The sequence below is a fragment of the Schistocerca americana genome, chromosome 3 (genome assembly GCF_021461395.2).
Source record: "Schistocerca americana isolate TAMUIC-IGC-003095 chromosome 3, iqSchAmer2.1, whole genome shotgun sequence".
NCBI lineage: Eukaryota > Metazoa > Arthropoda > Insecta > Orthoptera > Acrididae > Schistocerca > Schistocerca americana.
The window spans coordinates 187,292,566-187,536,358 of NC_060121.1; the positions used below are offsets into that span (position 1 = coordinate 187,292,566).

A 243,793-nucleotide genomic window follows, 5' to 3' on the forward strand; every position below is an offset into this window, starting at 1 on the left:
ATTTATTTGACAAAGTTCCTTGTTACACCATCAAATTTCTTTGACACAAATATCTGACATATCAATATTGACAAAGAAATTTGATAGTGTAATACCGGCCTAAGTCACGTGATTCGTTGCAGGAAGCCGAGTTTCCATCAGTGCGAGCTATGTGAAGTGGGGTTGACGGTTACAGTTTTCTTCGTTTATATTTTAAACCAACCATTGATTTTAACAATAAAACAATTCGCCTTAATGCTGTTACAAATCCTTTAACAGTATCATTTTATTTGCCAAGGTATATGCTACCTACAAATTCTTGCATGTTGATGTAGGGACTAATGGGCGTGTCGGTGATGCTGGAGTTTTCAAGAAGCAAACTACGGGAGTATCTCATTGACCGATCTACAGTTAGCCTAATTTCTCCTAAATTCCTAATATTAATGCCGTGGTTATCGTTTCGTCTTCTGCTCCCATGAAAGCGGTGAACTGAAGGACTGGCAGTGTAACAAAAACAAGTATTGACTGAAGAACTGTAGTTCTGTTGCTTGTAAACAGAACTGTCGGTACGTTTCACCTGGTCATATGTAAAAACGATAACCATGTGTAACAGCATTAAGGTAAATCGTTTTTTTGTTAAAATCAATGCTCGATTTCATCTATAAATGAGGAAAACTGTAACTGTCCACTCCACACAGCGCGCAATAACAGAAACAGCTTCCTGGCCCGAATCACGTGACTTAGATGTTGGTTTCAGCCGGCCGCTGTGGCCGAGCGGTCTCAAACTCTTAGAGCCATTTGAACCATTTTTGTTGGTTTCAGCGCAAAGACGTCATGCGCAGTCTATATATCTGTGGCCTATGGCTGTACCTATTCTTTTACCTCGTGTTTGTTGCTCGTTTCTGTTGGCACTGTTATTAAAACAGCATTGTTCGCTTTTCCCATTTTCTATACTAAAGCAATATTTCAATACAGTGCAGGTTCTGCGAATAAAAATTGTTCCTTTTTGAAAGAAAAGTTTATTTAAAAACGAAAAATTTTAGCACTGCTGGTAAGGCTACTTAATATTTCGGATTTTTGTCGATTATTAGTAAAAAATAAAAAAAACACCTATTATAACTGGGACCGAACAAATATCGAAAAATACCAGTTATTCAAAACTGAAATACCGTTATCGTTTTAATCGCTCGGTTTTTCCCATCCCTCCAATGTACTGGCGCGGATGGTCGCTGTTGTGCAACATTCGTTTGTCTTCCGCGTCCTGTTGCCTCACGGCTGCCTGTTATTAGCTGACGGGGATGTACCGTGCCTATCAGCGTGGCGGCAATCAGACCTAGGCCCAAATATTTAGTAGAGCCCAGTTATCTTCAAACCGTTCTGGTGCCACTGGACAAAACAACAGTTGATTGAATCGTCTTATCACATGTTCCAGCTTGTTAATTGAACATTGACAGGTATTACAGTAAATTTGTCGTTTAAGTTTTGTCCATAACTATTGCATAAAAAACAACTCTATCGTACAATAACTCTGACCACGATAACTATTACCGCAAAATAACCGCTTCACCCACCTCTGGGATGAACGTTCGAAAGACGTACATGCTATGGATAACTGTTCAACATTCCAACAAACGACGAAGAACCATAGGAATTGCTATTTTAACACCATGTGATGAATGTACTCCTGTCCCACGATTGTTACCGTTATTTTCAAGGTATACGCTAAAAATTCCGTGCAGAAGTCTAGCGTACTTAGCATGTTGTGGTGGACGTAGGAGGTTAGAAGAGAGTAAGTGACTTAACTGCAGTTGTAATTTGAACGCTTCCGTATTACGTTTGGTTTTCATCTTCAAATCCTCTCCAATTTCACTTTGTACCCAGGCCATGTCAGACGTTTTATGTTCTGGGCCATGATCGGATTAGTATTTACGTTAAGTTTAACATATCTGGGTACTAATTCATGCATTATACAATAAATATTAAATCTGGTTTTTATGGTGCTCTTTCTGTCATCCCATCTTACTTTACATAACAGTTTCAGCTCATTAACGGAGCCGACTAGGCGCTCTATAGGCTAAACTCTGAGTAATGGTCTGCGAACATATTGTTTCGGTGTTACAATTATAACTTGTAACAATCCTTACGGTAACGTCCTCTCTTGTATTTTGACTCTGTCCGTACTGGTCTGCCAGCCGGGGTGGCCGAGCGGTTCTAGGCGCTACAGCCTGGAACCGCGCGACCGCTACGGTCGCAGGTTCGAATCCTGCCTCGGGCATGGATGTGTGCGATTTTCTTAGGTTAGTTAGGTGTAAGTAGTTCTAAGTTCTAGGGGACTGATGACCTCAGAAGCTCCCAGAGTTATCAGCGCCATTTGAACCATACTGGGTCTCACTGTTAGTGAATCGCTAGATACCACTTTTTGTCGATATTCACGTGATTCGTGGCTTTCCCTTTAATGATACTTTCTATTGTTTTAATTCATTATTTCCATTTCTTTATTCTATTGAATAGTTATCAAAATATCCGGTACACTTTTTATACAAAAATACACACTTTCGGAAAAACTAGTCATTCATGTATATGTACGTCCAACTTAAAGAAAATAACATAATAATAATTATTAATGTCAATAAAAGTTATATATTATACCAACAAATGAATTTCTAATTTTCAAATGTACAAAATTAATGTTGCAGGGTCGACCAATGTGACTTCTGTGAAAAAATCGACCCTGACATCGGACAGTCTTTTGTAGTGAGTTGGCATAAAGCATGGCGGAGTGGATTGTGGTTGGCTGTGTTGTTACTGTAATGGGCTAGGAACGAACAGTTTGCGCTATTACTGTATCTTGCCTATGTTCATATGAATGATTAACGACAAACTGTGAGCTGGACAAAATGCTGGTACTTTAGAGAGGATTATCAGAAAAGTAATGGATACAAAGAATGTTAATCTTCTTTGGACATTTCTACCGAATGAACGAGAACAGGCTAACGAAACAAATATTTCTGTATTTCTGGAAAAAGAAGTCGATAGCAGCACTGATTACAGAGAAAAGAATGCAACTAGAAAGAAACGATACCCAAAAAAACCGGAAATAGGAATAAACCATTTTCTTACGAAGTAATGAGTGCAGTCGACAAGGGACGTCAAATTGATTCCATATTTTTATAGTTCAGAATGCTTTGACCACGTTGCTCACAAGCTTCTTCTAACCAAACTGTGTGCCTATGGAGTACTGTCTCACTTGTGATTCTGGATTCATGATTTTCTCTCAGAAAGGTCACAGTTAGTAATAACTGACGGAAAGTCATTGAGTAGAGCAGAAGTAATTTCTGGCGTTCCCCAAGGAAGTGTTCAAAGGTGCTCTGTTGTTCCTAATCTACATAAACGATTTAGGAGACAATCTAAGCAACCCTATTAGATGTTTGCAGATGATGCTGTCATTTATCGTCTTATAAAGTCATCGGATGATCAAAACAAATTGCAAAATGACAGACACGATATCTATATAGTGCAAAAAGTGGAATGTGACTCTAAATAATGAAAAGTGTAAAGTCATCCACATGTGTACTAAAAGGATTCCGCTGAATTTCGCTTCCACGGTTGATCACACATATCTAAAGGCTATAAGCTCAGCTAAATATTTAGGGATTATAATTACGAATAACTTACATTGGAACGATCACATAAATAATGTGGGGAAAGCAAACCTAAGACTGCGATTTGTTGGCAGAACACTTAGAAAATGCAGCAGGTCGACCCAACAAACTGCTTACAGTATGCTTGTCCGGCCTCTTCTGGAGTATTGCTGTGTGGTATGGGTTCCGCATCAGGTAGGACTGATTGGAGGAATCGAAAAAGTTCGAAGAAATGGATCTCGTTTTGTAATGTCGCTAAATAAGGGAGCGAGTGACACGAATATGATACACGAATTGAGATAGCAAGCAACAAAACAAAGACGGTTTTCGCAGCTGCGGCACCTTCGCACAAAATTTTTATCACCAACTTCCCCTCAGAGTGTGAAAATATTTTGTTCACGCCCACCTACTTAGAGAGAAATGATTATTAAAATAAAATAAGAGAAGTCAGAGTACGCACGTTTTTCGCGCGCGTTGTTCGAAAGTGAAACGGTAGAGAAATAACTTGGTTCGATGAACCCTCTGCCAGGTGCTTAATTGTGAACTGCAGAGTAATCATGTAGATGTAGATCTTAAGAATGAAGTAAAAAATTTAGAAAGCTTTCAAGGCCGAAAAAATAAAAAATGGGAGCAACATGGACAGAAAAAAGACAAGGCAACGTTAGGATGGGATGAATGGTACTTGAGAAATAGGAAACAAAGAAACCAAACGAATTAAAACTGTTACGTCATCCTAGATGGTCAATGCAAGTACCTAAAAAAAAAGCGTCTTCGCGAGATTTCACCTTACAGTCAAATACTGCAGCCAAGAATCTTTCAGCTCCTTCGATATCAGAACTCGAGGAGTCAAATGAGCTAATGAAGCTGTAGTCTGCTACACTGACGAGCTCCCGACCGATCAACAATAACATCCCTGAAGCCAACCAGTTATCACGCACGTACCTTTGACCACACAGCACTCTTCATAAAGCCGTCACATTTCCTTAGCGCACACGACTGTCGTCTTTTCGTCTGTCCAGAAGTAGACAGTTTACCCGTCTTCTGTTTTTCTTTCCGCGTACCAAATACTCTCGACACAGAACTTCCAGTAAAAGATATTTCTGAAATCTGTCGTATTGGTTGCGATTAACATCCTTTTTTTCTAAAAACGTCTCGAAAATAGTAATCGCAATCACTGCGTTTTGACGATTTTCGGTGTCTATGATTCACTGTAGTACACGAATCAACTCCACACATTTCTACAGCATGTACGAAAGACAAGATTTCATAAGCAGAACCGAGCGAGGTGGCGCAGTGGTTAGACACTGGACTCGCATTCGGGAGGACGACGGTTCAATCCCGCGTCCGGCCATCCTGATTTAGGTTTTCCGTGATTTCCCTAAATCGCTCCAGGCAAATGCCGGGATGGTTCCTTTCAAAGGGCACGGCCGACTTCCTTCCCCGTCCTTCCCTAATCCGATGAGACCGATGACCTCGCTGTCTGGTCTCCTTCCCCAAACCAACCAACCAACCATAAGCAGAACAGAGAAAGCTACTCTCCAGTGCGATTTAAAACTACAACTAAGTGAGTCCAACATTTAACATGGCTATGATGAAGACAATAACAACCTTCAGTCCGTAAGACTCCTTAGAATGGCAAAACAAGTAGGGTCCATTTCCAATGGCAACATATCGAGGTTTGTGGGAAAGATAGTGAGGCTGACAACATGACGAACGATCTAGCAACACTGTGTGTTCTAATTGTATAGGTACGTATTCATCTCTTCCCGGTGCTAACTCGGAGTTTCAGCACCGTACGGCCATCACGTGATTTTTGAGAGCGCCATCAGTGAATTTGTGTTTTCGTTGTGCGTTACGAAAATGAAACAGCGTAATTTAGAGCAGCGTTATGCAATCAAATTTTGTGTTAAACTTGGGGGATCCATGAGGATGATCTATGAAAAGTTGAAACAGGCCAATGGGAAACATTACTTATCAAGAGCATAGGTTTTTCGCTGGTACAAATCATTTTTGGAGACCCGAGATCACATTGCACGTGAACTTCGCAGGGGAGAGCAACTGCAAAAACATGTGCTTGGTCTTGTGATATCAGGCCGACGTTTAACAAGGATGTGTTAAACACTTTCAGAGTCCGAGTATATCAAATTTTGACTGAAGATTACCACATGCGAAAAGTTTGTGCCAAAATGGTCCTGAAAAACATCACAACTGGGAAGGTGAACAATGAGAGAAATGTGTGCGTTGATCTTGTTGAGAGGACTGCCAATGGCAACGAATCGTTCTTTCGTGTGATCACAGGTGATGAATCCCGTATTTCTCACTACGATCGTGAGACAAAGCGCAAAGTGTAGAGTGGCACCCTGAGACAACTCTTCGACCGAAAAAGGCTCGAATGAGCAAATAAAAGATAAAAACAATGCTGATTTGCTTTTTTGACAGTAGGTGTATCATGCATTAAGAACTTGTTCCTCCAGGACAAACTGTTAACAAAGTGTTTTACAAAGAATTCCTTGAAAGGCTCAGCAAACGGCTGGATCAGACATTGCAGACAAGTGGATGCTGCATCATGATAACGCCTCATGTCACATGGTCACTTCCATACTGGAATTTTTTATCTCAAAAGGCATTTCTTGTTGTTCCACAGCCTCCCCCCCCCCTCTCCCCGCCCCCTATTCAGCTGAAATGAGTGCTTGTGACTTTGTTCTATTCCCGAACTTGAAAAAAATCTTAAAAAGGAAGTCATTTTGGGACTCTGGAGATCATTCAAAAGAATGTGGCAGACATATTAAAGGGCCTACGACGTGACGCCTTTCAGCGCAGCAACGAAGACTGAGAACGACTCCGCCGAAGGGAACTACAGGAGGATAATAATGTTGTTTAGAAAACTCTGGTAGATAAAAAAAAATCAGTCTCATTAGTTTTCTCCCACACTTCTTAGGGTGCAGGAGCACTGCTCCTGACGATGAACCATTGAACAGACGTTTATTAACATTGAGATTGAACTTAAAGCGAACAAAGTATAACACCTTTTCAATTCTCTGCTGGCTTACAGAAAATGGTAGCTGTGCTGGACATTATGCATGAAGAAATCTTCTTTAGACAAGTACGTAAAATATTCTCCCTGACGAAAAATTTTTATGGTAAATTGGCGAATATGACTGACGATTGGATAAAGAAGAATCTCGCTTCTTTAATAAATACCTGAAGTTTAACGTTGCTCCCTGAGTGGATTCTATGTTCATCAAAAACGCCGTGTGGAGGTGAAAAGTGCATCTGACATATTGAAGCTTGTTAGATACAGTTAGGAAGAACTGCAGGACCTCTTGGATGGAACGGACTGTTTAATGGGCACACACTATGGACTGAGAGTAAACCGAAGATAAACGAAATGACATTGCCAATGAACATAACATCAAAATAGTGAACTATGAAGCAAATGAAGCGAAGGAATTCTGCTTGCTTGGCAGCAAAATAAAATACGATGGACAAGGCAAGAAGGCCATAAAAAGCACACTACGACGAACGGAGAAGGCATTCATGCAAAAAAAAATGTCTTATAATATCAAACATTGGCCTTAATTTTAGGAAGAAATTTCTGAATTTTTAACAACGTATTGCTTAGAAGCGAGTCATGAACTGTGGGAATCCTGAAAAGAAAAGAAGCTAAGCGTTTGATGCTTTCGAAGAATATTGAAAGTTAGTGGACTGATAACGAATGATGAAGTCCTTCGCAGAGGCAAGGAGTGGAACATATGGAAAACACTGACTGCAAGGAAATACAAAGTGACATAATATATGTTGAGACGTCAAGGAATAACTTCCATTGCACTTGAGAGTGCTGGAGAGGGGAAGACAGAAATTGGAATGCATCCAAAAATATTGAGGACTGTTGTTCGATTGTGCTGTAGACGACAAATCACTGGAAACCGTACTACATCTGGGAGTAACCATTCAGACCGATCTAAAGTGGGGTACTGATATAAAACATATTGTTGGATTAGATTAGATTCGATTCGTTCTACAGACCCAAAAATGATTCTCGTGGTTGTGGAGCATGTCAGAAAGTGTAACATAAAAAACATATGACATTTGAATACAATCCAGACTTCCTTCATCATTTGTCAGGAGATGGTTAAGACATGTGAGAAATTACAGTAAAGTGGAAATGCTGATATTTACAGAATTAGTACACTGTCAGAATGAACATAGTTACGCAGATTTAGTAAATTTATCATATACAAAATACCTCACCTTGACTGTTGTGACAAAGTGCTGTCAAAACTGAAATCCAACAGACATTTTTGCTTAAGCCAGGTTTACAATCTCTTTTAAGATATTCATCTGTAGACTAGAAGGTGTTGTCCACAAAAACTCTTCCAAACTCTGTGTAAACTGTGGTTTATCTGAAACCAAATTTTTAAAGTTTCCTGTTAATTTTATTGGAAATGAGAGTTCCTGAATATTGGACCTCAATTCGGATCAAGATAAGTGATTTTAGGTCTTCATGTAGAGTGTTCTCATTCCTAGTATTAAAAATATGTACTGTGCTATTGCTTGGAGATAGAGAAGTTGTTTGCAACAAATTTCATTAAGCAATTAATATACTGAGAAGCAGTGAGTAGAATATCCAGTTCTTTGCCTAGGTTTCTCCATTATGTTCTTGAATGTACACTACAAATGTGTCTTATTACATGCTTTTTCACTCTAAAAACTTTTGCTCCAATTCACGAGTTACCCCAAAATATGATCCCATGTAACAGAATGAAATGAAGTATGCAAAGATTTTTTTTATATTTATGTATCCTACATCTGAAATCATTCACACTTCAAATACAGACTTGTTTAGGCACTTCAGCAATTCTGTGATATGATCTTCTTAATTGAATTTATTATTGAATTGTAATCCCAGAAATTTAACACTGTCAATCTCTTATGTCTCTATGTCTTCATATGCTATACACATGCTGGAAGGAAATCTCTTACAGGTTCTGAATTGCATATAATTGATCTTTTCAAAGTTTAATGGCAGTGAATTAGCCTTAAACTATTTATTAATGTCAGCAAAAATTTGATTATCAGCCATTTCTAAATCTGTACTTGACTTGCTGTTTATTGCAATGCTAGTATTATCTGCAAACAAAACAAACAGAGCATCTGGCAATGTAACAGATGAGAGACAAAGAGAATGCTATGATTCACACAGTCAAAGGCTTTTGACAGGTCACTTAAAATTCCAGTAGAATCTAATTTGTTGGCTAATGAATTACATAAATTCTCACTGTGTGTGTAATTAGCCTTCTCTATATGTGAAAACAGATGACAAGCTGAGATTCATTAGAACTATATTATCGAAATATAATCCATACAAGAAATAAGTGGCTTACAAAACCATCATTCTACCATTTCTTGAACAGAGGAAAAAAGCAATAGAAGAAAAGCAATGGATCCAAGATGGAACCTTGAGGAACACCACTTGTAATTAATTTCCAATCAGATGAAGACTGATTGCTTACTACGCAGGTATTTTGCTTCCTATCAGTTAGGTAAGACTAGAAACCATTTTGCAGCACTGCTACTAATAGCAAAATATTATAATTTACTTAAGAGAATGCTATGATTCACACAGTCAATGGCTTTTGACAGGTCACTTAAAATTCAAGTAGAATCTAATTCGTTAACTAATGAATTATATAAATTCTCACTATATTGGAAAACAGATGACAATCTGAGATTCATTAGAACTGTATTATCGAAACATAATCCATACAATAAATAAGTGGCTTACAAAGCCATCATTCTACCATTTCTTGAATAGGGGAAAGTTGGGCAAAATTGGACTCCGTAGGTTTTAATTCATATTGTTTTCACTGATCAATAAGTTGGTAAATTAAGGTTATTCAGAGCTCTTATATTTTCAACGTGATACTAGTCCAGTTTCAGCTCAAAACAAACCATTTCAGCTTAGAAAACAATAACTTTGTTGGGTATAAAATACTCAGTTTTTCCCCATTCATTGGGTAAATTGCAAAGGAATGTAAAAAACATGTCAACAAGAAAAATTTTTTATTCTATTGCTAAATATGCATATATTAATGACTTGGCACTTTATATTCATCAAGGTGCAGAGCTAGTTCTTTTTCCTGTTGATACAATTGTAGAAATCACACTGAACAAACAAGAATCAGCTGAGGAAATTGTAAATAATGTCTTTCAGAAAATTGTTAAGTGATTATCTGCAAATGGACTGTCACTGAATTTTGAGAAAACACAGTATATACAATTCTGTACAGTAAACGGCATAAAACCATTGATAAATAAAGATTTTGAACAGAAGTCTGTTGCTAAGGCAGAATATTCAAAATTTTTGGGTGTGTGCATCGATGAGAAATTGAATTGAAAGAAACACATTGACGACCTGCTGAAATGGTTAGGTTCTGCTATTAGGATTGTTGCAAATTTTGGTGATATACATATCAGTAAATTAGCCTGCTATACCCATTTCCATTCACTGCTTTCATATGGCATTATATTTTGTGGTAATTCATGTTTAAGAGAAAAAGAACTCATTGCACAAAAGCATGTAATCAGAATAATAGCTGGAGCCCACCCAAGATCACCACACAGACATTTATTTAAGGAACTTGGGATATTTACAGTACCTTCACAGTACATATATTCACTTATGGGACAGAAAGAGGTGAATTATGCAGCCAAAAAATCTTTGTTCATTTGCCAAATAGCATTAAACGTCTGACAGATAGCCAACCAACATTTAAAAAAAATTAAAAGAATTTCTGAATGACAACTTCTTCTGCTCAATAGATGAATTTTTAGATATGAAGTAGTAACTGTAAAAAAATTAATTGATTATATTGTGTAAAGAAAACTTATGTTAAACTGACACGTTCCTTATCATTACGAAATGTATCCATGATGTATGGAGCAAGTATTAAAGCAATGTAATGTAAAACATATAAAAATCCTTAAAATACTACCAAAGGATTCCATAAATCTATTTTAAGTACCAAAAGTGGCCTCTAACAAAGAACTTCCAATCATCAAAATATTAAACTAGTATAGTCGAAGTTCTTGGTAACTAGTCCTAATAAAAAAAGTAAAAAATAAAAACGCACTTTATTAATAACAGAAATCACAGACGAATTAGTTGATTTTTTCCCTTTGGGACATTGATCATGAGTCTAGCTACGGAAAGACAGACACTGCATCCGCCCCTCCTTCGATAATGAGCCTCAATGCAGCGTACTAGAAAATATGCATGCTTTATGTGACTCTTCTTCGCCTAATGTGAAGAATCTTCTCTTTTCCATATGTTTTTGAGCCAGTCTATTCTGTCCAACTGTTGTTTTAGGCTACTTAGCTTACTTTATGGCATAACACTTGTGGTTCTTCCCAATACAAAGTCTTCGTTTTGAGTGTTCCTTTGCTTCTTTCTCTTTCCTGGTTTATCTTAAGGCTCCAAATCATGTTATATGGTAAAGAGATCGGTATTACTATTTTGCCCTCTATACTTATTAGTGATTATAATTGTACTTCCCACCAAGTCAGTCTCTGGAGGAGGCATTAGAAGCTTGGTGACACAGAGAACGACGATAGCACTTCAGAAGTTCCAGCAACCACAACAAATTTGCCCAATGTCATTTATTAAGTCCCAGGAACAGTTGCCAATTCATCTTGCAATTCTGAAAAGTTTTCAGTTGTAGATGACTAGGAAACTTTGTACTGGAACCCGCTACATGAGGGGCCTTATCTTGAAGTGTGTCATGTTCTGATGCTTCCCATTGTGGTGCTTTGTCAGGGTGGCTCGGTTTTGTCCCATCTGCTTTACCCCGTTTTTCCAGACAATGCAAAATCTAACAAATCATGACATTGTTAAGTTATAATTCACGCTATGTTCATCATACTAACATTGAAATACAATGAGAAACATGCTTAACCGACTTAAAAAAATGGTTCAAATGGCTCTGAGCACTATGGGACTTAACTGCTGAGGTCATCAGTCCCCCTAGAACTTAGAACTACTTAAACCTAACTAACCTAAGGACATCACACACATCCATGCCCGACGCAGGATTCGAACCTGCGACCGGAGCTGTCGCACGGTTCCAGACTGAAGCGCCTGGAACCGCTCGGCCACTCCGGCCGGCTTAACCGACTTAATTACTTACCTATTTCGTATCAGATAACGTTTTTCTTCAAAACGATGCTGCCACTAACGAGAGTCGTCTAGAGTTCCCCAAAACGGCGGCTGTTATTAGCTCCGAGTGTTATCAGACCAATGGGAGCACTGGTCGGTGAGAATTCGAGGTACCTGATCTAACCAAATACTTGATTTTACTCTCCTTTAATGCTCATCTGTGTGGCACCTTTACCAAATATGATTAGTAGAAAAGATAGAGAAGATGCGATGAAGAGCCGTGCGTTCGTCACGGGATCGTTTATTTGACGCGAAAGCTTTACTGAGGCGCTCAATTAACTACAGTGACAGACGCTAGAAGAGAGGCATTGTGCATCACTGAAAGGTATGTTGTTTGAGTTGCGAGAAGTATGTAACAAGAAGACATACGTCTTACGAAATGATCAAGAAGAGAGAGAAGTTGAAACTCATATGGAGGTTTATCGACAGTCTCTGATTCCACATACTATTCGTGAATGGAACAGGGAATGGGGGATAAGGTAATGTACTCTCTGCCACACATCACAAGGTGATTCGTGGACTATACATACGAATATAGATATATAGAGTGGTCCATAGGTGTGAAAGTACTCTTATAAAACAAAAATAGGCTGATAAACAGGAATTAAAGTTCCTTTACCAGGCTACAGATCAGCTGACTGTTTCTCAAGGAGTTCCTTGCGGGGTGGGGGAGTGGCTCTGTACGTAAAAAAACAGTATTTCATTTGAGTACATAGACGTATCACGACACTGCACTGAACAGATATTTGAAAGTTGTGCAGCATTAGCTGAATTTAGTGAAACTAAACTTCTAATTGCTGTTGTTCATAGGTCCCCTAACTCCGACTTCAGAGCATTTTTGCTTCAGCTAGAGAGCGTTCTTGATTCACTTTATAGGAAGTACCAGAAAGTAATTATATGTGGTGACTTCAATATTAATTTTGTACATGATTGTGCAAGAAAAAGGATGTTGGTAGATCTCCTAAATTCATATGATCTGATGCAAACTGTGTTTTTTCAGACTAGGGTGCAGGGGAACAGTAGCACAGTCATAGACAATATTTTTATTCATTCTTCACTACTATATGGGCATTCTGTTAGTAAAAGGGTCAATTGCCTTTCAGACCATGATGCACAAATTTTAACATTGAAAGGTTTTTGTACTCAAACCAACACAGTATTTAATCACATACTACGTAGGAAAGTTAATTCAACAGCAATAGAGAGTTTTTCAAAACTTGTCAAGGAACAAGAGTGGCAAGATGTTTATGGTGCCAATAATATAGATGATAAATACAATGCTTTCCATAACACATTTCTCACGCTCTTTGAGAGTTGCTTTCCATTAGAACATTCTAAACGGGGTACTAGGAGTAATGGACAGCCTGGTTGGCTGACTAGTGGGATAAAGATACCATGTAGAACAAAGCGGGAATTATATCAAAATGTTAGAAGTAGTCACAATCAAGCTACGGTAGCCCATTACAAACAGTATTGTAAGGTGCTTAAAAATGTTATTAGCAAGGCAAAAAGTATGTGGTATGCAAATAGAATAGCTAATTCACTGGATAAAATTAAAGCCATATGGTCAGTTGTGAAAGAAGTGTCTGGTCAGCAGCACAAGGTTGATGATATAAAGTCAGTTCGCAGTAATAATACACTCCTGGAAATTGAAATAAGAACACCGTGAATTCATTGTCCCAGGAAGGGGAAACTTTATTGACACATTCCTGGGGTCAGATACATCACATGATCACACTGACAGAACCACAGGCACATAGACACAGGCAACAGAGCATGCACAATGTCGGCACTAGTACAGTGTATATCCACCTTTCGCAGCAATGCAGGCTGCTATTCTCCCATGGAGACGATCGTAGAGATGCTGGATGTAGTCCTGTGGAACGGATTGCCATGCCATTTCCACCTGGCGCCTCAGTTGGACCAGCGTATGTGCTGGACGTGCAGACCGCGTGAGACGACGCTTCATCCAGTCCCAAACATGCTCAATGGGGGACAGATCCGGAGATCTTGCTGGCCAGGGTAGTTGACTTACACCTTCTAGAGCACGTTGGGTGGCACGGGATACATGCGGACGTGCATTGTCCTGTTGGAACAGCAAGTTCCCTTGCCGGTCTAGGAATGGTAGAACGATGGGTTCGATGACGGTTTGGATGTACCGTGCACTATTCAGTGTCCCCTCGACGATCACCAGTGGTGTACGGCCAGTGTAGGAGATCGCTCCCCACACCATGATGCCGAGTGTTGGCCCTGTGTGCCTCGGTCGTATGCAGTCCTGATTGTGGCGCTCACCTGCACGGCGCCAAACACGCATACGACCATCATTGGCACCAAGGCAGAAGCGACTCTCATCGCTGAAGACGACACGTCTCCATTCGTCCCTCCATTCACGCTTGTCACGACACCACTGGAGGCGGGCTGCACGATGTTGGGGCGTGAGCGGAAGACGGCCTAACGGTGTGCGGGACCTTAGCCCAGCTTCATGGAGACGGTTGCGAATGGTCCTCGCCGATACCCCAGGAGCAACAGTGTCCCTAATTTGCTGGGAAGTGGCGGTGCGGTCCCCTACGGCACTGCGTAGGATCCTACGGTCTTGGCGTGCATCCGTGCGTCGCTGCGGTCCGGTCCGGGGTCGACGGGCACGTGCACATTCCGCCGACCACTGGCGACAACATCGATGTACTGTGGAGACCTCACGCCCCACGTGTTGAGCAATTCGGCGGTACGTCCACCCGGCCTCCCGCATGCCCACTATACGCCCTCGCTCAAAGTCCGTCAACTGCACATACGGTTCACGTCCACGCTGTCGCGGCATGCTACCAGTGTTAAAGACTGCGATGGAGCTCCGTATGCCACGGCAAACTGGCTGGCACTGACGGCGGCGGTGCACAAATGCTGCGCAGCTAGCGCCATTCGACGGCCAACACCGCGGTTCCTGGTGTGTCCGCTGTGCCGTGCGTGTGATCATTGCTTGTACAGCCCTATCGCAGTGTCCGGAGCAAGTATGGTGGGTCTGACACACCGGTGTCAATGTGTTCTTTTTTCCATTTCCAGGAGTGTATTTCTGTTACTGATAGATCAGATATATGTACAGTATTTAACAACCATTTTCTGAGCATTGCTGGTGAATTAAATAAATATTTAGTTTCTACAGGAAATCATATAAATTTCTTAGCAAATGCCTTTCTGAGATTAACATCTGAAATACTCCTCTGTGATACAGACAAGAGGGAGATTGAGTCAATAATTAAATCACTGAAGACTAAGGACTCTCATGGTTATGATGGGGTGTCTAGTAGAATATTAAAGTACTGTGCTGCACATGTTAGCCCTGTATTTAGCCATATTTGTAATTTTTCCTTTAGGAATGGTCAGTTTCCTGAGCGATTAAAATACTCAGTAGTAAAGCCGCTTTATAAAAAGGGAGAAAGGGATAATGTAGATAATTTTAGACCTATTTCTATGCCATCAGTGTTTGCAAAAGTTATCGAATAGGCTGTGTATGTAAGGTTAATTGATCATTTTATATCACACAATTTGCTATCAAATGTACAGTTCGCCTTTAGAAGTCGTTTGACAACTGAAAATGCTATATTCTCTTTTCTCTGTGAGGTACTGGATGGGCTAAACAAAAAATTTCGAAAGCTTGACGTATTTTTTGATTTAACAAAGGCCTTTGACTGTGTTGATCTCACAATATTGCTCCAGAAGTTGGATTATTACGGAATAAGGGGAGTAGCTCACAATTGGTTCACCTCTTACTTTAGCAACAGGCAGCAAAAGGTCATTATTCACAATGTTGATAATGGTTGTGATGTGGGATCTGAGTGGGGTACTGTCAAGTGGGGGGGTGCCCCAGGGATCAGTGTTGGGGATGCTCCTGTTCCTTATTTATATAAATGAAATTCCCTCTAGTATTATGGGTAACTCTAAAATATTTCTGTTTTCTGATGACACTAGCTTGGTAGTAAAGGATGTTGTGTGCAACACTGACTCGGTTTCAAGTAGTGCAGTACATGACCTCAGTTCATGGCTTGTAGAAAATAAACTAACGTTAAATCACAGTAAGACTCAGTTTTTACAGTTTCTGACACACAATTCAAAAAAACCTGACGTTTTAATCTCACAGAACGGGCATATGATTAGTGAAACTGAAAAGTTCAAATTCCTAGGTGTTCAGATAGATAGTAAGCTGTCGTGGAAAGCCCATGTTCAGGATCTCGTTCAAAGACTTAATACTGCCATTTTCACTATTCGAACGGTATCGAAAGTGAGTGATACTTCAACCTGTAAATTAGTCTACTTTGCTTATTTTCATTCACTTATGTCGTATGGTGTTATGTTTTGGGGCAACTCTTCCCATTCTAGAAGGATATTTTTGGCTCAGAAACGGGCGGTTCGGGCAATAAGTGGTGTGAGTTCACAAACCTCTTGTCGACCTCTGTTCACGAGTCTGGGTATTTTGACATTGGCCTCTCAATATGTATATTCCTTATTGTCGTTTCTTGTTACCAATATTAGTTTATTTCCTACAATAAGCAGCTTTCACTCGGTTAATACTCGGCTGAAATCAAACCTCCATTTGGATCGGACTTCCTTAACTCTTGTGCAAAAAGGTGTGCAGTATACTGCTGCATCCATTTTCAATAAGCTGCCACTCGAATTCAAAAATCTTAGCAGTAATCCATGCGGTTTCAAATCGAAACTGAAGAGTTTCCTCATGGGTCACTCCTTCTATTCTGTCGAGGAGTTCCTTGAAAAATTAAGCTGCTTCTCATTGTACTGCTGATAGCGTTTGCTTAAACTTATGGACTGATTTTCTTTCAGGTTCATGAACATTTATTTTTATCTGTTATTACTTTTATGTTGTAAGTTCATGTACTGACACGTTCCATGACCTTGGAGATTTGCTCCTCAATTTGGTCCTACGGAACTTGACATGTAAATAAATAAATAAAGTATGAGATGGGAGAGGGTCAAAACATGTCAGGCTATATTATAAACATGGTAGCCAATATAGAAGCCACCATCTCGGATACAACCTGTAATTTACGAATGGTAAGGGGTCATACGACATGTCAAACAGATAGACAATTACATGAGAAAAGCAATGCCGTCTCATGTGAACACAGCGTCAATCATTATCGAGCTACGACCGGCTGACGTGAATGCTCTTAATACAAGCCGAAAGCAATAGGATCGTCCTGATTTCAGGATACAAGAGAGCAGAGGATTTCAACCATCATCACCCAGACAGACCATCCATTACCCACAGCGCAGGTGTGAAACTTCTCGCGATGTTCCATGAAATTGGCTGTATCACAGACAATCCGAATACTGAACAAACGAAAACGGCTACGGAGGAAATAACATTCACCGCTTCAACTTTTGTAGTCCTGTCTTCCTCAACTGCGTATAATATTACGGTATATTGGTAATTTTCACTTTTTGGGCCGTCTGACTACAACTGAGTGAATCACAATGTGCGTGCCACACGCGTTTCGGCTTTATTCTCTGAAAGGCATCTTCAGTGGCCGGGAAGATGTACATATGTTTACTATTTAGTTTACATTTTGGAGCAGTGTACCTATAGGTTATAAACATTTTAAATTATACTTACAGGTTGTGTGGGCGATTTTCTACATAAGATGTTTTTGTTACATTTTTGGTGCCGTTCCTCTTCTTGTAATTGCCACTTGGGGTTTTCTCCACAGTTCACAGCCCTAGGAACTTAACACTTGTTTTAATGCAGTGTTTCGGTTTGTGTTACCGACTGTCTGGTGTTCTTGCCAAAGATCAAATCTTATTGCCAACTTTCGAGAGTAATTTTTGAAGTATCTGCGAACTGTTTGTGTATGCATGTGTGTGAGTCTTGGTGTGAAATATATTTATTTTGGCGTGATTTTTCTTTTATTTCTTTTCTTAATTCTTTTTTTTATTTTGTGGTTATTTGTGTGAGAGAAACGATTTTTATCGTGTCATTTCTTTTATTAAGTGTTTGCTCATTTATCACATGTTTGTTTTCAGCGTTGGCTTTCTGAATGTGGAAGTTTTCTTGCATTTGTATGAGGTATTTGGCATGGTTGTTTATTCTGATTATTTTTATTTCTGGTTTCATGGTTGTAGCATGGTGGTTATGGTGTTTTAAATGTTCTGCAAATGTGGAATGGTTTATTTCGTACTTCCTACACCTAAAATATTCTTTGTACCATATTTTAAAATTCCTGCATGTCATCCTGCACCTCAACTTTGACATACAAATTTATATATTCCTGATCCCTGGAATTTATCCCTCTTGTTAGTTGGTTGGATTAGGTGTGATTGGAGGGTTTGCCCAGTCTTATGTGCTATGTGCAAGCTTTGTCTCTTCAGTATGTTGGCAGCACTGTGTGTTAATTTATGTGTATACACTATGATGTACCACCTGGTTCTTTTCTGTGTGATGTTGTCATTGTGTGTGTTCATTGAATGTGCTTGTGAGTTTGCAACTTGTGAGTTATCTTGCATTCTGGAAGTGTTGTGTTTGTTTCGTATTTGTGTTTTTATTTTTTGATTGATCCTGTGTACTACAAGTGTGTCGTACAAATTGTTCCTAGCTATTTGTATGATTGTACTCATTTCTTTTTTCATACAACCTGTAAGTAGAATTTAAAATATTGCTACATCATAGCAAAAACCAGTCACCAGAACTGTTTATAACCTATAGGCATATTGCCCAAAAATGTAAACTAAATAGTTAAAATATGTACATATTCCAGGCCACTGAAGATGCCTTGCAGAGAATAAACGCGAAACGCGCATGGCAAGAAAACTGTGTTTCATTCAGTTGTAGTCAGACGGTCAAAAAAGTAAAAATTATCAATATACCGTAACATTCCCCCGGTTCTCGCAGTGTCCAGAGCACCGTTCTCACAGTATCACGCAGGAAAATGGGGTCAGCAGTACATCTATGATGAAATTCTGGTCGCATGTAAATAGTGCCCTAACAAAATGCAAATGTTGCAACATCTCACTGAGGAAGACTCAAACCGTCGCGTTCATTGTCCATAGTGGGTGACACGCAAGCTGGACGAAGACCTTTGCTTTCCATTTAGCTACACTGTTTACGAATGAAACTAATTTCTGCGTGAACGCAGAAGCGAAAAAATAGAATTAAGGTATTGATCGGATGTCAGCCCTCACTTTGTCGGGACGTCGAAGGTAGCTGGCGCATTGGAAGTGATGGTTCAGTGTGGAATATGTGGTTCTCTTTTTGTTGCGGTCTTCTTTATTGATAGTACGCTAACAGTTATCTGCCGTCACTGCTGTCTGAAGACGGTACATTACCAACTTTCTTTCCGCATGATGGTACTCCATCTCATTATGAGCACGTCCGAAAGTTCATATTCATAGACATGATGGGCAATAGAGGTCTGGTGGAGTGGCTGCACGTTTTTTCAGTTTTAAGTCCATTAGATTTTTATCACTGGGAATATGTGAAGGCAGTTGTGTATGTGGTGAATACCAGTAGCCTTTCATACCTCATGGAACAGATTGTTTATGTTTGTGCTCGCATTGTGGCACACGGTTTAAGTCTATGAAGTATGGGAACGAACTTTGAAAGTGCTGGACAACACATTGAGTACATCCTGTCGCCTTTATGTCTTAACAGCATTGGCCATGTTCTGTAAAAACTGCGAAATAACATGAGAATGAATAAAGCTGTGCTTAAATGAAACACTCCATTATTTTATTCTTTTCTCATCTAATTCTCCACCTGTTTAATATTCCCCATGATCCCATTTCCATTTAATAATTAGGCTTGTATCCAAGATGGAGGCTTCCAGAATGGCCACCATGTTGGTAGCATGGCGTAACAAGCTTTCCTCTTCTCTGATCTCGTACAACTTGATTTAAGTTTCTGTCTATCCGCCTGTTTTCGTTTTAGAAGTGTGCTTCCACAATGTGGATCACCTTGTAGACTTAGATACAGATATTGACTTTCCTTCACGTCTGTCACAACTAAAATACTTAATCTTTTAGACAGTATAATTGCGTCCTTCACATGGATAGATACAGATATTGACTTTCCTTCACGTCTGTCACAACTAAAATACTTAATCTTTTAGACAGTATAATTGCGTCCTTCACATGGATAATTCTTCTAGTGTATGTGCTACAGAGGCTTCCCATCCCACAGCAGGCTTACCTCAGGGCTCTGTCCTCTTATATATCCTCTACAGGGCCTTAACCTCCTCTTCTTGTCTCCTTTCTCCAGCACACAGGCGACATTGATTTCCTAGCCATATAAGCCAAACTCCAGAAAAACCAGCGATACTTTCAACTATATATCAATTAGTTTGCCTGTTAGTGCAATAAATTCAAATGGCTCTGAGCACTATGGGACTTAACTGCTGTGGTCATCAGTCCCCTATAACTTAGAACTACTTAAACCTAACTAACCTAAGGACATCACACACATCCATGCCCGACGCAGGATTCTAACCTGCGATCGTAGCGGTCGCGCAGTTCCAGACTGTAGCGCCTTTAACCGCTCGGCCACTCCGGCCGGCCAGTGCAATAAGTGGCTCCTCAAAACCAGCTCTTGCAAGACGCAGGTAATACTGACAGGATGAACCAACTGCGGTATCCGCCTCCCTGTCTTCTTCTAGTGCACCATCTGTAACCGTCGTATCCGATTACCTAACATACTCAACTGCCTCAGATTTGCACTCTACCGCAAACTAACATGGTTCCAAACCTACTAACTTCTCAACAAGAAAACCCACAATAGACTAAATCTACTAGTCGACCAGATATGGGAATTGCTTATCTCCAACATACTCCACATTATTAATCCCTTAATTTGATCAGTCCTCTCTTATTTAAGTGTCGTTTGCATTTGTGCTCCACCGAAGTTTTCCTCCCTTGCATTTGAGCTCCACCAAAATTTTCCCACTTCCTATAAGCGCCGGCCGGTGTGGCCGAGCGATTCTAGGCGCTTCAGTGTGGAACCGTGTGGCCGCTACGGTCGCAGGTTCGAATCCTGCCTCCGGCATTAACGTGTGTGATGTCCTTAGGTTAGTTAGGTTTAAGTAGTTCTAAGTTCTAGGGGACTGATGACCTCAGCTGTTAAGTCGCATAGTGCTCAGAGCCATTTGAACTATTTGAGCCCATAAACCCTCGAATGCTATGCAGTCTGCCTCGCTTCCGTTGTTCATCGCCTCTCTCCCCTCTCGTACAGTTCCCTCAAAATTGATATCAAACTGTCTGTCATTTCATCCCTGATTATTAACCCCCGTACTCTGACGCACTTTTACCAACACATAACCCCACCGTCGTACTTATACACTCTGTATATCCTAGCTCATAAAACCTCTGGCCACCTGCCTCCTCCTAGCTTGCCTCAGAGATCTGCACATTCTTAAAACTTCAGCGGAATAGTCCCTCAAGATGTCAGAGCTCCTCTTTCCCTGCGTCCCCCCCTCCCCTCCCAACCGACACACTCCCAATCCCCTCTTTCCAAATGTTTTGTGATCGTCTTCCTCAATTCTTCCATCCAAAACTTATTCCCGAATACTCTTCATCTACGAAATTTGAATTATATTAATACCTTCAGCTGCTGACGGGTGTTGATATACACTCCTGGAAATGGAAAAAAGAACACATTGACACCGGTGTGTCAGACCCACCATACTTGCTCCGGACACTGCGAGAGGGCTGTACAAGCAATGATCACACGCACGGCACAGCGGACACACCAGGAACCGCGGTGTTGGACGTCGAATGGCGCTAGCTGCGCAGCATTTGTGCACCGCCGCCGTCAGTGTCAGCCAGTTTGCCGTGGCATACGCAGCTCCATCGCAGTCTTTAACACTGGTAGCATGCCGCGACAGCGTGGACGTGAACCGTATGTGCAGTTGGCGGACTTTGAGCGAGGGCGTATAGTGGGCATGCGGCAGGCCGGGTGGACGTACCGCCGAATTGCTCAACACATGGGGCGTGAGGTCTCCACAGTACATCGATGTTGTCGCCAGTGGTCGGCGGAAGGTGCACGTGCCCGTCGACCTGGGACCGGACCGCAGCGACGCACGGATGCACGCCAAGACCGTAGGATCCTACGCAGTGCCGTAGGGGACCGCACCGCCACTTCCCAGCAAATTAGGGACACTGTTGCTCCTGGGGTATCGGCGAGGACCATTCGCAACCGTCTCCATGAAGCTGGGCTACGGTCCCGCACACCGTTAGGCCGTCTTCCGCTCACGCCCCAACATCGTGCAGCCCGCCTCCAGTGGTGTCGCGACAGGCATGAATGGAGGGACGAATAGAGACGTGTCGTCTTCAGCGATGAGAGTCGCTTCTGCCTTGGTGCCAATGATGGTCGTATGCGTGTTTGGCGCCGTGCAGGTGAGCGCCACAATCAGGACTGCATACGACCGAGGCACACAGGGCCAACACCCGGCATCATGGTGTGGGGAGCGATCTCCTACACTGGCCGTACACCACTGGTGATCGTCGAGGGGACACTGAATAGTGCACGGTACATCCAAACCGTCATCGAACCCATCGTTCTACCATTCCTAGACCGGCTAGGGATCTTGCTGTTCCAACAGGACAATGCACGTCCGCATGTATCCCGTGCCACCCAACGTGCTCTAGAAGGTGTAAGTCAACTACCCTGGCCAGCAAGATCTCCGGATCTGTCCCCCATTGAGCATGTTTGGGACTGGATGAATCGTCGTCTCACGCGGTCTGCACGTCCAGCACGAACGCTGGTCCAACTGAGGCGCCAGGTGGAAATGGCATGGCAAGCCGTTCCACAGGACTACATCCAGCATCTCTACGATCGTCTCCATGGGAGAATAGCAGCCTGCATTGCGGCGAAAGGTGGATATACACTGTACTAGTGCCGACATTGTGCATGCTCTGTTGCCTGTGTCTATGTGCCTGTGGTTCTGTCAGTGTGATCATGTGATGTATCTGACCCCAGGAATGTGTCAATAAAGTTTCCCCTTCCTGGGACAATGAATTCACGGTGTTCTTATTTCAATTTCCAGGAGTGTATATCAACGGGGACAGGTGAAAATGTTGCAGGAGATCCCGGGTTCGAGTCCCGGTCGGAGCATACATTTGCACCTGTCCCCGTTGATATTTATCAACGCCCGTCAGCAGCTGAAGGTATTAATATAATTCTAATTTCGTTCTAGACGGCTGCAGGTCATCAATGGTATCTGTTCTTTCGGACATGTCCGAAAGAATAGACACCATATCCATGTAAGTATACAGCTCTTCATCTACTGTTACTTTCTTGCACCTTCAGTAAAATGAAGTGCTGCGGTTTTACAAAGACTATCCTCAGCCGACTATATTTTAAGGAAGACAACAATGTTGTAAGTTTCGTGATATCTTTAGAAGCTGTACTTGCGTATTTTAGTAATGAGGTCGGCTGAAGAGCGAAGCGCATCGCAGTTAGAATAAAGGGAACAAAAGCTAAGGAACATATCGTATTAAAATTACTGTTTTGTACTTAAATAAGTCTATTTTTATGCAAAAAAATTTACTTCACTTCACTTCACAAGCGTTGCTTGTATGTTGTTATACGTTAGTAGTTTTACGACTGACGCACTGTTAGGTATGGCACCATCCGATGTCAACGGTAGTTCCTTCACACATGAAATGTGAGAAGTAGACAGCTGGGCAGCTACGTTTGTACAAGAAAGTGTTGATTTGACAACATAATGTGTATCTGTTTCTGGGGAACACTTTTTTTCATTTTTATGACATGCTTTTATCTTTTTTTTTGTAATGGACATAAGGTTAGAAGACACCATGTATGTATCTGCTCCTTATTGACTTCTGTTTCTACGTTATATTGTAAATATTACGATGAAATTACTGACACATTTCATGTGTAGATTTTAGCTAAATAAAAAAAGTCCGATCAAGATGGAACGTTTAATAAGTACCATTATTTTCACAACAAGAATCTGGTCTGTGCTTGTATACCTAAATAGAAAGACGCGCATTACAATTACCGAATTGCTTTTCATATTTTGATGTGAGCGTCATTTAAGTGAACTGCACTCATTTGCACGTATACGTCTGAAACGACGAAGAGGACGCAACTCTTGTCGTCTTAAAAGAAAATGGCTCTGAGCACTATGGTACTCAACTGCTGTGGTCATCAGTCCCCTAGAACTTAGAACTACTTAAACCTAACTAACCTAAGGACAGTTCACACATCCATGCCCGCGGCAGGATTCGAACCTGCGACCGCAGCAGTCGCACGGTTCCGGACTGCGCGCCTAGAACCGCGAGACCACCGCGGCCGGCTGTCGTTCTTCCGCCAGTTGCATTGTTATCGCCACAAAGTCTCTTAATGTTTGCCTTAGTCGACCAACAACACTGTAACAGTAACATTATCACCCACCGTTTGAGGACATTTCATGATAAACTTACTGCTGCGCACACGCATGAGCGACCAATACAAATACATGCCTCGAGGATCCAAGTTACAATTTATTGTGAAATCGATTTTTTCTCTCAGGAGGTCTTCGTATATTTCTTTTCCCTTTCTTATTTTATTGGTCATTGCTGATAAAGAAGGTGATCAGATATAGAAAGTAATATACACTACTAGCCATTAAAATTGCTACACCACGAAGATGACGAGCTACAGACGCGAAATTCAACTGACAGGAAGAAGATGCGGTGATTTGCAAATGATTAGCTTTTCAGAGCATTCACAAAACCTTGGTGTCGGTGGCGACACCTACAACGTGCTGACATGTGGAAAGTTTCCAACCGATTTCTCATACACAAGCAGCAGTTGACCGGCATTGCCTGATGAAACGTTGTTGTGATGCTTCGTGTAGGGAGGAGAAATGCGCACCATGACGTTTCCGACTTTGATAAAGGTCGGATTGTAGCCTATCGCGATTGCGGTTTATCGTATGGCGACATTGCTGTTCGCGTTGGTCGAGATCCAATGACTGTTAGCAGAATATGGAGTCGGTGGGTTCAGGAGGGTAATACGGAACGCCGTGGTGGATCCCAACGGCCTCGTATCACTAGCAGTCGAGATGACAGCCATCTTACCCGCATGGCTGTAACGGATCGTGCAGCCACGTGAAGATCCCTGAGTCAACAGATGGGGACGTTTGCAAAACAACCATCTGCACGAACAGTTCGGCGACGTTTGCAGTAGCATGGACTATCAGCTCGGAGACTATGGCTGCGGTTACCCTTGACACTGCATCACAGACAGGAGTGCCTGCGATGGTGTACTCGACGACGAACCTGGGTGCACGAATGGCAAAACGTCATTTTTTCGGATGAATCCAGGTCCTGTTTACAGCATCATGATGGTCGCATCCGTGTTTGGCGGCATCGCGGTGAACGCACATTGGAAGCGTATATTCGTCATCGCCGTACTGGCGTATCACCCGGCGTGATGGTATGGGGTGCCATTGGTTTCACGTCACGGTCACCTCTTGTTCGCATAGACGACACTTTGCACAGTGGACGTTACATTTCAGATGTGTTACGACCCGTGGCTCTACCCTTCATTCGATCCCTGCGAAACCCTACATTTCAGCAGGATAATACGCGACTGTATGTTGCAGGTCCTGTACGGGCACTTATGGATACAGAAAATGTTCGACTGCTGCCCTGGCCAGCACATTCTCCAGATCTCTCACCAATTGGATACGCCTGCTCAATGGTGGCCGAACAACTGGCTCGTCACAATACGCCAGTCACTACTCTTGGTGAACTGTGGTATCGTGTTGAAGCTGCATGGGTAGCTGTACCGGTACACTCCATACAAGCTCTGTTTGACTCGATGCCCAGGCGTATCAAGGCCGTTATTACGGCCAGAGGTGGTTGTTCTGGGTACTGATTTCTCAGGATCTATGCACCCAAATTGCGTGAAAATGTAATCACATGTCAGTTCAAGCATAATATATTTGTCCAATGCATACCCGTTTATCATCTGCATTTCTTCTTGGTGTAGCAATTTTAATGGCCAGTAGTGTATTTGAAGTTGTGTGAACACGATCTGCCGGCCAAAGTGGCCGTGCGGTTCTAGGCGCTGCAGTCTGGAACCGCAAGACCGCTACGGTCGCATGTTCGAATCCTGCCTCGGGCATGGATGTGTGTGATGTCCTTAGGTTAGTTAGGTTTAACTAGTTCTAAGTTCTAGGGGACTAATGGCCTCAGAAGTTGAGTCCCATGGTACTCAGAGCCATTTTAACCATTTTTGAACACGATCTATGATTAAAATCGCGACGAAGAACACGTGATGGCATGTGAAAGTTGCGACAGAGACACCTACGTGTTGTCACAGAAGAACTGAAAACAGCGCGTCGAAGAGATCAACGGTGCGGAATACTGTAGCAACTCAGTGAAAAGTTATTGCGCACCGTACAAAACAATTCGGTGTGGTCCGCTCACGTAGCGGGCACGTTTGCTTCGCGATAACACGCGTTCTAGCGATAACCAAAACACGGATGGACTGTTCGAAAAGCTTCCGTGCGCGCCACTGGACCACCCACAGTCCAAACCGGAACTAATGCCTTTTTTTTACAGCGTCCGTTACATGTCTTATCACCTCGCTGCAATAGAAAATTTTTCTTGGAAGAACGTGCGTTGCCTGTTCTCATGAGATAGCTTAGCCTTTTGCCATACCGGTACATGGATGGACCGTTCGAATAGCTCCGTGCGAGCCACCGGACCACCCACAGTCCAAACCGGAACTAATGCATTTTTTTACATCGTCCGTAACATGTCTTATCACCTCGCTGCAACAGCTAATTTTTCTTGGAAGTACATGCGTTGCATGTTCTCATGACATCTCTTAGGCTTTTGCGATACCGGTATTTAGTCTGTATACGCTAATTAGTGCTCCTTGAAGTTTTTCTTCGTTTCATCTGATGTTCCGATGACACATGCAGCAGGGGATTTACATACTTTTAATGTAGTGACTATTATAAATTTTTAAGGAAACGGGTATCATGTAGCCACTGATTATTATGTAGAATATAACGTATTTTTCATTTTACCCAAAAGGGAGATAGAGTACATAGGAAAATATGTTTTCTGGTCGGTGTTCCATTTAAATGACTGAAGGAATTCGCACTAGAAACCGCCATAGGCTGTTTCCCGCATTTTATACTGTTGCTGCTGTTGTGAGACATGAGATGTGTTTTGTGTAGTATTTGTAAAGATTACGAGTTTACGTATTGTCTTTCCATGACTCATAGTTAATTACAGATAACAATTGTATCAATATGTCCCTAAATTGGGCTTCACTTACCACATTTTTACAATTAACAGCTGTAGTTTTTCCCTTGGTCTCAGCCTTTCGAAGTACCAGCACAGCAAGGCCACGCTGGTTGCTGTTACAAAGCCTCATCAGAGAATCATTCAGACTCTTGCCCCTGCAACTACTTAAGTGGCTGCTACCCCACTTCAGGAACCACACGTTTATCTGACCTCTCAACAGACACGCCTCTGCTGTGGTTGCACTTACGGTATGGCTAACTGTATCGTTGAAGAACGTATGCCACCCCACAACGGCAAGGTTCTTAGTACACATGTAATTTGCACACTCGTGCTCAGTATTAACAACAAACAAAATTGTTGTTAATATGTGATAAACCGTGAAGACAACTTGCTCAACAGAGCGCCTCTTTATGCTCTAATTAACAGTGGTTTTCAGATTTTACGTACATATTATACTTTCAAATGAAAGTGTCTTTATTTTAGTCTAAACTAACATTTAATTAATTAAATAAGAAATCAGTTATAAATATGATTTCTGGTAAAACACTAAAAGGTACGAGGGATTCGTTTTGTGTGTAAATGTGGAGATTACGATCTTTTGGTTCATGTGTGAAATTAAAAGGACATAAACCAAGGTATTACCAAATACATAAAATGTATAGGAGTTTCAGTGAGGATAACCAGTGACCTCAGTTATTATCCAATACCTTGATACTAAAAATCGCACTAAAGTTTTTAAGAGCTATTAATTTAAACTGGTTGTCCATTTCCAATACTGTCCTAATGTCTATATATTTACTATATAACTGATATTAAAGTCTCAGTGCACGCATATCAATGCAGCGATTATGCAGATGCTACTGGTTTTGAGATATGGTGAATCCGGGAATTATTATTTATTCTAAAATATTCTGTAGGTGCCATTTTCGCGATATTAACAGGATCCGCCTCTTTTGTCCATCTCAGCAGTCTTCATCCTTACCGTCCGAATGACGCCTTCTCCTCCTCCTCCTCCTCCTCCTCAAAGGTCTTCCAAAAGCTACCCTCACCTGTCGCTGACGCCTGCGGCTGTCTGTCCCGGCCCAGCCCAGCGCAAGCTGTACTGAAGATGACGCATTCATTGTGAACAACTCTGCGGTGGTGTATGAACCAGCGTGAACTTCATGGGACAGGACATGTGAACTGATTAAAATAGAGACGTAATAAACCAAATATTAAAATGAAATATCAAGAGACCTGAAATGTAAAGTAAATGATGGATAAAAACACAAGAAATCAGAAATTAAAGACAAAAATACTATGAAAAATGCTAAATATTTAGTCATTTGACGTTGTGCACATTTTAAACGTTAGCTTATGCTTTCTTATTAAACTTCATTTAACAAATTAGAACATCGTTTTGTTACACATTCACCCAATTGCACTTCAAAACTGCCATGGTTTTTGTGGTGATTTCCAGTAGCACTGGTCCTCCAGAAGCCTTCGCTGATTTCGTGGCTTCAGCAGGCACATACTCTGCCCGCATATATGTATATTCACGGCCCTCAGTCAGGCTGAAAGTGTCTACTCCTCCAAAATGAGACTGTGACATATTTACGTAGTGAATCGCAAAAGTTCAGGCTCTGAATGCCGTCCCCTGTGCACCCTCTACAGTCAAAAGGCGGATAGGCAGAAACTGATTTAAAACTTTGCAAAATACACTCATTTGCGTTCAGGCGGTCTTCCAACATTTCTTCCAAGTTTTCACAAGTAAATTAATTAAACGCCAAACTTCTTACTTTTTCATTTACAAATTATATATAGCATATTTAAACCACCAATTAACTTACATGCCTAACGCATAAAAACCCTTCCAAAATAACATACACAATAAAACTATAACTATCCATACGAATTTCTGCCATATAAATTTGCTTTTACGTTAAACTGAATTAAATTTCTGTTTTACAAGAACATGCATCACTATCCATTGATCTCCACGCACCAAATTTGTACAGAATTTTTTTCCTACTTCCGTTCGGCAAAATCATTCTTTCATGTTAACCTCTGCACACCGAAAGTGTTACCTCCTTATTTCTTTCGTACATAATGATGAAATAACTAATCACCATTATCACAAAACATAAAACGACACAAAATCTTATACATTACACACAAAGCAATGTTACATACAAACACTTACGTTCACATATGTATCACATACTTGTTTCAAAAAGTTCAAATGTACCACCGTTGTCTTGTGTAACATACATAAAACAGTGAGAGTATGTTTCAGACTTTAGTTTTCTCTGTATTCTTTTCTGCTCAAACTCAGGGCCTTTTTCCTCATAAATAAATGGACTTATATTCTTAAAATTTTAGATACGGAACATTAGTTATAGAATTCAGAAGTGCACATTTTTCTTTCCTAACAAACATCTATCTCTAAAACAGTAAGCTGTATATCATTAATCTCTTCCCTCTCCATATATCTCTCCATTAACAAATTAACTACAATATCCCTTCCGTTATTTTCTGTGTTTATGCACGCATTTTAACTACAGACATTTCTTCCAGATTATAAGCTCGCTTAAATATATCGACAGATACTTCTTTCACTCCTGTTCTACCCCTCTGCCCTTGACGTCCCTTCACCACTTTAAACATTTCCCACGCCCACATGTGAGGTAATAATGTCTTTAATATTTTACCATAAGACATCCAATCAACAATAGAGTAATCACTTTCCTCTTCGACTTATTCTCTATTAATGTCAGCTCCTATAACGAGAGACTCCTCATCACCCGTTCTATACGCACCTGATCTATCTCTAATACACCCTTCTAAGTCTCCGTCGAGAGCTATCCGCTTATTTTCCTCTACAGAACTGAACACATTGATTCCTTCCTCCGAAGCATCTGTTCAGTAGCTGCAACCTGCTCACACCTAAAGTTACCTCCTAATCCATCGTTCTTGTCTCCCCTTAGCAGTAAATCACTTTTTCTCAGATACTTTATAAAATTCACCCTAACCATCTTCCTTTACATCCACCGATACATCAACGCCCCCTTTACCAATATTTTTCCCTACTAAACCACCACCAACATCATAAAAATTGCCACTGTTACATCGTACTTCATCAGAACTCTCAATACATTTCATTTCTGCCAAGTTCAGTTATATATCTGTCTTTCTGACAACAAATTTCTCCCCAGGATGTCACCCATGATATCAGTTTCGTCCCTTGAATAGAGTAAAACGTCCAGCCCCATATCCCCATAATCTAATTAACTTCATTTTTCTACCTTTAATGCACTCTCTTTTCTGCTTGGCTGCTTCACACCGTTTCATATTTTATCTGCAGTTTTTCCAATATTTGAGCTGTGATCACTGTCCTTTCATATGCAGCTGGATCACCCACATTACGCATCCTTTTTATTGTCGATTTATTTTGGAATCTCGGAAAATAAAATGTGATGCACATAAGTTTTCCTATACCCTATCTTGGTTTTGCGGTCCGTGAGTCACAGGTCCCTCAAAATCGCGATTTTTATTTTGAAAATTCCCATCATTATTACTACCCCTCTGACAACTATCATTATTACTACTATGAAAATTATTATTTTGTTCACTTTGTTGATATCTGTAGCGATTTATGTTCTTGTTTCCAATTTATTTTTGTTATTCAAATTTTGAGGTTTTAGTTTTAACTCCTGTTCGATCTTCTCCTTAGCATCTAAACTTTCGTTCATCAACTTTGTTGGAACATCGTGCAAACGTCTTTTAAGCTTCGTAATTGCCGGTAATACATCCAGTACCCAGTTTATGTGTATTAATTTGCCTAATTCTCAAACACATAGCTCCTGTCTTGAAACATTGCCGTGCTTGTAAGTTCGTCCGTTTGGGAACTCATACTGAAGTGGTGTTTGTTTCACTTCACTCCATAATTCGTTCAGAAAACACTTGACAAATGACTTACGGCTAATGAAAGAGTTAATATAAGTTTGATTAAGATTCTGCTTCACTTTCCAAATGACTCTTTGCTGTTTTAATTTTTGCCTCGTTCGATATTCCTGGCACTCAACCGTCCCTACAAGCCGCGACAAATTTACTGGGTGATACGTCGCATCATTTGCAAAACATTTCACGTTTCCAGATCCAATCCACCGTTTATTGATTACACAAACGAAAATTTTTTTTGAAAAACTTTTTTTACTTTGTTAGTTGATCTTTATAGATAGCCTTAGATTTTTGTATCACCCACAGTTTTCGAGCAATATGCTTTTTACTATACTGTATAAAAATCCTATGCTATAGGGTAAACGGGGAAATTAATGAAACGCTTTGTTACAACATGAGCATGGTTTGTATTTACAGTAAGATTCTTAAAACAATTATATATGTTAATAGAGGTTTCACTTGTCAGCTGGAATTGGTTTGTATTTTCTTTTTCTTTTTTCATTGAAGCTTCTTGTGCAGCTTTTTCTACGATGAGTCTCTTGCTGAACTTCTGTTGGTGTTCCAGCGGCCTTGGTAGCGTTTTTCCATCACTTTAATGTCCTTGTGAAAACGCTCTCCTTGCTCCTCACTAGCATCTCCCATATTGTCTGGCAAGTAATCAAGGTGGCTGTTCAAAAAGTGAATTTTCAGGCTCATTAAACATCCTAAAGTTTTAAACTTCTTTAACATTGTAGCTATAATAGAAACATATTCTGTTTTTTTTTCATGTTCTAAGAACTTTGTAACGACTTGCTTGTATACCCATGCTTCTTTCTCATTTAAGGTCATTGTGGATTCAAAGTTAACATCAAACATCAATTTTATAATGCCAAGTCTGACAACGGCGCCTTCTTTTAGTTTAGCTTCTGAAAGGTGTGGAAACTTTTGGCAGAGATACTTAAAACATGGTCCATCTGTAGGCAAAGCCTTTACAAACGCCTAACGCTATATGTAAAGATGGTAGGAGTAGGTTTTTTGGATCTACGAGGTTTTTGCGTAGAATGCTCTTCTCACCAGGTTCTAAAGACTCCATCACAGGCCAGTTCTTTCTTCACCGGTGTTGATCCCTAGCCCTACTGCACACAAGAAACATGGAATTTTGGTAAAGCCACCTTGCTGACCAAGGAGCATGCGTGATACTTTTAGATCGCTACATATCATCTAACCATGGACAGAATAACCTATTTTATTTACCACTATTTCTAGGTTTTCTCAGCTTTCTTTCATATGTAGAGAATGTCCAACAGGTATAGATGCGTACATGTTACCATTTTGTAATAAAACAACCTTTAAACTAGTTTTGGATGAATGAATAAACAGCCTCCAGTCTTCCTTTTTGTATTCAATACCTAACTCATTCATCAGACTGGTAATGTCTGAGCAGTACACTAAATCACCTTCTTGCTGAAAAAACTTGAAAAATTGCTGCTCTCTCTTTCTATACATGTACATGCTGGTTCCAACTGTCAAAAAGTTCTTTTCTTTTAACCTAGAGTCAAGTAATTCAGCTTTTTCTTTCGTTAAGTCCAGATCCCTAACAGAATAGTTAAGCTTGGTCTGAGTAAACAATTTGGGCTCTAGACTTTCTGCATTACAATGGAATTCATCATCATCTGGTTAATCTAAATCAGAATGTACAACAGAAAATACTTCTGTTGGAGCAGAATTTAAATCATCTGGTGGTTCAGGAACCTGCAAATCTACACCATGCCCTACTGGTCGGATGGCGGACGGAGGGTTAGTGTACCTTATTACCTTCTTCTTTTTCGAATTAGAATTATGACCAGTAATATCAACACTGCAAAAGTAGCAATCATCGGAATGATTTCTTGGCTCCTTCCAGATCATAGGAACAGCAAATCTAAAGGCTTCTTTCTCCTTTTTGGACCTTTTCTATTATCTTCAACACAAACACAACATACCTAATGCGGCGCCCAAGATTTATCTTGATCACCAAGTTTAGATCCATAGTACGATAGATAAAACTTTTCCACAAAGTTTGTAATGTTTCTTTGGTGTTCTTTAATCACAAATTCACAACAAATATAACAAAAATTGTCAGCAGAGCATTTACAATCACGATTGGACATTGTACTGAGCACATGTACAGGAAACGGGAAAGTGAGGTTAAGTTGACGGTAAACAAAACACAACACACAAAACTAGAATAGACCTTTTTTTGCCAACAAATGTTTTTCAGCAGTGCTACCAACGTCATCCACATTCTTTACACCTCCTGTTTAAATCATTTTAACTATATAAAAGCTGTTAAATTCTTAAAAATCACTTAATTTAATAAAATCAATCGTAAAATGTGAAGAAATGGTGGGTGATACAGTTTTTTAAGCATCATATTTGGATTTCCCACTCTAAAAACATAAGACTAAGGTATTTTCAGTAAAAAAGTTTTCCATCGTTGGCCTGTGTTATAGTAGCGACTTGACCCACTACTAAAGAATTTAGCTAAGTTCACACATCTTTAGTCTGCTGCTAGCGTTGTGTTGCCCCATCATACACTAAGACAAAAAAAGAAAAGACGAACCACGAACTGTCCGAACGGGTCGAAAATCGGTAGATGTGATATACATGTAGACCAACAAATTATTACAATTTCAGGAAAAGTAGATGACTTATTCCAGAGAAAGTGCTTTAGAAATTGAGCTATTCAGTAACGCCTTGGTCTACCTCTGGCCTTTATGCAAGCAGTTATCCGGCTTGGCATTGATTGAAATAGCTGTTGGCTGTCTTCCTAAGGGATACCGTGCCAAATTCTGCTGAATTGCCACGTTAGATCGTCAGAATACACCTTCTTGGAGGGAGCTGCCCATAATGCTCCAAATGTTCTCAATCGGGGATATATCTGGTGACCTTGCTGGCCAAGATGGGATTTGGAAAGGACAAAGACAAGCAGTAGAAACTCTCGCCGTATGCAGGCGGACATTATTTTGCTGAAATGTAAGCCAAGGACCGCTTGCCATGAAGGGCAACAAAACGCCACGACTGCTCAATTGCCACACACAACTCATGGAGACACTTTTGAACTGGCTTCACGACGTGCGCGTTTCGCTACGTGGCGTCCTAGGTGTACTTAAAACGCTTGTGGCCAAATGAGCAGGGAGAAGAGAGGAGGGGGGGGGGGACATAAACAGCCCTCATGTCCGTGAAGAGCTGGCCGGAGTGGCCGTGCGGTTCTAGGCGCTACAGTCTGGAACCGAGCGACCGCTAGGTCGCAGGTTCGAATCCTGCCTCAGGCATGGATGTGTGTGATGTCCATAGGTTAGTTAGGTTTAATCAGTTCTAAGTTCTAGGCGACTGATGACCTCAGAAGTTAAGTCGCATAGTGCTCAGAGCCGTTTGAACCATTTGTCCGTGAAGTGCTCGTCAAACCGCTCTGATTACAAAAACCGCGCTGATTACAAAAACAAGCCTTGTCAATAAGTTACATTTTTAGGAGAGTGGTAAAACGTCGTCAGATGTTGTACGGGGCGCGACAATAAAGTAATGAGACTGATGTGAAAAAAATGTTGCTTTCCGTTTTAGTCAAGTTTAGTGTTGTCTCCTTCAAACACTTTTTCCAGCGCTTCTGCCATTCATGGTAACATTTCTGGAATTCATCTTCTGTAATATTCTCCAAGACCCTCGTCACAGCTTTTTGGACATCTTGTGTTGTTTGAAAATGGTGTCCCTTAACCGCCGTTTTGACTCTTGGAAATAGAGAAAAGTTGCACAGAGCGATATCTGGTGAATCAGGTGGCTGTGATAGTCCTGAAATTTGTTTTGAGGTTAAAAAATGCTGTACTGACAGAGCAGTATGGGATGGCGCATTAACGTGATGCAGAATCCAATTAGCAGCAATGTTGGCACGGACATGAAGAACACTTTTACGAAGTCTTTCTGAAATTTCTTTCTAGTAATATTGGTCAACTGTTTCTCGAGGAGGCACCCACTCTTTATGAAAATCCCTTGGAATCAAAGAAGCACACAAGTACTTTGACATGCGAGCTTTTTTTGGTCTGGGTGATCCTTTTGAGCACCATTGCGTTTTGTCTCTGGATCGTACTGAAAAAACCAACTTTCATCACCAGTGATAACACGGCTCAACAATTCTGGATTGATTTCCGTTTGCTCTAACAGATCGGCTGCCACATTTTTCCGTGTTTCTTGCTGTTGTGATGTGAGATTTTTGGGGACGATTTTTGCACAAATCTTCCTCATACCAAGATCTTCAGTTATTATTAGACGAACCGTTTCTCGATTGATGTTCAGTTCTTGTGCAATAATTTTCACGGATAATCTTCGATCAGATCGTACGAGTTCATGCACCCTGGCCATGTTGACATCCGTCCGTGAGGTTAGTGGTAGTCCACTGCAGTCTTCATCTTCATTAAACATTTTATGCCAACGAAAAACTTGAGCTCTTGACGTAACCTCCTCTCCAAAAGCCTTCCGAAGTTTACCGTCAGTTGTCGTCGCCTTTTCACCCTATTTAACGCAAAAAGAAATGGCATACCGTTGCGCAATATTATGCGGTTCCATTTCCGGGCACAAACACATATTAACTTATTATAGCACAACTCACGACTGGGGACTGTATCGATATGCTGCTTGCACCAGAAGCAGCTTATAGACCAAGGTCAAAGATATTGTGCCTACGCAAGCCTGCAGGGTTGCCACATCTTGCAGAGAAAATCAGTCTCATTACTTTTTTGTCGCACCTCATATATCGTCTTGTTCCCGATAATATTTCTTTATTGCTTCACCTTATAACATTCCTGTGACATTAAAGTAACTTCTCTTTCAGCCTAGTCACTGCCAATTTTTTTTTAAGTACAGGCCTCACTGACACAGGTTGTTTTTGTCAGACAGCTAAGCGAATAGGAAGGAATGTCATGGTAGCTGCACTAATTTAACGCTGCAGATCTCAGTGACGAAAGTACCTTACGGATGATGTGTCACTGCCAAGAAACATAACTCGAAGAAACTTGGACCATACATAGAAAAAACTGCTACAGCATAGTACGGCACTAATTTAACGCTGCAGAACTCAGTGACGAAAGTACCTTACGGATGATGTGTCACTGCCAAGAAACATAACTCGAAGAAACTTGGACCATACATAGAAAAAACTGCTACAGCATAGTACGGAAGGTAATTGAAACAAACATGCAGTGAGACGAACAGAAACGATACTTTTATTCAAAGACAACAATGACCCTAAAGTCGCCGTGATTTATGCTGGTCCTCTAGACATTAAAAAAGGCTGGATGTGGTTCTTGATAGGGTGTGTGATCTCCGCGGATGGCTGCGTGTGGTCCGCAACGTGTTCCCACGCAGGCCACAAGATTGTCGAGTAGTTATTGTGGTAGGGTGTTCCCTTCCTCGTCCAGTGTGGTTGACAACTACCCAGATGGTCATTGGTGCTGCAATACGTTTCCCCAACGCATCCCACACCTGATCGCTGGGACTTAAGTCGGGAGAACTGGCAGACCTGCCAATTCGCCGAATATCCTCTCGTTCCAAGAGCGTCTCCGCCTACTCTTTCCGATGCGGTAGCGCATTGTCATCCATACAAAAGAAATTAGGGCCGAATGCACCCCTGAAAAGACGCACCTGGGGAAAGAGAACAGCGTCACAGTAACGTTGACCGCAGACTATGCCCTGTTCAGAGATTTGGATGTCAGTATGCTCATGTAACATCGTGTCTCCTCACATCACAACGCCTGAACCACCAGAACGATCCTGTTCGACAGTGGTTGCATTCGTGTTCCGATCTATGTCCATATGGGGGTACATCCAAAATCGCACAACTCAGACTGAATCTGCTCTCATCGGCGAAGAGCATGCGACTCCACTCCCCGTTGGTCCTGTCCCAATTGCAAAAATGGTGCCGACAATGAGCAGGTGTTATCGAAACACAACGTTTCTATTGCAGGACGAAGAGACCGCGCCCATGCAGTCAACTTGCTACTGTGGAGCCGGCCGCGGTGGCCGTGCGGTTCTAGGCGCTGCAGTCCGGAACCGCGGGACTGCTACGGTCGCCGGTTCGAATCCTGCCTCGGCCATGGATGTGTGTGATGTCCTTAAGTTAGTTAGGTTTAAGTAGTTCTAAGTTCTAGGTGACTGATGACCTAAGATGTTAAGTCCCATAGTGCTCAGAGCCATTTGAACCATTTTGCTACTGTGGAGCGTAAGATTGCAGTCCTCTTAATTATGGTTGAAAGTGTACCCGTTGTTAGACGTGGGTCCCTTCTTGCTGCTGCGCAATGCAGCGGTCATCTACATCTACATCTACACCTACGTGATTACTCTGCTATTCACAATAAAGTGCCTGGCAGAGGGTTCAAGCTGTCTCTCTACCGTTCCACTCTCGAACGGCACGCGAGAAAAACGAGCACTTAATTTTTTCTGTGCGAGCCCTGATTTTTCTTACTTTATCGTGATGGTCATTTCTCCCTATGTAGGTGGGTGCCAACAGAAAGTTTTCGCAATTGGAGGAGAAAACTGGTGATTGAAATTTCATGAGAATATCTCGTAGCAACGAAAAACGCCTTCGTTTTAATGGTTGCCATTCCAATTCACATATCATGTCTGTGACACTATCTCCCCTATTTCGCGATAATACAAAACGAGCTGCCCTTCTTTGTACTTTTTCGATGTCATCCGTCAGTCCCACCTGATGCGGATCCCACACCGTACAGCAATACTGCAGAATAGGGCGGACAAGCGTAGTGTAAGCAGTCTCTTTAGTAGACCTGTTGCACCTTCTAAGTTTTCTGCCAATGAATAGCAGTCTTTGGTTTGCTCTACTCACAATATTATCTATGTGATCGTTCCAATTTAGATTATTTGTAATTGTAATCCCTAAGTATTTAGTTGAATTTACAGCCTTCAGATTTGTGTGACTTACGGCGTAATCGAAATTTAGCTGATTTCTTTTAGTACTCATGTGAATAACTTCACTCTTTTTCTTATTCAGGGTCACCTATCGCGCCATACAGATATCTTATCTAAATCATTTTGCAAGTCGTTTTGATCATCAGATGACTTTACAAGACGGTAAATGACAGCATCATCTGCAAACAATCTGTCTACTCAGATTGTCTCCTATGTCTTTAATATAGATCAGGAACAACAGAGGGCCTATAACACTTCCTTGGGAACGCCGGATATTACTTCTGTTTTACTCGACGACTTTCCGTATATTACTACGAACTGTGACCTTTCTGACAGGAAATCTACTGCTGTAGTTGACCATGGACGACCACCTCCTCTTCTTCGAGCAACGACAGAGTCTGTGGTTCAGAATGCTCCCCATGTGGAACAATGTTGTGAGCAACACCAAACATCTCCTCTTTCTTTCAGTTCTGCCGCCCAGTGTGGCCGAGCGGTTCTAGGCGCTTCAGTGTGGAACCGCGCGACCGCTACGGTCGCAGGTTCGAATCCTGCCTCGCGCATGGATGTGTGTGATGTCCTTAGGTTAGTTAGGTTTAAATAGTTCTAAGTTCTAGGGGACTGATGACCTCAGATGTTAAGTCCCATAGTGCTCAGAGCCATGTGAACCATTTGAACCTTTCAGTTCTCCGATGCTTCTCCGTGTGAAGTCTCTCCATGCTATGCTCTAATGAAGAACACAACCACAATTCACCGTAACTGCTCGCTGATTGACACACAGTATCTTTTCCCGTTCCTTTAAATGCCTCGTCTTATGCGGCCGTCCCCATTTGACGCTATTGTCAACGCTGACGTTATGCTGTGTGACATACTGTATAGCTTTCTGTGTACGATTGGCAGACCGCTGGTAACATGCTCCCGCAGTTCAATTCATTTCCAACAAGTTATTAATATGTCATGTTACTTTATCTATCTCGTACATAAATTTTACAGAGAAATTTACTTTAATGACATGGTGTGTGCTGATGTGGTGTAATGACATCGTGTGTGCTGATGTGGTGTAGAACAAAAGATGTATCATGGGAACGAGGTAAATTATTCTGTTCAATATCTTCACGCTGTTCACCAGAATACATGTTAGTGAAAATCAGTATAAAAGCAAGGCTCTTACGAAAGTAATATACAGTGTCTGAAGCACACATGCATCAAATTTATTTTGGAAGAATAGATACATATAATACAAAGTCCTGATGGAATTACATAGTTTTTGCATATCATGAGTAACAACATAAGTCGATTGTGTTTCAAGGACGGAACTTTGTATAAAGGCACTCACTGTCCAGTTGTGTTATTGTATTGTTAGTACTTTGTCCAATCCCCGTTCTCCACAATTACCTCAAAAATTCTCTTCAAAATTGATGTTATTTGGGTTTGTTGTTCTTGCGGTAAAATTGTCGTCCATTCTTCTCCTAACCCTCTTCTCAGCTCATATATGACCTCAAATTGCCTTCAGTTGCGATGAACAGTCCTTGCAGGTATCACCCAAACATTTTCCACGGGGTTCAAATCCAGGTTACGCGCAGGCCAGGGCAAGACATCTATATCTTTATCTTCAAACCACTTTTTCCTTGTTGAAGAAACATGCACAGATGCATTATCTTGCTGAAACATTAGACTTGCGTCCCCTAGATCCTCATACATTCTAGCCCGTTCTGTCTATAGCATCTTCTAGAGTTCACCCAAACAATGTGTGTTTAGCTTTAGTGCAGAAGGCTCCAAAATCATAACACTTCCACCACCAAAATTTATCCTCATTCTTACCTGCTGCTGTGTTCTCAGATCAGAGCAATTACGCTGAAATGCATCCGGACCGTCTAAATCAAACTTCATCTCATCACTGAGCCCATGATACATGACCGAGCGAGGTGACGCAATGGTTAGCATACTGGACTCGCATTCGCGAGTACGATGGTTCAAACCCGCGTCCGGCCATCCTGTTTTTGGTTTTGTGACTTCCTTAAATCGTTTCGGGCAAATGCCGGGATGGTCCCTTTGAAAGGGCACGGCCGACTTCCTTCCCCATCCTTCCCTAATCCGATGGGACCGATGACCTCGTTGTTTGGTCCCCTCCCACAGATCAACCAGCCAACCATGATATATGTTTTTCAGCACACTCCAGCCAAGCTTTTTTATGCTCAGGTGTTGGAGCAGATTTCTGCAGTCGTTTCTTGAACGCAATACGTTTGTCATCAGACAAAAGTTGTCGTTCAGGTCTGGCAGTCACTGGCAGCTGTAAATCAGCAGCAAGTTGAGAAACACAACAGCTTATGGCCCTCGCCTTACTCAAAAGTAACCGTTTCGATGCCTGATATAATTTTCTACTTCGCCCATGTTTTCATTTCTGACAATATCGTGCGCCGAGTCTAACGAAATTATAAATCACTGTACTTGAATGGTTCAGTTTCTTGACGATTTGACGATTAGAAAGTCCCATTATCTTCTAGGCATCGATTTTCCTTTTTCATCACACGGAAACTGTTTTCTGCGTGGCATTTTCACACTCACTGTTAATGAACACAATATGCACTGTCACGAATAGTGTCTGTTTTGCATCTGAAGGAAAGGCACACTGACGCGCATGTTAACACCGCACAGAGCCGACTGGCTTTATTCTATTTCCACCTTCTGCTACCAGAATCGTTGATGTCTTGTTACGCACTGTACTCTTGACACCAAATGTGATACCATTTGACTGCATTTTTCAATATACTGGATCTCATAGTATTTATTGTACACAGGCCGTGCGCACCTATTCCAAGCGAAAATGTTCATTTCCCTACAAACATCCATACCTTCATACTAATTTCCACTACTATATAAGCAGGTGTGATGTTCATTACGATATTTGAGTGACAGAGGATCTGCACGCGGCCTGTTTTTCTGTCCTATACTTTACAGGATGGGTCGCCAAACTACGGCCTGCGGATCGTATCTGGCATGCGACTTCAGTTCTTACGGTCCGCGCGACGCTACTTGAACCTGCTTCACACAACGTATGGAGCACGAGACATTGTGATACAACTTAAATTTGAACATTATTTTTAGAGCAAAAAAAGAGATCTTAAGCATCATTTTTATAATAATAGGAGATCTCGTGACTGCTATATCCCTTAAACGCGCCATTTTCAGTTTTAAATTAGAGTATATAAATATAGTATAGAACGATGGTGCGGCCCACGCTCTTCATTTTGTCAGTTATCCTGTCCGCTGTGAAAAAAGTTTGGTGAACTCTGCTTTACACAAATGTTGTTCGAATTCAGACGCTGCTGTACAGCGTGTAGTCAATCTCTCAGGATTTCTTGCAAAGCCGTGCAAGCATTACGGACATGAAGCTCTGTATAGTGGCATCAAAAGTCACTCGGACTCGTCCCATATTGCTCCCTCCCCGTGCACTGTCTTACGCGGCCTTCGGTGTTCCCGCATTGTCAACAGTGATAAGACCAGTCGAATGGCAGTCTTGAAAATTTTTTGACTCTATTTTTTAGACCTGTCGTCGGCTGATAGCATTACAGTCTTTTGCGTCTGCAACCAATGCGAGCAGGTAACAGTTCACATACACACGATCTTGTAAAGAAGAGATGCTAAACATTTCTGGCGGAGAAAAGGAAAGAACGGAAACAGTGTTCACGTGCAGTCGTCTCCAACAGGTTTAGTGGGAAGACCTCTTCCGGAGTGGTTGACGTGTTCCCTGTCCGCCAGATTTATTTTTTTATTGGTTTTCCTTTCTTCCTTCACTTTTCTGGACACTGTCCTCGGACTTTATTACAGAATCACAGACATTGAACCTTAACATAAACAAGAACTATACTGGAAGCACCCTACAGTAAAAATTTAGATTGCGTTGTCGTGAACTTTCTCACAAAAATAGCCCTTGCAAAGTGGCAAAACATGTTTTTCTCAAAAAGCTTTTCACAAGGATTCTTGCCGTAGAATCGCCCTATCTCTGAGCTGCAATAACTCAGAACGAGGGCTGAGTCTGCAAAATTTGGTTAATGCAAATATTGGCTCTTGCCCACAGTTACCAGAATGTTCTGAAACCACAAAAAACAAGCGTTATTTTTGTAATGAACTCTTCAGAAGCGATATGCTGTTGGATAGTAAACAGATACACATTGCTGAGCAGAAGTTACGTATATCGTTGGTCGGTAAGATACGACGGTAGACGCGTAGGTCCCTTTTCTGCTGGTGTAAGTAGCCTTTTGACGAGATTACCTCCACTGCCTGGTTGAACATGCCTGACTGACACGTACGATGCACTGCCTCGTGTGGTTCTCGACGTACTCGCACATTGCCACCAGCACGTGCCAATGTCTACGTCTTGACATTCTCGCACACTGCCATCGGCTTAAGCCAACAAGTATGTCTCTATGTGCTCTGCACTGTAGTTCCTTCTCTAGATTATCGCACAGATGACAAAATGGTAGATATCGGAATCGATGACAGAAGGAGAGAAAAACAATTACAATCGCTCAAAAGAGGAAAGGCCGTTGGACCTGATGGGATACCAGTTCGATTCTACAGAGAGTACCCGAAGGAACTTGCCCCTCTTCTTGCAGTGGTGTACCGTAGGTCTCTAGAAGAGCGTAGCGTTCCAAAAGATTGGAAAAGGGCACAGGTCATCTCCATTTTCAAAAGGGACGTCGAACAGATGTGCAGAACTATAGACCTATATCTCTAAAGTCGATCAGTTGCAGAATTTTGGAATACGTATTATGTTCGAGTATAATGACTTTTCTGGAGAATAGACATCTACTCTGTAGGAATCAGCATGGGTTTCGAAAAAGACGATCGTGTGACACCCACCTCGCGCTATTCGTCCACGAGACTCAGAGGGCCATAGACACGGGTTCCCAGGTAGATGCCGTGTTTCTTGACTTCCGCAAGGCGTTTGATACAGTTCCCTACAGTCGTTTAATGAACAATGTAAGAGCATACGGACTATCAGACCAATTGTGCGATTTGATTGAAGAGTTCCTAGATAACAGAACGCAACATGTCATTCTCAACGGAGAGAAGTCTTCCGAAGTACGAGTGATTTCAGGTGTGCCGCAGGGGAGTGTCGTAGGACCGTTGCTATTCACAATATATATCAATGACCTCCTGGATAACATCGAAAGTTCACTGAGGCTTTTTGCGGATGATGCTGTAATATACCGAGAGGTTGTAACAATGGGAAATTGTACTGAAATGCAGGAGGATCTGCAACGTATTGTCGCATGGTGCAGGGAATAGCCATTGAATCTCAATGTAGACAAGTGCTATGTGCTGCAAATACATAGAACGAAAGTTCCTTTATCATTTAGCTACAGTATAGCAGGTCAGCAACTGGAAGCAGTTAATCCCTTAAATTATCTGGGAGTAGGCACTAGGAGTGATTTAAAATGGAATGACCATACAAAATTAATCGTCGGTAAAGCAGACGCCAGACTGAGATTCATTGGAAGAATCCTAAGGAAATGCTGTCCAAAAACAAAGGAAGTGGGTTATAGTACACTTGTTCGCCCACTGCTTGAATACTGTTCTCCGGTGTGGGATCCGTACCAGATAGGGTTGATAGAAGAGATAGAGAAGATCCAACGGAGAGCAGCGCGCTTCGTTACAGGATCATTTAGTAATCGCGGAAGCATTACGGAGATGATAGATAAACTCCAGTGGAAGACTCTGGAAGAGAAACGCTCAGTAGCTCTGTACGGGCATTTGTTGAAGTTTCGAGTACATACCTTCACCGAGAAGTCAAGCAGTATATTGCTCCCTCGTACGTATATCTCGCGAAGAGACCATGAGCATAAAATCAGAGAGATTAGAGTCCACACAGAGGCATACCGACAATTTTTCTTCCCCCGAACAATACGAGACTGGAATAGAAGGGAGAATCGATAGAGGTACTCAAACTACCCTCCGCCACACACCTTCAGGTGGCTTGCGGAGTATGGATGTAGATGTAGATGTCGTGTACACCTCGATGTACTCGCTCACTGCCATCAGCACGAGCCAACGTGTAACCTTCGATGTACTCACACACTGCAGTTGGCATGAGTCAATGTGTATGTCTCGACGTACTCATTGGCAAGTCCCAACACGTACATCTCGACGTACACACTGCCATTGGCATGTGCCAGTGTGTACGCCGAATGGCAAGCCCAGCTATCTGTTTTCCATGCTTACAGCGTCCAAGAACAGCGTTACTGTCGCCTTAAATATCTTTTGCCTGAGACACGCAGACTAATCAGAGGTGCACACACATCGAATGGTGGCTTTTGTACGAGGCGATGTGGCTGCACCCCATTACTGTTGCGTAGCTCTAAAGCAGCAAGTATTTGTTGCACTGCTGACATTTATTCGCTGTTACACTTCGCAGTAGTTCACGGCGGCTCCAGCATTCAACAAGTTGTTACCCATATCACTTGTTTCTGACGAAGGAGATGTTCTGCGAATTGACGTTTCCACTATTGCACATTTGACATGGTGGCACGTGAAAAGTCGTGTCTGCGCGCTCTTGATAGCGGAGAGTCCTTTGCCGGTCAGTGTGGCCGAGCGGTTCTAGGCGCTTCAGTCTGGAACCGCGCGTCCGCTACGGTCGCAGGTTCGAATCCTGCCTCGGGCATGGATGTGTGTGATGTCCTTAGGTTAGGTAGCTTTAAGTAGTTCTAAGTTCTAGGGGACTGATGACCTCATATGTTAAGTCCCATAGTGCTCAGAGCCATTAGAACCATTTGAACACTGACTAGTACGCATTCTAAGTCACTGAACTCCCTTGCCCGACCCCTTCTGCTGTTACTGCATCTGTACCGACAACAAATTACTCCCCACCTCGTTTTATAATTCCGGTTTCTTTAATTAAAATAAATTCTTCCGAGTACGTTTCTTGTGGTATCTAGTGGTCAATTCAGTTTAACGGTACACAAGGATGTCCGGATCCTTTTGATCAAATAATGTAGATGTAGGATAGTAACAGGGAGGTATAGCTCATACGAAAGTGTAACAGAAATGACCGGAGAACTTAAAAGGCAAACACTGGAAAGACAGGGTGTTACGGGTATATCTGCAAATATTTCTATTGGTGACTGAGGACATTTTAAAAAATGACTCTGTGCACTATGGGACTCAACTTCTGAGGTCATCAGTCCCCTAGAACTTAGAACTACTTAAACCTAACTAACCTAAGGACATCACACACATCCATGCCCGAGGCAGGATTCGAACCAGCGATCGTAGCGGTCGCGCGGTTCCAGACTGTAGCGCCTAGAACCGCTCGGCCACTTAGGCCGGCGAGGACATTTTAACATGAGTATTTACGTCGTTTGCAAACTGATAATTAGTCATTAGCAGTCACATGTTTTTACTTTTGTTAGTACCTCCAAGTACATGTGCCTAGAATGAGCCATTAATCCTTATTCTCCCTTGGACAGCAGGTCAGGTGTTGAAGTGAGGACACATGGACGCAAAACGCTTAGTCCCTACATGCTCAGTACGACCATTCAGAAACCGTCAGGTCCTAAAGTTTTGCCCTGTTTGTGCGTAGACTGTTCGACGCACAGAGAGAAAAAGCGACCAACACACTAATGTGCGTGCATATTAAGATACCACGAATAAAATTATCTGCACTTAGACCTGTTACATCCTGCATATAGACGTAGTTCTCGCGGTACCGTATTGGATAAATCTGGAGAACTTGCGTTCGGAGAAGACCATTCGACTATTATCCCGCCACCATCATATTTCTCGCGAAGTGATCATGAGAATAAGATAAAAGTTATTAGGGCATGAACAGAGACATATAGACAGTAATTTTTTCCGGGTTCAATACGCGAATCAAATAGGAAAGGTAATCTATAATGTTGATGCGATGTACCCTCCACCGTGCACTATACAGCGATTTTCGGAATGTATGGGTGGGTGTAGATGTATATGATCTAGAAAGGCACGTTTCCCTGGAGTATTATTAAGTCTCCTACATCCTAGATTAGATTAGTTTTTCGTTCCATAGATCCGTGCTGAGGAGATCCTCGTGGATGTGGAACATGTCATTATTATTATTATTATTATTATTATTTTGGAGCTGAAATAACAATACTAATAGTATGAATATATACAATACATGATTAGTTCCTGTTAAAAATTCTTCAATGGAGTAGAAGGAGTTGGCCACTAGTAAGTCTTTCAGGCTCCTTTTAAACTGGTCTTTATTTGTGTGGTGTGCGTACTGTAAGACCTTCGGTACACACACCATCAGATTATTTGACTTGTCGCTCTAACGAAGTAGGCGAGTGTCAGCAATATGTCTCGTGGTCTTATTCGTTTCGTGTTTATCTTCTGCCGTTAGGTCAGACGATAGAAATGCCACATGCACGCTTAGAGTAGCAGATTGACGGTGACCAACTTTAAACAGAACTTGATTAATTTTCACACATATTTATTAAAATAATAAAAATCATAGACATTACGTAACTTGATTCTGGATGCTGTTTACCATTGACAATCTGAAGTTCCTTTGGTCTTGGTACGTTAATCTTATTCTCACATATCTCTGATACTTGACAAAGTGTCTATACATTTCTCTTCATGGCTATGTACAGGAATATGGTAATCTTATTAGGCGCAGACTGAAACTTGACTATAGGCTGGTACAGACAAATGCAGACAAATGCAGACTGACTAATCGGAGGTCTGTACACTCGTTATAATACCTCGAGCGTTTAGGTATCACTGCGCGAGTGTGATCCGCGAGGAGAAAAGGTTCTACGTTAGCAGCAATCTCATTGGCTGCGTGACATATTAATACACGGATCGGCGGAAGTAGAATTTGGTAGGTATCACTGCGCGAGTGTGATCCGCGAGGAGAAAAGGTTCTACGTTAGCAGCAATCTCATTGGCTGCGTGACATATTAATACACGGATCGGCGGAAGTAGAATTTGGTCCGTATCTAAGACAGCCCCATCTCGTAGTGCGGAGACGGACGAGCGCTGCGCCTGCGCTGTTGTGCTTAGCGGGGCGCGCTCTAGTGGGAAAGTTGTGTACGCGCTGACTACACGGAACTATGTACACAACAATTTGTAACTACATTTTTTACGTTTGCTGGCAAATTATTGAAGATGAGTGTTCCTGAGTAGTGGTCCCCTTTTTGAACTAAAGTAAGTGATTTTAAGTCCTTGTGCAGATCATTTTTGTTCCTGGTATTGTATGTAAGTACTGAGCTCTTTGTTGGAAAAAGAGATATATTATTTAGGACAATTTTCATTAAGGAGTAAATATACTGAGAGGCAGTAGTTAGTATACCCAGTTCTTTGAAGAGGTTTCTACAGGACAGATGAACTTACTCCAAAAATAATACATATTACACGCTCTTGGACTCTGAAAACTTTTGTTTCACTTGAAGAGTTACCCCAAAATATTATGACATTATGGAATGAAAGAAGGCAAAGTATGCAAGCTTTTTCATTTTTACGTCGCCTATGTCAGCTAACACTCAAATTACAAATACAGATTTGTTAAGGTGTTTCTGCAGTTCTGTGATGAGTTCCTCCCAACTGAATTTATTGTCAAGTTGTAATCCCAGGAATTTAAGACTGTCAACCTCTTTTGCAGCCAGCCGAGTTCCTGTTTCTATTTCCGGTTCCTCCATTTTGTGTGACACATCCCCCTGAGCTCTTTTTGTCGGACCGTAGCGGTCATATCAGTAGCTCTCCTCGCATTTATTTCTGGGCCTGGCATCCCAGATAGCGACCTCCCGTTCTTATCACTTTCGGGTGCTGCGGGCGGCCACGTCAGGCGCCCCGGATTCGGAGAAATGCTTTCGGTTTATTCACGTTTTTGACAACGCAGAATGCATACTGTAATCACTGTTTTTGTGGGTTTAACGCTGACAAATGAATTCGTTATCGTTGTCTGTATTGCTGTGGCGGCTGAATTCTGCTGGAGTCTTTATCTACGTCTGCTGGATAACGCTGCGCTGCCCCGAAATATGTAAAGATAACGCTTTTCACCGGCTCACATACAGTAACGAAATATGCAGCATTATAGACATGACGTAAAACGATTGTTCCAATGCTGAATTTTTTTCTTTTTAATCCATCAACAGTGTAATAATGGGTCTCTCTCTCTCTCTCTCTCTCTCTCTCTCTATATATATATATATATATATATATATATATATATATATATATATGACGCACCACGAAGGAATTGTCCTAATGCCTAATGGGACGGACATTGGTAGATGTTGTTCACATGAACAGATAAACAAATCATTACAATTTCAGAAATACTAGATGATTTATTCAAGAGAAGGAGCTTCATAAATTCAGCAAGTTAACAACGCTATGGTCCGCTTCTGGTCATTACGCAAGCAGTTATTCGGCTTGGCATTGACTGACAGAGCTGTTGGGTGTCTTTCTGATATCGTGCCACATTCTATTCAATGGACGCGTTAGATAGTAAAAATCCCGAGATGGTTGGAGGCTCCTGCCCATGATGCTCCATACGTTCTCAATTGGGGAGAGATCCGGCTAAGGTAAGGTTTGGCAAGTACGGAGACAAGCACTAGAACATCACCGGCAGCACTGTTGCTTTATAAAGTCTATGTTTCGTTTCCGTCTGTAAGAAAGGCGCTAACGCCTTTGGCATTTTAAATATTTTTCACTACTTTCCTGGCGTTACGGTTAAAACAGAGTGCTCTACCGTCGAACACTTCGAGGTATTTAACTGTCTTATACCATTCTGTGTTTCTACCGAGTGCGAAGCTGTTGCACATTTGAGTTTTAATTGGTTTAGTGTAACTTTGTTTTTACGGCACCATTGGACTATTTAGCTACAGTTAGCTTTGAAAGTAAGGCACAGGGTTGGATAGTCCCGCTACCAGTGCCGATCCACATCTACAACATTTCGCTGCAATTCACACTTAAATGACTGGCAAAGAGTTTATCGAACCACTTTCAGACTATTTCGCAACATTCCACTCTCGAATAGCGCGTGGGAAAAACGAATAATTAAATCTTACCATGCGAACTCTTATTTCATTGCGATGATCATTTCTCCTATGTAGGTGATGGTCAAACAAATATTTTGGCATTCGTAGGAGGAAGTTGATGACTCATATTTCGTGAAAACATCACGCTACAACGAGAAAAGTCCTTGTTTTAATGAATGGTACCCGAACTAGAGTATCATATGCGTGATACTCTTTTCCCTTTTTCGCGATGACACAAAAACTTTTTCGATGTCCTACGTCAATCCTGTCTGGTAAGCACCCCGTGCGGAAATATTTCAGAATAGGACAAAAAAAAAAAAAACGTAATGCAGCCACTCTCTTTAGTAGATACGTTGCATTTTCTAAGTTCTTTGGTTCGCCTGCCCCACAATATTTTTCATTTGATCGTTCCAAATTAAGCTTTTTGTGATTGTAGTCCCTAGGTATTTAGCTCAGTTGACAGCCTTTAAATTTGAGTGATTTATTGTGTAACCGAAATTTAACAGATTCCTTTTAATACTCATGCGGATGACCTCACACTTTTTATTTTTTTTTTTAAGTGACACGTTTTACGTCTTGTCTAAACCAAAAAAATGGTTCAAATGGCTCTGAGCACTATGCGACTTAACTTCTGAGGTCATCAGTCGCCTAGAACTTAGAACTAATTAAACCTAACTAACCTAAGGACATCACACACATCCATGCCCGAGGCAGGATTCGAAACTGTCTAAATCATTCCTCAATAATAGTCACGTGGAGTTCTTATATTTACAAGCTGCAATCGCTGCCTGTGTTACTATCAATATTGTAAGTTCTTTTTTGTGTTACTCTGTCTGTGCACGTTAGTCTGTATGCTTCGTGCAATGCAGCCCATATTTTATCAGCAAGTATGTTGAAAGAAGGAAGATTATGGTTCGTCATCCCGTCGAGGATTACATCATCAGAGACAGAGTACAAGCTTGGATTGGGGAAGGCAGTCAGCAGTTTCCTTCCGAAGGAATCGTTTCGGATTTTGACTTCAGCGATTTAGCGAAATCGCGGAAAAGCTAAATCTGAATGACCAAAAGGGGATATCAACCGTCGTTCACACGAACACAGTGTCTTAAAAATATATGCTGAAGTCAGTCCATAGATATTCATATTTTATATTGTTATGAAGTACCTCGTGTGTAATTTGTGTCTTAAATTCCCGTACCGGTGACAGTATAGGGCAATGTGTTGAGTGGGTTCTAATATCCACGTGGACGAGCAGTCTCCTGACTTATATTCATGCGTCTTAGATGCTTGGGAGGCCGGCCATACGGTGTCCGGACATTTGCCACACCGGACATTTGCCACGCCGGACATATGCCACGGTTTTACCTGCTCCGAAGGGTTCGGTCCCTTGCCCCCCCCCCCCCCTCCTCCTCCTCCTCCTCCTCTTCCTGCTCACCCGCCTGCCCAGTTCCCAGTTTGCTTTCGAAGTTCCTAACGTGACCATCAGTATGGAAGTTATTACAACGAACAAGGGCAGGCCCCCTGCTCATTGCAAAGGTTATGCGTATCTTAAACAGAGGGAATCTAAATAAGGTGTTGTTACATGGATGCGCTTACGCCGAAAAGCGGTACATTGCAAGGGAAAGCTGCTTTCGAGGAACGGAGAAGTATTGAGCGTATTAGAACATCTCTGTGGACCACCTGACGATGCAGCTCTGAAAGTGGAAAGAGCGAAGAGAAGGTCTCGAGAAGAAACTACACAGTTATCGGAGATGAAATGAGAAATCTACATAATAAAGTTTATCACTTTGTTACAGTGATGCCTGAAGAGAACCATGCGTCGTCGATGGAGTCAAGAGTGGGGGAACCAACTAGAGCCTAAGAACTCTTATGAAATTGATCTTCATGAAGATCTATTAAAAATGGGAGATGGCAGTAGTTTTCTTCTGGAAGACGATAGATTAGAGGTGAGAATAATGATTTTTAGTGGAAGCAAAGGAAAAGAAAGTTTAAAAACATGTTCCCATTTTTTTATGGATAGAACATTTAAGAGATGCAGCAAGCAGTTTGCACAGATCTACACCACACGCGTAGACTTAGGAGGCCCGATTAAAGAAACAAACATTCTTCCTACTGTATTTGCACTGCTCCCTAATAAGAAGAAAGACACATACGTTCGTCTGTTTCGTCTGATGTAAAGATGGACTTTGAGGCAGCTGCGATGTCGGCCATTCGTCAAGTTTTTCCCACAACTGAAATAAATGGATTCTGTTTCCATATGAAGAAGAGTTTATGGAGAAGAACTCGCGTTCTCGGTCTAACTGAGGAGCACCGCTAGAACGAGGATTTAAGACTTCACGTCAGCATGTGTGCAGCGCTGGCAGTTGTAAAACTGGAGGACGTAAGCAATGGATGGATTGAGATTCAAGCAGAAGCTCCTGATAACGGAAGGTTCTCTCAATTTTTTGACTACTTTGTGGATAATTGGCTAGAGAATGAGGATATCGCAATAGAAATGTGGGACTGTTACGGAAAAAGGCACCGAACGACGAATGCTGTTGAAGGGCGGCACAACAAAATAAATAGTATTATTGGAAACCCTCACCCTAAAATCAACTATTTGGTGGAGTGCTTGAAAAAGGAAGCACAGCTCACAAACTGTATGTACATGAAGTTGGAAATGAATCTTGAAGGTAAGAAGAGGAAGAAGAAGTACTTGAAGCTGGACGACAGGATAGAGAGAATCATAAAGAATTATGAAGAGACTGGCAACATTGGCCTTGCTTGAAAGCCATTGCCCATATTCAGAAACTGGACTAAAATATGTTAAAAATAATGTATTAAAAACTATGAAGACCACCGAGTCCTCGCAGGTTACTGACATAAAATTATTAAAACATTGAAGCAGCCTTATCGGAGCTAATATTAAGTCGTAATTGTAAATAGAGTGTACATTAGTTCAGCGTCTTTAGGGCTGATTTTACACACGCCAGAATGGTAGATGGTCATTTATCATTTTCACGGTCCAAAGCCTGTGCAAAGTGTGATGCGAATCAGCCTTTAATGTAAAAATTAAAAAGTGTTTCAAGCCTCACAGAAGTATCCCTATTGTTGTCACGTTAAGATAACTTTTTTCTGCCTTCCAATATTATGGCCATACTATTAAATAATTGTGAGTTCTAAAATATTTTCTGAAGCTTCAGAATCGCAACTATCACCTAAAATATCATGGTTTGTCAAACTGATAGTATACGCTTTCGTAAAAGAAAATGGGAACTGAACCTTTGAATTGCGCCTAAAATTGACATCCCAAAACTGATCTGATGCTAAGGTAGACATTTTGGCACCTCAAATATTTTTTATTTAAGTTTAGCTGCAAACATTTATAGTAGATATAAATCTACTTAAGTACATTTAGATATAGTCCTTTAAAAATTAAAATTTCTTACTAAATTGTTGATTATCTTTAAACAGGTCAGTAAAAGCAAGGAGCTTACAACTGAAAATTAATTGTTACTAAAGAACATCAGAAACAAATGTATTAGACCTACTTTTCTTATACTTAGAGACTTTTTGAAAAGATATTTGATCATTTCCTCTGTCACTGACAGTGTAATTTCAGTTGCTTTGCAACACCAGGGATATCTACTTCTAAATTATGTTTGCAGCTGTTCTCATTTCGAATTCTGGAATATTTACTTCGTCTTCTTTGGTGGAGGAATTTCCGAAAATTCATTTACTAACTCCACTTTAGTGACACTGTCATCAGTAACATTACCGTCGCTGTCGCGCAGTAAAGGTACTTACTGAGCCTTTCCACTGGTTTACTTAACATGGGATCAGTATCTCTTTGGATTTTCCGTCACATTTCTAGAGAGAGTTTCGTTGTGGAAACTATTAAATGCATCTCGCATTGAAATCCGCACCAAAATTCGAGCCTCATTAAAACTTCACCAATCTTGGAGATTTTACGTTCGTCTAAATTATACGTGCCTTTTGCGGTGCTCCTGCAACAGCTTTCTGTCGTGTTTTGTGTACCATGGGGGATCAGTTCCGTCTCTTATTAGCTTATTTGGTATGAATATCTCAAGTGCTGTTGATACTATTTCTTTGAACTTAAGCCACAAATGGTGTTCATTTACATAGTTTGGAAGGATTGGAGACTGTCTCTTAGAAAGACGTCACACGAATTTTTGCTGCTTTTATAAATAGATATATTTCGCGTTTAGTTTTGGTGAATTTCTTTGTTACGGAAGTGAGCCTCTCTACGACTGCGTGTTCACTAATCCCTGTATCCGTCGTGATGCTCAGGATTATTTGTGGCTAAGAGGTCAAGTGTGTTTTCGTAACCATTTACAATTCGAATGGCCTCATCAACTAATTGTTAAAAATAATTTTTAAAAAAGCATTTAGAACAACTACGGAAGTTGTTTTCTATTTACAATAGGGTATGAAAATGTATTTTTGTCAACATGGGGAAGGTAGATTGAAGTAACTGCCAACTATAATTGTATGAGTAGGGTACCTATTTGTGATGAGACTCAAGTTTTCTTTTCTTTGAACTGTTCAGCAACTGTTTCATCTGAGACAGGGGGTCGGTAAAAGGAGCCAGTTATTAATTTGTCGAGTATAACCTCTGCCCATACTAAGTCACAGGAACTATCTGCTTCAAAGTCGATAGTGAGCTCACATTATTTTTCCTTAAGTTGTCCTTCTTGTTTCTGTTGTAGCGCAGATAATTACAATTACGGCTTTTCCCTCCAGAACCTAAGATGCTTTCTCTGTGACCCTGTAAATACCAGAGCTAAACAATGTAGAACAACAACGTACGTTACAAGCGTAGCATTCTGTATTACTTCATTTCCTTATTTCTAACATTTTAAAATTGTAAGTCGACTTTAGATGATATGCCAATCATAGATGTTCTTATCTCTATTTAGTGAACGTGCTTTCAGTTGTTTTGAACATTGTCCCACTACACTTTAACAACTAATGTTTTTAGAGAGTAAATTAATATGGAGTATGTCGTTCTTCTTTTCAAACATTCACAAACCCATTTATTCTTTCCCTAGTGTCTTTTGGGTATGCAGTTGTAGTAATTAAAGTAGGCACAAATGCAGTGATAAAAAGAAATGATTAGCGTACATTTGCATTCTCGAAACTTCCTGGCAGATTAAAACTGCGTGCCCGACCGAGACTCGAACTCGGGACCTTTTCCTTTCCCGGGCAAGTGCTTTACCAACTGAGCTACCGAAGCATGACTCAGGCCCGGAACTCACAGCTTTACTTCTGCCAGTATCTCATTCTGGAAATTTGCATTCTCGTTTCATCGTTCCTTTCTTGTTGCTCCCATGCCGATGGACTGTTTCTATCGCAATTAGTAAGCTTGAAAGGAAGCTACCGTACAGACAGAGGAATCTATATTTATACTTGGCAGAACTAATTACATGCTGACATAATCGTCGGTATCGCTTTCGTTTCCCAAAAGTTATAAATATTTCGATTTCGGAAAAGAAGCTCTGTATTTGACCAAGATGTCGAAGAAGAAGGTCCCTTACGTACTGGTTGTATCGAGTAAGATGTGGAGACGGCGGTTTGAAAGCGGACAGTGGTAGTACGGGGAAGGGCGTCCCTTACCTGAGGGATCGCTACTCAAGCTACCTGGCGAAGGGGCAAGTGTGGCAAATGTCCGGCGTGGCAAATGTCCGGTGTGGCAAATGTCCGGCATTCGGCCATACAGAGTTAGGAAAAGAGTCGTGCCTACGCCACGATTCACATTTTTCATAAATAACCTCTTCCTGATTTCGTGGAAAACACGAGAGACTCTACGGCTCTTATAGCTAATCTCCAATTTCCTTTGCCAGACGTTCACATGCAGTAATATATTCCTAGAGTCATAATTTAAAGCTGGTTCTTGAAACTTTGTTGATAGACTTTCTCGGGCTACTTTACGTCTATCTTCAAGAGTCTTCCAGTTCAGTTCCTTTATTATCTCTGTGACACTGCCACGTATCAAAGAAACCTGCTACCATTCGTGCTGCCGTTTTCTGTATACGTTCGATAACCCGTGCTAATCCTGTTTCGTACAGATCCCACACACTTGAGCAATATTCTAGAACCGGTCGCAGGAGTGATTTGTGAGCAGTCTCTCACACAGGGGTTAATAACTGCACGCGCGGCGTAACCAGTATCTCATCTTCATGATGTACGTACATCTGCGTGCCCCGTAACATCAAAAACTAAATCAACACCGGGGGTGAACCTCAACAGCCTTAACCCACACAACAGCAACAAACAGTAGACTCAAACGAAATTCGCCATTTTCTTGGCACAGCTTCACTTCCTACGCCCTACAACACTCACTACTCATAACACTTACGAAGCTCTGAAACCGACGGTGGCAAATTGCCCTAAAATCAAATTGTCCTCACTATCACATCCATTTTTACCCATAGAATTAGTTTTACCGATGCTCGTCGCTTAAACCTGTGGCATCCCTCCCTGAGGGGTTTCACGTTGCTCAAACGATGCGCACCCCGGGATTTACGTGATTTGATGGATTAAACTTCAACAACACGGGTTGAACAAGACCGTCTAATTATACCTTACGTCTAAGGCCAGGGAAGGACAGGTGTTCTCGAGAAAAGAGAGAAGAAATAAGGAAATGATTAAGACCATCAAGTACATATTAACTAATACACCATACACTACAACAAACACATGTTTACCAACTGTTAACTTATAACTACAGCATCATTTTTCTATCCTCCTATAATACTCTGGACGAACCTTTCTCGCCAACTGTTTCTCACCACCTCCATCAACACAATCTCAATACAGCTTACTTCCACTACAACGATTCTGTTGAATACTGCGTCGCGAGAATTCGGGGCGCATGCAGCTCCTATGCGTTCGATTCTTTTACTTACTACGGTGGATCGAATTCGCGTCGCCATCATCATATACTCACTCCCTTTCGACTATCTTTACCGTAGGCATAATGACGTAAGCTAGTTGTCTCACGTACCTTACGTATCCATGTGCTGAACGAGACAGATTCTTTCGTCCATTATTTCTTCCTTCCTCGTGACTTCGGACGACCCACGACTCGTTCATATTTTCCCGGAAGGTTTCCAAATTGCCTTCACAACGCCCCACTAGGACTTCTTGATATGCGCTTGGTAATTTCGTATAACAAACTCGGAGGAGATCAGAGCCGCTCAAGTGGACATCAAGAAACTCATTGTTCCTCAGCATCTCATCCAAGAACATCACGGGATTATCACACCCCGACTCATTAAACATGGGCTTCATAATGACATTATGTTCCACTCGCGCCTGCATTTCTCGTGGCCAGTACCAAGTCAAGAATGTTAGTTAGAATTCCGAGAACGATGCGCAGCTTAATCTCGTCCCATGCATGTTTGATACGGCATCAGTATCAAGGTACTTCCAGATAAAATTCAAATATTGCCTCACAGGCCAAGTAGGGGACAGCAGGTCAGGGAAATGGAAAATCTAGGGGACTGGATGGATTTTCTTGCCACTATTCCAAAATGTTTGGAATTTGTGGAAGGTAAAGTTAGTGTTCATTATCACAAGTCCTTCAGGCAGCCTATTGACTACTACCTGTCTCTGACTCGTATCTCCTTAATTATTTCTGCCATCACGTCAATGTTGTTTTCTTTCAGTCGTTCTACCACCTCGGATATTCGCCTCTCCGTATCCACGGACCATTGGTCCACACTCGCTTCTAATGTTTGTAAACGTGTGGCTAAACCTTGTAACGTTCCCTGGCAAACTCACACATTAACAAACTGAAATTTATTTGTACCATATACGCCACTCTGAGCAATTTGTATATAATGTAATTATTTAACAAAAAATATTATTGAATTTTGTGTAAAAGACATTTGTTATTATTGTAATATTTTTTGTAGTAATATTCTCTCTGTATTTAGGATGGTAATATTTCTATATTAAATATGTAATTGCGAAATGTGTCAATATCTGAGATAACAGAGATGTGAAATTCAGCCAGAGGGAAATAATGTCGTGAAATTACAAAGAAATGTTAATAGTCAGCAATACTATAAAAGCACAATGCACTATGTATTCTTTGGTCTTCCTCGTTTAGAGCTGAAAGCGGTAGGAAGCTGTGTCGATGTATTTGGTGAATGGGTAGACGTCATTTGTCTGTATCTAGATTTAGCCGCCATTGAAGGGGAAATTACGAGCATATGTGAGTTGAATAATTGTTATGGTAAAAATATATTGAAATTTATAAAAAGTGTGTATTATTAATGTAAATTAGCTTGCCCATGTCATCTATAATATTTCTTTAAAGAGTTTTCAGCATTTTTTTAGCGGTGTTGCTGGGCTGTGCCGCGACCGATCGATTTGCAGCGGTGGCACATTTAAAAAATTGTTCCGCTAAAGGAAAAATCAACCAAACCCGTAAATCGGGAACAGATAGATAAAAAAAATTAACAGTGAATTAAGAGAATGTTCTTCTTTTACAGCGATCCAGAGACTGAGTGTTAGGAGATTTTAAAAAATAGTTACACATTTGTGCATTCTTAGACGGATAGTTAACATTGAAATTTAACAATTTTGGTTCTTTCAAATAACTTTAATGTATAGCGAAGTAGGTTTGATCAGTGATAATTAAATGTCGGCTTGGTAATAATTAACCATTTTCTGCTAATAGTGATAATCTTGTGTTCAAAAGCTAACGCCGGGAAAGAATTCAGTAAAAATATTTAACAAAAAATCCACTGCATTTAGAAAATGTGTGCCAAGGCCGAATGATGTAAAGAATTTAATTTTCAACCAAATATTCTTAATCAGTTAATATGAGTTCACGTAATTTTTAAATGTACGTAATTCTTTTGAAAGTGAAAATTTTTATTACCACACGTAAATAAGAGAGAGGTTCTACAACAAAGTTCGCACGCAATGAAAGTAAGGTAAAGAAAATTAACTTAAAAGAAAAAAAATTAATTCCTTAACGAAATTTGCTGTGCAAATTTCGTTAAATTGGCGCCCAACGTGGGGCACGAATATGCAGTGGCCACTAAATACCCATGAGATAACTAGGGAATTATTATAGTCGAACTTTGTTGGAGAACATTTAATAATTTTTCCATGTATTGTATGTATTGCATAACCAATATTGTGTGGTAATACCTGTATATGATTTTTTGCATGAGAACACTATATACCCAGAGGCAACCTGAAGAAGAGAGCTCATTATTCCGAAAAATTAATTACCTACCACAACATCAGGGGGCAGCTGCACCCAAGATAGATCACCAAAAGGTAAAGCTACAGTGTAGTTGTCCTGTGGGTAGTAAAGTAGCCTCAGTGCAGTGTTCTCGGATCATTAGTGGTGTGCTTGTTGTTAGTGCTTTGTTTTAAAATAACAGGACATTTGAGTAGTTAGTCATTGTAGTATATAATAAGTGTGTTTTAACAAATGACCATTTCTTGTGTGATTATGTCAGTGAAACCTGTGTGTTAGGATATTTAGTTCAGATTTTATTTCTTTTGTTTACTATGGTTAGATTGCGTAGTCAGAAGGATATCAACATGGATAATGAACAACAGTCAGTAAGTAGTGATACCGAGTTAGAAGGTGGGACACAAAGTAATGTTAGTGACGTAGTTCAGGAAGTACAATGTGAGAATCTGGGGGCAGAAGGGCAAGAAATGTTGCCACTGCTACCCAGTGATTCAGTTGATAGCGGAAATACTGTTCCACCCGCAAGCACTGGACACGGACCAGAGAGTGGTGAGGTGTCAGAAGTGCAATCATTAAGAGTTATGTTCGAGCGCATGCTCAATTTCCAGGCTGAATTTGTACGTATGCAAGCAGAGCGTGATAGAGAACGTGATGCTGAACAAGCAGAGCGTGACCAGAGATTGGTAGCTGAATTTGCCCGTATGCAAGCAGAACGCGAAAGAGAACGTGATGCTAAACAAGCAGAGCGTGACCGACGCCTGGATGAGAGAGACTTACAGTTAATGCAATCTTTGGAAGCTATGCAAAGTGAGATAGTTAGTTTGAAACAAAACTATGAAACCATACCCAAAACGGTGCAAGAATTAAGCGAAAGAGTAGATAGTATCCAAGTGGCTAACGCCAGTATCGTAGAGGAAATCAGTGTACTGACCAACAGGGTGGAACAATTAGAGATTGACACAAATCAAGTAATTGAGCACAAAGTGTCCGAACAAGTGCACGAAATGGAAAGCGAATTTAAAAAGGAAATAGACAAGAAAGTGCACGCCGCGATTGAAGCCAAAGATGTGGGCTCAAATGCGGAAGTGCAGAACCTTAATAAAGCGGTACACACTGACATTCCGCTGTGGCAGCGAAATGTCAACCGTCGTCTTGCCGAGATAGAAGTTAGCTTGCGGCATGACGATTCGCAGCTGTATATCACGCCAACCAGGTCCAACGATGATAGGCATATAAATACAGCAGTAAAAAATTGCGACTGCGAGACAGAACAGGCAACCAATGTAAGCGAAACAAATAAATGTCATTCCAAAGTAGTGATTGAAGAAAGCCTGATTAGAAACCGACAGTTCTTTACAACGGAGAAGAAATCTGTTCACCCTGTAGTGTTTATCAAGGGATTTAGAAACATTTTGCCTAGCGTTTGGAGTCATACACAGAAAATACAGTTCGTTATATCTTACATACAAGGAGATGCTGCATTATGGGCAACCGAAGCAGCTGACAGTTGCGATACATATGAGCAATTTGAAAAGGCATTCTTGGCCAAATATTGGTCAACATGTATTCAGGAGAGATTACGGAAAGAGGTATATAATCCAGAGCCGTATTCTCCACGATTAGGCAATTTGCGAAAATATTTTGAGAAGTACATTAATAAGACCCGTTATTGGGACGAGCAGATTTCATCCCGGGATTTGATCAGACTTTTGAAATCACACTTGCCAATACACGTAAAGGAAAAACTTATACACGTGCCCGAAAATGATATGGAACATTTCTTGTCTGTTCTGGACTCAATTGACCTGATTCAGGAGGATGTTAAGGCAGCCTCTGAACAGGCTAGAAGTAACGGAAACGGTTACAGAAATGGTCGAAATAAAACGCCTCCACCAAACAATGGAAACGGCGGAGGTAACAATAGGAGACAAGATTATGTACCAAACGGGAATAGAGGTAGAGACCGGAACGGCAATAGTCCGCCGGTGAATAATGACCGGAAAAGGAGGTCAGATGACCGATATGAAACAGGCCCACCAAGTAATAGTAGATGGAAAAATGCCAGGGGGCCGTGGAACACTAATACTTATAATGATGCAAACCGAACTTGGCCACGGAATCAGAGGCCCAGTCCGGACCGGCAAAACAGTGAAAGATATGACAATAACCGACCGCCACCACAAAATGCGCCAATTGCGCAACCGTGGCGGCCGACGCAACACAACTTACACATAGTGGAGGTCAGTGACACAGAGCAGCCACACCCATCCACCAGCAATAATCCAACAAACTAGATTCAGCCGAGATACGCTCTCCATCGTCGGCTGAGGTTTGGAGTGAGAGCAGCCCGACACAGAACAAAACATCGGGAATCTGTATCCTTAGGTATAATGACGGAGTACAGATGGGACATGAATTAATAACTGAACCATCCACGTGCATAAAGGAGCACAAAGACAAAGTACAAGCGATAATAGAGATCAAAATTAACACTATTGATGTGCAAGCAATCGTAGATACAGGTGCTACTGTCAGTGTCATGAGTATGGACTTATTCAAAGTACTGGGAAAAGAAAGGCGTATGCTGACTTTTCCTGTGAATAATTGTAAAGTCACTGGAGCTATAAGTGCACAGCGACAAATAATTAAACTCCAAGTGCGGGTAGAGATGTATTTAGGGGATGAAGCCATAGCGTGCTCATTCCTGGTAGTAAAGGGTTTAAAGGTAGCCTGCATCTTGGGGGTAGATTTTTTGAGAGAAAGGGACGCAATAATCGACCTTTCTCGGGGAAAATTAAGTTTGATGAACGCTGGTAGGAGGATAGAATTGTCCATGCTCAGATCTGAAGAGATACCTGTGCCTAATTGTAATACTATTAACATAAAGTGTAGGAATCAGTGGATACTACATTTAGACAATCATTGTCTAGGACAAAATCCCTATTATCCAGACGTACAAAGTGATCAATTAAAAGCAAATGTGGACGCACTTGTGAACAAAGTATCACAGTCCGAAAATTTGAATTCAATGCAACAGCAGGATTTGGTACAGTTATTATCTAATTATGCAGATGTATTTTCAGAACGACCAGGAATTGTTAAGGGATATCAGTACAATATCGAGGTGAAACCTCACAAAACCTACTGTCGAGCCTCATACTCCATTCCTTGGTCCAAAAAGGAAGTAGTAGCTAAAGAAATAAGAAAACTGATCGAGTGGGTAATAATGGAACCGTCTTTGTCCCCTTATAGTAGTCCTTTGGTGGCGGTAGCAAAAGCAGACGGACAGGTACGGTTAGTATTAGATGCGAGAGACATAAACGAAATTATTGTACCTGTCAGGACTCATCCGGAAAACTTAGATGAGCAAATTCAAAAATTCCATGGAGTGCAATATTTGACATCTATTGATATGAAAAGTTCATTCTGGCAAATCCTGCTCACACCCGAGTCGAGGAAATATACTGCATTTATATTTGGGGGAAGGAGCTACCAATTTAGGGTACTACCTTTCGGCTTAAATGTAAGTGCAGGAGTTTTCATAACAGCCCTCGACGCGGTTTTAGGTCCGGATTTGCTGCAAAGGGTAACAGTGTATGTAGACGATCTGGTGATTGCTGCTGCCACCTGGGAGGAGCACGTAGAACTACTGAGTAGAGTCTTAGAAAGGTTTAAGGAAGCGGGAGTAACAGCGAATCTTGAGAAATCCAAATTTGGACGTAATCAGATTAAATTTCTAGGTCACATAATAACACCACAAGGCATCAAACCTGACAGCAAAAAACTTGACGCAATTCGTGGGTTTCCTAGTCCGAGAACTAAGAGACAACTCAAAGCGTTTATAGGTCTTGCATCCTTTTTTAGACGGTTTGTTCCAAACCAATTAATGTATAACGAATCTTTATTGAGCCTGTTGCGTAAAAATGCGCACTGGGTGTGGACAGAAGAATGTCAACGCGCATTTGACGCTATCAAAAACGCCTTTGGTGAATGCAAACATACTGCGACACCCAGATATGACAAAAGATTTTTGCATAGCGACAGATTCGTGTTCATACGGTCTGGGCGCTTGTTTATTTCAGTGGGACAGGAGCAACGACCCCACAACAATCAATGTAATCGGATTTGCCAGCCGCACACTAAACAGCTGTGAGAGAGCATATTCCGCTACCGAATTAGAGGCTCTTGCAGTGGTTTGGGCGGTAAAGAAATTCAATTATTACATCTATGGTAAAGAAGTCAAAGTATTCAGTGACCACCGGGCTCTGAGCTATTTAATGTCTTGCAAATTATACCATACCCGCTTGCTAAGATGGAGGTTAGCATTGCAGGAATATAAAATTAAGATTATGTACCTAAAAGGACAAGATAATGTTGTAGCTGACGTCTTGTCGAGGCTTCCACTAGGGCAATCCTCAATGTCTAAGATTTTGGAACAATCGGAGGAATATCGAATACTCTTAGTACAAGATAAGGTACATAGGAGGGACTTTTTACATATGTGTAAGAATATGTCTATATTGCAGGAAACTGATCCGATTTGGCGAGATATCATTAACAAAATTAAAGAAGGAACCAATCTTAAAAGTGTTCAGAATTTCAAAATAATAGATGATATTCTGTACTATAAAATGGGTGTGTCAAATGACCATGGAGTCGTGTGTATACCGCAACAGGCTATCCCAGCTGTAGTGTGGCACACGCATTTAGCATGGGGTCACGCTGGGATAGGCAAAACAATAAGGATTTTATCCAGATTCTGTTACTTTAAGGGAATAAGCCAGCAGACTCGCACCATTATCAGGACTTGTCCTCTGTGCCAAAAAGCTAAGTTTCAAAATAAGTCCACAAGGTTTGAACTGCATCCTATAGTGCCTCATAGGCCACTTCAGTTAGTATCTATAGACATAGCAGGACCCTACCCACGAGCCAGGGGTGATTTAAGTACATTTTAGCGGTGCATGACCTTTTCTCTAAATACTTAAAAATATACTGCCTTAAATCAGCCATTGCTCGTGGAATAGTTAAATGGTTAGGGAAAGAATATTTTACACAAGTGGGTAAGCCTGAAGCGATAAAATCGGATAATGCTTCCTATTTTACAGGCCATACCTGGAAAAACTATTTACATGAACAAGATATAAAGCACATACTAATTTCCCGTTTTCACCCACAAGCAAGTTTAGTAGAGAGAACATTTGGAGAGTTAAATAAATTTTTCAGGTTATACATTGCATATAAGCACACAAGATGGCCTGATACCTAAGTTTGTGGAAATTCACAACGCAACCCCGCATGCTTCTACGGGGTATCCACCAAACGAGATTATAATGAATAATAATAGAGTTCTGAATGAGTGGCTGGTACCTTTGCCTAAGGTCCCAGTCATTCCTGAGCCTAAGGAAGAGAAGATAAGAAAAGCAGGGTGCAACCTTACCAGGTGCGCTCAGAACAGGAAAGAAAAATATAATCGACATGTGACGAATAACCAAAAATTTAGTGTTGGGGACTTGGTACTCTTAGCCAATCATCCTAAGCCCTCGGCATCCTTGAAACAGAATAGCAAGTGGCAATTGGTGTACAATGGACCTTTTAGAGTAGTAAGTGTGCCACATGAGTGTAGCTATCTCTTAGCAGATCCCCACTCTGGGAGAGTACGGGGACTGTATCCGCGTAAGGATGTAAAAATATTCATACAGTAAAAGACTAATAGTCCTTGAAAGGTGGCTACACTGAGCCACTGCGCCAAAGAGTATTATTAAGCCGCCTCCACAGTGCTTGTCGAGAGCTCGTAGTACACAGTGCCTGTTAAGAACTCGTAGAAGTCAGTGCTTGGAGAGAGCTCGTAGTAGTCAGTGCCTGTCGAGGTCTCGTGGTAGTCTGTGCTGAGATGTTGTAGCAGAGAGTGTTTGTTGAGATGTGCTACTAGGCAGTGCTTGCTGAGATGTGATATTGGAGAGTTCTGGTTGAGATATAATGTAAGGATTGGAATGATTTTCATCAATATAAATGAGGTAACTAACTCCGTTTGTTTTTAATTTCAGTATCCTAAATAATGCGTCATTACAGGTTCAGTCAACAAAGCATCTGGCGTGTGTTCTTGTATTAGAGTTTAATTCTGCTTTCCTTACGCAATTGTAGTATTTGTAATTTTCTTTTATCACGTCAGTAAAATGGGTATTTAAAAATTCTTGTCTTGTTGAAGAAGAACCGTGCCAGATGTGTACGTTGAGTCACACTCCCACACACAGAACAATTACAATTGTGCTTGGGTTTTGTAGGTTTTATAGTTGCTGGGGACTTAATTAATTAATTGTGTTAACGAAAAATTTCATTTCATTCTAGTTGTTGTTCTTTGCAGTCAGATAGCGTAATAATACTAGTCAGGGGCAACCGTTTACGAGATTGCGTAATCGGACACACAGCTACCAAAAAAAAAATATAAAAAATATTTTCAATCATATTTAATTAAGCCCCCATGCATCCTATGTGGACACCATTCTTTTGTAAATAATGAACATTAATGATGTGTGATCTGTAGAGATAATGTACCAATGTAGAAGTATTTAGTTATAAGAATATAATTGACTTTCTCTTTTGTTTATGAATATTTGTGTTATGTCTTCTTTTAATTTGTGTTATCTAAAACATGCTCTAAATGTCTGCACAGATAATCTGATTAGTGCAATTATTTGTAGTGTTAAGCTGTGACAGAGTTCAGTCAAGAGGAACATTTTAGTAATGATTAGTTAGTGTACTGCATAATTTTCTATATGTGTGTCAAAATTGAAATATTTCTTGGCACAATCTTTTCTATTATATATGTATGTATGTATATATGTGTAGCTGTCAGATTGACAGATTCGAACCCAGAATAATATCAATAATATGAGGCCCTGAGAACTTTATTACCTAACCAATGTTATCAGAGAGAATAATGCACCCAGTAGTGACCCGAGGGCACCATGGGAGGCAAACTTATTGCAAATTTAAGTAACGCAAAGTTACGCACAAAGAAGCTTCAATTGAAGCATGTGCAGATTCAATCAGTAAAAAAAAAAAAAAAAAAAAAAAAAGGGAACTAGCCAGATACAGTCCAAGTCAATTTTAACCTACAGAGGCTACACTGTAGTTACGTAGGACCTTGATAGTAAAGTGTCACATGATTTCAAAGGAGTTATTGAACAATATGCCTGAATCCGGCTGGAATGCACAAATAAAATCTACTCGAACACGAATATAGATGATTTTTGGGCAAACTAATACGAAATTTTAATATTTGTTACCATGTACGCAAATATCACACACCTTGATAAAGAGTTACGAATGTGCTGTTACAAAAATTGCACAGCGGACATTGTCAATAAAAATAAAGGAACTTAAACAAAAGTGCAGTATTGTGTGGCAGAGACAGACAGTGACTGTTAAACCTGCAGCAATACGTCACGAAGTTGTTGTGTATAAGTAATAAAAAACTGTATTATCGCCGTGTGTGCAAGTGGACAAGGAACAAGCACGACACGAACAGTGAGCCGATAACGGACGGTGGACCAAGTTAGTGTCAAACTTTAATTCTTTGTGTGTCAAGGGACGCTAGAAAAGCGCATTGACTGCAGAGATACATTTTGTCCTAAGGTGAAACTTGCGTGTGACAAATGACAAGTCACGACATGGTGGGAAAATATTGTGTGCCCATAAAACGTGTTACTGTGACAACGAAACATTGTGCAAACCAGACTAGTGAAGGCCTACTGAATAATAACTGCCGATAACTGTGTGCGTTCTTTCCCACAGCAGGAAAAATGCCCATAAGGATAGTACACTGTTTGTGAACTTGTTGCATGTTTGCTGGAGCACTGCAAGAAGACGTCACACGGGCGAGCTGATATCCAACGCGCATCCGGCTACGTCAGCCATGCAGCGGCCGCAGCAGCCCGTAGCAGACCAGACAGCCACGCCCCTCCGCGCCGTAACTGTCAACACCGGGGGCGGTGACCTACACGGAGCCGACGCGCCGCGCCGAGCGCCGCTAAACAATCATTCCGCACAGCTCACCGACTACAGCATTGTTGTCATTTTCCAAAATATTTACACAAACTGCATAACATAACAATGACTCCATTTTTGATAAACATTGAACATTTATTATGTACACCTGTGAACTGATAAGAGAAAATGAACACTAACAAGTGTAGGAGATGGATTTGTGACACGTAGGTAGTGGGAGCATTATAAAAAGTGATGCTGTGCTAAATGATTTCAAAAAACTAAGTGATATATCCTAGGACAAGTGACCTTGCGGTATATCGTTGAACTGTATGTGACAGTGATATTATGTAACCGTTGATGACAAACTGTTAAATCAATTCAAAAGAATGACTGCTAAAGAGACAAGATTAATCATGAACCAACTGGGATGGCTGGGCTCTGGCACAGTTTTGCCCAGGTTTTCTGTCTGCCTTCGCCCAAATGGGGGAGCCATAAACATATATAACCCTGGGACTAATTAAAAGAGCCATTCCATAAAAATACAGAATTGTAAAGAACGTTACTGGCACCATTGTGTCAAAGTGTAGAAACTCTTTGCCAAATGCTGCCAGGGGGCAATGTAACGTTCCCTGGCAAACTCACACATTAACAAACTGAAATTTATTTGTACCATATACGCCACTCTGAGCAATTTGTATATAATGTAATTATTTAACAAAAAATATTATTGAATTTTGTGTAAAAGACATTTGTTATTATTGTAATATTTTTTGTAGTAATATTCTCTCTGTATTTAGGATGGTAATATTTCTATATTAAATATGTAATTGCGAAATGTGTCAATATCTGAGATAACAGAGATGTGAAATTCAGCCAGAGGGAAATAATGTCGTGAAATTACAAAGAAATGTTAATAGTCAGCAATACTATAAAAGCACAATGCACTATGTATTCTTTGGTCTTCCTCGTTTAGAGCTGAAAGCGGTAGGAAGCTGTGTCGATGTATTTGGTGAATGGGTAGACGTCATTTGTCTGTATCTAGATTTAGCCGCCATTGAAGGAGAAATTACGAACTAATGTGAGTTGAATTATTGCTTGATCTAAATATATCAGAATTTATAAAAAGTGTGTATTATTAATGTAAATTAGCTTGCCCATGTCATCTATAATATTTCTTTAAAGAGTTTTCAGCATTTTTTTAGCGGTGTTGCTGGGCTGTGCCGCGACCGATCGATTTGCAGCGGTGGCACATTTAAAAAATTGTTCCGCTAAAGGAAAAATCAACCAAACCCGTAAATCGGGAACAGATAGATAAAAAAAATTAACAGTGAATTAAGAGAATGTTCTTCTTTTACAGCGATCCAGAGACTGAGTGTTAGGAGATTTTAAAAAATAGTTACACATTTGTGCATTCTTAGACGGATAGTTAACATTGAAATTTAACAATTTTGGTTCTTTCAAATAACTTTAATGTATAGCGAAGTAGGTTTGATCAGTGATAATTAAATGTCGGCTTGGTAATAATTAACCATTTTCTGCTAATAGTGATAATCTTGTGTTCAAAAGCTAACGCCGGGAAAGAATTCAGTAAAAATATTTAACAAAAAATCCACTGCATTTAGAAAATGTGTGCCAAGGCCGAATGATGTAAAGAATTTAATTTTCAACCAAATATTCTTAATCAGTTAATATGAGTTCACGTAATTTTTAAATGTACGTAATTCTTTAGAAAGTGAAAATTTTTATTACCACACGTAAATAAGAGAGAGGTTCTACAACAAAGTTCGCACGCAATGAAAGTAAGGTAAAGAAAATTAACTTAAAAGCAAATTTTATTCTTTAACGAAAAATTTCATAGCAATTTCGTTAAAACCTTCAACTTACGTCTCTTGTACGACTTGTGACTTTCAAACTTACCAGTCTGTTGTTACAACAAGGGAAGTTGTTACAAGTCGGAGCCCCGACTGCTAATTGTTCCTCCATGTCTACCAAAGCCGATCCGACTCGCTACGTAGATCTTTAACCATTGGCTTGTTTCTTGCGTTCTATGATCCGTTTGTGTCACCAAAGGGTCTGCTCTTTATAGTATAATCTCTGTCGTCTTTGCCGCATCCCTCGACGCACACTCCGTCAGGTTTTGAAGCTGGCTGTTCATATTCGTTAGCCGTTCATTTACTGCTTGTGTCACTGTCAGGGCTTCACGTTTGGCGACCATCATCTCGTCACATTGAGCTCGCAGTTCCTCAAAGAGGGCGGATGTCGCGCCGGTTACGCCTACATACACCCCTATCAGGTTCACAGAATTCTCCCTTACACATCTCGCAACGTCCTAAACGTCCACATTCACATTCGTTTTCCATGATACCGCGTCTATCTCATTCTTGCGTTCGTCCACCAAAGCCTCTTCGAGTTCCGTTGTGCCTACTGGTATTATGGAATTTACTGGTGGGACCAAAGCAACGCTCTCGGAAACAGATTTTGCTAATAAAGTTCTATCACTGGCACACAACTCATTCATATACCACTCCACCTGGAGCTCTACAATTTCATTCTGCGTCTATATCTTCGTATGTCTACCTCTTCGTATGCCCATTTCGGGTTGTCGAAATCACTGAAGCTACCTTTCGCCACAGCCTTCGTCGACGGATTGAGGCACTGATTTACCTATACCACATGCCTCCTTTCGATTGTCAGTAAGCACTTCCCTCACACAAAGTTCGTACAGCACGCAACCAAGGATTAGCACAGGATAATCCTCGGTAGTGAAACCCAAAAACTTGTTGCATAACGCGGAGTACTCCAGAGAGGAACAAAGAGAACCATGACTCTTTGTTTCTCATTGACCGTACAGCGGTCTCCCCACTGTGAAAATCGTTAATTACTCAGATTTCGTTACTTGAATTATCTGCAACCGCATATATCATGACTTTTGAAACCCCTGGTACACAATTTTACCCATGTGATTCACGTAGCTCTTACTTCCCTATTACCTAATCGCTTTCTTGTTCTCTTGCAATTATTCGTATAACTTACCTTTTCCTTCTCATGTTCAGCCATGCGCACTTTCCACAAGCTCCCATGTGGTGTCCATACCGTCTGCATACTGACCAAAGATCTGATGAACAATGCTGGCATGGCGCCCAATGCCCTATGAGGTTACAATGTAAGCACCGAATAACGTACAAGCCACCATCTGCCTCTCTGGTAGTACACCTATGTTCTCTATAAATCTCAGCTAACCTCTCATCAATAGGCTCCATTTGCAGTTTCTGATAATTTTGCGTTTTCTTATCCCTATAAACACACTCGACTTCTCCATATATAGCAACACACTAAACACGGGAAGAGACCCCTCCAAAATCCACAAACCAACAACGCCAAACAACAATAAACCAACGTCAGAAGTCACAGCTGCAAAGAACACAACATAGAAAAATGCACACAGCAATTTATATTTAATAACCGCCACTTTTAAAAACAAGCCATGATTTTAATCATTGTCCCCTGATTTAACATAGAAAATTTAAATTATACTCAAAATCACTATTTCCGAATATAATCGTCACCTGGGAACTTCACTGTCAAGAATTACATACAGGGCTATTACAAATGATTGAAGCGATTTCATAAATTCACTGTAGCTCCATTCATTGACATATGGTCACGACACACTACAGATACGTAGAAAAACTCATAAAGTTTTGTTCAGCTGAAGCCGCAGTTCAGGTTTCTGCCACCAGAGCGCTCAAGAGCGCAGTGAGACAAAATGGCGACAGGAGCCGAGAAAGCGTATGTCGTGCTTCAAATGCACTCACATCAGTAAGTCATAACAGTGCAACGACACTTCAGGACGAAGTTCAACAAAGATCCACCAACTGCTAACTCCATTCGGCGATGCTATGCGCAGTTTAAAGCTTCTGGATGCCTCTGTAAGGGGAAACCGACGGGTCGGCCTGCAGTGAGCGAAGAAACGGTTGAACGCGTGCGGGCAAGTTTCACGCGTAGCCCGCGGAAGTCGACGAATAAAGCAAGCAGGGAGCTAAACGTACCACAGCTGACGGTTTGGAAAATCTTACGGGAAAGGCTAAAGCAGAAGCCTTACCGTTTACAATTGCTACAAGCCCTGACACCCGATGACAAAGTCAAACGCTTTGAATTTTCGGCGCGGTTGCAACAGCTCATGGAAGAGGATGCGTTCAGTGCGAAACTTGTTTTCAGTGATGAAGCAACATTTTTTCTTAATGGTGAAGTGAACAGACACAATGTGCGAATCTGGGCGGCAGAGAATCCTCACGCATTCGTGCAGCAAATTCGCAATTCACGAAAGGTTAACGTATTTTGTGCAATCTCACGGTTTAAAGTTTACGGCCCCTTTTTCTTCTGCGAAAAAAACGTTACAGGACACGTGTACCTGGACATGCTGGAAAATTGGCTCATGCCACAACTGGAGACCGACAGCGCCGACTTCATCTTTCAACAGGATGGTGCTCCACTACACTTCCATCTTGATGTTCGGCATTTCTTAAACAGGAGATTGGAAAACCGATGGATCGGTCGTGGTGGAGATCATGATCAGCAATTCATGTCATGGCCTCCACGCTCTCCCGACTTAACCCCATGCGATTTCTTTCTGTGGGGTTATGTGAAAGATTCAGTGTTTAAACCTCCTCTACCAAGAAACGTGCCAGAACTGCGAGCTCGCATCAACGATGCTTTCGAACTCATTGATGTTGACATGCTGCGCCGAGTTTGGGAGGAACTTGATTATCGACTTGATGTCTGCCGAATCACTAAAGGGGCACATATCGAACATTTGTGAATGCCTAAAAAAACTTTTTGAGTTTTTGTATGTGTGTGCAAAGCATTGTGAAAATATATCAAATAAGAAAGTTATTGTAGAGCTGTGAAATCGCTTCAATCATTTGTAATAACCCTGTATATTTATCTATCTGACTTGATCAGAAGGTTAAGCTAACGATAAGATCCAGGCCAAGGGTCGCCATTATTTAATGCAAGGTGCCACTGCGTTGAGGCTCCGGTCAATCTGTTTTGCCACTGCCGCTGAGTATCCTCTCTCAAGGTGCTAGTCACTCGTTATCGTCCAAATGAAAAAGGAACTGCACGCCCGGAAACGGAATGACAGGGTTGGCCCTAACATTTCGACTGGAATTGTTTGTGTGCCCGGATAAACACTGATAATTACTAAGCGGTGGTGGGACCCATCAGCTACTGTAATGAAACGAGGGTTCGAATCACGTACATTTATTGCTTGTGAATTCTGTGACTGCTCAGAAAAAAATGATCAAACACGGGAGAACTAGTGCATATGCATATACAGCAAAGGACTTGGAAGAGCAGTTGAACGGAATCGATAGTGTCTTGAAAGGAGGGTATAAGATGAACATCAACAAAAACAAAACGTGGATAATGGAATGTAGTCGAATTAAGTCGGGTGATGCTGAGGGAATTAGATTAGGAAATGAGACACATAAAGTAGTAAAGGAATTTTGCTATTTGGGGAGCAAAATAACTGATGATGGTCGAAGTAGAGAGGATATAAAATGTAGACTGGCAATGGCAAGGAAAGCGTTTCTGAAGAAGAGAAATTTGTTAACATCGAGTATAGATTTAAGTGTCAGGAAGTCGTTTCTGAAAGTATTTGTATCGAGTGTAGCCATGTATGGAAGTGAAACGTGAACGATAAATAGTATGGACAAGAAGAGAATACAAGCTTTCGAAATGTGCTGCTACAGAAGAATGTTGAAGATTAGATGGGTAGATCACATAACTAATGAGGAGGTGTTGAATAGGATTGGGGAGAAGGGAAGTTTGTGGCACAACTTGACTAGAAGAAGGGATCGGTTGGTAGGACATGTTGTAAGGCATCAAGGGATCATCAATTTAGTATTGGAGGGCAGCGTGGAGGGTAAAAATCGTAGAGGGAGACCAAGAGATGAATACACTAAGCAGATTCAGAAGGATATAGGTTGCAGTAGGTAGTGGGATATGAAGAAGCTTGCACAGGATAGAGTAGCATGGAGAGCTGCATCAAACCAGACCACAACAACAACATATACACTGAAGAACCATAGAAACTGGTACACCTGCATAATATCGTGGAACCCCCCCCCTCCCCCCCTCCCCACCCGCGAGCACGCAGAAGTTCCGCATCACGTCGTGGCATGGACTCGACTAATGTCTGAAGCAATGATGGAGGGAACTGACACCGTGATTCCTGCAGGGCTGTCCATAAATCCGTAACAGTACGAGGGGTGGAGAACTCTTCTGAACAGCTCGTTGTAAGGCATTCCAGATATGCTCAATAATGTTCATATCTGGGGAGTTTTGTGGGCAGAGGAAGTGTTTAAACTCCAAAGAGTTTTCCTGTAGCCATTCTGTAGCAATTGTGGCCTTGTGGGGTGTCGTTTTGTCCTGCTGGAATTGCCCAAGTCCGTCGGAATGCGCAATGGACAAAAATGGATGCAGTCCATCACACGGATACTTACGTACGTGTCAGCTGTCAGAGTCGTATCTAGACGTTTCAGGGGTCCCATATCACTCCAACTGCATACGCCCCACGCCGTTACAGACCCTCCACCAACTTGAACAGACCCTTGCTGACATTCAGTCTATGGATTCATGAGGTTGTATCCGTAACTGTACACATCTCTCCGTTCGATGCAATTTGAAACGAGACTCGTACGATCAGGCAATATGGTTCCAGTCATCAACAGTCCAGTTCTATGTTGATGGCCCCAGGCGAGGCGTAAAGCTTTGTGTCGTACAGTCATCAATCGTGCACAAGTGGGCCTTCGGCTCCGAAATCCTATATCGGAGATGTTTCGTAGAATGGTTCACGCGCTGACACTTGTTGATGGCCCAGCATTGAAATCTGCAGCAATTTGCGGAAGAGTTGCACTTGTGTCACGTGTACTACTCTCTTCAGCTGACTCCGTTGTTGCAGGATCTTTTTCCAGCCGCAGCGATGTCGGTGATTTGATGTTTTACCGGATTCCTGATTTCACAATACACTCATGAAATGGTCGCACGGGAAATTCCCCAATTCATCGCTACCTCGGAGATGCTGTGTCTCATCACTCGTACGCCGACTATAACACTACGTTCAAATTGACTTAAATCTTGGTAGTCTGCAATTGTAATAACATTAGCCGATATCACAACTGCGCCAGACACTTGTTGCCTTATACAGTCGTTGCAGACCGCAGTGTCGTATTCTGCCAGTTTACACATCTCTGTATATGAATACGCATGCCTATACCAGTTTCTTTGGCGCTCCAGTGCATGAACATGTGATAATCGCGGATCTTTAGAAAGAATTGGAAAGTTCTCATAAAATAGACCGAACGAACAAGAAATCGTGTTAATCGACTGCTACTCGCGAAACTGAAGTGTTGGGGATGACTGTGTCGGAATGCTAGTGAGTAAAGAGAAACAGAGTCCCGAAGAGTAAAATCATGACTGAAACGTTACCACACAGTGATTGACTGACTGATATGAACCAATGTGCCTATCATTCCGTCGAATTTCGTACGCTTTTGCTGCGACCCTTACATCATTTGCAGGAGATGAGGCACGGTCAGGTAACCGTTGGGGAAGGACGCTGGCATGTCACAGTCCGTCTGCTCTTAAATATGATGCTTCTCTCGTGGTGAAGAATTCTGTTCTCTACACCTCTCAATGGCCAAGTGTTCTTTGCTTCTCGACGACGAAGTCTCTACTGTGGTTCCCGACGGATAAGTGTCTGATACTTTTCTCCTGCTCCTTCTCAGTGTGAGCCCGCCAAAACTGCCATTCTGCCCAATCTGAGACCACGTGCTTTATTTTGCCAATCCGAGACCCCCCCCCCCCCCCAACAATTTTGTTCTGGAAGGTTCGGAATAGATTTCGTAGAAGATTCCAAATGCTGACTTATACGAACTCCTCTTTCCAGCAGCTGGCGAGTGCCGCCCTGTGGCACATCGCCATTCCGAAAGATTCGATGTTCTGAACTGTCAAAAGGCGTCCCACCAAAAATTACCCACGAATTTGTCTTCTCAATTTTTATGTTCAAAGCCTCAGTGACCCGTCAGCACTAGGCAAAAGACTCGCCTGTGGAGGCGCCGCATGGCTACTGCACAATGCTGTGAAGTTATCACACGGGACACACAATTTGCGTGGGTGATCTGTCGTTCGGAGAAACCTCAGTATTCACATACGAGAACTGGCGAGGGTAGGATGAGTCCGTTGAACTCAGCACGCAAGTGCGTGCTTTCCGGAGCATAGCTAACTTTGTCAAAGAAGCACGCCGCCCTCGGCCACGGTGAGTGGGACAACGGGTGACGGTGCATCGGCTGCAGGTGGCCGGCTTTAGCCACAGCGTGTGTCGTCAGCTGTCTCGTCCACTAAAGACAGGCGAAGGCGAGCGGAAACTGTTAACACCATATTTTTGCCTGCGCTAACTTTCTTTCACTTGCGCCTTCGTCCCGCAATGTTCGCAGGGTCGGCGTGGTTACAACGGATTTGTCACGGTTAATTTAAAGGGGTGGCCGGATGCCCTTCCTGCCGCCACGCCATATCCCCCCCCCCCCCCCCCAGGACGGAATCAGTGCATCCCAGCTGTCTGCGTCTAGTGTAAACCACGAAATAGTGCGGAAGTGTTACAAATGTCTGCGTGTCGTGTAACTGAGGCGGGATGTGGGGACCAGCCCGGTATTCACCTAGCAGGATGTGGAAAACTGACTAAAAACCACATCCAGACTGGTCGACCCACGTCGTTAATGCGCCAGGCGGATTCGATCCGAGGCCGGCGCGCCGACCCGAGTCCAGGAAGCAGGGCATTAGCGCTCTCGACTAACCTGACGGGTTTTGCCTGCGCTAACTACCAGAATGAATTCAGCACGCACTTTGGAAATGGGGAGCAGTGAACGGAAATTCTCTACAATTATCACCAACACTGACGGACAATATCGCTCTTTTGCATATACACCGGAATTTACTGATTAATTACACCTATCCTACCGACTATCAAGCGTGCTTAGTGAAAAAAAAAGAGAATGAAACACGAGGCTGGGAACATCCTGACGTATTTCAGTATACAGACAAACAAATGATTACAGTTCCGAACAAATTGGATGACTTATTCAAGAGACAGAGCTACACAAAGTGAGCAAGACAGTAACGTGTTGGTCTACTTTTGGCCCTTATCCAATTGGTTATTCGGCTTGGCTTTGATTGAGGTAATTGTTGGATGCCCTCCTGAGGCATATTGTGCCGAATTCTGTACAATTGGCGCTTTAGAACGTCAAAACCCCGAGATAGTTGAGGATCTTGTCCGTAATGCTCCAGACGTTCTCAATTGGGGAGACATCCAGCGACCTTGCTGGCCAAGGTATTGTTTGGCAAGAACGAAGACAAGCAGTAGAAACTCTCGCTGTGTACAGGCGGATCCTATTTTGTTGAAATTTAAGCCCAGGTTAGCTTGCCATGAAGGGCTACATGACGGGGCATAGAATATCGTTGACGGATCGCTGTTCTGGAAAGTTGCCGCAGATGACAAAGGTGTCCTGCAGTGAAAAGAAATGGCACCCCTGGTGTCGGGCTTATGCCAGGCGACAGTCAGGTTGGTCTTCCACCAGTGATCAGGGTGTCTCCAAAAATTGTAATCGTTCGTTTGCTGTACGTGCACATCACATCTACCATTTTGATAATTCCTTCATGATGCATCATTATCTTTCCTTCTGTCTTATAGTGTACACTCTTGCTCATAAATTAAGGATAATGCTGATACATGGTGAAACAACGCTCTAGTGGGCGGTTTTTCGGGTTTAAATCACCTCGGGGTATGACCATGCGATGCATTTGACCTGCGGTCGTCGCACGGTGGCGCTCGCAGCAGTCCACATACGCAGAGGTGTGTTGGTGCATGTCAGAGTACTGTGCGTGGTGACGTTTTCAGACGTGCTATTGGTGACTGCGTGTTGAAAATGGCTCAAAGAACACATATTGATGACGTTATGAGGGGTAGAATACTAGGGCGACTGGAGGCTGGTCAAACACAGCTGGTCGTAGCATGGGCCCTCCGTGTGCCACAAAGATTATGGCGACGATTCCAGCAGACAGGAAACGTGTCCAGGCGCCACAGTACGGGACGTCCACAGTGTACAACACCACAAGAAGACCGATATATCACCATCAGTGCCCGCAGACGGCCACGGAGTACTTCAGGCAGCCTTGCTCGGGACCTTACCGCAGCCACTGGAACGGTTGTCTCCAGACACACAGTCTACAGACGACTGAACAGACGTGGTTTATTCGTCCAGAGACCTGCAAGGTGAATTCCACTGACTCCTGATCACAGGGGAGCCCGTAAAGCCTGGTGTCAAGAACACAGTACATGGTCATTCGAACAGTGGTCCCAGATTATGTTCACGGACTAGTCCAGGTATAATCTGAACAGTGATTCTCGCCGGGTTTTCATCTGGCGTGAACCAGGAACCAGATACCAACCCCTTAATGTCCTTGAAAGGGACCTTTATGGAGGTCGTGGTTTGATGATGTGGGGTGGGATTGTGACTGGTGCACGTACACCCCTGCATGTCTTTGACAGAGGAACTGTAACAGGTCAGGTGTATCGGGACATCATTTTGCACCAGTATGTCTGCCTTTTCAGGGTTGCAGTGGGTCCCACCTTACTCCTGATGGATGATAGCGCACGGCCCCATGGAGCTGCCATCGTGGAGGAGTATCTTCAGACAGAAGATATCAGGCGAATGGAGTGGCCTGCCTGTTCTCCAGACCTAAACCCCATCGAGCAGTCTGGGATGCTTTAGGTCGATGTATCGCTGCAAGTCTTCAAACCCCTAGGACACTTCAGGAGCTCCGACAAGCACTGGTGCTAGAAAGGGAGGCTATACCCCAGCAGCTGCTCGACCACCTGATCCAGAGTATGCCAACCCGTTGTGCGGCCTGTGTAGGTGTGCATGGTGATCATATCCCATATTGATGTCGGGGTGCATGCGCAGGAAACAGTGGTGTTTTGTAGCACACCAATACAGTGGACTTACAGGCCTCTGTCGTGTGTGTTCCTTATTTCCTTATGTGCCTATGCTATTAGCGCCAGTTTTGTGTAGTGCCACGTTGTGAGACATCCCAGTCTGCACTTATGAGTGTATTTGACTTTTAAGAAGAAAATTAAAAGATAGTATACAATAGAGAGGATAGGTTTATCCCATCACATTAAGCGTCCGGGCTCGGCGGCGTGAGGGGGGAGGGGGGGTTCAGGGAGGGGGGCAGTGAGTACGGTTCCTCCAGCCAGTGACTTCCGAATGCTTTTAATAGTCTTAATTTTTATAATACCGACGATAAATTTTAATTTGTTCTTGTTTTGCATATGTTACATACCTTGTTTTTCAAATGTACTTCCTTTTTTAATTATTATAGAACTACACTGCCGGTAAAAAATTAGTCCACCCTTTTAGATGTTTCCAATTTACTCAAGAATTATTTTTGCAATAGTCCATATGGTGTACATGAAATGATTATACACTACTGGCCATTAAAATTGCAACACCAAGAAGAAATGCAGATGATAAACTGGTATTCATTGAACAAATACGGTATGTTATAGTAGAACGGACATGTGATTACATTTTCCCGCAATTTGGGCGCATAGATCCTGCGAAATCAGTACCCAGAACAACCACCTCCGGCCGTAATAACGACCTTGATACGCCTGGGCATTGAGTCAAACAGAGCTTGGGTGGCGTGTACAGGTACAGCTGCCCATGCAGCTTCTACACGATACCACAGTTCATCTATAGTAGCGACTGGCGTATTGTGACGAGCCAGTTGCTCGGCCACCATTGACCAGACGTTTTCAATTGGTGACAGATCTGGAGAATGTTCTGGCCAGGGCAGCAGTCGAACATTTTCTGTATCCAGAAAGCCCCGTACAGGACCTGCAACATGCAGTCGTGCATTATACTGCTGAAATGTAGGGTTTCGCAGGGATCGAATGAAGGGTAGAGCCACGGGTCGTAACACATCTCAAATGTAACGTCCACTGTTCAAAGTGCTGTAAATGCGAACAAGAGGTGACCGAGACGTGTAACCAATGGCACCCCATACCATCACGCCGGGTGATACGCCAGTATGGCGATGACGAATACACCATTCCAATGTGCGATCACCACGATGTCGCCAAACACGGATGCGACCATCATGATGCTGTAAACAGAACCTGGATTCATCCGAAAAAATGACGTTTTGCCATTCGTGCACCTAGGTTCGTCGTTGAGTACACCATCGCAGGCGCTCCTGTCTGTTATGCAGCGTCAAGGGTAACCGCAGCCATAGTCTCCGAGTTGATAATCCATGCTGCTGCAAACGTCGTCGAACTGTTCGTGCAGATGAGTGTTGTCTTGCAAACGTCCCCATCTGTTGACTCAGTGATCGAGACGTGGCTGCACGATCCGTTACAGGCATGCAGATAAGATGCCTGTCATCTCGACTGCTAGTGATACGAGGCCGTTGGGATCCAGCACGGCGTTCCGCATTACCCTCCTGAACCCACCGATTCCATATTCTGCTAACAGTCATTGGATCTCGACCAACACGAGCAGTAATGTCGCGATACGATAAACCGCAATCGCGACAGACTGCAATCCGACCTTTATCAAATTCGGAAACGTGATGGTACGCATTCCTCCTCCCTACACGAGGCATCACAACAACGTTTCACTAGGCAACGCCGGTCAACAGCTGTTTGTGTATGAGAAATCGGTTGGAAACTCTCCTCATGTCAGCACGTTGTAGGTGTCGCCACTGGCGCCAACCTTGTGCGAATGCTCTGAAAAGCTAATCATTTGCCTATCACAGCATCTTCTTCCTGTCGGTTAAATTTCGTGTCTGTAGCACGTCATCTTCGTGGTGTAGCAATTTTAATGACCAGTAGTGTATTCTTAATTTTTATAATACCGATGTTAAATTTTAATTTGTTCTTGTTTTGGATATGTTACATGCCTTGTTTGTTAAATGTGCTTCCTATTTTAATTATTATAAAACCACACTGCCGGTAAAAAATTAGTCCACCCTTTTAGAGGTTTCCAATTCACTCAAGAATTATTGTTGTAATAGCGCATATGGATTACATGAATTGATCATATTTACGGATGAACAGCACAAGCAGTTCTGAGGTGCCAGGTATCGACGCCTGCTGCAACACCCGTTTTAGTACGTGATGTAGCCTCCACGTGAGGCAGTTCAGGCCCCGACTCTGGGATCCAGTCGATCGTACAGATGGCGAATACTGTCCGAGAATACGTTATGCCACGGCTCCTCGACCTGTTCATGTACTTCTGTAAGATTTGTTCGGTGACGAGTCACCCGTGTCACTTCTCGTCCCATCATATCCCACACATGCTCAACTGGACTAGGATGTCGTTTCTTTTCGCAGCGGGACTCCATTGGTTGTGACCCTTGGCACCCTAGCAGCACTGCGGTACGTCGACGATATTCTACTCTCCGTTCTATTGTCGTTCATGGCAAGCCAATCTGGGCTTAAATTTAGCAAGAAATTGCCGCATCTACATACGACGAGAGTTTCTACTGTTTGTGTTCATGCTTGCCAAACAGTATCTTGGCCAGCACAGTTGACGGAAGTCTGCTCAACTGAGTACATTTGGAGCATTATGGACAGAGCCCTCCAATTGTCTCAGGATTTAGACGGTCTAACGCCCGAATCGGACAGTATTTTACACAATATTCCTCAGGAGGACATCCAACAACTCTCTCAATCAATGCCAAGCCGAATAACCACTTGTTGCATAAGGGCCAGAGGTGGGCCAACGTGTTACTGTCTTGCTCTGTTTGTGAAGCTCTTTTTCTTGGATAAATTATCCAATTTTTCTGAGATTGTAGTCATTTGTCTGTCTATATACTGAAACGCGTCAGGCTGTAGCCAGCCTCGTGTTTCTTCTTCTTCTTCTTTTTTTTTTTTTTTTTTTTTTTACTAAACACACTTGATCCATCGGTAAGATAGATCTAGTTACACAACAAATTTCGATGTACATGCAGAAGAGCAATATCATCTGTGCTTGCTAGGAAAGTTGCTGCTCGTCCTGCAGAGCACTTTGAGTGGCACGGACAGTGTGTGGGCGAGCATTATCCTGTTGAAACAACACAGCACCTCCTGTTGCTAGAAAGGCAAAACAATAGGTCTAACAGCAGTTCAAAAAGATTTCGGGCTTGCAGCCGGTCGTCGTAAACTTCATTGCACGATATTTCGGCTGGACAAATGCCAGCCATCTTCAGGTGAGCGGAACGAGGACTGACGAAGACGTTCTCCGCTCCAGCTTATATAGTGCGCTTATAGTACCGCCGCGCATGGGTTGCAATTGCGAAGGCAGAAGGGCCACACCGCCCAGCGACAGTGCCCTCGCTGGTGGAACTGCAGTACTCAGCTGCCGTCCGGTATTGTCGCTGGACGCAGCTATCGAAGTCTTCTGGCGTCTTCGTCTCGAGCAAATTTCGGAAATGACGAGATTCCATGCGTTATTCAATTGGTAACCACTGTCACGGTTCATTAGATTTCCCGCAATGCGTATTTCAACTGATTGTTTGATAATGGAGTCCCAAAAAGTTGTTGCAGTTGCCAAAATCGAAGGTTTTTCGTACTCCATTGAATGTCCGTTAGAAATACAATGTTCCGCAACTGCAGACTTACTGGGTTGCAGTAGGCGAGTGCAACGGTGATGTTCTGTACAACGGTCTTCCACTGTACGCTTTGTCTGTCCTATATAGGCCATACCACATTGACGAGGTATTTTGTAAATTCCCGCCTTCCGCAGTAACAAATCATCCTTCACCGATCCCAGCAAATCCGAAATCTTAGAAGGCGGACGAAAAATCACTTTCACATTAAAATGATTAAGAATCCTTGCTATATTGAAGGAGATATTTACGACAAAGGGAAGAAAAGCTAGGGACTTGGCGGGCGCGTCCTCCTCTTTATCCACTTCCTGGTTCCTGGCTCTAGTTGAGAAGGCCCTGTTAATTTGCCGGGTCGAGTACCCCTTGTCTCTGAACAACCGTCCTCAAATGTGCCAGTTCCTTAGGCAAATTCTCTGCATCTGACACTGTGTGTGCCCTGTGTCCAAGGGTTTTAAGTACACTCATGGTCTGGAATGGGTGATGTAACTTGAAGAATGCAAATACAAATCAGCGTGAGTGGGCTTTCGATAGACAGGTCTAACAACGTTCTGCAGGTACCGAGAGCTGGTTACCGTCGCCTCCAAATACACCAAAGGTGATCGAGAGTTGTAGCTTATCGCAACCCAAACCACAACGCCTGGGGTGGCGTCAGTACGTCTTGGACGAATGCACTCTACGAGACAGCGCTCACCAGGTCTGCATCGTAAGCGCGTGCAGCAGAATTTGCTTTAATCGCCTTTATCTTCTAACAAGAGAATCTCCCCACCGCACGCCTCTCAGGTTTAGTTATAAGTTGGCACAGTGGATAGGCTTTGAAAAACTGAACACAGATCAATCGAGAAAACAGGAAGAAGTTGTATGGAACTATGAAAAAAGAAGCAAAATATACAAACTGAGGAGTCCATGTGCAAGATAGGCAACATCAAGGATAGCGTAAACTCAGGAGCGTCGTGGTCCTGTGGTTAGCGTGAGCAGCTGCGGAATAAGAGGTCCTTGGATCAAGTCTTCCCTCAAATAAAAAATTTAATTTTTTATTTTCAGACAGTTATCCAATTTCAGGCATTCACACATAATCAACTTCGCTCTCCAAAATTCCAGGACATGTTCAGATTTGCTTGGACATATGCAGGATTTGACGGTCTACACCCGGAAAAATTTGAAAACGTTAAAAACATATGTTTTGACAGGGCACAGGGAAAAGTGTGCGACTGTGAAACTGTTGCATTCATTTGTTGCAGTTTATGTGACAAACACTTATGTTTTCATCACTTTTTTGGGAGTGATTATCACATCCACAAGAAAACCTAAATCGGGCAAGGTAGAAAAATCTTTTTACCCATTCGCCAAGAGTACAAGTTAGGTGGGTCGACAACATATTCCTGTCATGTGACGCACATGCCGTCACCAGTGTCGTATAGAATATATCAGCCGTGTTTTCATGTGGAGGAATCGGTTGACCTATGACCTTGCGATCAAATGTTTTCGGTTCCGATTGGAGAGGCACGTCCTTTCGTCTACTAATCGCACGGTATTGCGGCGCGGTCGCAAAACACAGACACTAAACTTATTACAGTGAACAGAGACGTCACTGAACGAACGGACAGATCATAACTTTGCGAAAATAAAAAAAAGTATAATCTTCACTTGAGGGAGGCCTCGAACCAAGGATCTCTTGTTCCGTAGCTGCTCACGCTAACCACGGGACCACGGCACTCTGAAGTCTACACCATCCTTGATGTTGCAGATTTTGCGCATGGACTCCTCAGTTTGTATATTTTGCTTATTTTTTTCATAGTTCCACACAACTTCTTCCTGTTCTCTCGATTGATCTGTGTTCAGTTTTTCAAGGCCTATCCATTGTGCCAACTTATAACTAAATCTGAGGGGGGTGCGATGGGGAGGTTCCCTTGTAAGTGATCCTCTGACGCCACCAGTCGAACCGCACACGTCAGTGTCATACAGTGAGTGGAACACGGGCTAGAGTAATGCATGCCCATAGTGCCGCTATAATAACCGGTTCACAACAGCTGTACGATCTGCCACTGCTGCCCTAAAAATACGACGATCCTGGCAGGCATCTGCGCTGCTGGGACGTCCAGAACCTCGTCTACGGGTGTGAGAATGTTCACGTGACCACTGGTACAAGCATAGTTACACAGCTGAAGCAGCACGTCCAACCTGTGTGGCAATTCTCCTAAAGGACCATCGCCCCACTCGGAAGGCCATAATTTGACAATTTCAAATTCGTCCAGTTGCCTGTAGCTAGCACAACTGCGCCTGCGCTGCATTGTCGCCTGCTTGCTTCGCACGCTTGTACCACAATGAGCCTTCTTCTGGCTGTGACGGTTCTCTAGTAATAGGTAGACACAGGTGGCGCTCTAGTAGCTATGCTGCTACGCAATCTGTTGGCGGACGACGTTGACAAAAATATCGTGGTGGCATATGCCGTCATCAGCCAAAATCAACGTTGTCTTTCCATGTGTACTCACTTTTTCCGGCAGTGTATTTACACTACTGGCCATTAAAATTGCTACACCACGAAGATGACGTGCTACAGACGCGAAATTTAACCGACAGGAAGAAGATGCTGTGATAGGCAAATGATTAGCTTATCAGAGCATTCGCACAAGGTTGGCGCCAGTGGCGACACCTACAACGTGCTGACATGAGGAGAGTTTCCAACCGATTTCTCATACACAAACAGCTGTTGACCGGCGTTGCCTAGTGAAACGTTGTTGTGATGCCTCGTGTAGGGAGGAGGAATGCGTACCATCACGTTTCCGAATCTGATAAAGGTCGGATTGTAGCCTGTCGCGATTGCGGTTTATCGTATCGCGACATTGCTGCTCGCGTTGGTCGAGATCCAATGACTGTTAGCAGAATATGGAATCGGTGGGTTCAGGAGGGTAATGCGGAACGCCGTGCTGGATCCCAACGGCCTCGTATCACTAGCAGTCGAGATGACAGGCATCTTATCTGCATGCCTGTAACGGATCGTGCAGCCACGTCTCGATCACTGAGTCAACAGATGGGGACGTTTGCAAGACAACACTCATCTGCACGAACAGTTCGACGACGTTTGCAGCAGCATGGATTATCAACTCGGAGACTATGGCTGCGGTTACCCTTGACGCTGCATAACAGACAGGAGCGCCTGCGATGGTGTACTCAACGACGAACCTAGGTGCACGAATGGCAAAACGTCATTTTTTCGGATGAATCCAGGTTCTGTTTACAGCATCATGATGGTCGCATCCGTGTTTGGCGACATCGTGGTGATCGCACATTGGAATGGTGTATTCGTCATCGCCATACTGGCGTATCACCCGGCGTGATGGTATGGGGTGCCATTGGTTACACGTCTCGGTCACCTCTTGTTCGCATTTACAGCACTTTGAACAGTGGACGTTACATTTGAGATGTGTTACGACCCGTGGCTCTACCCTTCATTCGATCCCTGCGAAACCCTACATTTCAGCAGGATAGTGCACGACCGCATGTTGAAGGTCCTGTACGGGTCTTTCAGGATACAGAAAATGTTCGAGTACTGCCCTGGCCAGCACATTCTCCAGATCTCTCACCAACTGAAAATGTTTGGTCAATGGTGGCCGAGCAACTGACTCGTCACAATGCGCCAGTCACTACTCTTGATGAACTGTGGTATCGTGTAGAAGCTGTATGGACAGCTGTACCTGTACACGCCATCCAAGCTCTGTTTGACTCAATGCCCAGGCGTAGTAAGGCCGTTATTACGGCCAGAGGTGGTTGTTCTGGGTACTGATTTCTCAGGATCTATACACCCAAATTCGTGAAAATGTAATAACATGTCAGTTCTAGTGTAATATGTTTGTCCAATGAATACTCGTTTATTATCTGCATTTCTTTTTGGTGTAGCAATTTCAAAGGCCAGTAGTGTATCTTAGACCAGATTTAAAGTAATGGCTTGCGGTGCAGTCACCGGTAACTAATTGAATTTACTATTTATGTCTCCTTATATGTTCCAGGATATTAGATTTATTTTTTGGTCGCTTACTATATCTAAGCTTATATGTCGGTAGTCTGTATTTGCTTGCCTCGATTATTTTTAACGATCATATTGATTTCTGTGCATTTGTCTTTCCTGTTCGTCGGAATTTGTCCTAGTGCTGCATATTTTGTAGTCGGAGACGTGGTCGCCTGTTTTCGTACTCAGTATGGAGAGCTGAAGAAATTGTATCGACTAAAGTGTGTTCCATGCGTCTTCGTTACAAACTACGTTGTTTATGGTGTCCACTGTTAATGCGTTTCTTAATTGACGTGTTTGCCCTTGGTTACTGAGCGGCCTATAAGTGAGGCCGGCGTGTTTCGAGGTTCCAGTTGCCCTGCATGTACAGCTCAATTCGTTGCTCGGTGTGACGCAGTGGAAACGCATAGGATAAGGGCCGTGACAGAAAGTTAACCATGCGAGGCCTGGGACTGGCGTAGCTCATCTTCTGCCGCTACTGCATATCGTCAGGGAAAATGTTGTATAGCTAAACGGCGACCGTTACCGTCCTTGTTGCCAGGTCTCTACCCGCCAGAGTGAGCTGACCCGTGTCGTGAATTGGTACTCCAGTGATCTGTTCAGTTCTGTCACGTCTGAACATTTTAAACCCGTATGATGCTGCGCGATATCTGATCGTAATATCGTCGGGGTTAGTAACACATACGGTGCTTCCGCTGATGCGGTACCAAACGTTCTGGACGTTCTTCGTAACATACTCCTCTGACCTCGCCCGATAGCTCTTTTGTCCATGGCGAGTTTTAGACGATGTGAGCATGCACTCGCAGCAAAGCTCAATACTGATCCAAATAGCGCACAGTGGTATGTTCGTCTCAATGTGGCTGGTAATCTGTAATTGGCCGATTTTATGCGTGTCAGTTTTTGTAGTATCTTTTTCTGTTTTATCCGTTGTCAGTCGAGTATGTTCGTTGAAACAATATTTCTCGTCTTCGTATATCCCTAAATATCTTGTTACTTTTACGCATTTAATACTTGTGTTCCCAAGTTTAACGCACGGATTCCTTTTCAGTGATTATTTCATTAAAATGTACGCAGTTTTGTTGTTAACCTGTTCGTATTGCACCATTGTTTAATTGTCTGTTCTGCTTGCTTTCTCTTCTATCCGGTCTCTTTTGGCAGCCGATACGAGAACTAATACGTCATCCGCGTGTGCCACTACTCCACACTCTCTAGTGTCTCTTTCCAGTACATGGAGGAGGGTTCATTGGAGATATCCTAGAAAATGGACCATTAGATCTATCCATGCGGACAACCCTTGGTTATTTTCTTAATAAATCTGCAGTTGCCCGAGCACCATTCTACGACCCTGTCCCTACATTATTCAAGGGAACTGTGGTATAGAGCTTCAGGTAACTCCAGTTCTTTAAGCTTCGCGAACATTGTAGGCCACCCGAGATTGTCAAAGGCGCCTACAATGTTTGTGGTTACTGCAACTGCATGTTTATATGTGGTTCCTGAGAATATACAGGGTAGCCCATTGATAGGATCGGACCAGATATCCCACGAAATAAGCATCAAACGAAAATACTACAAAGAACAAAACTCGTCTAGCTTGAAGGGGGAAACCAGATGGCGATATGGTTGGCTCTCTAGATGGCGCTGTCATAGGTCAAACGGATATCAACTGTGTTTTTTTTTTTTAAATAGGAACCCCAATTTGTTATTACGTATTCGTTTAGTACGTAAAGAAATATGAATGTTTTATTGGACCACATTTTTCGATTTGTGATAGATGACGCTGTAATACTCACAAACGTAAAGTACGTGGTATCACGTAACATTCCGCCAGTGCGGACGGTATTTGCTTCGTGATCATTACCCGTGTTAAAATGGACCGTTTACCAATTGCGGAACAGGTCGATATCGTGTTGGTGTATGGCTATTGTGATCAAAATGCCCAACGGGCGTGTGCTATGTATGCTGGAAACAGGAAGTGTTCAGCCACGTGTGAAACATCAACCACGACCTGCAACAAATGACTATGCCCAAGTAGGTGTTTTAGCTGCTGTCGCGGCTAATCCGCACATCAGTAGCAGACAAATTGCGCGAGAATCTGGAATCTCAAAAACGTCGGTGTTGAGAATGCTACATCAACATCGATTGCACCCGTACCATATTTCTATGCACCAGGAATTGCATGGCGATGACTTTGAACGTCGTGTACAGTTCTGCCACTGGGCACAAGAGAAATTACGGGACGATGACAGATTTTTTGCACGGGTTCTATTTAGCGACGAAGCGTCATTCACTAACAGCGGTAACGTAAACCGGCATAATATGCACTATTGGCCAACGGAAAATCCACAATGGCTGCGACAAGTGGAACATCAGCAACCTTGGCAGGTTAATGTATGGTGCGGCATTATGGGCGGAAGGATAATTGGCCCCCATTTTATCGATGGCAATCTAAATGGTGCAATGTATGCTGATTTCTTGCGTAATGTTCTGCCGATGTTACTACAAGATGTTTCACTGCATGACAGAATGGCGATGTACTTCCAGCATGATGGATGTCCGGCACATAGCTCGCGTGCGGTTGAAACGGTATTGAATAGCATATTTCATGACAGATGGATTGGTCGTCGAAGCACTATATACCATGGCCCGCACGTTCACCGGATCAACGCCTGACAACATGCGTCAGCGCATTGTCAATGCATGTGCGAACATTACGGAAGGCGAACTACTTGCTGTTGAGAGCAATGTCCTTACATGTATTGCCAAATGCATTGAGGTTGACGGACATTTTGAGCATTTATTGCATTAATGTGATATTTACAGGTAATCACGCTGTAACAGCATGCGTTCTCAGGAATGGTAAGTTCACAAAGGTACATGTATCACATTGGAACAACCGAAATAAAATGTTCAAACGTACCTACGTTCTGTATTTTAATTTAAAAAACCTACCCGTTACCAACTGTTCGTCTAAAATTGTGAGCCATATGTTTGTGACAATTACAACGCCATCTATCACAAAGCGATAAACGTGGTCCAACTAAAACATTTATATTTGTTTACGTACCACACGAATACGTAATAAAAAATGGGGATTCCTATTTAAAAAAATCGCAGTTGATATCCGTTTGACCTATGGCAGTGCCATCTAGCGGGCCAACCATAGCGCCATCTGGTTTGCCGCTTCAAGCTAGACAAGTTTCGTTCTTTGTAGTGTTTTCGTTTGACGCTTATTGAGATACTTGGCCGGTCACGATAAATGGACCACCCTGTAGTGAAAGCCCCGTTTATGGCATCATGGATTGAAGGCATATTGATGTGAGCTGAGTCAGTGAAGGGCTGTGTGTGCGTGCAAGAGGTCGCACAGGAGCCTCTCCTGGACCGTAGCTACTGTATTTATTAGACAGATAGGTCTGTATGATTCTAGAACTAACGGATTACTGTCCGCAAATTCTTTTGATTGTTATTGAGTTGGCTGTCTTCCAAACTATTGATACTCTGACCAGCCTTAGTGCAGCATTTAATACTCTGGTTAATATTGGAACGACCTGTGGCGATGCCTGTTGTAATGCCTCGGAGTGGATCCCATCCGGCCTGGCTGCCTTTTCCTTTCTCAGTCTTGCAATCGCTTACGCAACCTCCTCTTAAGCAAACGGGCAGGTAAAAGTAGTCGTGTGGTTCCTCAAGCTGTTCTCGTAGTGTGCTGTGTGGTTCCTACTCTGTGGTCATGACATCATCACGAAGGAGTTCGTCCAGCAGGTAATTTGCTATTTGCCTCCATCCTGGTGTCATGGATCTATCTCCGTGCCTTAGCGTTGCAAGAATGAATGGAGATTTCATTTTTTCAGTCAGTGTTTTGTATGGTCATCCCCGGATGTTTTTTTTTTGTGTTTGTGTAGCCACAAATTGCCCATGTCCAGTGTTATTTCTTGGTCTCTGTGAGAGTGGTTGTAAAAGTTTCCTTCGCTACTCTATATGCAGCTTTCCTCAGTTGTTCCCTAGTTGTAATGGTTCTCTGGTATAAACGTCTTCTTCGTTGCGTCCCGCACTCCATACCGATTTTGTTCTTTTCTTGGTAGCTGTTGAAATTGCCTTCTGCTGCGCTTTTTGTAGTGTTTCAAATAGTTTGAGGTCTCGGAATTTCTATTAATTTGTTGTTTTCTTCCATTCTCTTTTTTTCCCTGTCCGCTGTGCCTATTAATAAATGTTTTGCCTTTCGTTCTCAGGTTGAGGTTGTGTCTTGCGTCTTTGTGGTGCGAAATATTATTACATTGTGATCGCGTGTCGTTAAATGTTAGATTAAAGTTATATCTACAATCACGAGCCAAAACATTATGACCACCTGTTATGTTTGTCCGCCTTTGGAACGAAATACATAACTGTTCCGAGTATCAAGGACCCGACAGTTTGTTGGTAGGTTTGTGGAGATATGTGACATTCGATGCCTACGAACAGGTCGTGTAATTCGCGTAAATGCTGGCCGCTGATTTGCGTACGCGGTAATGGCGCCGGATAGCGACCCAGATGGGTTCTGTAGGATTTACATCAGACGAATTTGGTCGCCAACACATCAACATGACTACACTATAATGCTCCACAAATCAATGTAGCACGGTTCAAGCTCCGAGACACGGACAATATTACTGCTGAGAGATGACATCGCCGTCTAGGAAACATCAAGCATGAGCGGATGCCAGTGGTTCGTAACTATCAGAGTATCTTCGATTCGTACCACAGGTCCCAGGCAAGCGCGGGAGAACATCTCCCATAGCATACTTCTGCTTCCACCAGCCTGCGTCCGCGGCGTGCTGCACGTTTCGAGCCGCCGTGCACCTCGATGACGGCGTTTGTGGACACTACCATCGACCTTGTGTAGCAAAAATGTGATTCACCCGAAGAGCCGACACTTTTCCTTGACTGACAGTCGAATCCCGGCGGTCCGTTGCCCATAGCAATCGTAATTGACGGTGTCGTTGGGTCAAAATGTCAACACATAGGAGCGGTCTGATGCGAAACTCCAGGTTCAACAATGCACGATGAGCAGTATGCTCTGAAACACTCTTGCGTACACCGGAATTGTGCTCTTTCATCAGAGAGGCCATAGATCACCATCTATCAATTTATAGAGCAGACAAGCCTCCGAAACCCTTGTTTTGTGAATAGTCGTGGACGTCCAACCATGTATCGCTTAGTGGTAGTTTTACTGTCCTACCTTGTTTCGTACAAGCTCGTGACAGCAGCACGTGAACATTCGCCCAGATTCACCTTTTTCGAGATGTTCACAGGGTCTGCGTAATAATAATCTACCCTCTGTCAAATTCGCTTGCCTCAATAGATTTTCCCATTTTCAGCCCATATCTTCCTTCGCGTGATTCCTCGTCGTGTCTGCTTCGCTTACATACGTGGGCAGTGGTCACAATGTTTTGGCTCATCACCGTATATTGCTAGTTGATCCGTCGCGTCCCGTGTATAGTGGGAGTTTTCCTTCCTTGCTTACTACGTGCAGTCCACATTCTTCAATGATGTCGTTAATTACTACTCTTCCCTCGTTTGTCCTGTCTGACTTCCACTGGGTAGACCGTGAGTTGATGTCTAAAGTTACAATTAGTCTCTTTCATAGTAGCCGGCTGGAGTGGCCGAGGGGTTCTAGACGCTACAGTCTGGAACCGCGCGACCGCTACTGTCGCAGGCTCGAATCCTGCGTCGGGCATGGATGTGTGTGATGTCCTTAGGTTAGTTACGTTTAAGTAGTTCTAAGTTCTAGGGGACTGATGACCTCCGAAGTTAAGTCCCATAGTGCTCAGAGCCATTTCATTGTATGTTGTTATATCCTTCATAAACGCTGCGTATGGTTCCACCCTGTGGCAAAACTGTCCGTAAATGGGTACCACCACCCATGTTTCATTGCCCTGTGTTACATCAACCGGCACGAGATGTTCGTTACGTAGCTGGCTGACCTTGTCAACTGCCGATTCAGGGCCTGAACAGCTACGTCGCCTTGGCCTCTGGGCTTGCTGTAGCCGTTATTGCCCTTGTTGGTTGATTGATTAATTTTCCCCCTTTGATGCAGTGCTCTTATAAACACGTGATATCCTTTCTTAGCTGTCAATGGTTTTTGGGAGTTCTGCAGGAATGCCTGCATGACATTACAATGTAGAATTCTCAAAGGTGTTTCGCATATATAGGGTGTAAATTTTAAGTTGAGAAACCACGAAAAAATGTGTAGAATCCAAAGTTGATTATTTCCGAGGGGGAAATCTGCTGGTGCTAAAATTAACCCTCTACCCCAGCCCCCTGGGGGTGGGGCGAAGGCAACGTTAACATTTCAAATGGGAACCCCCATTTTTTATTGCAGAATGATATTCTACATAAAAAAACTACGTACAATTTGTCTTACGAATTTTTTTTTTTCATTCTTGGTACTTGGCGCTGTAATTCAAGAAAATCCATGTTCCTTGTATTTGTCTTCAATGTGTTACACGAAAAAGAAAGGCTTCGCGGCCAAGAAGGTGTCCCCATCGGTCCTGGTACAGACCAGGTACTGGATGACGATTTTGCTGTTTGCTGTCTAGCCCTGTGTTCTTCCTACAACATGGCCAGGGAAGGGAACATGTTTGGATCGTACTTTGTTGCATCATACGACGCCTCTCCATTTGAAGAGACTGTTGGGGCTGTATGATCACCACCAGGAGAAAGTTTAAGTCACTTCATGTGTGAACTATCTGTCACGGCGTTACCCACTTCAGATGACGTTCTCCCCATGGGCGCCACCCAGCCACAGCACAGCAACGGCTACCTGGGAGTTCCCGTGCCCCGGTCATGACAGGCACATACTCCATGGCATACATGGGGAGTGAGCAACGCAGGCGCCGACATTGTGATCCCTGTGTGGTCGTGGGGTACCATCGTGCAGGTACTTCATGAACTCCCCCACCACAGGGGAATGGCTACCGTGCTGGGTTTTGGGTGCACTATGACAACAGGAAGGTCAGGTGCCAAGTTGGAAGGGTAGATGGGTGGAAGTACAGAAAGGCACTGAGGCAGAGCACATACCACAATGGGCGACCTTCCCTGCACGACACAGACTTCTGTAAAATCTAGAAAAGATAACAGGTCAAACCCAATAATGGGGAAAATGTAATCGTCAATGGAAGATGGGAGTAAAACTAGAAATCAAAACGAAAATCGTGAACCAAGTTCAGGAAGGGTCTGCACCAAGAATACTTTCCGACAGAAAGGCAGAGGAGGTAAGAGATTGTCTAAGCATTGAAGTAATGCTGCAAAGGCTGGGGCCCCATGGCAGCCAAGCTCCTACTTACCAAAGAGTGGTGAGCACCCTAGGTGGGGTAATGGTGGCAGGGCCAGTAGTGGCAGGGCTGGCGACAGTGGCGCTGATGGTGGCAGTACCAGTGGTGGTGGTGGTGGTGGCTGCTTCGGTGGCAGCAGTGACAGTGACAGGGGTGACAGTGCTGTGACGGCACTAACGGTGCTGACAGCGACGGTTGTGCTGACTATTTTGCAGGTGCCACTGTTGCTGGAGGCGACAGTGCCAGTGGTGACGGTGCTGGGGGTGATGCGCTGGTGAACAATGGTACTGGTGGCCATGACAGTGGTTGTGACGGTGCAAGACATGGCTGTTGTTTACAATGAAGGACTGGCAGCGATTCGAGGAGTGGCTTGGAGAATAATGTGGATTGTTTACGGTCTGGAGAAAGTAGAATGGATGGTCAACGTGCCCTGTAGCGTGAAGGAAGAGGCTTTCGAATATTGAGTTTGTCTAGGAGCTTGAAATTTGTCTGAGTAGGCGCTGGCTTCGACCTATAATTGAACATAGGACAGAGGAGCAATGTCAGCATCAACGTTATGGGGACTGTAGGTCGTAATATGTATTAGCACCAGAGTAAGCGAGGAGAAAAGCTCATTGTCGAGTGTCATCTTGAGCCACAGAAGCCAAAATGTACTGTTTCAACCACGTGACGAAGACAGCCACAGCTCCAACTCTTCACTGAATTCCTGAAGTAGCAGAGGCTGCGCTGTCGATTACGGGGTAAAGGTGGCATCTCGGTGGGTTAACTTCAGTAAGAAAAGTTCGAAGCTGTGTTGTCGGTAAAGTACGCAAATCAGGAGCTGCGCCAAGATGCCTGAGGGTTGTGATTTCGTTCCGAAAAGAGGCAGTGGGCATTGAGAGCACACACATGCAGGGAAAAAAGTTAAAAACAGTCGTAATTAGTGCATGAGTAGGAAACAGGTAATCTGGGAAAACATGAAAAGTCTGTTCATTTGGATACTAGTCACAGTTGGGACGTAATCCCTAAGCCAGTTATCTTCTTTCTCTTAGTAGTGTTTGTGACAGAAGCAACACACTTCGATTGTTGTACCTGGGTAGCAAGGAACAACTGTACTTAAATATATTTAACAGAATATTGTAAAAGTTTCTTTATATCTGAACCCACGCCACTTGGTTTAAGCTGAAGGTCAATCACTGACACAGCATTGGTATGTTCTTGGCTGAAAATCAGTGGCTGACGTTGCACTGGAATGTCCTTAGATAGACAAAGTCTGTGACTCTGTGGTCGGTGGTGAGCAGTAGGCTGAAGATGGGTTGAAGATAGTCCAGTGAGGCAGTGTGCTCGAGGGTGGGTTGAAGATTGGCCCAGCGAGGCGATGAGATTCAGAACAGGTAGAAGACAAACTCCACTGAGGCAGTAAGTAGAGGTTTAGCTACTTCGACGCAGCAATGAAATGATCATCACTCTGCTTGGCCATGTGAACTGGCTGTAGAGCGGCTGGCCAGCATTCGTAATACCGACCCATTGGAAGAACATCAGCTCGGCAGTCAGTGGGTACGTGACTCGGGAATAGACGTAGTACTCAGTGGCAGCAATGCTTACAGCGGTGCCTATGCCTCTGACATAATACTGGCGCAACATGACAGCTGCTGGAGATTCGGATGGAAACAACCCAGCTTATTTGTGTTGATCTCTTTTTTCGTGCTGTCTCCGGAGGTAGTATATAGATATATTTTATGTTTTGCTATCAAATAACGTGAAGTTCTCATTGTAATGTATGACATATAATAATAATAATGTTTATTAAAATTCATATATTGTGAAAAATTGGTAGGATGTTATCTCTACTTGAAAATTACACAGTTTCATACGCTCCCCGTTTGCTGCACCATAATTGCTAAGTAAAGTAAGAGCTTTTGTAGCTTTGCCACTGTGCAGGACACTACGAAAGTAATGTCCCGTGTGATCGATAAAACATTATCTGATCATAGGTGTATGGACACCTATTAGTGGACATAACTATGGGGGGGGGGGGGTGTACCCTTCACCTTTTTAGCAGCTTGAAATCTACTGGGAATCTTTCATTGAGATGCCTAAACACCTGTGCAGGAATGGCAGCTCATTCTTCCTCAAGATCCGAAAGCAGAGTAATTAGTATAACGCTAGTGCGGAATTTTAAATGTGCCAAATATGACCTTAACATGCAACAAGCGTTACCCTCTGGGAAGAATTTTGAAAAGTGTGACCATGTATTAAACTAACGGACAGAGGGACTCGAACGTGAACTTCGTAAAGGTGGCAATTAGTAGACAGCAGAAAGACTATAATTTAGAAAATAATGAAAGTAGAGAAAATTTACATAAATGAAACAAAAAACGGTCGCCAGTCTAATTAGGCATAGTAATGTGTAAACATTATTCAAATGGATTTATGTATACTCTTTCAAAAGCATTCATTCTTTCTTAGTAAAGTGCAACGAACACCTATAACGGCCAGACGAACTACACAGTGGGTAGCAGTAATTATCAACAGTATAAGTTAGCGATCACAGAAATGTAAGAGAGAATTTCTCCCTGTTAACTACAATCATCACCTCAACCATTAACTAATTCAGCACAGAAAATGTTCTCAACAAAAAACAACACGAGTGTAGGTGGCACCTGGCAAGAGTTCAAGTTTAACTAACATACATATACACATCACAAACGCAATAATATGACACTGAAATAACACATTTCATTTTCATACCACAGTGGCAAATTTTCAGATTCACTGCAAAACCCAGATTCAAATTGACTTTCTCCTGCTAGTAAAGACCAAAGTGGGGGCCCTTAAACTGTCCCTTTCTTTATAAGTAACTATTCTCTCATTTCAGAAACACTTTGCATCACAAAAATGCTGAACCGCAACTCCACTTTAAATTATTTAGCCCTCAATGCTTTAAAACAATTTACGCTAGCAATGTTCTTATTAAGCTTTGGAAATAAATTAAATTTAAATTTCGGATAGGATCAAATTTAAGTGCCTCATAACACCACTAGTGAAGCAAGTGATTTCAACTAACCACATTTATGTTCATTAGTAATAAAACTTTGGTACTTTCAAATTAAAGCAGTTCACAGGAAATTAAAACTTTTCATCAGTTAAATATTATGACCCTCTCTTTTTATCTGTGAAACAAATGATTTAACTAACAACTTACATATGCTTTAATGCATTTAAAACTGAACTTAGGCACATTTAAAGAGAAACAAATTAGCATTTCTTCATAGTTAGGATAGTCGGTTATTACCACAGTTAGGATAGGATCCTACTTGGTATCGTGAAGAAGTCAGTTCAAAAATTAAACACGTATTTTTGCAACATTGATTATTATTGCAAAAGTACACACTGGTTCATACTGACATACATATCTGTTTTCCAAAGTTGATGAGGCAGTTGCGCAATATTGGTGCCAAGCACGTAGTGGCTTTCAGGTTTCCTTCTGGCGGTTTCAAGCTCTATTTAAAGAGCTTATCCAAATACGAGAGCACCCTTTTTTACAGACGGAACCACATCCGAGGCCATTCCATTATAGATTTGGTTACAGAACGCCTCACGTGGCACCTACGGGGTTGACTATGTGAGTGCTGGCTACTGACTACTTTAACAAGCTCTCTCTCTTGCAGCCCAGAGTGACCGCCACTTCCACCTTTCCTTGCGCACCAAGCCCCTTCCGTAGTGGAGGGGGTTCCCTAAATCTTTTCTTTCCTTACAAAACAACTCCCTAAGTATGAACCAGATATTTATAAACAATTTTGTTTTCATAAACAGACGTATTTAATAAAGTTTCATTATTTAAGCACACTGTTAAGTTAAACAAATTATACACAATCAAGTTCCATTTCCCTACAAAAATTCAAAGATCTTAACTCATAAAGAATAAACACTTCAAAGTTATATACAGGCTGGTCCATTGATAGTGACCGGGCCAAATGCCTCACGAAATAAGCATCAAACGAAAAAACTACAATGAACGAAACTCGTCTAGCTTGAAGGGGGAAATCAGATGGCGCTATGGTTGGCCAGCTAGATGGCTCTGCATAGGTCAAACGGATATCAACTGCGTTTTTTAAAATAGGAACCCCGATTTTCATTACATATTCTTTTAGTACGTAAAGAAATATGAATGTGTTAGTTGGACCACTTTTTTCGCTTTGTGATAGATGGCGCTGTAATAGTCACAAACGTATAAGTACGTGGTATTACGTAACATTCCGCCATTGCGGATGGTATTTGCTTTGTGATACATTACCTGTGTTAAAATGGACCGTTTACCAATTGCGGGAAAGGTCGATATCGTGTTGATGCATGGCTATTGTGAGCAAAAAGCCCAACGGGCGTGTGCTATGTATGCTGCTCGGTATCTTGGACGACATCATCCAAGTGTCCGGACCGTTCGCCCGATAGTTACGTTATTTAAGGAAACAGGAAATGTTCAGCCACATGTGAACGTCAACCACGACCTGCAACAAATGATGATGCCCAAGTAGGTATTTTAGCTGCTGTCGCGGCTAATCCGCACATCACTAGCAGACAAATTGCGCGAGAATCGGGAATCTCAAAAACGTCGGTGTTGAGCATGCTACATCAACATCGAACGCACCCGTACCATATTTCTATGCAGCAGGAATTGCATGGCGACGACTTTGAACGTCGTGTACAGTTCTGCCACTGGGCACAAGAGAAGTTACGGGACGATGACACAGTTTTTGCACGCGTTATATTTAGCGACGAAACGTCATTCACCAGCAGCGGTAAAGCAAACCGGCATAATATGCACTGTTGGGCAACGGAAAATCCATGATGGCTGCGACAAGTGAACATTAGCGACCTTGGTGGGTTAATGTATGGTGCTTCATTATGGGAGGAAGGATAATTGGCCTCCGTTTTATCGATGGCAATCTTAATAGCGCAATGTATGCTGATTTCCTACGTAATGTTCTACCGATGTTACTACAAGATGTTTCACTGCATGACAGAATGGCGATGTACTTCCAACATGATGGATGTCCGGCACATAGCTCGCGTGCGGTTGAAGCGGTATTGAATAGCATATTTCATGACAGGTGGATCGGCCGTCGAAGCACCGTACCACGGCCCGCACGTTCACCGGATCTGACGTCCCCGGATTTCTTTGTGTGTGGAAAGTTGAAGGATATTTTGCTATCGTGATCCACCGACAACGCCTGACAACATGCGTCAGCGCATTGTCAATGCATGTGCGAACATTACTGAAGGCGAACTACTCGCTGTTTGGCGGAATGTCGTTACACGTATTGCCAAATGCATTGAGGTTGACAGACATCATTTTGAGCATTTATCGCATTAATGTGGTATTTACAGGTAATCACGCTGTAACAACATGCGTATCGCCGGCCGCGGTGGCCGTGCGGTTCTAGACACTTCAGTCCGGAACTGCGTGACTGCTACGGTCGCAGGTTCGACTCCTGCCTCGGGCATGGATGTGTGTGATGTCCTTAGGTCAGTTAGGTTTAAGTAGTTCTAAGTTCTAGGGGACTGATGACCTCAGATGTTGAGTCCCATAGTGCTCAGAGCCATTTGAACCATTTGAACCAGCATGCGTTCTCAGAAATGATAAGTTCACAAAGGTACATGTATCACATTGGAACAACCGAAATGAAATGTTCAAACGTACCTACGTTCTGTATTTTAATTTAAAAAACCTACCTGTTACCAACTATTAATCCAAAATTGTGAGCCATATGTTTGTGACTATTACAGAGCCATCTATGACAAAGCGAAAAAAGTGGTCCAACTAAAACATTCATATTTCTTTACGTGATACACGAATATGTAATAAAAAATGGGGGTTCCTAAACGCAGTTGATATCCGTTTGACCTATGGCAGCGCCATCTAGCGGGTCAACCACAGCGCCATCTGGTTTCCCCCTTCAAGCTAGACAAGTTTCGTTCTTTGTAGTTTTTTCGTTTGACGTTGATTTCGTGAGATATTTGGCCCGGTCACAATCAATGGACCACCCTGTATACTTAATTACACTATACTAACTACTCATAATCAATAATGGTGTTAGAGTAGGAATGTCGGATTCTGGGGTCTGTAGAAATTCCGAAGCTCTGATTCATCCCAAAGATGTTCCACTGAATTCAGGTCGGGATTCTGGCATGCCAGACGCATTTCTGGAATATTATTGCCCACAAACCATTGCCTCACAGTTGCTGCTTTACGACAGCGTGCATTGTCACATTGATACAGTCATCATCTCCGAACTGTTCCTCTACCGTACACAGTACACAGTGCTGTGAAACGTGTTCAGATCCTTTCGTATTCAGCGCTTTCTTATGCACAATAAGGGGACCACACTAACCATGAAAATCATGGCCTGATTCAAAACTCCAAATCACTCGTTTCCAGTCACTTGCTATCCACGCCGACGTGCCTTACACCACCTCAAGCATCGCTTAAGCACTGACAACTAAATGTGTGGGTGATGAGGGGCTGCTCGACCATTGTACCTCATTATCTCCAATTCCCTACGCTCTGTCACGCTGCGCAAGTTGGACAGCTGTTAGCAACTTTGGTGCTCCCGAGTGATGCCTTCTGCTGATTTCATGTGATTTTTTACAATCGGTCTCCGCAACATTCGACGGTACGTTTCTATCAATACGTGAGATCTGCCTAGCTTTGCTTTAGCTATGGTAGTTCCTTCGCGTTTCCAGCTCGCAATCATATCGCCAAGAGTCTACTTGGGCCACTATAGAAGGGATGAAATGTCCCTGACGGTTTTGTTACCTGCGTGACATCCAATGACTACTTCACGTTTGAAGTCAACTAAGCTCTCGTGACCGACCCATTCCGCTGTTACTTCTGATATTGGCGAGACTGCCTTAGTGAAATCTAGTGGTTATTTAGCATTGCACAGGGGTGTCCGAAAATGTAAAAGACACAAATTTTTAACAGTGAAACACGCTAATTACACTGGAACTACTGCGTTTTTGGAACTGTTTTGAGCCAGCCTGGGTGGCCGAGCGGCTCTAGGCGCTACAGTCTGGAACCGCGCGACCGATACGGTCGCAGGTTCGAATCCTGCCTCGGGCATGGATGTGTGTGATGTTCTTAGGTTAGTTAGGTTTAAGTAGTTCTAAGTTCTAGGGGACTGATGACCTCAGCAGTTTAGTCCCATAGTGCTCAGAGCCATTTGAACCATTTTGAACTGTTTTGAAATGCATTTTCTTGTAAGAAAAACATAAAAATTTCAGGTTGTTTCTTTGCGTATATCAAGACTTCAAGATCAAAACGATGACGGCTCTGCTGACAGGACGAAATGGTTTCACAAGGCGCTGCTTGCTGAGCACTGGTTAAGATTTTTCGCTCTGCAGCAACATGTAAAATATTGTGATACTTCCTCGCAGATTAAAATTTCATGCAGGATGCAGATCGATCACAGATCGTTGCAGATGATGGGCGATGCTTCTGTCAATTGAGCTATCCAACGACTCACGACTCTCAATACAACTTCTATCTCTCAATATCTCTCATCTGCGAAAGGGAAAGGTCTGCGTTCGACTCCCAAACCTGTTGTAACATCTCATTTCTTGGCCGCGCCTATGTGCTCTTCCTGCGGCTATAGTCTATGACAGGATCGTATTCTGTGGGAAGGATTAACTGGTCAGTTATTACCTAATCATCCTAAATGGGTTGTGGCTAGAGCATTCATATTTGACTTATAAGGAGGGTAATTTGGGTACGACGGTCGGTGTCTCCAAGACCTATTGCACAAAAAGTTCATAAGATCCTGGTAGAAGTTAGGACATTACACAAGCGCTGTGAGGAGGAGCAAGACGTGGCCAATGAGACTGCCTAGATTGTGCTGCTGATTCTGATTGGTTAGAATGCTTCAAGCTCGCTTTTTTTTGTGGGGCGTTTTAAGGACTCACGACACTGGGAATTTTGACTGGAGGTGCGGCGTATTTCTGAAACAGTAACCCGTGGTCTAAGGTTAGTGTCTTTGATTCGTAACCAAAATGTTCTCTTTACCGGGTATGAACCCCGCCACTGCTTAAATTTGGAATAAAAATCATCAGCAATGGTATCCTAAGACTTCCGGCATAATAAGTCACTTCCGGCATAATAAGTCACTTCCGGCATAATAAGTCACTCTCATTCAGCCAACAGTCTTGTCAAAGAGTGCGGAGGAGCTCAGAGAGGTTTAGGGCACTCTCTTGCTCATGATGGGAAACCACTAACAGCGGAAGAATCAGCAATGATCAACGGTATGAGGATGCAGAAGGCATTAAGGACAATGTATATCACCGAATATGTGATCTTTAATTGAAAAAGTGTCATGATGACCTCTCCATTGGCAAGAGATTCCCAAATAGTCTTCCATTCGCATCTCCGGGAGGGGACTGCCAAGGGGGTGGTGACCGTGAGAAGAACATTGAATAAGCAACGAAAGGATAACGTTCTACGACTCGGGGCGTGGAATATCAGAAGTTTGAAAGTGGTAGAGAAGTTAGGAAATCTGAAAATGGGAATGCTGAGGCTCAATCTAGATATAACAGGGGTCAGTGAAGTAAATTGGAAGGAAGAAGACAAGGTTTTCTGGTCAGGCGAGTATAGGGTGATATCAACTGCAGCAGAAAATAGTATAATGGGAGCGGATTTAGCTATGAATAGGAAGGTAGGACAGAGAGTGACCTACTGCGAACAGTTCTGTGGTAGAGCCATTCTCGTCAGAAGCGACAGCAGACTAACACCGACAACAATACTTCAGGTATACGTGCCGACACCACAAGAAGAAGAGATATGGGAAGTATAGGAGGATATTGAACGAGTAATTCAGTACGTAAAGGAAGATGAAAATCTAATAGTTATGGTTGATTGGAATGCAGTCGTCGGGGAGGGAAAGATGAAAATCTAATAGTTATGGTTGATTGGAATGCAGTTGTCGGGGAGGGAGTAGAAGAAAAGGTTACTGGACAATATGGGCTTGGTAGTAGAAACGAGAGAGAAGAAACACTGATTTCGTTCTGCAATAAATACCAGCTAGTAATTGTGAATACTCTGTTCAAGAATCACAATAGGAGGAGATACACTTGGAAACGGTCGGGAGATAGGTGAAGATTTCGTTTAGATTACGCCGTGATCAGGCAGAAATTCCTAAATCAGATGCTGAAATGTAAGGCGTACCTTGTAGCAGAAATAGACTCAGATCACAATTTAGTAGTGCTGAAGAGAAGGCTGTAGTTAAAGATATTAGTCAGGAAGAATCAGTACGCAAAGAAGTTGGATATGGAGGTACTAAGAAATGAAGAGATGCGTTTGAAGTGCTCTGAGACTATAGACTCTGCAATAATGAATAGCTCAGTAGGCAGTTCAGTTGAAGAGGAATGGGCATCTCTAAACAGGGCTGTCGCAGAAGTTGGAAAGTAAACCTTAGATACAAGGAAGACAACTGCGGAGAAACCATAGAAATCAAATTAAGTATTTCAGCAGATCGATGGAAGATGGAAGTACAAAAATGTACAGGGATATTCGGGAATACAGAAATACGAGTTACATAGGAATGAATTAAATCTTAAAGACAGGGAACCTAAGGGGAAATGACTCCACGAAAAATGTGAAGAAATCTAACACGAAATTATTGTCGAAAGGATTGGTTCAACATATTGAAAAGTCAAAACAGTCTTCAATGAGATTAATAGCAAGGGTGGTAACATTAAGAGTGCAATGGAAATTCTACGTGAAATGCAGAGGAGAGAGCGGTTAGGTGGAAAGAGTACACTTGTGGCTTCTACTAGAGAAAGGATTTATCTGATGACGTGATAGAAGAAGAAACAGGAGTCGATATAGAAGAGATAAGGGATCCAGCATTATATTCAGAATTTGAAAGAGCTGTGGAAGACTTAAGATCAAGTAAGGCAAAAGGGATGGATAACATTCCATAGGAATTTCTAAAATCATTTGGGAAGTGCAACAAAACGCCTAGTCACATTGGTGTGTCAACTGCATGAATCTGGCGACATACCATCAGACTTTCGGAAAAACATCATCCACACAATACCGAAGACAGCAAGAGCCGACAAATGTGAGAATTATCGCACTATCAGCTTAACAGCTCATGCAGTCAAGTTTCTGGCAAGGACAGAGGATGGAAAGGAAACTGGCGATCTATTAGATGACGATCAGTTTGACTTTAGAAAAGGGAAAGGCTCAGAGAGGCAGTTCTGACGTTGCGGTTGATAATGGAAGCAAGACTGGAGATAAATCAAGACACGTTCATTGGATTTGTCGACCTGGAAAAAGCGTTCGGTAATGTCAAATGGTACAAATCTTCGAAATTCTGAGAAAAATAGGGGTAAGCTGTAAGGAAACATGGGTAATATACTATATGTACAAGGCCCAAGACAGAACAGTAAGAGGAAGATCAAGAACGAAGTACTCGAATTAAAAAGAGAGTACGACAGGGGTGTAATCTTTCGCCTCTGCAGTTCAATCTATACATCTGAGAAGCAATGGCGAAAATAAAGGTTCAAGAGTGGAATTAAAAGTCAAGGTGAAAGGATACCAATGATAGGATTAGGCTATGGCATTGATATCTTCAGTGAATGTGAAAAATAATTACAGGATACGTTGAATAAATTGAACAGTCTAGTAAGTACAGAATATGAACTGAAAGTAAATCGAAGAAAGTCGGAAGAAATGAGAAGTAGCAGAAATGAGAACAGCGAGAAACTTAACATCAGGATTGGTGAGTAGGATGTAGATGAAGTCAAGGAATTCTACTACCTAGACAGCAAAACAATCCATGACGGGCGGAACAAGGAAGATATCAAAAGTAGACTGGCACTGGTGAAAATGGCATTCCTGTCTAAGAGAAGTCTGCTAGTAAAAATGGTTCAAATGGCTCTGAGCACTATGGCACTTAACATCTGAGGCCACCAGTCCCCTAGAACTTTCAACTACTTATACCTCACTAACCTAAGGACATCACACACATCCATGCCCGAGGCAAGATTCGAACCTGCGACCGTAGCGGTCTCGCGGTTCCAGACTGAAGCGCCTAGAACCGCTCGGCCACTCCGGCCGGCCTGCTAGTATCGAACATAGGTCTTAACGTGAGGAAGACAAATGCACGTTGGAGTGTTATTGTATGACAGTGAGACTTGGACTGCGGGAAAACCAGAACAGAAGAGAATAGAAGCTTTTGAGATGTGGTTCTACAGAATGTTGAAAATTAGGTGGACTGATGAAGTAAGGAATGAGGAGGTGCTCCGCAGAATCGATGAGGAAAAGCAATATATGAAAACCACTGACAAGAAGAAGGGACAGGATGATAGGGCACCTGTTAAGGCACCAGGAGACAACTTCCATGATACTAGAGGGAGCTGTAGATGGTAAAAACTGTAGAGGAAGACAGAGATTGGAATACATCCAGCAGATAATTGAGGACGCAGGTTGCAATTGCTATTCTGAGACGAAGAGGTTGGTATAGGAGACGAATTCGTGACGGGCCGCATCAAACCAGTCAGAAGAGTGATGACTCAAAAAAAAAAAAAAAAAAAAAAAAAAAATCTGGATCAAGAAAGTATGGTCAGATGCCGAAATTGGGCACTGAGAGACCCCAAAATACCTAGGAGGAACACTTTATAGGCCTCTTACTTTCAAGAAGCACTGCATCAACTGCAAGTCGAAAGTTTACACGAGGAACAATCTTCCTCTGGAACTGACCAGATCACAGTGGGGGTAACCAACCTCAAACTATACGAACTACCGCAGTGGCACTGCGTTAGTATGCACAGAGTATGCACGTCCTGTCTGGCATAATTCAACACATGCTAAACAGGTGGACACTGCTCTGAGTGACACACCCATAATCAGAACACGTAGCTTTAAATCCACTTCAGTCGAATGACCTTGCCACTTCGCAGGAATAACGCCACCTCCTGTTCTAAGAGCAATATCTAAAAATGAAGAAAGGAAGTGAAGCAGGAGAGAACCCATTCTCTGTGTGAGGACGAACTTCACCCGCAACAATTGACATCAAGGAAGGGTTTCCTTAGTAGATCAACGACGCTTTGAATCAATGCTGAAAAAGCTAGGTTACAGCTATGGAGGGCTATGACTTACCTTCCTCCCCCTCCCCCTGAAAAGCAATGCTCAGAGCAGAGTTCCTTGTCGAACTTCTCCATCTGTTCTTATTATTTTATACGGCCACAGAATTACGATAAGTCTTGCGGCTATCATCATTTCCACCGTGACGTCATCTACTCCGGAGCATTGTCATTTTTCTTTTCTAACTCAGCTTTCTTTCCATCTAAATTCTATAGATCTTCTCTTTCTATTTCCTCTGTAATGGTTTCACTTCTTGTATATTTATTTCATCCTGTCCATATAGATTTTGGAAATATTCTTCTCCACACTTTCAGAAATTGTGTCTTCCTCCCACATGAATTTTCCTTCTTTGTTGATGACTTTTGAAGAATTTTCTTTACACTTTCGTATTAACACATGACGTTATTTTCAGCCCTTGGTAAGTCACTTTTTATTTACATCGTCTTAATGATGTATCATTTATTTCCAAGATCAACATGCACATAAAAAACGAGAGCATTTTATTTGTTGTTTCATGTTGCTGATGAGACATTTTCACACTGACACTGTAATAGAACTCTTTAGATTAATTATCATTATTTTCCTAGCAAAACGAGAGATGTGCTGCGCTTCCTACCTGGAACATGGATCATTGTGATAGGTAAAAGACAGTATAATTTTTTTCGTACAATATCAGTAAGTACAGACAATAAATTGTAGATCGTAGGTAAATTCATTTATTGTAAATACACTATATCTCGCTGTTGGCTTGTCTCGTTGATCAATTGTGGAGTATGATTTTAGAAGTACGGTATGTGTGTGTGTGTGTGTGTGAGTGTGTGTGTATGTTTTTAACGCTGAATGTTAGTTACGTTAGGAAACTGGTAATATAATGACTGATCTTACATCACTGAAAACTAGTTATGAATGTGCTGCTTTCAATAGCTACGTCTGCAGCCATAGTATGCAAACCGCTGTGAAAAGCATAACATGGAGTAAGGCCTGTTGTACTGCATACGAGGGCTATTCCCATAGTAAGTTGCGAAATGGAAGAGAGTGAAAATCCGGTGAACACTTGCGCGGGTGTGTTGAGCAGTGTGTCTAGTACACCTGGCGATCGCGTCACGCCGCTGTTGTCAGTTCTGAGCACACAACGTGCACATAAAATGTCTAGAACAATAGTGTCTCCCGCCAAGCATGAGTGTCCGCTGCGACGTGTCGTCTGATTTCATGCAAACCCACGTGATGTCACGCATTTCCATCTTCGTGACAATTCTCGGTTGCACACTGCTGGGTCAGTGAGGTTGACCCTGCAGCGTTTTCGATGGGAAGTGTCTGATCACCCACCATACGGCCCAGACTTGACTCGCTCTTATGTTCATCTCTGCTCACATGAACCGCTGTTTATGGAGACAACTTTTTGGCATAGGCAACGAACTGCAGACCAGCTTAGAGAAGCGGCAGAAAGCACAGGTGTCTACCTTCTATGACGAGGGTATTGCAAAGTTGGTACAACGTTACGACAAATGTCTAAGTCGTAGCGGCGATAACGTATAGAACAAGCTGGGAGGTGTAGCAAACTGTTGCAAATGAAACATTTTCGCTTTTCATTGTGGTTTCCATTTCGCGACCGATTGGAGATTACTTGTCCAATTGATCGCAAATTATGGTTTCTTCGCGTTCCATTCATGCATGTAGCATGAGAAGAATGATTGTTTAAATGCATCTGTGTGTGCTGTAATTAATCTAATCTTGTCCTTGCGATCCCTATGGGAGCGATACGTGTAGATTTGTTATTTATTCGTAGTCGTCCTTTAAAGCTGATTCTTAAAATTTTGTAGTAGGATTTCTCGGATTAATTTACGTCTGTCTTCAAGTGTCTGCGCCGGCCGTCTGAAATCGCGCGACCGCTACGGTCGCGGGTTCGAATCCTGCCTCGGGCTTGGATGTGTGTGATGTCCTTAGGTTAGTTAGGTTTAAGTAGATTTAAGTTCTAGGGGACTGATGAGCTCCCATAGTGCTCAGAGCCATTTGAACCTTTTTTTTTTCAAGTGTCTGCCAATTCAGTTTCTTCAGCATCTCTGTGACACTTTTCATGGATCAAATAAACTTGTGACCATTCGTGATGCCCTTTTCTGGATACGTTCAGTACATTCTGTCTGTTCATTAAGCTGGCTTTGTGATGATATAGATCAATGAATAAAAATGTCCCTTTTGAATTAATTTATTTTCTTTGTCTACAATGTGAACAGTACATAGTACTTGTTCCCAAGGTCGTCTTTTGTGGATAAGTGCACTGAAAAAGTAAATTTATTCAGACTGAAGCTTAGGACATGCAGGTGTTCTTTAAATTGCATTTTGTTCAAATGTGTGTGAAACCTTATGGGACTTTACTGCTAAGCTCATCAGTCCTTAAGCTTACACACTGCTTAACCTAAAGTATCCTAAAGACAAACACACACACCCATGCCCGAGGGAGGACTCGAACCTCCGCCGGGACCAGCCGCACAGTCCACGACTGTGGCGCTTAAGACCGCTCGGCTAATCTGGAGCGGCTCTTTAAATTGCATTTTAAAGACATACAGGATGGTCAGAAACAGTGTAGAAAGTTTACAAGGGTGTTGCCAGGCAGGTTGTGCTGAGAAATAATTGCTACGAAACAATTCGATACGTTGCGACGTTTCCAATTCAGTTAGCACGGAAGTGAGTCAACCATGTCGTCGAGATCACAAATTCAAGCACCCTGCCAGGGTCCGTGTCACCAAATGTGTTCTTCGTTTTGGTTTCCTCAAACCGAACAGACGTAGCTTATGCTCCCTAGCTTAAATTTATCACTTCAGAAAAAGGCACATTTCAACTAGTAATGAGCATTTGAACAAGTCGTGTCACATGGGCCCACAGATGTCGGTGCATTGTCGCATTTTAGTGCGCGCAAATTCTTGATGTAGTGCATGCAACGATCTGATTGGCTAACGCCCATGCTAATTGAATCGGAAACGGCACGACGTATAGAATTTTTTTCTTAACAATTATGTCCCCGCACAACCTCCCCTGCAATATTCTTACAGACTATTTCCGACTACCCTGTATAGTGAGAGGAGTATTAGTTTTTCCGAAACATCCATCTTCCTCTTTGTAGTTGAAGGCCGACGGTATGTTGTAGTTAATGATAAATGGCTATTCTGTATGAACCATGATTTTTTAAAGTGTCACACTGCTAGCATTAAGTATTTCAAAGACAGTATCGTCATTAAGATGTTTTTACTTTAAAATTTCATACTCGTATGTGTATGTTTACGGTAAAAGTTTTTATGTTTTTTTCGTCCCAACTTTCGTCAGTGGTGCTGAAAATTATCAAGGGAAGTATAAAAAACCAATGTACAGTAATTGCTGCAGTTCTGTCACAAAATAAGGTCTCACGTGTAGAGATAAGTAACACAGATACAGACTAAGTGTCATAAGATGATAGTTTATGATTCATGTAAAGGATGATGAGAAAGAGAAAATTTATGCAAATTGGTTACCTCCAGAAAGAAGACTAAGAAAATACATACACTCCGGAATAAGTTAGAAGAGGAAAATGCAAAGAGGAAGAAGAAAATGTGTTTCAAACAAAAGGGAAATTTATACAAGACCTGTCGCAGTCTTCACAAAATTGTCGAATGTGCTTGGGTGTTGCACATAATTTTTATCCGTGGCGTCGGTTTGCACTTCCATGCCAGTAGGGGCAACGTCAAGAACGTGTTACTCGTGTATTTCACCTACTGTTTATGGTCTCTCGTTTACTTAGTACAGTTAAATGATCATTCTATAGGGTAGAGGCTTTGAAAGTGATCTATTCGAATGTACACCACCGCCATTACTGATTGCACCGAAGCTTCACATGTTACCTCAGAGCGAGGAAATGAGGAAGCACACATTAAAGAGAGTCAGTTGGTGTTGCATGGCACGCACAAACAAAGCAGTTCGATCAGGGTTTCCACAACGTGCACACGTTACCACGTAATGTCAACATTTCGGGTGTTCCCCCGTCACTGACTACTTCTGTCGCGCGTTGACACGGCCCAGCGAGTGCTAGTTATCGCTGCTCAAGGCCAGCCGGTGGAATATCTTTGGTCGCGTCCCCCGGTCCCACGCAGTCTAGAGGCAGCTCGTGTGGCGTGAGCATCGGAAAGACGAAAGCACTGTGACATGGCGGAACAGGCAGCGAAGATCTCGCAGCAGAGGAGCTGCAAAGGTTAGTTAATTGCAGCTGCAGCTGCATCTGCGACTGACTTGCACTGCTCTTGCACAACCTGCTGCGAGACGTCTCCGAATTGTACGAGCACCTGTCGCAGCTTTCCACTGAAAAGCATTCACCCACTCTTCGTCCTTAAGATATATATGTTTTAACATTGATTTGATGTTACTTCACACACGCTTAACCATTTTTAAGTTCAGCTTTGTGGAAACATTTTCAGCAGTGAATATTATCTTCTTTTATGCAGCGTTTTCTGTACCCGTGTCAGATCCCACGTGGACCTTTGTTTACAAACATTTGCCTACGTCAGTGCAGCTGGCAAGTAGACAATAATTCATATTGTGTCAAAATATTTATGCAGGACGTACTCTTTCACACATGTCAACTCTTTAGCAAATCGCCATTCCTCATGTTTTTACTGCGTTTTCTTTTTAAACTGTGCCTAAGTTCTAGTATGTCGTTTATAGAATAATGTTAGGCTAAAGTGTTGAAACTTTAACTCGGGTAAGAAGAATACCCGGCTCGGCACGTTTAGGAATGTCTAGTTCAATATCTACCGTAAAGTGAAGGGGGAAAAAAGAGACATTGGTCGGTGATGTAAGTTGAAACCAAGCTGTTCTTTTACAACAGTGGAACAGAACTGTTTCGATTAAATAAAAAATAGAAGCTGCGCATTTGTTTAGTGCGAACGGTGCTATCATTGAACATTTTTAGTGGAAGGGGCTGGAGGGAGTATGGGTTCAAACATTGTCACGTAGTAGCGCATACGTGGATTCCAAATATATCTGGTGTGGATAAGAATTATGTAGTGGCATCCCCGAATTTTTCATAGGCGATGTAAGGTATATGTACATAATATGCACCAAATATTCGTAAGAGATTCGTCCAGTATATAAAAGTTTTCTGAGTTTACCTTCCAGTTTGCTATTCATAAAGAATAGTGAGCTAAGTAACGGGCGAATTTAGATTACGATAGGTTGAGACTCTCACTCTCAAATCCTGATATATAGGCATCTTTACCTGGTCTGATGATTTGACAGTAGTTAGCATTTACCCAACAAGTCTGCAGTCTTCCATAGATGACACCGTTAACTGTGTTTTCGATAGGCGATGTTTCACAATTGCAGCGTGTTTTATGAAGTTCACGTGAGACATTTGCTATGGAAATTGTACTGCCTGTTGTGATCTGAAAAGTCATCGTAAAGACACAAAAAATTACGTGTATGTGTGTGTGTGTGTGTGTGTGTGTGTGTGTGTGTGCGTACTCAGTCAGTTTCTGTAATAGCCATTCAGTCACAAGTTAAATGAAGGTATAGCCAAACTTACTTGAAAATTTCTATCTTCGCATTTTTAAATATGGACAAAACTGCAGGTTGAACGTGTATAGTGGCTGCCTATAAACAGCTCCATTTGAAACGCCGACACCTACCTAAACACTTCTTTACTGTCTTCAAACGACAGAAACTGTCGAAAAGCAACACGTACGTGATACTTGTTGCTATTTCAAATATCAGCATTAAAATCTAATAAGTGCTGCAGCGTTCACCATTAAATGCTTTCACGTCCATCGATGCGTTCAACCCGCAATTTTGCCCATAAGTGACAAGGAAAAAAGTTTAGATGCCGGTTTGACTTCGCATACATTAAAATTGAGACAGGTCATCATCGAAATAATGACTGATTATACATATGCTAAGGCAACATTTTACCACCAGATGATATGGAAGAATGAAAAAGGTATCACAGTAAATTCATTTAGCAACTGTTGGTGGGTTTTCTAACATGACTTTCATAAAATCTGTACAAGCGTCGATGGGTCAAGCGTGCGTTACGTAACTAGTTTCTTATCGCCCTGTTCAGAGTGTAATAAATGTAAACAAGGCGATTAAAGTTTCTGAAATGGATTAAAATTAGCTTGAGCGCATCGTATTACGACAAACGCAGGCTTGATACTGTACAGCTATTATTTTCTGCATGGAAAAATGCTTGTTCGCTGCAGCTAACAGTGTTTAAGTACGAAGACCTCCTCAGTTAAGTGATGGTCTGTTAGAATCATTCGGGAGGAGTGATGTTCAGTGTCTGGTAAAGTCATTCACATCTCCTTTGCGCGGCCTCCCTAACGCACTACTCTCTAATATTGCACTGACTCTGTAACTAAGCCACGAACAATTCCTTCCCCATCTTCTTCGAATGCAAAAACTGCTGTTTATACAGAAAGTTTTTAAATAAAAGGTGGCTAGCTAGTTAGCAGTATTACGGGAAAACTGAAGTGATGACATCACCCCTGGGAATAAGAGGCATGTATGGTGTTGAATCGCCCTTGCACATATTCAGACGTCGCACAAACTAATTAGAAAGTAGTACTTGTTCTTACTCGCGAATAAGATTGCTCTGGAACGCATACTTGATACAGAGTAGTATGAACCAAAGCCTCTAACTGCAGTTCCACGAGCTCGCTATGACACATGTTTACGGAAATATACGTTCATTTTCCTTTAGAAATTCAGAAATAGTAACTCTTCCATAAACAGTGTGTTTCACTTCTTTTAGATATTTATTTGTATCATGAAATGGCTATTACATGAGAGCTTATAGTTTTTAATGTAGGCCGTCCTGTAACAGTACTATTTACAGTAATTTCACAAAAATAAGGCTTCAGTGTATCACGCTAGCTAATGCTACATCGGTACTGTCAGTTATCTATGCGGCGCTTCTTTAATGATAGTGGAGCGTATTTTCTAAGAGACTTATGCACACGTATAGTAGCTAACGCGAGATACGAACAACAGTCTTAAACAGTCTTACAACCTTGAGCCTTGTGATACCTATGATGTGCCAAATTAAGTCCTCCGTCGTCACACATCAGTTAGTGCGGTTGACTCCTTTATTCGCTACTAATTGTTTCCTGCCTGTTTGGCGAGGGGACCAGAGTAGCTGTCATTGGAACGACAGCTTCAGCGGCCCGTTGATGTGGAGTGCTGTGGAAACCATTTCACAATTCTGATTCCACGCAGCTGTTCTTATACATACCTTTAAGAAAGCAAAGGTCTGGTGTCGGTCTCTCGATGATACAAGGAATTTTTCCCTCGATCTTCAAAACGAGTAAAATCACAAGTTGCAATGTGTTTGGGTAGCACGATGAGCTTACCTGTTGGACCGCAGCCACAGGAGTGCTTTGGTCTTGAAACCAACAAACTGCAATGTCCTAAATAATACGAGGATACTAGGTAAAAGTTTGTGTAGAGAGCAGATCCAGCCATAAATATCTTTCAGAAAGCATTATTTTATTGCCATGAAAGATTTTGGGCTGTCATGTTCACCTTCGAATAGTTACTGTCGTTGTAGTACAGTATTAGTTACGAGCGCTGCCAACACTTTAACAGGTAGTGCGTCCTCTCACAAATGTACAAGGCAGAAAACGAGACAAAACACGTTCACTAGAACGAACTGTAAAACGCGGATGACGTGCTGTTGTCGAATCTAACGCTTATTAAACAAGTGTATCCGCCTGAAGATGAGCATGAAGGCCCGAAATTGACCATTGAAATAAAATAGCTTTTTAATAGTATTTGAGGTAAGTTTTGCTCTACTTTAACAATGCTTAATTGATTAACAGCCACTGAGTTCAAGATGCAGCAGGAATAAAATAAGTTTATACTGCCTTTAATGCTGAAATTAGAGAGAACTGTACGAGAAGTGAGTAGTACAGAGTAATAAAAACATTATTTAAACCAGATTTTACCCTGCTCACAAAAAGCACAGTGTACAAGGAAAACGAGGGATTTTCTACGACGGAATACAAAAGAAAGCACAATCATCTCCGTGGAGTGTTTCAAAACAATTATCTAATTTAGAGCCAAAGGAAGGTGCATTGTCTCCGTAAAGGTACAGGCTGCATGTGATGGGCTTTCGACGAATATAAGGATGGGTATGGTCAGATAGGAGGAACCTGTATCGTTTATCAGTGAGAAACTGTGGCAAACTAATCGTTGTTGTTGTGATCTTCAGTTCAGAGACTGGTTTGATGCAGCTCTCCATGCTACTCTATCCTCTTCAAGCTTCATCATATCTCAGTACATACTGCCACCTACATCCTTCTGAATCTGTTTAGTCTATTCGTCTCTTGGTCTCCCTCTACGATTATTACCCTCCACGCTGCCCTCCAACACTAAATTGGTGATCCCTTGATGTCTCAGAATATGCCCTACCAACCGATCCCTTCTTCTAGTCAAGATGCGCCATAAATATCTCTTCCCTCCAATTCTATTCAATACCTCCTCATTAGTTATTTGATATAATCTTCAGCATTCTTCTGTAGCACCACATTTCGAAAGCTTCTATTCTCTTCTTGTCTAAACTATTGATCGTCCACGTTTCCCTTCCATACGTGGCAACACTCCATCCAAATACTTTCAGAAACGACTTCCTGACACTTGAATCTATACTCGATGTTAACAAATTTCTCTTCTTGAGAAACACTTTCCTTGCCATTTTCAGTCTACATTTTATATCCTCTCTACTTCGACCAATTAGTTATTTTGCTTCCCAAATAGCAAAACTCATTTACTACTTTAAGTGTAATTTCCTAATCTAATTCCCGGAGCATCAGATTTAATTCGATTAGTCCATTATCCTCGTTTTGCTTTTGTTGATGTTCATCATATATCCTTCTTTTAAGATACTGTCCATTCCGTTCAACTACTCTTCCAAGTCCTTAGCTGCCTCTGACAGAATTACAATGTCATCGGCGAACCTCATAGTTTTTATTTCTTCTCCATAGATTTTCATTTCTACTCCGAATTTTTCTTTTGTTTCCTTTACTGCTTGCTCAACATAAAGATTGAATAACATCGGGGAAAGGCTACAACCCTGTCTCACTCCTTTCCCAACCACTGCTTCCCTTTCATGTTCCTCGACTCTTATAACTGCTATCTGGTTTCTGTACAAATTGTAAATAGCCTTTCACTCCCTGTATTTTACCCCTGCCACCTTCAGAATTTGAAAGAGAGTATTCCGGTCAACATTGTCAAAAGCTTTCTCTAAGTCTACAGATGCGAGAAACGTATGTTTGCCTTTCCTTAATCTATTTTCTAAGGTAAGTCGTAGGGTCAGTATTGCCTCACGTGTTCCAACATTTCTACGGAATCCAAACTGATCTTCCCCGAGGTCGGCTTCTACCAGTTTTTCCATTCGTCTGTAAAGAATTCGTGTTAGTATTTTGCAGCCGTGGCTTATTAAACTGATAGTTCGGCAATTTTCACATCTGTCAAAGCCTGCTTTCTTTGGGACTGGAATTATTATATTCTTCTTGAAGTCTGAGGGTATTTCGCCTGTTTCATACATCTTGCTCACCAGATGATAGAGTTTTGTTATTCCTGGCTCCCCCATTATTTACTAATCGTACCGTGCACATATCCCCCATACTAGAAGACTTCCAGCATCTGCCTGAACATTGTCTCATATGGTATTAGATGTACAATGTCTGATCAAAGGTAGGAGGACATCGATATGTAATTCGGAATTGACCGCCGGATGTCACGAGAAGCGTACCCGCTGGTATAAAAGGAGACAGGAAATGTTGTGTTGTCAGCAGAGAAGCAGTAACAACAGAATGTGTCCGAGAGCGCAGTGACTTCTAACGTGGTTAGTCTTTTTAACAAGGCAGTTCAACCTTTCTAAAGCTGCCCAAGTCAACTGTTGGTATGGTTGGTAAGTGAAAATCTGAATTAACGACAGACAGGCAGACTTCATGCACTGATGGGCTGGGACCGTCTCACTTTGCGTAGGACTGTTGGAGAAAAAGTCGATCGAAATCAACGTAAGTAGTCACTCGTGAGTTCAAAAAGGCTGCTAGTATTCCAACTAGTAGAAAGACTGCGCATAGGGAGTTAAAAACACATTTCTGTAGTCCCTCCTAAGGAACCCTTGAGGTGATCCAATGAGCGGCGTCAGTGGACACTGGATGATTAGAAACGAGTGATTTGCAGTGATCAACCAAACTGCCCTCAGGGAATCCGATGGAAGGGTTTGGCTAACGCCTGGAGAACGTTACCTGACACGTGCAGTGCCAACAGCCGTGTACTGGGGATGTGGTGGTACGGTATGACTTTTTGTTTGTTTTTTTCGAGCATAGGGCGTGGTCTCCTTACTGCTATTAAGAGAATGCTAAATGGGAATGGATATTAACACATTTCATAGCATTATGTACTACATAAAGTACGGGAATATTGCGGAGCCAATGATTGATAGTACCAGCATAATAATGGATCCTGTCATCAAGCAGCATATGTGAGGCAATTGTTCTGTCCATTTCGTGAAATGGACTGGCATGCTCCAAGTCCCAATCTGAACGCAATGGAACTCCTTTGGGATGAGTTACAATGTCGTCGTCGTTCCAGTGACCACAGCAGAGTTAGAGGTCATAAAGGCGAAGGGTTGATACACCCCGAATTAATATCCACTAACATGCCTATTTGTACACTACAATGGAGATGTACGAAAGTGTACTTTGCAACAGTTTAAACTACGAGATGTGTAGGTGGTGGTATAAGACACCCGGAAAGTACATCTACGTGATTACTCTGCTATTCACAATAAAGTGTCTGGCAGAGGGTACAATGAACCACCTTCAAGCTGTCTCTCTACCGTTCCACTCTCGAACGGCACGCGGGGAAAACGAGCACTTAAATTTTTCTGTGCGAGCCCTGATTTCTCTTATTTTATTGTGATAATCATTTCTCCCCATGTAGGTGGGTGCCAACACGATGTTTTCGCAATCGAAGGAGAAAACTGGTGATTCTAAATTCATGAGAAGATCCCGTTGCAACGAAAACGCCATTGTTTTAATGATTGCCACTCCAATTCACGTATCATGTCTGTGACACAATCCCCCCTATTTCGCGATAATACAAAACGAGCTGCCCTTCTTTGTACTTTTTTCGATGTCATCCGTCAGTCCCACCTGATGCGGATCCCACACCGCACAGCAATACTCCAGAATAGGGCGGACAAGCGTGGTGTAAGCAGTCTCTTTCGTAGACCTGTAAATCAATTTTCAACAGCTGTCTCGTCAGGTTACTGTAACTTTTTAAATCTGTAATCCGCAAGTCACCTTGCTGTGTATGGCGAGTGTGGAAAATAATATGTTTGGCGACTCTTCCCAGAAAGAACTCTTGTTTCCATTAAAGAGTCCCAACTTCATAAATCGTTTTTCTAATTAGTCATGCGTCTCGTTTTATTATCCAGTTGAGTTTTATTTAAAAAAATTGTACTTCCGAGCTTTGAAATTGTTCTTCTGAAAAAATTACTTTTTTGGGCTAGGGAAACCACTGCAACTGTAGTGTTTATTATTTATTTAGATAATGCAGAAGTACATAAGACACACAAAACAGAATAATAAAATAGGACACAGTCATGTTAAAATATTACACTAGTGTTACATTATAGCAAGAGAACATTTGCAGGTATTAATATCAGAGCTCTGTTAGGGAACTCAACTGTGCTACAGTCTTCAGACAAGCATTTATGAAGTCCCTAGAAATCTTATCATTGGAGGTTCACTACTGTTTGCTCCATTGTACCGGGCGGTGTACAATACCTTATTTGAAAGACATGAGTTGCATAATACATGCCTGACTCTGATGACACTAGGGCGGCTCCAGACGTTTCTTGACACCTGTGTGCCAGTAGACTATACGGTTGTATCAGTCTGGTTCTCCAGGCCTCGTTCAGCAATCAGTGTCAAATTAGTTCCCGAGCACTCTCGCAAATTGTGGTGGATATTGTTGAGAACCCATGCAGGCTTTTTAGATTTAAGTCTGGCATGTGGATGGCGAGAACTTACCTGTTGCACGATTTACTCCATTTCTCGGTCCTCTGCCTGCTGTAGATATTTGATGGTGCTTTTATTGGATAAGGCCTGGAGCCACGGAATTGATGTTGGTTTTAGCGTTGCAATGACAATTCTACAGCACCTATTTCCTCGTTTCTGTGTGTGAGAATTTTTTGATAGGTTACTGATCTTTAGCCTCCCCTTACCCTGCAGGTCGTAAAATAAGTATTAACCGCGATGTACTATAAAGACAAGTATTCTTTCAGAAGGAATTTTCAACCTGCAGTGAAGTGTTCTCTGATCTGAAACATCCTAGCCGATTAAAAATTTGTGCTGCACAAGGACTAGAACCTGGGACCTTCGCCTTCTACCTTCCAGATTTCTAAGTAGTTCTCCTACATGTCTTGCGGTATGAGCACTCCTGGAAGAAAGGATATTGCGGACACATGTCTTAGCCCATGCTGTGGTACCACTGGTGACTCAGCAGACTTTGTTACCGGCAGAATGACAACGCATTACCGCTCAATGGAGCATGTCTGCCGGAGCGTAACAGTGACAAATACTGGTTACTTAATCAGAGATAGCGTCACACATGAGGAAGCGCAGATAACTTGCCACCAAATTAACTAACCGATAAAATACGTTATTTTGTACTCTGTAACACTGGTGGTATGTTTAGAGTCGAAAAGTTTCCAGTTGGTATGCTTTTAGGCTTGTCACTCGCTTTCTTCATGTAATTTATAGCTAGTTTCTGCACCCAGCAAGGAATGTTACATATAAACTGCTACAACCCCACCTCCACACACACCTGGCAGTACTCCCCTATGGTCTGCGAAAGTGGACACGAGTTGGCCAAATGCAGTTCCATCGTGTAGCCAGTAAGCAACACCAATCGTTCGCAGTTCATTTCTACAAACGTCTAACTGAGCGGAAGAAGCTGCGCGACTGTCTTATACTTGTTTTTATTGATGTCGGCTTTGTATCCATCTCTTCCTGGCACTCTTCGTCCCGTAGAAGCATCACCGCATGCAGAGGAATAGCATTCTGTCTCACATTGTGAAGGGGCTCATACCTCTGTGCCTGGGCAACCACCTGTCATTCTCACAGACAAACAGGTGTGTCGGTACCAAGCAAAATGCCGCTTTCCCGTCTTTCATACTGGGAAGACGACGTAGATATTATGGACCATTTGCCGGAAACAAGTGGTGGAGAACATAGAGATTAGGAACCCCGATTCTGCTCCTTTTATGATAGTAACATCTAAGTATAGATGCCAGATACACAGGCGTACGGTCGATTTACAGATTTCACAATGGCAAGACACTTGACTTTCATAGAAGGAAAGGGTGGTTCAAATTCATTTCCATTCTCAACGCGGTTTACTTAAACCGCCCAACACACTTGCCAGGATGGTTCCTTTCGGCAGGAGACGACGCAATTCCTTAGCCAGATAGAGCTTTTGCTCGGTCTCCAAAGAGCTCGCCGTCAAGGGGCTTTGAATATTTTTTTTCTGTCCACTGATCTTTTGGAGCAACAGCACTGTTGTAGCCCCGACTAATAGGCTACTACTGATGAAAAGCTTTCGGCTTCCCAGCCGAGCAGTGGTTAGCACACTGGACTCGCATTCGGGAGGACGAAGGTGTTGTGAATTGGCAAGACAGCCAATCCACTGTGAGGTAGCCGAAAGGCACGCGTTTAAGCTCACGCAGGCTGGCTTGAGGTCTGGAAACAGTTAAAGGATTTGAGTCTAGCAAATAAAGTACGTAGCTGTTGGAATACTTAACTTTAATCAATAATTGGTGAACATCGGTCTGACGGTACATGCATCACAAGATAAATAGCAAATGATAATGGCGCCTTGCTAGGTCGTAGCAAATGACGTAGCTGAAGGCTATGCTAACTATCGTCTCGGCAAATGAGAGCGCAATTTGTCAGTGAACCATCGCTAGCAAAGTCGGCTGTACAACTGGGGCGAGTGCTAGGACGTCTCTCTAGACCTGCCGTGTGGCGGCGCTCGGTCTACAATCACTGATAGTAGCGACACGCGGGTCCGACGTATACTAGCGGACCGCGGCCGATTTAAAGGCTACCACCTAGCAAGTGTGGTGTCTGGCGGTGACACCACAGACGGTTCAATCCCGGGTCCGGCCATCCTGATTTAGGTTTTCCGTGATTTCCCTAAATCGCTTCAGGCAAATGCCGGGATGGTTCCTTAGAAAGGGCACGGCCGATTTCCTTCCCCATTCTTCCCTAATCCGAGATTGTGCTCCGTCTCTAATGACCTCGTTGTCGACGTGACGTTAAACAGTAATCTCCTCCTCCTTCCCAGCCGAATGGCAGTGTTGAAATCTGCACTGACATCCTGCTTCGCAAAATAACGCTTGTTGCAATGCTAGCCTTTAAATACAGGGTGTTTCAAAAATAAATACGTATCACGTTGTTAAAATTATCGATCGCTGCGCCTCGGCTCGGTTGTCAGAGGACAGAATACTTTGTCTAGTTTATATTCATCGCTGGTCGATGGCTGTTCTCTGCTTGGTTAACGTCGCAATTTGCAAAATAGCTACTCCGCAGCAGAAATCTTTTGTATTCTCGAGATTGCGAAGTGTAATTTCAGTGCAAAGATGTTTCAGGCTGAGGTACCAAAGTGATCCTTTGGAGGAACATTCGCAGATGGTATCGACAATTTGTACACTCAGGATGTGTATGTAAAGGAAAGCGACCTGGCCGCCCTCGTGTTCCCGACGAAAATATCCCGTGAATTCAAACCGCTTTCGACCTTAGTGCTACAAAATCAACTTACAATTAGTGCCAGTCTGGAGTTACAAAGGCCGAAAACAACAATTTGCTGTGTTTTGAGACGTCGGTTGGTTATAAAGCCGTAAAAGTTACAGCTCTTATAGGTTCTATGTCATGGTAAACGCAAACTTGTGGCATTTTCTGAGGAGCTTCAGAATTCTATTAACAACACTTTCGCACAATGCATCGTTTTCAGTGATGAAGCGAATTTCCACCTTAGTGTGAAAGTAAACAAACAATATTCGAATACGGGCCTAGAAAACCCAAATCCACACGTACGAGATTAATCCAAAGTCAATGTGTTTTGTGCGATATCCCATTCATCTGTTTACGGCACATTCTTCTTTTATGGAAACAACGGTTAGCTGTATCTTTCTATGTTACAAAACTGGTTGCTTCTGAGACTAGAGGAGGACAACATTTTCCAACAAGACGGGGCACTCCCTCATTGGAGTCGCAAAGTGCCTGAATATTTGGATGAAACACTTCCTAGCCGTTGGATTGGTCGTCGAACAAGCGGCAACTTAACACTCCTCACCTGGCCTCCACAATCAAACGATCTGACACCCTGTGACTACTTGCTGTTGAGTTTCATTAAGGACAACGTTTATGCACCAACACTACCACAGAATCTAGATGAGTTAAAGAACTGGGTCCGTACTGCCATAACATCAATGACGATGAACATGCTTAAGAGTCTGGGAGGAATTAGAGTATCGATGTGATATTGTTCGTGTCCCTGGTGGAGGATTTATTGAACATGTGTAATCATAGCTTGAGAGATTCGTAAATGTGTGTCTGAAGTTTCATAGTTTTACGTCCTACAGTTTAAATAAATACGTTAGAAATACATCTTTTCGATCGTACTATGGTCAGAATATTTTTGTTCGCATCCGCGCCAATCTCTGGGCATCCTTCATATTTTTAGAAAACTTACATAGTTACATGTTGTTACGTCACTTTTATTACCGGTTGCTAGCACTCTTGACACGTTGTTTCTGTCGTGGAAGCGTAGCCGTGAGCACGTGCAGCGCTTGTTTCCCCTAATAGCCGCATCAGCCATTTCCGGGAATTGGTTGCTCAGTTAACGACGGTAGGCCGCTTCGTTCTTCATCACTACGATTCTCACTTAATAAACTGAAATTAGACAACCCAATGATTCACGCACTGTCTGGCGTCTGTAGTGTTTAGATTTCCATGCGAATATATCCTGCTGATATATTTAAGATATTCAGAAAACTAATGAGAACTAGATTCGCAGAAGCGGCTACCTATTCTATTTTGCTGATGCATACAGCTCACCACCATGAGCGATAGTAGCATGTATTCCAGGCAGTCTGTAATTTGCTTTGTGCTTAAGCTAGAAAATTTGTACGTTAACTATAAGTGTGATTTTTCTATTATACTTCGCATGCTGCTTCCTGAAACATCGTGCAAACGTGCTAACGGTCAGAGACAGAAGCAGAATCATTTTGATAATACGAACCATTGTGTAACGCTTACAGGGCGTGCAGATCCTGTAACGCCACGTTGTGAGAACATAAGCCTGTATGCCATCTTTCGTTGCTTTAGAGTAAGTAAATCTCCTTTTTTTTTTCTTTTTTTTTCTTTTTTTTTTTAAGTAGTGCACTGCAGATCACCTCTTTGGCCGCTCAGCTCCCTGAAAAACCACTTTAGATCCTATATTGTATTAGCCTTCTCTATTTATTTGTCCCGAGGAATACACTAGCAGATTAAGCATATAAAGTAAAAGCTATGTATAAAAAAGAGGTTTCTTTGTTCCAATATAATTGTGAAAGAACTAGGAAAGTTACAAATAAACGCGACTTACATATGTCATACAATCAGATAAAATAATCTGAGGGTGAGAACTCTAGAATGCTAGAGCAATTCCTAATATTTGGTACAGTTTTCGCCCATGTTGCACTGTGATTTGGAACAGCAACTGTTTCAAAAGAAGTTGAAACAATTGTGTGTCGGTCACGTTTTCGTAGGAAAAAAGTAACTGACATTGATTACTCCTTTGTCTTTTTGACGTGGTACATGTATGAATCACTAAACAGGAAATATTTGTGAGGCGCTAATACGCCCTTAGAAATAAGATGACGAGACGATGAGGATCAGGTGACAGAAATAATCTAAATCTAGTCATTTTTAGCGCTGAACTCAGAACTCCTAATTAATGTAGAACGCTATTCAAGGAACCAAATATGAAAGAAATAATTTTCTCATAAGTTTTGTTGGAGTGACCATTTTCCGCAGGAAGTATATAAATATTCGTTTCATAAATTAAAAGCCTTATTCTTTCTGGAATTTAGTCACTAGACGCGTTTCACCTTACACATTAACGCAGCTTCAGTGGATTTAATCTGCAGTAACACAGCTGTGTTTTTATCTGCGACGCTTCCAGATTAGAAAAAAGTTCGCGCTATAATTTTTACATGAATAAATTATCACTGTTATTCATTTGCCTGACCGAAATGTGTGCTTCTTGTCATCTGGCCCTAGGTTCGAGATCGCACCGTCACTTCACGTCGAGATCTTCTGTTGTAGTTCTTATGTCTCGTTAATTGAATGCTTGCTCTCTCTCTCTCTCTCTCTCTCGGTGTGTGTGTGTGTGTGTGTGTGTGTGTGTGTGTGTGTGTGTGTGTGTGTGTGTGTGTGTGTGTGTGTATGTGTAAAGAAGATTTTCAGGTTTATCAGACGCCTGGATCTGGTTTTTAGGTTATTTGGAGTGCAGTAAAATAACCAATGACGGACGGAGCAAGGAGGACATCAAAAGCAGACTCGCTATGGCAAAAAAGGCATTTCTGACCAACAGAAGTCTACTAATATCAAATACCGGCCTTAATTTGAGGAAGAAATTTCTGAGGATGTACGTCTGGAGTACAGCATTGTATGGTAGTGAAACATGGACTGTGGGAAAACTGGAACAGAAGAGAATCGAAGCATTTGAGATGTGGTGCTATAGACGAATGTTGAAAATTAGGTGGACTGATATGGTAAGGAATGAGGAGGGTCTGCGCAGAATTGGAGAGGAACATGTGGAAAACACTGATAAGGAGAAGGGACAGAATGATAGGACGTCTGCTAAGACATGAGGGAATGACATCCATGGTACTAGAGGGAGCTGTAGAGGGCAAAAACTGTAGAGGAAGACAGAGATTGGAATACGTCAAGCAAATAATTGAGGACGTAGGTTGCAAGTGCTACTCTGAGATGAAGAGGTTAGCACAGGAAAGGAATTCGTGGCGGGCCGCATCAAACCAGTCAGTAGACTGATGACAAAAAAAAATGGAGTGCATCTGGGAAGAGTTGCTGAAAGCGTTTGGGTGCCATTGTTCTCATAACCTGTTGGGATGTTACTGTACTATTTTCTCTATTAATATGGAGTGGGTGTCATTTGCAATGTACACGTGATCATTGTCAAAGATACTATCTTCTGCTTTGTTTTTCGTATACTTTAGTTTTCTTTCAAGGTTAGAACAAGCCTTTTATTGTTTATTGTGATGTGGAGCAAAAAAGCTACTCAATATTTATACATCATCTCAGACATCGTAATCACCAGCGAGCCTCCAGGGAAGAATAAACAATAAACAAGCCTTCTAACCTAGGAAGGAAATTATCTACAAAAAACCAAAGCAGCAAATCAGAAATCCACCACGTAACCTCGAATCTCGTATTTCCCCTTTTGTAGCGTCTGCCTCAGGAGTTAGATGACAATCACCGTGACGCTTTCGCTGACTAAACGAGTACGTGAACACGTGACAATGCGATCTTCTTCTTTGTATTGTCTCCTTTTATCGTTTCTATTGCCTCTATCAATCCTCTTTGGTACGGTCCCACAATGACGAGCAGTATTAAAGTACCGGATCGAATGAGGGATTTGTAATCTACTTCTTTCGTGGGAGTAGGGTTATTCTAATGAATCAAAGTCTAACAAATGTTTCCTACGATTAATTTTTTCTAGGGTCGCTCCACTTTGTCACTCCGTAATTATAAGCTCAGGTATTTGCGGTATGTGACCTGCCTAAGTATTCTGAATTATATTTGTTTACGTTGAGGGTTAGTTGCCAATCGCAGCACCAAGTGTCAATACTCGGGAGGTCTTTGTGCGTTGCGCTTCGGTTTTGTATGGTTTCGTCTTCTCTACATACGTCTTTCACGAACAGTCGTCACGCAGCTTCAGGTGTTATCTACTAGGTCCTTTATGTATACTATGCACAATAATGGTGCAATAAAGCTATCCGATGAAACTTTTACGCCTGAAGACATCTTGCCGTTAATTCACTGAACTTAAGATCTCCTTAATGTAGACACAAAGCTGGTCTGGCGTTCTGTGTGTCTGTATTTTGTTTATCAACCTACAGTGCGGAACTGTACCGAACTCCTTCCAGAGGGAACACGGCATAGCACCTGGGAGCCGATAACTACTGATTTCTTAAATATCACGTGAACGATTGGGCGGAGTTGGGTTTCACACAAATCATTGGTTTTGGAACCCATGTTGATTACTACAGAGAAGCTTTTGTCCTCCAGGAAAATCACAATACTCGAGCATGAAATATATTTCAAAATTCAACAGCATGCTGACGCCAGCGATATCAAAATATGTTGTGTGCTTCTGTTCGACGACCCTTCTTCAAAACGAGAATGACGTGCGCATATTTTCCAATCACTTGGACAGTTTCGTCCGTCAAGCGATCTACGGTAGCCAGAGTGCGCTTATACACTGAAGAGCCAAAGAAACTGGTACACCTTCCTAATATCGTGTAGGGCCCCCGCGAGCACGCAGAAGTGCCGCAACACGTCGTGGCATGGACTCAACTAATGTCTGAAGGAAATTAGATTACTACTTGTTCCATAGATCACGGACACGACACTTCGTTGTGATGTGGAACGTGTGAGGTTAATAAAAGGTTTCTATACAAGATATTACATTACACAAGATATTACATTACACAAGATATTACATTACACAAGATATTACATTACACAAGATATTACATTACACAAGATATTACATTACACAAGATATTACATTACACAAGATATTACATTACACAAGATATTACATTACACAAGATATTACATTACACAAGATATTACATTACACAAGATATTACATTACACAAGATATTACATTACACAAGATATTACATTACACAAGATATTACATTACACAAGATATTACATTACACAAGATATTACATTACACAAGATATTACATTACACAAGATATTACATTACACAAGATATTACATTACACAAGATATTACATTACACAAGATATTACATTACACAAGATATTACATTACACAAGATATTACATTACACAAGATATTACATTACACAAGATATTACATTACACAAGATATTACATTACACAAGATATTACATTACACAAGATATTACATTACACAAGATATTACATGACACTCAATATTTTTAATTTTTTTGTGGTGACTGGGGAAATTACCTACCCACTTACTATATCCAAAAATTCATCTAATGAATAGGAGTTGCCATTAAGAAATTCCTTTAATTTCCTTTTAAGTGCTATATGGCTATCTGTCAGACTTTTGATGCTATTAGGTAAGTGACCAAAGACTTTTGTGACAGCATAATTTACCCCCTTCTGAGCCAAAGTTAGATTTAACCTTGAGTAGTGAAGATCATCCTTTCTCCTAGTGTTGTAGCCATGTACACTGCTATTACTTTTGAATTCATTCGGATTGTTAATAACATTTCATAAGTGAATATATATATATATATATATATGTATATATATATATATATTGTGAGGCTACAGTGAAGATCTCTAGCTCTTTAAATAAGTGTCTGCAGGATGATCTTGGATGAGCTCCAGCAATTATTCTGATTACACGCTTTTGTGCAATGAACACTCTTTTACTCAATGATGAGTTACCCCGGAATATGATGCCATACAAATTTACTCAGATGTATATCGCCAAAATTTGCAATGGCCCTAATAGCGGAAGTAGCTGAACTCAAACGTTTCAGCAGATCCTCAGTGTGTTTTTTCCAGTTCAACCCCTCATCAATGCATACACCTAGAAATTTTGAATATTCTACCTTAGCTACCGATTTCTGATTGAAGTCTATATTTATTAATGGTGTAATTCCATTTACTGTGTGGAACTGTATATACTGTGTTTTGTCAAAGTTTAATGAGAGCCCATTTGCAGAGAACCTCTTAATGATTTTCTGAAAAACATCGTTTACAATTTCACCAGTTAATTCTTGTCTGTTGGGTGTGATAGCTATACTTGTATCATCGGAAAAAAGTACCAGCTTTGCATCTTCGTGAATATAGAATGGCAAGTCATTAATATATATTAAGGACAGCAGAGGACCCAAGACCGAACCTTGCAGCACCCCATTCTGGATTGTTCCCCAGTTTCAGAAATCACCAGTTTTTTTGCATATTATGTGAACTGTTTATTTCAACTTTCTGCACTCTTCCAGTTAGGTATGATTTAAACCATTTGAGCAGTATACTATTCATAACACAGTACTTGAGCTTATCTAGAAGTATTCCATGATGTACACAATCAATAGCCTTTGATATATCAAAAAAATCCCGACAGGTGATTCCGGTTACACAGAGCATTTTAATATTTCATTAGTCAAAGTATATGTAGCATTTTCCGTTGAAAAACCCTGATTGGATTGACGCCATGAATCCTACAGCGCTGTCCATAAGTCCGTGAGAGTACGAGGCAGTGGAGAACTCTTCTGAACAGCACGTTGCAAGACATCTCACATATGCTCAATAATGTTCGTGTGTGGGGAATTTGATGGCCAGCGGAAGTGTTTAAACTCAGAAGAGAGTTGCCGGCCGGGGTGGCCGATCGGTTCTAGGCGCTAGTCTGGAACCGCGCGACCGCTACGGTCGCAGGTTCTAATCCTGCCTCGGGCATGGATGTGTGTGATGTCCTTAGGTTAGTTAGGTTTAAGTAGTTCTAAGTTCTAGGGGACTGATGACCTCAGATGTTAAGTCCCATAGTGCTCAGAGCCATTTGAACCATTTTTTTTCAGAAGAGAGTAGCTGGAGAAATTCTGGACGTGCAGGGGTGCCGCATTGTCCTGCTAGAATTTCCCAAGTCCGTCGGAATGCACAATGGACATAAATGGATCCAGGTGATCAGAAAGGATGCTTACGTTCGTGTCACCTGTCAGAGACGTATCTAGACGTACCTGGGGTCCCGTATCACACCATCTGTACACGCCCCACACCATTACAGAGCCTCCATCGTCTTGAATAATCCCCTGCTGACATGCAGGGTCCATGGATTAATAAGGTTGTTTCTATACCCGTACGCGTCCATGCGCTCGATACAATCTGAAACAAAACCCCTACGACCAGGCAACGTTTCCAGTCCCCAACAGTCCGATGTCGGTGTTGAAGGGTTCAGGCGAGGCGTAAAGCTTCGTGTCGTGCAGTCATCAAGAGTACACGAGTGGCTCCGAAACCCCATATCGATTATGTTCGGTTGAATGGTTCGCATGCTGCCACTTCTGGATGACCCAGTATTGAAATCTGCAGCAATCTGCGGAAGGGTTGCACTTCTGTCACGTTGAACGACTCTCTTCAGTCGTCGCTGGTCCCGTTCTTGCAGCATCTTTTTCCAGCCGCAGAGATATCTGAGATTTGATGTTTTACCAGATTCCTTATATTCACAGTACACTCGTGAAACGGTCGTACAGAAAAGTCTCTACTTCATCGCTACCTCTTGGAAGCTGTGTCCTATCACTCGTACGCAGACTCTAACACGTCGTTCAAATCCACTTAAATCTTAGTAACTTGCTACTGTAGCAGCAATAACCGAACTAACAATTGCCGACCGCAGCTCCGTATTTTGCCTGTTTAAATATCTCTGTATTTGAATACGCATGCCTATGCTACTTTCTTTGGCGCTTCACTGTACAAAAGGATACGGATTCACATGAAACAGGCGATTCTGTGAGTTACGGACTCAAAAGAATGTCACTGTCTTTCCCTAAAGGACAAGATGTGAACTGTCACTGCTGACTAATGCGAAAAAGACGAACCTCGTGACCGCTTGCACAGATACATGAATGAACGAAATCTGACCCCTACCATCTCAGCGTAGTTACCTAACGCAGGTGTGGTCGGCCTTGCGCCAAGCCAACGTGACAAGATCTTTGATGTTACAGAGTGTTCGCAGAGACGTGATAGGACAAAGTAAGCAGCGTCCTCCATGTGCCCTCCAACTAAAGATATTATAATGTGTTAGTCACAACACGTAACATTTTCTATGCTAAAGTGAATCATGTTTTATGTGGAAACTTACTGGAAAGTAGATAAACTCTAAAGGTCGGTTAGAAATCACCACGGTTATTTATTCAACGCAGTAACTGTAACCAGAATCAATAAAAATCTGATTCCTTGGGTACAGCAAGCCGAGTGATTTAACAGAACAAACACGTGATCATATTAAACAAGAAATCAAAGCTATTACAAAGTGACACATAAGACATTTCTTGACGGTCTTGAAGCCCAGTGATGAAAAAAAACTGTTAGTTTTTGGCAGCAGGTGAGTTGAATTTCCCTCACATGATCATGGTTCACATTTATCGAGGTTTTGAAGCATAAGCGGAATGTTTAATAGGAAAAAAGGTTTGACAGAATTTTATGTTTTGTCCGCCACATTTCGCGATGGACTAGTGAGTATAAAGTTTCGAAGTCAGATGTGATGTGGGAACTCTGACAGTGGAAAACGTGGACATTAGAATGCCGTAAACTGATTTATTAAATTCGTCGATACTGACCGAGCGAGGTGGCGCAGTGGTTAGACACTGGACTCGCATTCGGGAGGACGACGGTTCAATCCCGCGTCCGGCCATCCTGATTTAGGTTTTCCGTGATTTCCCTAAATCTCTCCAGGCAAATGCCGGGATGGTTCCTTTCAAAGGGCACGGCCGAATTCCTTCTCCGTCCTTCCCTAATCCGATGAGACCGATGACCTCGCTGTCTGGTCTCCTTCCCCAAAACAACGTGGTTCATCTTGGCTGCTTTAAGGGTAACAAGGCAAAAAAAAGAAAAAAAAAGAAAGCTGAGAGAGAGCTGTGGGCAAAGCAGTGGTCAATGCAAGGAAAGAAATTCACCCACGTTCTGTTAGTTAAGCAGTTTGGAGCCGATCATTTTTCGTAATTATTTAAGAACGGGCGAATCACGTATTCCGCAGCACATAAGTAAACCATTCTTACCGGAAAAGAATACAGATATTCAGAGGAGCTGTAAGCTGTGAGGAGAGGCCATTAGCCACACTAAGATTTCTAGCCACTGGCAGAAGTTAAGATGACCTTAGATTTAGTTTTGTTGTATCCTCATAATTATTAAATAAATGATACTGAAACCTGTTACGTAAATTATAGTTGACTGAGGAACTACAGGTTCGAATCCTGCCTCGGGCATGGATGTGTGTGATGTCCTTAGGTTAGTTAGGTTTAAGTAGTTCTGAGTTCTAGGGGACTGATGACCACAGATGTTAAGTCCCATAGTGCTCAGAGCCATTTGAACCATTTGAGGAACTACATCACGGTAAAGCAAACCAAATAAAACAAAAGGTGTTCATGAAAACTTCAGTGATTTATTTATGGATGTAGCATGAAAGATGACCTGTAAATTTAAGAAACTCATTTCAGATTCGAAGAAGAAAGGCTACAAATGGCGCACATCATCCAATAAATTAAACAGACCCATAAGAAGCTGCGAGCAGCAAGTCTTATACTCCTAGCTTACTTATTTGTTACATAGTTTAATTCTTAATTTCTTTGCGTGTTTTTGGGTACTTGCATTGTTTAATTCATAAATTTCGGGCGTATTATAGTATTTGAGAGTTGTAGCATCGCGCTTCAGTGTTAACTTCGTAGATTCTTACTTAAACTGCGTGTAAGTTTCGTATAGGAGGTGTAATTTCGAGTTTTAGTTACTGTAATCGTAAATTCAGGCAGATTGTAGCGCAGTCGTTAGGCATTTGTGCAAGTTAGTTCATACATTCTTTGCGTGTTTCCCTTGCGTTATCTAGGCACGGACTCGTGTTTCAGTAACTGTTGTTCAACATCGATTAGAATGGACAGGGACTGTGATTGCTGTGTTCGGATGAGGGCTGAGTTGGTATCCCTTCGCTCACAACTGCAAGCGGCGCTGACTTCGGTCGCGCAGCTTGAGGCTGTTGCCAATGGGCACCATTGTAGGGAGCCGGACTTGGGGATGTCAACCTCGTCCCGTCTGTCTCCGGATCGGTCTGCCGCTGTGGTTGCCCCGGTTGCTGCCCGCAGTGGGGCTGAACCCTCGCCTGTGGTTGATTGGGAGGTCGTTCCAAGGCGTGGCAGGCAGCGAAAGACGTCCCAGGAGGCTGATCAGAAAGCCTCCCCAGTGCGTCTGACAAACAGGTTTCAGGCACTGTCTCTGGCCGAGCCAGATGCAGCTGCCAGCGCTGTTTCAGAGGATGTTTCTCAGCCTTCAAGGTCCGGGCAGTCGCAGAGGGTGGGCTTATTGGTAGTTGGGGGCTCCAAAGGCGCGTAATGGGGCCTCTTAGGGATATGGCGGCTAAGGAGGGGAAGAAATCCAGTGTGCACTCAGTGTGCATTCCGGGTGGAGTCATTCCTGATGTGGAAAGGGTCCTTCCGGATGCCATGAAGAGCACAGGGTGCAGCCAGCTGCAGGTAGTGGCACATGTCGGCACTAATGACGTGTGCCGCTTTGGATCTGAGGAAATTCTCTCTGGATTCCAGAGGCTATCTGATTTGGTGAAGGCTGTCGGTCTTGCTTACGAGATGAAGGCAAAGCTCACCATCTGTAGCATCGTTGACAGAACCGACAGCGGACCTTTGGTGCAGAGCCGGATGGAGGGTCTGAATCAGAGGCTCAGACGGTTTTGCGACCGTGTTGGCTGCAGATTCCTTGACTTCCGCCATAGGGTGGTGGGGTTTCGGGTTCCGCTGAATAGGTCAGGAGTTCACTACACTCAGCTGACGACTACACGGGTAGCGGAGGCTGTGTGGCGTGGACTGGGCGGTTTTTTAGGTTAGAAGGCCTCGGGAAAGTACGGGGTGGGCTGCAATCTCAAAGGGTGCTTGGCAAATACAGGAAGTGCTTGGATCAAGACATAGTCGGAATTGTAATTGTAAAGCGCAGTGGTTAGCACACTGGACTCGCATTCGGGAGGACGACGGTTCAATCCCGTCTCCGGCCATCCTGATTTAGGTTTTCCGTGATTTCCATAAATCGCTTCAGGCAAATGCCGGGATGGTTCCTTTGAAAGGGCACGGCCGATTTCCTTCCCCATCCTTCCCTCACCCGAGCTTGCGCTCCGTCTCTAATGACCTAGTTGTCGACGGGACGTTAAACACTAATATCCTCCTCCTGTAATTGTAAATTGTTCCTGGGAAAGTCCCTGAGCTTCAAGCGCTAATAGAAAGCACAGAAGCTGAAATCGTTATATGTACAGAAAGCTGGCTAAAGCCTGAAATAAGTTCTGCAGAAATTTTTACGATGTCTCAGACGGTGTTCAGGAAAGATAGATTAGGCAGATTTGGTGGTGGAGTGTTCGTGTCTGTCAGTAGTGGTTTATCTTGTAGTGCAGTCGAAGTAGATACTCCGTGCGAATTGGTATGGGTGGAGGTTATACTTAACAGCCGAACTAAGTTAATAATTGGCTCCTTCTACCGACCCCCAGACTCCGATGATATAGTTGCTCAACAGTTCAGAGAAAATTTGAGTCTCGTAACAAATAAATACCCCACTCATACGGTTGTAGTTGGTAGGGACTTCAACCTTCCCTCGATATGTTGGCAAAAATACTTGTTCAAAACCGGTGGTAGGCAGAAAACATCTTCCGAGATTGTCCTAAATGCTTTCTCCGAAAATTATTTCGAGCAGTTAGTCCACGAACCCACGCAAATTGTAAATGGTTGCGAAAACATACTTGACCTCTTAGCCACAAACAATCCAGAGCTAATAGAGAGCATCATGACTGATACAGGGATTAGTGATCACAAGGTTGTTGTAGCTAGGCTCAATACCGTTTCTTCCAAATCCACCAGAAACAAACGCAAAATAATTTTATTTAAAAAAGCGGATAAAGTGTCACTAGAAGCCTTCCTAAGAGACAATCTCCATTCCTTCCGAACTGACTATGCAAATGTAGACGACATGTGGCTCAAATTCAAAGATATAGTAGCAACAGCAATTGAGATTTATACCTCATTAATTGGTAAGAGATGGAACTGATCCCCATGGTACACAAAACAGGTCCGAACGCTGTTACAGAGGCAACGGAAAAAGCATGCGAAGTTCAGTAGAACGCGAAATCCCGAAGATTGGCTAAAATTTACAGACGCGCGAAATTTGGCACGGACTTCAATGCGAGATGCCTTTAATAGGTTCCATAACGAAACATTGTCTCGAAATTTGGTAGAAAATCCGAAGAAATTCTGGTCGTTTGTAAAGTACACAAGCGGCAAGACGCAGTTAATACCTTCGCTGCGCAGTGCCGATGGTACTGTTACCGACGACTGTGCCGCTAAAGCGGAGTTATTGAACGCAGTTTTCCGAAATTCCTTCACCAGGGAAGACGAATGGAATTTTCCAGAATTTGAAACACGAACAGCTGCTAGCATGAGTTTCTTAGAAGTAGATACCTTAGGGGTTGCGAAGCAACTCAAATCGCTTGATACGGGCAAGTCTTCAGGTCCAGATTGTATACCGATTAGGTTCCTTTCAGATTACGCTGATACAATAGTTCCCTACTTAGCAATCATATACAACCGCTCGCTCACCGATAGATCTGTACCTACAGATCGGAAAATTGCGCAGGTCGCACCAGTGTTTAAGAAGGGTAGTAGGAGCAATCCATCGAACTACAGACCTATATCATTGACGTCGGTTTGCAGTAGCGTTTTGGAGCATATATTGTATTCAAACATTATGAATCACCTCGAAGGAAACGACCTATTGATACGTAATCAGCATGGTTTCAGAAAACATCTTTCTTGTGCAACGCAGCTAGCTCTTTATTCGCACGAAGTAATGGCCGCTATCGACGGGGGATCTCAAGTTGATTCCGTATTTCTAGATTTCCTCACAAGCGACTTCTAATCAAGCTGCGGGCCTATGGGGTATCGTCTCAGTTGTGCGTCTGGATTTGTGATTTCTTGTCAGGAAGGTCGCAATTCATAGTAATAGACGGCAAATCATCGAGTAAAACTGAAGTGATATCAGGTGTTCCCCAGGGAAGCGTCCTGGGACCTCTGCTGTTCCTGATCTATATAAATGACCTGGGTGACAATCTGAGCAGTTCTCTTAGGTTGTTCGCAGATGATGCTGTAATTTACCGTCTAGTAAGGTCATCCGAAGACCAGTATCGGTTGCAAAGCGATTTAGAAAAGATTGCTGTATGGTGTGGCAGGTGGCAATTGACGCTAAATAACGAAAAGTGTGAGGTGATCCACATGAGTTCCAAAAGAAATCCGTTGGAATTCGATTACTCGATAAATAGTACTATTCTCAAGGCTGTCAATTCAACTAAGTACCTGGGTCTAAAAATTACGAACAACTTCAGTTGGAAAGACCACATAGACAATATTGTGGGGAAGGCGAGCCAAAGGTTGCATTTCATTGGCAGGACACTTAGATGATGCAACAAGTCCACTAAAGAGACAGCTTGTTCGTCCTCTGTTAGAATATTGCTGCGCGGTGTGGGATCCTTACCAGGTGGGATTGACGGAGGACATCGAAAGGGTGCAATAAAGGGCAGCTCGTTTTGTATTATCACGTAAAAGGGGAGAGAGTGTGTCAGATATGATACGCGAGTTGGGATGGAAGTCATTAAAGCAAAGACGTTTTTCGTCGCGGCGAGATCTATTTACGAAATTTCAGTCACCAACTTTCTCTTCCGAATGCGAAAATATTTTGTTGAGCCCAACCTTCATAGGTAGGAATGATCATCAAAATAAAAGAAGAGAAATCAGAGCTCGAACAGAAAGGTTTAGGTGTTCGTTTTCCCCGCGCGCTGTTCGGGAGTGGAATGGTAGAGAGATAGTATGATTGTGGTTCGATGAACCCTCTACCAAGCACTTAAATGTGAATTGCAGAGTAGTGATGTAGATGTAAGCCTTTAGCACTGTTAGAACTCGAAAAAATGTCCTACACTTCGGTCTTCATAATAGAGGGCTTGGATATAGTTTGGACTTTTGTAACTCTTGTAAAAATGAAGCAAGTAGATTTTATGAATTAACGTTCATGGAATATCGATTCTTAGGTCTTTAGATTTCATTTCCAAAAAGTGTCGGAAATACAACGTAAAAACAGAGAAATACAGACGGTCAACGGACGTTTATTCTCTCTGTGCCACACGAAACCTTAATGGACTCATAATGAAGCAAGTGCTTCTTTTCTTGTATCTCTATTGCTGTACTCCTCGCACGACGTGTCCCAAAGACGTTTGCATTCTTTAAACATTTCCAGAAACTGTCCTTAAAGTTTCATCCGCCTCGCACCCCGTCATGTATGTTAGAAGAGAATTTAATCTCGCGCACTGTGACAGAAGACAAACTGTTGTCGTGCGTTTGATACGAATGCGCTACACAAAACACGACACTCCAGAATGAGATTTTCACTCTGCAGCGGAGTGTGCGCTGATATGAAACTTCCTGGCAGATTAAAACTGTGTGCCCGACCGAGACTCGAACTCGGGACCTTTGCCTTTCGCGGGCAAGTGCTCTACCAACTGAGCTACCGAAGCACGACTCACGCCCGGTACTCACAGCTTTACTTCTGCCAGTACCTCGTCTCCTACCTTCCAAACTTTACAGAAGCTCTCCTTTCAAAACACGACACTGTTTGTTGGGTGGAGTCGTCGGTTGTCGGGTGGTCCTATTCGTTCAACATCCCGACATTTGTCGGTCGGTAGGTAGGTCGATCGGTCAAAACGCTTAGATACAGTTTGTTGGTCGGTCGGTCGGTCTGTGCGTGTGTAGGGGCCCATGAGTCTGTAGGCTTTGAGATATCAGTGAACATGTGAGTCTTTGAGGTACCCGTCTTCAAAGGTAGTTTAGAGTTCAGCTAGCGCTTTCGCATCTGCATTTACTCTTCCGATATAAACGACGCTGTATGTAATCCACAATAACATTCCCTGCATTATAAAGTATAAAACTAATAAGGGCGTTGCGCGTAAACATATTTACAGCTAGTTTTTTTCCGCACCGTACGTGCAAGCAAATAAATTGTGAATCCAGTTCCTAATTACATCCATTTGTACTGATTAAATGCTGTGAAATGCTGCTTCTAACGAAGAATGAACTTTGCGAATATTGTTTCACAAATTATCTCGAAAATCTTAGCAACTGAGGTAGTATAAATTACTTCTGCTCGCGGTGCACATGTAGGATGATTGCTGAAAATAAGTAACATGACGAAAACCGTTTTTGTACACACTCGAATGTAATAGACAAACTATGTACTCTTTTTTGGTTGCTTTATATAGAGGGATCGAATTGATAATCATGGATCTTCCTTTAGTTCAATAAGAATGAGGTGCTGGAGCTGGCAGACGTCCATGGTAGATGTAGTTTTGCCTGACAGAGGTTATAGAAGAGTACGCAGAAGATTCAGAATTAGGAGATTCTGATGCAGATGATGTAGCTAGTATCGTTACCGTTTCAAACACTACGACAGTAACTAACAGCGATCTGGGCAACACGGTGTCAGTTGGACTAGTGAGTCAAACATCTAGCATAGATTTAACAGGTAGGATATACAGTTTGCCTGTACTTGAAGAAGAATTTTATGAAAGTCGTGAAACTGACTCCTAAACTGAAGTGGCTGCACACGTAGATTTATATGCATGGCATGTGAACCTCTTTCCTTTGGGATGTGTATTTCTCCTGAGGACATATGGGTGGTAATGGAAGCAGACATTGATAGTTTCCTGCAGATGTTCTCAAACTTAACAGTGAAATTGCCATATATGATTCTGTGCCCCTTATTCATTGGTATGAATAGTTACCACTCCATAATTTACAATGGACTTGGACATCTGTACTAACAATAAAACTGTAAAACCGGCGTTTCTGTCTTTTTAAAAACGCTAATCTCCAAAACTTCTAGAAGAATTTTCATGGGTTTTCCACAGGTAACTTGGTTACAGCGTGTGGTAACCTACAGGCTTTATTTCATAAAAATCGAATCACAGAAAAAAAATCGTAACTTAGTTTTATCTAAACTCGTCTGCTCAGCTTAGTAGTTCCGATGTCTAACCATCATAGTGCAATACACCAAAGAACCAATAGACAGTACTGTTAGTTTCGTGGAACACCTATGAACCAATAGATGACGTTGTTAGTTTTTTAGACTCTGTGACAGAATTAAGCTACGCAATCTTATCTTTCCGAAGACAAACTAACATGGAAGTTACTGGGCTAGGATATATGGATTTACTGATTTTGCTTTGTGTATTAAAAATTTATCGGCATTGCTTTGATCCTTTTGATAATTTTATTTGTGTTCTTTTCTAGGAACAACGGATTTATTAAGTTCGTTTTGTGATTTATGTGGGTACTTATCACATTTTGAATTAGTTTTGTATTCGAATAAAAATGGCTAAAAACGGTCGAGTCTTTCTGAATACACGAGAATGGTTAGAAGACCAAGGGCTGTGTGATAACAAGAATCCAATGAAGATCGTGAGACGAGAATTGCTGTGGATGGAAAACATCAGGCCTTAAATCGCTTTTTGGAATCTCCTTCTGGAAGCGTGGTGCGATGTAACTCTGATAGAGAATGTCATGCACTAGCTCTCTCCTCAGAACACTTCACCCACGGAGGCTTAAGGGGCTCCGGAAAGGCTCAAAATCATGAAAAGTTCTATTTTTACTTTTTTGCGTTTTCTGAATCTGCAGACTATTACCTTTTAATAGATATATAATTTATTCAATTCCGAAGACTAAAACTATTTTTAATTTTTTTTTGAAATGTGTTCTACATGGGCGTGACCCACTGTGGCGCTGTTAAACTGCTGTCAAATGGTGTTATTATTAACGTCCGTGTTCATCAGGTACATTTTAGTGATGTGAGATAAAGTATGTGTTTTGGCTAACCTGTGATGGTTCAATATATATCGCTGGTGTGATTGTCGATTGTTTCATGTTTATTTACTCAGTCATTATCTCGAAAATATTCGTAATTAATTCTGTTTCTTGAGTCTCTGTTTTGTTGAAGTATAATAATGAGTAAAAGTAAAGTTATTAGAAATCCTCTGAAGGCTTTTAAGAAAAGGAGAAGTGTTGGAAAGCCAAAGGTATGTGTTATTACTGTAAACAATAAAGACGATAACCAAGTGAGTGAACCTAACCTCTCAAGTACACCTGCCCATAGCAGTCAAAGTGGGAAAGAAAATACTTCACAGAAGAAGCTTGGTTCAATGAGTGAAAACTATGAATGTTTTATGGGCGAATCGGATGTGAATGAATTATTTGATATGTTGGTTCTCAAAGGAATTTTTTCAAACTGTGTAAGATGTATTCATTGTAGGAAGTTGGTCTGGAACTCTCCATAATAAAGCACGTAGGACTTGCTAGTGAAATACAACTGAAATGTGATAAGTGTTCATACATGACCGCCTTTTGGAACAGTGTTGCAGTAACTGCAACTGAAGAAAATGGTAGCAAAATCTACGAACACAACAACGAGCGATGCTTGCTTTAGACAAGGAACGCCTTCGGGCTGCAGACAGGGCTGTAAAGAGTCTAGAAATACAAGCAAGAGTAAACAGGAGGAGGAACAAGAGGAAGCTGGAGGAGGAGTTTGCAGAGGATGAAGATAATCCATCCTATGGACCTGGAATGCACTAAAAAGTTAATCCAATCTTTGTCGCTCGATTCCCAAAACTTTTACTTTCTCATACTAATTGCAAGTTTTCTAAGGATCTTCCAAACATATTTGTTTCAAACTTTCAGTAAATGTTACACAGTACCTTCTGCATAATTTAACACAGCCTTTTTCCAAAAAACTGTATAGTATTGAATATATAAATAAAAAATTGCAAAAAAATGTTGTGAATTTTCATTACAATTGAAAAAAATCATCTTTAATAACTGAACTAAAATTTTGTAAAATCCCTGTGTTAAGTTGTAGCCCATATTCCAATAAATAATCTGTAAAAAGTTCAACTTCCTACCTTAAATACTTTGTGAGGAAAGATGTAATTTATAAGCGTTATTTTAACATTGAAAGTATAGGGCGTTCCGGAGTCCCTTAAAGTTACTTTTCTTCAGTGTAACATTATTTTGACGGGAAATGGCGCCGGAGAGAGAGTTTTTATGCCACGAATTTCTCTTATTACTAATTACGGACCATAGTCCTTTAAACGTGTACAATTCATCGTGAGCGTATGTTATGGCATGACCATAAATAAAGCGCAAGGCCAAACGCTGCGTGATGTGGTCGTGGATCTTAGTGTCAGCTGCTTTTTGCGTGGCCAGCCCTTCATTCATGCCACCAGTCATACTACTTCAAACATTGTGTACAAGGAAACCTCAAAGGCCAGAAGCAAATTCCACGGATTCGAAGTGTCGGCACAGCTGTAAATAAATAATCCAAACAACGCCGTGTTCTCAACTAGTACATAACTTCATCAGTCTTATTGATTAATGTTCCCAAAGAACATGTTTCCATGTATTTCACTGTTTTGCTTGCTGGACCATTTCGGCACGTGAACATCCAACTGCTGTATGACTCACTAGTAGTCAAAAACTGGAGGGTTATCGCTAGTCTAGCTAAAATTGATTCAAAATGGTTCAAATGGCTCTGAGCATTATGGGACTTAACTTCTGAGGTCATCAGTCCCCTAGAACTTAGAACTACTTAAACCTAACTAACCTAAGGACGTCACACACATCCATGCCCGAGGCAGGATTCGAACCTGCGACCGTAGCGGTCGCGCGGTTCCAGACTGTAGCGCCTAGAACCGCTCAGCCACTCCGGCCGGCCAGCTAAAATTGGTACATAATATTTCATACTGGTACTGACCTTACTAATTCTCAGACGAACTGCTTTTAAAGGATATCAGTTCGATTGCTTAGAAAACAAAAAATAATGCGTTCTCAATGCCCAATTTCTCATTTCCTCGCTATCTTTCTCCTTGTGGATTATTAATACACGGGAGCAGTTCACATCTACACTAGGACGCTTTCCCCCATTTCGCGGCCACAGTGTGGTTCGTGTAAACACGTCTTCACAGGACAAGTTGCCGAACATCAGACTGCAATTCATGTCGCCGGTAATGTTTTCGGGGAACATTGCCCCGCTATAATGACGGCGACATGTAATTGTAACGTGTGTGAACTTACTTTAAGTCAATCACCAGAGGTAAACACCAAAGTATATGCGGAATTCGTGTCAGCACTACGACCAAAGGTCGTCATGAGATTTTGACTGTATGTGTTCTGATTTGTGGTTTCGCTGCAGGAGGTAAGCGCTGATTCTTCTTGCCGATTTCCGAACGACAACTCGGGAGAGAATTGTATCGCGTGAACATTTGATCCACCGTCGCTCACAAGAGATGTCTGCTCATTACTACACATAATTTGCTCCGTCGCACGTATGAAAGATGAACCGTAGAAGGATTGGATACTCGTCTCTGACGGATGGATTATTTTTGAAATAATATTTCCAATACAGTACTCGTGGCTGTCGCATCGCGGTCGCGAATTGGGGCCAAGGCAGTTTCAGATAAGTTTTTACAGTCTGACGATGATTTATGAATTTGTAGTTTTAACTTGACGATGTCCACTATGAACAAACGGTAGTTACTTTTATTCTTAAGAAGGTTGGTTTATCCAGACTGAAACCTAAGTAAATCTAGGTAGTCTGTGCAACTTAGGCTGTTGTTTTTTAAAATTAAAATTAATAGGATTATTTTTTATCCGCTTGTGAATTCATCGGTTCATTATTCTGCTCGTAGACCCCAAGAAGCCTTGCGAGTGGTTCCCCACTACTGTCATCTAAATCCAGAACCTTTCCTGCCCCGTGAAACAGAGACAGTGTGGAGATAGCGCGAAGGTGAAATTTACGTCGTATGAACGTGCTTATAATGTGTATTCAGATGTTTTCCACAACATGAAAACCGTTTCGATTTACGTCTGATAGAAATGCAGTCAGAGCAACATTTCATTCAGCAAACTCGGGCGTCGGCGTAGTTGATACCTCTTTTTCTTTATTTTTTGAACGGTGACTAAGAATGAGCCTGCAAATCCAAAAATTCGTTTCTCACAATATTTCGTTCCTTTGATTTTTTTTTTTTTTTTTTTGTCACCGGTTCTTTCAACTCTGTAAACTGTTTATGCGGGAAGTGCCAGGTTTCACAACGGTATAGAGTCCACGTTGAATTGTAGATCCTCCCGTGCCTGGCTTTTTAAGTGAGATCGGAGGAAGGCAAGCGTTGTGTTGTTAAAATCTACTTTCGGGTTTTATTAATCGGATATTTCTGAGGGTCTATTATTGTAAATCAATCCCCCAAACATTAAACCTGCAGAAACCGATGTGGAGATCCGATTGAGAATGTGTTATTGAAATCTTCTCGATTTATCAGACGACTGAGGCTACTTTTCAATGCGACGTTCCAGCGAGTTTTCTACCCATCATCCTGATAACACAAGACTACTCAGCCACTGAAATGTGCTGACAGTCAGCTTTCGCAAACACTGAAATATCTTGATTATCTTCCATTCAGAGTTCATCCCGGCGCCAAGCTTCGTAAATTATATAATTTTCGAGATTAATTACAACAGCCGTATCACGTGACAGGGGAGAGCAGTATCCGAACCCTTCCTTCCCCCAAAGAGAAAAAAATCGTGAACCGAACCCTCAACCTGCAGCGCCGGACAAAAGTATCAATTCAGTATCAGACAGAAGAATACCAGAATATTTGTGAGATACAGACTTGTAGCAAAAGTGTCCAGAACTATGTGCGCTGAAATACCTCAACTATTTCGTCACCTCTTCGTTTCAGCAAAAGATTTTCGTGAGATGTCCATGCTGAAATTCTAAATTTCTCTGTTCCAATTTTTGTTGTATCTGAGAAAAATTTTCACTACATTGGCGAAAAATGAAATTTTTTAAGCTGCCACATCACTTAGGGATTATTCCAAGTTCATCTTGGTTTTTAAACAACATACATACGAAACTGATGATTATTTTTGTTGTCGTTCAACAAATAATGTTGAGTCGTAATATTTTGCCACAGAAAAGTTTGAAATGTTGTTATAGACTCCATTTACAATGATAAAACTCATGCTAGATGCACAGTTTGCATTGTTTTCTCATTCAGGTTTGTTAAACATACTCCAATCATTATAGGAACACATACATAATGTCACTGCATGCATAGCTCTATTATCACGAATAGGTACTTAGACTTTGAGGTACTCACAACAGCTTAATCTGTGTTATTAAACAGCTAAAACTATCGCTCAGTCTCAGGTTTGCTCTCTAACGGGTTGCAAGAGCAACAAAAATTTGATTTTCATTATTTCATGTTATTGACGGATTTCAAAAATTAACAATGCTGTCATGATCTACTCATTAAGAGGTATAATCTTATGTTAAAGGATTAACACACTAAGACAAGTATTAAAGTTAGACAATATGGGACTGTGGATCAGCTTTGATGCAGAACACTATTACTTCTTTGCCAAACTAGTTTCAGCGAAATACCACCAGCATCTATGGATTTCGTTATTCTAAAACAGTCATAAAACATAACGAAAAACGTTATTACATGTGTACTGTTCAGTTCCAGATTGTTTTATATCACCTTTTTACTTTGGAATCTTTTCATAATTTCTATGTTTTTGTCGTCTTTTCAGCATACAGCATGTCATCTGCAAGACATTAAGCTATTAATAACAAATATCGAAATGTGAACTTATAAACGTCAGTGTTATTACTATTGAAATTTGCAATAGTGTTGCGAATACAATTTTGGTGGGCGCTAGATTGTAACTTAATCATGTCATGTACTCGCTTTGGTTGGTCCACAACCGATCACTTTGCCAGTAATTCAAAACATTAGGCCATTCACGCGTGTTGTGAGATGCGTCGCATATGTGTGTGTTGCGTGAGGGAACGTAACTCACGGCGTGCAAATACCCAGAATTACCGGTCTTTGAGGAAAAGTAAGTTAGCAGCTGTTTGTTTGTTTGTTTGTTTGTTTGTTTGTTTGTCTGTCTGGGCTTTAGGTCACAAAACAGTTGAGGTCATAAGCACCCAAATCATGACTTAATGTGGCACGTTTTCTCCACGTATCGTTTACACAGAGATCTTGTAATGCTCTGTAATGGGCATGGAAATGCTATAAATTCGTGATTGTTCGGATCATTTTAAGGATGTTTCCTCTTCACTTCCACTACTTCCCTTATCACAACGAATACACGTATTCCCAATATTACCATTATTTTTAGAACTATAAATGTGCAAAAGTTTCACACGTGTCTCCTGGTTGTTTTGTATGCAGCAGAAACATCTAGGCCTGTTCTAAAGGGACACTAATTTCGCATTCTCTCTCTAACTGAAGAGCATTTCTTGGAAACCCGAAGATGGTTGAGAACTACACGGAAGCAGCTGTGGCAAAAAAACAACGTGTGACTCGAGGTGCAGTTTGTGTTGTCGTAACCATAAGCAAAAACAGAGGAAAAATCAAAATACTGTCTTCGAAGCTAACTGCAACACACTTATCGCAAATTAAGCAAAAACACATTAGGCGAATCGTATAGTTGGATCAGACATGTTCATGCATTGCACGTCGCAGCAAATAAACGCTGGCATGACGACATACTGCGATATTATTGCCGTACAACAGTGTCTGCTAACGCTGAACTGCTTCTTTTCCTTAATTGCTCCCCATATTTCTTAACTTTGAACCTTGAAAAGTGTCATTTATGTTACGTTAGAGCGTAGACGCAATAAAAAAAAGGTAGCATATGTTTGCGGTTATTACGTTAGACGATAGGAGAAAATAGGTAAATACGTGGGTAACTCCAAAAGAAATGCACACTATTTTTTTTTTAAATCCATCTTTCTTCCTACATGTTTGAAAGTTTTACAATGTGTAGATACATCCTTTAGGAACAAAATTTTCATTTCTCCACATAATTTCCATCCCTCTCAACTGCATTACGACATCTTGTAACCAGCGCGTGTATACCCGCACGGTAAAATTCTAGACCAACCTGTTGGAACCACTGTTTGGCAGCGTGCACAAGGGAGTCATCATCTTCAAACCTTGTTACACGAAGAGAGTCTTTCAGTTTCCAAAAAAATGGTTCAAATGGCTCTGAGCACTATGGGACTTAACATCTGAGGTCATCAGTCCCCTAGAACTGAGAACTACTTAAACCTAACCAACCTAAGGACATTACACACATCCATGCCCGAGGCAGGATTCGAACCTGCGACCGTAGTGGTCGCGCAGTTCCAGACTGAAGCGCCTAGAACCGCTCGGCCACTTCGGCCGGCTTTCATTTTCCCAAAGAGATGATAGTTAATGGATCCACGTCAGGGCTGCAAGGCGGGTGTTTCACTGTTGTTCATCCGAGTTTTATGATCGCTTCCATGGTTTTTCGACTGACATGTGGCCGAGCATTGTCGTGCACTAGCGAAACATCCTGATTTTGCCGATGTGGTCGAACACGACTCAGCCGAGCTTGAAGTTTGTTCAGTGTCGTCACATATGTATCAGAATTTATGGTGGTTCCACTTGGCATGATGTCCACAAGCAAGAGTCCTTCGGAATGAAAAAAAACACCGCAGCCATAACTTTTCTAGCAGAGGGTGTGGTTTTGAATTTTTTTTTTTTCCTTTGGCTGAATTTGTATGATGCCACTCCATTGATTGCCTCTTCGTCTCTGGTGAAAAATGATGGAGCCATGTTTCATCACCTGTCACAATTCTTCCAAGAAATTCATCTCCACCATTCTCGTACTGTTCCAAAAGTTCACTGCATACCGTTTTTCTTGTTTCTGTGTGAGCCACTGTCAATTTTGTGTACATAGTTCCGCGTAGTCAGCGCGTACACAACTTTCCCACTAGAGCACGCCCTGCTAAGCACAACAGCGCAGGCGCAGCGCTCGTCCGTCTCCGCACTACGAGATGGCGCTGCCTTGGAGACGGACCAAATTCTGCTTCCGCTGATCCGCGTATTAATATATAACACAGCCAATGAGATCGCTGCTAACGTAGAACCTTTCCTCCTCGCAGATCACACTCACGCAGTGATACCTGAATGCGCGAGGTATTATAATGAGTGTACAGACCTCCGATTAGTCAGTCTGCATTTGTCTGCACCAGTCTGTACCAGTCTGCATTTGTCTGTACCAGTCTATAGTCAAGTTTCAGTCTGCGCCTAATAAGATTACCATATTCCTGTACAAAGCCATGAAGATAAATGTATAGACACTTTGTCAAGTATCAGAGATATGTGAGAATAAGATTAACGTACCAAGACCAAAGGAACTTCAGATTGTAAATTGTAAATAGCATCCACAATCAAGTTACGTAACGTATATGCTTGTTACTATTTTAATAAATGTGTGTGAAAATTAATCAAGTTCTGTTTAAAGTTGGGCACCGTCAATCTGCTACTCTAAGCATGCAAGTGGCATTTCTATCGTCTGACCTAACGGCAGAAGATAAACACGCCACGATAAGACCATGAGACATATTGCTGACACTCGCCTACTTCGTTAGAGCGACAAGTCAAATAATATGATGGTGTGTGTACCGAAGGTCTTACAGTACGCACACCACAGTCAACATCCTGGGAACCCACCTGGCACAAACCTTTTTTAATGCCAACACATTCAGTATTCTGCAAACACTTCCTTCCCCTATCCCAACGTAGCGTGACAATTCGTTCACTGTAATGCATCTGTCAGCAGTCACCAATTCGTTAACTCTCTGCACATCGTCTGGAGTGTGTGCAGTACGAGGTCTGCCGCTGCCAGGACAATCCTAAATATTGCCGTTCCCGCTTTCATCACGTAACCTGCTTGCCCACCGACTAACTGTACTGCGATCGACAGCAGCATCTCCATACACCTTTTTCAACCTCTTTTGGATGTTTCCCACTGTCTCGTTTTCACAGCACAGGAATTCTATGACAGTACGTTGATTCTGACGAACGTCAAGTGCAGCAGCCATCTTGAAGACATGGTGTGATGGCGCCACTCACGGGAACAGGTTGAACTAAGTTTGAAAACAAGCGGGAAGAATGTATCTACACACTGTAATGCTTTCACACATGCAGAATGAAACTGTATTTTTACAAAAATAGTGTGCATTTCTTTTGAAGTGACCCTTGTGGTGTTATAAGTGTGGCTTGATTACTAACTGAGACCTGCTTTGATGGACAACGAAAATTACTATGAAATTGTATCAATGGGGCGTAGTCAAGGGGATAGTCATCACTGCCGTCGAACTGTGTGCCTGTCATACTAATTCATGAGACAATAACTGTTAATAAATACATGTTAAAACAGTATGTGTAGACTGCTTCAGACATATTTAGCTTTGTGCACCAGAATAGCTGAAGGCAATCTGGTCTAACCAGTTGAATCACTGATGTTACTTCAGTAAAGAGAGGAAGACCCACAACGCTGCACACATATACAGGATGAACATTAATAAAGCCGACAAACTACAGGGGCGATCCCTGACTGGAAATGGAGGACAAGAGGTCCTGTGAAGATGTGTCCGGAGACGCATCGTTGCCACGGTAGGTGGCGGTGAAGAAAGAAAGGTCGTGGGTCTATGTGCCGTGTTCTTTGTGTGTAGCAGGTTCTGTGATTGACGCAGCGTGCTTTAAGCAGCAGAATGGTCCGGTATTAATGTCGGGGAAAAGCCAAGAGGGTGTTTGTGTACTGCCAAGCAGATGGAAACGGTCGGGAGGCAGCACTGCCAAACCAAAACAAGCGCAGTCACTCACCAACCACATCACCCATTTTAAGTCCTTTGCTCATTGTGATCATTTCGTGACACACATGTGGAAGTATTACGTTGCCCGGTTCTAGGCGCTCCAGTCCGGAGCCGCGCTGCTGCTACGGTCGCAGGTTCGAATCCTGCCTCGGGCATGGGTGTGTGTGATGTCCTTAGGTTAGTTAGGTTTAAGTAGTTCTAAGTTCTAGGGGACTGATGACCACAGCAGTTGAGTCCCATAGTGCTCAGAGCCATTTGAACCAATACGGCCCGCATCTCGTGGTCGTGCGGTAGCGTTCTCGCTTCCCACGCCCGGGTTCCCGGGTTCGATTCCCGGCGGGGTCAGGGATTTTCTCTGCCTCGTGATGGCTGGGTGTTGTGTGCTGTCCTTAGGTTAGTTAGGTTTAAGTAGTTCTAAGTTCTAGGGGACTTATGACCACAGCAGTTGAGTCCCATAGTGCTCAGAGCCATTTGAACCATTTGAACCAATACGTTGCCCGACTCTTCTTAGAACACACGCTCTCGGCATTTCAACAATAAACGTATCCGTGAAGTACAGCATCTCTCTTGTTGCTTCTGTCACGATTTTGTTGAGCATCTTTGCAACGATCCGGTCACGAAACGTGCCGCTCTTCGTAGTATATTTTTTAGCTCCTTTATTAATTCAGCTTGGTAAGGGTCCCACTTTGATGAGCAGTATTCAATACTGCCAACGAATCTCATCCTGGCATGTGCTTTTCGTGCAACAACTTTCATGTGGTCATTCCACTTCAGGCCGTTCTTGTCAGTGACTCCTAGGTGTTTCACGGTAGTCACTGCTTCCAGAGAATTATCGCCAATAGTGTAATATTAAAGTAACAGATCTCTCCCCCTATTTACGCGCTATACGTTACATTCACTTGCAGGCATGGTCAACTGCCAGTCACTGCACCAACAATAGATTCTCAGCGGCTTTTTCCCGCATTGCGCTGCAGTCCTCTGCTGTTACCCACTAAATAATTTATATACAGGATTGTTCATAAGTACTTCTGGGGCTTCGGAAGGCGACTACGTAAAATCTGTAGAACCTACAGAATGACACATCGGTGGCTATGGCATCCCTCCAAATTCGAATCGTAATAGCCACAGTGGTGTAGCTGCCCTAGGGATCAAACTATCAGAACACATAAGTAAATCATCCGCACCGTGTTGTGGAATCGAATTAGATCGCGCCTGCAGAATGGCAACCGAATGAACAACTTTCCAAAGCGGGTTGCTGACATTACGACTAAATGAACAAGGCGCAGATGCTCTTCCACTTGTTTTGACGACCGAGAAAGATGGCACAGTGGTTAGCGCACTGGACTCGCATTCGGGAGGAAAACGGTTCAAACGCACCTCCGGCCTTCCGGATTTAGGCTTTCCGTGATTTCCCTAAATCGGTTCAGACAAATGCCGGGACAGTTTCTTTGAAAGTGCACGGCCGACTTCCCTAATCCGATGGGACCCATGACCGCACTGTTTGGTCCCCTCCCCCGACTCAACCAAGCAACCGTTTTGACGTTTTCGGCGTCACGAACGTTGCTCATATCGAGCACCTTTAAAGCGAATTAAAAGCTTGGGAGACATTCTCTACCCACTGACGTGTGTCCATTTTCTGCATGTCTTGCGTTTTCGCGCTGTCGTCTTCTGAAACACTCGAGGTACTTCTGAATAACGCTACACATTATAAATAGCTCTATATATTGTAAATAGAAACTGTTGTGTACAGACTTCGTATACAATGGTAAGATGAGTTGGGCTATAGAGTGATGCGGCAGCTGTCGTCATAGGAAAACTAGACAGGAGCAGATCTGATTAGCGGTCAAGTTATCTCAGTAAACAGAAGATTTACTTAACTTGTACTTCTCCAAGTGTAAGAAGACCCATTAAAAATAATTGAGCAAGAAATAGTCCAGCTCTCAACTTCAACAAGGAAGAGGCTCACTGTACTAGCACAAACGATGGCGCCGTAGCGAAGAGGCTCCAAGTGCGCAAGTGGGTGTGTAGCTGCTGCCGGCTGTCCTACACCGCTGTGGCAGAGGGCACTTGTAGTCCAGAGCCCCTGCAGTCGTGGCTCAGCGGGCCCGCACAATGGGGTCTGCCACATCCCACGCGACCCCTAACGCCATCAGACCGAAACTTAAAAATCCGTTGCCAGCTGTGACGCCCGTGGGGTGATATTGATGCGTGATACCACTGAAATGGTGCTGTAAGAACTCTGGGTTGCATGTGACTGCTCTGACTAGTTTTAGTGCCTTTCCAGAAATTGAGTCCACTGTTCCAGTGGAACATACCTAATACTTATTCAGAAGGAACCTCTGCGTGAACGTTTACTTGCCACAGTACGACAATATAACGTAAAAATGCGGAATTTGATTGCGGAGCATTCATGAGCGTAGAATAACAGAACGAAACATCGTCGGATTTTCGTTTTCTTCTACTAAATGTGAACCAGGGTGATTCAAGAACGTTTTACACGTTACAGCCCGAACCCATCAGATGCCTTTAAGGAATACAGCTTTCTGAAGCTTAAGTGCCGTGTCCCGTCCCGGCAAAAGTCCTATCACCAGCTAGGGACGAGGGTGTGTCCTACTTGGCGGAATAATGATGTTGATGACAGTGTCGCCTAATGTCCATCTAGGTTACTTTGAACGCAGTGAGATGGATATTTAGCAGAGCTGATTTTGGAACAGAGAAGAGAAGTTGCTTGCTTTGTAGGAAATGAATAAGGGCGCGAACATTTAAAGATTCAATTTAAGGACGATTTATTTTCCAATAGTTCAACCTTATTTGGAGAGGTGTCCTACAGCGGCTTTATCTCTTTACAAATCGGTGAGTAACCAGCAACTCCCAGTTCCTGAGTTCGATACCAGAGATGAGCGTTCTGCTTGCAACTCGTTCTGACAATGGGCAAACAAATATTTTAACCACAGTGGGACACTACTGCGAGACGATGCTTGTTTCTCTTTATATTTCGACACAGAAAATATCAGCTATCACTCGTTGCGACCATACGCAATAATTCACAAAAGAAGGCAAATGCGAGGCAGAGTTTGTTCCTCTTTATACCTTGACAAACAGAAAGTATAAACTATTACTTATTGCTACTGCTAGATACAAGCTCTACAGAGCTTGTTCTTTACTAACAAGCAGAAAACTCAACATAATAACTGTTGGTGTGTACTTATCGGAAACTCAGTTGTCCTTCCTCAGATATGCGCAGCCTTCTCGTAATTTACTTGGTGTTGGGAACAATCAAATGAAAACATTCGATGTAGTCAGTTGTTGGAAAACAATCGACTCATTCGATTGTCGCTTTTTGTATCGGTTGAATTATTCATATGTATGAGAACAACCGAATAGAAAACAAGTGAGTCAGTCGGTTGCAAGGTCCCGGCAATGCTGCGCTGCACTCGCGTCGGCAGCAACCCTGGCGCTGGAGGCTACTCGGCTACGACGGCGGAGCCAAGCGCCCGCCCCAGCGACCCTGAAATCACCCAAACCCACAGACTGAGTGAAAACATTCATGTAACTGGCGTAACCAAAGATACTTGTCAATCAGTTGTCTCGCATTTGAATGAAATCAGTCAAACCAGGCGAGTGAGTGAAAACATTCATACGAGGCGTCTTTTTTAAGGAAGTACCGTTTTGAAATTAAAAAAAGACGTGCTAAGATATCTTAACAATTTTCTTTTTACATGAAAGCCAGTACTTTAATCTACTTTTCTACATAATTTCCGTCAATATTCAGGCACTTGTCATAACGTTGTACCAGTTTTTGAATACCCTCCTCATAGAAGTTTGACGCCTGACTTGTTAACCACTGCATCACCACTGTTTTGACTTCGTCATCGTCTTGAAGACGCTGACCGCCCAGGTGTTTCTTCAAGTGCAGGAACAGATGGTAGTCACTGGGCGCAAGATCGGGGCTGTACGGAGGATGATTTCGAGTTTCCCATCGAAAAGATGTGATGAGATCTTTGGTCTGATTCGCCACATGAGGACGGGCATTGTCTTGCAGCAAAACGATGCCCTTGCTCAACTTCCATGGATTGTTGCTTTGATTCTGGTGTGACGTAGGCCACCCATGTTTCATCGACCGTAACAATTTGGCTTAAGAAATCATCACCGTCGTTGTGTTACCGCTCAAGGAAAGTCAATGCACTGTCTAAACGTTTGGTTTTGTGCACATCCGTCAACATTTTCGGTACCCAATGTGCGCACAATTTTCGGTGATTCAAGTGCTCGGTCACAGTGCCATACAAAACACTACGAGAAGCATTAGGAAAGTCATCTCGCAAGGAGGAAATCGTAAAGCGTCTGTTTTCTCTCACCTTATTGTCCACTTCCTGCACCAAACTTTCATTAACGACCTAAGGACGACAACGTAAACAAGGAAGAATCAAACTGTAATGGTGTCAGTGCGTAGATTAAGGTCTGTGCGTAGATTAAGGTACGGGCTTTCATGTAAAAATAAAATTATCGAGATATCTTAGCACGTCTTTTTTTAATTTCGAAACGGTACTTTAAAAAACACGCCTCGTATAACTGCCGCAGTCGACAGACTTCTGGGTCGGTTGTCTCGCATTGAATGAAACCACTCTAACGCGGTGAGTAAAAATATTCACGCAGGGACTAGTTTCATTCGGTTGTTTCATTCGACTGAAAAAACCGACTGAAGAAAAAACAGTCGATTGGCCAGTCGGTTGTCACACCATTAAGTTTACAGCAGCAGCAAGAGCATCGAAGTGTCGCTCCATAGTGAGTCCGAGGATCGGCCATAGTAATGCTTTCGTGCTTTCTGGTAATCATTGTCTGGACCCCTTGCACCGGCCGTTTATACACTGGTTTTTCAGAACTTTTGTGCGATTTCCTCCGTTAGAGATGTTTTCCCATACTCTCCTGAAGGTGCAATTTTGTCATATGATGACATAATGGAGACCGTGGCTGTTGTTTGAAGATAAATGTTGATGGTGTTAGGACAGCAATAAGCCGCAAATTTACTTTCAGTTCCTTTATTTAATGGATACCGTTTCCGGTTTAGAATCGTTGTCATTCATCCTCAGACTGTTTACACGCTTTCTGTATGACATGTGGTGTGTTTTTTTACAGATTAATTGTCCTAAAATATAAATAATACATAATTATAAACACGCCACACACAGATGGTTGCGTTACAAATTTTCGTCGCATGTGACTTACGTGAAACGTCGGTATGGAGTGTTTGTTTTCATAACATTCGTCCAACAGATGTGAATACATTCCTATTGCATTCTTATTGTTGTACACGTAAATTGTTCTCACTGAACACTTTAGATTTGTCACTGAGAAGATTTCTACCACGCACCACATGTTTTGATACATACAAAGAGCTTACAAACATATGAGTATCAAAGATGCTATGATATATCGTAACATTTGACGATGATGTCCTATGTTTGGAAAGGATCATACACTCCTGGAAATGGAAAAGAGAACACATTGACACCGGTGTGTCAGACCCACCATACTTGCTCCGGACACTCCGAGAGGGCTGTACAAGCAATGATCACACGCACGGCACAGCGGACACACCAGGAACCGCGGTGTTGGCCGTCGAATGGCGCTAGCTGCGCAGCATTTGTGCACCGCCGCCGTCAGTGTCAGCCAGTTTACCGTGGCATACGGAGCTCCATCGCAGTCTTTAACACTGGTAGCATGCCGCGACAGCGTGGACGTGAACCGTATGTGCAGTTGACGGACTTTGAGCGAGGGCGTATAGTGGGCATGCGGGAGGCCGGGTGGACGTACCGCCGAATTGCTCAACACGTGGGGGGTGAGGTCTCCACAGTACATCGATGTTGTCGCCAGTGGTCGGCGGAAGGTGCACGTGCCCGTCGACCTGGGACCGGACCGCAGCGACGCACGGATGCACGCCAAGACCGTAGGATCCTACGCAGTGCCGTAGGGGACCGCACCGCCACTTCCCAGCAAATTAGGGACACTGTTGCTCCTGGGGTATCGGCGAGGACCATTCGCAACCGTCTCCAAGAAGCTGGGCTACGGTCCCGCACACCGTTAGGCCGTCTTCCGCTCACGCCCCAACATCGTGCAGCACGCCTCCAGTGGTGTCGCAACAGGCGTGAATGGAGGGACGAATGGAGACGTGTCGTCTTCAGCGATGAGAGTCGCTTCTGCCTTGGTGCCAATGATGGTCGTATGCGTGTTTGGCGCCGTGCAGGTGAGCGCCACAATCAGGACTGCATACGACCGAGGCACACAGGGCCAACACCCGGCATCATGGTGTGGGGAGCGATCTCCTACACTGGCCGTACACCACTGGTGATCGTCGAGGGGACACTGAATAGTGCACGGTACATCCAAACCGTCATCGAACCCATCGTTCTACCATTCCTAGACCGGCAAGGGAACTTGCTGTTCCAACAGGACAATGCACGTCCGCATGTATCCCGTGCCACCCAACGTGCTCTAGAAGGTGTAAGTCAACTACTCTGGCCAGCAAGATCTCCGGATCTGTCCCCCATTGAGCATGTTTGGGACTGGATGAAGCGTCGTCCCACGCGGTCTGCACGCCCAGCACGAACGCTGGTCCAACTGAGGCGCCAGGTGGAAATGGCATGGCAAGCCGTTCCACAGGACTACATCCAGCATCTCTACGATCGTCTCCATGGGAGAATAGCAGCCTGCATTGCTGCGAAAGGTGGATATACACTGTACTAGTGCCGACATTGTGCATGCTCTGTTGCCTGTGTCTATGTGCCTGTTGATCTGTCAGTGTGATCATGTGATGTATCTGACCCCAGGAATGTGTCAATAAAGTTTCCCCTTCCTGGGACAATGAATTCACGGTGTTCTTATTTCAATTTCCAGGAGTGTATATTCATTCACGCAACTGTGATGCCTTTTACACTAGTACAGAGACATTGAATTTTTGAGTTGATATTGTTAAATTAATTATAAAGGTTTTTTTTGTGACACATCAAAACTACACACATGTGAGAAAAATGCAGTTGCATACAAGACAAATAAACTGATAATGAAACAACTTCAAACAAATAATACCCGCTAAAACACTGAACTTAAAGATATGAAAAATATTAATAGCAAACTGTCTGAAAGTAAAGCACTCATAGTGCTTCAGTTTTCTCAATTCTGTTGCGAAGACACTTTCCTATTTCTCCTGGTATGTCTCCGACGACAGCTGTTTCGTAGCCCTCAAGGGCAGAAAATAGAGGCATTGCTTTTTCTTCGAAGCGTGTGATTGTGGCTGGGAGTTTACTGAATAGGTCCTAATAAACACTAATTTACTCTGGAGATCCTCCTCATTGCAAGCACTAATTGCAGCTGGGATACTTGCTGCTTCGTTTCTGTCCATCACGTCCGGCACCCTTTTCACGTCTTCTAAATGTTCACTGTAATGCAGAGCTGCTTCTATCCATGTTCCCCACCTCGTGATGATTGGCTGTGGAGGGTAAACGAATTCCTGGCATCATTTCAGTAAATAATTTTACTGTTGATGGCGACTTCACGAACACTTTTGTCACAGAGGAAATTAAGGCATTTACTTCTGGAAAATACGCTCGAATTTCTTCAGCCAGTCGGTGAAGAGCATGTGCTAAACAAGTTATGTGAACTACCTTGGGATAAAATACCTGCAAAGCTTTAGCAGCCTTAATCATATATGCTGCTGCATCTGCAACTATCACCAGGAGTTTTTCCTCGTTTTCTTTAGCGGGCCAAAAAACGCGTAAAGCATCACGAACAACCGTAGCAATAGTAGAATGGTTTGCTTTTTTCCAGTACTCTAGAGACAATGAGATGAGGTGTTCCTGGATCAGGTTCCGCCATTTTTCCGACGACTACGTTGGCAATATATCTCCCACATGAGTCAGTCGCTTCATGTACAGATAATCACACGTTTGAATCCCCAATATCATCTCTGATCTCTTGTATTACCTAAAAAGAATTATTTTATTGAAAAATGGCTCTGAGCACTATGGGATTTAACTGCTGAGGTCATCAGTCCCCTAGAACTTAGAACTACTTAAACCAAACGACATCACACACATCCATGCCCGAGGCAGGATTCGAACCTGCGAGCGTAGCGGTAGCGCAGTGCCACACTGTAGCGCGTAGAACCGCTCGGTCACCCCGGCCGGAGCCCTTTTATGGATTTGTAAATATGACAGAGAAGTAATTCTACACAAACAGAGCAATAAAAGAGAAATTTGCTCAGATCTTACTCTTCTTCTTAAACTATTGTGGTGAAATACTTGTATTTCAAGAATCATTGCTGCAAAAGTAAAATATATGCATAAATATGCAATAACCCCTTAAATATGCATTTATATGCACTATCATGCAAATGTGCAAAAATCATAGCTCTAGTGATAACCTATATCCGAATATCTGTGGAGACGTTTAAATGTTGAATAAAATGCGTGCACGCCGTAGTTTGTAACTAATTTATGTTTTTTCCTTATAGTTCAATAACTGTCACTCTTTAGGTATTATATGTGATGAATTCCAAGACTCACTGATATCGTAGTCATGTGATTCTACAGTTTTTGGGTTTTTCGAAGGGGACAATTTTACATTTTTGATCATTTAAAGCGAATTGTCAACTTTGTTCTGGTTTGAAATCTCATCAAAATCCTAATTGACTTCCGTGCAGCTTTTTTGAACCAGTACTCCATTACACAGGGTGTCCCAAGAGGAAAGATCAACATTCAGGAAAATGACAGGTACGATCATTCGAAGCAAACAAGTCTGGTAAACATGGGCTCTAAAATGATTACCTCAATAGCTACGAGCACTTGTTCGGTAGAAGACATGTGTCACTGTGCCGAAGACGAAATGCTCATATCTCTTTTGGTATGTATTTTAGAGGCCATGTTTACGATACTTTTTTGCTTCGAATGATGGTTTCTGTAACATCCCTGAATGTTGATCATCCCTCCTGGGACACCAGTAGATATCATCTGTGGCATGCCTGAAGTTATTTCATCCTTCGGTGACACATCCAAGATAAAACGCTGCGCCTTTCCTACGAAGAGATCGTCAAACAGCTCACTTATTTCGTCTGGCAATCCATACGATTGTACAATCGATAATAAGCGTTCGTATGATCTGAATCACATGCTTACCGGTAGTGAAGAAATGCTGCATCTACCTGAGTGTCTGGATCCCTGGATTTCAAGATGTCGTGTGAGGAAAAAGCGACTAGGATTTCACACGACCGATGTGGTTGGCCAGGGAACTTATTCTGATAGATATATATCATTACGTTTGTGCTCATGATATGTCCTAAGATTCTACAATAGATGGATGTCTGTGATATTGGATGGTAGTTTTGTGGTCCCCTTCTGCTACCTTCCATTGTAGACGGATGTAACCTGTGATTCGAGCGATTCAGAGCGCTCGCCATCCACGCCAGAAAGCATGTGCACGTTCGTGTTCACTTCACGTATGTAGGCTTTCAAGGGATATACGACCCTATGTTAGCTCAGCCAAGCTTACCCAATTCACCGGAGTGCGCCTGGCATGACAATGTTTGCTTATATTCTCCGAGTTCGTTTGCCTTCGGTGTCGGCCTGAAGCTACAAGCGGCGCTTATATCTAACGCACGAGAAACGTTGTTACTTGTTAGTACGTGCAACGTAGCTGCTTACGATACACCAGTATATACGTATTATCAACAAAGTACACTGAGGACAGACGGAAGATATGTAAGGATATAACAGTAGGTACATTCCGGTAATCTCACAAATGTGGCGCTACTGAGTTAAATAACGACTGCCAAGTTTTAGCAAATGATATTTCTTTCGTCTACTGCTCAGGGCCTTTCGCTGGCAGTATGCGAACGATTGTCTTCAGTGGACAAGTTACGATAATCCCGAACTGTGACCGTTAACTTGTCTCCTGCCGATGATGACCGCGACGACGTCAAAGACGACTATTCGCCTGTTCAAAATCTTTGTCATTGTCCATCAAAGCATTTATCACCCGACAATCGGGTCACACTTTTATAACTACAAGATTTACCAGCTTACTCTAGTAATTTACGAGGGTGGTTTGAAAAGTTCTCGGAACGGAATAGAAAGAAAGTACTTACATCACTAAAACTTTTTTATTTTTCAATGTAGTCTTCTTGTAGATTAATGCACTTGGTCCAACGATGTTCTAGTGCCTTGATCCCATCTCGAAAATGAGATTTCTCCAGGCCTGCAAAATAGTTGTCACATCCGGCTATCAGTTCTACGTTTGACGTGAATGTTCGTCCAACAAGAAAAATTTTCAGTTTTGGGAAGAGATAGGAGTCTGACAGAGCCATATCAGGTGAATAAGGCGGGTGTGGCAACAATTCACACCTTAGTTCGTGTAATTTTGCAGTGGCGATGGCACATGTGCGCGGGTGCGCATTGTCTTGATGCAAGATGACTTTCTTCCTCGCTAAAACCGGCCTTTTTTCGTGTATCTTTTGTTGCAATTTGTCCAGGAGGTTAGCATAGTACTCTCCAATCATTTTTTGCCCAGTGGGGAGATAATCTACAAACAGAATCCCCATCCCAGAACACTGATTCCATGACCTTTCCCGATCAAGAAATTATCTTTGCTTTCTTTGGTGTCGGAGAATCAGCATGTTTCCACTGCTTTGACTGTTGTTCTGTCTTTGGGATATAGTAGTGCATCCAAGTTTCACCTGTGGTCACAGACCGGCGCAAAAAATCTTGCTCGTTTCTCCTAAAACGGGCCAAACATTGTAAGCGTAGGCTTCCGCGGCCGTTGTCTTCTTCAATAAAATTCTTCAGGGTATCAGACCGCATCGTCATAATTTTAAAATGCGCCAACGTTTCGGCCAGCGTTGCAGCTAGCCTTCATCAGGGCCTTACGTTAACTGCTAAATGAACACACTTGGTTCCTTAAATAGCTGCACGAGAAAACCGTGTCGTTACTTGATTGGCTGTAAAAGGAGGAGGAGGAGGAGGGGTGAAAGGTATGCTTTATTGGTGTTTCCTTTATTATCTGTCACTGGCTGAAATAGCTGTTTTCTATTGGTCTTTATATTAATCCACCCCATTGGAGGAGACGGACGAATAGCGAACAGGTGATGGCTGTGACGTCACACTGTTTCCATGCTGTCCAGAAGCCGGCTGCGGCGTGCCTTTGCTTTGTGTGCTCGCGACCACTACTGCGGCTCTCCGCGTGTCTGCATGGGCCGCCACGGCTCTGCCGCCGCTCCGTAGCCCTGCTATTGCAGGCAGCCAAGACCTCGGAAGCTTGTACCCGTCCTCTCTATTCATGTTGGCGGGTCTTTTGGCTATTTCTATCGCCTCTCTAATCTTTCTTTTGAAAGTGAGAGGCTGTTTCGCCAGGACGCGGGCTTCTTGAAAAAATATTGGTTTCCCGCACTCGTCTCGGTGTTCCGCCACTGCTGACTTATTGTGTTGTTTCAGGCGGATATATCTTTCATGTTCCGAGAGCCTTGTGCTAATCGGACGTCCCGTCTCACCTATGTAGACTAATCCACACGGACAACCAATTTCATACACGCCAGCTGTGTGTAGTTTGTCAACTGCATCCTTGGTAGAACCGAGCATGTCTGATATTTTGTTTCTGCTTCGGAAAATTGGTTTGATGTCGGCTTTTCGTAGAATTTTGCCAATACGTTCGGTGACCCCTTGTACATATGGTAACACAGCAATGCTCTGTGCCTCCTTCCCCTCTTCCCTATTAGTCTTCTCCCTTGTCGACATGGTGCTGTCTATCATCTGCTTCCCATAGCCATTAGTTCCGAAGATGGACCTGAGGCGTTCAAGTTCTGTCTTCAGATGTTCTTCGTCGCTTATCCTGTACGCTCTCTTCGTTAGCGTGTGCAGGGCGGACTTCTCCTGCGTGGGGTGATGGTGGGAGGAGGCGTGAAGGTACCTGTCCGTATTGGTTGGTTTCCTGTACACTTTGTGGCCAAGTTTACCATCAGGTTTTCGATAAACTTCCACGTCGAGAAAAGGCAGCACCCCATTCTTCTCTGTTTCCATTGTAAACTGAATTTTCCTATGCTGTTGGTTAAGGTGCTTGTGGAAGTTCTGTAACTCCTCTTCTCCGTGGGGCCAGATGACGAAAGTATCATCGACATAGCGAAGCCAACAATTTGGACGTAATGGTGCGGACTGGAGGGCTGTTTCCTCAAATGCCTCCATGAAAATTTCTGCTGCGATAGGCGATAGGGGTGAGCCCATAGCTACACCGTCAGTTTGTTCATAAAATTGACCTCTCCACTTGAAATAGGTGGTCGTCAGACAGTGGCGCACAAGCTCACATATATCAGGTGCCACGCGTTCTTCTAGGATGTTCACAGTATCTGACACTGGGACATCCGTGAATAGGGATTTGACGTCGAAACTAACCATCAGATCTTGGTCCGTAACACGCATTTCCTTTAGGAGAGACACGAAGTGAGTGGAATCCTTAACGTAGGACTCGGTTTGATGCACTAGGTGTCGGAGCCTAGGTGCCAGTTCTTTCGCTAGGTAGTAGGTCGGCGAATTTATACTGTTTACTATGGGCCTTAAGGGGAAGTCGGTTTTGTGTACCTTCGGTACACCATATATCCTTGGTGCCTGTGTCACTTGCGGGATGAATCTTCTGGCCTTGTCGAAGTTGATTCTAGAGTGCTTGAGCAGTGCCTGCGTCGTTTTGATTACCTTGGCCGTCGGATCTCCCTGAAGTTTCTTGTAGATAGGTTCTGCGAGAATATCTTCCATTCGTTTGTTGTAATCAGTTGTGTCCAAGACTACAGTGGCGTTGCCCTTATCTGCCTGTACCACTACTAAGTGGGGGTTGTCCCTGAGTTCCTTGATGGCATGGTATTCCTCAGCGTTGATATTTTGCTTCGGTGGCTTTGCTTTATTCAGAACTCTGACCGTTTCCTGCCGGATCTTCTCCGCCTCAGCCTGTGGCAGATGACGTACCGAAGCCTCTATGGATTCTATGATATCTTCTTTCGGAACTCGCTTAGGTGCGACTGCGAAATTCATCCCCTTGGCCAGAATTGCTGTGGTTGCTTCGCTCAAGGTGTGGCTGGAGAGGCTGACCACTGTCCGTCGCCTGTCCAGCGTCAATGTTTCGTCCGTCGCTTTCTGTTGTAGTTTGTCGTACTTTCTCATCTGGCGGTTAGTAATACTATTGCTGGTCCTTGATGCTTGCTGAAAGGTTAACCTGTCGACTTTATCCCAGTCTTCCATCTGAAGTTTTCCGGCCAGAAATAGGTGCAGATCACACAAATTCCTGTTGTGAGCATCGAGACTTATGCGGATGTGGCGGATCCTTTCCCACAGTAATGATTTACTGGCTTTAACACAGACATTCCTCGCCTTGTTCGTTTTTATGTGAGACGTCAACCGCAAAGAATACGGCACAACACTCGTGTGGCGCATTTTAAAATTATGACGATGCGGTCTGATACCCTGAAGAATTTTATTGAAGAAGACAACGGCCGCGGAAGCCCACGCTTACATTTAACCAACCTGTATGGGCAGGAAATCCACGGAAACATCAAGAAGTTAGAAGCACTGCGTTTAAAAAGATGTAAACTGCTGAATGACCTTGCTTTTTTGAAGAGATGCAGAGAATTTTATTGAAGAGGGGCCAAACATTGTTCCGATGTCCATTCTCATGCCTTTCTGATCAAGCGTCAAGAGTCGTGGCACCCATCTTGCAGATAATTTTTTCATTTCTAATTCTTCAGTTAATATGTGATATTCCCTTTCAGATGACATCTGGCAAGCGTGAGCAATTTCATGCACTTTCAATCGGCGATCCTCTGTGATCATTTTGTGCACTTGCAATAATGTCTGGAGTAGCGACACATCTTGCCCGACCACTGCGCGGATCATCATCTAAGCTCTCCCGGCCAAATTTAAATTCATTTGTCCACTTGGCAACAGTTGAATATGATGAAGCAGAGTCCCCCAATGTATTCTGGAAATCGGCATGAATGTCCTTTGCTTTCATATCTTTCTTTACGAAGTACTTCATCATTGCTCGAATCTTCTTCTTCTTCTTCTTCTTTTTTTTTTTTTTTTTTTTTTTTTTTTTTCCCCCCCCCCCAACTTCGCAAATCACTGCGCGGGAACAACAAATCCACGTCACTTTACAGCTCTCACCCAAGAACACTGAAGTGGCACGTGTTTACAGGCAACAGTCCAACGAATATCACGTGAACAACTCGTTGCGCTAGCGCTGACATCTAGTGGTGGTTCTGAGAACTTTTCAAACCACCCTCGTATTACCTTTATTTCAAAGATATGGGCCAAATATTTTTGCTCGGAGCCCAACAGTAACGCAGGCAGCTCTTTTAATGATTCGGAGAAAGGAGGTGTCTGGGAAGCGGGTACAAAAAATATGCTGCAGTTTAACATTGACACGCGATCTTGTGCAGCTGTAAAAATGAAATGTCGTGTGGCTAGGGCCTCCTGTCGGGTAGACCGTTCGCCTGGTGCAGGTCTTTCGAGTTGACACAACTTAGGCGACCTGCGCGTCGATGGGGATGAAATGATGATGATTAGGACAACACAACACCCAGTCCCTGAGCGGAGAAAATCTCCGACCCAGCTGGGAATCGAACCCGGGACCTTAGGATTTGCAATCTGTCACGCTGAACACTCAGTTACCGGGCTGTGCAGCTATAATATCGCACAATGTCGTCATACCAAAATGGCGTGCCGTACAATGCGATAGTGTGTCTGATATATCTGTATCATTAGCCTTTGGACTCTAACCTACATATTAGCAATGAACGCGACGTTGGTATAATACTTTACTATATTTATTATTTCACGAACTGGCTTTTGGTGTTTAAGTCGTCATAAGGTGAAAAGATAAAAATAAATATTGTAGCTATTGCATTGTAGTATGGTTTTTCATTCGTAGTGTATAAAATGTTCTACCCCCATGAACCAAAGACCTTGCCGTTGGTTGGGAGGCTTGCGTGCCCCAGCGACACAGATAGCTGTACCGTAGGTGCAACCACAACGGAGGGGTATCTGTTGAGAGGCCAGACAAATGTGTGGTTCCTGAAGAGGGGCAGCAGCCTTTTCAGTAGTTGCAAGGGCAACAGTCTGGATGATTGACTGACCTGGCCTTGTAACAATAACCGAAACGGCCTTGCTGTGCTGGTACTGCGAACGGCTGAAAGCAAGGGGAAACTACAGCCGTAATTTTTCCCAAGGGCATGCAGCTTTACTGTATGGATAAATGATGATGGCGTCCTCTTGGGTAAAATATTCCGGAGGTAAAATAGTCCCCCATTCGGATCTCCGGGTGGGGATACTCAGGTGGATGTCATTATCAGGAGAAAGAAAACTGGCATTCTTCGGATTGGATCGTGGAATGTCAGATCCCTTAATCAGGCAGGTAGGTTAGAAAATTTAAAAAGGGAAATGGGTAGGTTAAAGTTGGATATAGTGGGAATTAATGAAGTTCAGTGGCAGGAGGAACAAGACTTTTGGTCAGGTGAATACAGGGTTATAAATACAAAATCAAATAGGGGTAATGCAGGAGTAGGTTTAATAATGAATAAAAAAATAGGAGTGCGGGTAAGCTACTACCAATAGCATAGTGAACGCATTATTGTGGCCAAGATAGACTACTACAGTAGTACCAGTTTATATGCCAGCTGTGCTTCCAGCCTAAGGAATTTATGGCATTAAAAAACAAATCCCTCTTGAATTGTTAATTAATGTGATGGTCCAATATTTCTCGTCTTCGTATATCCCTAAATATCTTGTTACTTTTACACATTTAATGCAAGTAAGATTTCAAAGGAAAAAGAAAACATGGGTCCAAATAACCCCAACTTCCCATAGCTGATTTTTGTATGTGTGAAGCTTCTCCTTCTAGGAGAATGTGCCTAAACAGTCACTGAAATTATATCAGGCATTCAAATACCCATATTATCCTTTACTATATTAATCCGACGTTCTGAGAGAATATGCGAACAGTTATTTCTCAAATACCTGTGCGCACAGAGAGGCTATACTTATCCATCAACCAGAAGATCAGGCAGATAATCCATTCTCAGCAAACCAAGTTTTCTCATACACATACAATAATGCTGACTCAACAATGGAAGGTAAATATTGCTTTAAACAATAGTATGAGTCAGTTGGGTGAAGTGTCCACTAATGCTATATGTTGGAAGGTGGAATAAAGAAGTACCCAGTATAAGAAGTTTTAAGCTCCTCTGCAAAAATTCTTCCTGAAGTACAGCACTCGTATCTGGGTTAATGCGGACACAGTCCACTGCAGTGGAGCAATCCCGAATGAATGAATGCATTAGTGGCAGTGCAAGTGAAACTAATAGCTGAAGTGAATTTGTCATAGTACAAAACTGAATTTAGATTTGATTTAAAGTATTCATTTGTCTGGCTACAGTATTCATAGTTGCTTTACTATTATTAAAGACATTTTAAATCTGTAACTGCAGCTACTAAAAAATGTACACACAGAAATTCCAGATATAAGCAGAAATCAGACAAAAATTCTAGAAAGTGGAAAAGTGTCAATTACTACCAAACAGCCAACACATTGGACACCTGGCACTTGAGAATGGACTAAGATTGACTGGCAGGTGGCCCGTATCACTCGCCTCCCCAAAACATCAATCATAAAATTATTTTAATCAAAGTATGTACATGTTTTCCTTCATTGAGCTTATAATGGTCTTGCATGTAAATATTATGTTGCATTTAGGTGTAATGGTGTCACTTGAAACTTTACACCAGGGAACTTGGTAGAAAGAGAGAACTGTGCCAACTGTCTGATGAAAATTTCGGAATAAGTCTGAAGTGTGACAGTTAAAAGCTGCTGTTTCAATGTTTTAAATATTTATATGCACTTAGTTTTCCAATAACGAGTTTGTAGAGTTTATATAATCTTTCCTCTTGCATATTTTGGTGGTCACTTTTTTTTTTTGCACAGTTGATGAAGCTACCTCATTTCTGTAACTTTTTCATTGCCATCTGCAAATTTTTTAACATATAATTTGTTTTGTCAATATGTCACCTTTCCACTAATTGTGAATGTACAGACAAAGAGTGTGAATATAATGAACCTGCACCTCATTACTAGCCAGAGATATATCAGAGAGCATGTGTACATCACAGAAGCTCAGAACAAACTAATTCAAAGATTGTCCTGTGCCATAGTGCTGTCCAAAGAGGTTCCTTATGAAGCATCATGCAATCACTGCTAGGTTTCCTCAGAGCTTCCACACAGCCTGGTAATGCAGAACACTGGGGGAGTGGATGGTGCAGCTGCAAATCCCATCTTAACACAGGTGCACGTGATCAGCCATGCCATGGCTAGCTGCTAACACAGGGGAAGTGCTTGACAGTTTCACACTGCGTGGAGTAGGTAGAGTGTAAAAGATCAGTAGTAGTAAAAAAAAGGTGGTATTGCACAAGTTGAGTTGACAGCCAGTGAAGTCATCCAAAATGGGAGTGGACCTCAGTGTTGAAGTGGGAGGCGGCAGTGTCATGGCAGTTCATGTGCCTTACTTCATTGGCAAATGCTGGAGCCGAGTATGGTTTTTAAAAGCCATAACTGTGAGAACCCCATCTGCTGATAATGTGGGTGTGACAGAATCCAGAGTAGCATCCTATGAGAGACTGTATTCTTGGGAGAATGTTCCTGTGAGTGTGCTCCCATGGGTCAATTGCTCATCTCATTGTCCTTCCACAACTACAAGATTGTTGATTAGTTTGACTGAGATCTCCTCAGCTTGGAACTGGTGCAAGTCCACTTGCATTATAATTTTGTTGTCATCCAAGTCAACCTGCAGAATGTTGTATACATTGTAATGCTACTTCAAAGTGTCATTTGCGTCGAGTAGAGTCCATGCTGGTTTAAATTCCATTAACTGTAACAGCAGTCAGTATGCCATGCAGTTAAATGTCAAAGGTGTTGCCACCCCTCTAATCACTTTGTGGGTCTGAGTAGAACAGGTGAGAGTGACAACATCCTTGGCAGCATGCACATGTGCTCAGTATCGTTTGGCTCCCTGCTGTTGTGTCATGGCATGTTCCCTGACTGAGGCAAAGCCAGACATCATGTTCATTGAATTATTGCATTGTTGAAGTTTTAACACTATAAGAAGTCTGTCCACTAAAATTAACCTCCTTTGCAGTGGTTCATGCTCATGCGAGAGTATTGCTAACTGAGGAGGTAAACTTCACAATCCATAGTGTCCACAAGGTGTGGTCTGGCATGAGTGCCTAAACATTCTTTGTAGATAAGCTAACATAGTAGCTTTACTGGTGTTTGAATAAGACATCAGGTGAGTGCAGTCTCTGCCACATCACATTTGTTGGCATCCAGAGTAACAATATAATATAATTTATGGGGTTGACATGATCACCAAGGTGGTGCAGTAAGGTGACAAACTTGGGCTATCATCAGAAATGCCATAATTGTGGACAGTGCACTCAGTGACAGCAAACCACATGTCTGGTTGCTCTAGGTGAGAGGTTGGCAGTTCTGGCAGTGAATTAAGGTGCACATGACTGCCATTAAAATTCTGGGTTCATGTAGCACTGCAGTTGGTCAAAGGATGACAATTGACAAGCGCTTGTGTGAAGGCCATGGCACAGAAGCAAAACCTGGGAAGAAGTCTGTGCATAGCCTAGCCAGATGTGCCATGAATGGCAATGTACGCATGCTCAGCAAAATTGTTAACAATGTGGGAGTTGTTACCTAATCGAACCACACCAGTCTGTGCCTATCCATGTTGGTTTTGTTGAGAACCATCTTGTTTGTTTATGGAAGAGTTTCATTTGTTGCCAAAATCAGCCAGAAGGTTGGGAATCATTATTGATAATTATTGATTATTATTGATACAACTGGCACTGCAGAAGAAAATATCAGTTTCACATTTAAACAAAGGTAAGAATTGTCACAACTGACATGAAGCAGTGAATTCAACACTGTATAAGTTGCTGTCTTGTATTTGCTTGTCTCGATGACTAAGGTTGTACGATGGTTCGATTGTTGTTGCAAGCAAGATGAACTTTAGAATGTACACTAATCCATAGCTGATAACATCATTTAATGCAGGGCCACCAATGTAGAGTAGACATAGGTGAAAACGCTGCGGGTTAAATAATGGAGGAAAATTCTGCAGGTTAAATAATGGCGATGACAAATACTGTAGATCTGCACTTTATTATTAGGTACAGATGCATCAGAGAACAAACATACACCACAGAAACTCAGAACATACTAATTCAAAGATTCTCCTGTGGCAGAGCTGTAGTGTTGGTCTAAGAGTTTGCGGCTAGGTCACCACAGGTTTATGATGTTTCCACACATTTTCTTATACATCAATTAACACAATCACTGAAAGAAAGTAAAAAAGTTTTTCTATTTGAAGGTGATCCCCATTTTAGCTCAGGGTATTTTGACCACCCATGGCTATGTTAACCCCTTCACTGACGTCTGAATGTTTTTCAACCACAAATCTATAAAAATGCTGGTAGGTGGAAGTTGGAGAATGACAATTCTCATGACTGGAGTGGATGATCCAACATTTATGTTTCAAATCCCTTAATTTTCCTATTGCTGGATGGTCCTGACTTGAAATGATTTGTGTCCAGACTTCTTCCCTTGTCCTTTTTTTTTTTTTTTTTTTTTTTTTTTGTCCAAGCAATCCAAAAGACTAGTAATATGTTCACCACTTATCATTTAACTCATTGCAAGGTAATCAGTAATAGTAATATAAATCATTTTTGCATACTAACAGCTTCTTTGTTACTATAGCATTGGAAGTAATTTGTAATAAATACTACAATGTCTCAACATTTGTAAACAACCAGATTGTTCTTCATGATAAGGTTTGTGCAACAGTACATGTGAATGGATGAAGCTTCAGGACCTTTTGTATTCTATCAATTACAAGTTTTGTACTGCACATGCCAGTTGGTGATTTCTTTCTTGCTTGTCGTAGTTTGCTGAATAAATTATAATCATAACTTGTATCAGTTATTGCTGGTATTAATACTTTTTATACCCTTTGTTTTTTGTGAGTTTTCATGTTTTAAAATACTTCTTTCTTTCAGGTCATGGTTGTGGTCCTGGCTATGCATCTCCCTTGGAAGCTATGCGGTGTGGACCTCGAGAAAAAATTGTGTATGTACCTTGCATTCAGCCTGCTGAAGCTCGCAAGACTAAACCAGACTTCTTGGCAACTGTTGACATTGATCCTCATAGTCCTACATTCTGCCAGGTGAGTGGAGCCTCTCTGTAACAGTTCTGGTTAAGATATTAACTCTTTCAGATAAACTACTTAAAATGAGGAAAAAATGAGATGGTTATGAAACTCATCTTTACCATGTTGCTGCATATTTCAGTTTTATTCATTTAAATATCAATTTTAATGCAAGCAGATCTTGTTTTCCTTTACTAGTAATAGGGAAGGAAATGTTGTCTGTCGGACAATTTGTAAGGTGGCAAAAATTAATTTCCTTTTGTTCTGTGCTTGTAACTCAGATTGTGAATTTAAAAATATCTATGTATTCATAGCTATTCTTCATCAGTGCTCATATGAAGTATGAGGCTCTTCCAAATTGATTTATTAAGATCTGCTATGGCAATAAAATGATTGTTCTATGTTGTGTCAAAGATAAAGTTTGAAAACTGGTACTCTTTGCAGGTAATACATCGTCTGCCAATGCCTTACCTAGGTGATGAACTCCATCACTCAGGATGGAATGTTTGTAGTAGCTGCCATGAAGATTCAACAAAATGTAGAGACAAGCTGATTTTGCCATCACTTGGCAGTTCAAGAGTGTATGTTATCGATGTTGGAACCAATGAGAGAGCACCTCGAATACACAAGGTTTGTAATCTTACATAAAACTGAGTTTCATTGTTTGTTATCTTCACTGTACTGATTCCTCTTTCTTCCATGCTTGTTGAGTATACAGAAAATTCTGCTGTTTATGGTAGATAAAATTGATCAATTTTCTTTCAGCTTTATTTATTTATGTAATTTTTTAAAAATGCAATCATATTGAATGTAATAACTCATGTTTCATCATTAAGCATTTTTGCTTGATGAAATATAGACTTGCACTTGTGCAAATCTAGTTATGCTTGGGCGGGCATCCTACGTATATTCCAACTAACAGTGTGTATCAAAGCACATCAACTGATTGACTTATGCCAGTTAATGTGCCTCATTTATTTATTTATTTATTTATTTATTTATTTCTTGTTCCGTAGATCCAGTTAGTGCGTCAATCACAAGGATATGGAACGTGTCAAATTGTACAGGTTTCAATTTAAACTTACAATAAATACAAGGGCAATTCAATGGCAAATTGTACATAGTTTAAGTAAGACATACTATAAATACAGTAACAGATACAATGTCAGCTAGATAACGTAACAACCATTTGACAGAAAAAGGAGTTTCAAATAAAGGTTAAAGATAAGAGCACAAAGTTAAATCAGATATTAGGCCTACAAGAGTAAATATATGTACAGCCAATCTGTTGTTACAAAAAGTGTGCTAATGCCCAAATGCGCAATAAAATCAATTGAACTACTTCTAGACACAATAAGTTTAGTGATGGTATACATTTTCTTTCAGGTATTCATCCACAGTATAATAAGATTTCTCTGTCAGGTAATCTTTGAGAACTCGTTTAAATTTTGGCAGTTCTGTATGAACACATTTGATATGTAGTGGTAGAGCATTGAACAGCTTAATGCTGGAGTAGTAAACTCCTTTTTGTACCAGAGTGAGACGTTTCATTTCTAAATGTAGATTGTTTTTGTTTCTGGTGCTATAACCATGGAATTTACTGTTGTCTTGGTAGATGGAATAATTTTTGCACACAAAGGTCAGCAAGGAAAAAATATACTGTGAGGCAGTTGTTAGGATACCTACCTATCTTCCGAAACAAGTGCCTGCAAGAGTGTCTTTGATGGACCCCACACATTATTCTGATTGCTTTTTTTTGGATGGTGAAAACTTTTTTTGCAAGTGGTTGGTTCCCCCAGAATATGATAGCATATGACATCAATGAGTGGAAGTAGCCAAAGTAGGCAACCTTAATAGTGTCAACTTCAGCCACTGAAGAAATTACCCGTAATGCAAATGTTGCCGGGATAAGTTTTTTACATAGATGAAGAATGTGAACTGACCAATTACATTTACTGTCTATGTAAGCACCCAGGAATTTTGTGTCTTCAACTTTCTGTATTGGTTGATCTCTACATTTTATGTCAATTTCATCGGGATTACTTTGTGATGTATGGAACCTCATATAATGAGTTTTATCTGCATTGAGTGAGAGACCATTTGAGGAGAACCAATTTAAGATGTCATTAAAAACAGTATTTGTAGTTTTTTCAAGATCATGATCAATCAAATCGTCAATTAGAATTGAGGTATCATCGGCAAACAGGGTAAATTTGCTGTTTGTCTCAGAACAAAGAGGAAGATCATTAATAAAGATGAGGAAAAGCAGTGGGCCCAAAACGGAGCCTTGAGGCACACCACACGTTATCATGCCCCATTCAGACGAGGCAGGTTCTCCAGAAGAGCCATTTAGCATTACAGTCTGCTTCCGATCCTGTAGATATGATTGTAGCCACAAGCCAACAGTACCACCTAAACCATAGTATTCTGCCTTTTTCCAAAGAATTTGGTGGTTTACACAGTCAAAGGCTTTCGTAAGATCACAAAAAGTACCCACTGGAGACATTTTTTTGTTAATGGCTTCCAAAACTTGGTTGCTGAAAGAGAATATTGCCTGTTCAGTACAAAGACCGGCACGAAAACCAAACTGATTTTTGCTTAAGATACTGTGGAAGTTGAGATGGTCTACAATCCTCCTGTGCATGAGTTTTTCTAGAATTTTCGAGAAGGTAGTTAGTAGGGATATTGGGTGATAGTTTGTAACAATGCTTTTATCCCCTTTTTTAAAGAGAGGAATCGCTACTGCCAACTTAAGTCTGTCAGGGACAATCCGAGCTTGTAGGGATGCATTGTATATGTTGCATAAGATGGGACTAACAAATTTATAACAGTGTTTCAGTATTTTACTAGAAATATTGCCCACACCAGCAGAATTTTTATTTTTTAATGATCTAATTACTCTTATGACTTCACTTACAGTAACTGGAGATAAGGATAACTGTGGGATTCTGTTGCTAATAGCTTTCTGTAGGAGGGACAATGATTCTTCCATGGAACCATTACAGCCTGTCTTCTCTGCTGCTCTCTAAAAGTGGTTATTAAATATTTCTGCAACCAACTCAGGTTTCTTTATGATACTGTCCCCTGTTTTAATCTCTGAGACATGTTCCCTGTTGTCCTGCCAGTTTTCCTCTTTATTACATTCCATATAGTTTTAATTTTATTTTCTGAGCTTTCAATTTCTGATTTTATGCACATACTTTTAGATTTATTTATAACCTTCTTGAGAATGCTACAGTAAAGTTTGTAATGTTGTCGTTTCTTTGGATCATTACAAGTCCTGAGAGAACTGTATAACATCCTCTTTGTTCTACAAGATGTTATTATCCCTGTAGTGATCCAAGACTTCTTGGCATTGCCTATATGACTATTTCTAACTAATTTTTTGGGAAAGATGGACTCAAATACAGACATGAATTCATTTAAAAATGAATTGTACTTTTTGTTTACATCTGTTTCCCTATAAACTCGGCTCCAGTCTATCTCTTTTAGGCTATCGTTGAATTTTTTAAGGCCCTGTTCATTTATTATCCTAAAAGATTTCCAAGAATGCTCAGAACTGTTGCACACACTGATGTAATTGGGCCTAAGCAATTGACCACCATGATCAGAAAGGCCAAGGATTGGATGTACAGTGATCTCATTGCATGTAGACTTATCTATAAATATATTAGCTATCAGACTTTTACTGTTAACAGTAACCCTAGTTGGGAAATCTACTATTGCCATCAGATTATAAGACTCCATTAAATGTACTAAATCAGCTTTACTATTGCTCTCATTTAGGAAATCAACATTAAAGTCACCAGTAATTATAAAGTTCTTGGACTTTGAGTACAGTATGGATAAAAAAAGAATCTAATGCTTAAGAAATACATTCAAATTCCCTGAGGGAGATCTATACAGTGCTAACACTACAGCCGTGAAGTCATTTACAGTAATCTCAACACCACATACTTCAATTTGTTGCTCTATACAATGGCTCTTTAAATCTAATGCATTGTAAGATATGTTGTTTTTTACATAAATTACCACTCCACCATTTTCCATGATGGTTCTTGAGTAATGCGCTGCCTGACAGTAACCACTTAGCTGTAACCTTTCAATATCTTTCACATGATGTTCACTAAAACATAATACATCAGTATCTTTTATTCCTTGTGGTTCCTCTAACAGAACAGTAATGTCATTTACTTTATTACCAAGTCCTCCCACATTTTGGTGAAAAATCATCATTTCTTTGGAATTAGAGACAGATCTAAACTTATGCCTAAAAAATTATCTGTAGCTACAGACACAGTACGTTCATTACTAATAATTTCCTGAAACATTTGAGTTTGAAACCGAGTCTGACTTGATGGTTGGAGCCATTAAAGTGTGATTGGTTCCAACTTTGGGGTACATTTGTGGACTTCTTCCAATATTTTTGTTTTTAAGAGGGTACCTAATGCTTTTTTTCCTGATCTGTTCAGGTGAATACCGTGTCTTGTAAATAATTCTCGTCCAAAACTGCTTACATCTACAACACAAGTATTTTTAAAGTGCTTACACAACTTTGCTAACTTAGAGTTCGTTTGTGAGATAGCCTCATTTACACAGGACTGTGGAATTAAGTCATGTCTCTGTGGAATGTTCACAACAAATACCGTAGACTGATGAAGCGCCAATATTTTCTTCCTGAGCGACTGTATGGCATCATTCCCTTCGTTGCAGGCAACGTTGTTTGAGCCACCTATTAAGATCACACACTCGTTTTTTACGTTTTCAGGATCACACCCCGCTACAACTTCTTGAAGTTTAGCACCTGGCTTCACAATTCCACAAACATCAGCAGCATTAAAACTGCTTTTCACTATATCAGCCATGCCTCTACCATGACTATCAGCAAAAATGTGAAAACGATTTGTTGATGTTTCACTCACAGCAGACTGGATCACACCACTGCCAATTTCATTGCTGTTAACTGAACGTTGTGGCTTTGGAAGATCAAACCTAACCTTTCTCCGATAGTTTATCGGTACACTCTTCTTACGATTGTTTTCACTTTCAGTGAGACTATTACTAGAACAAAGTACATCAAAATTGTTTACATTCTTGAACCTCGAAACATTTGCTGTAGACGAAGTTTTAGTGCGGATTGTTTGACGCTTGTTGTGTACTACCTTCCATTCTGATGATTTATCAGCGTCATTTTGCACCGATGTAGCCATGTTCTGGCGAAGTTTTTGTCCTTCTGTCTGTCTTGAAGCAATGGATCCATGTTTCGCTTCGACTTCAGTTCCATATTTTCGGACTTCAGGCTGTCGATTTCTATTCTTAGACTGCTGATTACACATTGTAAACTAGCAATACGCTCATTATACTTTAATAATTCACTTTTGCACCTTACACACGAATTTTTAATGGCTTCACTGTAACTTATTTTTGGAGTAAAATCGCGGATATCTACACACGCCGCCATCTTAGATGCATACTCAATAGACTGTTTTAGTTGGGAATGTATGAGAGGTTTTGAGGAATGATTTACAGTAGCAGTTTTTGTTCCTTATTAATGAATTAACATGAGTCAATGCTCATTGGATCTCTCAATGTACTCCCCGCTGACATCAGTCTATGTCTGCCACTTCCTGGGAACTCCATTGCTGCATCATGGAATCACTGTCTGAAGGTATTACAAACCCACTAATGGACAGCTGCTGACAATTATTCATTGTTGCTGAACTTCCTACCTCACAGTGCCTCCTTTATGTTATCAAATAAAGCATAGTTAGATGTAGTAAAGTGTGGTGAATATGTTTCACAGCAAATGACTCCAGTCGTGTCAGCTTTGTAATCATAGCATTGCTGATGTGGAGCCACACATTGTCATACTGGAGGAGCACTCCTTTCAATGACTTTCCCTGTTGAATTCTGCATCTAAGCTGTGTAAGAGTGTCACAGTAAACCTTGGTGTTGACAATTGTTTCTTGTGGAAGCTAATCCACTAGCAGTATGCTAAGAGTGTGAGAAAGGGAGAGGAGAGAAGTGGAAAAGGGGAAAGGACTATTTAGGTGCATTGACAGGATAGAAGACGTGTAGCACTGGATTGGGAGCAGGGAAGTAGTAGGCAGGTGGAGCATGGGGACTAGCAAAGGCTGAGGCAAGAGGGATACAGGAATGAAGAATATGTTGTAGGAAGAGTTCCCCACTACACGGTTCAGAAAAGTTGGTGGGAAGAATCTGGATGCTACAGGCTGTGAAACAGTCATTAAAGTGAATCTATCTTGTTGGGTGGCATGACCAGAAACTGGGTTGTCCATCTGTCTCTTGGCCTCTGTTTCGCAGCAGCCATCTATGCAAACAGACAGCTTGGTAGTTGTCAAGCCCATCTAGAATGGAGCAAAGTGGTTGCAGCTAAGTTTGTAGATCCAATGGCTTCTTTCACAACTGGTGCTGCATCTAAGGGGGGGCAGAGATGTCTGTGACTGGCCTTCTAACCTGTCAACGCACTTACATAGTCCTTTACCTCTGTCTACTTCTCTCCTCTTGCCCTCTCTCATCCCACATATACTGTCCCATTTCCTGTCTCATTTCCTAATCTAATTCCCCCAGCATCACCTGACTTCATTCAACTGCACACAATCACTGTTGCTTTGCTCTTGGCAAGATTCATCATAACCTCTCTTCAATACAATATTTATTCCCTTCTGCTGATCTTCCAAGTCCTTTGCTGTTTCTGAAGTTGTAACTCTCTCAAAGTTATTATTTCTCTCACTGAACTGTACTACATTTTCCTTGGTCTACTGCTTGTTGAATTTTCAAATTCAGTAATACTGGGGATAAGTTATAATAATATCTTTCTCCCTTCTCAACTACTGCTTCCATTTCATGTTCTTTGACTCTTATAAATGCAGTTTGGTCTTTTGAATTCTATTTATGCTCCTTACTGATGCCCCTCTTTCCTCCAAAGGTCTCTAATTTTCTATAGTTTGCACCTTACTTTCCTATAGGAATGCATGTTTCTATGGCATTATATTTATCTCCTAGCCATTCCTGCATAGTCAGTTAGCATGTTGTCACTAATTTTTTAGACATCTGTATTTCCTTTCTGCCTGCTTCATTTGTTACAGTTTTATATTTGCATTTACATATTGATGTGCCTTGACAAATATGAGTTGATGTGAAAGCTAAAAGTTGTAAGAACATTAAAATTTGTATGTGATGTACTGATAGGAGGGTTTTTAATGATATTGTAGGGGAAAGCAAATGAAATAAGAATGTAATAATAAGTGTGTACATTGGCTCAAACAGCAGAATTCCATTACGGTGATCAGAAAATTAAGCCAGGAAGATACAAGCAATGTATGTTTTGATAGCTATTTTTATTTATTACCAAGAAATCAGAAACTTCACACAATGATTACTGTAGCATCTTTGGTCGTGAGTTTGCTACTGCATCTAGCTGCTAATGGGATACAGATTCTTTGAAGAAAATTTTGCATCTTTAACCCTTGAAAACAAATTCAGAGTTATGTAAAATATCAAACAGAGCTAAAACCTCAGTTGTGAATCAAGTCACATCAATAAAGAGAAAAAAAAGATACATGATCCACTTTTGGTTTTCTATACCTTCTTTATGTGACATACAACAATGTCCCTAAATTGTCAGCTACACAAAGTGGTTTTAGAACAATGTTCCTAAATTGTCAGTTACACAAAGTGGTTAAATATCCTTTGACTATCAATGTGTGTGTTTCCTTGCCACATGGTTACTGGTGTCATTTTTATGTCCATGTGCTACCAGATACTTTGATGTCCCTACTTTGTAGTTGAACACAATTTCTTGGCTTGTCCTTTGTGTTTGTTTACTGGGGCATGAATAGAGAAGTGTGCTCAGAAGAATACCACTGACATTGTTGAGACTGTTCAGTGGAATTTTGAATTTTGAATTCTTGCAGATAATACTGTTTCAGGAGGTACTTGTTAATTTTTAATATAAAAACTCACAATTCAGACCTTACATTTCTAATATTCCAACATTAAATTTAAAAGTCAATGGGAAACATTAGCTCCTCCTATCAAACTTTTCTTAAGAATCTGTGGAAGTTTTTCACTTTGCTTGGAATCACAGTCACACTGTATTTATGAATTGACATTTTCAGTAGGTGATTCCTGTAGAACGATATTCTATTTTTTCCCACTGTTGATTTTGGCATACAGTCACTTAGAAGTGGTTTGAAGAACTGCAGCACATGTTAGACTTCAACAGAACAACTGATGTATAAAATATTTGTCATCATCAACACTAGAGACAGTGTACATAAGCATCAAATGTTCAATTTGTTGTTCATGTAAGTAGCTATAACTGCTGACAGTCAAATATTTGCATGTTGGTGGTTCAGTGGTAGTCTGTGACATGTGATAAGGCACTTCAGAACCACTTGAAAATGCCTGCATTCTCTGGAAGTTTGTTAATAGAGTTCACATTACTCTTACTTGAAGGAAAAGGCTAATTCTGAGAGTGATGTAATCAACAATACAGCAGAATGTTGCATAAAATGGCTATCAACTCAGTAACATTTTATTAATTAATATTATTGTAACTGTTTACATTCACACTACAAATATAGAAACAAAAAATCCAGTAAATTTTGGAAAAATGCCGTAGCAATAAGTCAAGAAAACCTATACATTATGAAACATTTGCGGGCCAGCATTTCTCCAGGATGCAAAATATAGACAAATTCTTGTGCCTACCTGCATCCTCAGTACAGGTAGGCCACTGTCATCCTGGAATGCAAGTGGTCTGCCATTCCCTTTTTAATATTCACCATACTATTCCTCTCTAATCTGTGGGGAAAGAACTATTAGTTCTGAAAGCTACAATAGTGTGTCATTTCTCCTTTAATGTATGTGTATCAGCAGTACTACACGTTTCACCTCCTCAAGGTAAGTTCAGGCCAGCAGTTCTTTCTCATTTGAATTCATTTTTGTCCATTTCAAGAAATCATATTCCTCAGTAGCATACTGTTGATTAATATTTTGTGAAATTTTGGGAAGGATGATGGGTCCAAAAACTCGATAGATCAGACACACTCAAACTGTGTCACAGATATATGTTAACTGTTTGACCTTTCCCTATGGCACTGCTGTCTTAAGTAACATAAAGAATTCAGCAATTAATAAGGTCAGTTGCATGAAGAAAATGGAATTATTTTAATTTACATAATTATTAATTTGAGTGGATTAGCCCCAATTGTTATTGGTTGTTAATATACTTTACAGAAGTAGCCTCCAGTGGTGTGTCATTTTACTTGTTCCAAATCTGAGTGTTCTCATTTATCATGGGTTGAGGGGATGAGTACTGACTGTGAAAAGACTGACAAGACCAAGAAATTAAAATCATTTGATGTGGTGATTCAGCAGAAATAGATAGAACAGAAAGCAATCGGTGCTAGGTCACACCCAATTTAAGATCCTCTCATCTGACACTGGAAGACCATAACAGTTTGTATGATGAAGCTTCTGGCTGGATTTCATATCTGATAGCATTGTAGCCACGCTGAGGCACTACTTGTATAAAGAAATTCTTATGAGAGGATTATATGCATCAGAAACTTAACAAGGAATAGCAAGGACCAAATTTGTGAGCTGATTAAAAAAAGTTCAGGCTATAGATGGGTTGGTGGATAGGGACACTGTCACAGCAAAGAAAGCAGGCATTAACCTGAAGACTGAGGATATATTGGTGGGATTTCATGGCTGGAAGGAAAACTGGACCAAAATAAACAAACTGATTTTTCACAGTTAACATGAAGTTGATGGAGGTGGAGTAAAAACGGGGAGGAAACCATGAATCTATTGTCCTAGAGCAACAGTCTAGTTTGTCCTACTTTCATTTTCCATTTCTTCAAAGTGAATTTTCTATTAGACATGTATTAAAAGTTATTTATGTTTTGTTGTTTTCCTATACTGTAGTGAACTGATGCCATTTATAAATTTTTAAGGTTGTAGATCCTCAAGATATAATAAGTCAACTTGATGTTACTGCACTTCACACAACGCATTGCCTTCCAACTGGAGAAATAATGATATCTACATTGGGTGACAGCAATGATGAAGGAAAAGGAAATTTTCTTCTTCTTGATGCAGAAGCTTTTGAGATTAAAAGTGAGTATCTCAAATATAAGACTTTGTGTTCCTCATAATGCACAATTACAACACTTTGTGATGGAACAGGATTATCAGACTGTACACACATGTGCAGCAATGTACCATTATCTTAAGACAATGTTGCAAAACTACACTGATATGAAAATGTCAGATTTTTCCCTTACAAGAATGTATGAAGTATTTCTATATTTTTTCTAGACAGCACTTCATTTAAGGCAATAGTTAATAATACTGAAAATTTATTTTGTGTTCTAAAAGCTTTTAAGTGTCATTTTGTTATCACTGTACATTCAAATTCAGAAGACAAGTGCTACTAACCAACTTCATCTGCTATTTTTGTTCCAACTCCAGGATTGCTGATGCAATAAAAAGAATTGTATGGACAAATTTGGATATGGATTCTTTTGCATAAAGTTTAATAGGTGTTACAGGTTTGCATTATGAAAGTACTACTTCCATAAACATATGTCATTTGGCTCTGTTGCTAAAATATTTATAGCATTTGCAGGTTTAGAAAAAGCTTTTGAAAAAGTTGACTGGATTACACTCTTCAAAATTCTGAAATTATCACAAATAAAATAGTGAGTGAAAGGCTGTCTATGAATTCTGCAGAAACCCAGACTGCATTTAAGACAGTCAAAGGACGAGCAATACAGCAAAACAAAGAAAAATTGGGTATAAGACATAAAATTCAGGAAGAATAAATAGAAACTTCATCATCATTTAACAGTTCCAGTTTCCCAGGTACTGGTAATGAGCCTCTTCCACTTCGTCCTGTCAAAATACACCTGTTCCCAGAGAACATCATCCACTGTCCATCCTCTGGTCACTAGATCAGCCTTAATCAAGACCATCCATCAGGTCCAAGGTCTTCCTTGAGGTCTTTTCCCATCCACCTGTCTTTCCAAATTTATTTTGGCTGTTCTAGTTGACTCCATTCTCATCACATGCCTGTACCATCGAAGTCTATATGCGCCAATTCAATCTAATAAGGATGTCTTTATTCCAGCTTCTTTCCTCACCTCCTCATTCCTTAACTTGTCCCATCTTCTGGATGGTGGATCTAAGAAATTTTATCTCTTATGATTGCAGCCTTGATGATTCTTTTTTTTGTGAGGCTACATATCTCAATTACATGTTTTACGAAGCAAAACAAGGATAATGGAATGTAGTCAAATTAAGTCGGGTGATGCTGAGGGTATTAGATTAGGAAATGAGACACTTAAAGTAGTAAAGGAGTTTTGCTATTTGGGGAGCAAAATAACTTATGATGGTCGAAGTAGAGAGGATATAAAATGTAGACTGGCAATGGCAAGGAAAGCGTTTCTGAAGAAGAGAAATTTGTTAACATAGAGTATAGATTTAAGTGTCAGGAAGTAGTTTCTGAAAGTATTTGTATGGAGTGAAGCCATGTATGGAAGTGAAACATGGGACAATAAATAGTTTGGACAAGAAGAGAATAGAAGCTTTCGAAATGTGGTGCTACAGAAGAATGTTGAAGATTAGGTGGGCAGATCATGTAACTAATGAGGAGGTATTGAATAGGATTGGGGAGAAAAGTTTGTGGCACAACTTGACTAGAAGAAGGGATCGGTTGGTAGGACGTGTCTTGAGGCATCAAGGGATCACAAATTTAGTATTGGAGGGCAGCATGGAGGGTAAAAATCATTGAGGGAGACCAAGAGATGAATATACTAAGCAGATTGAGAAGGATGTAGGTTGCAGTAGGTACTGGGAGATGAAGGAGCTTGCACAGGATAGATTAGCATGGAGAGCTGCATCAAACCAGTCTCAGGACTGAAGACCACAACAACAACAACAACATCAACATGTTTCAATACCTTAAGTCAATACTGGTATGAAATAGCTATTAAACATCATCAGTCTGGCCAGTTTTGGAATCAAGTCATCCCATAAAAGTGATCTTAATTGTTGGTAGAATTCAGATCCTTTTTGCACTCCGTTGGTGATTTCATTTCTGACCAGATTATAACTGGAGATTACACTTCCAAGGTAAGAAAACTTTCCACACACTCTAGTTGGTGGTCTCCTAGTTTTACACTTGCTGGTTGTCCACCTATGTTGACTGCCATCACCACTGTCTTGATCTTGCTGATAAGGTTATATTCCTGGAACTGAGATTTCCATTCATCAAGTCTGATCTGTACTGTTTCACCCCATATCATGATGCCATCAGCAAAGGTGAATGCATTCAGTTCACCTGACCCCTCCTTGATGTTCTTCATTATAGTATGTATAACAGTGATGATTATAGTATGTATAACAGTGCCTTAAACCACCTTACTGGGAGTGCCTGTGTGCCCGCATGGTACCATTCTGCTGGTAGACGTCAAAGCCAACGTCTTGCTGCACCAGTATCCTCCCAATCATCCACATACTGCTTCCCCTGGAGTTCATCCTTCATTGGGTCTAACAGATGGAAATCGGAAGGTGCAAGATCCGAGCTGTATGGTTGATGAGAAATAACAATCCGACGAAGTGGGGACAGTGCACTTCCTTGCTGAACTCCACTCTTGGTCTCAAACCATAATGATTGCCCTTCACCAGTTTGTACACAGCTAGTACAGTCTTTGTACAACATCTGATTTTTTTTCTTATTAGTCCTTCAAGCACATTCTTTTTCCTCAGGCATTCCCAGGTCTTATTACACTATCATGTGCTATTTCTATATCCAAGAATACAATGACCAGCTTATTACCTTTTTCCCAATACTTTCCCATCAACATGCAGGTGCTAAAAATTAGATCTATTGTTGATCTGTTACTTCTGAAGCCATATTCTTCTCCTCCAGCTGTGGTTCTATGATAGTTCTCCGTCTCTTTTCTGTGATCTTCTCAAGTATTTTTAGTCCATGAGACAATAGGGTTATTCCTCTATAGTTGGTGGCTTTCCACCTGCTACCTTTCTTAAACGGGGGAATTATTACACACTTGCTTCAATCTGCAAAACTTGAAGATTCGTCTTCATTTTCTGACAAATTCGTGACAAAATGATTCTTTGTTGTATGGCTGGATCTCTGTCTCCAAAAGGCATAAACAGCTATCAATCACGTTTCCATTACCAGATGTGCTGATGAACATCCCACCTCAGGACAGGCATTCAGTATATATCTCCTCCCTTTCCTACAAATCATTGCTCCATCCTAGGTTTGCATCTGGAGATGCAGAGTAACAACATGTCCCTTGTTCTCCACCTGACATCAGTGTCAGAGCATTGTAAATATGTTGATACTCCCTTATGTGTCTAAAACATTACGCCTGAGTTAAGTGATAACATAAAGGTGTGCTGAAAAGTAATGCCTCCAAATTTTAAAACTTTTTAAATAAAAGAAACATTCTACAACTTAATTCATCATGTCTATATGTTTGCAGCCCTCTGCCATTAAAGGGCTCTGAATTGTAGTGTGTAACATAACAATGTCAGTGCATCAGAAACAGCATGCTGTAATATTATTTCAAATTTGAAGAGTTCATCCACAAAGAGTACCCCTTCTACAACATGACAGTGCCAGACCACACAGGAGTGCTGTGACCTCTGCAACAATCTGATACATTGGGTTCAGTGTCATTGATCATCCATGCTGTCCCGACTTGGCCTCATCAGATTTTCATCTGTTTCCAAAGATTAAAGAACACCTTGGAGGACTTCACTTAGATAGTGATGAAGTGGTGCAAGCAGAAATGAGGTTCTGACTCCTTCAACAAAGTCTTCAGTGACAGAATTGATAAACTGGTCTCTCATAGTGAGACATGTTTGCCTCCACAGTGACTATGTTGTGAAATAAATATGAAGACATTAAGAATAAAGATGTAGAATCTTAATAACATTTGTTTTGTTTAAAAAGCCTCACAGTTTTCACATAAATTCAGAGGCATTACTCTTGATTTTGCCCTCATGTTTCATTGATAGATATGTAAGAAAAGGCATTACACTTTAAAATTAATCAGTCTTGCAGTCCAGTTTCATTTGCAACATAGCTTGCCAAGTTAGTTAAGAGTAATTCTGGACTGCATAGAATCATTCTTCTGTAAATACAAGAAACCTACTAAGCAACTCATGGAATGGGTTCCAAAAACGTGATCCCACTTGCCCATTCACACCCACTCATTCAGCATACTGCATTGTCATTATCTCCTTGTGTATCTCTAACAGTCACTGTCTCCTGTTTCACAGCCACAGTTTCCTTCATTCGGCCCTTATACTGCTGTCTCATCTCACCATTACTGTCTCCATCTTGCTCTCTCTTACTGCTACTATCTTATTGTTTCCCATTGCTGCTGCCTCTTCTCATTGTCACTATATCTCTCTTCGTTGTTGTTGTTGTAGACTCTGTGTCTCATTACCACTGGCTCTTACGCACTTCCACATTCTCCTTCTCTTTATTCCTCTCCCAGTGGGTCATTGTCTCCTTCAGTCTTTTCCTAGCACTGTTCTGTCACTGTCTATTACATTCCACTGCCACTGGGTCCCTCTCTTTCTCTTACACTACCACTGCCTCCTTCAATCTTTCTATCCACAACCAATTTTCCAGTATTTATTATTTTTCCATCTCTTTCCCACTGCTATGGTCTCCTTCTCTCCCAGCATAAAAAGTGTGAATATGTTCACATGCCAAAATTTTTTAACTTGCTGTGGAAGGTAGACATCAAATCGCATAGACTTATCAGGATTTTATCAGTAAATTATCAGAGTATTTATAACCAGGTTGTTGAATTTACTGTCCTCCAGGAAAGTTCTCATGCTCAAATTATTCTGGGGAACAGAGAGCTGGCTATAACCTGAAGTAGAAAGTTCTGGGATATTTAGCAAGTCATGGAACATTTATTGAAAGGAGTGTTCACTGCAGTTGACAAAAATATTAAATCTATTGAGTGTAACAGTGAATTTACCTGGCTGTTTATAACAGGTGTAGTTAAAACAGGAGTTAATTGTTGACAATATAATGTAATTACATAAATTGAGGCATTCAAAGAAAATCTATGGTCAATAGTGTGTAAAGACCTAGATTGTGCAGTTATAGTTGGAGAAAGCTTTAACCTAATGAGTATAAGCTGGGAAATCTATGGATTCATTGCAAAAGGGGGGGGTGGCGGGGTGTTTCCAGACAGGCAGTTTTGCAAGTACTTTGGAACACACTTTTCTGAAAACTGTCTTGAGCAGGTAGTTCAGCAGCCTACAGGCAATAGGAATATCTTGGGCCTCATAGCTACAAGCAGATAGGACCTTATTGATGGCATCAGTATAGAGATAGAGATTAGTAATCATGTCATCTAGCGACTATGGTTATGAAAGTTAATAAATCAGTCAAGAATGATAAGCAGAGTCTTTCTGCTAGAAAGAGCAAATAAGCAATTGTTAGCATCTCACTTAAACAATGAATTGAAATCATTTAATTCCAGTATAGTGGGCATAGAGGAATTATATGGAAAGTATAAAGAGATTGTAAATCATTTTCTTAACAAATATGTGCCTAGTAAGTGGATTAAGGATTGACTAAGACACACTGTGGTTTAGCAACGAAATTTGGAAAATGCTGTGAAAGCAAAGGCTGTTGCTTTCTGTTCTAAAGAGAATGTGTGAACTGTAGCAAAAGATCTGGCCTAGAATCCAAGAAAATTCTGGTCCTAAGTAAAATTGTTGAGTGAGTCTAAGGCTTCCACTCAGTCACATCACACAGAATCCTGAATGGATGACATATTAATAAGCATCACTGGCATACAGAAACAACTGAAAGAGTTGAAAACAAATAAGTCACCAGGTCTTGGTGGAATCCCAGTTCGATTTTACAAAGTGTAATCTACAGCATTGGCCTCTTACTTAACTTGCATTTATTGTGAATTTCTCACCCAGCTCAAAATCCCAAGCAACTGGAAAATAGTGCAGGTGACTCCTTTATATAGAAAGGATAAAATAATAGATGCAAAATTACAGACCAGCATCCTTAATATCAGTATGCTGCAGAACTCTACAACATATTCTGAGCCTGAATGTATTCAATATCCTAGAGACCAAAAAGCTTATGTCCACAAATCAGTGTGGTTTTAGAAAGGATCACTCATGTGAGACTCAGCTTCCTTTTTTCTCATATGAAATACTGTGAACTATGAATGAAGGGCACTGCAGACTATTTATGGAGGTATGAGCATATGAAATAGGTTCGCAGATATGAGTGGCTCGAAGAATTCTTAAGTAATAAAAACCAGTATGTTGTCCTCAACAGCGAGTGTTCATCAGAGACAAGGGCATCATCAAGAGTGGCCCAGCGAAGTGTAGTAGGACCGCTATTAATTTCTGATTTGGTGGATAAGGTGGGCAGCAATCTGCAGTTGTTTGGTAATGATGATGCTATGGTGTATGGGAAGATGTCATCATTGAGTGACTGTAGGATGAAAGATAACTTAGACAAAATTTCTAGTTGTTGTGATGAATAGCAGCAGCACTAAATGTCGAAAATGTAAGTTAATGCAGACGAGTCGGAAAAAGAAACCTGTAATTTTCGGAGACAGCTTCAGTAATGTTCTTCTTGGCACACACAATTTAAATATCTGGGCATAACAGTGCAAAGTGATATGAAATGGAACAAGGATGTGAGGATTGTGGTAGGGAAGGTGAATGGTTGACTTTTTTTACAGGGGTGTGGTTCATCTGTAAAGCAGAATGGATACAGGATTGTAGTGTGACCTATTGTTAAGTGCTCCCAAGTGTTTGGGGTCCACACCAGGTTGGATTAATGGAAGGTGTCAAAGCAATTCAGAGGTGGGTCGCTACATTTATTACCGGTAGGTTCAGACAACATGCAAGTGTTATGGAGTTGCTTTGGAAAATGAAATGGGAATTCCTGGAGGGAAGGTGATGTTCTTTTCAAGGAACACTATTGAGAAAATTAGAGAACAGCATTTGAACCTGACTGTAGAATGATCCTACTGCTGCCAGTATACATTTCACATATGGCCATGAAGATAAGATATGAGACATTAGTGTTCATATCTAGCAATATAGACAGTAATTTTTCCCCACTCTGTCTGCAAGTGGAACAGGAAAGGAAAAGACCAGTAGAGAATATTAGCCTTTTTTGTGGTCCAATAGGAGCATTTTTCCACTGGTTCCTTTCTTTTCCCTTGTACAGTAGGGCATCTCACTCATGTGAAAAGAACTTTATGAGCTAGTAAAATTTTGATAGCTTACTTACATGAAACTGAAATAATGCAAAACTAATTTTACACCTCAGACTGGATTTAACCTGCAAAAAATTTTTGCATGTGTTTCAGTGCAACAACATTGGTTTTGGAAACCTTCTGATGATAACGGAGATGCTTTACAGCATATTTCTTCATGATAAATCACATTATAAACTACGTTTTTGCCTCACACCAGGTTTTATGTGCACATATTATATGTACCACTAGCGTAACTTTGAACCTCTGTGTATCAGAAATGGATAAGGATATGAAGAAAATTTTCAAGGTTGTTCAAAATTGGGTACATTGTAAAAATTTCAGGCATTTGCTGTGCACAGCCATCCTGGAATCCACAGCTCATTTTTGGTACCCAGAAACTAGGTTTTTTGGGTATTTCTCAATAATGGATAAAGAATTTTTAAAATGGAAAAGTGGCACTTATGACCTATCCTTCACCTTTTTATCCCTACAGTGGAAACACTTCTTTGCTACCAATCCCTCCAACCATAGCCAACCTAATCCCAGTATTAAACATTGCCTCTCCTAGCTCATACCATCAACCAACTGTGATCCCCTCCTCTGTCCCACTTAACCACACTCTGGTTACCTTCCAGGAATTACTTATCTTAAATGTGGTGTCACCATCCTTCCCCTGGTCCCTTCCTAAGAACACAAAACTCTCAACAGAAGAAAGAACAGCCATTCACAACCCCCAGACAGATCCAGATTTGATTTAATAATCCTCCCTGCGGACAGTCTCCACCACAGCTGTGATGAAACATGGTGACTACCTGACAGATGTTTCACCAACTGTCCAGTTCCTCCATCTAGAAGCTTTGCCATGGTGATCACATCTCAGAAGTCCAGCATTACCTCCAATTCTGACTGAAATCCTTAGGCCCATCCAAAACCACTCTCCCAAGTCCAACCCCCCTCCTCAGCCCGATGACACACAGCAAACCCACCCTCTACATGCACCTCAAAATCCACATACTCAACAATCCTGGATGCCCCATTATAGTTAGTTATTGATCTTGTACTGAACAAACTCTGCTCTTATTGATGAAGAAGAGCATGTCAGACATATTAACCAACTTCACTGACCCTCCATCATCCCAACCCCTGTACATCCTGGATCACTACTCATTACTGTGGATGCCAGCTCCCAGTACCTCACCACCCTCATGTCCATGGCCTTGCTGCTGTCAAACATGACCTCTCCCAACTGGCTTCTGCCAAACACACTGCCTTATCCCTTAGACATCTAACCAATTACATCCTCACACACAATTACTTCTCTTTTGAAGGGAAAATAAATAAACAAATCCATGGCATGGGTACATGCATGCCACTCTCCTAAGCAAACCTTTTTATGAGCCATCTAGAGGAAACATTCCTGGCCTCCCAAAACCACAAATCCCGTGTCAGGTTCAGGTATATGGATATCATCTTCGTGATGTGGACCCATGAGCATGACACCGTACCCTCATTTCTCTACAGCCTCACCACCTTTTCTCCCATTCACTTCATGTGGCCCTCTGCAACCCAGTATGCCACCTTCCTGGATATTGATCTCCACTTTGCTGATGGCTCAAACCTTTGACCATATAAAATCCACTAATCATTAACAGGACTTGCATTTTGACAGCTTATAACATTTCTTATTTTGAAGTTAAAACTAAAATCGGGGTTTGTACTTGACCATATCTGCCGCAGCCATGGTCCCGAATTCTTAAACAACTACTGTAAAAGTTGACTATAAGTCAAATGAATATTAATCAAGTATTATGTTTCGGAATACTGTTTATTTGAAAAATCCAACCTTCTTTACAAACCTCAAATAATTTATAACACACTTACAATAATGAAATGAATCTTACTCAACAAGCTACATGCTTTCGGTCCAACATCACACAAAGTACTGACTCCCTTGGCCAACATGGCTATAACTATTTATACTTTCTGAACAATCCTGAACAATCCTCGGCATTGTTTAGAATAATTTTTTCATTAATTAACAATTAAAATTGACATAAAAATATTGAAAATAGATATAAAAGAGAATAACTTCTCGAATAAGAAGTTACACTAATACAGTTACATTTTTTATTACTCACTAGAGATTCCCTTCATGGAAAATGTTTCCTTCATTTACAGAGCTTCTACACGTTAGTGTAATTAAAATTTCATAGTTTTTTTTTCTTTGTAACTTTTCCACAAGTACATATTTCCATACACCTCTGTGTCATAAATTACTGTTTATGGTTAAAATTTACATGTTTAAATGGGTTTCAATTAGGCTGTTACATTTCAACAACCCCCAAAAGGATTTGTTAAACTGAAAGTTGAACAAAACCTTTTCTGACAGGTATACCTAACAGTACTCATTTTACAACCAATTGGATGAACAAACAATTTGCAAAAGATGTGTGCAACCAAATATGTAAAATTATCATTAATTATTTTGTATCAGATTCAACTAGATTAAACAAAATATTGATTAATAGCACAAAGAAAGAACAAGTTAATTCACTGGATTTGTCTGCAGCATGTATTACAACATGAATATGAGGTAAATCTATTTCAATAAGAAAAATTATCTATTGGAAGTTAGCTGAATTGGCCTTCTTTCTGTATATTTATGTCTGTCATTAGATCCTCCAGATTCTCCTGAGTGCATTAGAGACACTGGTGCGTCTAACTCTTTCTCAATATTGGCGATGCATTGTGGAATGAGCGTATCAGATACTACAATACTCAAAATCCATATTAGTTTGTACTTAGCCACTTCCTATCTTTGGCAGGTACAACTAGTATTAGACCATAACAGAACAAAGTGTTCAGTCTCCTGAAGACCACTGAACTGAACTACACTGTAGATCTCTGCTCGTCGGAAGTTCTTCGTTGCAAAAACCTGAAATGTGGCTCATACTCCTCTCCTTATGACCATCATATACAGGGCTATTACAAATGATTGAAGCGATTTCATAAATTCACTGTAGCTCCATTCATTGACATATGGTCACGACACACTACAGGTATGTAGAAAAAGTTTTGTTCAGCTGAAGCCACACTTCAGGTTTCTGCCGCCAGAGCGCTCGAGAGCGCAGTGAGACAAAATGGCGACAGGAGCCGAGAAAGCGTATGTCGTGCTTGAAATGCACTCACATCAGTCAGTCATAACAGTGCAATGACACTTCAGGGCGAAGTTCAACAAAGATCCACAAACTGCTAACTCCATTCGGCGATGGTAAGCGCAGTTTAAAGCTTCTGGATGCCTCTGTAAGGGGAAATCAACGGGTCGGCCTGCAGTGAGCGAAGAAACGGTTGAACGCGTGCGGGCAAGTTTCACGCATAGTGATGTGAAAGATTCAGTGTTTAAACCTCCTCTACCAAGAAACGTGCCAGAACTGCGAGCTCGCATCAACAATGCTTTCGAACTCATTGATGGGGACATGCTGCGCCAAGTGTGGGAGGAACTTGATTATCGGCTTGATGTCTGCCGAATCACTAAAAAAGGGGCACATATCGAACATTTGTGAATGCCTAAAAAAACTTTTTGAGTTTTTGTATGTGTGTGCAAAGCATTGTGAAAATATCTCAAATAATAAAGTTATTGTAGAGCTGTGAAATCACTTCAATCATTTGTAATAACCCTGTATATTGCGTAATTGATTGTTTTGAATAGAGTAGTTCAATTCAGCAAAATTACAACTGTTCATACTTCAACATTTCCTGTCTTAAATCTCAAATTGTAATTTTAACTTGTTCTTTGATAACGTATCGCTAAAATCAAACTAGTACAAAATTTTCAAGTGCGATGGCACTATTCTCTGTAATTTATATTGACATTTACATATAGTATTGAATAACAAATATATATTACAATATAGTACAAGTAAATTCTTGGAGTATAGTTCCTCAGCAGTTAACATAATTCACCCTCCATATATAGAATGAAATGTGTGACAAATGTCCAATCTTTCCATTTCTCATTTGTCAAGACACTTCCAATGCCACTTTCCCACCTTTACAATCATTCGAACATTAATTAATGCATTTTTTCAGGAATATCGGCGTTATACAGTTGTTGCTTTTCCCTTCACAGTAAGTGCTAACAATAACAGAATGACATATAAGAGTGCAGTTACATATTACTTTGAATGACAATACACAATAACTTGAATAAGTGACTAATACATCATACTGGTTGTGTTTTATAAGTGATTGTAACATCACAACAATTATGTTTGGGCATTATGCATTGGTAAATTGGTTCATAAGTGACAGATACATCATGACAATAATATGAATAGGTTTTATACGTTGGTAAGTAGGTTTGAGCATTATATATATCTAAAAACAAAGATGACGTGACTTACCATACGAAAGCACTGGCAGGTCGATAGGCACACAGACAAACACAATCATACACACAAAATTCAAGCTTTCACAACAAACGGTTGCTTCATCAGCAAAGAGGGAAGGAGAGGGAAAGACGAAAAGATGTGGGTTTTAAGGGAGAGGGTAAGGAGTCATTCCAATCCCGGGAGCGGAAAGACTTACCTTAGGGGGAAAAAGGACAGGTACACACTCGCACACACACCCATATCCAACCACACATACACAGGCACAAGCAGACATTTGCAAAGGCAAATAATATATAAAATAAAATATAAATAAATAAATATAAATATAAAATAAAAAAATAAAAAAAATAAAAAATAAAATAAATATAAATAAAATATAAAAAATAAAATAATAATATAAAAAATTCAGTAGCTTCAATAGTGCAGAAATACTAGCTTGTTTCCCAGATTCTCCTATAAAATAGGCTTTAGTCAACAATGACAAGTGTTGACGCGGTAAATTAGAATGATCTCAGCAATAGAGGTATATGCACGTGGACAGGGGAAAGAATAGTTTTGTACTCTGATGATAAGTAAGAAATGAAAAAGAAAATTCGGAGTGTTGGAGTTGAAGAAGAAAAGATGATACACCTCAAAGATTAAAACAGCATCATACATGAAATATAATTATGTGACAGAGAATAGTATAAGAAAATCATTCCTCATGACAATATAGTGACAAAGCATACTTGCATATAAGTGAGTGTTTATGTACAAAAATGTTAAGTTTGTTACAAAACTGTTAATGGAATATGTTTCCAGTGATAATGATCATAAAGTGTATGTGCTCACCAGGTATTTGTGAGAGATAAACAGAAGTGGAGGCAAACTGGCCATCACTCAAATGGGATTCAAGCAAAATAAATGTGCTATGTGCCAGTGATCCAACTTTAAGTACACAGTGTTGCATCTGTTATTGAACTGGGAGCCGGCCGTTGTGGCCGAGTGGTTCTACACTCTTCAGTCTGGAACCGCGCGACCACTATGGTTGCAGGTTCGAATCCTGCCTTGGGCATGGATGTGTGTGATGTCCTTAGGTTAGTTAGGTTTAAGTAGTTCTAAGTTCTAGGGGACTGATGACCTCAGCTGTTAAGTCCCATAGTGCTCAGAGCCATTGAACTGGAAGACCACCAATTAAACTGTTTTCGGGATATGAGACTTCATATCAGTATGTGTCACAAAGATACTTCATTCTACAACCACATTAGTAACGCTACACCTCCCACCACCACCAGGAATCAATTGACTAGAAGCACCCCCCCCCCCCCCCCATCACCCAGTATCATCTTAAACTGCAGCTGAACCATGCTGTGGGCCAGGGCATGTAAGTTGTATTCGACTGCCAACTCATCCTACACAATATCCCGCCCGATCTCTATGCCACTCCCAGTCCCATCCCCTTGCCAGAAGTGTCATATCACGTGGAAGATTTGTCTGCAAGATGTACTCTGTTCAACCCATCCCCCACCTCCCCCCCCCCCCCCCCCCCCCCTATATCGAGCACATATGACTAGTCCCATCATAGGCTTTCCCTTTCCTATCAAAGGAAGGACCATCTGTGAAAACACTCATGTCATTTACCAGCTCTGCTGAAATTTCTACATAGCAGTTTATGTGGGCTTGACCACCAGCCATCTTTTCACAAGAATATATTGGCTACTGCCAAACAGTCGCCAGACTGGCAGCACTCTGGTGAATAAAGCATGCTCAGATTCAATAGCTGCTTCACAACCTGTGCCATCTCGGTCCTTATCTGAACTACGTAATAGGAGTTATCCTTGCAACATATCCTTTTTTTATTTATTTATTTATTTATTCACCCGTGGAACAATAAATATTGTATGGATGTCGTCAGATTACAACACATGAGCACACATTTACATTTACAATTAAACAGGTTTCTCATATTTTGTGTAGTTTTTATAACTAGTCATACACATATTTATAATTAGGCTACATAATATTTTGGTGATAGTGTCATATGTTGCTAATAATCTACATCTATGTTAAATATTCTTTTACAGTATAAAAACTTTTACTTACTAAAAAGGTTTTAAGCTTTTGTCTGAAAGTGAGGGGCTCATTTATTTCTTTAATTTCTTGTGGTAATTTGTTGTACAGTTTTATCCCATTGTAAAATATACTTTTTTGCGTCTTTGCCTTGTTCTTTCTATCTAGATGGATGTGGTGACAAGCTCTTGTTTCATGGTCATGTATTAGGCTATTTGTGTTGTACATGTTAAGATTTTTCTTAATGAACATTATGTTCTGAAAGATATACTCACAAGAAACAGTTAGAATTCCTAGCTTTCTAAATAATTCTAGACAGTGGGCCCTGTTGTTGCTATTTGTTATTATCCTTATGGCTCTTTTTTGTACTTTGAACACAGTTTGTATGTTACTGGCACTTGTTCCCCAAAACATGATCCCATAGCTGAGGACTGAGTGTAGATATCCGTAATATGTTATTTTAAGACAGGTATTATTGCATACCGGTGCAAGGATTCTAAGAGCATAGCATGCTGTGGATAATTTCTTTGCCAAAATGTTGACATGGTTTGTCCATTTCAGTTGGCTGTCTACATTCATCCCTAAGAATTTGGTACTTGTTACACATTCTAATTCATTATTATTAACTTTTATTCTAGTGGCATTGTGTTTTTTGTTCAATTGGAAGTTAATATAGTTAGTTTTCTTTACATTTAGGGTTACTTTATTTTTTAATGACCAGTTGTGGACATCATTGAGAGCCTCGTTTGCTCTTTCTGACAGTTGTGTTGGATTTTCACCTGTTATTACTATGTTGCTATCATCAGCAAAAAGTATTTTTTCGCCATGTCTGATACATTGTGGGAAGTCGTTAATGTATATAAGAAACAATATTGGGCCTAATACACTTCCCTGTGGGACGCCTATATTCACATTTTCTGGGTCAGACAGATGTTTTATAAGGGAATTGTTTGAAACTTGTGATATCTCTACTCGTTGAACTCTGTTTTCCAAGTATGATTTGAACCACTTCTTTGTCACACCTCTTATTCCTATTTGCCCTAATTTATGAAGTAAGATTTTGTGGTCAACTGTATCAAAGGCCTTGGACAAGTCTAAAAAGATACCACTTACATTTTCACCTTTGTCCAGTGCTTCTAAAATTGCTTTAGTGAACTGTGCTATAGCATATTGTGTGCCTTTTCCGGGCCTAAAACCAAATTGGTCATTGGAAAGAAGATTATATTCATTCAGGTAATTTAGCAGTCTCTTTTTGACTAGTATTTCTATTATTTTAGAAATGATAGACAGTATAGAGATCGGCCTGTAGTTCTCTACATTTTCCACATCTCCGTTTTTAAGGATAGGTATAACTTTTGCTTGTTTTAGGTACTCCGGAAAGTATCCAGACTCGAAAGATTCATTAATTATGTCTGTTAATGGGCCCTTTATGGAGTCTATACAATCTTTAATTATGCAGACTGGAATTTCATCAAGTCCTACTGAAGTTTTATTTTTTAGTTGGTGTACTACTAGTGCCACTTCCCTTTCTGTAGTTGGCAAGAGCACCATTGAGTTTGTTGGCTGGTTCTGAGTAGGTAAATCATACGTATCTGGAAATTTCTGCTGTAATTTTTTTGCAATACTACTGAAATATGAGTTTACAAAATCAGCTAATTTTTTAGGGTTACCTACTGGTACATCTTTGTTTTTAATATGTGAATTGAGGTCCTTTTTAGCAGAGTTAGGTGTTTCCTGTTTGACGATGTTCCAGGCTGCTTTGCTCTTGTTTTCAGCTTCAAGCAATATTTTGTTGTTTGAAAGTTTATAATCCTCCTGGCCTCAGTCTACACTAACCCACTACATCCACCTTCTTTCCTCTGTCCTGCCAACCATTCTCAATTCATGCCTCCATGTTATCATATACCAATACACATTTATGTTAAACAGATAACTCATTTGGTTGCACAACAAGTGCCCTTTCATGTACAGGCATCTGTAATAAAACAATCAGTAAGAGCTGATGATGGTCATTTCAACTAATTTTACTTTATTTCCAGAACTGTGGGCTAATAAGGAGGATGAAACACCCTTTGGTTATGATTACTGGTATCAGCCATTCCATGATGTACTAGTCTCATCAGAATGGGCATCACCAAAAGCATTCAAGTATGGATTCAAACCCGAAGATGGAATGAATCCAGGTAAGCTGGTAAAGAAAAGTAGTCTTCATATCCCAGTGCATTAATGTCATAAATGGAGAAATGTTGATAATAACACCTACTTTAAAAAATGAATGATGGGGTTGACTTTGGCAGCATCATTGCAAACATCTTACCAGTGCTGAAAATACGGCAGCATATGCCTATTTTTTATCTGGAGTGTGTTGATGTGGACATGATCATGTGTTTATGGTCATAGTAGCAGCTAACAAGAGTTTGAGGTCTTGTTGGTGATTGCTGTGGCAGTGACATAAACTTTTCAGCTTCCTGTAGAATTGGAGCTTGCAGCATTACCACTCTCCCATAGTTTGAAAAGTGTGGTTTTTCTTTTCTGTCATGTTCCACGATGTAATTTCTTTGTAAAAAAAACTAAAATGAAATCAGCAGATATTTGTTCCACACTGATTGTGTGTATAGTAGCATAAAATTACAGAAAGATAGAATGGCTTGCCAGTAGTTAACTTCAGGAGGCGAAATTTCTGTACTGCTGATACAATTAAAAGTAGAAAAAAACTGTTCATAGCTATTTAGTTGCTAGTTATGTTCTCAGGAAGGAAAGAGGAGTTAATTTGAGAAAGAGGGGCAGGTCACTCACGCTTTGGAGTGATTTATTGATTTCATATTTTTTAACATCCTTAGTTTAAGTAATAATTGTCAAAGAGCCAGCTGATAACTCCCTTAATGAGGCTGTTCTAATGCTTTCCCATGAGGTGAGGGCACCATTGACCACCTCTCAGGACTCCAAGAAACAAAGTCGGGTAGTATTGGCTACCTGCGTGATGCCCCACCTGCATGTGTTCTGTGCTTGTGTGACCGGCTTAGCCACACCTGGCTGTCTGTGCTTGGCTGGTGAAGAACTACAAAAAACACTGTAATATTTTATGGAAAGTCATTAAAATATGTCATTAAAGTATGTGTACCCTAAAAGAAATTAATGATCCAAATAATAACATTAAAAGTGTGTGGGGTGTTATCAACGGGGAGGCATGACAGTCAGCCATCACACAGGATACCATATCAATTAAACTAAATGACTATGTTGCACGTGAATTCACAAGTTCCAAGTAATTTTAATGATTACTTTCTAAAGGAAGCAACAAAAATAATAATAAATAGTTCAGTTGAAGAAACAAAGGAATGTTAGTTGTTCTAATTTAATAAGCAATGTCCTTAGTGATATGCATAATGCACATGGAATTTTTACAGACAAATTAAAATGAGCAGTTGTTGGATTGCTTCATAAGAAAGCTGACAAGAAAAACTAAAATAAGCAGCATCCAGTTTCCATACAGACATATTTTTCCAAAATATTTGAATAATTAATGCACTCAACAGTAGCCTCCCATTTAAGCAAAATGATTTACTTAACATATCACACTTTGGACTCCATGAGGGTTACTCAAGAGAATGCTACTTATTCATTCACTCATCAAATATTACAAGCCTTAAGTAATAAAATAACACCAGTTAGATCTTTCTGATATTTCCAAGGTATTTGACTGTGTAGATCAGGCTGTTCCAACTGAGCTCCAGGGAGTCGGAGCGCTCCAGAGCGCTCACTACAGCAGCTCGGAGCCCGCATGGAGGGGGAAACCAAACTCACTGCCCCCTGGCCGCAAGCAGCCGCAACTGATGCAATAATCCGTGTTCAATGACAGCTATGACTAGCCGCAGGAGCCCTGTACCTCTGTTGGAGAATACCTTTCTATTCATTGATCGGGATGGTCCTCCGCAGTGTCTTGTATGTCATAAAGTATTTAATTCTGCGAAGAGGTACAATATACAACAATATTATACACGTCTTCACGCAGAGCACTAAGATCAGGTAGAAGGCGTTGCATGCAGAGAACTGGTAGCCAGGCTTAAGAACGACATACCAGGAGATGTAAGTTCAAAAACGGTTTCGTAATACGGAGGGTATCAAAACATGCAACATAATTCGTTTCTGTAATGCGTTCACAATTTTCAGGTGAATAAGAGCGGAGAAAACTACTGAATCTGCAATTCGAGCAAGAACAGGGTCGCTCACATCACTGTGACGAGTGGCAAGCCGTTTTCGGTGGGACCACTCGTAAAATCGTGCATCGTAGCAGTTGCAGAATGTTTGTTTCCAAGGGAGGTGCGGGCATTTGAAGGGGTTTGTCTCAGCAAATCCTGGACATGGCAGCAGATTTAGAGACACAGCGCAGGAAAAAGGCGGAGAGCTTTGTTGCATTTTCGCTAGCGCTTGACAAAAGCACCGACATGTTGGACTGTGCTCAGATTTCAGTCTTTGTGCGTGGTGTTGACATGGAGCTGTAAGTAACTGAAGAACTCTTGGATATGGTACCACTCGATTACACAACAGGACGTGACATTTTTGAAGCTGTTTGTGAATCCGTGGACAATACGAATTTGTCATGGCATAAGCTCCATTCTGTAGCAACAGACGGTGCACCACAAATTATCAGGCGTCACCAAAGTTTTGCTTCTCGTTTGAAAAATAAACTCGGAGACGAATTCAGGAAAGACAACTCTTCATTGTTTTATTCACCAAGAGGCACTGTGTGTACAACAGTAGAGCTAGGTGGCGTAATGAAAGTTGTCGTGAAGTGTGTGAATTTTGTGTGGCGTCATGGTATGAATCATCACCAATTCAAAGGGTTCCTGAAAGATATGGAAACGGAGTATGGTGAAATACCTTACCACAGTACAGTTCGTTGGCTGAGTCGGGGAAAAGTTCTTGATGTTTTCTTTCCCATTCATAAGGAAATATCCCTTTTTCTCGAAATGAAAGGGGAAGAAATGAGTTGTCTGGAAGATATAAAACGGATATCAGACCTGGTGTTGGTGTTCCTAGCTGAAATAACTATACATCTGAATAATTTAAGTCTGTCATTGCAGGGCACTGGGCAGCTAATCATTGACATGCACGATCTGATCAAAGCGTACATGGAAAATTTGCGTTTATTTGAGAGGCAGATGAGTAGTGGACATTTAACATTCTTCAATCATCTTGCTTCTTTAAAACTACGTGAAGGTACTACTTTCGGCGATTACAAAGCAAAGTTAAAGCAGCTCACCACGTCGTTTGAAACACGATTCAGAGACCTCACTAGTTTGGAAATGGAACTTATGGAGATTATTGATTTGCAAAATTCAACTTTGTTGAAAGAGAGGTACAACAACATGTTGGATTTGTCATGATGGTATCGTTCATTACAGCAAAAAAATTTCCCAAGCTTCACAACAACGCCAATCAGATCATGTGCATATTTGGATCTACGTATTGCTGTGAGCAGCTTTTCTCAGCAATGAAAAGAGTAAAAAGTAAGGAACGATCATTTCTTCAGGATGCAACAATGAAGGCCATCCTCTGCATTAACGCTGCAAACACTTTGACACCTGACCTTTCTGATCTTCTAATGAAAAGAAAATGTCAAGCTACGGAGGCCTAATAAATTTAGTATGCAATTTCTTGTAAAACATTTGTTTCTTATTTATTTCCTAAACATCGTATTTCCTGGTGTAGCATGTCTTAGCTGCTAAGAGTATGAGGTTGTTGTTCTTGGAAGACGCAGCTGGCACATCAAAACGATTGCCTTGCTGCCTCCCTGAGCCAGCTGTGCCACGTGCCGGCATGCCGGCCGAATGGTCACAGCGAGCGACACAGCTCCCTGGAGCAGGGAGCGCTCCACGGCTCACAACAGAGCCGACGAGCTGGAACAACCTGGTGTAGATGATGATACACTCTTGATGGCTTTACACACAGCTGGTTTTAGTTAAAAGATGAATGCAAAAATTGAGCTGAACAATTAAAACAATGTTGGAAGAGTAGAAAATTTTAGTGCCTGGGCAGAAATTACAAAAGGAGTCTCCAATGGTTCAGTTACAGGTCCTGTCCTATTCCTTACATATGTGTATGACCTTCCACCTCACATTTAACAAGCACAATTTATACTTTTTGCAAATGATGCAATAAATCCTATTGGAGTGAAAGCCACAGAAGAGATTGTTAATGATGTTTTTCAAAGAATTATTAAGTGGCTCTCTGTAGATGGGCCCCCTAAATTTTGGGAAAACACACTATATTCAGTTCTGTACTGAATACCAACAATTGATATAGCATGTGAACAGGAGTCAGTAAATGGGGTTGATGTTCCAAATTTTTAGGTGTTCATATTGATGAAACATCAGCTGGAAGCAGCACATTACTGAGATTCTCAAACAATTAAGTCAGCTACGTTTACCCTTCATATAATTGTTAGTCTTGGAAATAAATGAAGTAACCTCTTGACATATTTTTCGTATTTCCACTCAGTAATGTCTTGCAGAATAATTTCTTGGGTAACTCACCACTCAGAAAGAATGTATTAAGTGCACAAAAGCAAGCAACCTAGGAATAGTACATGTTGTTCAGCCACAGGCTTCAATGTTAGTAGCTCTCCAAGCAGCTACACATTTTAACTGTGCTGTCACAATACACATATCTGCTGACGACATTTGTCGTAAATAATAAATTACAATTTGAGAAAAGTGGTGATGGCCATACCTACAGCACTAGAAGGAAAAAATCCTTCACTATGCATTATAAAAGCTGTCAGTGGCTCAGAAATGAGTTCAATAAGCTGCAGCAAATAGTTTTGATCACTTGCCCAATAATATAAAATTCCTGAAAGGTAGCAAAACAAGTTTGAAATCTACCCTAAAATTATTTATCCTAGACATCTTTTTCTGGTGCATGGATGAATTTCCATTTAAAAACTATCAACCTATAAAATTGTTTTCAAATGTAATAGCGCAAGTAGGACTAAAAAATGTGTTCATTAATGTTAATACTATTCGTGTATACATATCTGATAAATTGACTCAGTCCACATCATTTTGATAAAAGAATCATTTAAATGAGTTAGGGAACATCTCGCTAACTAGCTGACTACTCTACAACCTGGTTGCTAGATTGCACACCCAGCTACCTCTGGGTGAGTGTGCAAGCTGAAACAGCCTGGCCTTGGTAATAATTGAGAGAAGGATCTTGTATTTTTGTTGATTGGTATTTAGTTCCTTATTATTATCTGTTCTGCATAAATTAAATCATGTTAAGCTATTTTTACTGCCTTCACAATATTTATAAACCATGCTCATTTGTTGTAATGTTCAGTCTGAGGACTAGTTTGATGCAGCTCTTGGATGAAGAAGCTTGCACAGAGTAGAGCAGCATGAAGAGATCATACTTGTACACTGTTATTAGAAAACTAAAAAATTGATGTTTTCCTAGTGATTCAGTTCATAATGTTGGGAAATCTTGATAATGTGTTGAATTTTGCTTCTAAAGATAACATTTCATACAATCATGCATATGTTTGTATACTTTTAGCTAACAAGTGTCTGAACTGTACAGCAATATTTTAATAAACTTGAATCAAATGTGTAGTGAAATTAATAGTGATTTATCGATATACCACAATAAAACATCCCTTGTCACTCTGAGTGCTCCCTTGATCATCAGAACGTCCAACAGCATGAAAATATATATATATATATATATCTTGGCAGGTTACATATTGATTCTATTTAGGCTCCCAATGTTTTGGAACTCATTACTGTGTCATTGTAATATTAAATCTATTGTGATAATTTTGTGTCTGTAGACAGACATGTACATAAAGCCATTTTGTGAAATCAAATAAGCATTTCTCTATTGTTGTCAGCTGTTTATGGACGTCATTTAAATTTTTTTTCGTGGAGCACGCACAAGAAGATTCAGAGTATTGATCTCGGAGAGGAGGGAATTGCACCACTAGAAGTGCGTTTCTTGCATAACCCACGCAGCCGTATTGGATATGTTGGCTGTGCTCTTGGCTCAACAATTTTCCGGTATGCATTTTCTTAGTTATATACGAGGCCTATCTAAAACGTATCTGACCTTGGGTGAGAAAAAATACTTCAAATACCCGATGGGGTTGGGACCCTAATCCCCTTCAAAGTAGGCCCCTTGTGCATGCAGACACTTAGCCCACTGATCCTTCCACTGGGAGAAACACCTCTGGACGTCTTCTTTTGGAATGGTGTACAGCTCTGTTGTCATGTTCCACATTATCTCTTCTGTACTCTCAAAACGGGATTCTTTCAGTGTCGTCTTCAATTTTGGAAACAACCAGAAGCCACAAGGAGCCATGTCTGGAGAGTAGGGAGGTTGGTGAATGGCTGTAATTCCATATTTGGCCAAGAAGTTTTGGATCAAGTGGGATGAATGTGTGGGGGCATTGTTGTGATGCAGTTGACAGTTTTGCACTGTCCAAATGTCTGGTCTTTTGTGCCAAACTGCATCACAGAGTCACCAGAGAACAAATTGATAGTATTCCTTTGTCACTGTTTGTCCTTCCGGTGCATATTTGTGATGCACAATTCCACAGACATCAAAGAAGACAGTCAGCATCGCCTTGATTGTGCTTCACATTTGCCACACTTTCTTCAGCCTTAGAGACTCTGGATGCTTCCATTGCGACGACTGTCTTTTTGTTTCTGGGTCATACCTGTACACCCATGACTCACGTCCAGTTATCACAGTGTTCAGAAACCCAGGATCAGTGTTGGTGGTGTCCAGAAGGTCCTGTGCAACATAGAAACAGAGGTCTTTTTGTTTTGGCAACAACAACTTGGGCATGAATTTTGCAGCTGCTTGGTGCAAGTTCAAATCATGACACAAAATTGCATGTGCAGAATCTTTACTCACTTCATCCTCTTGGGCAATCTCCTGCATGGTCAAATGATGATCTGCCATCACCAAATTTTGCATCCTCTCAACAACAGCTGCACTCAGAGCAGTTTATGGCCTGCCAGAATGCTGATCATTCTCCACTGATGTGCGGCTGTTTTTGAATCGGTTTAACTACTCCTTAGTTTGTGTTTCACCCATCACATCTTCTCCAAACACCTGCTGAATCTTACGAATCTTCGAGAATCACCAAGTTTTCAGCATAATGTGATGCAGTATCTTTGCTCAACATGTTCAGTCATCCTGAGAGAATCGATAATCCGATGAACACATTGTGTAGCACCTCACTCAGCAACCAACAGGCAGTGACTGACGCGTTGGAAAATGGGGACAAAATTCACGCATGTGCATAAAGGTCTCTTCCTTTACTGTGTACAGTGGTGCCATGCTATCATCTCTATTTTGCATGGGAAAATCAAAGGTTGGATACTTTTTAGACAGACCTCGTATTTATTCTGATCTGAGTATTATTTCTTATTTACAATGATTTAATATCTTCTATAAAATAGAAGTTAGCAATCTATTTTGCATTTGTCTTATGTACTTATGTAACCTTTTCATGATGTCAGAGGAAGACTGAACATACGGACATTTTATTTTTACAGATTTATCAAAAAGGTTGATGGTACTTGGGCAGCTGAAAAGGTTATCAGTGTACCCAGCAAAAAAGTGTCAGGCTGGCAAATGCCAGTAATGCCTGGTGAGTACCTCTGTTCATTTGATTTGGGTGTCTGGACTATATATATACACACAAACAAATGCATATATATATAAAAAAAGAACTTGACATTTTATTTTGTTGGGTAAATACCCACTTGATAGACACTCTCCAAGAAATGATCCTCATCATTTCATAAACAGTACTGAACCATATGGTGCATATGCACAAATGTTTACTGTACAGCAGGCAGACATACTCCTGACAGTCAACATGAGGACACCCCAGTGAAAGGTGTAGTGTGTGCTATGGTTAGCAGAGTTAAAATCTGTAACATGTGTTCAGTAGTGAGCAAGAAGAGAATGGAATGTGGATCCTTCCATGTGTAAATTCATTTATCTGTGGGACAGAACTCTTAGAGGATGGGAAGTTTGATTTCAAATGCTGGAAAAATCCTAAAATGCATGTGAATGAAGAGACTGGAATCTGTGTGTGGAGCATTCACTAGAAGCCAAATAAATCAATTTGATAAGCAAGCAGGGAACTAGCTGTCCTCCATCTGAGGGTCACAACAATGTACACAAATGTCTCTGGTTGCAAACTTACAGTGTCCAACTTTTGCATTACATTAAGCTTGAGGATCACTGCAGAAAAGTGATTGTGCTGTAAACTGTAATTACAGTGTATAGACGACTACGTCAATTCAGTGCTGTTCAGCAATAAATATGCCTTCCATGTCTATGGCAAAGTTAACAGCCATAACTGTCGAGTGTGTGGAAGTGAGATTCCAGGAGAAGTGACTGAATATGATAAGGATACACCACAAGTTAATGTGTGGTTGGCATTACATAAATATAGTGTGATTAGTTCATTTTTTATTCCCAGTATTCTGGCGAATTACGCAATTCACCAGATGCTTCCGATGTCATTTTCCAGATGGATGATGCCCCATCTGACTATCATTGGGATTTTGAGGCATTTCTACATGAGACATTTCCTGAGCATTCAATCAAGGGGAGTTCCATTGCTTGGCCCCTCAGCCTCCCAATCGGACTTCAATGAATTTCAATGTATTGGGGTTTATCAAGAACATTGTATACAGAACAAAGTTTTGAGATTTGGAAGAACTGGGACAATGGGTCTACACCACAGTAGAGGCCATATCACCTGTCATACTTATGAATAAGTTGCAAGAATTGGAATACCATTTCGATGTAGAAATGTTGGAACACGTGAGGCAATACTGACCGTACGACTTATCTTAGAAGCTAGATTAAGAAAAGGCAAACCTACGTTTCTAGCTATTGTTGACTTGGAGAAAGCTTTTGACAATGTTGACTGGAATACACTCTTTCAAATTCTGAAGGTGGCAGGGGTAAAATACAGGGAGCAAAAGGCTATTTACAATTTGTACAGAAACCAGATGGCAGTTACAAGAGTTGAGGGACATGAAAGGGAAGCAGTGGTTGGGGAGTGAGACAGGGTTGTAGTCTCTCCCCGATGTTATTCAATCTGTATATTGAGCAAGCAGTGTAGGAAACAAAAGAAAAATTTGGAGTAGGTATTAAAATCCATGGAGAAGAAATAAAAACTTTGAGGTTTGCCGATGACATTGTAATTCTGTCAGAGACAGCAAAGGACTTGGAAGAGCAGTTAAATGGAATGGATAGTGTCTTGAAAGGAAGGTATAAGATGAACATCAACAAAAGCAAAATGAGGATAATGGAATGTAGTCAAATTAAGTCGGGTGATGCTGAGGGAATTAGATTAGGAAATGAGACACTTAAAGTAGTAAAGGAATTTTGCTATTTGGGGAGCAAAATAACTGATGATGGTCGAAGTAGAGAGGATATAAAATGTAGACTGGCAATGGCAAGGAAAGCGTTTCTGAAGAAGAGAAATTTGTTAACATCGATTATAGATTTAAGGGTCAGGAAGTCATTTCTGAAAGTATTTGTATGGAGTGTAGCCATGTATGGAAGTGAAACATGGACGATAAATAGTTTGGACAAGAAGAGAATAGAATCTTTTGAAATGTGGTGCTACAGAAGAATGCTGAAGATTGGATGGGTAGATCACATAACTAATGAGGGAGTATTGAATAGGATTGGGGAGAAGAGAAGTTTGTGGCACAACTTGACTAGAAGAAGGGATCGGTTGGTAGGACATATGTTGAGGCATCAAGGGATCACAAATTTAGTATTGGAGGGCAGTGTGGAGGGTAAAAATTGTAGAGGGAGACCAAGAGATGAATACACTAAGCAAATTCAGAAGGATGTAGATTGCAGTAGGTACTGGGAGATGAAGAAGCTTGCACAGGATAGAGTAGCATGGAGAGCTGCATCAAATCAGTCTCAGGACTAAAGACCACAACAACATCTATTGAGCTACAAATGGTGCCCACATTGAACTGTATCAACATTTATAACAATCTTGGAGCTTTTGTGTACAATGTTGGACAAATAAAGTTATAAGCCTTATTAAGTTGTGAAATATTAACAAATGTTTTTGTATACCTGTAGTCCAGATACTCTGTACAATTAATGCATGATTTCAACATTTATGGTATAAAATTGTTATTGTGGTTATGCACCTGATGTGTGTAAGTTATTGCTTCCATGGGCAGCAACAAGTACCTATTTGGGTACCCAATTTGTCACCTGTTGCAATTAATATCGGCTAATTCTACATGCTTCAAAACTTAGTTGCAATTGTGTTAATAAGTAATTGTGTGATCGTTATGTTTTTTTATTATTATTTATTTATATCATCTGGCAAGCCTTCATGCCTCTTGTGCCTTTTATCCTTTAAATTACCTTTATAAAATTAAGTGAAAACGCTCTTTGGGAGAGCAGGGGGAGAGGAGAAATATGAAAAATACAGATATTTAGATGGAAGGGAAGAGTTCCAATAGAAAGATTGATGAAAGTAAGAGGAGAACAGGCAACAGTGATTTGGTCCCTTTTCAGGGAAGAGGGGGAAGTGTTGAAGAGATTCTACACAATTACTGTGAGAAAATGCTTCAATCATATTGAAAAGGCTTAGGTTTTTGATAGATGTCCTACAAGTAAGGCACTGAATGAGCTTTTGGAAGGAGCAATGTTTGAATCCTTGCCTAGTCATTCAGAAACATGCTTTTGCTGTGCAAGAATGGCTCCTTTGAAAAGGACATTGTCAATTTCATTCCTCATCAGTAAACAATCACACTAATTCCCTGTGCACAGCTTCTGATAACATTGCTGTTGACAGGATGTTAAATCCAGATTTTCCCTTTTTTATTGTTATTTGTTTGTTTTTTAAGTTCAAGATTATGCAGGAATTTCTTATGTAGCTTGTGCAAGGAGTTGATGGTGCAATAGAAAAGTGACAATAGGTACTTCATAGTTATTAGTTAAGTATGTAATGTATGAAGAGAGGTATCAAGTACTTTGTACACTAAGAAATAGAGCATATGGCTACATGTAAACTATCTGGTTGAATTAATCCTGCATATCTATAAAATAAACTGATAACATTAGCTTTCACAAGCATATTGGTCAGAAGCATTTGTGGATGTAAGACTTTTGGACTTTTGCAACTTCCACCATATGGAGCTGCATCACAGTGGTTATAAATGTTGGAAATATTTATATGTCTGCATAAAATGCACATAGCATTGATACCAACATGTAAAAGGCTATGTTTCAAAATCTTGAGATATGAACCTTAAGGCAGGAGGTCAAGGAAGACGAAATGTAGATATTAAAGGAGGCACGCGCCCAGCATTTGAAATGATGAAGGAGAAGGATGTATGCACCAATTGTTCATCATTGTATAATTACAGAAAACAGGGAAACAGTGAGGTAGTTACTACTGATGTTCATATCATGGATAACTGAAACTGCATTAGGCATTGCAGAAATGAGTGCAGATAAGTTTTAATACATTAGCAGATGGAATTACTGACCAGTACATAACTTCAGGTGACAAAAAGTGTAGTACTGTTTATGGACACTTGTAACTGAACTAATAGTTTCTTTCTCAAGATAGAAACACACACACACACACACACACACACACACACACACAAACTAAGCACGCTTCATGTGCACACAACTGCCAACTCCAGTGTCTCAGGCCAGAATGCAACTATCAAGTGAGATGCAAACGGCAGTCTGGAAAGGGCAGGGAAGAGGAAGAGAAAGTTGTGTATTGTTAGGGAAACAAACAGTGTCTGGTAGAGTGTGCAGGGACTATGTTGACAACAGGTGCTGTGTCAGGAGGTTGTGGGACAGGGAGTTGGGGAAAAAAAGGAGCAAAATAGGAGTGGGAAAAGATGGGTGGATGCATTGGCAGAGGGCTGCAGTTCATCCTGGTGGACAGCTGGCTGGTAGTCATACCAACATAAAAAGTTGTGCAGTGATTGCAGCAGAGCTGATAAATGACATGGCTGCATTCATAGGTAGCCCAATCCCTGATGGGGGTAGGATAAACTTGTGACAGGAATGTAATAGGAAATGCAGGGTGGGTGGATTGGGCAGGTTTTGCACCTGAGTCTTCACAGGGATATGATCCTCATGGCAAGGGGTTGGGATTGGGATTGGGAATGGCATAGGGATGGACTAGGAGGGGTGGGAAGTATCTCGGATAGGATATTCCTCATTTCAGGGATAGGTAATCAAAGCCCTGGTGAAGGATGTGGTTCAGTTGTTCCAGTCTGGAGCAGTACTGAGTGATGAAGGGGACACTCATTTGTGGCTGGTTCATGGGGGTGATGGGAGGGTTAGGGGTATGAGGGGAAATGGCACAGGAGATCTGTCTGCAGACTAGGTCTGGGGAATAGGCCTTGGTGAGACTGAGTAAGGGAACTTTTGCCACTGCAGATTCGCCATCCCAAGGTGGCCAAGCTATATGGGATTTTTTGGTGTGACAGCTGTCAATATGGACAAGGGTGGAGTTGGAACTGTCACAGAGGTGGTGGTCAACATATAGGAAGGTGAAATGCTGGGTTGAGGAATTCCATTTGAAGTGGATCAGAGATAAGTTGTTGATGGTTTGAAGGAACAAAGATAGGCAGTCTTGGTCCTGAGTCCAGATCAGGAAGATATCATCAGTGAACCCGAACCAGACTGGGGGTTTGGTGTTTTGGGAGGCTAGGAAGGTCTCCACTAGATGGCCTATAGAAAGGTTGGCATAGGAGGGCCTATGAATGTGCTGTGGATTTGTTTATATACCTTCCCCATCAAATGAGTAGTAGTTGTGAGTTAGGATAAAGTTAGTGAGGTTTATGAGGAATGAGGTTGTAGGTTTGGATTCTGAAGGACATTTGGGAAGGTAGTGTTCAATATGGGTAAGACAATGGACATGAGGGATGTTGGTGTATAGGGAGGTGGCATCAGCAGTGACAAGTAGGGATCCAGGAGGTAAAAACGTGGGGATGTGGAGTATCGGTGAAGGAAGAGGTAGCTGTCTTTGACATGGGAGGCTAGATTACAGGCAATTGGTTGGAGGTTTTGGTTAATGAGGGCCAAAATTATTTCAGTGGGAGCACAATAACCAGCCACAATGGGGTGTCAAAGACTGTTGGGTTTGTGGATTTTGGGGAGCATGTACAGTAGAAGGTGGTTGTGTGGAATGTCAAAGGAGTGAGAAGGGAAATGGATTTGGGGGAGATGTTCTGGGAAGGCCTAAGGCTTAAAGCAGGGATTGGAGTTTGTGTTGGACTTCTAGAATGGAATTACTCTTGCATAGTTTATAGGTGGAGGAGTCAGATAATTGACAGAGGCCTTCTGCCAGGTAGTCACTGCGATTCATAACAACTGTGGTGGAACCTTTGTCTGCAGGTAGGATGATTAGGTCAGGATTTATTTGGAGGTTGTGTGTGGCTGTTCTTTCTGTGACAGAAAGGTTGATGTTTTGAGGAAGCGACCTGGGGAAGGATGGCAAGGCGAAGCTAGAGGTAAGGAATTGCTGGAAGTTGACGAGCAGTTGGTTAGGTGGGGGGAGGGAGGGAGGGAGGGGGAGAGGGGGGGATCACGGTTGGATGGTGACATGAACTGTAAAAAAGGCAGGGTCCAGTGTAGGAATTAGGGATTGGAAGCAGTACCAGGCTTGTGAGAGCCAGGGATTGGCAGAATCTGAAAAGGTCATGGTGAAAGGAGAGGTGGGATCCCAGAGAGCAGAATCCTTACAGTTAGGTTATTTGGAGGGATTCCATGGTTTAGGCAGCATTTGAGAACAGGATGTGTGGCAGGAATGGTGTACAATGTGGAGTTTCCATTGTTTGATAGCCACATCTCAGCAAAATATGTCTCAGCTTCAATATTCAGGCATCATTTGTTCATGGAATTAGTGATGGCAGATAATTCTGTATATAATCAAGTTTCACACATCTTAAGTTTTTACTTAAAGAAGATATAAATACAGTAGATGTCTTCAGAGAAAAGTCTTCAATTAAAAAAGCTTATTTCTTGTAGAAAACATTGATAGTGTAATTGTGTTGTTCTGTAGAAAACTGAATTTATCAAAAGAGTTATTGAATTTGGTGAGATGAACAACAAACATTCAAAAGTATATAACTTCATTTCCTAAATTTTGTAGGTGTGCCCTGAAACAAAGCAGCAGGTTTTCAAAGCACAAATATACTGTGTCCATATTATCTAAAGTGTGAAATGAGAAAGTGTCTGTTATCTTTCTATGAAAATTATGGTCATTTTCTACTTACTATGAATAATTTTTAAATACTTCTAAGATAATGTATAATTGCATTAAATGTCAATTAAAATGTTTTAGGTCTTGTGACTGACATCATTATATCATTAGATGATCGTTACTTGTACTTCTGTAACTGGCTTCATGGGGACATACGTCAGTTTGACATTACAGACACAGCTCACCCAAAGCTTGTGGGACAAATTTTCTTGGGAGGCAGTATTGTAAAAGGTGGTCCAGTTCAAGTGACAGAAGATAGTGAGTTAACGGTTAGTTGCATTATATGTTGCTCCCCAATTCTTTTTGTGTATTTCTGTATATTTTTAAGCTATTATTATTATTATTATTATTATTATTATTATTATTATTCCAGAAATACTTTACTGTAAGATTGAAGTTAACAAGGTAAATATTTTGAACTTCGTGCTTTGCATATGCTTTTCAGAGGTTATATTTCCATATTGCTACTTACTGATTTTGTGTATGTATATGTGTGTGTGTGTGTGTGTGTGTGTGTGCGTGTGTGTGCGTGTGTGTGTGTGTGTGTGTGTGTGTGTTTAACAAGAGTGTATGTAACAAGCTACCAGGTTGACAACCAGGAAATGCACATTTCCTGGAACTGGGAGGAGTCCAATGAAAGGGTTAAGGCAATCACAATACCATTTTATAGTTTCCATAATGGAGTATGGGATTGGAATTTACTTACTGAAAAAAAAATTGTATGCAGTGCTTTGATCTAAAGTGGGACTATATAAAAGAGGAGAAAGCCACACAACTCTCTTCATGAGACAGTGCATACAATTTTTTTAATATGTCTGGTAAACAGTAAGTCTCTCATGACCAGGGTTTCCGGATGACTTTTCCAAACTCTCCCAATTTCCTATACCTCACCAGTCCTTTTCCTTTACCTCTCATCCTTCCCTTTCACCCAGAGGGAGGAGCCGTTGGCTGTGACAGCTTACAGATTTAAATACCTTTGTGTGTGTGTTCTCCTGCCACTGCTTGGTCAATAGATGTTTTATCTGTCCAATTACACTATTATAATGTGTCATCCGTGGCTGTTTTCTATAATCCATCTGTTTTTTCCCCAGTACTCTGTCTGCTGTTGATGATGTATTGTGTATTATTTCTATAGATGGAACTATCTTTTTCTGTATTAAATTCTACTAGCTTAGCTCTATTCAATTGAAACTACAAATGACAGTAAGCAGCCACAATTTTTTTATATTCCCACGATGCATTTCAGAGTGTAAACATTCATCATCAGGTGGATTTATGTCAGTTAATAAGCCTTTATGTATATGTTTTTTGCAAACTTTGGCACTGCCTTCCAGTGGTTACAAGTTCATTTCACTGTTGTATTTACATACAACATGACATATGCTTTACATACTTGGAACTAAGCAGAGTTGTTGGATTAGTATCTAACAAGTGCAAAGAAATTCAGATATAAAAATAAGTAGACTACTTATTGTAGCTATTAGCTTAAACTGATTTTTGTAAGTCACGACATAATCTAAGATGAAATTTTCACATTAACTTTCTTCTTTACCATGGTCTTCACAAATATGCATAGGTGTCCACAAAGGGGAGAGGGGGCAAGAAAGGACACTTGCTCCTCCTGGAATCTGGATACATGCTTTATATCCAATACAGATTTCTCACATGTTTCTGGCAATGATTATCAGTGACTGCACCACAGATTTAACATTGCTAAGCCTGATGGGAAATACAGTGATGTTAGCAAACAATATACATTATGACTTTTTGTGGTTTTCATGCTGCTCATGGGGAATCGTGCTGATTCCTAGATACAGAGGTGATTTGAACACTGTTCTGCAGTCAAGATGGATGTGGAACTTTATAGACCTGTGCTGAAGCAGTGTCCTCAATCTTTTCTTTGTAAGTTCATCATGCAGCCCTCATCAAATTACAGATTCCCTGCCACATGGAATCCAATAGCAATTCCGAGAACAACATAAACATAGCAGCAATATGTGTACCCATCACCTATCCCCCAATTACCATAAGGATATCTGCTCTAACCATTGCTTGCCCTTGTAACTGGGAAATCTAGAGTAAATTCTGCACTGGGCCACTGTTTCTGTGTCTCAACCTCCTGAGAAAAAATATATGGTGGGAAAACTGTTTCTGTCACCTCTTAACATGTTACTTGTCAAGTTTGCATTATGCTGCCCATCATAGACACTAAACTGGGGAAATACTCTCACCAAAATACCTAATGTAGACACCACTTCTTTTTCCCCTTCACAGCCTAAAGAAAAACTAAGGAACGCAAGAAGATACACTAAACAAGAACAGAAAACTGGAACCCAACAAAAAGTCAAAAACAAGTTGAGAGTGAGAACATTAAATGTAATAACCTTGACAGGAAATACTGAAGATATTGTAGACATGATGGAGGGGAGAAGGATTCATATCCTTGGATAGAGTGAGACCAAGTGGAAGGGAAAAACTTCTAAATTGCTGAGAGGTGGGCACAAATTATACTGGCAGTCACAATAAAGAGGCAAAAATGGAGTGGGGTTTGCGTTTCACAAAGACATTGACACAGTTACAGGTGTCAGCTTCGTAAGTGAAAGGATAATTAGAGCAAGAGTGAACTTGGGAAAGAATAGTTTTACCATACTGAAAGTGTACACACCTCAGCAAGAGTGCAGTGAGGAAGAAAAAAACGAAATTCCCTGAAGAACTGGAAGACCAAGTAAGAGAAGATAACATTATGATATTTGGGGATCTGAATGCTCAGATTAGCATGAATAGAAATGGATATAAGGAGGTTATGGACCCTTTTGGATGAGGAAGACAAAATGTTGAGGGTGAAGAAATTCTAAATCTGTGCATAAGGAATCATCTTTTAGTGAAGAATACATTCTTCACGAAACAAGATAATCATAGGATTACTAGATATGGCTGGGATGGCAAATCTAATACAGTTATAGACTGTATATTAATGAACAAATTAATTGGAGGAAAAGTAAGGGACACTAAAGTCATACCAAGTGAGCACTTTAATAGCAACTACAGGTTACTAGTGGACGATCTAAATTATAAGATGAAAAGTGTGAATTCTGTACAAAGAATGCCAAAAATTATAGAGTGGAAGTTGAAAGAAGTAGAAAATAAGAAAAGTTTCCAAAAACTAGTAGCACAAAAATTGCCAAAAACTGAAAGGGGTAGTGTAGAGGAAGAGTGGAACATATCTCAAAAATCAGTAGTTAAGAGTGCTGTGCAGATATGCAGCAAAACAATGGGTAAAGTGAAAGACAAAGAAACCAGTTCGTGGAACGATAGAGTAAAAGATGCAATTAAAAAATGTAATATTGCAAAGAAAACCATGGAGTTTGAAAAAATAAATCAGAACCAGGGGCTGGTACCAAAAGATGAACATGAGGTGACAACACTGGAAAAGGAATACTGACAAAAGAAACTCAAGCAAAGAGAATTGTGAAAAAAGAAAAGAACAACTTGACACACCATCAGGAGGAAACATCATCTCCCGTCTTGTTAAGTCACATCACCATTCAACTCATGACATTGAGCATGTCATGCACATAAAGGGGGCCAATGCCAAACTGCTAAAAGATAAACAATCTATTCTGCAAAGTTGGGCAAACTACTTTCATAACATCAGCAACAAGTTGTGTTTCCAGATGACATTTTCACTATTCTGTAATCTCAGTGATTATTTGTGTAAATTTAAAGTAGCACTACATTGCCTACATGTTTCTTAGTTCCCCATGTAAATTGTTTGTATTCTCTGTATGTGAAGTTACTATATTCATCAATGAACAATTCTGTGTACAGTTTTTTAAATGGCAGTCCATTGCCTATTTTTTTTCTCCAAACTACATATTTGTTAAGAAAAATGACTTGTCCTATATCATGTGTACTTTGTACAATATGTGATCCACAGGATAAATAAATAAATACAAATACAAATACAAAAGTTTATGCATCCACCAGTTACTAGTCCTGATCCTACTTTAGGACCTGTCCCCTCAGTTACACCTGAGGAAGTAATGCTTGCAATTATTAAGATGAAAAATGGAAAAGCAACTGTCCCAAATGACCTACCCATGGAAATCTGGAAAATGCTCAGAAAGCCTGCTTCAGAATTCCTTGCCTCACTCTTCAACCGAATCATCACCGAAAACCAACTTCCACAAGCATGGACAACTAGCATAACAGTTCCAATCTGGAAGGGAAAAGGAGACGTGAATGATTGCTTGACTTATCGCCCTATTCAACTCCTCTGTCATACTTTAAAGATCTTTGAATGGGTACATGCTAGCAGACTCAGAAGTATTCTCTCAGAAACACCAAACCAGTGTGGATTTGTTAAGGGTTGCAGCACCATCGATGCTATCCATGCCACATGCCTTTTGATGGAAAAACACAGAGACAGACAGAAGAGTGTACACATGGTGTTTCTGGACCCATAAAAGGCTTTCAATTGTATCCAACATGATCTTATTTGGCGAGCTCTTTGCTGCCATGGCATCCCTGAAGAGTATGTAAGCTGGGTGCAACTTTTGTACCATAATTCTACTAGTGTTGTTCGGGATCCTGCTGGAATTTCTTCGCCCTTTGATATCACTGTGGGTAATCATCAGGGCTCTGCCCTTTCACCATTGCTATTCATCCTTTGCATGGATACAGCAACAGCTGGCATACGGACTTCACATCCCAGGACTCTTCTTTATGCAGATGATGTGGTACTTGCCAACCAAGCTTGCCCTGAACTCCAGCGCCAGGTTCAAACGTGGACGGACTGGCTGAAAATGGACTGCACCTCAATGTCCAGAAGAATGCATAAAAAGATGCCTCAGTATCTAAAGGAAAAAGTATATAAGACCACAGTACGCCCAGGAGCAATGTATGGGACTGAGTGTCACTCTATGTTACACACTATGGAGATGAAGATGCTTCGCTGGTCCGTGGGGCTGATGCGATGTGACCATGTAAAAAATACAGTGCCCAGCAAAGGTTTGGTGTTGCACTGATCACTGACAAAGTGAGGGAAGCCCGTCTCCACTGGTATGGCCACGTCATGAGAAAGCGAGACAACTCAGTGGCAAAAACAGTGCTCCACATCAACCCAGGAGGAACAAGACCACCAGGAAGACTGTCAAAGAGATGGACTGACAACATCAGGGGAGACATGCATGTTGTTGGCTTAAGACTAGAAGATGTCAATGACAGGGGGAAATGGAGATGTAGGAAAACAGCAGAGCCCGCAAGTCAGGATTAATGCTTGGAGAGAGAGAGAGAGAGAGAGAGAGAGAGAGAGAGAGAAGAGTTGGGAAACGTTCATCCAGAAATCTAGAGTAGGCTAGCACAGGGAACTAAAAACTGCTATATGGGTTATTGAAAAGTAAAAGATCTGATAAAGAAGACATAAAAGCGATTGAAACAGAGAATGCGGATATTATCAGTGACATGGAAGGTATCAGAGAAGAGATGAAGAATTATTTTGAAATCTTACTGAATGGGGAAGGTGCACAAGAAAGTGACACTGAATTCATTGAATTAGAGGAAGAGCATGATCCAGTATCTTGATTAGAAACAGAGAATTCCCTGGAACAGATGAAAAGTGGGAAGGCGGCTGGAGTAGATGAGCTGACAGCGGATATGATTAAAGCCGCAGGAATCCACGGAATACATGGTTACACTGGGTGCTGGGGTTGGTATGGAAAGAAAACAAAGTGCCAGATGAATGTAAGAAAGTATTATAATAGCATTGTTCAAGAAAGGTAATAGAAGGAAATGCACCAACTACCGAGGAACCACACCGTTCTCGCACAGCCTTACGATAATGGAAAAGGTCATAGAAAAAAGATTCTAGAAAATTCTAGAACACCAATTTGAGGAACAACAGCATGGGTTCAGAAGTAATAGGGGAACAGTAGATCTAATTTTCTCTCTGTCAGTTAATGGAGAAATACTGGAAAAAGGGAAAGGACTTGATAGTGGTGGTTGTGGATTTGGAAAAAGCATATGACAGTGTACCAAGGTATAAAATATGGGAATGCTTGAGAAAACATAATGTTCCTGATTTATTAATTTAAAAAGTCCAGATGCTGTACAATGGTTGTGAGAGCAGTGTACAAGTAGGAGGTGGAAGATCAAAATGGTTTAAGACAAAGAGAGATGTTCAGCAAGGCTGTTTGCTCTCCCCATTACTCTTTATTACACTTATGGACACAATCATGAAAGAAATGAAGGAAGAAGAAAATGAAGATCTCAAAGCTTTTGTTTGTTGATGACATCACCATTTTGGGAGAGACGGAAAAGGAGGTTCAGAGGAGACTAGATTACTGGAACACAAAATTTAAAAAATTCAAGTTAACTGTGAGTAGGAACAAGACAGTGGCAATGAAGATGAGCAGGACACCCGCACCTTGTCGCATCATACTAGGGGGGGGAGAAGGTCGAATGTGTGAAAAGCTTCAATTATCTGGGTAGCATCACATCATGCGATGGAAGTTCTAAACTAGAGGTCTTAAACAGAATAACAAAAGGATCTAGCTTCTTCCACAAGTACAAAATCTAATCTGGGACAAGGAGGTCCCTCAAAGAGACCAACAGACCACGTATAAAACTTATCTCCTGCCAATCATGATGTATAGTCTAGAGGCCTGTGTCATAAATAAGAGAGAAGAGAGTTGAATACAAGCATGTGAAATGAAGTCCCTTAGGTCACCTCTACAAAAAACTAGGAGAGACGGAGTCAGTAATGATTATGTAAGGAGAGACCTGCAGGTGACATTGACTACAGAGGAGAGAATGAGTGCTTAGAGACTGAAGTGAAGTGGTTCGGTCATGTGAAGCGAATGCAACTGACTCGAACTCCACGCCAGTATTTGGAGATGGAGGTACCAGGGAGAAGACCAATTGGGCAGCCTAGAAAGAGGTGGACAGACCAAGTTATGGAAGATCTCAAGAAGAGAGGAGTAACATGGGATGTAGTGAAGAGGCAAAAGCTATACCAGGACAGAAACCAATGGAGGCGTATCGTTCACCAAGTTCCTACCTGGCTTGCTGGAAGGAAATCCTGATGATGATGACTCTCATCATGCCTTAGCTGACATGAAAATTGGTGCTAAATTTTCTATTTGTACCACAAAGTGTATGCAACAGGTGCAGCTGAAGGACGCTATTGGCTGGTATGTCACGTTGTACACTGCCCCTTGCCATTGTGTATGGGCCCACCAACTACTTTATGTGCACACTACTATGACATTACTGGAATTCTTTCTAAAATAGTTTACTATCCACATGAAGCACATAACATTTCAAATGGAACTTATTAGTTTTGAAGCTATCTGGTTATCTTCAGATGGTTATCCAGTCAGCCTAAGACTGTGCTTTTGGATTCACTGGTGTTTCTCCTGTATAATTTTCTGCAAGTTCTGTACTTTGTTAGAAAGCACTGCAGTTTTTTCTCTCTGTATAGAATACATATCTCCTTCAGGTTTTCATTTTACTTAACTATGTTTGTAAGCATTTTAAAACTCTTTGAATTTTCTAATTCTCTTAAAATTTTTACAATTTTACATGTCTGATTCAAATTCTGGCCCAATATTTCAAACAAATGCCTACACTTTTCATTGGTATTAAATGTTTTATATACCTGCTATCAATTTGTGTGCAGGGACTTCCTTACTTTCATTATGGTCAATTGTTCTTTAACAAGTAAGTCACCATGTGACTTTGTTCCATGATCTGTATTAATCTGGATGAGTGGAGGTGTATGATTAGAGAGATGGTTTTGAATAGTTCTAACTCCAATTTCTTTCTTTAAATATGTAACATGGTCAATGTAAATCTGTGAGGTAGGTGTTATTTTTGTTGGTGACAACATTATTTGGGTACAGTTGTAGCATTATAACAAGACAGAATACCTAATGTAATTTATATTTTAGCTTAAAAAGCTTCTATTCAGGTCTCCTAATTTTATAGCTTTTTTCCAAGCCAGGGATTTTATCCTGAAGTTGCAATGACAGAATTCATCATCACTGTCCAATTACTTACAATGATCAAATATTATTAACCTGAGCTGGCCTATCTTTATTGTTACTGCTGTTGATTCAAAGCCATCTCCATGGAAATGTTTCCCACACTACTCATTATTTATGTTATAAATGTCTACACCACAATCCTTTTGGACATCTTTCTATAGTATACAGCCACAATTTTATAATTACTTAAATAAACCCTTCGAGTAAAAGTGGTTTCTGCCTGAAATTACCATTTTATTATTATTTTTTTTTAAATACCTACCAGTGCCTTCAGGATGCAACACCAATTCTGTTGCAAGACAGACACACGTAGTGGTACACTGAGATACTTCTATGAATATAATGCATTGTAGCAGTCAATTACAGCATTCAAAGTAATAGTCGATGCAGAGATTGTGCTATGTGATTGTAGGAGATAGTGATGTGCGGCTTTTGTTAAAGTGTCTATACTGAGGAGATCATTGACATTCAGAGGAGTTATTACACTCTCCTTCCTAGTTGCTGTTATTGCTCACCAATGTGCAAAGTCTCATCTGAAGATTTGACAGGAGTGAGATTACAATAAACTTTTCAGTTTCCTTATCTTTTCTTTTAGAGATGGCTCCAGTTGTTCTTGCCTAGGGGTCTCATTCTTGAAGCTGAAATTCTCACATTTTAGGTTCTCATGGTTCAAATGATCTATATAATTTTGAAGATTGCCATTGCAGAATTTTTGTTATTACATTAATTTATTTTGTCACATTTTTGTGTAGCACACAGTCTTTTGAATGTTCACATTGACAAAGCAGAAATTAAGTTGTTCACCCAAAATACAAAAATATGTCCAATCACATCACAGGCATTCTTACTAATATTTCACTCTGCGATAATAACAATATTCCAAAGGGTTTACAAATTTTCTTGACAAATGAATTTATATTAGTTTCAATTATTATTTCATAAATGAATCCAGAAATAAACATAATAAACAATACTAGATTGTGTAATCAATTATAGAAATTTCTAGTGTGCCAAATAATTCCTAATTTCAAATGTATCAAAAGAAGACTGTACATTCAGAGCAAGTACATATCGATTGTAACAACAAAAAGAAAGTAATTCCTGTTCATAAATTGTAGCTTCAAATATATCACATTGTGTATAAAATTATATGAAACTTTTCAGTAAAACAGCTGAGATAATATTGACCTGTCCAAAATTCAAAACATATTACTGGTATTGACTACTATTGTTGAGGAAAAGTAGTGTTAGGCGAGGATGTCCCTTTACAAAGTCAATATACAATGTCATTGTAACTTAAATTTCAGACTGTACTGCTGCTTTTATGAGAGGTTTTGAAATGGAACCACAGGGACAGCATGTAGTTTTGATATCAAATTTATTATATTTTAAGCACATTTTAGCTTGTTTTTTAGGACTATAATTTGTTTTAGGCATTAAAAGTTCATAAAAGTTTAGAGATGTGGGACTGTCTAGGAAAAATGTGAATTTGGTTTCAAATGTGTCACATGGAAGGTTGGAAACTCTCTGTCCTCGTGGTTCCAAAGTAAACTATCTTCTTAAAAAAATTTATTGTTTACATTTTGCCAGTTTCTTCTTGTATTCATTGCTTACTATTATGATAAAAGTTTGTTTTGTGAAATATTCTAAAATTTTATTCCAAAGAAAAACCAGCCCCCCAAAACCAATTGAAAGTTTACTTTTGGCCAATGTCTTCAAGTATTCATTGCTCATTCTGATAACAAAGGCAACTTTTATGAAAAATTTTAAAATTATATTTGTTTTCATATTTCTGGGATTCAGAAGGCTACATATGAGTCTGTTCAGTCTTGCAGCCAAGTTTATTCACCATACATAAGTGAAGTGTGTTACTTCTTGGATATTTGCCAACTTGTTCTACTTTATTAATCAAGTATGGAACACTCTGTAGCATAATTTTAATTTTTTTGGGTTCATTGGTGCTGGCAGCTGGTGCTCTTAATAGAAAAGTGAATATTCCTGGTGCATATGATCTGAAATGCTTTGTGTTCACTAGTATAGTTTATTTATAAATTAATAATGGATAATTTTTCCTATATTGCAAAACAATTCAATAAATTCACAGCATGTGTAGTATGTGTGATTAAAAGTCTATTTCAATACATTTTCTTGCAACCAGGAACAGCCTGATCCATTGTTTGTAAAAGGAAAAAGACTGTATGGTTCACCACAAATGCTGCAACTTAGTTTGGATGGAAAAAGGTTATATGTCACCTCATCTTTACACAGTGCTTGGGACTGGCAGTTCTATCCTGATATGGTCAAGTATGTATAAATTCAGTCTTTTTTTTCCTTATTACACTGACAATCTCAAATGTGTTAGTGTTATATTGCTGTATAACACATGTCCCATGAAGAGAATTATAACCAATGTTACTGATGGTATAAGTATATCAGTTTTCATACATTTTCCATTTCTTTGCAGACATGGTTCATACATGCTGAAACTACGTGTAAACACAGAGAAAGGGGGCCTCACTCTGGATAAAGACTTCCTTGTGGAGTTCAGAGATGAAACAGGTGGACCCGTCAGTGCACATGAGATTCGGTGAGTACTGTGATCTCAAAATTGCTATCAAGCAATGTTAATATGTAATGAAAACTGTCAATGTTGTTAACAACAGTCACAGCAGTGGGAGAGATAATGTTCGAAAATTTTGCTATAGAGTTAACACATGTTATAAAAGTTAAATCACTATTTAATGTGAAGTAGTTGTAAGACAGTTATCCATTATTCAATAATATGTGCAGTTATTAAACTTTTGCCGGCCGTTGTGGCTGAGCGGTTATAGGCGCTTCAGTCTGGATCCACGCTACCACTACAGTCACAGGTCCGAATCCTGCCTCGGGCATGGATGTGTGTGGTTAGGTTTAAATAGTTCTAAGTTCTAGGGGACTGATGACCTCGGATGTTAAGTCCCATAGTACTCAGAGCCATTTGAACCATTATTAAACTTTTAAGTTGTTGTTCTTCAGAAGCTAAGAGTATGAAAGATTAGTGAACATCATTAGTCACAGTTATTGAAAAGTGAACAAAGTAACCTTCTACAGAACTATCTTGAATGGAAATTTAAAAACTGAAAGAGTGAGATTTTATCAGGTTTATCTCTTTTTGGTGAGGACTTCTTTCTTTCACTGATGGTCTTCAGTTTTTTATTTTACATACTTCTCTATTTAATAATCATTCCTTAATATTTGATTCTCTCTCAAACGATAAATGTTCGAAGAATAGTTTATGAGATTGGCTACTGCCTATTGTTGCAACAAATAGTCTTCATATGCTACTCTTGTTTAACATTTCAGCAAGTACACATCTTCAATTAAAATTTCAGTAAATTAGGAAACTAGTAATGATGTGACAAATATGATGAAATGTGTTTGGATGAGAAAAGTAGATCATTTGTCCCCTTCAGAAGCTGTTAGAAGCCATTCCTAAAATTGTTTCACCATATAAGTTTATCAAGTAACTTCTTTTCATTGGCAACTTCCAAAATGTGTGAAAAATAGGAATAGAAGTTCTTGATCTTGTGAAGGAATCTGACATTGTCTGTTAATATCTGCTTGTGCTCACTAGAGTATTGGGAGCATGGTCCCAATTCTAATCACCATCCATATTAGCAATCACAGCCGTGGTCCTCAGAATAGCATCTGTGTGGCTTTACTTTGTTTCCCATACTCATTCACATGATTGGGACTTTTGCTTCAAGCACATTTAAAACAGAACATTCAGTACAGAATAGACTAGTTCAAGATGTCTTTTGCCATTGATTCTGCTCAAGAGGTTGCCATAACAGCAGCCAAACAGTCAGTTGTTTCTAATCAAGATAATGGAGGACTATATCAAAAGCTTATGATTTTACACAGGTTTAACATTACAAATAAACCAAAAATGCTTTACATGACTGGAAACTAAAGGCCTGGGGAAATTAATAATTGTTCAAGAATGTAGCAAACAGAAAAATACAAACAATATTGCAATATTGTTTCACTCTTCATGAAATATGACTATTTTCTTCTTGTACTCTGTTCACTTAACATAGGAAAGTCACCATGGGCCTTTAATGAACAGTAACTTCTTTGTAAATTAGAGTGACTGACATCTTTAAGGAATGTTGGTTCATCAGTTCATCCTAAATGTCTCAATACTACAATCTAAAATTGGTGCCTATAAAATGGAGCTCCCCAGTAGAGGTTTTGTCAAGGATATTATCACCTCCAACCATTAGTTTATGAATGCAGTAACAACAGTAAAAGCATCATGAATTGAAGCTTTTTTGGTCTGTTCTGTCCTCAAATATTATTTGCTTAACCATCTTCCTTTCAGTTGTTTAACATCACTTCCTCACTGATGTGGCTGCACCCCTTCTTACTCCTTGTTGTTCCATTTGTTCCCACTTTTGTGGTGTCATTCAGATCAAAAATATTTAGTTTATGCTGAGCATTCTTTTCCACTCTTCTTCTGTATTTTCTCTTCCTTCATTTGTTCCTTCCCTCCTCCCTCCTTACTTCTGCACATGGAATCGGACACAAATGTGGTTGACAGATGTTTTGTTAGCAAATTCAATACAAGGTATCTTGTATCAGGTTTGATACAGTAATGTAAGAGAGCACTGGAGTTTCTGAAGTATATTTAGTAAAACAAAATGCTTGCAGCCCTTGATGCATGTTATTTGTGAACTGACCCTCACCTTACCCTGGCAGTTGCTGCTACAATAATAATAATAATAAAATAATAATAATAATAATAATAATAATAAATCCCGTGGAGGCCCGGGAAAAGAATAGGCCTCCGGTATGTTCTGCCAGTTGTAAAAGGCGACGAAAAGAACAAACCACTAATAGGTCTAACCCCCCTTTTAGTGTGATGAGTTGGTTCAGGACAGAACTAAAGAAGCCTCGGACAAGCGCCGTCATGGTCAGGGACGACGCTTGAACCCTATGCCCGCCCACAATGGTAACGACACTGCTAGCCAACTGGAAAATGATTTAAATCCAAATAGAGGTGTTTTGCAGGATATGCTTCCTGCAACTACCCTAGAAGGAAAACAGACAGAGGATGAGATGGTTAGATGAAGTTAATCGACACCTCATGTTCTGTTATTACCAAGCAACAAACCTGGGAACCAACACAACTGGATACAGATCACAAGTATACACAACATTTATTACCAGATACCCAGAATTAAAATTTTTAACAGAACAACGATTAGCTGATCAGATCCGTGTAATAATCAAAAATAACAGGATACCCCAGTCAGAATTAGAAAGTATCAAACAACAAGTACAACAAATACTGGAACAAAATAATGTGCAATCAGAAGAAGAAGAAGAAGAAGAAGAAGAAGAAAATACAGTAATGGACTCACATCCCAGAGAAAACAAACAAAGAACAACACGCATCAATTAAACAATCAGAGGAAAACGAAATCTTAAGACAGCCACCAGAACAAGTACAAATAGAACACGAAGTGACACACATGTTAGATATAGAAGAAAAATTTCAGCTGACATATATAGAATACAAAGACACAAATACAGACATTAGACCATTCTTACATAGACCGCCAAATAACCCACAAGTCGAAACAACAATAAAAACTATCAACACAATCATACACAACAAAATAAATGAAAACACAACTATGGAAGAGTTACAACTACTGGTTTATATAGGAGCACTCACTACACTAAATATACACACTAGGCAGAGATCAGAACCAACCAACACACAGAAGAAACCCACAAAACCAGCATGGCAACACAGGCTACAGATCAGAATAGAAAAACTGAGAAAAGACATCGGACAGCTAACACAATTTATAAGAAATGGAATGTCAGAAAAAAAAAGAAAAAGTTTAGGTAAAATCTCACAACAGGAAGCGATAGAGCAATTAAATGAAAAGAAGCAGAAATTACAAGCATTGGCCAAACGACTTAGAATATACAAAAAAAGTGAAAATAGAAGGAAACAAAACCAAACATTCAACACAAACCAAAAGAAATTTTACCAGACAATAGATAACACACACATTAAAATAGACAATTCACCAAACATAACAGAAATGGAACACTTCTGGAGCAACATATGGTCAAACCCGGTACAACATAACAGGCATGCACGGTGGATACAAGCAGAAACAGGCACATACCACAAATGCCTGAAGTAAAAATTTTGCAACATGAAGTCACCGAAGCAATTAATTCTACTCACAATTGGAAAGCCCATGGAATAGATAAAATAGCAAATTTCTGGCTAAAGAAGTTCACCTCAACACATTCACATCTAACTAAATTATTTAATAGTTACATTGCAGACCCATACACATTCCCTGATACACTTACACATGGAATAACTTATCTGAAACCTAAAGATCAAGCAGACACAGCAAACCCAGCTAAATATCGCCCCATAACATGCCTACCAACAATATACAAAATATTAACTTCAGTCATTACACAGAAATTAATGACACATACAACACAGAACAAAATTATAAATGAAGAACAAAAAGGCTGTTGCAAAGGAGCACGGGGATGTAAAGAGCAACTGATAATAGATGCAGAGGTGACATATCAAGCTAAAACTAAACAAAGGTTGCTACACTACGCATACATTGATTACCAAAAAGCTTTTGATAGTGTACTCCACGCATGGTTACTACATATATTGGAAATATACAAAGTAGATCCTAAATTGATACAGTTCCTAAACATAGTAATGAAAAATTGGAAAACCACACTTAATATCCAAACAAATTCAAATAATATCACATCACAGCCAATACAGATTAAGTGTGGAATATACCAAGGAGACTCATTAAGTCCTTTCTGGTTCTGCCTTGTTCTGAACCCACTATCCAACATGATAAATAATACAAATTATGGATACAATATTACTGGAACATACCAACACAAAATCACACATTTGCTACACATAGACGATCTAAAACTACTGGCAGCAACAAATCAACAACTCAACCAATTACTAAAGATAACAGAAATATTCAGCAATGATATAAATATGGCTTTTGGAACAGACAAATGTAAGGAAAAAAACATAGCCAAGGGAAAACACACTGAACAAGAAGATTATATACTGGATAACCACAGCAACTGCATAGAAGTGATGGAAAAAACAGATGCCTATAAATATCTAGGATACAGCCAAAAAATAGGAATAGATAATACAAATATTAAAGAAGAACTAAAAGAAAAATATAGACAAAGACTAACAAAAATACTGAAAACAGAATTGACAGCAAGAAACAAGACAAAAGCTATAAATACCTATGCTATACCAATATTGACCTACTCATTTGGAGTACTGAAATGGAGTAACACAGACCTAGAAGCACTCAACACACTTACACGATCACAATGCCACAAATATAGAATACATCACATACATTCAGCAACAGAAAGATTCACATTAAGCAGAAAGGAAGGAGGAAGGGGATTTATCGACATAAAAAACCTACGTTATAGACAGGTAGACAATTTAAGAAAATTCCTTATAGAACGAGCAGAAACTAGCAAAATACACAAAGCAATCACTCATATAAATTCCTTGGCTACACCATTGCAATTTCATACCCACTTCTACAACCCTTTAGATCCCATAACATCAACAGATACAAAGAAAGTAAATTGGAAAAAGAAAACACTACATGGCAAGCACCCGTATCATCTAACACAGCCACACATCGATCAAGATGCATCCAACACATGGCTAAGAAAAGGCAATATATACAGTGAGACGGAAGGATTCATGATTGCAATACAGGATCAAACAATAAACACCAGATATTACAGCAAGCGTATTATTAAAGATCCCAATACCACAACAGATAAATGCAGACTTTGCAAACAACAAATAGAAACAGTAGATCACATCACAAGCAGATGTACAACACTAGCAAATACAGAATACCCCAGAAGACATGACAATGTAGCAAAAATAATACATCAACAACTTGCCATACAACATAAACTAATAAAACAACACGTTCCCACATACAAGTACGCACCACAAAATGTACTGGAGAATGATGAATACAAATTATACTGGAACAGAACCATTATAAGAGGTAAAAAAAAAAAAAAAAAAAAAAAAACACATAACAAACTTGACATCATACTCACCAATAAAAACAAGAAATTAACACAACTAATCGAAATATCCATAACCAATAAAACAAATATACAAAAGAAAACAGGAGAAAAAATTGAAAAATACATCCAACTGGCTGAGGAAGTCAAGGACATGTGGCATCAGGATAAATTTGACATCATACCAATTATACTGTCAACTACAGGAGTCATACCACACAATATCCACCAGTACATCAACACAATACAGCTACATCCAAACATATATATACAACTACAGAAATCTGTAATTAATATAATAGAGGGAAACATTCCACGTGGGAAAAATTATATATAAAAACAAAGATGAGGTGACTTACCGAACGAAAGCGCTGGCAGGTCGATAGACACACAAACAAACACAAACATACACACAAAATTCAAGCTTTCGCAACAAACTGTTGCCTCATCAGGAAAGAGGGAAGGAGAGGGGAAGACGAAAGGAAGTGGGTTTTAAGGGAGAGGGTAAGGAGTCATTCCAATCCCGGGAGCGGAAAGACTTACCTTCGGGGGAAAAAAGGACAGGTATACACTCGCACTCACGCACATATCCATCCACACATACAGACACAAGCATACATATTTAAAAGACAAAGAGTTTTTTAAATATGTCTGCTTGTGTCTTATGTGTGGATGGATATGTGCGTGAGTGCGAGTGTATACCTGTCCTTTTTTCCCCCGAAGGTAAGTCTTTCCGCTCCCGGGATTGGAATGACTCCTTACCCTCTCCCTTAAAACCCACTTCCTTTCGTCTTCCCCTCTCCTTCCCTCTTTCCTGATGAGGCAACAGTTTGTTGCGAAAGCTTGAATTTTGTGTGTATGTTTGTGTTTGTTTGTGTGTCTATCGACCTGCCAGCGCTTTCGTTCGGTAAGTCACCTCATCTTTGTTTTTATATATAAAGAAATCTGTAATTATTGATACATGTTCAATTACCCAAAAGTTCCTAAATGCAATGTAACATATACCATACAGTTAAAAGGAAGTCACGCTTGATCAAGGTCCGCATCACTTTCCATTTTTAACCAGACATATCATCTGAGACAGGAAAGAGAAATAATAATAATAATAATAATAATAATAATAATAATAATAATAATAATAATAATAATAAATGACGAGTGATATAATCACCTAATACAATGTTTTTGTTACTGAGGATGACAGTTTCGTACCAAAGATGTAAAACCAAAATAAGAAATTACATACCTAAATTAAGAAGCAAAGTTATGGACTGAATCAAGTGTAAGATCACAACCATCTGCATAAACAAAACAATGCTGCATCTATAGTTGGAAGAGAATTACTATTTTCCTTTCAGAATTTAAAATGAATGAGTAAATAAATGGCTTGTTCTGAAATCTGCATTAATGGGATGTTAAGACATGTGTTATTCAACCATACAGCACAGACAGTGATTTGTTTTGGACTGTAAACATGAGATTTGAAATATCCAAAGAAGATAGCACACTGTTAGGTAATTAGGTCCCGTACAGGGTGTTCATTTAAGTCAGCCTAAAATCTTAAGAATTTTCTTGTACAGTGGTCAAATCCTTATCTCCAGATACTCTTTTACATCAATTTCATTGAATGCTGGGTTTCACATGTGAAGTGTAAGAAAACAACCAGAGCAGATCAATAGCAGACAGACTTAAAGGCTATTAACTGGATATAGATAATGCCATCTAAATTCTGCATGCCTCTTACAGGAGAGAACCAGAAGCTTCTTGATGCAGCAGTTGAAAATTGTGTGATGTGGTGCACAGATAGTATGGTTACAGACCTTTATAGAGATTTCATTTACTATGTCATTAAGTTTAGTTTTCATTGAAAGAGTGAATTCAATGGGGCGTCTAGAAACTATTGACAAGAGGCTACATGCTTATGTGGAAGTGCATGACCATCAGATATTGTATGTATTGTTTCCCTCAACTGCTATTTGGTTAGAGGAATGATCTTGAAACTATTTTTTCTGTACTTTCTTACAATGCAATTTATAAGTGACTTTCACATGCAAAATATGTAACATGATTATGTGGAAGGTGTATTGTGATCATTTAACAGTGAATACAGTTTTAATGTGGTACAACATAGTATTTTAGATTTACAATTGGAAATCACTCTCTAGTAAGTTTTGAGAAAGATTGTTAGGTGCTCATTATACTGTTGTTGTCCTAGTTTGACAGACAAATCTAACAATGTTCAACGGCCTTCATGGGGGGGGGGGTCTGTTCACATATCTTATGATTAATAGAAGAGGCAACACATATGCTGTGTATTGGTTATCAGTTGTGCCAAATAGAATGTGATTGTCTTGAAATAGTGTCCCAAGAAGCAATGCTATAAATAACTGCAGGTAAGAAACTAATAAGTATTGTGTTTAGGGTATCGCTTCCAAGTAAATATTTTGCAGATGGTTTCAATGTATGAAAATTTCTGGCAATACTCCACTTTGACATCAAAGCAACACAATATGAAACCATCACATAAAATGTACTGGAAATGGCAGCAGTAGGGTGTCTTCCAGGGGGAGACATGTTTTCTCCACAGTAGATATGTTAAAAAGAGATCTGTATGTTCAGTCCTTATTGATCTATTGATCAAAATTTTTATCAGAGTGAAATAGTAGAAGAAACTGCAAAGTTTCCTAAGAAATTGCACATATATAAAAACACATGTCAACAGATTGAATGGGGAAGGTATTATTATTCTCAGTTTGAAGTTGTAGTGTAGTGATTGTAGATTGTGAGACAGCTTTTCCTATGGTTATGGAGTTGTTCATTATTTAGTGTCTTCTACACTGCCTTAATTCAGAACTAGATTATCTCTACAACAGGGATAAACCTCTCTGATAAAAATTTCTTCCTTTTTAAGAATTTCAGTATTTTTTATGATGTATCCTATCAAAGGATTTCTCATAATAAAGTAAACCTGGACAAATATTAACTCTTTTCTTGTAACAGCTTTGTAAAATATTTTTGCTACAACATTCACTTCTCGTGTGCCTAAAACATTTCTAAATTCAGACCATGAATGACTAAAATACCTTCAGGTTTAACTGAAGAGTTTTGGGAGTAATTCTTAGACATATTCATTGAGCCAGGCTTGTTTAGGTAACAAGCATATGTTCATCACATATCCTCACACTTTGTTTTGTAGGGAGAAAGATTAGTGTTGATCAAGTTCATTGTATTGGGTAAATGCTAGTCTCCTAAATCCCAATGAAAATGTTTTGATTCGTGGTAACACTTTTTTGAGAAAGAGTTCAAACTGTTTCACGGCAATTTGTGGCATTCTCATCAACTTTTTAAATCAGTAGGCCTATTGTTTTGTACTTCAATCTCATTGTTTATTCTTTTCCATCTAAATGACGAGTGATACAATCACCAAATACAATGTTTTTGTTACTGAGGATGACAGTTTCGTACCAAAGATGTAAAACCAAAATAAGAAATTACATACCTAAATTAAGTAGCAAAGTTATGGACTGAATCAAGTGTATGAACATTTGTTACCTAAATATATGCTGGGAATCCTCCCTGGGCACCACCTTTGTGGACTTCTTCAATAATATGTGACATTGCCTGTACCTCATCATTCCTGCACTCTGCATCTTCCTTTAAAGCCAAAGTATTCAAGATGACTTTGCAAATTCTGTGTCCTGTAAAAAAATGATTGAGTCGAGTGTACATTCAGTGAGCTCACCAAATCCAGAGATACAAGATGTAGGTTACTTTGAAAATTCCACTCTCCTGTACATTTATTTGCAATGCTAAACTGAGCTTTCTGAAATCTGGAAATTACTGTGAAGGTTGGTTCTGGAAATTTCAGATGGCCTGGTAATTCCTGCAGGTCATGATAGAACATGTGCTTCATCAAATGCACCTGATCCCAAACTGTCAGCAGAAAACATCACCGATTTGATGAGTGGGTAGGCAGGCCTGTGCTGTATTCACAAAATGTACTTGGCATGGCACATATAAAACTAAGCTGTGGAAGTCACGGTACCAGTCACCCTACACCGATGACATAACCATGTGCCAAGAGTGATCAAATGTGCCCCAGTTTCCGGAACCTGTCTGTGTTCTATACCATGCCACAGTGCCCAAATCTGCTCTTCATGCTTTCCTTTTAGCTATTTCTACAGTTTCCATGTGGGAAAGCCATTGCTGCATATTACATGGCATTGTTACTCCAGTGTGCATGTTCAACAGAATGACCTCATGCTCCCTTGTCTTTGACGTCACTTTGCTGCCTCATCATCTAGGTCCTCCAACTCAGGTGGTGTGTGGCAATTTGGCTCAATGGTGTGATCATGCTGTCTGCAACATCGAATGTTCTGTGGAGTTCTCATTCCAATATAGATACTGCTCTGGCACTGCCCAGGGAAACCATAAAAATTTTCGCATTCTCTTGGAATATCATTCTGACGTACAACAGTAGTATGAAGGAAGCCTATGGCAGTAGTTCAGCGTTGACTTATGCTGACCAGGTTTTGAACACTTTGAGAGTCCTGAATTCAGTGAATGATGGCTAACGTAACTTACAGAATGTCCAATTTGACTGTTCTTAGGTGCGACTGTAGTCTGATAGTTTTCCTGTGGTGCTGTGCCAATACAGTCAGAGTGGAACCATGTGTTGGCTTATACGTGCATTTGACAGATGGATGTCCACCTTAGAACTATTTACATGACATAAGGTGGAAGTATAAAGTAGGTCTTGTCACTTTTTCTAGGTAGCTTGTCATAACTCAGTTGCACCCAAGTTGCAGGCAACTCGGGCCTCTTCTATGTAGGCTGTCCCCGTATCTTCTGGAGGACACTGCACCCTCAATGTAATATTAGATACAGTCTAATCCCCCCCCACACACACAACACTTATTGTGCACATTAACTGTACTGAAACAAGCTGTGAATAGTGGAACATTGAGACCATATTTTGCTGCTAAGAAAAAGGAAGATTAGAACTAAATGTCCCATCCGAGCCTCACACACATTTTGGATGTCTGACATATACAAAAGGCAGACAGGTAAACAGCCTTTGAGTCACTCATGAAAGTGGTCCTTATACAGAAAGAGATGGAGCAGATGCTTGCGTTACAGAAGGGCCCTTTTCAAAGGAAACATCCCAGCATTTGCCTGGACTGATTTAGGGAAATTACAGAAAACACAAAATCTGGATGACCAGATCGGGATTTGAACTGTCGTCCTCCCAAATATGAGTCAAGTGTCCTAACCACTGTGCCACGTGCTGCTAAGTATGCAGGACCAGAGGGAATGCACTCTCCCACAATGTCAATCAAATTTGTGCTAGTGAGCTACATCCTGGTATTGCATGTAACCTTGATCTTGCCAAATATATTGGTAAACTATTTTCATGAACTTAGTAGTCTATCCAGTATGGTTACTAGATACTCTAATAAATCTTCATGCACCAGCTCCAACATTTGGTAGGATTCTGACAGTGGAATCTTCTAAGTTAAAAGCTTTCCAATCAGCAAATTAGGAGTGCTGTTGGGAGAGTGCCTGTCTACATATTCCATCTCATTCATTGTAGTTCTGGTTTGAAATTGATTATTGATAGGTTATGTGATACCTTGAATAGTATTGTGAAGTATGTCATTTGGGATTATCAGTTGTCATGCCACTTACACTTGATATTGTAGGTTCACAAGCTAATGAAAATATTATTTGTTGCAGGTATCCAGGCGGTGACTGTACGTCAGACATTTGGCTGGTGTGCGATGAGTGATCTGCAAATCCACCATGAAACAAGTTGTACTAACGAGGCCCTCACAGAAACTTGGGGAATTGCGTGTGTGATAGTTTGTCATCGTGCTTCAGCTTACCTGGATTAATCACACCATAATGGGAAAACTGCACTTATCAGCAAACTAATACTTAAGTGAGATATCTATGCAAATAACAGAGGAAACATTTATGACCAGTAAACACTTTAACATTATTTTCTGTTAATTTAAATGAAGCTGTATTCTGAGATTTTAGAATTTTTTGTATGTTTCATTTTAAAATTTGTATTTCACTGTTGAAGAAATAAATCGCATTGCTGTGTAGCTCACTCTTAATTATTCCAGCATGAGTAAGCGGTACGAACAGTCTGACCTACATACTTCTTGTAATTTCTTGCAAAATTTTATTTATATGCACAACATATTAAATTTACAACAATTCTTCATAATGGTACCCTCAGCTGCTATGCAGTCATGACATTTTCATGCAATGTTCTGTCATAACTGTTACATAACGTCAGTGTTGTCTGAACAGTTTAAACTGCTGCACTGCTAGTCTGTAGGTGAATGTGACTCTTTCAGACATCATCATATCATCAAGTTCTCAAAACATTTCATGCTATAGAGCAAGAGAAATAAATCTTGATGGCTATCTTTGAGAAATGCACCAAAAGTTATCAGTGGACCCAACAGCCAGAATAATCAGGAAGACATAGGAGCTGCTCAATTGGAACAGGATCTTATTAATAAATCTCTCTTGGGCACCTCGATCACATTTATTTTACACTTTCCAAAAGTTCGCGAGGAGGACACACCCCTAAGGCCCATTATGAGCATCACTAAATTGTTGACTTGTAGACGTGCAAAACATCTGGCCAGCCCTCAACTCTAAATGTTCGTTACTGTTTGCATAATATCAACTATAAGATGAATTTCATCAGCTGAATCAAAAGCCTGCATCTTGGAGGTGGAGATGGGATGGTCAGCTTTCATGGGGTCTCATTATTCATGCATGTTCCCATCAAACTTCAGAGATCTCCTCTCCCAGTTATTCTGTGCCAATGTTGTGGATTTATTTAAGCACATTCTGGCAATCATATTTTTTGTGTGGTGGAGAGTATTTCAATCAGATGGGTGGAGTCAGAATGGGAAGCCCATTAGCTCAAGTTTATGGAGTACCCTGAGGATGTCACATTGGACACAGCTCCTGCAAAGCCTGTTTTATCATTAGACATTTATTGTCTGGCCTCATGGATGTGAATCTGGAAGAATTCTTGGGTTATGCCAACAATATAGGCGCCTCACACAGGCACCTCACTGCTCCTTGTGACACCCTTGTCTGCTGAAATCTGGCATCTGCATACTACCAGCTATCGTCCACCAGAACAGAACCAGTCTGTTCAGAAGACCCTGGAGCACCTAGACAAAGCCATTTCAGACATTAAAAATGTACTGAAAGAACTGAAGCACTTACTGTTGATTGTTTTAGTAATTTTTTAAAGTTTTCAAAGAAAATGACTGAAATGCTGAACAGATTTTGCAAGCTATTTCACCAAAGTGTTCTAAACAGAAGCTTTCTGAGGAAGACATGAAGAAGTATATATATATATATATATATATATTTTTACGTTCTGTGGTTCAGTAACAGGAAAGATTAGCCAACTTGTACAGAGGCATAAAATCAATTCAGTATTCAGGCCTCCAGCAAAAATTCAACAACTCATAAGATCTGTGAAAGATGCAAAGAACACAAGATGCAAAATTTGCAGCTGCAGCCATAATGCTGCCAAACCACGAAATTAATAGCTTGTTTACAATGGAGAGGTGCACTACTTGGTTTGAAGCAAATGTACAGCAGAAGAATGATAGTAAAACTGAAGCTATTGTAGTCATGATAACAAAACACTAAAATTATTAGGATTTCATGTAGATCAAAAGCTCAGCTGGGATATCCACACAGGGAAGACATGTGGTAAATTGGTTCACAGACGAGAAACAAGGAAGACACCACACACATAACAAATGTCAACACAAACAAAGATAACTAACATCAGAAATAGCGATAGTTACTATTAATCAACAGGTGAGGTAGCACTAATTCTGTCCCTCTGTTTTTTGATGAGAGACAGAGCCAGATTCCAAGCAGCATTTAAACAAAATCCACCATCTGTGTTAAAAAGGTTGCTTGATAGTCTGAAAGGGAAGCAGTGGTTGGGAAGGGAGTGAGACAGGGTTGTAGCCTATCCGCGATGCTATTCAATCTGTACATTGAGCAAGCAGTAAAGGAAACAAAAGAAAAGTTCGGAATAGGTATTAAAATCCATGGAGAAGAAATAAAAACTTTGAGGTTCGCCGATGACATTGTAATTCTGTCAGAGACAGCAAAGGACTTGGAAGAGCAGTTAATGTACCATCATCAGTCTTCCTTTTGACCAACACATCAAGGAAGGGAAGGCATCCATTCTTTTCCATCTCCATAGTCAACTGAATATTTGGGTGGATTGAATTCAGATGTTCCAAAAACCGGTTTAAATTCTCATTACCATGAGGCCACACAACAAAAGTATCGTCTACATATCTGAAAAAAACACACGCAGGTTTCAAGGTCGCTGACTCCATTGCACGTTCCTCAAAGTCCTCCATAAACCAATTGGCCACAATAGGTGACAACGGGCTTCCGATTGCAACTCCATCAGTCTGTTTCTAGTACTGACCATTGAATAAAAAGTAAGTGGAAGTCAGCACATTTCGAAACAAATTTGTTAACTCGACACCAAACTTAACCTCAATTAGCTGCAACGAATCAGAGGAGAACGCGAATGAAAAGAGAAACCACATCAAAACTGACTAAAATATCAGAGTCATTCAAACGCAATCCCTGCAATCGATGTAAGAAATCTGCAGAGTTCTTAATGTGGTGTTCACACCTACCTACTAGTGGGCTCAACAAACTAGCAAGATGTTTAGCTACACGATATGTCGGAGCACCAATATTAGAAACAATAAGTCTCAACGGGACAGCCTCTTTATGGACCTTAGGGAGGCCATATAATCTAGGTGGTACAGCACAGTAAGACTTAAGACTCTTGATAGTCTCCTGTGACAAAGAAATTTCCTTCAGGAGGTTAATTGTCTTTCTCTCAACACTCTTAGTATGGTCAACACCGATTTTGTGATACGCCGAATCAGAAAGTAGACACTGCATCTTTTGAATGTAATCGTGCTTGTTCAACAAAACGGTGGCGTTATCCTTGTCTGCCGGTAAAATAACAATATCACAATCCATTCTAAGTGAGCGTAAAGCAGCCGCCTCAGCTGCTGTTACGTTACACTTGGGTGGACGGGCCCCAATCAACACACGACAAACTTTCCTCCTAACCTCTTCCGCAGCCTCGGAAGGTAGTTTATAAACAGTCTATTCAATAGAACTAATGAAATCAAACTCCCATCAAACTCTCAGGCGTCAGTGCGAAGTTCAAACCTTTCCCCAGCACAGACAAAGCAGCGTTGTCAAACGTTTTCTCCGTGAGATTGATCACAGAACGTCGAGAATTAGAATTAGACACTGAGCCAAGGAAACATTCAAACTTCGCCGAATGACGAGCAGTTACAGATTGAAATTCCCAGTCAGGCTGCGATCAAGAGGCACCGTCCACCCAATCCCAAGAAAATTCAGAAACATTAGACACCATCATTAAATGAAGCTGAAATAATTCCTTAGAAACAAAATCTAATTGACGGCGAGTATAGTGGATCTCTTCACGAAAAAGAGCACCTTGGTTCACAGGGCCCACTTTATCTCAGACCCTGAAAGTTTGGCAGCTGAGCTAGCACATCTCGAAGTCACCTTTGGTCAGAATGGTTACAGTACGAGGCAGATCAAACGTGTGTTGCGCCATCAGCCTTCCATGCAACGGGTGAGTGACAATAGCAACGAAGTGGCACCTAAGTCTACGGCCTTTTTGCCTTACGCAGGAAGCATTTCCAACAGGATTGGCCGTATTTTGCGGAAATATGATGTGAAATGTGTTTTTCGACCACCTTCTAAGATTAAGGCCCTGTTGGCGTCCGTAAAAGAGGATCTTGGTTTGCATAAGCCTGGGGTCTATCGTATTCCTTGCAGTTGTGGCATGTCATATATTGGTCAGACAATCAGGACTGTGGAAGACCGGTGTATTGAACATAAGCGTCACACACGCTTACAACAGCTGAGCAAATCCGCTATTGCAGGACATTGCCTTGACACCTGCCATCCTATGAAATACAACACGGAGATTCTGGCTTGCACGTCCAGCCATTGGGATACTGTTATTAAGGAAGCTGTTGAAATCAGACTATCAAGCAACCTTATTAACAGAGATGGTGGATTTTGTTTAAATGCTGCTTGGAATCCGGCTCTGTCTCTCATCAAAAAACAGAGGGACAGAATTAGTGCTACCTCACTCGTTGATTAACAGTAACTATAGATATTCTGATGTTGGTTATCTTTGGTTGTGTTGACACTTGTTCTGTGTGTGGTGTCTTCCTTGTTTCTCCTCCGTGAACCGAGGTATTAAATTTGCTAGCACATTTCTTCTTCCTTGCATTTGTGCCTCGAGAATGGCAGGGTGTGCTCCTGTCGAAATATCGGCGGTGTTCGACGACGTCACCCGGCAGCAAACCCGTAAGTTATTTGAACATTCAATTCGCTGGGAAAAGTTAAAGTCTAACACCCTTTTCATTTGGCTATTGTGACTGCAGGTACGTGTGCAGGTAGTCGTTGAACACGTGAGCTGAGTAACAACATTGCAAGGGAGTGGGCAATTCAGTTAACAATGGAGAAGTGGAGTGTGCAAGACCATGCCCGTGTGGTAGGGTCTTGACTTTGAAACGGAGTCAAAAGTAGCGACCCAACGAGCTTTTCGCAGAGTAAACCATCGCAGATACGTTCAAAATTACCATATCATAGGGCGTTGGATAGCTAATTGGCCCAGGGATGGGTCAGTGCGTGACAGCAAGTCGCCTAGACGACCTCAAATGTGAGGACACGGAAAAAAAGGATCGTGTTCGGGCATAAATTGAAACAAGTCGTCGACGACGATCGCTTTACTGCAGGTTCCAGACACTGAACATGATCTATGGCAGTGTACGATGCATTTTACTCTTAGGTTTGAATGCGCGGCTCTCCAAGATACAGATAGTGCAACGCTTAAGCCCCACCGATAAGGTCGCATGTGTTCAGTATTGTGACATGTTTCTGGATATTTGGTCAGCTAATACAGTAATTGTTGACAGCCTGACGATGACTGACAAGGCACACTTATTGTCAGGGGCAATAAAAAGCAAAACTGCCGTTTTTCTGGCACTGAGAATCAACAGCAAGTTAATGAACACTTGCTGCACAGCCTGCGATTAACGATGCGGTGTGGACTCACTACAGCTGAGACCGTCGGGCCAATATTTCTTATGGGGCAAAAATGGTGCAACGCTTACTGTGTCTTCCGAGCGATACGTGTCCATGATTCGGAATTGTGTCATTCCTGTGCTACAAAAGCATCTCTGTCCAATCAGTAGGTATCAACAGGACGGTGGAACTGCACACTCTGCTCATCTGTCAACGGTGTGTAATCGGCCTGTTAAATTGTTAAAATCTTAGTCAGCCGGTGACGTAATTTTGAAATAAGAGTTAGTATGAATGTCACATAATAAATATTTTGCGTGAAGCGCCGTTGCGACACAGGCAAAGGTCAATTGTGGAAACTAAGCCACTGAATATGAAAAGCGAAAATATTAGGGAATACATACGACTGGCTACTCAAAATAAGTGGGCACATACATTCGCGAGTTAGTGGTTCAGAATAAGAATCAGTACTCTAAGGGAAATGGGTCACAAGTATAGTTACGTCGGTACACACTCAGTTGTATGTGAACGTACGAACGGTATAGAGGCACGTACATTCTAAGTACTATCATTCCCTGTGGCCTGGGTAAATAGAATTATGGTTAAAATGCGTTTATTCACCCGAGAAAGAAAGTAGTGGAATTAGTAATTAAATGTAAAGAAAGGTTGCAGGTTCTGAATGTCGTGGCAAATATGACCTAAATATTGAAATTGACACTGGCGGCCACGAAGGGAAAGAGATGAACATATTCACACATGTGAGCAGCACCGTCGTGAAGATCGACGCCTCCATCTAAATTCTCCATACAAAATTAAAGTAATAATAACCTTCCAGAGTTACAGGAGCTGGGATCCATGGTATCGTAAATGAGAAAGTCGTATTGTTTCAGAAGTTGCTTTCATTATTTAGCACATTTCACTAGAAAATTACACAGCACTTCACTTGTATGTCTTCTCACCTGGACATGAGAACAACAGAAGGTAACTATTACTAAAACTAATAAACAAAGAGCGTAAATCTTCTTTTGTCCATTTATCAATAAGAAAAAAAACATTAACTTCCTTTATAGGTCGAACGGCGTGAATGGTTTCCTGGATGCCTGATTCCCCGATTTGGTGATGTGGCTCCGGCAGCACGTTTGTGAGATGTGACAGCTTCAGAGTTCTTTCCCTGGAGATATCTTACGTCCAGAGTGCTTGAAAATCGCAATACAAACCCTCAGGGAGTGGATGCCAACATCCATAGAGAAGACGCAGGTATTCCTGTTGGAGTACACTTTGCGTAACAGCTTCATAGCTCGTCTACATGTGTGCTCCGATAGGGCGGTGCTGCTCATCTGAGTGATGTGATCATTAAGAAGTCAGTGCTATATACCACATGAAACTCCAAACTCACTAACACGTCTGCATTTGTAAAACATGAGGACCTGGATTAATAAAGTTTTTGTAAAGACTTGCAAAAGGCGCATTCTTTCCGGATCACACTGTATTTACTACACATTTTAGTGAGATACGGCTTTCCTTCCAGCCTGATGGCTGCACTTCGTGTACATTAACGTATGAATTATACTCCAGTGAGTGTAATGTATCAAGCTACCACATTTTTTACTGCAAGCTCTCCGAATTAACTGCTGTAGGAGTCTCAGTTTCAGAACATTATAATAACTACAACTACTAAAGACAAGCTATGATGTGAGACTAAAAGATGTGAAAGAATTGAAGCTTTTAACTGAACAGTATATTTGTAATAGCTTGATAAAGATTGCGAATCAGACGTTGTACTTCTCAATATTTTTCTGCAGAAATTACGTTTTTTAAGTAAGGTCCGTTTTGTTGTAAACTCTAGTAGTGCGCGCATACCGCAACGGGCACATGCGTCGTGTACCAGCTTGCCTCGGAAACAACTGTGCTCAGTTTCAGCTCTGAAGCTAACCTGTAATGTTCTGTTCTGTGCTTTCAAAATGTTTAAGACTGTCAACTCGCCCGCCGCCTGTGAGGTTCGCTTAGTGATACATTTTTTGTCAGCAAGGAACCTGCCTGCTGCAGACATTCATCGACAGATTTGCGAAGTGTACGGTGATAGTGTTATGAGTGAAAGCAAAGTGTGTAGGTGAGTACGAGAGTTGAAAGATGGCCATAGCAAACGTCCATGGTGAGGACTGCTCCGGTAGCCCTTCTTTGATTACAGACGATTTGGTGGCTTCAGTTGAAGCAAGGGTGAGAACAGGCGTTTCACAATAACAGGTCTCTCAAACGAGTTTCTTGACATGTCGAGAGCAGTGCTTTACAACATTGTTTCTGATCACCTAAACTTTAGAAAACTGTGCTCCCGTTGGGTCCTGAAACTCCTAACAGAGGACCACAAAAGCCAAAGATATGAGTGTGGGATGAAGTTCTTGACTCGTTATCACGAAGAAGCTGATGGCTTCTTGAGTCAGATCATAACTGAAGACGAAACATGGGTTTCGCATATCACGCCCGAATCGAAGCCACAAAGCATGGAATGGAGACCCACACACTCACCTGTGAAGGTGAAGGCCAAACAGACTCTGTCCCAGTCCAAAATCATGGCGTCGGTGTTTTGGGATAGGCATGGTGTTTTGTTGGTCGATTTCATGCAACAGGGAACCATTATTGATGTAGAAGCATACTGCCAAACCCTGACAATGCTACGCAGGGCGATTCAAAACAAAAGATGCGGCATGTTGACAAAGGGAATTGTCCTTCTGCATGGCAATGCAAGACTTCACACTGCAGGTCAGACCCACAATTTACTGGACAGCTCTGGCTGGGAAGCCTTAGACCACCCACCCTACAGTCCTGATATTGCACCGAGCGACTACCATCTGTTCCCCCACCTCAAACAACACCTCAGTGGCAACCGTTATGACGATGACATGAAAATGGCAGTGAACTCTTGGTTATCGGAGCAGGCCGCAAGTTTTTATGAAGAGGGTATTTTGAAATTGGTTGAGAGGTATGATACGTTTTTGAACAAACTTGGCAACTATGTCGAAATATAGAGTGAAGCATGTAGTTTCTGAAAATAAATTGATTTTTTTAAAATAACCTTTCGTTGTGTACTTATGTTCAAATGGACCTTACTTTAAAACTGGCTCTGAGCACTATGAGACTTAACATCTGAGGTCATCAGTCCCCTAGAACTTAGAACTACTTAAACCTAACTAACCTAAGGACATCACACACAACCATGCCCGAGGCAGGATTCAAACCTGCGACCATAGTGGTTGCACGGTTCCAGAATGAAGTGCATAGAGCCACTCAGCCACAGCGGCCGACTTACTTAAAAAACATGTCTTGTAAAACGCTTACGAAACCAGAACTTCAGTGACGCATACAGTTCGATTTTATTTGCATTAAAAGTATTTTTATAGTGGTGCAACAGAATACGCAAAAATCACCGCGTATTTGGCGCTCCTTCCCCTCCCCATCCTCTGCCCCCACGCCCTAGAGGCCAGCACCAGCTGGCACCCTCCCAACCCCTGCAGGGCGTGTCACCCCGCAAGGCAATCGGTTCTCTGGAACATCAATAACAAAGCAATTTTAAGCAGAGTATAATGTAGCCCCATAAAGAAGGCACAATTTCTGGTGAACCTTGGAGTACCAGGAGCCACCCCAGCACAGCAATGTTCATCTTTCGTAGGGGTGTATCTTATGTTGCATTTATCGCAATTTACAAACAGAGACTGGGGTGAGAAGACTGGATGACTATTTCTTACACGAAGTGTAAGGGAACGGAAATGCGAACTAAAAGACCAATGTCATCACCTGTTATATGGTTGTTGAACATATTCTGAACTCTAAGGTACTGGCATATTTTAAGCAGAAAACGAATGTAACCTAAGGCAGCATCACTAATGTGAAACATTTTTTACTATTTAGACACATGAAATCTCCCAAATCACGAATTTGGTGTTGCAGAATAAGCGGCAGGCGCTCCAGACCTTACCGCATTTCTGCAGGAAACAGAGGAACAAACATACGCAGTATCTTTCCAAAAACGTCATCCTACTGTCACGGAAGACATCAGGCATGAAGAAACGCAAATGGTCTGCAATAGTGTTCAAGTATTCCACAGCTGTCTTGCTGCATTCGATTACTATCACAGAGCCCATGGATGTACATCTCCCATACTATTATAATTCCTCTACTGACCTGCGTCCATGGCACAGTTTGAGCAGCTGTTTGCCTGAATGACGGCATATCCAGATATGACCATCGTCCTAGTGAAACAAGAAACTTGATTCATCTGAGCAGGCGACACGTTTCCACATCTCGGTGATCATGTGTACACTACAGTCGTAACTGACAAGTGTCATTGGGTCAACAAGCAAACAAGCATGTGTCGTCTGCTGCAGAGCACCACGTCCAACAATGTGTGCTGGAAGACTAGTGCCTGCATCAGTATTGTGCTCTGTCGTCATATCTTCCACAGACTGCTGCTTATTCTGCTTTACAGAGCAGACAAGCCCCCAACCTACACGTTCTGTCATGACGTGTGGATGTTCAACCCCTTGCTATCCACTCTTGGTTTCACCATCCGTCAGTCATGATTCTTAGAGGCTGGCAGCAGTAGCACGTCAGCAGTTTACCAACTTCGCCATCTCCGAAATGCTCGTTCCTAGGTGCTCCGCCATATCAATCTGTTCTTTCTTACACCAAGTTATACAGTCGCAATAGTTCCCAACTGTGTGTCCAAGCGTATACACAGGAGTTCTTGTGTTGCTCATAACACTCTAAGACGCACACACACAGTCACACAAATGCGGTGCGCCACGAAGGAGTCCAATTGAGAATGTTTGAGCATTATGGGTAGGGCCCCCAAACAACATCGGCATTTTGACGATCTAAGGTGCCTATTAGACATACTTTGGTGCGTTGTCCCTCAGGAGGACATCCAACTACTTTATCAGTCAATGCCAAGCCGAATAAGTGCTTACTTAATTGCTAGACAAGGACCAACGTGTTACTGACTTGCTCAATACTTGAAGCTCTTTCTCTTGAAAATCATTCAGTTTTTCTGAAATTGTAATCATATGTTTGTTTGTACACCACATCTGCCGATTTGCATCTCATTCGGGTTATTTCTTTGTGTTGTGTCGTTTTTGTTTTTTTTTTTCTTAAAATATACTTATGATATACTCATTCATACAGCCCCTGAACATTTCGGATATTATAAGGGGCTGCAAGATTTCTTGTCAGGAAACCCTTAACAAATTTTGTGGTGCGTTTTTATGGCACCAAACTGCTGAGGTAATCGGTCCCTAGACTTACATACTACCTAATCTAACTTAAACTAACTTACGCTTAGGATAACGCGCACACCCATGCCCGAGGAAGGACTCAAACCTCCGACAGGGGGAGCTGCGCGAACCGTAGCAAGGCGCCTAAGACCGCACGTGTACCCCATGTGGCAAAAATACCCTTTTCAGTTAGACAGGGGTACCGCGCACAAAATTTTAACGCGACCCTACAAGAACAAAACAAGTGGGGTGAAACCAAGTGAGCGAGCTTTCCATGACCCAGAATCTCCTCTGCCTCTCAAATTTCTGTGGAATGTCTGGTGCAGGTGTTCATAAGCAGGATGTGCACAGTGATCTGGGGCATTCATAATACTGTAACCACATACATACAAGATGGTCAAGTGGGATATCTTCCAGACAGAGGGGAAGTACGTTTTCAAGAAACACCATCTACATTGCTTCATACCCCTCTATCCTCTTTTTGTTGTTTCTTCTGTTTGCTTGCTTTGCCTCTTACTCTTATTGTGTGGTACTGTATTTCTTCTTAAGGCAGTCCTTGAGTGAAATTTAAGCCCAATTAGATGGGGACTTAACCGAAAAGCTTACATACTGTTCTCCTTGTTGGTCTTGTTGTTGTTGTTCTTCTTCTTCTGCTTTTCCCGTTTCGGTAAGGAGTCAGCATTGTTAAAAGGGCTTTGGTTTTGTTAATAACAGGCTGTGGCCAGATGCCCTTCCTGATGCAACCACTGCCCTGGGACATAATTTGTGTAGCCCATCTGTCTACGTCTTGACAGATTCACCTGTAAGGACTTTTCTAAATACACTCCTGGAAATTGAAATAAGAACAGCGTGAATTCATTGTCCCAGGAAGGGGTAACTTTATTGACACATTCCTGGGGTCAGATACATCACATGATCACACTGACAGAACCACAGGCACATAGACACAGGCAACAGAGCATGCACAATGTCGGCACTAGTACAGTGTATATCCACCTTTAGCAGCAATTCAGGCTGCTATTCTCCCATGGAGACGATTGTAGAGATGCTGGATGTAGTCCTGTGGAACGGCTTGCCATGCCATTTCCACCTGGCGCCTCAGTTGGACCAGCGTTCGTGCTGGACGTGCAGACCGCGTGAGACGACGCTTCATCCAGTCCCAAACATGCTCAATGGGGGACAGATCCGGAGATCTTGCTGGCCAGGGTAGTTGACTTACACCTTCTAGAGCACGTTGGGTGGCACGGGATACATGCGGACGTGCATTGTCCTGTTGGAACAGCAAGTTCCCTTGCTGGTCTAGGAATGGTAGAACGATGGGTTCGATGACGGTTTGGATGTACCGTGCACTATTCAGTGTCCCCTCGACGATCACCAGTGGTGTACGGCCAGTGTAGGAGATCGCTCCCCACGCCATGATGCCGGGTGTTGGCCCTGTGTGCCTCGGTCGTATGCAGTCCTGATTGTGGCGCTCACCTGCACGGCGCCAAACACGCATACGACCATCACTGGCACCAAGGCAGAAGCGACTCTGTCGCGACACCACTGGAGGTGGGCTGCACGATGTTGGGGCGTGAGCGGAAGACGGCCTAACGGTGTGCGGGACCGTAGCCCAGCTTCATGGAGACGGTTGCGAATGGTCCTCGCCGATACCCCAGGAGCAACAGTGTCCCTAATTTGCTGGGAAGTGGCGGTGCTGTCCCCTATGGCACTGCGTAGGATCCTACGGTCTTGGCGTGCATCCGTGCGTCGCTGCGGTCCGGTCCCAGGTCGACGGGCACGTGCACCTTCCGCCAACCACTGGCGACAACATCGATGTACTGTGGAGACCTCACGCCCCACGTGTTGAGCAATTCGGCGGTACGTCCACCCGGCCTCCCGCATGCCCACTATACGCCTTCGCTCAAAGTCCGTCAACTGCACATACGGTTCACGTCCACGCTGTCGCGGCATGCTACCAGTGTTAAAGACTGCGATGGAGCTCCGTATGCCACGGCAAACTGGCTGACACTGACGGCGGCGGTGCACAAATACTGCGCAGCTAGCGCCATTCGAGGGCCAACACCGCGGTTCCTGGTGTGTCCGCTGTGCCGTGCGTGTGATCATTGCTTGTACAGCCCTCTCGCAGTGTCCGGAGCAAGTATGGTGGGTCTGACACACCGGTGTCAATGTGTTCTTTTTTCCATTTCCAGGAGTGTATCTACGTAGCTTATATCTGAGGTGGGACGTGGGTACCATCTCCATAATCACCTAGTTCGATGTGGGAAACCATCTACAAAGCACATCAATGCCAGCCAGTTCACTATCCCTTGCATTAACCTGCGATGCAGTTCGATACGGGCGGGCGGGTAACATAGTTACTAGGCCTGTATTTTGTACTGAAGTCAGTGGCCGCTAGTAACTACACATTCGCAATTCTCACGCGCATTTGCGGGGTCAAGTTTACTGCAACGTCTTTGCTTCCATTACCACATACTGTCGTCTGTACCGGTTTTCACTATTGAGTGCAACACACCTTGCATGTATGTTAATATTTTTATTATAGTATTTGTATTATTAATTATTGTGTCCGCAGCTCATGATCTTGCGGTAGCGTTCTCGCTTCCTGCGCACGGGGTCTCGGGTTCGATTCCCGCCGGTGTCAGGAATCTTCTCTGCCTCGAGATGACTGGGTGTTGTGTGTCCTTCATCATCATTGACTCGCAACTCGCCGAAGTGGCGCCAACTAAAAAGGACTTGCAATACGGCGGCTGAATTCCCCCGCATGGGGCCTCCCGGCCACAATGCCATCGATCATTTCATTATTTATTTATTTAACAAACTCCATTACATTGTAACATTACTTGTTTGATGTCTAATGTAAAATATTATCTGCTGAATTTCAGATTAACAAAGATAATACATCTCATATGGTTACATCACTTACATTTCTTTTCACATACAAAGTTAGAATGTTCACCATCTCACAAAAAAAGTGAAGCACCCAGCAAATATACTCGAATGTCAATATAGCTTCATACACATACACACTACTGATGAGTACATAAATGACTCGGGTTGCAATTTTCTGTGTCGACACCTGAGTGCATTAGTGTTATTTGTGTTTACTGTTGTTACAGGGTCTGGAAGGATGTATAAGGGACGTGAACAGTGCCAGATGTTGAGTGACTGCTGTGAAAGACACAGACATGCTCTAAACTCGTGTCAGACAGAGTTATCAACACCTGACAGAATTTGAAAGTGGCCTCATTGTGATTCTCCATTTGGGTGGCTGATGGAATCATGAGGCATTCAGATGTTGTGAGGCCCTATGTTGGACTGCATGGGAACGTAAAGGCGAGCTTACATGTCTTCAAGGCTCCAGTCGACCACATCTGACTACCACAAAGGACGATCACCATATTGTGCAGCAACTTAGTAACCACTTCACTTCTACTCTGCTATCCAGGAACAAGTAATGGACTCCATATAACATTCTGTATCACCCCATACCATTTGTTGGAGACTATCAACAGCCAGAGTAGGGAATTACCATCCTATGATTAGGTTGCCGTTAACATTACAAGACGAATGGCTGCCTTTTGTATGATCGCGTGATCAGGAACACTTGTGCCCACACGATGGTTCGTAGTGGGTGGGCTAGACCTGGGGGTATGGCGAATTCTTAATACTTTGGAAGACGAGTGGCGATTTGTAAGTAGCCACAAAAAGTTCCAATTCCAGCCCTGTTAAAAAGCTGCATAATACCGCCTTTTAAGTCATTTTCGCCGGTCGGAGTGGCCGAGCGGTTCTAGGCGCTACAGTCTGGAATCGCGTGACCACTACGGTCGCAGGTTAGAATCCTGCCTCGGGCATGGATGTATGTGATGTCCTTAGGTTAGTTAGCTTTAAGTAGTTCTAATTCTAGGGGAATGATAACCTTAGAAGTTAAGTCCCATAGTGCTCAGAGCCATTTGAACCATTTAAGTCATTTTCTAGAAAGGAAAACATCTGACTTCACTATTTTTTATTTGTTTCCCTGAGAGCTAGGGGCTGCCGCAGCGCCCATTATCCCCAGATATGTGTGAGCTCGACCAGGAGGCATGGACAGCTGATGAGTGGCACCGCACTGTGTTCAGCCATGAATCACTGATCTGCATTACCCCAGGTGAGCATCATTGGTGAGTATGCAGCACCCTGGGGAGAGTTCCTATTCTACCCAATGTTTTGGAGAGGCAAAGCAGCCTACTCCTGGTGACCCAGTGTGTGGAGCCATTGGATACGACTTGAGGTCACAGTTGGTAGTGACTGATGGAACTCTGAAATCACAATATTATGTCACGGATATCTTGCCTCCTCATACGTTATCTCTCATGCAACAGTACCACAGTGCCATTTTTAACTGGACAGCGCTTGTCCATGCACGGCACATCTCTATGAACCGTTGCGTGATGCTCAGGAACTCCCATGACCAGCAAGATCTCCAGATCCGCCACTGATACAACATGTGTGGGGTCTGATCGGACTTCAACACTGTCCCAGTGCCAGTACTGAGGATATCAACCACTAATTACAATAGTTGTCCGCTAGCTTACCTCAGGACAGTATACAATGTCTATATCAGCGATCGGCAACTGTCGGACCACGATCCAAGTCCAGACCGCGGAAGGTCAGAAACTGGCCCGCCAAAAATACTTCGAAAGTATAAATTACGTACTCAAATTATTTAAAAAAGTATTTTTCTATACATAACAATTCGTTTGAGAACCACTCTTTTCTAGTACTGTACAATTAACTTCCCGGCAGCATACACTTTGACACCAAAGTAGCTCCTTTGCGGTTCGTCCGCACCTGCTGTGTGTCGATGGCTGGTATTTTCATAAAAAACGAATCTATCTAAAGTACACAAATTTCACCGCTACTTCATCAGTAGTTGTTGCTATCTCGTACGGAGAGTTTAGTTATTGTCGAGGCTTATAACGTTTATTTTGCATCGACATAGGCAAAATGTTCATAGTGAAAGTTTTTAACTGACTGAACTGAACAATGTCGTTTTACGCTGCCCGATAGGCCTGGAACTGTTCCAGTTGCCTCATACGCAACAGAACTGTCGCTGTTGTTATGAGTGCTGAATTAAAGGGACACTACGAAACAGCTCATCAGCATTTCTATCAAAATTTTCCTCTGGGTAGTGAAACTCGTCAAGAAAAATGCCAGACATATCTACACTATGTGATCAAAAGTATGCAGACACCTGGCTGAAAATGACTTAAAAGTTCGTGCCGCCATCCATCGGTAATGCTGGAATTCAATATGGTGTTGGCCCATACTTAGCCCTGATGACACCTTCCACTCTCGCAGGCACACGTTCAATCAGGAATGGCAGCCCACTGTTCACGGAGTGCTGCACTGAGGAGAGGTATCGATGTCGGTCAGTGAGGCCTGGCACGAAGTCGGCGTTCCAAAACATCCCAAAGGTGTTCTGTAGGATTCAGGTCAGGACTCTGTGCAGGCCGGTCCATTCCAGGGGTGTTATTGTCGTGTAACCACTCCGTCACAGGCAGTGCGTTATGAACAGGTGCTGCATTGTGTTGAAAGATGCAATCGCCATCCCCGAATCG

The 243,793-nt window shown here is 41.3% G+C and overlaps 1 protein-coding gene across 1 annotated transcript; it reads left to right on the forward strand.

The window, feature by feature from the left end:
• The first annotated feature begins 108,435 nt into the window (after window positions 1-108,435).
• On the forward strand, window positions 108,436-227,873 carry LOC124606705 (methanethiol oxidase-like). Its single transcript, XM_047138734.1, has 11 exons — window positions 108,436-108,557; window positions 165,346-165,512; window positions 165,939-166,124; window positions 175,481-175,643; window positions 191,304-191,447; window positions 197,156-197,321; window positions 198,828-198,922; window positions 205,652-205,839; window positions 215,774-215,919; window positions 216,080-216,202; window positions 227,500-227,873. Exons 1-11 carry the CDS (start codon window positions 108,512-108,514, stop codon window positions 227,549-227,551), a joined length of 1,476 nt encoding a protein of 491 aa, XP_046994690.1. The 5' UTR covers window positions 108,436-108,511; the 3' UTR covers window positions 227,552-227,873.
• The last annotated feature ends 15,920 nt before the right edge of the window (window positions 227,874-243,793 follow it).

What these genes read in the sequence shown, in the direction of transcription:
- LOC124606705 (XM_047138734.1), top strand. Translation starts at nt 108,512, where the DNA reads ATGGCGGAACAGGCAGCGAAGATCTCGCAGCAGAGGAGCTGCAAAG. An exon ending in CTTGGCTCAACAATTTTCCG is followed by an intron (nt 197,322 to 198,827) that starts GTATGCATTTTC and finishes TTATTTTTACAG; the next exon opens with ATTTATCAAAAAGGTTGATG. An exon ending in GCAAATGCCAGTAATGCCTG is followed by an intron (nt 198,923 to 205,651) that starts GTGAGTACCTCT and finishes AAAATGTTTTAG; the next exon opens with GTCTTGTGACTGACATCATT.